The sequence below is a fragment of the Achroia grisella genome, unplaced genomic scaffold (assembly GCF_030625045.1).
Source record: "Achroia grisella isolate CSIRO2021 unplaced genomic scaffold, CSIRO_AGI_Agris_v1 utg308, whole genome shotgun sequence".
NCBI classification, from domain to species: Eukaryota; Metazoa; Arthropoda; class Insecta; order Lepidoptera; family Pyralidae; genus Achroia; species Achroia grisella.
This window is the reverse complement of record NW_026712791.1, coordinates 277070-498283: the sequence shown is the minus strand read 5'-3', so window position 1 is coordinate 498283 and position 221214 is coordinate 277070. Positions and strand designations below refer to the sequence as shown.

General features: G+C 32.8%; 20 protein-coding genes and 1 long non-coding RNA gene across 23 annotated transcripts; 6 read left to right on the top strand and 15 right to left on the bottom strand.

Moving 5' to 3' along the window:
* Positions 1–526: 526 nt before the first annotated feature.
* On the bottom strand, positions 527–8979 carry LOC131843509 (putative histone-lysine N-methyltransferase 1). The gene has a single exon (XM_059192177.1). The coding sequence runs from the start codon at positions 8977–8979 to the stop codon at positions 1723–1725; it is 7257 nt and encodes a 2418-aa protein (XP_059048160.1). The 3' UTR covers positions 527–1722.
* Positions 8980–9972: 993 nt separating this feature from the next.
* Positions 9973–14320, top strand: LOC131843465 (lipid scramblase CLPTM1L). Its single transcript, XM_059192116.1, has 8 exons — positions 9973–10302; positions 10384–10573; positions 11124–11260; positions 11502–11784; positions 12100–12288; positions 12713–12912; positions 13375–13626; positions 14142–14320. Exons 1-8 carry the CDS (start codon positions 10034–10036, stop codon positions 14233–14235), a joined length of 1614 nt encoding a protein of 537 aa, XP_059048099.1. The 5' UTR covers positions 9973–10033; the 3' UTR covers positions 14236–14320.
* Positions 14321–20579: 6259 nt separating this feature from the next.
* LOC131843446 (putative phosphoenolpyruvate synthase) lies at positions 20580–35588 on the top strand. The gene is made up of 23 exons (XM_059192090.1): positions 20580–20793; positions 21071–21328; positions 22586–22754; positions 23702–23812; positions 24188–24427; positions 24764–24891; positions 26218–26379; positions 26656–26834; positions 27575–27723; positions 28059–28189; positions 28653–28794; positions 28879–29026; positions 29809–30078; positions 30152–30283; positions 30545–30694; positions 31142–31306; positions 31457–31673; positions 32260–32501; positions 32731–32882; positions 33653–33880; positions 34634–34823; positions 34935–35052; positions 35344–35588. The coding sequence occupies exons 1-23, from the start codon at positions 20679–20681 to the stop codon at positions 35499–35501; spliced, it is 3954 nt and encodes a 1317-aa protein (XP_059048073.1). The 5' UTR covers positions 20580–20678; the 3' UTR covers positions 35502–35588.
* Positions 35589–37264: 1676 nt separating this feature from the next.
* On the top strand, positions 37265–53832 carry LOC131843454 (putative phosphoenolpyruvate synthase). Its single transcript, XM_059192099.1, has 23 exons — positions 37265–37379; positions 37672–37929; positions 38678–38846; positions 39425–39535; positions 39772–40011; positions 43787–43914; positions 44384–44545; positions 44777–44955; positions 45226–45374; positions 45697–45827; positions 45950–46091; positions 46176–46323; positions 46548–46817; positions 46934–47065; positions 47961–48110; positions 48590–48754; positions 49092–49308; positions 50665–50906; positions 50992–51143; positions 51540–51767; positions 52354–52543; positions 52652–52769; positions 53660–53832. The coding sequence occupies exons 1-23, from the start codon at positions 37265–37267 to the stop codon at positions 53812–53814; spliced, it is 3951 nt and encodes a 1316-aa protein (XP_059048082.1). The 3' UTR covers positions 53815–53832.
* Positions 53833–56282: 2450 nt separating this feature from the next.
* On the top strand, positions 56283–67215 carry LOC131843432 (putative phosphoenolpyruvate synthase). Its single transcript, XM_059192075.1, has 23 exons — positions 56283–56397; positions 57880–58137; positions 58674–58842; positions 58952–59062; positions 59170–59409; positions 59545–59672; positions 60022–60183; positions 60386–60564; positions 60677–60825; positions 61643–61773; positions 62041–62182; positions 62266–62413; positions 62704–62970; positions 63291–63422; positions 63563–63712; positions 63934–64098; positions 64342–64558; positions 65235–65476; positions 65592–65743; positions 65932–66159; positions 66249–66438; positions 66794–66911; positions 67064–67215. Exons 1-23 carry the CDS (start codon positions 56283–56285, stop codon positions 67213–67215), a joined length of 3945 nt encoding a protein of 1314 aa, XP_059048058.1.
* Positions 67216–67597: 382 nt separating this feature from the next.
* Positions 67598–69572, bottom strand: LOC131843502 (uncharacterized). Its single transcript, XM_059192169.1, has 5 exons — positions 69556–69572; positions 69379–69488; positions 68928–69057; positions 68400–68490; positions 67598–68105 (listed from the first exon to the last, which is right to left on the bottom strand). Exon 5 carries the CDS (start codon positions 68100–68102, stop codon positions 67872–67874), a length of 231 nt encoding a protein of 76 aa, XP_059048152.1. The 5' UTR covers positions 68103–68105; positions 68400–68490; positions 68928–69057; positions 69379–69488; positions 69556–69572; the 3' UTR covers positions 67598–67871.
* Positions 69573–71711: 2139 nt separating this feature from the next.
* LOC131843430 (uncharacterized) lies at positions 71712–79998 on the bottom strand. Its single transcript, XM_059192074.1, has 19 exons — positions 79956–79998; positions 79260–79380; positions 78787–78911; positions 78457–78507; positions 78275–78377; positions 77634–77905; positions 77065–77185; positions 76585–76724; positions 76322–76372; positions 76006–76117; positions 75674–75801; positions 75294–75344; positions 75055–75163; positions 74522–74655; positions 73972–74022; positions 73543–73654; positions 73169–73299; positions 73037–73087; positions 71712–72466 (listed from the first exon to the last, which is right to left on the bottom strand). The coding sequence occupies exons 1-19, from the start codon at positions 79996–79998 to the stop codon at positions 71712–71714; spliced, it is 2661 nt and encodes an 886-aa protein (XP_059048057.1).
* A 17-nt stretch (positions 79999–80015) lies between these two features.
* On the bottom strand, positions 80016–81165 carry LOC131843513 (uncharacterized). The gene is made up of 4 exons (XR_009357556.1): positions 81061–81165; positions 80656–80706; positions 80470–80572; positions 80016–80080 (listed from the first exon to the last, which is right to left on the bottom strand). It is a non-coding gene; the product is annotated as an uncharacterized LOC131843513 (long non-coding RNA).
* Positions 81166–81504: 339 nt separating this feature from the next.
* LOC131843429 (uncharacterized) lies at positions 81505–84285 on the bottom strand. Its single transcript, XM_059192073.1, has 7 exons — positions 84179–84285; positions 83344–83468; positions 83216–83266; positions 82515–82626; positions 82265–82389; positions 81892–81942; positions 81505–81632 (listed from the first exon to the last, which is right to left on the bottom strand). Exons 1-7 carry the CDS (start codon positions 84283–84285, stop codon positions 81505–81507), a joined length of 699 nt encoding a protein of 232 aa, XP_059048056.1.
* Positions 84286–85352: 1067 nt separating this feature from the next.
* On the bottom strand, positions 85353–91694 carry LOC131843497 (uncharacterized). The gene is made up of 11 exons (XM_059192164.1): positions 91527–91694; positions 90558–90569; positions 90065–90218; positions 89334–89508; positions 88543–88646; positions 88027–88170; positions 87548–87668; positions 87390–87465; positions 86831–87034; positions 85772–85839; positions 85353–85374 (listed from the first exon to the last, which is right to left on the bottom strand). Exons 1-9 carry the CDS (start codon positions 91603–91605, stop codon positions 86835–86837), a joined length of 1065 nt encoding a protein of 354 aa, XP_059048147.1. The 5' UTR covers positions 91606–91694; the 3' UTR covers positions 85353–85374; positions 85772–85839; positions 86831–86834.
* Positions 91695–93844: 2150 nt separating this feature from the next.
* LOC131843495 (uncharacterized) lies at positions 93845–96286 on the bottom strand. The gene is made up of 5 exons (XM_059192161.1): positions 96164–96286; positions 95833–95969; positions 95165–95429; positions 94700–94935; positions 93845–94215 (listed from the first exon to the last, which is right to left on the bottom strand). The coding sequence occupies exons 1-5, from the start codon at positions 96177–96179 to the stop codon at positions 93883–93885; spliced, it is 987 nt and encodes a 328-aa protein (XP_059048144.1). The 5' UTR covers positions 96180–96286; the 3' UTR covers positions 93845–93882.
* A 1439-nt stretch (positions 96287–97725) lies between these two features.
* Positions 97726–107382, bottom strand: LOC131843427 (C3 and PZP-like alpha-2-macroglobulin domain-containing protein 8). 2 transcript variants are annotated; one of them, XM_059192070.1, is made up of 7 exons: positions 107128–107382; positions 101933–102069; positions 101583–101847; positions 101291–101502; positions 100973–101195; positions 98677–98954; positions 97726–98255 (listed from the first exon to the last, which is right to left on the bottom strand). In XM_059192070.1, the coding sequence occupies exons 1-7, from the start codon at positions 107141–107143 to the stop codon at positions 98028–98030; spliced, it is 1359 nt and encodes a 452-aa protein (XP_059048053.1). In that variant the 5' UTR covers positions 107144–107382; the 3' UTR covers positions 97726–98027. The 2 variants fall into 2 exon arrangements, with proteins under 2 accessions (XP_059048053.1, XP_059048054.1); XM_059192071.1 differs by lacking the exons at positions 100973–101195; positions 101291–101502 and having other exon boundaries at positions 107128–107303.
* A 10891-nt stretch (positions 107383–118273) lies between these two features.
* LOC131843452 (RNA-binding protein 24-B-like) lies at positions 118274–153825 on the top strand. 2 transcript variants are annotated; one of them, XM_059192098.1, is made up of 5 exons: positions 118274–118672; positions 127228–127354; positions 148502–148574; positions 152752–152987; positions 153491–153825. In XM_059192098.1, the coding sequence occupies exons 1-5, from the start codon at positions 118451–118453 to the stop codon at positions 153619–153621; spliced, it is 789 nt and encodes a 262-aa protein (XP_059048081.1). In that variant the 5' UTR covers positions 118274–118450; the 3' UTR covers positions 153622–153825. The 2 variants fall into 2 exon arrangements, with proteins under 2 accessions (XP_059048081.1, XP_059048080.1); XM_059192097.1 differs by having other exon boundaries at positions 153488–153825.
* A 4624-nt stretch (positions 153826–158449) lies between these two features.
* Positions 158450–164193, top strand: LOC131843448 (mediator of RNA polymerase II transcription subunit 30). Its single transcript, XM_059192092.1, has 8 exons — positions 158450–158694; positions 159385–159503; positions 160164–160230; positions 161319–161436; positions 161992–162064; positions 162535–162669; positions 163511–163642; positions 163979–164193. Exons 1-8 carry the CDS (start codon positions 158574–158576, stop codon positions 164072–164074), a joined length of 861 nt encoding a protein of 286 aa, XP_059048075.1. The 5' UTR covers positions 158450–158573; the 3' UTR covers positions 164075–164193.
* Positions 164194–166336: 2143 nt separating this feature from the next.
* LOC131843421 (uncharacterized) lies at positions 166337–176545 on the bottom strand. The gene is made up of 2 exons (XM_059192057.1): positions 176337–176545; positions 166337–166830 (listed from the first exon to the last, which is right to left on the bottom strand). The coding sequence occupies exons 1-2, from the start codon at positions 176383–176385 to the stop codon at positions 166487–166489; spliced, it is 393 nt and encodes a 130-aa protein (XP_059048040.1). The 5' UTR covers positions 176386–176545; the 3' UTR covers positions 166337–166486.
* An 11727-nt stretch (positions 176546–188272) lies between these two features.
* LOC131843456 (uncharacterized) lies at positions 188273–191604 on the bottom strand. Its single transcript, XM_059192102.1, has 4 exons — positions 191028–191604; positions 190148–190373; positions 189379–189658; positions 188273–188633 (listed from the first exon to the last, which is right to left on the bottom strand). Exons 1-4 carry the CDS (start codon positions 191307–191309, stop codon positions 188618–188620), a joined length of 804 nt encoding a protein of 267 aa, XP_059048085.1. The 5' UTR covers positions 191310–191604; the 3' UTR covers positions 188273–188617.
* Positions 191605–193137: 1533 nt separating this feature from the next.
* On the bottom strand, positions 193138–194755 carry LOC131843397 (uncharacterized). Its single transcript, XM_059192028.1, has 5 exons — positions 194654–194755; positions 194475–194523; positions 194047–194118; positions 193873–193962; positions 193138–193199 (listed from the first exon to the last, which is right to left on the bottom strand). The coding sequence occupies exons 1-5, from the start codon at positions 194753–194755 to the stop codon at positions 193138–193140; spliced, it is 375 nt and encodes a 124-aa protein (XP_059048011.1).
* A 1083-nt stretch (positions 194756–195838) lies between these two features.
* LOC131843514 (uncharacterized) lies at positions 195839–196588 on the bottom strand. The gene is made up of 2 exons (XM_059192182.1): positions 196310–196588; positions 195839–195913 (listed from the first exon to the last, which is right to left on the bottom strand). Exons 1-2 carry the CDS (start codon positions 196586–196588, stop codon positions 195839–195841), a joined length of 354 nt encoding a protein of 117 aa, XP_059048165.1.
* Positions 196589–198174: 1586 nt separating this feature from the next.
* LOC131843508 (uncharacterized) lies at positions 198175–198678 on the bottom strand. The gene is made up of 2 exons (XM_059192176.1): positions 198433–198678; positions 198175–198252 (listed from the first exon to the last, which is right to left on the bottom strand). The coding sequence occupies exons 1-2, from the start codon at positions 198676–198678 to the stop codon at positions 198175–198177; spliced, it is 324 nt and encodes a 107-aa protein (XP_059048159.1).
* A 4362-nt stretch (positions 198679–203040) lies between these two features.
* LOC131843512 (uncharacterized) lies at positions 203041–204547 on the bottom strand. Its single transcript, XM_059192180.1, has 2 exons — positions 204146–204547; positions 203041–203105 (listed from the first exon to the last, which is right to left on the bottom strand). The coding sequence occupies exons 1-2, from the start codon at positions 204497–204499 to the stop codon at positions 203070–203072; spliced, it is 390 nt and encodes a 129-aa protein (XP_059048163.1). The 5' UTR covers positions 204500–204547; the 3' UTR covers positions 203041–203069.
* A 4111-nt stretch (positions 204548–208658) lies between these two features.
* Positions 208659–214254, bottom strand: LOC131843490 (uncharacterized). The gene is made up of 3 exons (XM_059192158.1): positions 213740–214254; positions 210882–211062; positions 208659–209699 (listed from the first exon to the last, which is right to left on the bottom strand). Exons 1-3 carry the CDS (start codon positions 214144–214146, stop codon positions 209532–209534), a joined length of 756 nt encoding a protein of 251 aa, XP_059048141.1. The 5' UTR covers positions 214147–214254; the 3' UTR covers positions 208659–209531.
* Positions 214255–221214: the final 6960 nt, after the last annotated feature.

Sequence of the window (221214 nt, the reverse complement as noted above, 5' to 3'; positions counted from 1 at the left end):
GCCCTTACACCTTTGTACATTTAAGATTTACTTAGTAACTAATAATCATACCTATTGTATGAAAATAATAAGTAACCTATATAATAAATAAACAGTCCAATAACGCTTAACACGCCTATAGTAACAAATTATGTATATGAAATAGTATTCAGTAACTAAACGATTATAGTTAACTACGAAGGCAACACTTGCAAAATATGCATGTATGATTTAAAAGCACATTATTTGGTATATTTATTTAACACCCTGTACATAGTATAAAAATAGTGTTTCATATTTCATTAAACCTCATTAGGCACGATCAGGCAAACAATTATAGAATGCGAAATTCTGGTATACGAGATCAATATATTTCATGAACGTCCAAAAAGTAAATATGGTCTTATATGCGATTTAATATCATTATCAATAAGCCCGATTAAAAGGCACTCTAATTTTTATACATATTTTAGAGTCGATGCGACAGGTATAGTGGAATAGTGGCAGGCAATAATATTGATATACTTAATATTATTATATATATATATATATATATAGGTCTAAATATTCGGTAGATATATGAAAATTCGATAACAATTACATCTTGTAAATATCCATGGATTTTCCAAGAACCTTTATATTTTGAGTATTGGCTTTGGTTATTTCACGCTATTATTTTATTACCCTACATAACTATACCATACTATTACAATACCACATACAAACCATTGACCAACAACAAGCATTCTTTAGGAATTTTCAATAAAATTAACAGTCACAGATTTAGGTATATTTAGTGTGCATTCTTTGTACTTCAACCTTTAGTGTAAAAGCACACCTATCTCGCAATTCGAACAGGTTATTTTAATGTGTGCTTATAATTTACATGAGCAATCAGTGATCATCACCGGTGGAATGACCATAACCATAATAACAATTATCTAGATATCATCTGTATTTATGCTAATACACAAAAAAAGTAAAAAAAAATACTATGGGATAAATATATGATTATTATGTCTGCATTAAAAGCGCCAATACAGCATATAAAATTTTGAAAGAATAACAAAACAAATAACTCTAGCTAGTGTTTAGGTACATATACACGAGACCTTATAAAATATTTTGAAATCCATCTTATTGTTTTTCAAATACTTAATACTTAGTAATAATAAATTTTAAACTCAACATATTAAATCTATATACACACTTCAACAGAATCACCTTAACATTTAAAATATCAATAAAATTATAATCGAAACACATGATAATACTTATTATGGCTATACACATGCAAAAATGTGCAAATTTTATGATAAGTAAACTTAAAAAACAAAAAGGATCTACCAAAAATGGAATGACAGTAAATATTATTATAAACTTTGATAATACATTAACAAACCTATAGAAATCAGATCCAATTGCACAAAAAAAAAGCTATTACATATTTTGTCTTTGTTTTTATATCACACTTAGTACAGAATTTGGCTTGGTTTTCTAATTATCTAAGGTATTTACATAGTGAACTAATATGGTTAACTACTTATATTTTATTAAAATATATAGTTGAATTCTTAGGAATGCATAAACAAGACCAGCAATCGGGGTGGGATATAAATATTCATTGCAAAAATCTATGTATATGTGTCACTACATGCATTCAGTGGTTTTCATCAGTTTGGTGACCTACAGAAAAGATTCATTCTACAGTTACAAAAAAGAATCTCTGTTAAACAACTACTTTCAATATGTTTGTTTTAATCTGATAGTGCACTTCAATTGACCGCTCGAAGAATCCTCCAATTTAGGTGGCGATATAACAAATTTCGCACTTTCTATAGATTTATACTTCTGAAATTTTTCAGCAAAAACATATGTATTTTTTCTGTGACTAAACACAGCTTTCGATTTTCTCTTAATTGCCATTTTGTCGATAAAATTGTTTTTTTCTAAAAATACCCATGGTTGCCACTTACGTCCCGTTAGGTCGGGGTTAAATGTGGAGCGCGTCTTTGGTGTACTAGCATAATGCGATCCATTTTCATTCTTTTTTATCACTACTTTGGGAACTGTTTTTTTAACTTTTTTACTCTTTTCTTTGAGCATTTTAAATTGAATTTCATCTATACTTTTTAAAACTTCTTCAAACTTTGGTTTATGTTTCTTTGGAATTTCTTTTTTTAAATTATTATTATGTTTATTTGTCTTTGGTTCTGTTTTCAAAATTTTTAATTGTCTTAGTTTCAATAAACTATGTTGTGGTAATGGTAGTTTTATTTTAAGATCTTGAAATGTTTCTTTTAAAGGGGGAATATATTTCTGGGCTGCTTTTGTAATTAAGGGCCGACTCGGAGGTACATTATAATTACCACTACTACAGTGAAGGGAGTCTTTAATGTGTTTTGGATTTATTTGTTTGTTATTAGTTTCAGATTCATCATCACTATATTGTGAACGTTTTGATACTTTTAAGGTAGTAATTTTTAACAGCATAGTTGAGCTCTTTTCTTCAGATGTAGTTGATGATACTTCTGGTGAACTAGAGGTGTTATATGTAGTGAAGTCCTCTTTTTTATTATAATTAAATACATTATCAATGCTGGATTCACAGGAATGTATAGTATCGTCTTGCATTTGTATATTCAATACATTTGACTGTATGATTCTCTCTGATTCGTCTTTAAAATCGTTATTGAATTCCACATTGTCAGTAATGACGCTAGCAGAACTGACGCTTTCTATATCACTTATGCTTTTAACATTAACGGACAAAGTGGTCAATAAATCGGGAGAGTTCAATTTATAGTCTTCTTGGTTTGATCCGGTGAGAATATTTTCCAAGGAATCATTATTAAAGCATTTTTCAAATTCTTCGATCATATGGCATTCTCTATTAATTAGTGTTTTATTGACGTCCATTTGAGGCGTTCGATATAAAGTTTCAACAAATTGAGCATCATCGTTGCACATCTTATCGCCATATATATATTTCACTTTGTCTCTATGTTGATTACCAATAAAAATTTCAGTATCTTCATCTTCTGAAGAATTAATTTGTCTTGGAGATGAAGTATTACTAACTGTTATATCTTCGACTACATCGTCACTTACTACTGTTTCCACGCAAGCTACATCCTCTACCCATGGTTCCTGTTCCTCAAAAGATTCATCGATATTTTCTACACACTCAGAAAGTCTATATTTATTATCTTCGGAATACACTTCTATTTTGGAGGGTGAACATGTGATTTCATAATCTTTATTAGTCATATCACCCGTGTCTTCTGATATTTCCGTAAGGCATAGTTTTTCTTCTTCATTTTCTTCTGTTATAATGCAATTATTATCAATCAGAATACAAATAGATACGTTCTCTTCATTATATATAGAAGATATAGAATTTCGTCTAATATTTTGAATACTGCAAAAATTATCGTCTAACAACGGTTGTTCAATTAAATTATGTAAATTGTTTTTTCTTCGTTTGCTTTGCCAATTCAATTTAAAGTCATCGTTACTATCGTCTTTAAACCTATCTAACGCAGAGTCTGAGAACGCTCTTTTAAGACATGTTTTTTCGGATGTACCTAAATTTTCGGATTCTACAGAATATTCTATAACGTTTACAAAATTTTTATCAACATTACCTCCATGTTCTTTATATAATTCCTTTGGTAGTACAGTAGTATTTTTTATAATATCTGTGCATGTACTATTCGTATGAACATAATCCTCAATATTAATAATGTTTTCTGTAGCAATTATACATGTTAATTTAGGACTTTCTATGGACTGTTCACATAATTCCGAATTTTGTTTTGAAACTGTGTTTGATAAAAGAGCAGTAGTTTCCAAATTTTTAAACTTATTACTACTGTCATTTACTTGCAGCACTGAAAACATTTCTTCGTTATTTGCAGAATTATTACCCTCCTCCTGATTATCAGTAACAATTTCTTTAATAATGGAAATGTCTTGAATGTTACTATTCGATACTATCTCAAAATTTTTATTCTCATACTCCATACTATTAGATGTAGTATTATTTGTGTCGAAATTGGTCTTAATAGTGAAACAGGTTTGAGAAGAAAGTGTATTATATACAATGTTTTCACACATCATTAATTTCTGAATCCATGGTGAAAATAGTTCTTTCCTAATACGATAAGGTATTTTTTTAATATCAGTAGTAGAAGATAGATCGAGTGATTTGGCCATGTCACTGTCTGTAATAGAATGACATAAAGAATTGTTTTCGACATTTCTATAATTTGTATTATCAGTTTTTTCATTGTGTATAAAAATATCTTCATTCGTTTCGATTAGTTTCGCTTCAGGTATTATATTTTTGTCATTAACTATAATTTTAACATTTGAATCTAATGAAAAGTTAGAGGTAGCAAAAGTCGTACTGTTTGAAGAACTAATTTCAGATACAAAACATTCTGATGAAATTTCGTTGGTAATTATATTAGGAATTTTTATTTGTGATTTTATACTATCTACATTCGTAGTATTAATTTTTGAACATGTATTATGATTATTTAACTTATTATGCACACTTGGACCATTGACTTCTGCTTCATCTTGATGGGGCGATAACAAAACGTCATATAAATTAGTTGGTTTCATTTCTAGTCTTTGATTTTGTAGCTCAGTCGTATCTACACATATTGTTTCTAATACTTTGTCTGTGGAGTCAGATTGATATTCATCGTTAGTATTTGTATTATTTAGTTCTATAACTGTGTCATTTCGTTTACAAAGTAGTTGTTTTGAAAGTACGTGCTGAATATTTTGATCTTGTGAATTATTTTTACTAGGGTCTGTTGATATTTCAACATTGTTTGAAATTAGTGAATACTTTTGATCGTTACAAATCAAATTCTTCAGGTCCACATCATGAATTTCTTTTTCATGCGTTGATGATATTATATTTGTAAAACTTGACGGGTTATCATTTGTCTGTAAAATTGGCACCATGTCTGTGTCATGTATATTTGTTTCATTTTTTGATTCAATTTCTTCTGTACATTTTATCATACAGAAATCTGCCGTTTTTGAAGTTATTGTATTAGAATCTATGTCTTCTGCGTTATCTTCAACAATAGAAATATGTGATTTGTTTATTGTTTTTTCGATTGCGACAATATCGCGGCAAGTTGAATTGTTAGTGTCTGTGTCTTTTGGGATGTCTTGAACAATAGAAGCATTGTGAGCAGTATTACTTGATTTTCCTTCTGTATTTGTTTTCAAGGAAATGTCAATAATTTCAGAAAGCATATTATTAGGGTCAACTTTCTCATTAACCATGAGAATACTGCTTTCTGAATTATCATCAGTGGTACGGTTTATCTGAATTCGATCAATATTAATTGATGTTTCACAAGCAATTTCAACGTCTAATTTGGAAATATCCACATTCAATTTTGAAATATTTTTTTTGGCATTGTCTGTTATTCCTTTTTGATCCTCAGTTGCTACTGTGTTTTGACGATATGCTGACATCAGTTCAGAAATATTTTGTTTATCTGATACCGACTTCACGTTCGAATCAGTACCTAAGACTGTTTCATTAATATTTAGTAAATCATCCACATTTAATTTCGTGTTTGATTTTGACTTATCTTCTAAATTTGTATAATTACTGGTTTGATTTGTACTAGTTCTTATATTTAAAGACTGTTTGTCATGCATATAGTCTTCTGTTACAACTTTTAATGCGCCAGATACATCCTCCGTTGAATTATGTTCACATACAAATTCATTTGGTAATGCAGGCAAATTTAAGTGATCATTTTCTGTTAAAGATGTGACTCTATTACTTCTATCTTTATTATCTTTATGACTGTCTTTGAGATAATTTTCTTGTTTAATGTCTACATTTTCAGATTGATCATTAGTGAAAGAATCTGTATCATATTGAGTACACAAATCAACAGGGTGTAATGAATTAACTGCTGGATTCATTAGCTTTTCAGTCATTAAATCTTTATCCGGTGGACTTGTGGATGTAGGGCATATATTTTTTGATTTACTTATACTGAAGTCAATCGCAATATCCTCCACTCCTAGACGTTCGTCAGAAATAGAATTAACTTTATTTAGTGGACTTCTACAGCTAGGCGATAAATTTACTGGGTAAATTTGAAGGTTTTCTGTTAATTTATTAACAGGACAGAGAGTGTCTTTATTATTGTCATTAATTTTAGAATTGTCAGGATTTTTAATAATCACACTATCCGTTCTTAATGTTTGTAAACATGGTTGCATATTATTCACATTAAGTTCAGAACCTTTCTTTATTTTTCTATATTTACTTAATTTGGAAAATTCTCGTTCTGATTCAATGCTAGGAGATTTGACAAATTGACAACTTATTTCCGATTCAGACTGAAAATTGTTTGTAGTATGTTTTAATATATTCTCAGAATTATTTGATATTGAAGTTAAGTCTTTGGTTGTAGTAATAACAGTTTCTACTTTATTTGCATTAATAAACTGTTGATTTACTTCAGTAAAATTTAATTCAATGTCATTGTCAAGTCTTGGTAATGACGCCAGACTAATACTAGAATTACTCTCTAAATCCTGCAAAGAGTAATTGTTTTTTCCTGATTCTACAATATCATTTGCAGCAAACTGTGTATTGGCCATTTTACAACTGGGAATTTTTAAATCTTCATTTGATGTTAAGTGACTAAGTGATTTTACTCCTTTGTGATTCAAATCAACATTTTTGTTAATGTCATCTACAGTGTGGATACGGTGTTGGGTCAAAATAAGTGGATTTGTTACTTTTTCTATGACTCTTTCTCCTAAAACAGTTTGAGCTGGTGTTGCTACTTCAACATTTAACATTTGTGGACTGCAAGGCTTTATCTCAAAATTGCATCCAACCTCTTTATGAATTACTGATTGACTAATTTTTGCTTCAACATCCAAGGGTGACACGGAACGTGTTGTTAATCCTGTTGTCTGATGTGATGCAGTCCCTTTTATAGGCATTGGGTAACGAATATCTCTCTGAGAGGGATGCTTCATGGTATAATTATTTTTCTTTGATGATTCAATTGCTTCCTCAAATTGATTAAGTAATTCAATACTATTATAACCTTTAATATTTTCAGGCAATTTTGAAACTTTTTGAATATGATCATATTTACTAAGATCTTCATTTGGAACATTTACTAATCCCAGTACATAAAGTTGATCTTGATTCTTTGCTAGATCCTTGTGAACAGTAATTTTGTTTGCGGCATTTGTATGTGATGGAACTGTAATTTCTTTACTACAGTTTTCATTATTTTCATCATCGCCTTCATTCCACATTTGCAAAAATTGTCGAACATCAATACCTTTTTTCTCTTTAGAACCTCCAGGAGCATTTAATTCTGGTTTAGACATCATAGTTGGTCTTGTTGTTGGTAAAAATCGTGGATCATATCGTCTATAAAAGTCACTTGACATCCTATTAATTCCTAAGTCCATGCTTCGTATGCTTGTTGTTGGAGATTGACTCACATAACCACAGTCTTCTTGAGAATTCAAATGTGTTTGCATTGTATCATTGCTAGTATTTGAATCAGATGGGGATATTGCTATAGTATGAGGTGAGATTTGAGACATATTTCTTGATAAAGACATTGATGAATCCATATTTCTATAATGTGTCATGTTATATTCATAATTTTTAAAAGTTGTGTTTTCTTTTCTATAATATGGATGTGGTAGTGCATGCATGTTTACTGTTGGATAATTAGGCATACATTGGTTTTTTGTATGATGTGGTTTTGATATTTCATTTACATAAAAGTTTTCAGGTGGTACAAATGGTTTTGATCTACTATTATCTACATAGTCCACATATACTTTACTATTATCATAAGATAATTTGTTTGCAGATATAGACTTAACAGAACTTTCTGGTGGTAATGGATATATTTTGTTTGGAACATAATTTCCTAACATTGGCCCATAAGTGGGATGTGTTACTTGGTTACGAATCGGAAAGTTATAGTTACCTTGTGGATTGGACCTTTGGTATCCATCTACAATAGGTTCAGATATTCTGCCATCAAAATATTTTAAAGGAATTTGTGGGTATGGATTATAAGGTGAGGGTAAAGATTTTTGCAAATCATATTTATTAGGTGGGAATGGTGGCATTGGATGGAATGGGTTTGAATAATTACCAATATATTCATACCTTGTTTGAGGATAACGTTCCTTGATTGCTGGATACGGTTGATAACGTTTATTACCATCACAGCCATACAGATCTGCATATACAAGCCCGGGATCTTCATGAGTTGTCCTATGTTGCCTATTTATCTGCACTGGTCTAGGACCAGCACAACTTGCATAATCAGGATACTGATACAGTTCTGGCCCACTATAAGGCTTCCCTGTCCTTACAATTGGTGGCCACCCATTGGGAGCAGTTTGTGCAAGCACTGGATTAACATTTGATGCACGTATTTCTGTGTTCCGAACACTGTTTTGGTCATTATTTAAGTTATTAATAGTATAAGGCACATCACAATATTTGGTTTCGGCAGGAATGTTTGATTTCATATTTTTCTGAATTAAACTGGGATCTTCATTTATTCTCCCAGTGTGATAGCTTGGTGGCACCATGATGCGTTGCATATTTTCCTGGAATGTTTGACGAGGTGATATATTTCTTAATGGAGTTTGGTAATTGGATGTTTTGTGAGGATAATCTGGTGGGTATTGGTATGGATTCTCTGCATACGACCATGATTCGTAGGCACCTTTTTTTAAATCATTTGAGATTAATGGCGGCAATACTCTGTCCGGCCCTATAACGGCGCAAGGCCGTGTCGGTACATCCATTTTACCCAACTGGTTTGAAGTGACATCTTGGTATGGCTTGTTTCTGTTGCATGATGGAACGCTGCTGTTTGCAGGGAACTTGATACCATCGTTGATTCGATCTCCAAGAGTAGACTCACTTCGCGAATCTTTAATATCCATGGTCGTTGCAAATTAAACAGACATCCTCCTTTAAAGCCACCATTTTTCACTAAAAACCTTTAATAGTTTCTCTTCAATACAGCGTTTAGACGTCACACAAAATGTTTTTCATCCTGCAACATAAACAAAATATTAGTAAATTCAACGAAATGACAAATGTCAAAAGACAATGCCACATAAACTTTTGTGCTTGAAGTCAAGGTTTTATTACAACTTTTGTAAAGAGTAATTATTTGCTTCAATACCTTAACTATTTCAGAAAAAACTTTCTAACATCAATATTATTTCCTTGGAGACACCGATTTAATATGTTCCCACAATTCCAAAACTATCGTCTATGGTATAGATTTATAATGACAGGGTCGTAGACAGTGGAGAAGAGCAATGTTGCCAAGCTAAAAAAGATAAATATTTGTAAAGGCCTATTACACACTGTACCATATTAATACATCAGCCACTGAGTAAATTATCACCATTAACATACAAACATACGCCTTATAACTTACAACAGTTATGTTCATTAAAATAATCATAGAAATCTGTTTCAAATAGCAAACTTGGATACATTTGGCGCACTTTGATTTATGGATTTATTATTGAGTTCGAAGAGATCGCATATATAAATGTCAGTTCATAGTTAGGAAGATAAGTTACGAAATTTCATTTTCTTCAATAATTACTAATGCAAGAAATTTTGGTAATAATATTGTTTTTGTCCTATTCCTATAAAAAATCATTCACCTCTTTATCTATAGAGAATGAGAACTTTGCATCCAAATGAAAGTTTAACTAAAGTTTCGTTTTTATTGATAAACTCAAAATTGTAATTGGATTAGTCAAAATGTAACAATAGAGTTTAATTGATTTTATTTTCCATTGTAATTTTGGTCTGTCTTCTCACTCCTATTATTGAACAGATTAATTTGTGTAAATAGCGTTTAGGTTTTGACAGTGATCGTTAGAATGACATTACTGACAGCGCACAGTTTCAGTATACAGTGCCGAATATTTATATTTGAAAATCAACAATAATATTTAATTAATTTTATTTAAGATGAAGTATATATCTGTTACTTTAATACTTTCTTTAGTTTTTGCTGTGTATATTATAAACACAATATGGACGCTTGCTGATATTTTTATACCACCAAAATGCATTCGTGGCGAAAGATGTTTTTCTTCATATTTGGTATCAAATCCCGTCTTGCACTTAGTTCTTTATACTTCTGTGAAACAAAATCCGTCTTTAGGTGGATCTTCAGCGGATGGTGTCACCAAAGTGCATACTTCTATGAAATTTGATTACCGAAATTCTGCAACTATGTAAGTTTGGTTATAAGTTTTTTGTATTGAGTATGTCTGTGCTTTCTATATGTTTGTATATGATCTTAATTTTCTTTCCAGTAACGTAATTTTGAAAGTACCTCGTAAAACTCGTAATAATGGAACTTTATTCATGCATGCAGTATTGTTGGATGATAGTCGTCTCTATAAGGATTTCGATGAAATTCGTCATACAGAATCAGTGCACACGCTTCCTCTTGTAACATATACCGAACCTCAGGCAGCTACTTTTAACCTGCTACAAAATAATGTAAGTACATACATTATGTGTCAAATATATTATTAATTTCATTTTCATTTTAGCTGTAGTTAAATAGATATAACTGTTTTTAACCAGAATGATGTGGGCATGAGTTACAACTGTAAAATATATTGAACACGACAAGCAATTCCTTTCTATGTTGAAGCCTAATTGCTACCATATCCTCTCAGCTGCATTAAGAAATCACTATCATAATATGTCAGCACAACATTATAGTGAGTTCTTAATGCAGCTAATAAGATATTCTAGCCATTAGGCTTCAACATAAAGAAAGAAAAATAATTAATAAAAGAAAAATAAATTAGGTCTGAAAGGGATAAATGGTTTACATTACCCTAGTGATCTCAATCCATTATGTTGTCAAATTTCATTAAGACCTGTTTAAGAGTATAGTCCTAAAATGGTTACTAGTAAACAGCCATACTTTGACATTTATAATATCAGTATTAGTGACTAAAACAGGCCTTTCTTGTGTTTTTCATTGCTTTAATTTTCTATTATTAAGTTGTTATAATATGTCTATATTTTATATTTTTAGAATGATGTAAAAAAACCTAAAGATGGTAATTATCATCCATTTGCACATATAGCAACAATAGTGCCACTCTCCATTTTAACAGACAATTTGAAACTTCCCGGCAATAAATTACCAGGAGAGTTGGTTCCTTTCATGAGGTAATATATTTTTTTACTCTTGCTATAGTAATATTATTTGTATTTTTAATGAAATATTTTATGTAACTAGAATGACAAACAACTTGTTGGGGCACCTGACACTGGTAACCTTTTCCTATACATATACATGACCACTACATACATCAAATTATTATGTTACAACTGTGATACCATAATGAATTTTTATCCAAACAATATATTGTACCCCTCATGAAAAAATAATTAATTAATATATTTCCAGAGTTAAAAATGGTAAATTTTTGCCAATAATTCAGCATAATGTTCTCAAAGCTCGGATGTCAACATTGCAGCTGTTAAATAGTAGTACATCAGAGGTTAATGTAACTGTAAATGTTGCACCAACAACATATGGCTCGTTTGGTTTGGCACTACATGTGCGACTAGCTTTGGAACAGCTGCGACAACTTGGGTTCAGTGAGAAAGATATAGATGATGTCAAAGGCATATTTGCAGATACAAACCTGTATCTTCTGTCGGCTACTGTCTTGATAGCCAGTTGTCATGTAAGTGTAAATTTAATCCTTTACTACTGCTAGAAATGCATTAATTACGTGAGCTGATTATGACGATTTTCCGACTCTACTCTCCTTGGTAAGATGTCGTGAAATAAGTCAATCATCCCTTCTCATTAAATTTCATGAGATATTTTTGCGATTAGTTACATGTAGTACTTCTCAATTGTTTAGCCACCACTAAATCATTGAGAGGCTACTGCAGATGTACTGTACTTAAGACGTCATTTTACGAAGTCTATTAAGAAAATAAAATAAACACAGTCTTTATAATTTCGGCGACTTTAGAAAAGTTTATTTTTTCAGTTATTGTTTGACTTCTTGGCTTTCAAGAATGACGTATCGTTCTGGCGAAGAAAGCGGTCGCTCGCGGGTTTGTCTGCTCGAACAGTGGTGTGGCGCGCGTTCTCTCAGTTCATCATCTTCTTTTATCTGCTAGATGAGCAGACTTCGTTACTAGTACTCGTACCGGCTGGTATTAGTGCTGTTATTGAGGTAATTTTTATTTACAACTCCACAAATACGAGATTTGGCCTTAAATTCCAGAACTTTTTCATCCTCATAAGTTTTGACCTACGAAAGCTAGTAAAAAATGCGATGATAAAGGTTAGGTAAGGCAAATTAAGCTTACGTACGAGATATTATCGGCTGTTTTTGCTGTTTTTTTTTTAAATAACTTATATATTAATTAATGATGATTTTATTTTATTCCAAGACATTCATGTTAGTACCACAATAAGAAATAAAAATATTTACCGCCAAACAAAATGGTCAAGGCTTCTCTTGTATAATAACACTACATACATTGAAAATATACAGAACATTCGCTTTATAAAAGGGCAAGCTAATCACTATTAATTACAGATAACATTATAGATATAGTATACTTATTTCACTATTTGAACAAACTTATTGCTAGGTGTGGAAGGTGACGAGGATATTCCACGTGCGAGTATCGTTTGCGGGATGGCGCGTGCGCGTGTGGCGAGACGTTGCGGACGCAGCTGAACGCAGCACAGCGCAGGCTGACGCGGAAGCCATGCGCTACCTGTCTATGCTTCTCTACCCACTCTGCATCGCCGGTGCAATATACTCACTAGTCTATGAGCCACATAAGAGGTCAATATAATTTTTATTTAATTGTTATTAATTTGAAATGTCAATATAATTTTTATTTAATACTTATTATGTACTTTGTATGACAAACAATCGTACGACCCACTGATGGCGGACTTAGTAATGCCTGATTGCTTTCTCTACCACTCAACCATCGCGCTGATCAGTCATGATTCGAAGACTTAGGGTAATAAACCAATGTACAGAAGAATTATTATACATAAAATATTAATATATTGTACATATATAATATATAAATAGAATGAGTTTTTCCATATAGACGAAAACAATGGGACAATTCATGTTTGTTATATGAGTGTAAATATAGGAATAGGTTATATCTGCCGCCAATGTGTCTTCCTTCTTCTTCCCAAGTAGTTTAGACAGGGTTTGAATGGAATGAAACAGCTGTGTTGATCCATGCATAACTATAATAATAGTAACTAAACTATTTCTCGATTGCAGTTGGTACTCATGGGCCCTACACAGCATCGTGAACGGCGTATACGCATTTGGATTTCTGTTTATGCTGCCTCAACTTTTTGTGAACTACCGTCTACGTTCAGTGGCTGCGTTGCCGTGGAGGGCGTTTATGTACAAGGCATTCAATACATTCATTGATGATGTGTTTGCTTTTATCATAACTATGCCCATCGCTCATAGAGTCGCATGCTTCAGAGATGACTTGGTCTTTCTCGTTTATTTGTACCAAAGATGGTAAGTGCAGTTACATTGTCAATGCTAAATTATGTAACAGACAACCTTTGTGGTCTTGCGGTTTAGCACATCGCCTAACTTCCGATATGTATATGCGGGTTCGATTCCTCACACGGTATAAATATATGTATTCATGTTTATATCAGTCTGTGTGTTTTATATATATATTGGGTATGCATTAACAAAATAATGTATTTATATCAGTTGTCTACCCCTGACACAAGCTCTACTTACCTTGGGACTAGATGACGGTGTGTGAATTGACCATATTATTATTATTATTATTTAACAATTATTATATCTAATTCCAGATATTGATGACTGATGTTTTCTAATTCCCACCCATAAATTTAAATTCAGGAGTGATTTTTATCTTATTTAATTTAAATACATTAAATTATTAATAATCACTCATTTCGTAATTAATTCAGTTTTGTTCCTACCGCCTGATTTATTCACAGTGGTTTCTTAATTCTGGACTTAATTAAATGCATTATTGTACGTCCATTTTTTAGGTTATATCCAGTAGACAAGTCGCGAACAGACACCGCGTCCAGTATGGACGAAAATCCAGAGGAATTGGAACCGCTGAAAGAGAAAGCAGAATAAAGTTAAACGGATTTTTTCTGTTTCTATTTTCATACTGTTAAACATTCATCCCCTTACTTATGGAGATAAAAACAGTATACGGTATGATACTTAATAAACACGATGCTTGCAGCATGATTATCTGCAGTTAATTTGCACCCCAAAAGTTTGTAGTTTGATTCCCAAATATATGAAAATAATAGAAAAATAAGCAAATTCTCTTGAGAAAGTACTCGGTATTCAAAATTTGATGCGGTACAACTTCCTATTGTAGTAAGTCCCTAAAACCCTCCGTTACACTGTTCGTCAAAATGCGCTATTTTTATACAGAGATTAAAATGCTAAAACATAATTTTAAAACAGTCCTTAATTCTGTTTTAGCATCTTAGTCGCTGTATAAAAATAATGCATTATAACAAATTAGTACACAAATGCTGTAGCATCGAGTCTGTGTAGATATCATGTAAATATTAGTGTGAAATCCATATAAAAAAGACAACAAATTAAATAAGGCAATCGCACAAATGTATTTTCTAATCGTCTACAAGTAAGGGGATGACTGATCAAATATATATTACAGTCGGTACTTTGTTGAAACGCATAGAGGCTGCGCGATATATTAACGCCAATGCTATTTTGATAAATGAATTAAATTATTTGTAAAAAGACACTATAAGACTATTATATAATAATATATACGAATCTTTGTTCAAGATGAATGTTTTTGTAATTATTATATATGTATATTGAGCGATTTTACAAATATTCATAGTTATTGAATTACATGAAATTAGCTGCCTTGGGCCGCCATCTGTTGCATTATCTACAACGAATTAGAACATAACTCAATATAGAATTATTGGAAAACTAATAAAATAGGTTGTGACTGAAATAATTACCAATCACGTTTAAATATATATATGTACTATATTTATATATGTGTCTATTTATATTACAACTTAGAAGCCTTTTAAATTTAGAAATTTATGTGAAATTGACGATTGACAAGAACAGAATTATAACTCAGAAAAATATTAATAAACTCTCACATCTTTTCAAGATGAAAAGTGTGATGCCGGAGTTATTTTATATGCGATTAATAATTTTGTAACATCACAGTAGATAAGTAGAAAAATACGCTAGTTTTAATATATATCTGGGACATAGCTTTCCTTATATAGTAGCCTCAGTAATGGTCAAATGAGTAATGGTAAGTATTTACTTACACGAATTAAATTTCGAGAACCGAAATTTAATTCGTGTATATACTTAGCACGATCACAATAATTTACACACACTATTTTACAATAGTAGATCACAATAATCATAATATTTTACAATAGTGTGATTATTGTGATCATGTTGTTATTGTATTATTATTTATAGTTACAATAATAAAAATGTACTGACTGAAATGTACTTGTTGTCTCTGTTAGCTATCGATGTCATACTGCTAGATTTATTTACGTTTTCCGTTACGTTTTATATTGGGACTCTTCCGGTTTAGTATTATGATATAAATCTATGTATTAATGAATGACGGACAGATGGCGGTTCTAAATTAAGATCTCCTATATACCATACGTGATATTACTGCTATATGTGCTAACTGGTAGTTCATAATGTTGTCATAGTTATTCACTAATATTCTAAAATTATATGAAAACGTAATACTTTAATTTGAAACGAATTATGCTTTTCATATTACCATACGAGATGCCAAAAAATTGTATGTTTTCTAGGTTAGGTAGTTTAAATTTACATTTTTTTCTGTATTCGTCAACTATGAACGGATTTTGTTGGTTGTTTTCTAACCGGAATTATTTAGTCTCCAAATCCGTCCGTCCTATACTAATTTTGTCAAGATTTTTGTTGACCCCTTTTTTTGTGTGGAATCCTTTAATTATACTAGGTAATATTTGCTCACTGGGCGTAGATAATTTATCTAAGACCACAAACTATATAGAGATATGCTTGAGACAAACCAGAACAATTAAGTGAAACTGAGAAAGTATCTTAAACATAAGAAATATGTTGTATGTTATTTTTATTCAAGGTGTCTTGCTTGTATTGTACTGGTGACATGTAGGAAATTATGATTAATATGTATATTAGATTGTACTGGAGAAATATGAAAATTTATTATAACCAACTATTATTTTTGTAGAGTATATGACATTGCCGGTTTTATATTTATGTGAAATAATAATTGTGTGTTATGTCAATAATGAATAGTTTTTTAATGTTATTTATTTTATTTTTAATTTTATGTTTGGGTGTTTAGGTTTCAATAATATAAAATACTTACAGTATAAAAATATATTTATATTCTGGAATCGAATTTATTTTGATAGCGCAAATAATTTGAATGAGATTAACATATATGAGTAATATATAAAATAATAATGTAAAATATTTTTTTATAAAATGAATGCAGTTTGTAGTCGGAAAATCGACAATTCTTCCTCACATTATTATTTTTCTGTCTATTATACTACTTGTTGTTTTAGGGTGGTTATTTGAAAATTATAATTGCATTTATTATTATGAATAAAACATTTTAAATAAATTTAAATATTTTATTTCAGCTCACTAAGTTATAATGTCTATTTAACTATAGAATAGAATAGAAAAATCCTTTATTCAAACGAACTTATTATTTTGAATCTACTACACATTCGGAATGTTCTCTTATTAAAAGAAGAACGAGCAATATTTATATATATATACTTTAGTTGTTTGATAAATTGAATTAAAATTGGTATGAGGCTCTATCTATATATGTAAAGTTGGTGTGTAGAAGACTACGAAATATTGAATATACTCAAATTGTCATAAATGTTTATTCTTGATTGGATAATAATAAAAAATATACTGATGTTTTCACGTTTTCCGTTATTTTATATTTGGAGTAGTTCTTATTGGGAATAGAATAGCACTGGTGCGTACTATGTAAACGTGAAGTACAATTCAGGCTGAGTTTTGAATGTACCCTGTACATAGAAAAAACGCCAAAGCCGAAATAAACCAAGTCAGCGGGATATGAAACATTCAGATTTTTTTTGTGTCTTTGTATGTCTGTACAGGATTATCTCCGATATCTCTTAAATGAAATTTTGCGTAGATAGTGGTAGGTACCTAACAACCCCAAGATTTCAGAAAATTGAAGAGTTCTCATGGGACAGTTCAAAATCTATAGTAACACATACAGCTTTGAGAATAACACGAAGTTTATTTATTTTGGTCCAGTATTCCCAGACATCATAAATACATACATACATACATCGATATTAATAAATGACTACAAATAACATAATATTACATACTAAGTAATACCAAATATATGTTTTGGTAATTGTTGAATGTCTGACTATCGTCATCGATCGTCAATTTTGACTGTTTAAACATTTTTCTCTAAGCACAATGAAATGTGCTGTATATATATATACATATATATATATATACAGCACATACGTTTATTAAGAAAATTATGTGCGAAAAACAGATTTTGTTGTATTTTTTGGCCATTTTAGACCAAAACAATTACGATTTCCCAGAACCTGAATAAATTCATCGATATATAATAATGACTCAGTAATTAACCCAGATTGTAAGAATTCTTTATCCAAGAGGTATAGGGGCTTGTATATAGAATAATCGTAATCGTAAATTTATCTGTCATTTCGTATGTTTCAGCGATTCATATATAAATATGATTGATTATAATGAAATTACAGGATAAGAGGCATGATGGCATGGCTTAATCCTCTAGAATGGCTTGAATTCTATTACGGGTGTCTGTTTCTATTCTATTCTATACGTATTATGAAATTTCGGATACGGATAGGTTTCGGATATAGGAATGATTGTTATACCGGATACGGATAGGGATGCGGATATGAAATTATTTCGGATCATCCGGATATATTTTCCTAAGGAATTTTAAAAGTAAAATACAAATAGCTAATAAATCTGTTTTATTTATATGTCAGCATTTGGTAGTAATTACAATCAGTCTCAATTAGGCTCCGCCGCTATCCGACATACGAAACTTATATTTCGGATTCTGTTACGGTTACCGGTTTATATCGGATATCCGACAGTTTCGGTTACGGTTACCGAGCTCCCTAACATCCCTGGTCCGAACCACCGTTATCATCAAGTTGGTCGTCGGCTTGTTTGTTATTCTAATTACATAAAAAATATATACAATAGAATAAGGTAAATGTACAGATATCACATAGTAGCAATTCACAGACGTAAGTAGAAAAATATGCATATTTAAACATAATGCGTGGACCAGAAGCACACATATAAAATAATGTAATAACATATCAGTTGAAAAAAATAAAAATTCTAAATGTCTCTTGGAAATAGTTGCAAGCCAGCGCAGCGGCTTGTCCAAGGAGTCAATATGAGTAATCGAAGTAATGTTACATATTTTCAGAGGCCAAATAAGGTCTTTTATACTATGTTCTCTTTTAGCGGTTTAGCTATTGGTATATGATCTAGTATTAGGAATTTAAAATAATTTATGGATTTTGAATGACTAGTTTTTATACATTATAATATTTGACGGTCTTGGTGGTCTAGCGGTTGGTTAAGAACACTGCGTTATTTCCGATGGTCGTGTGTTCGATTATTATTATTATACTGTTTTGTTGGTGAAAGTGGTGTATGACCACGGTTCACAACTTCTGGCGAGAATATATTTTCATATTTTAAGGTAAGTACATATTTCCATTTGTCTTGTTTTGCCTACTACCTACTTACTAGAACCGTTACATTTTCGACGGGAGGATCTTTTTGTATTTTCAAGGAATAAGGTTTTTAAAATTACTCCTATAGAATTGGGAATTACCTAAATTAGTACGAAACCACTATTAACAATATAATTAATTATACGAATTAACTACTTATCGGTTTTAGAGTAGGTATTTAAAAGAAATTATATATGTATAACATTACGTTAACGCAGGTGGCAACTACTAATCGCATATAATCTTACAGAAGGATTTGTACTTTTGTGCTTACACACTTTATTTACAATCTTTTTTTATGCTTGGTCATTTGTTGACAACCGACTGTTACGAAAACAACTTATGAATACGTTTATAAATCTATTTAGATACTTATTAGATAGAATAAAGCAATATAACTATTTTTATCTGCTTGTTTTTTTTAACTTAAGCACTTCTAAACCACGCAACAGAGTCATAAGTCTACTATCATTTCCAGAATGTCTTTGGAAGGATTTATATGCATATTAAGTTACGTATATGTATATAATTTTTTGATGTTATGTACTTAAATGACCTTCGTCACAAATATTGTAACGTGCGAAGGTGAGTCGTGTCATTAGTATCTACATACCTAATAAATAATTAGGAAATACCCGTCCGACTAGACAGTCATACTACTCTCGAATACAAATGTTTATATTATGAAGGATTAGAACTCACGACCATTGGTAGCTGAGACGGTGCGTTAACCCACTACACTACAAAGTCATCGAAGTAAATTTTTTAATACATGATAATGGAAAGATGCACCCGCCTAGCTATATAGGTATAGAATAAGAATGACTGAAGAAATTCAACCTAAATCAGGACACTCATCATGGCGTAATGAGCAATTAATCAAGGTGATTTCCGGAGTGATCGCGTGGGGGTCGACCTCATAGAGGCATTAGATCACTTACTAACAATGCCATTTCTGATCAATTTGAGTATAGGCACCTATCCTACACAAATATTTAAGTATACATACTTACATAGTTGCCGATATTTCAGTTGCTAAAAATATGCTAATAGATAATATTTGCTTATTACATTTTCAAGGTTCAAATTCTGTAAAATAAAAAACAAACTCAGAGAAAAACATTCAGTTTATGTTAGTTTTTTTTTTATTTTCTCACTAACCTAACTAAAATCATAGCTATACAGATTCTAATATATGTATGTATGTAATGTATGTGTGAATATGAATGGGACTAGAATTGACTAATAGCGGAAAGGGATCATTAGCTAAACCTCTGGCAATGTACCTATTGTATACAATTGAATTGAATTAATGTCAGGTCGATTTCACGTGGTTCTCTACATGGATTTGTTTTTTTCTAATTAATTCATTGTTCACCAGTATACCGAACAGTATAGCAATACGCAAGCAGGATTCGTCATCAGCTAAATTTCGAATCTTATATTGTTTTAACTAAACAATTATATGAAACGCCTTATCGTGGGTAGAGTATTTTGATATATAATGATGATAAAGTAATGTACTAATCGTTGATTACCAATGTGCCCGAGGTAATTACTTGGCTCTGATAAATCAAACAGTTTTGTCCGGTCGCCATTCTACGTTAGACGCGGGCTAATGCGCACTCTGTTGGGAATTTACGTTTGTGGACAAACATTTGTGTTATAAACTATCATAACTTCATTGCAGTGTTTTTACTAAGCATGGATGTTTACGATATACTCCTGCAAGCTGGGTTGACAACGTCGGTAGTGGTTGTGTATTTAATATTTTTTAGGAAACGGCAACCCGAAATTAAAGGAACGTACAACCAACCAGGTTTGTATTTTGTGTGTCATAAAAGATAATAACTTGATGATCTGTAGACATCATCTTTAATTAATTTGTCTATGTAGTTAATAAATATGACAGTAATATTTGTTTTTATTTATGTATGAAGACAGTTTAGGCAAAATAATATTATGGTAATATTAATTTGTGAGGCAAACAAGAGGGTTTTACGTAAAATTAAAATATATACAGAGATGTTAAAGCATGTATAATATTATATATATCTAATTTATATAAGATCTGTATAACAGTTTATTCATTTTAGGATGGAATTATCCTCTCAAATGGTGGTTATCGCGATGGTTTGCAATAGGCCGGTGGAAGGCGCAGTGTGTATCAGTACCTACAGATGAGCTGCCTCGTACTGATCTGAACGAGGGCTGGGACTCCGTGGACATACGTGCCACCAGTGCGGACGGGGCTACTGTACTTCTTGGTATACGAAAGTTGTGCGGGAGGCGGCCCACTGCAGAAGTCACAGTATACGTCAAGTTAGCAGATGGATCTAGTTATAGATTACCAAGTATGTGTATAAATATCTAATAATATGATAGTCTAGCTGTTTAGCACACCGCTTTACTTCCGATAATCTAAGTAGTATCTGCCCATAACACAAAATCAGCTTACTGTATATTTTGCCTAGATGGCGATGTGTGACTTGTTCAGGGACATTATCATTATAATAAAAAACGAACCTGCGTTACTTATTTGGATGTAATATTTGTATTTTGGTAGCGTTATATTTTTTAAGTTTATCTACGTATTATATACCTATATGATTTCTATGATGATTCCATACAAAGATGGACGAAGCTCGGTCACCCAGGTACTATCAGTTAATGAAATAGATATAACTAATTAATAAGTACGTATGTACTTATGATATCTGTACATTTTTTATGTAATTTACTTTTATCCAACTATCGCAGTATTCTTGTTATTATCTTATAAACATAAACACCTCTGACTAACCCTTCGACGATAAGTCGAGTGTATATTTTAGTTGCTATACAGACCTGATTATATTAATTTTAATCCGGCTCCGAAATGTAGACAGTTCACATTTTACATTTTTTATATACATCACGTATTTAATATCACATATTAGTCGATATCTTGGACTATTATGCACAATAATACCCATTTTTTTATAGAAAGCGTTTAATCATAATTAATTTTCATACCATAGAAGTCAGTTTTCTTAGGGGTCGGCCTACCTTTATTTAATTACTTTATAGTAGAATATAGCTACTCGCCCCGGCTTGGCCCGTGTGCATGTATTATGTATATATATAAACCTTCCTCTTGAATCACTCTATCAATTGAAAAAAAAACTGCTTTAAAATCCGTTGCGTAGTTTTAAAGATTTAAGGGATAGACAGCGACAGCGACTTTGTTTTATACTATGTAATGAATAGTAATTATGATAATTGATATTAAGACAGAAAAAATACTCGCCCTTTATATCTTCGGTATTAAATTATATAATTTAACTGATTTTTATACTACTATATATATATGTCGGCGAATAATCATCCGGCCCATCTGATGTTAAATGTTTGACGTAATCTACATGCATGAAGACACATGAAACATTAGCGGTGTCACGTGCGTATTATCGATTTTTAAGAAAACCCTAATATACCCTTTTTGAAAAATTCCCGCTGTAGTTTGTAGAGAAAATATCTGGACATTGTTCATTCAATTCACAATCTGGATGTTCCTATATTTAACAAATTGAGAGATATAATATCATTTTTTTTTATATAATATATTTCAGAACATCCAGACACTGCTACATGTGTTTTGGAGAACACTGAAGGTGCTTGGAGTGCGAGTGGACTGAAGATCCAGGTTCTAGAGTCAGAGACTCGATTAAGGATATTATATAATGGTCTACTGACTTCAGTAGATGACGGTGATATACAGCATGTTACCTTTAATTTTATGTATGTATTTAGTAGACTATACTGTAATAATAATAACGTATAAAGTTCTCTATGATTTTTTCGTTTAACTATAAGAGAGGTGTTCTAAGTTTAACGTATATCTCTGTGCGTGTTTGTAGCATAGACTACCTAAAGATTTTAATGGCAATTTTCTTAAAATGCTGACATGGTATGCAGTTTAGTTTCTAATATTTTTTTGTCTACAAGACAATATAGAAACCCGCCTGATTGCTACTTGGATATTATTAAAGAAAAAAAACATATTCGTATTGATGTACACACAATGCTCTAAATATGTTATTAATATCCTCATAAGACGGTCTCCGTAATGGGTACAAATGAGGTCATGGACACAGAATAAGAATATGTAACAATACTAGATATAGTACCATCTTGTATTCCAATTTTGTTTAAATATTTTAATTATTAGAGTTTGTTGTTTTGCCTTTGCTTCGTTCATATATTCGTAGTCTGTTAATTAATTAATTAATTCTGGCAATAAATAAAAAATAACTAATATTTTAGTTAAGCAACTAGATATTTTTTTATTATTTATTTTCACTACAACGCAAAGTTGAAGTGTTTATTGAAGTTTTTTATATTGAAATCATTCTACAATCGATATAGACGCATGCTTGAGGGGGCGACATTTAGTAATGAGGACTAGTAGTCCCATTGCTAGTAACATATATCTGAAAACCATAGTGAATTCGCTAGGTTGGCCTAACTGACTTCTTTCTATCATCCTCCTCTGGTGTCCCGTAGGGGGCGCCCTTATACATTTTTATCCATTAAAGAAAAACAGATGGAAGCTTGAGTTTTGTATTCTTTTCTAGGGGTTGTCTGTTAATAGGTCCATCATTGGTCCATATCCATATTCTGTAGAATGGTTCATATTTAAGGAATTAAAATACATGTGCTTTTCAAAAAAACACTGTTTCTTTTAGATGGAGATCTGCTACAAATCCATTGCGATACCCAGAGGATTGGAGTACAGATCTTGCAGCACAAGCTTTGGCCTTGGAGCAATGGCGAGACACCGACTGGCCTTATTTACTGTACGTATTTATTGTTATTATTTTTTGAAATTTCTTGTAGGTATATTTATAAAAATGGTGTTAAAAAGAGACTACTAAATGCCCACTTTAACGATTAGTAATAGAATTAAGCAGACAATGGGACTTAAACATAATTTATATGTTTTTAACAAATTTATATTAAACTAATAAGAAACAATAAGATGTGATTGGATTTTGATGCACAAATAAAATACACTATCTCAACAAAATTTGTAGGGAATAAAACAGAAATATTGTGCAACATAAATAAAAAACTAGCTAAATCGTAAACAAGCAATTCATTAGGACTTTAGTTTTTCTGATTTCGACTGGAGATGGTATTTCCTTACTGGTATTGTTGTAATAATGTTACAGAGGTAAATGGGAGGAGGGCGGGTGGATGCAATGTGGGGCTGTTCAAGGCCGATTCCAATCGTTTGATCAGCAAGGCGTCTTACAGAAGGATGAGTATTTACGTCTGCGAGGAATCAGAGAAAGGAGTTGGGCGCCTTACGGGTATAAGGGCAGGAGGCGCTCTGTTACCTTCACAGCGTCTTCCAAGGACGGTACCATGGTGCATCTTCGTGGACTGTCGTATAGAAATGTTTTGACGCAGTATGTATTAATTTATACATGATAGATTTATGTTTTATTGTCATTATTTAGGTACTTAAAAATTCTTGGTTTACTACATCACACCATAATAATCTTGGCATATTAGCAGCCTTATAAGTGGCTTGGTGCTCGATTTTATTTTGACTTTTTACTGACTTAATTAGATAGAGTTTGGTTCTACATTCATATGGTCTTATTTAAAAGCCTATTTATGAAGATGTCATTTTTATTCCTTCGGTTGTTACAAAACAATCGAAGGAACAAAATTTATATCACCATGTTATTTTTATTAATTTATCTTTCTAATCTGTGCTTACTTGCTTACTATAATTACAGGTGTATATCAGGACATGTCAGATTCCCCAACTATAGAGTCGAAAGCATAATTAACACAGATTTTGTTCTACAAGACTTCAGCGAAACTGTCAAAGGAATACCGAAGGTTCATACAATAAATGTGAGCAGTAAGTTAAAATGTTATTTATAAGTTGGTATATTCTTATAAACATAATGAGGGCTGCGGACATTTACTTTTCGTGTCAGGTACAAAAAATTGTCTCACAATCAGATAGATATATAGCTAGTTAATTGATTCTATTGATTGATATTTAGTATATAGGTACCTACCTACTAAAAACTTTCATTAAATTCCATTATTAAATTAGCTGGGGCGGGCTAAGCTGATTTATCCTGATGATTTCTAAGGGGAAACTCGTGGAGGTTAACCTGACATGGGGTCTATTGTCCAGATTACTAACAAGTACTGTTCCCCATATATTAAAGGTTTATCATATGTACCTAACATAATATTTTAAGCAGCAACTATATCTATAAATATAACATGTTTAATAATGTAGTATGGAGATTACCTACTATGTTAAATCTATATTGGAGTAGGTTTCTTATTGTAGTTTCAGACGCAATCTTATAAATTAAATAGTATAATGAACATAAACATAATAATTATCTCTCCTCAATAATTATCATTCCCTATCTCTAAGATATATATCCCTTATTGTTCTTAGATATATTTGCTTTAAGATATCAACACCTTAACGATAAAATACTGATGCTTAGTACAGTTCATATAGCTATGATGCGTTTAGCGTGCTACTGCGGCCGCGTTCCTAATCTGTGGCGCTTTTCGTTTGCGCGGGAAAATAATATATAATATATACTTTTTTTTCTAGAGATATTGGTTTTGTATTCTTCATTGTTAAATATTTTAATTATTATATCAACTTATCATATTATAGTATATATGTCTCAGTTATCATGATATGATCACTACAATAGTAGGATAACGTTGGTGGACTATTATTAAAGTTACTATGCGTTGATATAAAGTATGATATTAAAGTCTATTGCTTAAAGACTGTTAGATTAAAAATTGCAAATGCAATGAGTTATCATTGCATTTATGCTGATAAGTGGCTTATAGTTATCATTTATTTTCTGTGTATTTTCATATTGTCATTAAAAGTTTTAGAAGTCACACTTCCTGGCCCTTGTAATGAGTACATGCTTTTGAAGAAAACTTTCCTTAATTTCCTCCTGAATTAACCAACTACCAATCAATGAGGACGAGAATTAAGTCAGGTCAGTTAGCCTATGATGGAGAATTCTTTTGGAATTAACGATTAATTCAACCTGCTATATTAGTAATATAGTTACGTATGTAGTATTATTACATAAGTAACAATGTGACACTACAGTTCTTCCTCGTCATTTAGAAATAATAATAATAGTTTAGGTAGGTATTTATCTATAATTCTGTATATTTTTTACAGCTCGAAGCAGAAAAATTCGAATGGTGCTTCGGATCAATTCCGATGGTGGCAAACTTCTAAGCGGTATTCCATACCAGCAAGAATTGCAGTACCGTACAATGGTTGTTAGCCTCGATGAGTCAGCTGGCTCTGGAATATTAGAACTTGGCTACGAACCTACAGGTAATGGAGGCTATTACAAGGAAATCTTCATGACACCTGCGTAATGAAGTAGATGTTAATGAATGTCATACAAGGTGTGAATGGTGGTGAATCGTCATATAAGGATACTTTTATTATGAAATTCATAATATAGAAATCTATATCTAATAGAAATATATACACCAAGAAATCTATATAATATAGTAAAGATAAGAATTTTATAAAGGCTAAAATGGAGCATGATTAATTAAGTATGTATTAAGATATATGAAGAAATATTATTTTATATTATTACAGAAATATCAGATCCAACAGCGCGTCTGTCGCCACCTCGGACCCTCAAGTGGCTCAGTGCGAGTGAAGTTGATTCCGTGGGTTACTGCTTGCCATTCGAAGCCCGCGCGGCCGCTTGTACCGACTATGTAGGAGGCAAAGGTGCCTCTTTGGCTCTACTAGCTTCCGTACAGAATGTTGAGGTGGGTATATATACACCGCATTGCTGGAACAAATATTATATATTTGTAGACTACTAGTTATAGTTTCTGTTATAATATAATGTATATATATAATCTTTACATAGTATAAAACAAAGTCGCTGCCGCTATCTGTTTTCTTATATCTTTTAACTTACGTAACGGATTTAAATGCATTTTTCAGTAAGAGATAAGAGTGATTCGAGAGGTAAGTTTATAAGTATAATACAAGCTGAGAAATTCAAAGATTTGTAATGCATCCGTGCGAAGCCGGGATGGATCGCTAGTAATATCATAAATACGGAAGTGTGCCCTTCTGACTGTTACATTTTCACGACTAAAAGATTGAACGGATCGTAATGAAATTTTATGTGAAGATATATTATATCATAAGCATATTAATTATTGCTATTTAATAAAAATACTATATGTATCATGACTAGGACCCTCTATGTTGATGTAGCCTACTCATGTATAAACAAAATATCTCCTTTAGAAAGTATACACTCTATTCTGAGGAGATCATCCATCAGAAAACCATCGCTCCTAAGAATATCCTAGAAGGATTCTTGTCCCTCACGAGTCTAGGTTGAGAATTTTGAACAATGGCGAGCACAATAGATCAATGCAGGTCGCAGTGTCACAGGTCATAGCACCTAATATTAGCCTTAGATCTCCAATAAAAAAATATAGGCTATATGTTATCTATTAGATGTTGTTTTGATAATACATTTAATTTTCAGGACTACAAAGTACCACCAGGGTTTTGCTTAAGCATAAGAGCATTGGAGAAACATCTGGATGCTAATCCTAAAATAGTAGCAGCTATCCGGGAGATAGAGGCCGCTAATGAGGACTATGAAGAGACCAATTTCAAAGACAAATGCACAAAGTATGTTATTGATTGTAATGAATATAAAATACATATATACGAATATATTATAAAAATATAAATTATAACTAATATTATAAATGGTAAAGTCTTTGTAAACAAATGTTTGGTACAATTTCAAGCTAATGGCTTACCCAAACATAATTAAATTCCTATATGGAAATGGATCTAGGCAATTTTTTATCCCGGTTAATAACTACCATGCAGTAAGCAGAAGTTACTAGTTTATATATAATATGTATGATATCCAAAATTTATATTCATAATCCTAATATTGTAGATGGATGTTTAAATACCCATCGAGTAGAAATAGTAATTGAAATCTTATGTTTCAGGGCGGTAGAATTGTTTATCAACACTGAAATCGTTAGTGATGTAAGAGATGATATACTTGCCCACCTAAAAAACCTAAGAGATGCGACCACGAAACAGAATTTGGAGCAACGATTTGCAGTTCGATCTTCAGGTAGGTATTTTATTTATTGCACCAAATATCTTTGAAACACAAAAGGCAGTCTTATCACAAGGAAGGAATCTCTTCCAGACAACCTTAGTCTAGAGAAAAAATGATAAAATTGCATTACATTAATATCTAGCATAGTAAAATATACTATAAGTAAACTCCCACAATTTAAATACCTATTATTACCATATAGGCAATAATTAAAGTCAAAATATTAGAAATGAATGTTAGAAAATAACATACGTAGATACACATAAATATACAAAATAAGATAATGAAAGTACAAAATAAATGTGTCACTAGCAAACGAACGAGTCAAATAGCAAGATGGACAATAGAAGAATTATTTTTATTTATTTTATTAACGTGGAAATTTTTATATAAAAGTATTGTTAATAACAAAGATCAAAGAATATAAAAGTATTAAGCAGTAATAATTTATTTATAAATAATATTTATACAATAGCGGTGGGCGAAGACAGCGAGACGCTCTCGGCGGCCGGGCAGAACGAGACGATACTGGGCTGTACGAGCGACGAGCACGTACTGCGCGCCGTGCAGAAGTGCTGGGCCTCCATGTTTGCATTCACCAGCGCCTACTACCGCAGGTACTACTCGCACGGTATTACCGTCGTTGATAACGTCGATCGTTAGTGGTATTAATACTACTGCTGGTGTGGTGCGTGGTACAGACAGAACGGGCAGACGTGCGCGTGCGGCGGCGGCGTGGTGGTGCAGGCGCTGGTGGAGCCACGCGCAGCCGGCGTCATGTTCACGCGACACCCAGACCGGGGCGACGCATCACGGCTACTCATCACAGCCAACTACGGACTCGGTGAGGTAAGTCACTCTAATAACTTGTCTGTTCAGATTTTCAACAAAGAGGATAATATAAAGTTTATTTTGGTAGAGTATTACTATTTTGAGACTAACGAACGGTGTCTGTCAATGCCAATGCTGGTCAGCAACAAACTTCGATGTAACTGACTTATTTCTTAGTTTAATATTAATAAGCAGGCACAGTATTAAAATATGTTACAAATATGTATATTACTTACTTAATATTACTATATTACTTAATAAGTATTTCTTAATTTTTAGTACATATATATAATATGTATATAATAATTTTTATACAATGACAAACAGAATGGCCTTTGAACGCCATGAGAAGGAATGCAGAAAAAGGGAAGTCATAGAGTCCATTTACAATATTATAGAATACACAATGTACAGTTTATATGTCATTTAAAGGGTGGTTAACAAAATTAATTTCAACATATGGTGGTTCATTATGGTGTAACTACACCGAAAAAAAAATAGTTAAACGCGTATAGAGCAAATTGAACAGCTAATGAAAGTATATATCTCCTGCTGCTGATAATATTTAGGTATTTAATTTTTTAATTGCAGTTGTTGCTCCACTTTTATATACATATGAAATAGGCTCCAATTTGTGACCTCATTTTTAATAATGATGACCGGCGTTTATTAATTAATGAGCTCTTATATTCGTATTATGTGCTCCTTTTTTATACAAGCTGAAATAAAATGAAACGGTTGAATCTTTGATAACAAACGCAATGGTTCTGTAATCGAAAGTAATTTATTATTTGTTACAGACTGTAGTATCAGGTTCAGTAGAGCCGGATACAATTATAGTAAAACGAGGTGATAATAGTCATCTCTCGATCATGAAAGTCGAATTAGGTTCAAAGGCACAGCGAGTAATGAAAGCCAGTACCGGTGGAGTCACCACTGAGGATGTACCAGAAACAGAACGTGGCCTCCCGTGTTTATCTGAAGCAGACGCGTTGAAGTTAGCTCAGATTGGAGTGGCTCAAGAAAATCTATGGGGAGCTGGAAGAGACATCGAGTGGGCTATTACAAAGGTACTTTCAAGTTATGTGTGTGATACATGAACTATCAAATATCTATTTGTAATACTTACTATTTCATTGACAGGATGGTATATATCTATTACAAGCGCGCCCCATCACTTCCCTGGAGCGTTGGACGGAAGAGGAACTGCTGCACGAACTAGACACACCTATAATGTCCGACGACGAACTCACTACCTTTGCAAACACCGGTGAGGTGAGGTCCTATTTTTTTATCTCTAGACAATTCACACAGCACAATCTAGTCTCAAACTAAGCACAGCTTGTGTTATGGGTACTCATCAACTGTTATAAATAAATACATACATTTTTTTGTAAATACATACCTATATAGAAAACGATGCGATGAAACGAACCTTCCGATCAACGACTATCGGCGGTAAAGCGTTTAGCTAACCAGGGTTTCTTTTAGAATAGGGTCATAAAAGTGAAATTAAAATAAAACAATTGCATACAGGTATTACCAAAACCAGTGACGCCATTGACTGTTGATCTTGTCCTCTATCCTCTGATGATCACCATGAATGATATGGTCAGTTCTAATATGGAGCCGTGGGAAGATACCGTTATACTTACTCATAACAGAGTTGGAATAGCGCTTTACAGCGTAAGTATTATAGTAATATCTTGAGTTCATGTAATAATACAAATTATTGATCGCCCAGTTGTTGAAATTCGACGATAATATAATTAATTTAAATTACGGTTATGTTTCACATTCAGTAAGACTATAGACAAATAACTTTAAAGGCAAACAATGTTAATCTATTCTCAATTTGACATATGCGTGTGTGTGTATCAAATACATGATAGTGTGTGTAATGTTTTTTGTTATTGAAATATTGTGCGATGCACAGGGAACCATTAAAAAAATATTAGCATTCAGCACTCCTTCACTATATGAACAACAAGGGTGCGAAATTGTATACTCCTCAGTTCCCGCAATATTTGTAAAAATTGGGCAAAGATTTTACGTACATATACATATATTATGATTACTATTGTAGGTAACAAAGTTAGTTATTTTAAACATAGAAATAAACCAATGTTACAGACATCTTATCGCAAAGTCTCCAATGAAATTGACATGAACATTCGAATGCTCGAGATGGCCATCCATGGGAGAAAAGTTGCCGACCAAAACATTTTAAATGTAGCGAAACGTCGTCATCCGCCGCACTGGACTGACAAAATTGAATTAATGTCTACTCTTCTTTCGGTAATAGGTATTTCTTTAAATAGTAATGGGATGTTTATATTTTCTGAGCTCATATCTTATTTATCTCATTTTGTCGCATTTTAAATTAAACATTTTATGCAAAAACTACCATTGAATTAAGATATTCAATTTCAATCATATAAATTTTAGTGTTTACTTACTTCGAAGTGGAAAATGGACGAAAACATTAAGACATCGAAAGAAATGAATATAAAATATGACATTAATGAACCCTTGGAAATGTTCGAGATTCTGTTAAAGCAACTGGATAATATGAAACGCCTCTCAAGCAACCACAGTTACACTAGTGCCGCTAGTACATCTAGCCAATTTATAGCGATGTCTGTATTGTTAGAAGGTGCTATAGGTAATAAACGACGTATTTATATATTTTATATATTTCCGATGCCATTATTATTTTATTCTATTTTATTTTGTCATACATTATATGACAAAATAAAATAGAATAGTAATTTTAAAATAGGATTTATCATGCTGGGTATGATTAAAATTCTGAGGTACTTTTAAAGCAAATGCATCTTTCATTGTTGTGTGATTTGACTCTCATTTTATTCAGTAGTTTATTTTAGTATATGTAGGTTTTACATTTTCTCGTCTAACAATCAGACATGGGCCGATTTCAAACTAATAATCGGCCCATCTAAATGTAAGTGGTCTGTTGAATTTCATGACACTCAATGCGTTGCCGTTCCTGAAGACTAAGTTTCTATTATGTCGCTGTACATTATAATTTCTTTTTCTTCACTTTGATTCAAATCGGATATCAAATTGCAAAGCTGCTTCGCTGCAGAAACAAGTGAAACAGAGGTACTTATTATTAAATTATATAATATAATAATTATCAAATGACTGGATGTTAAGAAAATCGATTAAAATATGTTCGATAAAAAAAAATCACGTAGACTTAATATATTCTCACTTTTTATTGATAGATTTCACAACAGAACACTGTAACGAAATAAATACATTATTGAGCTCAGGGGATGTATTATCAGCTGAAGTGCCGCTAGGTCTTGCAAAATTAGCTCGTGAATTGGAAAGCTCGGGAAAACTGACGGAATTTAAAGGACAAGATCCGAAAAAAGCTATGGACTGGCTCATGGCTAACTTACCTCATATACATGCGAAAGTTTTAGAGTTCTTAGAAGAACATGGACACAGAGCTATTATGGAGGTAAATAATAGAATTAACATAAGTACTCAATCATACTTCTAGGTATTATTTTTAACATTTTACCAACGAGTAGACATTTAAGAAATAGTTTGATGAAAATTGTATAAGAAAAAGAAAATTTTAGAACATTAATATGTACCAAATTAGTAGTTGAGATTTGTTAATATTAAAACAAAAATAATAGAGGAATATTATAAAAATGTTGATCTTTTCATTGATTGTATTACAGTTTGATATGTCAACTAAACCATGGGCCTTGGTTCCGGAAGAGCTGATGAATATTCTTCAAAATATTAAAGTAACTGAAAAGGAAAATCCGAAGAGAGCATCCGATGACGAAATCATTGCTGCACTTACTACACCAAAGAAGTCATCTACAAGGTACCTTGTCCATTCAATAATAGAAAAGATATTTTTAATTGGGCTGTTTTTTTTTTTCGGACTACTCTAATGCTGTTGGCCGTAGCTGGCCTTTACAGCTTCACCGGACGTTATGGGGCGAGTGCAGATGGCACTCCAAACCCGCGGAAGGACTTATGGAGCGGCTGAAGGCCAACTCCTGCCCGACGGATACGACTTTAGTCTGAGGGCACCACTAGGGGTTCGAACCTCGGCTCAGGCCGTCGTAATTTCGAACCCCGTTTGAATTAGACGGGGGATCGATCGGAGGGGCGCCTGGGGGCGCCGGAGTGGAGCGCCCGGGCGCGCGCAGGTGCCCGGTTGAATGCGCGATATTGTGTGTTTGAGGTCGTCGTCTTCGCCGGCGAGGACGGTGTCGTGTGTATGTGTAAAAGTGTGGTCGGGGTGGAACGGGTGGGCCCGTGGGGAGGTTACCTGCCGTTATGGGGTCGTCGGGCTCAATGAGAACGTGCCTCGGGCGACGTCGTCGCGTATGTCGGATATTACTCCTCGGTGCTAATTGGACTGTATAAGAAAACAGAGTTTAAAAGGAGAGATAGAAAGACGGAGATAAAATGGTTAGAGAGTAGTCTCGGAAAACGAGTTTCTGACCTTGTAACATAGCCAAAAGATATTTAAAAAAGGAACTTGAATCCATTTTTAAATAGTTTTTTTTTATACACAGATTTTTTTTTTCAGCCAGTGTGGAATTTTACATTTTAAAGTGCATAACACTATCATATCACTTATAGGAAAGTATTATCGTGGGTGTTGCCACTGTGTCGTCGGACTGTACGTCACCGAGAGGGTACCAAGGCGCATTTAATTCTGGGCATCCACAAGTTACGTCTGGCGGCCATCGAGCTCGGCAAGCAGTTGGTTCGCCGATGGTACTTGCCGCATCATGACCTCATTTTCTTCTTCCGAGCAAAAGAGTTGACTGACTACATAACCAGTAGAGATCCAGCATTACTAAGAAAGTAAGTGTACTCATGACGAAATTAATAATTAGAGTGAAAGTGAACTCTAATGTAGAGTCGTATTTATTTTCTTCAAAATAATTATGTATTGGTTCGGTATTAAAGAGTAAATGGAAATTCTCGATGTCAAAAGAATAATGATGTAATCATTTAAAAGAAATTTACAGGTACCCATTACTGATATGCATGAATATAGAAAATATTCTCGGTGTGAATACTAGTAGGTATATGTCAGTTTATGTATTGGAATTTAAATTTTCTCTTACACCTGATTAGTTTTGGAACGTACGGCGTTATCATTAATGAGTCAACCAATATTTGTAGACGATTAATCACGTAGGATTTCAAATTTATTGGTTTTATCAAAAGTACAGATTAATGATAAACTTATTTTGCATCGGTGTAGTAGTACCGGTAGGTAGTAACTACCACAAATGTTCATAATTGACCGTGTTATGTTGATGGCCTCAGTGCTGTAGGGATTTAGTATATGTACTGCCGAAGCAAGTACAAGCGTATTACTTTAGTTTTGATGGTCGTGGGCTCTGTTCTTCTTACTATGCAAACGTTTATATTTATGAGTATGTTTATTTGTATTGTTTTGATTCTATGTACATTATGTATGTATTTTAAAAATGCACTTAAGTTTTTCTATCACTTATTTAGTATTCATAACACAAATTTTGTTTACCTTTGGACTAGATGGCGGTGTGTGAATTGTCCAGGGTTATTATTTTTATAAATAAATTACAGAGCGATTCAACGGCAACAATACTATCCAAAATGGTGTAAGCTTAAGTACTCTGAAATGAACACGGGATGGGTGCAGCCCCTGCCAGTGAAGGCTCCCACAGTAACGGCCGGTGATGTGAAGCTGGAAGCCACATCGGTCTGTGGGGGAGAGGTTATAGCTAGAGCTTGCGTCGTGAAGGATATTTCTGAGGTGAGATTTTGTTAAACACAAATGTCTTCATGCATAAGTTACATGTTAATTTAAACGTTGAAAGTTTATGACCTTATTGTAGCAAGTTATGAACAGTTCAGTCTATTGCAGGTCCACCAGTTGCAGCAAGGCGACGTGCTGATAACGCACGCCACCGACATCGGCTGGTCGCCGTACTTCCCGCTCCTCACGGGGATCGTCACGGAGCTAGGCGGGCTCATATCACACGGTTGGTACATTTTAAATTCTGCAGTGTTCGAAACTTCTCGTTTTTTAGATATAACTTTATTTTTGAGTGAAGAATTTATCCTTGAAGAAAAGGCCGCTCGCGTAATCCTGAGTGCGTAGCAGTGGCAAATCCTCGGAACGGTGAGGTCGCTCCGCGAAGCCTGTGGAGACACCAGAAACTTCTGCGCTTTTGGGAGGAGCTTGGCGGACTACTTTAGTAGTCTCGGCTCTACACCAATCTAAATTACATTATATCCTTGAGTGACGATATTACAATATATTTTTGTTACAGGCGCTGTCATAGCTCGGGAGTACGGTCTGCCTTGCATTGTTGGAGCCATGGATGCTACGGATATTTTCAAAACGGGAGATACTGTGAGACTCTCGGGCACCAAAGGACTGATCGAAAAAGTGCAAATTGCAGACAAATCTAAGGAACAACAAAGTTGATAAGGCATTGAAAGACTGAATGCTTATTATTTTATAAAAACTTATGCTAATATAAAATATGTTTACGTACTGTAACCATGTATATTTTGTATGATTTGTTAAGTATATTATTGTTGTTATAACGTATTTTAATTATTTATAATAAAGCATTTAAAAAATCAAATGATTATATTACTTAAAATATTTATATTATATTTTGCGTGTTATACATAATCATTGAGAAAATGAATATCTAGAATCCATATGTCAGAATGAGATGATATGTAGGAAACAAATATATCTACCCCAATCTCTTGGCAACAAACACTGGACACAGACAAAGAGAATAAAAATCATTGCAGTATTCTATGCCTGTGATTATGGTCTCACTCATGTAGTAACGAGTACCTAATTAATAAACAGAGGTAAGCTCCTGTTTTTATTTAAGATTAGGTACATATGCTTTATTTATTACGAGTATACATATAGTTAACGTAATGTCCATTATGCTGTTTATGTGTGGCGTTTAAGGCGACAGAGGTGGATGATCCACCTTGTTTTCTAATTACATAAAATATATCTTTTTCGAAGTTAGTTAGTGTTTCATAAAGTTAAACCTACATATTTTGTTTATCCTACATGTTATCTTTTGCACCTGAAGCACAGATAAGATAATATTATATAATTTGAATGGAAAAACTAAGTAGATGTATAATTTATTTACACATAAGTACTTTATAACGTAAGTGTCATTTAGAATCATTATAACTGACCTTTATTACATTGTGTTCTTACATAGATGGCTATCTATTGTACAAAATGATTAGTAATTGTTTAATCAGTCATATTAACAATTATGAAAATTAATTCTTAGATAAATGTAATCACAACTATAGACATCAACTCAGACTATACAATAAAACTGATAATTTTTGGATACCGGACGTGGGTATACCTACAATAAGCGGCATAAGTGGAAAAAACCTAAGATAATCGGGGATTTGTAAAGGTAAAATAATAATGATAATAAATATACGCATATTAAAATTATATTCCTATACCAACAAAAAATATATGTGTAGTAGGTACCAGTGACGAAGACGTAATGCAGTGAAAATACAATGTGCCAGTCTTACACAGGTAGACTTTATTCTTGTATTCGGAATCTCTGTCTCACCTATTTCAGCTAGCAAGTAGGTTCCTCTATGAGCTTTATACCTACTTTGCTTGAAGGCTGAGAATATGACAGTGAAATTTCAGGGGACACGACAACTTAGTTTTACCATGGGCGGCATATCACATATAATGTGCTTGCTATTTATATTTTTGTATATAGTTGCCATTCCAATACACAAAAAAGACTACATTTCGACTTCATTGTAAAAGGCTTTCAAAAAGAACTCCAAAGGGAGAAACGTACTTATGAACTTTTTAGACTTATTTGGAATAAAGTTATTCATGAATAGAATATCCAGATTATAGTTCTAAGTGATTATGATAAAACAACGAACAAACGCATTCGATGCCGAGTCGATGAACGTGTTATTATGTTAAAGTAATCCATATCTGTGATACATCAATATAATGCCATTATTATTGATTACCAAGCTATCCTAATTAATTACTTCGATTTTAAAACTAGAACGTTCACTTGTGTACGACTGTTGTTCGGGGTTCGACGTGGGCGGTTGTGAGCGACTTACGATTGTGTTGAATTTCATATTGATGTACAAACTAGTTCATTATTTTGAAATTAACTTTTACTATAGTTGTATTTATTTAACATGGTACTTTTGGATATTTTCTTTCAAGCTGGTTTGGCAACGTTCGTTTTGGTTGTGTACTTAATGCTTTTTAAAAAACGGAAAACAGAAAAGAAAGGGCCTTATAGCCAGCCAGGTTTGTTTATTATAAACTAACAATTAAAAAAAACTAACAAATTATACTTAACATTATTATACTACGACTTCCTTCCCTTTATTTAAATAACATAAAAATCCCTTTATATAAATAACTACTTAGCACAGAAGTATCAAATAGGTACCGATATAATAATATCTTAAATATGTAATACATATTACATATTTAATTTTTTTACAGAAATGACATGTCACATTATTTTAGCTCATCTCGTGGGCTACCGATCCCCTTACGATATCGATCCAATATAAAACTATTGACAATTTTTTAGGATGGAATTATCCTCTCAAATGTTGGTTATCGAGATGGTTTGCAATAGGCCGCTGGAAGGCGCAGTGTGTGTTAGTACCTACAGACGATTTACCTCGTACTGATCTGTACGAGGGCTGGGACTCCGTCGACGTACGCGCCACCTGCGCGGACGGGACTGCTGTACTTCTTGGTATACGAAAGTTGTGCGGAAGGCACCCCATTGCGGAAATCACAGTATACGTCAAGTTAGCAGATGGATCCAGTTATAGACTACCAAGTATGTTATTTATCAATTAATTTACTAAAGTTAGTAAAGTATATTGCGCTGACAGTATCTATAAGTTCTATAACACATTGTTTGTTCTTTTAATCCAAATATCCCGGTATTTTTGTTAACGTTTACGATTTATAAAAACACTTCTATACCTTCGAAGATAATAGTTGAGGCCTAATATATTATAAAGTGCTGAAAAATACACAATATTTCCACTTCGTCGCAAAAACTTAACGAAAAATGGACGGAAAATGACAATTATTCTATTAAAAAATACCTGGCCTATTTTATAGAGAAAATAAGTCCTTTGTTTTTCCTACGGTATATGGTACGGTGTATCGGTTGTGTTGTGTATCCAAGCATTTTGGGAATGCTGTTAGTTGAAAAAAATACAAAAGAATACTAATATTACGATCATCCGATCACGTATCGGTAAAAGAAAAACAATCGCTGTACTAGTGCATCTTTGTTACTAATGTGTAGTTGTCTTGGCAGGTACAACATTTGCCAAGACAACAAATACTTAATTGATACTATGCACTTGGACGACTTACAATCTTACGTCAAGACGTAACAAGACTTACGTCTACTTTCAATTCCTTATAATAATAGCCCTACTCATAAATACCAATGTTTCTTATTCTCAAGAATGAAATCCGCGACCAGATTTTGTATAAGTTCATACCACATATATGTGTACTTATACAGCTGTCGCAAAATAATTACACCAAGTGTCTACGTTTTGTCCCAGAACATCCAGATACTATAACATGCTACTGGGAGGATACTGAAGGTGCTTGGAGTGCAGGTGGGCTGAAGATCCAAGTCCTGGAGTCAAAGACTCGCCTGAGGATATTGTTTAATGGTCTGCTCACTTCAGTCGAAGATGGTGCTTTACAGCATGTTACTTTTAATTTTATGTATGTAATCTATTACTATAATATTAACAGACCAGTCGCCGCACCGACTGGAATAACTAGAAATTACTACTTATAGATATTCTATTATGTAAACTTAATAAAATATATACCTATATAACACCATGACCATTGCCACAATTGGAGACTAAACTATTGTGTAATTGGTTTTCTAGCTCCTCAGGTGAATGCAATAATGTACCTATTATACCCAAGTACTTTAAATTGACTACAGACTATCTCTTTCCTAAATATTTATAATCTACAGGTTCATTTGTAGAAGTCGTATAGAAGTAACGAAAACAAATAATTCTAGGGCGTAGTGTGCCCTAAAATTAATTAATAAGTTATTTCGGTAACTGACAACCCTATAATTTGAATGAATTAAGTGCCTATATTTATTGATGTGATTACATATATATTATGTAACCTTTGAAATGCCGTAAGAATTTTTTAAACAGGAGTAGCTGTATGGATAAGCAAGTTCAGAAAGTTACCAATCACATACATAAATACGAGAAATGTACTCGTTTTTATATAGTAAATAAACCTTTAATGTATTAAGTTTTTCTTTGTTTTAGATGGATATCTGCCTCAAATGCATTGCGATATCCTGAGGACTGGAGTGCAGAGCTCGCAGCACAAGCTTTGTCTTTGGAGCCATGGCGAGATAGCAACTGGCCTTATTTACTGTAAGTTTTTCAAAAATCACAACATTTATATTATTTTTGATAGTAGTGTAAAGAAACCTGAAGCACATTGTACACATTATATAAACGATGTCGGAAGCCCTTAAAGAATATTATCATTTATATAATTTTAAATAACCGTCAAAATCGTTCAAAACACTGAAGGACCGTCACATCTATTATCCTATGCATATTTGGGAATGTATATATATTTTTCATAATATTTAACGGATTTACAGAGGTAAATGGGAAGAGGGCGGATGGTTGCAATGTGGTGCTGTGCAAGGCCGTTTTCAATGTTTTGATCAACAAGGCGTTTTGGACAAGGATGAGTATTTACGTCTGCGAGGAGTGAGAGAAAGAAGTTGGGCGCCCCATGGGTATGAGGGTCGGAGACGCTCGGTTACTGTTACAGCATCTTCTAAGGATGGCACCGTGGTGCATCTTCGTGGACTTTCATATAGAAATATTTTGACGCAGTATGTATTCCTATTTTGTATATTCCGTAATATTATAATATAATTATGTTAATTTTTTTTTATAAGTTATTTTCTACTGATTAATTCTACTACTAGTTGTCATCTACTTTAACAATTATCTCTTTTATAAAAGAATACATTAAGTGCCTTTCAAGGGGTATAATTTGCGGTTGTTTTGAGTTTTCCATTTCTTGTCTTGATGTTATGAAAATTGTTTTCTTATTTTACCTTTTTTTTTTTATAACACAGGGGACAAACGAGCAAGCGGCTCACCTGATGGTAAGTGATTACCGCCGCCCATGAGCACCCGCAACACCAGGGGAATTGCAAGTACGTTGTCGGCCTTTTAAAAAGGAATAAGCTCTTTTCTTGAAGGTTTCAATATCGTATCGGTTCGGAAATACCATTGCTGGAAGGTGATTCCACAATGTGGTTGTGCGAGGCAAAAAGTTTCTAGAAAACCGTACTGTGGAAGACCGCCATTCATCCAGATGATCAGGATGGTATTTCAGTTTCTGGCGGGTGGTACGGTGGTGAAACTCAGCAGCTGGTATTAATCCGAACAATTCCTCAGAACACTCCCCGTGATATATGCGGTAGAAAATGCACAGAGATGCAATATCTCGTCGCAAAGCCAATGGGTCGAGTTTGTCATATAGACGTTGATTAACAATGATTCTGGCTGCTCGATTCTGAATGCGGTCAAATGGAAGTAGCTGGTATTGTGGTGCTCCGGCCCAGAGATGAGAACAGTATTCCATATGCGGCCGGATCTGCGCCTTGTATAATTGCAAGCGATGGGCCGCCGTGAAATACCGTCTCACTCTACTGAGCACACCAAGCTTCTTCGAGGCTATTTTAGCCTTGTCCTCCAAATGACCGCAAAACTGAACGTCACTGGATATATCAACGCCAAGGACCTCGAGATTTGGCTTCACATCAAGGAGAGTGTCTTGAAACTGAGGAGATACGATAAATGGATTCTTTTTAGCGGTAAACGCGCAAACTTGTGTCTTCTTGGGGTTGAATTGAACACAATTTTCCTGACCCCAGACCGAAACTTGATGGAGTGAAGTTTCGATTTCGGACACAAGTTTGTTCCGGTACTCTATAACTTTTGCCTGCAACATATTAGCATGGCCGCTGTACAAGGCATCTCCGGTACTGTCATCCGCATAGCAATGAATGTTGTTGATTTGTAACATGTCATTGATATGCAGAAGGAACAGAGTCGGAGATAGCACACAGCCTTGTGGAACACCAGCATTCACAGAGTGTGGGTCGGAGCAAGCACCATCGACAACGATCTTGATGCTCCGATCAGCGAGAAAGCTGGCGACCCATTTGCATAACTTCGCAGGCAACCCAAAGGATGGTAGCTTTGAAAGAAGAGCCTTGTGCCAAACCCGATCAAAGGCCTTCGCAATATCCAGATTAACAGATAGGGCCTCCCCCTTACTCTCAATAGCCTCTGCCCATCGATGTGTCAAATACGCTAGAAGATCACCAGCCGACCGACCCTGGCGAAAGCCATATTGACGATCAGAAATCAACTGGTTCACTTCTAGGTATCGTAGGAGTTGACGGTTGACTATCGACTCCATGATCTTTGAGAATAAGGAGGTGATGGCTATGGGCCTATAGTTAGCTGGATCTGAGCGTTCTCCCTTCTTAGGGATCGGATGAACCAAAGCCGTCTTCCAAAGTTTCGGGACTACACCTGTAGAGTAGCAGTACCGGAAAAGACGCGTTAGTACCGGAGCCAACTCAGGTGCACACGTCCTGAGCACAATAGCAGAAATACCGTCAGGCCCACTCGACTTTTGGATATCTAGGGAGAAAAGAGACTTACGTACCAGTTTTTGGGTAAATTTTACCTCTGGCATAGAAGTCTCACACCGCGAGATGACCGGCGGTGATTGCTCCCTATCGTCCAGTGTCGAGTTGCATGCAAAAAGAGACCCAAGGAGATCGGCCTTCTCTTTAGCATGTTGGGCCAACGAGTTATCCTCTCTGCGCAGTGGTGGAAAAGATGGCTGACAGAAATTTCCTTGAGCAGCCTTGGCAAGAGACCAAAAAGCCCGGGATCCAGATGGAAGACTGTTCAATCTCCTACCAATTCTGCTGATGTGCTCCGACTTTGCTGTGGCTATAACTCTTTTGAAGGACCTGGAAGCGGAGTTATACTTCCTTTTATGGGCACTAGTATCTGGATCACTCGACTTCACAGCTGCAATCCAGGCACGGAAGCATTCCTGCTTATGGCGAGACGCCGATCTACATGATCCGCCATACCAGGACTGAGATCTACCACCGACAGGTACCAGGGAATTTGGAATAAACATCTCCATTCCCTGAAGTACTACATCGGTGACAGATTCAGCTATTGCATCGGGATCGTCCAGTGCGAAGCAAACTCGCCCCCATGGGTAAGATGCAAAAAAACTTCGCATCTCATCCCAATCTGCCGACTTAAAATGCCAAACACGACGTCGACCAATAGATCGCGGCAAAGAAGGACGCGTGAGAGGCACTTCGCTCCGTATCAGACAATGATCAGAGGATCCCAGTGGGGCTTCCACAGAGATCTGATATTCGTCCGGATGAGAAGTCAGCTGAAGGTCCAACAGTGAAGGTATATGGTCAACAACATCAGGAATTCGCGTAAGCGAGGATACCAGTTGCGTCAAACCATATGCCAAAGCAAAGCCATGAACAGATCTCCCCGCATAATCGGTGGTACGTGAACCGAGCCATTCAGCGTGATGGGCGTTGAAGTCACCTAGAATCACGACCTCAGCGCAGGGAATCTGTTGGAGCAAAAAATCTGTAGCCATTTGGACGTGTTCAATGAGTCGGTCAGTTTCGGTGTTACCGCTATGGGACCTGTATAAGCATGCATAGATGCGGGGGTGGTCATCGCAATCTACACGCAACCATAAAATGGACAGGTCAACCTTCAAGTGTACCAAGACGGCGACAACAAATATCCTCTCTGACATAAGCGCACACACCGGCCCGTGGAATAAAATGGTGTTCCTATTTATATCCAGGGTAGGTCAGGTACGAAATTTCATCGGGACAGGATATTTTCGTCTCCGTAAGGAAGAGCAAAGCCGGCCTCGCCGTCTCTAGATGGTGGTGAACGGCGTTGAGATTGGAATGAATTCCCCTGATGTTGCAAAAACTGACTATGAGCAAGGGAAACGCCGATGGAGATTTGCTCGGTTTCCTTCTGGCCAAATTGAGCGGAGAATTGCCCACCCCAGAATACGCAGGGCAGCCTGAGTGTGATATCTCAGGGGTGGATTCTCCAGTAACATTGTTACTGGTACCACCCTGGGGTAAAAATCTCTTATAATCCGCTGCCATGGTATGTAAGAAAGGGGTGGGTAGGGGAAGGAAGTAGGAAAGGGATAGGGGGAGGGGGAGGGGCGTCCGGAACCTACAGCTCACCATGCGAAACGCGATATCGCTTAACGCCGGTTTTCTGCCGAGGTGTGGTATTTCCCGGTTCGAGCGGCCCAATCGTGCTGAACAACCACGTGTGGTCGTACAGTTTGCTCTACCACTTATATAATATCCTGGATATGGAAAGGAATTGCGACCCGAACCATCATGTATTCTTGCTCCATCACTACACAGAGAGCTAAATAACATTTTTTTAAAATTTTATATGTACTTAGTCAATCTGACTTGTATATCTAAGACTATTTTACCTATTAGGTTGTTATATGTTCATAATATTTATTTAACTATTAAAATTTGTTTGCAGATGCATCTCTGGACATGTCAGGTACCCTAACTATAAAGTTGAAAGTATAATTGATACAGATTTTGTTCTGGGAGATTTTTGTGAATCTATATCTGGGGTACCGAAGATTTACACGATAAATGTGAGCAGTAAGTTAAATGCATTTCATTAAAATGGCTAACATTATTATTCTAGTCGCATTGGTGATAAATATGTGGTATCAATATCACTTCTGTTCCAGTACAATTTTATTGGGGTTTTGACTTAATTGTCTTTCAATTTTTACGCACATAATATTCAGTTAATATACGGGAAAGTTTGTTAGTATGGATGGATGGATGGATGGATATTTGTTACTCTTTCCCACAATAACTACTGAATTGATTTTGCTGAAACTACATAGCTTATAAAGAATACCACACATAATTTAAAAAGATATTATGTAATTTTGGTGAAATATATTGATAAGTGTGCGCGGAACAGCTAGTGTTTATTTAATCTTTATTCTTATTCACTATATAAAAGTGGTATAAAATGCTAATTAAAATCTGTGGTTAACCTCTACCAGTCGATATTTATTATGTACTAGGCTTGTTCATTTTGGTTTGTCTGTTGTAGCTAAATATCGCAGTATTCGCTTGGTTCTACGTATTAATGACGATGGCGGTAATTTACTAAGTGGAATTCCATACCAACAAGAGTTGGAGTATCGTACCTTGGTGGTCAGCATTGATGATTCACCCGGCTCTGGTACACTAGAACTTGGCTATGAGCCTACAGGTAAGAAAAAAAAACAAAGTTATGGAGGTTATAGATGAGTATTAATGATTCTCTTTGATAATTATTGGCTTCTAATTGTAAAGTATTACAATAATACATTGCATTCTTTATGTTTACGAAATAACTGAACGCTTGTGTATCATAAAAAGAATCATAAGATGAACATTGAGACACATTACAACTTATACATATCTATATTAGTATTGGAATAAAAAAATTAATATATTACAGAAATATCAGATCCAACAGCGGGTCTGCCTCCACCGCGCACCCTCAAGTGGCTTAGTGTTAGTGAAGTTGGTTCCGTGGGCTACTGCTTGCCATTCGAAGCCCGCGCCGCGGCCTGTCCCGACTATGTCGGGGGTAAGGGCGCTTCTTTGGCTCTTCTTGTTTCCGTACAAGACAGTGAGGTGGATATCTTTTACCATTCATACGCATTCGTGAAGATCATATTGTCGAGACCTTTTGTTATAACAATAACAGTGCACCCGCCTGCATTAATGGTTTACATTGGCGGGGCACCAGTGGAAGGAGTCTAAGGTCAGGTCTGCTAGCCCATCGAGACGAATTTATCACTATGGTTTCAAGTCAACTTGACATGGTACATTTTCAATATTTATACTCTGCTTCGATCAATATAAATAATCGAATAATTATGGACCTCCTAAATAATATTTCAGGGTTACAAAGTGCCACCAGGATTTTGTTTGACAATACGAGCTTTGGAGAAACATCTCGGTGCTAATCCAAAAATATTGGCAGCTATCCGTGAAATAGAGGCTGCTAATGAAGACTATAATGAAATCAATTTCAAAGACAAGTGTACAAAGTACGTTTGGTATTTTCCCTACAATTACGTTGTAGCTGAAGTTTATCCATTAATTTATAATAGAAGATCTTCTTAAAAGATCGATTATCAGTAGGTATATACTAATACAACAACATACAACACAACATATACAACTAAGTAGATATTATATTATATTATATTCACCTAGTGCGGGGTCCAATGTATAATCAACAGTAGATATTCTTTTCATTTCATTAAACATATATAAGAAAGTCATGAACATATCAAAGTAAATAATAATTATAAATAATTTTTTTTCCTTGCCGATTTCAGAGATTAAGCTGGTTATCTTGTATTTCAGGGCTGTAGAATTATTTGTCAATACAGAAGTAACTGAAGATGTAAGAAAAGAGATACTAGTTCACCTAAAGGAATTAAGAAATGCGACTGTGAAACAGGATTTAGAACAACAATTTGCCGTCAGATCTTCAGGTAAGATTGAAAATAGTTGATGATGATTATAAGGTTGAGAAACAACAGGCTTTGATATAGTTTTTTTGGAAGTGTCTAAATATTATCAATTAACGATTTCGCAATCATCTAAAATGCAACAGCGGTGGGTGAAGATAGCGAGACGCTCTCGGCGGCCGGGCAGAACGAGACGATACTGGGCTGTACGAGCGACGAGCACGTACTGCGCGCCGTGCAGAAGTGCTGGGCCTCCATGTTTGCATTCACCAGCGCCTACTACCGCAGGTACTACTCGCACGGTATTACCGTCGTTGATAACGTCAATCGATAGTGGTATTAATACTACTGCTGGTGTGGTGCGTGGTACAGACAGAACGGGCAGCCGTGCGCGTGCGGCGGCGGCGTGGTGGTGCAGGCGCTGGTGGAGCCGCGCGCGGCCGGCGTCATGTTCACGCGACACCCAGACCGGGGCGACGCATCACGGCTACTCATCACAGCCAACTACGGACTTGGTGAGGTAAGTGCACAGCCACATATTCCTTGTAGAATTTTTCATCAACTCAAATATATATATATATTTTTTGACCTGCATAACTTTGTATCATACAAAATTATGCAGTTTTATAAAAATACCTCAACATAATTCTAGTTATGACAATTCGTTTCTCTATTTATGTTTTTTCAATGTTCTTCAATTGTCAACTAAAATTTACTAGTAGAAAAATATTGTATTTCTTGCAGACTGTTGTATCGGGTTCAGTAGATCCAGATACAATAATATTAAGACGAGGTGAAGATAGTAACCTTACCATAATGAAAGTCGATTTAGGTTCAAAGACTCAGCGAGTGATGAAAGCTAGTACTGGTGGAGTCACCACCGAGGATGTACCAGAAACAGAACGTAGCCTTCCGTGTTTATCTCAAACAGAAGCGTTGAAACTGGCTGAGATTGGAGTGGCTCAAGAAAATTTATGGGGAGCTGGAAGGGACATCGAGTGGGCTATTACAAAGGTACTTTAAAGTTATGTGCATGATATATTAATTATGAAATATTTATTTATAATATGATATAGGTAATAAATATCTTATTAATTATCAAATATCTATTTATAATATTCAATTTACAGGATGGCATATATCTATTACAAGCGCGTCCCATAACATCCTTGGAGCGTTGGACGGAGGAGGAACTGCTGCACGAAATGGACACACCTATCATGTCCGATGAAGATCTAACTACCTTCGCAAACACCGGTGAAGTGAGATACTATTTAACTTTCTAAATACGATTCTAAAATCTTACTAAATAAACGCGAAAGTTTGTGGGTCTTGATGGACCGATGGATAGATGGATATTTGGTACTCTTTCACGCAACAACTATTGAACGGATTTTGATGAAACCTTACAGTAATATAACTTATACATCAGAATAACGCATAAGCTATAAATTTCATGCAGGTGAAACCGCGGGCACAACTAGTAAAAAATAATAGTTGTAGTTCAATAGACATTTTATAAGCTTACAGTTGCTGCAACTATTTTGAAATCACACTATATTGTTGACATACGTGGGAAAAACATCTTGGCAAATCAGCTATAATAATATATATTATTATATTTTGCGAATTTTATATGCAGACTGTTGATGATGAATACGATATTGTTGGTAGAGACTATGTATATTATAGATGATAATAGACTGACAATATGTACATAAAAATATTGATCTTATATACTAAATGACAATAGGAAAATGTAAGGTGGGGTGACGCATTTTAGACACGGCAGTGCTTAGTAGACAATATTGAGTTTGTCTTACTAGCCATATTTAATTGCAATTATTATTTTGTAACTGTGTCCCATAGATATTTCCCCCTTGAGAGAAAAAAAATATTACACACACAAAAAATGAAGTTATAAAAATTAACTGTAAAAGATTAAGATATTATGCCCTTTAGTCACAATAAAAATTCATTCTACCCAAATAACGACGAAAATCTTTGACTGTCGTGGGTTTAGGGTACTCGTCGATTGCTTGCAATTCTTCTTGCGTCGGTTTCATCCCTTGGCTCGTTATATGATAACCATTTATAAAAAGGTGGAACACTAATGATGTAGGCAGCAAATTATAGAAGTTTGTCAAATTTCAACAGGTATTTCCGAAGCCAGTTACTCCATTGACAGCTGATTTCGTCGTCACTCCAATGGTGGCCGGATTGAATAAAATGGTCAGTTTTGACATGGAGCCTTGGGAAGACAGTCTTGTAATTACTCATAACAGAGTTGGAATATCACTGTACAATGTAAGTTTGTAGTACACTTTACAGTAAAAACGTAATGCTTATTTTGTACTACTACTAACAGAACCTTTTAAAATATAAATTTACATACCTGGATTTCAAGTTAAGGTTGCCTGAAAGACATGTCCTTTCGCGATATGGTTGCTGATTGTGGTGTTTTTTCTTCTATCCTCTAAATTATTTCTTCCGTTTAGTTTCTTGTAATTACGTCTTTTAATGTATCTAAATAATATTATTAACCATGGGTATTATTAAATTTTAATTTGTTAAAAATTACAACATTATCGTACCTTCATATTATACGTGCAGTTGAATAACTGAATTGTTTTTCAAAATTATACATCTACGTCTTTGGAATTAGTATCAATAAACAATGGAGTTGTTTTAAGAAACTTGTATTACATTAAATTATCTAATATTTACACACACGTTAAAAGAAAACGTTACGTTTCGTTACGTTAAATTTAGTCAATATTTCACAGTCAGTCTATCGCCGAGTACCTAAAGAACTGAATAGTGGCGTACGTATGAATGAGATATCTCTCCATGGAAGGAAGGTTGCTGACCAAAACCTATTTAACGTAGCGTTGCGTCGTCACCCGCCGCAGTGGACCCACTATATTGACCTACTGAAAACTATAATATTGGTAAATTTATGTCTGGAATATTTATTTTAGCATAGATAACTAGTTAGTATTTTCATATGCGACTGCATTTTCTTCTGGAGCATCACCATATCCTAATCACGTGAATAAATTTGAGAAAATAATTAAATAACAGTGGTAAAAGTATAAAATATTGTAATTACATAGTTTCAAATTAACTGATTAAGCACAATATGCAATATCAATCTCAGTATCAATATTATATACCTACTTTTTACTTCCTATTTAGTGGCTGCCTGTTAGTTATTCGCTTCATTTTCTTCTTTAATCTTTTCTTATAGAGTGCACTGACATTTACTTTATATTCCACTTATTTTAGTATCTAAGAAGTTCAAATCCGAAGATGAAAGATAGTATTACGACGGTCAAGAAAATGAATATAAGAATGGACAGTGAAGACCCGATGCAGATGTTGGAGACGTTGTTAAAGGAATTGGATGTAATGTATCGACTCTCCTTGAACCACGGTTTCACTACTGGGGCCAGCACAGCTAGTCAATACATTGCAATGATCATATTGTTAGAAGGCGCCACAGGTAAAAAACTGTAATATATTTTTTAATTTTAAGTTATTTTTATTAAAAAAAATATATGAGTTTGAACCCAGAAAAACTAAAAAGAAACACTGCTCTGTTTCAAATGAAATTGCATTTGCAGTGCTTAATTGCAATAATACAGTTAAATATTAAATTTAAAGTGAATACAGTGAGCATCAGTATGGGTTATTAAATTATTGAAACTAAACCAAACATTAAAGTAAGAATAGCATATAGTTTAATATTCTCAGTAATTTATATGAATAATTCGTGGTATGTACGAGTATCAACTTATCTTGCAAAGGTTAACTAGATTTATAGACATACTTGCGTCCCCAAGTATCGTTTAGAAAAAGTCATTAGGTCTTTTATGAGAATGATATAAAAATTTACAATAAGATACCAAAGGATATGATTGGAATTACCCTTAAATAAATTAAAAACATCTGTTAAATCATATTTACTGAGCAAAGCCTATTACTCTCTAAACGTTTAGTTGAATGACGAGCGTGCATGGCAATAGTTGTTCATGCACTGGATTTTCATTTAATGTTAAAAAATTCAGAATTCAAAATTCAAAATATCTTTATTTATGTAGGTCTATTACAGACTCTTATGATATGTCAAATCTACCGTCAGTTCGGAATGATATCGAGATGAGAAGAACTGACAAGAAACTCAGCTCGTATTTTTTTCAAATAACATGTTTATGATAAATACAGTTATTAAAATTCAAATTTGGGAGAATAGAGTGACCACCAGCTTATGCTATCGCAAAGAATAAAAAATTTAATCAGTGTTCACAACCTGAACAGACCAGTCCCCACAAGCAGCACCCGTTCACGAGTATGACGTATGAGCCAGCCATCATTGTACTCAGCCATATTTGAGGGAGCACATCGACCCGGCCCACCACGCCGCCACAAGTTTGAATTTTATAGCGAGCATGACTGTTTCAGGTTACTCCACTACGTCAATTATTAGTTAGACATAGACATCTATATAAATATACATTGTAAATAAACTGACTTTAAAAAAAAAAGTAATTCAATTGAGTTTGCCAGTTTTTCTCAATAGGATCTATATACCGAATTGAACGGTAGGGAAAAAATTAAAATTATAACGTAATATAATAATCATAACGTAAATAAAAATTTTACGTTCATAAGCAGCTAAAATGTCCTACATGAATAAATGATTTTTGAATTTGAATTATATTTATTACACTACATTGTTTTAGTGGGATAGACTGGTTATACTGATCCCGTATCTCTCTTGTGTTCCAAATATTCTTCATAAAAATATCTTGATAAGTATCCATAGACCTATCAAACAGCGCCATTTATTTTTTCACAGATTTCACAACGGATCTTTTCAACGAAATAAACACGTTACTTTACTCTGGGGAAGTGCTATCCGCTGAAGTGCCGTTAGTTCTAGCGAAACTGACACGTGAGTTGGAGGCTTCAGAAAAATATGACGAATTTAAGGCGCAGGAACCCAGGGACGCCTTAAACTGGCTGATGAGTAACTTGCCTAATACCTATACGAATGTGCAAGACTTTTTGAATGAGCATGGTCATAGAGCTATCATGGAGGTAAATTATATAAATATTAATTCTCGCAATTACGCAATCAAAACACACAGTTTAATAAATAATCGACTCAATGTCTTTATTACAGTATGATATGGCAACTAAACCATGGGCATTAGTTCCCGAAGAGCTCATGAAAATCCTTCAAAACATGAAAGTAAATGAAAAAGAAAACAAAGGAAATAAATCTGATGCTGAAATCATCGCTGCGCTCACAACCCCAAGAAAGCCACTTACTAGGTAACTTTTGATAAGTCACTTGTTAAGTACGACTGAAATAGTAAATAAGGTGAGAGTCAGTATCAGTGAACAAAGTCAGCTTTTTGTTGAGAATGCAGAAGGAAAGAACAGATTGTATTATGGTGCTAAAGTGTAACCCGGCCTTGGCACAGTTGCGAAATAACCTACAATACCACAGTCCTTGGAACGTCATAAATAACAACACATCTTAGTAGCAGGCATGAGGGTTACCACTGGCGTTATGTGATGTAGGGATGTTAGTGGTACAGTATGTTGAACCATCCAGGGTATCACTTAAAAATCTATTGGTCTTATTGCTTTTATGCCAGAGATTACATATTTTATCAACTTCATTGTTACAGAACATGTTATGTACCTAATATTTTTCTTACCTAGGAGACTGTTGTCGTGGCTGCTGCCTTTGTGTCGGTGGACAGTGCGTAATAGAGAAAGTACAAAAGCGAATCTAATTTTGGGCGTCCACAAGTTGCGTCTGGCTGCTATCGAACTCGGGAAGCAGTTGGTGCGCCGCTGGTACTTGCCGCACCATGATCTCGTGTTTTTCTTCCGAACGAAAGAGTTAACTGACTATATAACTAGTAGAGATCCAGCATTACTAAGAAAGTAAGGTATACTTACTTACAAATAAGGTTGTAGTACTTTTCTTCTCTGTATTAATATCAATCAATCAATGAAGTATCAATGTCATATTTTGCTTGAATGATTTTTATACACTACAATACTACAACAGCATTAGGGATTTTTTTTTATTAGTATTAAATATAAATCAAATTATTTAGTTCTCTGTAACGAACCATAATAATTATATAGAAATAGAATAGTAAAATATAATAATAATTTGTGACTGTAGAATTGCAAATTGTTTTTAAAAATCTATTAAAATTTTTGCGGTAATCTGAGGAAATGCCATGAGAAAGTTATTGTTACCTAATAAGATAATTTAATAGAAGTATAGAGATATGTATGTAGGTACTAATCTGTCTTAGTTAGTATACAATCAATCTGTCATCCAACAGTTTGCAAGTTGCTATTGAGTTCGAACAATTAACAATTTCATCTGGATGATAAGAAAAGTCGGAAAAAAGAATAAATAAACTTAACAATGAATTTGTATAGATCAGTACGATCGAATTGTAAATGCTCGTTAATAGTAATGAATAATAATTCTTACATAAATATATTATTACAGAGCAATTCAACGTCAACAATATTATTCGAAATGGAGTAAGCTCAAGTACGCTGAAATAAATACGGGATGGGTTCAGCCCCTGCCAGTGAAGGCTCCCGCAGTGACGGCCGGTGACGTGAAGCTGGAAGCCACATCGGTCTGTGGGGGAGAAGTTATAGCTAGAGCTTGCGTCGTGAAGGATATTTCAGAGGTGAGATTTGGATTGAGATGTCTTCATGCATTATTTACATGTTTATATAAACGTTGAACATGTATGCCTTTATTGTGGCAAATTATTAATGAGTTCGTTCTATTGCAGGTCCACCAATTGCAGCAAGGCGACGTGCTGATAACGCACGCCACCGACATCGGCTGGTCGCCGTACTTCCCGCTACTCACTGGGATCGTTACGGAATTAGGCGGGCTCATATCACACGGTTCGTTACTGATACATTTTTAAAATTTAGAATTGGGTTTTACTGAATTACGAGTAGCATAGACGTAGTAAACATACATAGAATTATAGTTACTCATTCTTAATTAATAAAATCTCTCTTTACAGCAATGTCATTACAAGGTAGAGAGTTTTAGATTTACTATTTTTACACAGATTAGTCTCTAGTTTTGAGATTATATATGAAATATTTGATAATTCTAATGTCACTATACAACTCGGTATTATATCTCCACATATCAAATTATTCGCACATAAATCCCTTTTCACGACTAATAAATGTTTATGTGGATCTTAATTACCTCAAAATTGAATTTGCGAGGGGTGAAATAGTGGATAAAAGTTTGTGCAGACTAAGTCGCAAGTAACAGTTACCAGCTGCATCTAAAGTTTTTGTTTTGTTTGGTTCTTACATAATTTCTCTTGTGCGACTGTGACAAAAATTCTAGCGATCGCCTGAAAAATTGTCTTAAGCTTTCGCTGGAATATTTTTTTGTGTCAAAGAATAAGTATGAAAATGGATTTCTTTTATTATTTTTGACGGCCTCGGTAGTCTTGCGGTTTGGAATACCGCCTTCAGGTCACGGTTTCGAGTGCTCGCATGACACAACCCTTTGTATTCATGAGTATGATTGTTTGTATCGGTCTGGGTGTTTTCTATGTATAATATGAATGTATTTACAAAAAATATATACCTATCTATATCTATGTATATTTATCAGTCATCTGGTACCCACACTAGCATAATTTGAGTCTAGATGGCGCTGTGTGAACTGTCCCGAGTTTATTTTTATATTTATTTTAGGTATTTGAATTATTAAAAAATGTCCACAATGTTTGGGCTGACCCCTAATGGATTTTTTAATTTTACAGGAGCGGTAATAGCCCGTGAGTATGGGGTGCCCTCTCTCGTTGGAGCTGTGGATGCTACGGACATTTTTAAAACTGGAGATATCGTGAGACTCTCCGGTACTAAAGGGATGATCGAAAAAGTACAAATATCTGAAAAATCCGAGCATCATAGTTGATTTGACATAAGATATAATACAAAAGACTGAAATACCTAGTTCTAAAACTGGTGGCAATAAAAGTATATTAAAGATTTTTTTAATATACTTTACGGTTATTCTACTTCAATATTAGAATCTGATAATCTTATTTGAATTTTGTGTTAATAAAAGTTGTTTTAATGTAAATAATGTTTAATTTTATGTTAAAATTTATGCGCTTTCACGTCTTTGACATATACGGATACATCTACAATTCTACTAATCTACAATTGTTCAATTGGTAAAATATTATTAAATAAAATTATTAATATAATAAATAAGAGTGGAAAACCGAGTGAAAATTGGACAATAGGTTGCTTAGTGACAAATGGACAGAGTACCTTACCTTTTGAATATTTGTTTTATTTTGGTATCTAATATTAGTCTTAGCAAAATATTTATTACAACATCGGTGGTTTTATTTTGTCTCGCCTTTGATCTCCCTCATTATACACCCAGTCCCATACAAATGCTAAGATAATATGATTTTTTATTTTGTTAATGTTGCTAATATTATTGTTAAATATTATTTTAGTGTTTTTTATAAACGAAAGGTAACGAAGGAACTAACTATACATAATCTGTTTGCCATACTGATTAAGACAAAACATTGATTGGTATCTGCGATACGTAAGCGTGTTTATCTCATGTATTGTAAATTACATAGAAATTATAATCTTTACTGTACATATGAAATCCTTGATTGATATGAGCCCGGATAACATATAAAATTAAAGATTATGATATCCTTAATCTATGCATTAATCGTTTTATCTGGATGTTCACGTGTTTTTTCTTTGATAGTTGTAATAATACATATATTTTGTTAAACATAAAATAGGAATGCTAACACAGAGTGTAATCCAAATATATCCTGTACGCAGCTATATAATATAATACCTATACATATCGCACACCTACTACAAACTGGCTTCACTCACCAAATTACAAAGATAACCCAAATTAATTTAGATGAATTAAAATAAAACTAAATATGAGCGATATATGGATGGTAGGGGTTTTTTTTAAAGATGATAATGGAATGGTGCACCCGCTTGCGCTAACGGTTTACGCTGGCGGGGCACCAGTGGAGGATGACAAGATGAACACGAGGTTATGTCGGTTAGGATGGTAGGGGTAGGATATTGATAGTGATGGTAAATAAAAAATGTCAGTTAGACTCTACTAGGTTCCTCTTTTTAACTGTATGTGTTTGCACCGGTACAAGATAATAGTGTGAATAATTAATAGGACAGCTTTCGTGGAGATCCTTTACTACCAACTTGTTACCTTTACCTTTGCCTTTGTCATTAAACAACAAACAACAGCTTTAACTAACTAGATAAAGAGTATGAGTCATGACAACTAGATTTATTAAAACACATGTTACAATTACATAAGTATACTTGCACTTACTTATTATTGATTCAAACTAGAATGTACCTAATTCAATTACGGAAATCTCATTATCATGATATTGATAAGCATGTAAACCTATGTAGATATGCAGTTTTATTTGTCCTGAAGAATTTAATGTACATAAGTCAGGATTAAAAAAATATATGCACGGTCACTACCCCCAATTGGTGATTTATACCTAGATAAAAATAGATTTGTTATTAATGATATTTACTAGTAGTGGACAGTTGGTCTGAATTTCAAATTGCAAAACAGCATACAAAACATTACTCCTATTGGCCAATATTGAAGTTTGCTGCAAACTATAATACTTTATTTTTAATGGCAGCTAGCACTCTAGAACCTGTTATAATTTAATGTAGGAGTAAAATATAAAAAGTATTACTTTCACGTATAAATTTTTGGTTTTTGGTTATACACGCACCTAGGCTTAAACATAATACCTATTTTTAGGATGATATAGGATTTGGAATTGTATAAGTTGGTATACGTTCTATGAGGCAAACTGAATGAAAGAATTATCTTAATGTAAGTCTCTTATTTCTATAACTCTTTAAGTGGAGCTTACTACATACATTACATTACTGAAAATGAGATCAAATACGCACAGAAAAACATTCTACCATTTGTTTTGCATTCATTAAATTGATTTTGTCCCTCAAAAATACATCTCTAAAATATTTTTTCCATGTACAGACAGTGACATGAATATTTTTATTATATGCATACTTATGCATATAATAAAAATCTACTTAGATTTTATACATATACCTACGGAACCTTCCTTCATGTCAGTTCGCCTCAAGCCCAAGCATGTATTATATTTTACGATCCTTTATCAGTTACATACATATTACAAAGCCAGTTATAATGTTAATCCAATTTTACTGATCATGATTTTAGTATTGTACATCTGTTATTCATATTCCGGGTGCTGTACAGTTCACCAGCAATTTACCGATATCCATATAATAAATAGTTGAAGTGTACAAAAATAATTTACATAAATTATAGTGTATTTATGAAGTATGGAACTATACGATATATTGCTGCAGGCTGGGTTGATGACGTCGGTGTTGGTTATGTATTTAATTTTTTTTTGCAAACGTCAGACGAAACATAAAGGACATTACTCACAACCAGGTTAGTACTAGTCTTTTTTTTTAATGCTTGAATATGAAATGTTGTACCCGCGTGCATGCTTGGTCTACGCTGACGGAACACTGGTCAAAGATGTTAAGATGACAATTAAAATCGTCTGTTAGCCCATAGAGACGAATTCAACACAAAGGAATTTATCAGGATAGTTTCCCCTTGTAGGTCCAGAGGACCGAGTGGAATTCGACTTCATATAGTAAATCGCTAACAATACGACGAATTATTTTCCATTTATAAAATATAGGCGCTAGAAATATGAAATTTGTTTAATTATTTCTTTAATTTTCGTAAGCAATATTTACATAGGGGAAGGTGAGGTAATACGATCCCTGGAGGTTAAATGATCCCCCGCTGTAAATCAGACACAATTAATGCCATCCATCCAAATTCGCATAAAATATGTTACCAACACCCCTGCCAGTTACCTATCCAAATATCATAGCGGTGAGACTGTTTGGCGCGATCTTATTATAAAATAATAAAAAATGCGACTTTTTACATGTCCGTGTTTATAGAAATGTAGTTTTATTTGCGGGTATTAATAGCAATTAACTAATGTTTAAGCATGTTCGATCACTGCACCCGGTACTTGAAGGTTAATATTTTGATCGATATCTTGGAATTTAATGTTTGGGGTGAAATGATGCCTTTCATGTGTTTAAAATAATCCCTGGAATCATTTTTCCTCAACAAATACTATTGTTGTTTTTACAGCTCATGCCGAGAATTTATATACGCAAAACGAGTGTATTAGGTGCTTTGTGTGTCTTCAATGGGGACATGGGGAAGCTTGTGCTGGAATAGATAGTGACGATGAAGGCGACTTTACTCGCGATATTTTCCTTTCAAGTAATCAATTTGATACTGTGAAAAAAGAATTAAGGCTTTCAGATCAGATTTCTTATCAGGAACTTAGAAATACATAGGTCTATTTCTAAATTCTTGATAGGAAATTATTATTTTTTTAATGAAGAGTTGATATTTGTATTGCATTTTGACATTGATAATGACTAAAAACATCTCTAATGAAACATGAAGACTGCAAAAGTTTTGTGTAACTTTCTTACATACTTAAATTGTTATGAACAATTCATATGATTAAAATAAAGCTGTTTAGTGATTTATTTTACAGCTATTTAGTAACTTATGTAAAATGATCCCTGGGTCATTTTATACATAGGTGTGTATAAAATGATCCTTTACTAAACTTTAACAAAAATCTCTAATACAAAAAAACTACATACATATCATGAAAAATAAGTATGCAGTTACAAACCCTTAAGGGGATCATTATACCTCACCTTCCACTAGATACGCTCTTTTGGTGTGACATAATATTCGCCTTTGACATCACTGTTCATTACACATAATTTTTTAATGATTTGAACTCACCACCTCTGTAATCTAAGTAGGGTTAATACACCACTAGATCGAGTATGAGTCAATTTTTATCTATTTATTTTTTAGGTTGGAATTACCCACTTAAACGTTGGCTATCACGGTTCTATGCAATAGGCCATTGGAAATCTCAAAGTGTGTCAGTACATATAAATGAGTTACCTCGTACTGATCTGTACGAGGGCTGGGACTCCGTGGACGTACGCGCCACCAGCGCGGACGGGGCTACTGTACTTCTCGGTATACGAAAGTTGTGCGGCAGGCAACCTATTGCAGAAGTCACATTATACGTCAAGTTATCAGATGGATCCAGTTATAGATTGCCAAGTAAGTGTCTTTTTAATAATAATTTACAAATTAAATTACGTTTAATTCCATACTTTGTTGATGTAAACCGTGATAAGAAAACAGCAGGATTTATATAATTTATGACTGCATTTGTTATGGAATTACATGATATATGGTTACAATATTGTCATTTGGAGAACGTTAACATAATTGAGTCTGTTTGATCTTTTTCCCTAAACATGATTGTACTCATGTTTACGACAAATGTCAAAATATCTACATACAGATTTAGGTATTTCTATTTTCACTCATACGTAATATCTATAATATACTATGTAGTTCCTCGGAAAAGTGTTTTCTTTCCATCTCTTAAAAGAATGAAAAGGCTAGATGCTTTTGATATTTACTTTATCAAATTGGCAGTTACGAGGGCCTATTATTACCTAATGATAATTTCATTTAATCTACCTCATTCCATATTACATAATTATTCATTTGTTCTATGAGATGTAATGCATTATTCGACGGTAATATGATTGTCTGAAAATTTTACAGATGTATGTATAATGTTCCAGGACATCCTGATACAATTACATGCTTATGGGACAATGTTGAGAACGCATGGAGTGCAGGTGGACTGAAAATCCAGGTCTTAGAACCGGAAATACGATTAAGAATTTTATTCAACGGACTCTTGACTTCAGTTGATGATGGCAGTACACAACATGTTGACTTTAAATTTATGTAAGGTTCTTTGCTATAAGGTTCCTTTCTTATAGTTGTTAAGCTTATTATTACAATTATAGTAGTGAGCACTATAAAATAACACACTATAAAAACTTGTTTGTTTTAGTTGGACGTCTGGCACAAAGGTGGTACGGCATCCTGAGGATTGGAGCCCAGAACTCGCGGCCCAAGCCTTGGCTATGGAGCAGTGGCGAGACAGCAAATGGCCTTTTTTACTGTACGTCTCCAAATTCTATATGCCCTTATTTAAAAACAAAATACCCATCCAAAATTGTCATGAATAATAACATTAATTGAGCTCATTTTTTATTGTCGTTTGTATAGAGGCACATGGGGGGAGGGTGGTTGGATGCAATGTGGTGTTGTTCAAGGTCGCTTCCAATCATTCGATCAGCAAGGTGTCATGCAGAAGGATGAATATCTACGTCTGCGAGGATTTAGAGAAAGAAGTTGGGCACCCAATGGTTATGAAGGTCGAAGGCGATCTGTTACCGTTACAGCGTCGTCTAAAGACGGTACCTTGGTGCATCTTCGTGGACTTTCATATAGAAACATCTTGACGCAGTATGTACTGAGTTAATTTCATAATAGATATTTTAAAAAAGTGTGAAATTACGTTAGACTAGATTAATAATTTATATGCTCGTTAATCATCTCTAATTCCATTACAAAATAATTCCTTCTACGTATGTTTTGTAGATGTATATCAGGACATGTTAGATATCCTAGCTACAAGGTGGAGAATATTATTGACACAGATTTCGTACTACAAAACTTCAGTGAAACTGTCGACGGTATTCCGAAGGTATACACAATAAATCTGAGAAGTAAGTTATATTTTATTTTAATCATTAACTTAGTATGTACTATTACATAATTAGAAATTTGTAATAATAATAATATATAAACAGATTTTATGTTATGGGTACTAGACAATTAATATAATATACATAGAAAACCCTTAGACTGATAGAAACAATCATATTCATGAATACAGATGTTTGTACAGTGCGGGGAATCGAACCCATTGGAAGTAAGGCAGAGACAATAAGGGCGTATCAAATAGATATATAGATTTTGTATTCTAACTCTACTTTGTGTAAAGTTCGCTAGATATATAAATTGATTCGATCTCCTCTTAAGCTTTTTAATTTTTTGTTTTTCTTTGATTTACAGCAAAAAGTCGAGAATTTAGTATGGTACTGCGCATTAATTCTGATGGCGGTAAACTGCTTAGTGGCATCCCTTACCAGCAAGAGTTGGAATATCGTACTTTGGCTGTCAGCATCGATGAGTCATCTGGCTCTGGCATCCTGGAACTTGGCTATGAGCCTGCAGGTATTTTTTTACATGGCAAAATTCATGACTACTAAATACCTAATGCCATTTGTAAGATCAATAAAGACAAATATTAGTGGTGTGATAGTTCATTTTAAGACCCGATGAGTGGCAAAAATAAAAAGGATAATTCAAAACGGCTTACTTTAAGTCTGACATATAATATGTCTACTTTTTTCTAAAATAAACTTAATGTCTACAGAAATATCAGACCCAACAGCGAGTTTGTCCCCACCGCGTACCCTAAAGTGGCTCAGTGAGAATGATGTGGGCTCGGTGGGCTACTGCTTGCCATTCGAAGCCCGCGCCGCGGCCTGTCCTGATTATGTAGGGGGTAAGGGCGCCTCTTTAGCTCTTCTTGCTTCCGTGCAAGATATTGAGGTGGGTTTTCTACCGCTGAATACCGCTGATAAGGAAGAATCCTTATCAGCGGTTTCTATTCTTAAGATTTAATTCTACTACTGTATTTAATTCTACTGCTGTTATATTACAGGGCTATAAAGTTCCGCCAGGATTTTGCCTGACTATACGAGCGTTGGAGAAACATCTGGATGCTAATCCCGAATTATTGGCAGCTATCCGTGAGATAGAGGCTGCTAATGAAAACTATGATGAAGCTAATTTCAAAGACAAATGCATAAAGTACGTTGGCTTTTAACAAATAGTGTAATTTAAATTATTATATTATTGGGCTTCCTAAAATATGGTCGAGCGCAGTGATGGCTAGCTCATCCGTTATACTCGTGAATGGGTGCTGCTTGTAGGGACTGGTCTGCTCTAATCACTATGACTGATTTCCTCTTATTAATTTTTTAACCAGTTGGTTATATATTCAATATTTTTTCTATTTGAGTATTTAATTGAATTAGTGCTAATTGGTGGTTTGTATTTACACACTTAAACTTAAAAATGTATGAAATTAGTAAAATTATTTAAAAGATCAACACGCAAGTTTCTTGCTCGTTCTTCTTGTGATAAGACAGCTTTCCAAATGAGCGGTAGATTAAAAAATATAATAACTATTCAAAAGTGCTTCAATGTAAGTTTATTTGATTAAATGATTTTCTAAACTATTATTGCAAGAGTTATAAGCTGACATACATTAGATGTCGGAATATCAGAAGCAACTGTTGCTTATAGGTATTCAAATACTTAACGGCATATACTATACTAGCCGTGCTAGCCGCATATATTGCGGCCACTTTTCCAGTACAGTTGTCCACACGGATTACAACTCTCAAACAATTTCATTACTAATAAATTGGCTATTCCATGTTTTTTTCAGACTTCACACAGCGCCGTCTAGCCCCAAGTAAAGTATAACTAATTTGTGGGGAATTAGATAATTGATGTAATTAAAATACACAAATATAAAATGTTGTCATTTTTTCATTAAAAGGAGTCATTGCTTGCTACGCATTGTCTTGTAATAGTTCTTAAATAAAATTATATGTTTCAGGACAACAGAATTATTCATTAACACAGAAATAACAGAGGACGTAAGAAATGAAATACTCGCCCATTTACAAGAGTTAAGAAAATCTACTACAAAACAAAATTTGGAACAACGGTTTGCGGTCAGATCTTCAGGTATTTTGTATTACTAACAAGATTGAGAATATGTAGACAAATGTCAGAATCTTTGTAAATCAAATACTATATGCACACTTTGTATGGACTGATGATTGGTTCTACAATGATTTCAATCATAGATAATGTGTAATAAATTATACTCATAAAATATTACAAAAAAACAGGTGTAAAATTCAACTGCAAAATTAATAATTGTAATCAATATCAGGTAAACCTAAAAGATATATACCAATATTTTCAATAGTCAATTTAATTTTTTGCAAGCGGTGGGCGAGGATAGCGAGACGCTCTCAGCGGCCGGGCAGAACGAAACGATACTGGGCTGCACGAGTGACGAGCACGTACTGCGCGCCGTGCAGAAGTGCTGGGCCTCTATGTTCGCGTTCACCAGCGCCTACTACCGCAGGTACTACTCGCATGGTACTACCGTCGTTGATAACGTCGACCGTTAGTGGTACGTACTAGCTGCTGATTTGGTGCGTGTTACAGACAGAACGGGCAGCCGTGCGCGTGCGGCGGTGGCGTGGTGGTGCAGGCGCTGGTGGAACCGCACGCGGCCGGCGTCATGTTCACGCGACACCCCGATCGGGGCGACGCCTCGCGGCTCCTCATCACTGCCAACTACGGTCTTGGTGAAGTATGTAGATATTTTTCCATTAATATTGCTTAAGGAAAATTATTTTAGGGACTTTTTTCGTAATAACAACTTAATGCAATTATTCATTTCATTCAATGCAATTAGATTTGATGTTGGATTAATAAGATATCTTTTAGAGGATATGTACATGGTTAGCAAAAATTAAGTGGGAATTTTTGAAACGTTTTTCAAATTATAAAATAACGCTACATAACGGTTGTTCGTAATTACGAGAAAAATCGCTTCCTTAGATAATATGATGTTTACGAAACTTTCCGATATTTTTTCAGACTGTAGTATCTGGTTCCGTAGAACCTGATACTATAATAGTGAAGCGCAGCGAGGGAAATCCTCTTAGTATCATAAAAATCGAATTGGGATCGAAAACTCAACGAGTAACGACAGCTAGCGATGGAGTCACCACTGAGGATGTACCAGAGGCAGAGCGAGCAATTCCTTGTTTATCTGAAATAGAAGCTCTAAAGTTGGCTCAGCTTGGCGTGGCTCAAGAGGAGCTATGGGGAGCAGGAAGGGATATCGAGTGGGCTATTACTAAGGTATGGATCGCTTCTACATGTAATATAATTAAAGCAAACTTTATTGTGAAACTCCTTGAAATCCCACTAAGCATTCGTTGATTTGGATTTGTGGTGGAATGAAACGATTATATAAAACTTAAAGTATGTAGGACTGTCAAACCATTGTTTAAGGTAAAATATAAGAAATTAAATTAGATGAATCATTTCTACCCATAGACACAGGGCCCTAGGACCCCTACCGAAGCTATAGTTTAACGGACCTACAGTACCTATCTCAGTTTGTATTGCTTGGAAGAAATGAAATAAATATTAATAAAAACGTGTTTAATTATCCACAGAACGGTATGTATCTATTACAAGCGCGTCCCATCACGTCCCTGGAGCGCTGGACGGAGGAGGAACTTCTGCACGAACTAGACACACCTATCTTGTCTGACGAGGATCTTACCACCTTCGCTAACACTGGTGAGGTGTGTAGAATATTATTATCAAACATTTATTGTAGCCATCAACGTAGTTGACTACCTGTTTAATCAGGAGGTAAATATTAAAATGTATATATATATATATATATACTCGTAATAATACTTTTGAGTTCTTACACCCACAGGTGTTACCAAAACCTTTGACTCCATTGACCGTCGACCTTGTGATGCGTCCTTTGATTTCGGGTATGACGGACATAATCAGTACTAATATGGAGCCATTTGAAGATGGTGTTGTATTCACTCACAACAGAACCGGATTAGCACTGTACAATGTAAGTATTTTTTTCAAATTATTACAACGAGAACTGTGTCAACAATCCACAGGATTTATACTTCTGATTTCCTTTTTATTACGTTACTATTTTTAAATTGGAACTTAGTAAGTCCCGAGCAGAAGAAGTAAGTCCATTTATTTCAAAGTGCAATTCACTAAACTACATATTAACCAAAATTAATAATTTTGTGGAAATAATCATTCATATTCATTCAACAGACAACATACCGCAATATGCCTAAAAAAATTAATATAAATATACGTATGAGTGAGATGGCCGTTCATGGAAGAAAGGTGGCCGACCAGAACATTGTCGATACAGCTCTACGTCGTAGGACCCCTGACTGGACTTACACCGTTCAAATTATTAAAACACTATTAAAGGTAAGATAATTGTAACTTTCTTTCTAATGTTCAACTGGAACAGAAATTGTTCTTAATGTGACTTACATTTTTAGTGTCTACCATAAGGGCTGACTTGCTAAACTTCTATTCATGGACACGATAAATATTTCGGTAGGTATGAGAGTCTTCTTTCGATCTTATGTTTTATTCTGAGAGCAATATGACGTACATATTTTAGTATACGCGACAACTTAAATATGTATTTTATTTTGTTGATTTTAGTGTCTATTTACTTCAAAGCGCAAAATGGAAGATAACATTAAACTTGCTAGTGCAATGAATATACAAATGGATAGTAATGACCCGCTGCAAATGTTCAAGATCCTACTAAACCAACAAGATATAATGAGTCGTCTTTCTTGGAATCATACTGTCACTAGTACTGCTAGTACTTCCAGTCAATTCATTGCCATGTCTGTATTATTAGAAGGCGCATCAGGTAAGTATTTATTTCAGCCCTTAGTAAAGGCTGAGATTATGGCGAATCAATCAATTTATATATTCAAATATCCTATATGTTCATAAAAATCTTGACTTATTTCCAAAAAACAGCAATATTCATAATATTAATACTAGATGTAAAGACAAACTTGCTGTCCCCAAGTATCGTTTAGAAAAAGTCAATAGGTCTTTTATGGGAATAGGTATAAAATTTTACAATAAGATACCAAAGGATATATTGGAATTACCCTTAAATAAATTCAAAACATCTGTTTCATCATATTTACTGAGCAAGGCCTATTACTCACTAAACGATTAGTTGAATGACGAGCGTGGATGGCAATAGTTTTCATGTTCGGGATTTTCATTTAATGTTAGACGTAGACACCTATATAAATACCTATGCATTGTAAATAAACTGGATTTAAAAAAAAAGTAATTTAATTGAGTTTCTTGCCAGTTCTTCTCAATGTAAAAACTTGACGTTCATAAGCGGCTAAAATATCCTACATGAATAAATGATTTTTTGAATTTGAATTTGAATTTGAATATTGTCTGCATTAAATACATAATTTGATTAAAGAAATATTTTTTTATTATTAAATTGTCTTTTATGACATGCAAACTTATAATATTATATTTTTTCTAACACAAAGTTATCTCTTTTTGTACAGATTTTACAGCAGAACACTGTACTGAAATAAGCAAATTGCTCAGTTCGGGGGATGTACTTTCCGCAGAAGTGCCTTTAGGTCTAGCTAAATTGGCGCGACAACTAGAACACTCAGGGAAACTTGACCAATTTAAAGCACTTGATCCAAAAGAAGCAATACGTTGGCTTATGACTAACTTGCCAAATGTACATTTGGAAGTACTAGAATTTTTGAAAGTGCATGGTCATAGAGCAATTATGGAGGTAAGTAAATAGTAGAACCATTACTTTAAAAACCCAATGTTTTATGAAATCGAACATGAATTGTCTCATCACTTATACATAACAATTTTAAGAAATAAATTTGAAATTATTACAGTTCGATATGGTGACGAAACCATGGGTTTTAGTTCCCGAAGAGCTCATGACGATACTTCAAAATATGAAAGTAACGGAAAAGGACAATCAAGAAAAGAAATCTGATGCTGAAGTTATCGCTTCACTGACTACTCCAAAAAAGGCAAGAACCAGGTAATTTGATTTGACTGTTATCTAAATAATGAAAATATTTGTTAGCAATTCAGCTAGTCGAAAAAAATTTATTGATCGTGTTAACATCTAATAGGTACATTTCATAAACTAACTCATAAAAATCTTTCTTAGGGCGTATGAACAAACAATGTAACTTATTTAGGTATAAATATTGATATAACTTGTAGGAAAGTATTGTCATGGGTGCTTCCACTATGTCGCCGGACAGTGCGTCACAGAGAAGCTACAAAGGCGAATCTAATTTTGGGCATCCACAAGTTGCGCCTGGCGGCCATTGAACTCGGCAAGCAGATGGTGCGCCTCTGGTACTTGCCGCACCATGATCTCGTGTTCTTCTTCCAAGCACAGGAGTTGGTTAACTATATAACTAATAGGGATCCAGCATTATTAAGGAAGTAAGTCAAAACTTTGAGAGCACATTTAGATTACATTTACTACTTACATACCTTTCGTAATAATAATTATATGTGATAATAAATTACAGGGCGATGCAACGACAACAATACTATCCTAAATGGTGTAAACTAAAATTTGCCGAAATCAATACGGGCTGGGTGCACCCTCTGCCGGCAAGGGAACCCTCAGTTACTGCTGGAGACGTCAAGTTGGAAGCTACATCGGTTTTCGGTGGAGAGGTGATAGCCAGAGCTTGCGTTGTTAAGGATCTTTCAGAGGTTAGAATAATATTTATTTTCTGTTTTCTTAATATAAAGCAAAGCATACTACCTTGTTTGCCTGACAGACAGTACCATCGTTTTTCACAAAATATCTATACGTTGTCATGTTGTTACCTCCTATACGTTGCCATGACTAAGGAGGAAAGTGTCATGCCTCCGTACCTGTAATCCCCCTACCATATGGCTGAAAAGCCATGCCATAGCCATAACATATAACTCCATTAAAACTGGAAATTTCTGGCAACAGAATTACTTAGATAGAGATAACTAAGCAGACTATTCTATTTCTTATATTATTCTCCTGCCTTTCTTCCTTCCTTAGAATTCAGGAACAATTCGTTTCTATTTGCAGGTCCACCAGTTGCAGCAAGGCGATGTGCTGATAACGCACGCCACAGACATCGGCTGGTCGCCGTACTTCCCGCTCCTCACGGGGATCGTCACGGAGTTAGGCGGGCTCATATCACATGGTCGGTACATTTTAAATTCTATTTACATACGTACTTTAATTTCTAAATTGTACACCAACAGTTGACATTGAATGTGTCATTGGGTAGTTTAGGGGGAAGGATTTGAGATTATAATATTGAGTTAATAATAATCATATTTTTTTCTTACATAGGCGCTGTCATAGCTCGGGAGTACGGCCTGCCTTGTATTGTGGGCGCTATGGATGCTACGGACATTTTCAAAACGGGAGATATTGTAAGACTCTCTGGTACAAAGGGTCTGATCGAAAAAGTACAAATGTCGGAGCAACCTGTCGAGAGTTGAGGACCTAAATGTTTCTACTATCAATCAATCAATTACATGTCTGTAGGTATATATAAAATGTATGAGAAATTCAATTCGAGTAATTAAAGAGATCTTTAATTCACGTCATAATGTAATTTTTATTCTGGTGAAATATATATATTTATTAAGTGGTTATGAGCTATATGGATGATTATTTTCAAAATTATGATATTGTTATATCATAATTTATCATTTTTCATTTTAATAAGGACATTGAAAGACTGTATTAAAATTATTTAGTTTTAATAGGCGATTAAATGCATAATTTGTTAATAGAATAAAAAAAATATCTTGTTTAAATTAAAAACACTGCATTTTTATTAAACATAAGTAATACAAAAAATGAATAGGTCACCAAAAATAATAAAATGTGTTAAATTAAATAATAAATATATTACTAACAAAACTGAATGTCTCAAATGAGATATGGGATGATACCGTAACATATTCCATAATTAGAATTTAGAACAATGATGTCTATAATATACGAGCTTTAAATAAAATTTTAAAACGTATAATATTACATCGAAGTTTGGACATACATCTACAAATACAAAGACCAAATATCGCGACACACATTGTAACCATTTGCATATATAAAGTAATATCCCGGCTAAGTCCAAAAGACGTGACCGTCACAAGGGGTCGTCGAGCGCGGTGAGCACGAGCAGCTCGTAGCAGCTGAAGGCGAAGGGTCGGCCGAAGATGACGACGTGGCAGCGGTAGTGGGGCGCGAGCACGGCGCCGAGCAGGTGCGAGTGGCGGTAGAGCACGCGGCCCACGTGCACGCCCGCCGCCACGCGCACTGCACGCGCACCTGCTTCTCCCGCCCGCCACGCCACCCACCGCACGTGCGCGTTGCACATCACCTCACGCATGTGGTAACGGTATATGTGAGTTATGATAGTTATAACACAAGAGGTGGAATTTCAGGCCGAGCCGAGGGCGAGGGTGTAATAGAGCCGAGTTTGTTAAATGTTAAAGTTAAAATGGTATGTATTTAACGCCGTTTTTGGTATGTATTTAAATCAAACCTTTCAGTTTTTGTCGCAAGTAACACCATAAATTAATTAATTAACAATCCATTTTAGGACACTGGAAAAATGTGCCACAGGCGAAGTTGCGCGGTTCAGGTAGTGGATTATAAATAAAATTATACTCACTTGATACTTAGTGTAATGGTGCACAGCTCCATCAGCGTACACTAAACAGCAATGTTTGGAGGGGTGCAGTGCGGCTGGCAACACGTTGCATCTGATCGTTAATCAAAACAACATTTGACATCAACACTGTCATAGAAATGGTCATGGGGTACATAGAAACGTAGCGATACTCATTATAAAACATGTTCTTAGATTAACAAAGCCATGGACATTTAAAATAGGTACAAATCAACTTTTTGCCATTTATACCTGCAAATAATACACGTTAGTTGACTAAGAAGCAGATTTACAGGATTTACAGGATGTCAATACTCGACATCTTAGTCCTCCGAAATATCAACGTATACAGGGTAGTTTATGAATAAAGGTACCACAGACCGTCAGGTGTGCCGTGATTATGATTACCATTCCAATTTAGCTAAAATGGTTTAGTGCACCGCTTAAACAAGTTCTGCTTAACTTGGGACTAGATGGTGTTATGTAAATTATCCAGGATTATTATTATCAATAAAATAAAAAAAAACTAACTTGTGCGTGGTGCGAGCCACCCATGTGATCTCTCCTTCGAAGACGCCGGCTGCCACAGCTCCACTAGGCACCGCGCCGCAAGCGCTCACAACCCACACCGGGCCCGGCTTTGACCAAGCTGGTAGCCAGTCTGTTATTGTAATGATTACTTTAGTCAGTGTCAATATTTTTTTTATTTTAAAAATATTCGTAAAGTAAACTCCTTGATAGGTTTTTATACTATTTTTGAATTTTATAATCATATTTTTTCTGTCATATTCTTTTTGTTACATTCTATTATATATCGCGGTTATATTAGTCGCATTTTATTTTATCTCTATTAAAACCCTCAGTGCCTCTCACTCGTCAGACACATTATCGCTTCAGTCTCCTAGATGGATATTTATAAAAAATAAATAAATAATAAAAATGTATTATAGTGTACGTAATATATATTTAGTAAAAAAGATACCTGTTATAATATTTTTGTATTTATGTTCCCAACACGCTTTTAAATGCACATTATATTTGTTCCAATCATCAGAATACTTTATCACTTTACTCTTGAAATAGTTCCAATAGCTAAAAATATATTATAATTTATACATATTTATATATAGAAAGACACATAGTAATATAGAAAACTTACTATTCGTTTAGAGAAATGTCTGATCCCGAAATTTGTAAAGAATCGGTTTCATTTAGCTATAACAACAAAGGTTAACATTACAATTAGGTATTTAAAAAATGTGACGTATGTACATATATAGTTGAAGGAATGAAGTTACCACAACAGTGAGCCAGTGCGTCCATTTATTGAACATGTCAATTATTTCCAACATCTCCTTCTGGCATTCTATGTAGATCTCAGTTTTAACTGTCGCTCGTGTTGGGGAAATGATCTGTATGGACATTTAAACGTAAGACAGCTATATGTGTATATCATATTATTAGCAGATGTCAATAAAGTGCGCCACATGAATTATTTTTTTACACTTTCCCCGTTCATGTCGTAGCTGGTCACATGTGTGATACTCCCTTTGACGTCACACATTTTAAAAAATGTGTATTTTAGTTGTTTATGCTTTTACTTAAAAGTTCAAGTTTCGTATTTTTCGAATTTTCGCTTCGGTGGTCGCAGATTTAATTTCTCGCAAAATACAAACATTTGTATTTATGAGTATGATTGTGTTAGTCTGTTAATATTTGTCAGAGTATTTATATCAATTGTCTTATAGCCATAACACGTAGCATCAGGTGTGCTAAATCGCTAGATCATTGAAGCCGAATAATTTTATATCTTCTTATTCGGTTATTCAAAATACTATCAATATTTTTTACAACTTCTATGCTATGGACTAAATTCGGCTTTATGTAATGGCTATACCTGTTTGTCCCTGTATCGCAAAGCAAGACGTACAGTAAGTTGTCGACTAAACGTATTATACTGGTGCCACTGCAGTGCTTCAGTGGCTACTCTTCTTTGGAAAGTAGTCCAATTTTCTTCAGCGTGCACTGTAAAGGAACATTATGTACCTATTTATATACCACCTAATTATATGACTAAGACCCTAATAAACGTAACTAACGTAATTAATTATATATAATATAAAAATATAATAAAAAGGAAACTATTGAAACGATGATTACATATACAAATAATTTCTGTCTTTTTAGCTAATCTACCACTTGTAATTTAGCAGCTTTTGAGCCGAGTGTGTAAGGTACCTTAAATACATATATGTTTCGGTGGAAGTGGCTAATGTAAAACCCAACAGAGGTAAGTAATAAAATTTACGTAGCTACAACCCGAACTAAGCATTTGTCGGTGGCTCAGTGATCTAACGGTTTAGCACACCGCACAACTTCCGATGATTGCGGGTTCGATATCTCGAACTGTACTAACATTTGTATACATGATTATAATTGTTTGTATCAGTCTAGTCGTTTTCTATGTGTCTATATATTATATGTGCATACTACCCATAACACAAGCTCTGTTTATTTTGTGACTAGTTGGCGCTGTGTAAAATGTCTAGGGTTATTTTGATTATTATAAAATATTTTTTACCTACCGGCAAGATTAGAGTCGTGTTGTTTGTAAGTTAATGCCCGGTCTATATTCTCTTGTAACCAGTCCCTCCACGCCTGTACATTCCACATTAGGCTGACCACCATCGCGTGCCAATCTGCCATTTGATCCGTGGATATTATAGGTGTTCCTATTTAATTAAATAATTGTAAGTAAATTCAGGGTTACATTTATCAAAATTCTATTCAATTACAATTAGTCATCTGAGCCACGCAACTTCGAGTGCGTCAGTTTGCCAGTTATAGCAACATTTTTTAATTGCATTTTTTAATCAACTATTATTGGTCAAAGCGTGTTGTAATATAAATGGGCTTTCCAATACTAAAAGGATGGACCAGTAATATTGAATATTACCTCCAATATACAAAACTCACAAATTTTGCCTTTTTATAATTTATTTATTTATTTATCTAGATTTTTTTATTACCTATAGAGTATATATGCCTACATATATGCAGTACTTATAAATGCGTTTTTAAAAAGTAAATATATATTTGTATAAAAGTTTATGATATTTAACGTTCAACAACTTTGATGGAACTCGAGCCTGTATAGTTGACATAGAACATAGAATAAAACTTTTTTACTGGACATATGTCACATACATTACATATGTCACATATCCAGATATATGAGACTATATTTTTTTAAAAAAAGGATGCCTACTTAAATTGGCATATTGTATTAATATTTATTTATACAAAAATTAAGCGTTAAACACACGAACTACGTATACCCTTTAAAAAATTAGTTTGCTTACTGGAATGGAACGCAGGTTTAGTCCGACTTGTTTTTCTTGGCGTTGGACTACATTCTTGTGTTGCAAAAGTTGAAGCTGGTTGAGCTTGTACATTCATGTTTGTATGTATTTTAGCAAACATAGTTGTAGGGGCATGCCAAAATGGAGCTTTAGAGTCTCCTGATGTTTCTGAAGTGTTCGTAGTTAGAGGTGTATAAGAAGAATCTGGCGAGGAATCATCCGTTACCGCTAGATTCCCAGCATCAGGGGAGCCTTGCAGTTGTTGTAAATTTCGTTCGAACATTGTTTGTAGCGGTATTATATCTCGGGATATTACTTTTTGTGATGAATTATGATTAGGCGTCTGAGCAAGTCTTGTAGGGTTACCATGACACGATAATGCTTCTTTGGTAGTTGTGTAAAGAAGATACGACGTAGTGGCTTTTTGTTCACATCCGCTTGTTGGTTTCCTTGCAGGACAAAATGTTTTATCTCCACGTGTGGAATTTTTGTTGAGTTTGGAAGGACATTGTGTGAGTGAGATTTCAAGTCCAGGAGCAAATGCTCGGGATGTTCCAGGATTTATATGTATATGTTGCGATGGTGCTATGTCGGCTAACGCTTGAGTGGAAAAATGCCTGGAACATGTGCAGCATGGCCGAGCGACGCGGCACCATAACTCGCATTGTACAAAAACATTCTTCATGCATTTGCACACTCGGATAATTTCTATAATGAGTGAAAAAATTCGCGATTATATCTGATACATTTATAACGATACTTGCTGAACTGGCTACATGTTATTAAACGAAAACTTTGCTATTGTTGTAAAAACAGTACATTTGAGTAAGTCAGTCTCACCTTTTAACCGCCGAGCAGCTTGCTATACTCTTATGTATATGCTGTTTCGGTTGTAGGGTAAGATTAGTGTTGCGATTACAGGGTAAGATGCACGATATCTTAGTCCTCCGGAATAGCAACGAGTGTGTCGTATAAGGGACCGTTATTATTTATTATTTGCAATTACATGTTTATTATATTACATATATATATATATATATATATATATATATATATATATATATATATTATTTACTGTGCCTCAGCAATTGCAATACAGAGGGCAATAAAATTATTAAATACTATTAATGTAACATAGGTAACAGTTATCCTTTACCATCAGGTTCACCGCCTTGTTTGCCATTCATATTACATAAAAAGTTGTTTTGTAGTTTATTCCAGGTAAACATTTTCATATCATGCATATGTAGGTATATAAGAATAAGAATATCTACTCACGTGGCTGCAAGAAATGAACAGCTAAATACATTGTAGCGTCTTCTATGACATCTGTAAATATCACATCATATTTATAGTAATTATATATAACTTTGACAATATAATACATTAAGTTCACTACATATTTCTTACCATCAATTACAGACTGATATTTTTCTGGTGTATTTCCATACATGACATTGTTTAACTTTATTTGTATTTTTCTCGATACTACTGGATCTGTGTTGGATACATCGAGTTGATCTGAATTCTTTCGTCGTAACCTAGACAAAATATAATAACCGTACATAGTAAGATGTTTTTAAATATGTAATTACCTACCTAAATCGTGTATGTAAACTACATCTCTCTAATTACAGCACTTGACTACAAAAAACATTTTCCAAATATTTACAACATAAATTTAATAAAGAAGATATGCTACTTCAGCAAAACTATGGGCAAATGCTAGTCAGAAGAAGAATATAAAGTTGCGTAAAATATAAAATAAATAGAAAATGGAATACATTTCAGCGCCTTCCGCATAAGATTTGCGCATGCTACCATGTCTCAAGAGAACAGTTTTCCCGGCTCTGTCCATCTGTTCGATTAATATCTTGAGTGCTTCAGTTTTCTCACCTGAATTAATAACTCAGAATAAAAATGTTAAATTACTTAGGCACTAAGGAATTTATAGTACAATATTCCTAAATATTCCCATAGGAATGAGAATATTGGGAACAAATTATATTGGAATTCTATAACGACATAATACATAATGCATAGAGACACATATATAGAATAATAATAGCATATTTATGTTGTTTTACCAAATAAATAACAACGGGGAGTTTTTTCGCTTTTTTTTCATTTATTCCTAATTTTCATTACAAATGAGCGACAGAATATAAAAATTACTATTAAGAACTGTTTATATAAAGATTATTTATATTTACCTTGAAGCATAACGTAGGATACTAACAAACGGGTGGATTCCGTTATTACTCCTGCAACATAATATTGTTTCATTACATGGCATTTTGGTTAGTGGCACTTAACAAATTAAAAAATATATCATATATATTTATTAAAATCGGGTATTACACGATTAACATATTACGTTTATTAGTATAGCAGTTTAAATAATGTTGTTACGAGTACAAAATACCGTAGATATTTAAATATTAATTAATAATGTAATCTTAGCGAGTAGGTATATGGCAGCAAATTCTCTTAATATTACTCCTGTAAAACCCATACTAATATTACAAATACAAAAGTATATCTGTCTGTTTGTTGTCATCGAACGACTAAACTGCCGAACGGAAAAGTAAATTTAAGATGAAAAAGTTTATATGACTACATGAGATGACAAGCTAATTTCTATCTAAAAAAAATAGTTACGGGTAAAGGAAAGGTTTCACGCCAGGATTCTTATAAGATAAGCTACTACTACTACTACTATACTACTATATATTTCAAAATACGGTGATTTTAAATTCTTACCGTTCAGTATTGATTGAGTATAACCAGTGTTAGTTACATTGGACATAATATGCTTTAGCTTTGTTACTGTTGACGATTGTAAATTATTATTCGGTCGATTGATTTTATCATCGAATGACGTCAGCTGCCGGAGACTGAAAATAATAAACTTCTCACTCCGGAAAATCCTGACAATAACAGGCATTTTATGTGTAGGTGAACAGATCAGACTACTTATATACACGTATAGTGAGAAAGTATTATAATTAAGATTTAGAGAATGCTTCTTTCAATAATAATAATGTTCAATTTACACAGCGCCATCTAGGCTCAAGCTAAGCTGAAGTTCTGTTATGAGTACTAACAAATTATAGTAATATTTAAATATATTATAATCCCAGACCAATATAAATACAATGTTTGCATAGTGCGAGAATTTGAACCTGTGATCATTGGAAGTAAGGAGACTAGACGACCGAGACAATCAATCATAAAGTCTGCGTATATATGTAATGTATTAAATAGCTAAAATTTAGAAAAGTTGAAATACTAACTAGACGGCGGTGTCTTTATAAGATTTCGGTATATCTCCTTCAATAAGAAGTGCATCACCCGCAGCTTCCATTTCTCCCAGTAGTGATACATAAGCTTCAATTTTTTCGTCTATAATGTTTTTAAATGTCTTAACATTTTATTTAGAAATATATATAAAACAACATTTATATATCTACATGAAGAATGTAAAAAGTTGACTATAGGTGTCTCAAAAAGTAATAAATATAGTGTGAATTACTTGGCTTTGTCACTAGTTCCGACAAATAATTTGCTGCATCTTTGATATGGTCTGTAAAACAAATATAATAATAAAATACAAGTTAGTATACCTAATTAATTATGTAGTTAAAGAATTGCACAGAAAACAGAAAACTATATTTTATTTTTATTACTATATATATTATTATAATTATACTATTAGTATTAGAACTATGTTTATACGATTAGGAATAAAGTTGGTTACGGAGAATAATAATTAATTTTACTTCACAATTGCAAATATGACACAACAAACTTAAAAAAATACAGTCGACTTCATAGTTTATTCTTTTTTTAACCAAATAACTATGATTGCATGTAAAACTAATGCAATAACTAAGAATATTTAATGTTTATAACCTTTCATTGTTGCTATTAATTTGCGTGCAATAGCGCGACATCGGATCATATAGTTCAATTTTTTATTAAGATAATACGCCACTTGATCACACGGCTCTTTGGCTTCCAATATCTTTGCCATCTTTAACCTTCGTGAAATAATCATTAAGTTAAAATTAATGAGAGTGAAGAAAATTGGTTCAAACTGGTTAGATATATACATATATTAAACCTTTGCAGTAACAAACAAAAAGAATAAAGAATTCTAAAAAACAGTATATTTACACTATGCTTTGTCAAAACGATTGTAGAAGTATGATAGCTGTAGAAGTAATTTTAAAAATAATGATTACCTTTGTGCAGCGTAGAAGTATGTTTCAGTAGCGCTGTTTACTTCAATAACAATTTCGTTGCATCGCTTTTGCATTTCTGATATTAGAGCTTCGCGTACAAGAGCTTTATAATCTGATAAAATGATCCAAGTCAGAAGTCATAAGAATTAAAAAAAATATGAAATAATCATGGAAAATTTGTATGCCACCTCAACATTATTTGTATTGATAACGAAATGCTATCCACCTATTACAATTGTAAAACACAACAGTGGATAATACATACAGAAGTCTTACATTAAGCAAGCGAAATAATTAAAAATAATGAAATACTTACTGCCAGAAACAAAGTACTCTGAAAGTTGTCTGGAAGACTCAATTATGACATCTGCAATAAATGTTTTCATAATAAGTTCTATATTATAGTTTGTTCTGTCCGTTACAGTGTTTAATACTCTAAGATAAATATATTATATAGATGTGCATAAATTTTTAATGAAATTCATTAATGCTTAATACTGACAGACTATCCATGTCTGTGTTATCAATGTATTAAACAATCCGGTATTACGCTACTACTATGACACATAAAAAAAATACCTTGCATTGCATCATACATTTGTGGTGGCGTATGCTTGCTGACTAATGTACTTAATTTCCTTTCAAACTTCCTGTGGAGTCGTGTTGTATCGCTTGACTCCTTCACTGTTTTGTCCACCTTCAGTGGTGGTTCTGATAACCTAAGTATAAAGATAGGTAATATGTTAAACATATCTGAATGTTTCCTTGTAAATTTGGCTGTTCTGAAAAAATGGGATCGATCAATCTTATTAATGAGATTTGGATCATATTACTGGATATGTTTTTTAGTATTGAAATGAATGACAATGATTTCTACTGAAAACTAATTTAGTTTTAATAGTGAGATTGAAGCAAAACCTATAGATAAAAAAATAGAAATCAGTTTAGAATTGGATGAGGATACTGTTGTATCCTCATCAATTTTCCATTATGCTGTGTTACAGCATAATGGACAATTTTCTACTTTTGAAGTCACCTAAAAAATGAAGTCTGATTTACCATTCCGAGGCCTGCGCATGTGACAATGATTGATGAGGTTGTTTGTAAAACACTTCACCCCCTTTAGCACAAAGTTGTTGGCGTAATATTTTCGTCGTCGCTTCATGCTCCGGATCAATTTCTATTAAAATATTCATAATCTTACTTAAATTATGAACGCGAGTTTGTGAGTTTGGATGGATAGATGAATGGATGGGTGTTTATAACTCTTTCACGCGGACATAGCCCGTATTTAAGATGTGATCTATCTGTCTATCTAATCTCATCCAATTTTATCCATCTATTTTCACAAACTTGCATTTTTTATAATATTAGTCAGAAATATAATAGGATGTAGTAAATGTTTCTAATTTCCCAATGTAGCGTACTGATCTATCTTCATAAGAGTAGACTACCTTACCATCACCACGACAATATGGTCAAGCAACTTGAGATCAAGAACTAACATTTGAAATTACCTTCTCTTGATAAAAAGAACGGTGACAAACTTGTATGTATTCATAGTAAAACATTTTAATTTAACTGCAACAATGCTATTTGTGTAACCAGGTTTAATATTCTTCGCTTACGATCAAGAGCAGGAAGTATCCGTTTGTTGGCTTCGACTGATTGCTTTTTTTCTTCTTCATCTCTTCTGCGGCGAACTTCTTCTTCGTCTCTTGTCCGTGCTTTGTCTTCATCTCTTCTCTGGGAAGCTCCGTTTTTATCTCTTTTACGATGAGTTTCGTCTTCGCCTAATGTGCTCTTGCCATTAATTTTAGACAAAAATGAGGGAAGAGATGCCTTACCGGCACCAGATATAGCTATTGATGAACAAGTTCCTGGTACAGCTTTAGTACTTCTGTTGAGTTAATAATAAAGATACTATTGTAAATTTCAATTGATTTGATGCAAACTGTAATATTTAATAATGTTCGTACAGATGACGGTTACCGCTGTATATCAGGCTACTAGCAATTACATAAAAAAGTGGTTATTGAATTTTATACTAACCCATATATGCTACATTACTAGTAATGGAAACATTAGTCCACATTACTATTTACTAACAATCTCCTCCTCCCGGAACGATTAGTTCAGGAGTGTCTGTTTTATTTGTACTACATGATAATTTTAGTATATAAATAATAAAGTTCATCAACAGGTTAGAATGTATAAATATTATTACAGTTGGATACTTGAGTATATATCTGAATATCACATATCACACCTCGGAGCACCATCACTATAACTTTGATGATAGTCTTGAAGTTGACCAAGTGGTGCTTCTCCTTCCTCTTTCATGGTTTTACCCAAATGATCTAAAGCTTCAGCTAGAACATTAGAAAGTTCATCATTTTCATACAAAATATGTTCATAATACTATAGTCCTCTCAAAAGTGCGAGACATACCATTTTCTGTTCCCACTTTTGCCAAAAGTTTTGCAGCGTCTACCATAGTCGCTAAAATAGCAATATAAATGTAGTTAATTAATAGGCATTGCCTGCATTACGCATTATATTCTATTATAATGAATTACGTAAAAGATGATATGGTAAGAAAGAGAGTGAACAACAAGATGACAGCAAACAGGGATGAATAAAAGTATCCATTATTTAGAGATATATTGATTTAGGCAAAAAAATAAACATCATGTATCACCTACGGGTTTTAAATTCTAAAAACGAAATATAATTTTATTGCAAATATAAAATTTAATAAACCATAAAATCAAATCTTACAATCTAAACCATGAATAACGGTTGGAGATAGTCTAGAGGGTAGTCCTCTCTGCATCTCTGAAGAAATTTCGTGTTGTAACTGTTCAGACTTGCGGTCAGATTCTAGGGGACCAGCATATTTCAATCTAAGAAAATAGTGATAATTTAGTGAAAATAAAAATAATATATATTAAAAAAAACATTACAATTATTTCATTCTAATCAAATTTTTAAGAATATTTTATTTAATAGAACTATAAACAAACGTTCAATTATGCGAGAAGACAGATACATTATACATAACGAGTAATGTCAATATTACTCGTTATGCATGCGGTGATTTGTTTAAAAATCTTGTCTCATCATAATTCCGATTACGATCAGACGAAATTATAAATTAATTAAAAAAATTAATTACTGGTAATTATCTCGTATCTGGATACGAGATAACAATCTTTTTAACTAAACTAATTTTAAAACTAAATTATTCTTACACATCTGCTGCATCCGCGCAAGTCTGACCATACGCTTTATACTTAAATAGAGGACGTGATCCTAGCGATTTCTTGACGGCCGACAACAAATTTAAATTATACCGTTCACCAGCAATGCCACCTAAGTGAAGTAAAAGCGTTATTAGTTGTTATAAAAAAGTGTTTATTACTAAATAGCGATCGATTTATTGACTTAGTATCTTCATATCTATAATTCTACAAAATCAGGAAGTATAAGGAACGGAAGAGTGAGTGTTATTAGAAATATTATATCAAAAATAAATATTTATTATATAATAGCGTCTTTACAGCTCCACTAAACTGTGTTCAATCATTATAAGTGACCACTATTGATATAATTAGGTCCTGCTTATTCTGTTATATTCTCCATCATTATAATAGTATACAATCTAGTAATCTGTTAGAATAATAAATAAGTATATTGTAAATAAATATAACCTTACTTCTCATTGCAATGGCTTGAGATAGATGTCTGCTCACATCTTGTACAAGTGCTGTAAAGAACAAAATAACTATATATATACAATGCCTTTTAGATAGCACATTTGTGTCGAACAAGTATATACGGCCCACAGTTGCCGTAGTCTTTAGATGCCTTAAATATCCTGGTGCATATTACATGTATATTGCTGACTGAATATACATAAAACTTCAGATAATTTACTTAATATTTACATTTCATAGACATTTTCAGTTCGCTAGGTGTCGAATTTTCCATATCTTTCGATAGTTTACCCTTCACCTCATCAGCAATGTCTTTTACAGGTAAAAACGGCACTATAGTAGGAGCCGTTTCAGTTCTGCAAATGAAAATTGTAAATTAAATGACAGCTAATACTCTAACTCCCGCACTATGAGCAGGTTTATTAAAACGATTTAATATGTTTTAATATTTGTCAGCATTCAATGCGAGATGCTCTGTACAGTAATAATTATAATTTAAGATGTATTTTTAAATGTAGAGAAGGCTAATAAGCAAGAAGATCAGCTGCTTTTGTCATCGCGGGAAAATGGTTGGAGTTAATTAGGAGGTGTAGATATATGTATAGTCTGACCACAGTTATTTAGAGAGGCCTTTGTACATTTCAGGATACTGAGTAAGGATTTTCAACAATAACCAAGTATTCAAATTTCCTAAGATCCAAATCTGTATAATGTAACAATCAAATAAATAAACTACTATTATTACTCGATTGCTGCAACACCGTAGGTCATCGCGTAGTCACTCCTTTTTGCCAGTTCTTTGCTCCCCTTGGCTTTCATCATCTTTAATAACAATTCTAGTGATTTGCCTGTAACAGATTACTAGTAATTTATAAACATAAGATTATAGATATTTTAACAAATTGAACAAATTGTCATTCAATTCACTGACCTCTGTCCCTTATAAATGATGACAAATATTTAGCACTTCTATCTATAACCTCTGAAAAGGAATTAAGGAAATGAACGTAACAAGAACTTCGATTTTTTCCGCCTATTGTATGTTTACACAAAATGTGTGCGGAAAATAACACTGATAATCTTACGGAGAAAATTCGAAGCGAGTATATTATAGTGCATGCAACGCCTTATTCAATATTATAATTGAGTAAATAAATGCTATGCGGTGTAAAGCAGAAATATTCATACATTTAACATTAAAAACTTGACATAAACTGGCAGGTATGATTTATAGATGGTTGAATAACTTTATGATGTTGCTGACGGTAAGTTCTAACGGTAGTTTGTAGGACAATAAAATTACTACTAACTCTTTAGATTAGTTAAAACAGTATACCGTTCATGTCATTCTTGAGGTTTTCAGGAGTAGCGGCATCAACGGCTTTATGTAATGCGGTCACAAATACAGGAGACGTATTGGGATCCGGTTTTTCGACTGTTAAACCAGGTGCAGATTTCAACCTAATAACCAGTATTTAACTTATTTTAATAATATAATTTGTAATCCGTTCATCTACACTGTAAAAGTCAAATTACATACATAGATATAATCCGACGGACAATAAGATGGAAAAAAGCAATTGTAGCCTATTTATCAACTCAAAACTCACGTCTTGTGTTATCCAAATATGTGTCGCCTAACTCCTTATACGTTACCATTCCAGCGAACTGAAGTTTTTGTTCATGCCTCCATATTTTATTATTCATTTGTTGTTTGTATTTAAGAGTAATCTCAAGAATTACTTCCGTAATTCCCTAAACCGCCGCGCGGATCGCCCTATTAACAGTATACTAACGAGTATGCTGCAGCGAATTTATTTTCTAGACCTTGAAATTCAGGCGTAAAATACTCTGCGCCATCTTTTTCCAATTCTTTTATTAGAATATCAAAAACAGGTCCTCTTTCAACTGAAAATAATTTAAGATTCTACTAAGCAGAAATAGGTATATTTTGCGTCATAATAAAGTTGATTTTCATGACAGCACACTAAATTGACAAGAAACTACATGAAAGTAAAGTATAGACAATAAATTGAGCATTGGGGAAGATATAATTTATTCAAAACGGGTTACATTAAAAAAACAAAATTATACATCACGATTTGCTTATTTCTACTAAAACAATACAGTAGTAACAAGAAGTCTTCTTCTACTCTTTCGTACTTACGTTCATCAATAGCACTCTGGGAGAGATATTTAGAACTTAAATCCAATGTCTCTGAAAAAGACAGAGTGTGCGAAGAGTAAGTATTAAATAGTGCACTTTGCATTTATAAAATGATATTCTTATCCTTACTAATATTATAAATGCGAAAGTAACTCTGTCTGTCTGTCTGTCTCACTTTCACGCCAAAACTACTGAACTGATTTAAATGAAATTTGGTACACATATAGTCTAGAATCTGAGAAAGGACATAGGCTACTTTTTAATCCGAAAAAAGGGTTGTAAAGGGTTGAAAGGTTATGTGGAAATATCGACAATTTACGTGGACGAAGTCGTGGGCACATCTAGTAGTTTATAATATATAAACACATGGCACCTGTCATGTCAGCTTTTAATTCATCTGGAGTTTGGCCTTGTATTAATTTTGAAAGAGACGAATGTATCTCCTGTGATAAGTTTGGCTCATCGTGGTCCGTTTCTAATCCTTTAGCTTTCTCGAGTCTATGTATATACGTATCACAATTATATATAGAGTCTATGTAATATATCATAATTATACTGTTTATCTCTAACAATTATTTAAAATTATTAAAAATGTATCAATGTCAATGTATTTGTCAACTAACGCAGTTGCAGCTTCGCCATACGTCTTTTTCATTTCATCCTTTTGATATAGTAGTTCATTAGATTTCGTGCGCATAGATTTTACTAATAATCTAAATGCAAGGCCTTTATCCTCTGCAAGTTATAATAGCAAATTAATTAAATCTACTAGACAGTCACTTACATCCTCAGGCTATAGAAAAAATCGAGAAAATATGAAAAAAGTTTCATTTTTATTTTAGAAAGAAATAATATTTTGTTTGATATTCCATTGACTAGTACACAAGTAATATGTTCACGAAAGAATTGTTATTAATGTGGAGTAATGTCTCCATTAATAGCAATGTAGTCCCAGTCGGTCAAATCATTTTGTTTAATTCCTGATGAGTGCCACGATGAGCTGACCTGATTCCAACCTCATTCTATCCTCTAGCACTAGTAACATAGCGCATTGGCGTAGGCAGGTGCACCACTGCAAACTGATCTAGTAAAAAAGCTATCGCCACGTGATAATATTATTGTAGGATTTCTGCCCATTGAATTGATTAAATCATATCAAAACCGCGCTAATATAATGTTTTATGAAATGCCATTCCACAACAGAGACGATATTTCTTTTATTATACTTTAATCCCACAATCTAGCCACACCTTGTTTGTAGGTTGTCACGATGTCACTATTGAGAACTAAACTAATATTATTCATATTGTGTATTATTACTTACTATTATATTCTGCAGACTGTGCCAAATAATTTGAACATATGTTTATGACATCTGTAAAGACAATAAACCTTCTGAGACATCATACTTTAGATAGGTATATACATAAATATTAGTTACAAATAGTATACCTTTCATATATGATGCAAGTTTGCTTGGTGTACTAGGACTTGCGGTTTTGGTTAGATTTTGATTTAGTTGATTGGCCAGTATCGTGTTAAATTCAGTAGCGTCTAAGTCGGTAGACTGTTTTAATCTGAAACAAAATTATAGTTATTATCGCTATGGTAATCATTGTGTAAATTTATATGTCAATATGTAATGGTGACTAAACCCATGATGGAAATACTAGGGTAGGGGTTACTTACCTATTGGATTGAGGCAAAAATGGGGCATCTCAAGTAATGCGTTCACTACAACATTGACAGTTGACAATGTTTGATTATGTCATTTGTAGCATAACAGATGTAACGGGAGTAAAATTAGTTACCTTGTGCTGAAGAATAGCTTTATGCGCACATAGGGCCGTCTATTATAAACAAACTTATAACAATAAATACTAATAATATCTCAGGACATTCATATTCATACAATGCGATATCTATGAGAGCTTGTATTATGGATACTAGGCACTTTTTTTTAATATATACATAATGTATATTTATATAAGTAACACCCAGACCGGTACAAACATCATTATAAGTTAATCGGTGACTAAAGTGCTACACCATCGAGGTCGTCTATTATTATTACTTATTTTAAATAACATATATTCAAAAGAGCAACACATAAGTTTTGTAGCTCATTCTTCATAGGATGAGTCTGCGTTCCAAATGACTGGTAGAATCAAAAAATATGAATATTCAAAAGTGCTTGTATTGCGTTTATTTGAATAAAGATTATTTCTATTGTTACATTAATTATTGTTTTCTAAAGTATTAAATTTAATTCATAGACAACACTAACTCGTCTGCTCCCTCCATATATGTTTGTGAGAACTTTCCATACGAAAATAATTGTCCATCTCCTTTTTTATACATCGAATCAGTCAAAATAATGAATGCTTCCAGCATTTTTCCTGCGCAAAACAATGTATTAATATATGACAACAATTTATTTTATGTTTATAATATCGTTCCTCTTGGAGTCAAGCATTTACGACTTGGAATTTATTATAGTTAAATGGTATACAGGTGGTATCGGACTGTGAACCGTCATATACACGTATGTATATTTCTAGACCACCTGGGGTTCGCAGGATGAGTAACGCTGCTTTAGACTTATTGAGCATACGAGTCATTAATTAGACGATTAATGACAGTACTAAGGATGGAGTATCCTCATATTATACACTTTCATAGTCAGTACTATATTAAGCGGCAGAGCTGGCATAATCCTATTGCCTTCCTAATCCAAATTTCAGAAGCCGTGAGCACAGAATGATTCTAACTTTTATAACATAATTTAAGTATAGTAACATCACTGACTATGCGAAACGTTAACTTACCAGTGAATTTCAAGTAAGCGGGTTGAGCTGAAATATGTAAATAAAAATCAGTACCTTAATTTGTGATAGTTTTTGAAATAAATGGCATGATTTTATTTATTATCCCAATACAATACTTACGACCTCTTAAAGGACCATCCTGAAAATAAGACAATGTAATTTTAAATTTTTTATGGTTTGTAAAAGTTTTTTTTCTTTAAATCATTCTTCATTCTCCAATGCAAATGAACACGATTATCAAGGCACCAAAGTAATAAGAAACACAATAACAGGTACTAAAAACTGGAAAATGAAGAGAGATTTAAATGAAATATATTAAACAAAGCAAAATTAATTACCTTATAAAGACGTGTTCACTTGTAAAAGAGGAAAGTACAAATAACAAAGACTCTTTTAAAAACAATATTACTATATTTTTTCAACTGTTCTTTAAATAAAATTCTAATAATGAATTATATGATAATCATAATTTAAGTAGATCTTCTTCTGCCATGTCAATCAGATTTAAATGTTTAGATTCTAACTTTTCAATTTATCAAGTCACCGCAGAAGAATTAGATTTAATTTTATAACTTTTTAGGACTGTTTCTAAAGTGAGATAACTGTTCTGTGTACTGTTTTTCACGACAATCAAGATCTTGCAATTTCCACCAACCTAAAGAAATCCCGTTAATAAATTGTACCCCCTATATTCATATGACTATATGTCACGATAATCATGTAGATTATTATTTCGTAATAATCTACGTGAATACAATAATTAAGTTTAACTTTGATTCCATAATTTAGTGGATAAAGTTATTAATTCTCTTAGAGTAAAAAACAAGATACTTAATTACAAGGCAAGAAGGCATATTTTATTAACAGTTGGCCGGTATGGCAATGTATGGGAATACCATGGACGTCATATGGTGATGAGATGTTCGTGGTGATATTCATGTACATAGATGATGGTTGCCCCTTACTTACCATAATTTTGATCGTAAGCTTCTTTATCATAGTAGTAGTAAATTAAAAAAAACTAGTTGAGTTTATTTGCTATATATACTTACACCGCCCATCATATTCAGAAAGTCGTCAGCAAATCCAGTATCACCTGCATCATTACCACCCATAACGTCTGCAAATAAAGAACAGTACATATGATTAGACAACTAATCTTCTATTTAATTCATAAAAGTGAGGCTACCTACAGTATCTATGTTTTGGGATGCATAATGGAATATTGTACCAGTTTCATTATCGCTTATTGGACATATCTGTAGTTCGTAAAAAATAATTAAAAAAATATATATTGAGAAAAATATTGTTCCCATCTAACGGCGATATAAAGAAGTTGCAAAGAAATACAATAAAAAGATTTAAGCTAACGGACACATATGTACAAAATTAAATATGTCACCAGATCCTTTACGTAGTGGGTATTTTTTTTTATGGATGACCCCCGCCTGCGCTAACTTTACGCTGGCGGGGATGAGCATGAAGACAAGTCAGTTGGCCCATCATGACAAATTCACTAGAATTTATCACGATGGTTTCCATTCACTATATGTTATAATGGGGTCATGAGTCCACATTACTAACAATCCCCTTCCCCCCTACGTAGTGGGTAGAGACCCACTAGGTAAAGGATCTGGTGTGAAAATGACACACTATATATTCCCAGTACATATTCACTAATGTTATAAGGGGAGAGCGGCTATTAGCCGGTTATTATAAGGGACTAAATATCGGAACCATTGTATCTATTGAAGAGTTCGTTTCACTGATTGAAAGGTACATTAATTCACAATGTAATAGGCACAGATTATATGAATATAAACAAAACTGACATACTTAGGCTTGCGGGTAATAACTTGAAGATAAGGGCTGAAGATCGTGCCCAGTAGTTTGTTTGGAAGTGGCCCAAGTCCTGCAGTGAACGACAGTGAGCTGATGATGATGATGATGATACAAAACTCACAAACTTATCAACACTCCAAGAAAGCGGAGCGTATCTCTAGTCTGCTGTAAACTGAATATATTTATTTACCTTTAAGTCATGGACGAGCACAGACTAATTTAGATTTATAGAGAAAATATTTAATGGATATTTTAATTTCGATACTCACATTATTATAGATTACTTTTGGAAGTCCTCGGAGTATGCTTTGGACTTTCACTGGGAGTGGCAGGCGCACTCGTAGTTGGAGTGGCAATAGGGGTTTCGGCAGGAGTCATTGAATTTTCAGTTCCAGAACCAGATGTGGCCTCTTTCGGCGTTGCCTCGGCTCCAAGTTCTGGCTTTAGAGCATCAGCATTGCTCTGTTCTACTTCTTCTCAATAAAAGGAAATTATTATTTAAGCGTACCTCATAGGCTCGAATGTTTCTTCTTCAGAGAAAAGTGGGGTGACCGTGAGTATGTAGATTGACTTTGATGACAATTGTTCACCGCAATGCAATACAACTTACCGATTCATAATTTCGATTATTTTAATTTTATTTTGTAACCCCATTTTTCTCATATTTTATCATTAAAATGAAAACGCTATACCTACTTGATACAATATGAACAATAGTCACAATTTCAAACTGAGCTCTTACCTTTTTAATATTTGCACGATATTTATAACAATACTACGATTGTCCTTCAGTTACAAAATTTCTCAAATGCAAAAACTTATTCTTACCATAATCTTCATCAAAGTCCATCATTAACATACGGTCATCGGATTCCGCTAATATTTCATCAATCCAAACAGAGATCTGAATTTAAATTTTAAAATTTCTTACATACGAATTATATATTCCATATAAATAACGATGTAATACAAATAATAAATGTTACCTTATCGGCCATTTCCATCATAAAACGTGATTTGGGATGCGTACAACGTCTGGAAGGTGTTTTCATATGTACGAGGTGACCGCAAATCTCATCCAGGATAATATTGGATAGCCGTAGCATTCTGTTAAAAAAGAACGTAGATAGGTATTTATTCTATATCTATCTATACATCTCGATTATCATCTCTCGACTGAGTGGATTCTATGCGCTTTTTAATGCTCGACATACATGGATAATTCGTTAATGTTTGATCAAAATTAATTGTAATAGCGGGACTCTAATGATCTAAGCTCGGATTCATTAGACAAATAACAAGAGTTATAATAGATACTTTGACTTGTCATAATGTGTCTTGCATGTGCACCTCTGTCGTACCAACAAACAGCCGGCATGGCCATGAAGCTGGTCACTTATATAGGCTATGGTAGCCTTTTTCCAAGTAGGCCGTTCTAGTTATCTACATAAAAATGTGCAATTACCTGTCAGCGAGAGCGTAGCGTCCAGGCCTTGACAATCTTTGTTGGATACCCTTGGCGAAAGCTACAGTTGCGTTACGTGCCCATATAAATCTCTTATCAGCACATACAGCTAACACGTCCTTCTTTATTTGGTTGACTCGCATTCTTAAATTATTTTAAATTACAAATAAGATATATAGTAAAAAGGGTGCAAATATATTATTATAATTTTCGGGCGCCTTGCGATTATTCCCATGTTCTATTCTAACTAGGCTAACGGTATCTAACCAAGAATAAATTTCAGGGAAAAGTTGACCTTCAGCTGCTACATAAACGTCATTTATCTAGCAGCGTTATAATAGTTTGAACATGTTTTCTTTTAAGTATTTTTCTTTTGGATTGGATTTAATCTTGTAGGAAGGTAGATTCATAGGTTTATAGTTTCTTATATATTAAAATTAACAATATATCAACTACTTGTTAGGCATATAAATAATTATGAAGTGTTCTACCGAAAATACTCAAAAAATAATTTACGTGGTAGCCTTCTTTTTGGTTTTGCGAAAATTAACGAAGTATTCGTATGCTTGATCAGGTTTGAAGGGTTCGTCAGCGTCCAACATAGCTCGTAGACGGGCAATCTGCATCGTAATATACAATATCCAAAAAGGAATCATATAAATTAATTGATCAACTTTGAACTCAGAATATCGAGACTTAAATTAGAGTAGTACATATCTACCTAATAATAATTTCGGATATGGAAGCGATTTCATGTCACATAATACTACACTCAGTATAGCATAAGTATCATACTTAGGTATAACAGTGACTTCAGAAGCAAAACTTTCGTACTAAATGTACTAATGAGAACAAATAGGTGTCATCAGGAAAAATATTACTGTTTTAGAGACAAGTAAGATGATCGCGGGCGGTTGAACGAGAAATCTTTGTTATTCAAGCACGCTGCCTGGACATCGAGACAGTACATGATTGTAATTCGAGTGTTTTAGTAATTGGAAGCAGTCGGCAAGTTATGATTATCAGAGGCAGACTGTAAATAATCGTCTACGTGAGTACGTCTGTCTCTCCTGTTTCATGCGCCATACAGCTTGTATAAGCTATGTATCGGTCATAGTGTGGGATTAGGCAGTGAAATTATAGGATAGAGGTATGACATGTGAATCCTCCGGAATGGCAACACAAGAGTGATGTGTCACATCATAATATGTCTATGAATGTTCTGTTTATGTGTACAGATTACCGCGTACCATCAGGTGGCCATCAGCAGGTTTCAATTACAAAAAAAAGGTATAAAGTAAACAAACCGTTTCAGGTGGTAGAATATCTGCATGTTCCCGCCAGAGATATATGATAGCCCTACGCCGAGGTTTGGATATCCGCTCTAGACGGTCGGTGAGAACGGCTCCATGCCTCCGCAAACAAAGTGCATGTGCTCGCGCCGCCCGCTTTGACAATTTCACATCAGTGGCTTTCGGGCCTCTGTGAATATGTGAGCTTGTAGGGAGTAGGTAATATCTGGATCTACTGAATCGATTTTGATTTCTTTTAGTGAATAGCCAATTATTCGAGGAAGGTATATAGATAATATTATGCTACGACAGATAGCAGCGGAATTGTTATGAAAATGTAGGAAATCAGGGGAAATTTGACGAATACTCGAATACAAATATTTGTATTGTGCAGGTAGTTATTGAAATCATCATCATCAAAAAACAACTGATTGGGGATATTCTATTATTTAACCGCCTCTTATAACTGACGTGTAGAATTCGAACAGACACTATACATTCCGTATGTTTCACTTGTCCCCATTAGTATCTACCTATATTACGGTTTTTTTAATGGATGATAATGGAATGGTGACCCATCGGCTTAATGGTTTACCAATGAAGGATGATAAAATGAGTATGGGGTCAGGTCAGATTGCCCATCGTGATTAAATAACCAGAAATTAACCACGATAGTTTCCAGGGGGAACCGTTCAAATTCAAATTCAATTATAAAAGGGCTCATTCCAAGTTGTCAAAAGTAAGACCTGGGTCTGGCTGGCTTCGGCGGTGGTCGAACAGATCTCCGTGGAATAGATTTATGCTGCACCCTCAGATCCCGTCCGGCGACGATTGTGTCGGCGACCGAAGGCGGCGCAGGCTCTGTCGCGTATGGTGGGTACGGCGGAAATGACAGCGGCGCTGGGGTAGTTGTATAAAGTATTTTTTTATGTAGCTAACTCGGTGATTTAGCGGTCTAACACGCCTTACTTATGATGGTCGTGGGTTCGATTCTTGCATTATATATAGACATTTGTATCCATGATATATGATTGTAATTGTCTGTGTGTTTGTTATGTATCTAATTACTACAGAAAAATTGAAAAAAAATATTTTTAGGATAATCGCTATAACTGTGAAGGCTAACAAATGTACCTACCTAAGTATTGAAAGTATTATTACATAAAGTATTAGTCGAGGTGCCTTATACATGTTTACAGAAATAATGTATTTAGGTATTTTTCTTATAGTTATAAGAACGTGCTCTGCTAGCTGAGTATTAGACGTGTGAAATATCCAGGGTTATGTAAACAAATACAGTCATACTCATGAATACAAATGTATGTAAACCGCTAGACGACGGAGGCCGTCATGGTTTATTACTACTCTCCTAATATTTGTTACTTACAATCTATACATGTAAGTATAAGATGAGTACATTACATAATGCTGTGATAATAAATACCTACGCATCTAGCTAGTAAAATAAAGCTAATAGGTACATTTATAGGGAAGTACCTACATTTCTAAGTAGACATGACATTTTAGCAGCACACTTTCTTTCACTCGTGATCAGAAGCGCGCGGATTTAGCGCAGGATATTCAGTGATATATCCCATTTTATTATATTTTGTACCTATTCACTCCTTCTCGCGTTGTAGCGTATATTCATGACATAACTATATTTCATAAAGTTATTCAGCAGATTTTATTTTTCAATTGTACGTTTTTTTGGCTCTTCCTTTGGCTCCGGCAATTGTATGTTTAAGATTTATAAATTAACAATAAGCCTATATTGTCTTTGCTCCATAGTCAGATATCCGCCATTTTGCAATGATAATAATTATTTCTAAAAGGCAAAAACATGCACGACTGGATAGGACGCTGCAAGGCGCGATCGTTCTGGTTTTTTTTTGTCTACATTACCAGTCTATACAAATACGATATTTCATTCGTGCACACTCTTTGCGAATAAATACACATTGTTTCCTGCAATTCGGCTTTCACGCAGGAAAAAATGTGCATCAGTTGATTCTCGCCTGACATAGCGTAGATATTTACGAGTATGATGATGATGATGATGATATATAAAGGCAGTTATTATCACAGTTTATGGTAGTGTTTCGTTTAGCCACAGATAACGTAATATTACAGTTTAGCTGAAAATATGGTATCTATGTACTTACACATGTATTTATGCTGGATTATTCTAATGCTCTACCAGATTACCTTCTACAGCTTCAGAAAGCGGCATCTCGCTCGGTGCAGACTCGGACACTGTGCCAGAAGGGGCCACTGAATCAGCCATCTTGTATGTTGTATATATATATTAACTTTTGAAACAGTCCCTTATTATGTTTAAATACATTCGCAGTTAAAGGAGAGTAGTTTTCATGTTTAAGATAATGACAGAATGTTTTATCGTCGGTATACGATCAGAAATATTAGCGGCCAGTCTTTTTTTATTAAGACTACACTTATCGCCGTCGAGTAATGTATCCTTTAACCTTAGATAGATAGTATTACCAGTATTCTTAATCAGATAGGTATTTTCGACTAACTTTTCCGATAGTATGTACATAGGTAGGTATTAACCCTTTTAATATTTTTATGCCATACATATTTTTTTACTAGCGAGAGCATCGTGTCGGCGCTCCTTAATACTAAATGGGTTCATAATAACATGGTCCCATGTGTCTATAATGTAAAATAAAAATAATTGCTTTCCTTATTCATAAAACCTCCGATAGATCTATTTTCATTATTTGAGTGTTTTGTCTGTTTTTTTCAAATTAATAAAATAGCTTTAGAGAATAACTATAAAATTAGTTCATTTCTTTTTCTTGCTGGTTTTGCTAAAAACAGTATACATCAAGCCTCCTAATCAAAAAATTGAGTCCTAGACGGCATTTTTATAGGAAGAGCTGCAGAGAGCATAAAAAGTCGAAATAGTTTTAAGTTAGTCCTTCCCTTTGAAGTTTGTATTAAGTATGATTATTCGAATTGTTGAGAAAACTGGGTTAAAGGAAAAGGGCAGGTTCTCAAATACATTTTAAGGAAAAAAAAATGTGATAATAAAAACAATAGAGAGAAATAAAATTAATAAAAGAAAAACATATTAAGGTACCCATAAATGGCAGTCATAAATTATCTGGATGTTGATCTCTTGTAATGAGTTGCTAAGGTTTATTGCTGTCGCACACCTAATTTATACATTACGTACTTTTAACTATTAATATGCAGTAATTGTACAATTACAATATATGTATGTATAGTCAATGTATAGTACTAAAACAGAAATAATCTTTATTCAAGGAAATTTAATATAAACACATTTAAATAGTATTTTTTTTAATCGACCACTCTTTCAGAATGTGTAAAATTACATGTTATATGTATAAATAATAACATTCTTTGTTTATAACATAATTAGAAAAAAAACTTTATTCGGCATGTTATTTATTACATGCCTACTTTTTGAATACTGTACTTAATACACAATTATCACAGAAATATATTTATCGTACCTAAATATAAAGTTTAGAAAAAAATATTTTTAAGCAAGAAATACATAGTACATACAATTAGGATCCTAATATACTTTATTACCTTATTTTTATACATATAAAAATACACAAAGATATTATAGATTTGAATATATGGCGCACGCTTTATCATAAACTGAATTTCCTTGAAAATTTGAAATTTACTTAATTTTCAGAAGTTGGTTTTCTTGGTTTATACAGTTTGTTTTATGTTTATGATGTCGCAAGCCATAACAAAATATAAATCCTTCCTTCCCCTATAATATGTAGATACAAAAATGTCATAAGAAATAATATCAGGTACATGCTTTAATTTTAAAATATTAGTGACTTTGTGAAGGGACAATCGTAACAGAAAACCTATTATGGATTTATACGAGTATTTTATTTAATCTATACTAATATTACTAAGGTTACCGGAGATTATCCCGAACATCAGTGACAATGATCAGAATTTAAAAATTATTTAACAGTTGGATAGCCTATACATCAAGGAAGGATATAGACTACATTAATTTCCGCTACGACCAATAGCAGCGGTTGTTGAAGCAAACGGGCAAAATGTGAAAAAGTCGTCCCTTTCGTCTTATAGTTATGTGGGTCTGCTACTTATATATAAAAATACAGTGAATGAATAAATTAAAAACCTCATTTCTGTGAAATTACCTTAAAATATTTATATATCGGAAGATTTTTGTTCACCATGGAGAAAATATATAACATATCCAAGCAAATCGGGTGATACTATTTAATTTTATTCAAAGAAAATTATATTTCTTTGAATAAAATAAAATAGTATAAAAATGAATCAATTTGATCACACATCAATGATGTTACTTGAAATTAAATTTTATTAGTGTAAAGGGGGCTAGGCTTTTAAACATTCGGATGCCAATTAAAGTGTATATTTGCCTAAAAGGGTCTTTTAATTATGACAAAAATTAATGAAAACGGCTGCTTTTAAAATATGTCGATATATAGTGTCATTTGCAGAGCTATTTTCCATTGTCATGGATTATTTAATTATTTACTGTAGATAATTACAATGGCACTAGTTCCTCCAAAAAATCATCGTATATAGACGGTGTGTCAATATCCATATGACACTTGTAAGTACGGTTAGCTGAACGTGCATTTACGTCGGGACCAACCAATATCTCATATCTTTTATGACCTACCTCACTACCATCGTACGCTATATAACATACAGAGTGAGATGGCTGCACCTTTCCAGGTATAAGGTGTTCATTTTGGTAAGCGCGACCTATGTAGAGTTTCTCTCTAGAGATCTCTGAATAGCCGCCTACAATTGCACCCACTGGGATATTAGATTCATGTGTTTGCACCCATGTGCAATTGTAGCCAACTAATACCTGTCAAGAAATAAAAAAATCAGTAAGTAATAAATAAATCACCTAACGTGTAGCAATATATTATTGGACTGCCTTGGTGGTCTAGTGGTTTAGCACATTTTACTTTGGTTGTGGGTTCGATTCCTTGGACATTTGTATTTTGTACAAACATTTATAGTAATCAGTATGATTGTTTGTTTTGGTCTTGATGTTTTCTATGTATATTAAAATATATATCTAAGTATTTATTTTATATCAGTTGTTGTGTTAAATCGCTAGACCTAGGCTGTCTTCTATATATTAAATTATCAAAAATGTATTTAAATGGGACGAAATTTACTAAATACATAATAAATTTCTTATTCTTTCAATGAATAAAAATAAATTTTTATGTTTACAAATTATTACATTTGGTTTTGATTTGTTGATGTTTAATTGAATGATACAATTATTACATAAATGGAAATTATTTTAATCATACCTACCTAGGTAATAAAATATTTACCTCGAAATCATGTTTTTCCTGAGCTACACCACCCCATGAAATATAACCAACTCCTTCAGAAGATACAAATTTGCCAGGAGTCAATGACCCATTATGTTCAGATCTTATAATATATAGGGCGTCATTTTCATAACCTCCAATAACTGCACCATCTGGTAACTGATTATCAGCTCGTACCCACTGAACTTCACCACCAGTAATAGGCAACATGTCTGGTTTTGTTATCACAGGTGGCACTGTAACCATTGGGAAATCCAATGAAAATATAATTTATATTCATGTAGCTATATAATATAATATAATACTTATAATAAGTCATATCTGCAGTAGTATGGAATGTAATTTGAACTAGGAATAAGTGACAATAAATTCTATTCTCTTCTCAATAGAGATTGAACATAATTACAAAAGTATATTAAGAAGCAATAGATTAAAAATGCAATGTTTAATAAAAAATAAACTTACATTCAAACCTCCAGTGAACAACATAATCACGATCAGAACCGTTTACTGCAAATGTGACATATCTCAGGGTCTTTAAGTTGGTATCTTGAAATGTGACAATAGGTTCACTTTCACCTTCTCTACCAAATTTTATAGACAAACCATGCCATGATACCCAGAAACTTTTGTATTCATTTGCATTTAAGATATTAGGAGTTTGGACAATTAGGCCGGGAGGGCCATTGTCTTTTTTGATCCAGGTTCGTCGATTTTGTCCAATTATAACCTGGAAATAAAAATATTTGAAGAACTATTGTGTACTTACTGTACTTACTACTGTGTACTTATAGGTATGTGAGAAAAACATTGAAATTTAAATACATTACAATATATAAAAATCTTTGTGAATATGGTAGAGAATGCTATTAGCATTAAGCCCGCCTATTGTATAAAAATTTCAATATAGTTTAAATAAATAAATAAAAATGCCAAAATATAGTATTTTACATCTTTCATATCTATTTTATATCTGTCGATCACTCAAAAATATTAGCTTGCATTAATTTAGAACTAGATGTTGCTGTGATATGTGTAAAAGGATTTTATACTAGTTGTTAAGAATATATTATTTAAGCTATACAATAAATAGGAGGAAATAGAAAGATTGCATCATTAATATTGATTTTTACCCAATATTCACAGTCATCTTCAAGTTTCTTAGACAGTCCAATGGCAGCACTTCCAAAATTTGCCTTTATATCAACTTTGAAACCACCAAAAGGAACATTGTAGAATAAACTCTGCTCCTCTGGATACGTCGTTATCTCTGAAAATAAGTAATGTAAAATTAAATACCAAAATGTCTCAATGTTAAACTAATAACATTGAGTAACAGATTAGTCACAAATCTAAATATAATCAAAATGTAATATCTTATATTATATTGACATTATATATCTATACATTTTATATACATTCTTTATATAAATAAATTGCTTAAAGTTAAACTTTATTTCATACCTATTTGATCACCCATTATTTGTTAAATATCTAAGTATATGCAAGGAATATCTATTGATTTTAAAACGTTATAATTAATATAATAATCTCAATACACATTAAGTAAGATTCAATTATAAACAGTTATATTGTATTAAAATATTAAAACAATTTTTTAACATAGTTATTGTATTTTGTAAACTTTATTTTTTGCTCATGATTCATATATGAACTGTGAAATGTGTCATTTATTGGATGACATTTAAAATGATTAGTTGACATCTTGAAAGTATTAATATCATGACTAAACGAAGTGATTATTTGCTTTTTTAAGTAATTGGAATTTGTTAGTTCTGTTTCAGTAATAGTGATCACTATTACCGCTGGTAATTAGTACGTTGCACATATATATACCGCAATAGTATCTCTTATATCATCTGATAGTAAAAGCAGTTAGTAATGGACCATGTCAGGTTGACCTCCACGCGGTAGCCCCAGAAAACCATCATAATAAATTCCTGGTGAATTTGTCATGTTAGGCTAACTGACCTGACCTTATGTTCAATTTATCATCTTCCACTGGTCCCCGCTAGTGGAAACCAGCGCAGCGGGTGTATAATTCCATTATCAAACTTAAAATATATATTTTATTACGCCACAGTGATGGTAATCAAGCATTTGGTCTATCTGATGGTAAACGGATACCGTCCTTAGCTTATGGACATATGCAACACCAGAGGTGTCACGTGTGCGTTGTGGATCCTTAAGAAAGCTTAATATATCCTTCTGGACAAACCCTACGCTGTATTCTCATATTAATTTATTCATCAATCTGAGTGTGAGCAGGAGAAAACTCCTATAAAACTGCGCTGTTCGCAACTGCTTAGATTTTAAGGTATGAGGATAAATACGCTATCGATCGCCACTGATAGGGAATTTTCTCTCGTTGGCGAACGATGCGATGGTGAAAACAAATTAATATACCTAAATGTGATTTATATTTGCCATTCTATCCATAATCTTGACAGCGGATTGCTATCTACACACCAGATCTCTTACGGAAGCAGAGAAAAAAGTGGATACCATTAGCTTCTATCTTTAAATGTAGCTACAATTCTCGCTAACATTATTTTTGTAAGACGTTTCAGGCATAAACATATTAATCATTATGTCTTATTGAATGAAAGTATGATGAAAGCTACAACCTTAGCCTACAAACATGAATAGCAGCACCGGACATAATTAAATATCTCTTATTTAATTTAGTGAAACCACGGGAATCAGACTATGATTCCCGTGGTTTCACTAAATATTACGTTTCCATAGCTTGTTTGTAGTGTCATTGCCACAAAGACCACACCGTTAGTGGTAATAGTAATGTGCGCTCGTAGCATCTTGAATAGGACTCGAGTCACGGTGTAATGGAGTACGGACAGAGCTAGCGAGCGCTAGCGATCGATCGCCAACATGTAAAATTACCGGGGTGTATGAGTGCGGGCGCGGTGCCTGAATTGTTTATCACAGCATCCTTAAGAGTAGGATACATATTAGGATATCATCTATTAATTAAATTGTAGCCATAATACTATTAAAATAATTTAATAAACGTACTTTAAATTAACAATTCTTTATAAATACACGAAACAATAAAAATAATTGCATGGTGCGTAATAATCGCATGGCACCTACTAATTATCGTAGGCACAGCGTGACGTCCTTATAGGTAAATATTTATTTTGTTGGTTAACCCTAATGTGTAGCAATATTTTATTATCCACATTGCAATTTATACGAACGACTCTACACAATAAGCAGTCTCCGTCCATAATGATTAACAATAGATTGGAGACCTAATATCAAAATTATAATGTCATGTTTTATATGCTTAGGCCATAAGAATTTCATAATCAGGGAAGCCGAGTTCTTGTCCTCCGAAAGAGATGTAACAGACTCCATGGGACTGCTGCACTTTTCCGGTTGTGACGCTGCCTTCGTGACGTACACGGCCGACGAATAGAGTTTCGCCATCTTCGCTTTGTCCACCTGGGAATGCACCAGGTGGTATGTTGGAGCCATTTGTGGGCACCCAGTTGTTGGGACCACCGATTAAAACCTGTAAATTTTGATATAATACCACATAAATGTCAGTGTACATTTTAATAACTTTATTTCTCTTATTTGTATATCATCACTTTAGAGATCGACATTGATGGTTTTCTAAATTTTTTACTTAATTTTATAAGTAGATATAGATTATTGCTAATATTATTCAATCACATAAACATCTTTTTAATAGGATAATATATGTGCGCATGTAAATATCATTGTTAGGGTTTTGTGTTCAAAATAGTCATTTCTAAGAGTATGTCTGGCTAATTAAATTATAATAAACGCTTTCCTACCAAGCAACTACTCGTTAGATACTTGTGCCGTTTGTGTGATTTTTAACATACAACTGTGGTTCTGGAATTGGCAAAATAATTTTATAAAAGTATTAAGTACTTATTAAATGACATATAAATTAAAAACCGAACCTCATAAGTAGGCTTGCCGAGTTCTTGTCCTCCCCATGGGACATACGCGCATCCGTGTGATGCTACTAGTTTTCCTGGCAAAATAGCGCCTTCGTGTTGGGCTCTAGCGACGTAGAGGGGTTCTCCATTTGCGTCCTGGCCCCCTAGGACAGCTTCAGGTGGTACTTGACCTCCCGATGCTTCGGCCCACGCACCAGCACCTCCGATTGGTCCCGGGCCGCCTGGATATCCAGGGGGAGTGCTGTAGAGAGCTGCAGCTTGTGGTGCCGAAGGTTGAACTGAAATATTTTATAACAATTAATTATTTCTAGAAGGAAATATGGCTTTCATTGAAATTATATATTTATGTTAATGATACATTTCAAGTTAATTTTATGTGCATAAGTCGTACTCGTATATACTAAAAACAGATGTGATGTGCTGCATATTAAATTTATGAATTATAAGCGGCAAAATTAAAAAAACTGTATCAATTTCATATTCGTGCAAAATTATATTATGATGACTCTACACAAAAACGAACATGCCATATTTTCGGTATATAGATTAATACGTAATAAAAAAAGTGTGTAATGTGTGTGAAATAATAGTTTAGAATTTGCACCAGTAATAAATTTTAAAACTATATAAAATACATAAAAACGAAATTATCCAGTAACATGCGTACTTATGCGACAAATTCCTTTCCAAGTCAGTTGAAAATAGTTATGTATAAAATGCATTAACAAATAGAAATATAAGTAAGCATGTTAAAAAAACATAATAGATTAGAAAAGTATTACAAAATGTACCCAACATACCACAAAATACCAATTCGTCATCCTGATGCAGAGATCGAGATTAAAATCAACGCAAACATTCAAAACTTCGCAAAACCTTTAAAACATTGTATATTTGGTTAGGTTCTAAGTGCAGGTATGTAATTTAACTATACAATGGATAATTAGGCATAAATTATTAGACTACCTATAATTTGATTTAGATAGCATTGCTAATTTGAAACTAAAACGGAATGCGTAATTATTATAGTTACATAAATTAGCAATTAACACCAAAGCGTCTCGATAAAAGATAATGATGGGAATAGGGAATGCAATCCCGACTGGAAATTGCAAATTCGGGATCCCGCGGGATTAGAAATATCAATCCCGCGGGATCCCGGAATTTTCGGGATCCCGTCTAAATTAAAAAAAAATGTTGAATTCAGATGACTGCAAAAGCTAATAACTGCTTGTTTGTGATAGTGAGGTTAACTAAAATAACATATTACTCGAAAGAAAATAAAAACCTTTATTCTTTAATCTTACCAACTAAATAATAATCAGGTTGTAAGGAAATTAACGTAGGTAAATTAGGTAATCAAAACAATAAGCTTATTTCAAGGGAATTAGTAAAAAGAGTGATTTTGATAATGACTCCTTAAAAAACAAAGGGTATTAATAGTTTCATCTGCTAAACGGCATCTAATGTCCGTTGCAATGTACCCCGCTGCTGAGAATGCCCTCTCCGACTCAACGCTGGTTGGCAACAGCGTGGCGAAGCAATTATATGCAAACTGCAAAAATCGCCCCCTTGTTCCTCCACACTCAAACAAATCCATTTCTTTTTTAATGGTAGATTCTAATTTGTCTAAGCTCGTGGACGTGGATATACAGTGCAAAAGGACTTTTAGAAGCTCGCAGAGTTTCTTCTAATTCCTCTTGAAACGATTTATTAGTTTGTGCAGCACGTAAATTCAAATCTTCTGCAATCATTGAAAGAGGCAAGTCATCTTCGATTAGTACTGCCGTATTAATATCTGCTTCGTTTGGTTCTTTACGATATAATCGTGTGATTATATTTTTTATTTCTTTTCTTATAAGATACTTGCTTGGTAATTGAAAAATCCCGTTGCCTCTCCTTTGCTCCAAGTCCTCTTGATAATTATTCGGATTTTTCAAATATATCAGCACTGCAGTTGCTTTTGTGCGACGCTCGGAGATACGATTATTCATCGAAGAGACTAACTTTTCTGAGAGAGGAGTTTTTAGGTCTTCTAGCTTTCGAACCATGAAACGCAACGTATGTTCTGCACTTACTAAATCTGTATCTCGACGCCACAATACCTCAACAGCCAATTTCACTGGCTCAAATGTATTTTCCAAATCGATAAGGACCACTGCCGCCCAATCCCGTCAATCTCGAACGGGATCTCGTCATATGATGCGTCGGGATTGATCCCGAAAAATTACACGAGATCTCGCGAGATCGGGATCCCGCGGGATCGGGATTGCATTCCCTAGATGGGAAACTCAACGATTTTGTGCGCCGGGGCCAAAATGAGCTATACGCCACTGTCCGCGGGCGCCGTACCCAGTACGGATGCCGAAGTGTGTTATGGGGAATGGAGCAGTGTCCACCCACTCCATAAGTAGTGCACCACTGGAACCGTCGCGTACAATGAGACGACCGCATTTCCATTCAATTAGGAATTTCCTAAATTCATTGGGATTCATAATTCCGGGTGTCGGGAGCGTTACCTATGAACATTATTCTTTATAAGAATTCTTATGATACTTAGACAATGATAACGACATTTATAACGGACACTGATTCACTCGTGCACCCTACCTACCTTGTCAGGCCTCTGTCTGTTGTATCTAATAACAGACTGGCTGTTTTCCCAGCCACCGAGGATTATTTCATATATAGGGTCAACTTCTGCGGCAGCGCTGGTCAAACAAATATGGCAGTTGTGTGGACCACGATATTCAAGTTCCAATAATCCAGTAGCAACAGGTCCAAATTTGTACTCAAGTTTGTCTGGAGTATCGAACTCGGCTCCCTCTGCACCATAAGGATAATTTTGGATAATATAATAAATTTCTGCGTTGGGTACATTTTGCGACGAGTGTTTAAAGACTCACCTTCGATTTTCCATGTACCAGACGCACCCCAGCCGGTGCAAACACCTACAAATCCAACAGGGAAAGGTTCAGGATCTGTCCAAGATAGAAATGGAACCACTTCTCCTTCTCGGCCTGCTGAGATAACGCCACCATCCCAGCGAACCCAAAAGCCACGGAATTCTCCCCCATTCAAAATTCCGGGTGTGTCAACTTCGACTTTATCGGGTTTGGTTCTGTTCCTTCTTATTACACTCTTTGAGTTCCCCCATCCTCCAATGAAAACCTAAGATATCGTATATTATTAAAATAAATATATTAAAAAATATAGTAGGTACACACTTTATTTTTCTTCTTTGGAAACTACATACCTCATAAATAGGTTCGGCCTCCTGGGGGCCAACAGTAAGAGCAATATGGGCATCATTTGGTGCTCGTACTTTGAATGTTACAGATCCATTTGATACAGGGAAGAACTGATATTGAAGGTTGTCCTCCGTGGCTACATCTGAAATATTTTAAGTAAATCGTTAAGTAAACTTATATATTCTCTAATTTACACAAAAAATTGAGAGGAGAGCTTCTGCGTAGATATGTAGGTACTCATAGAATTTGTACTGTATTAGAAGAAATTTTAAATTCTTTTTTCATATTTGCATTCTGCGGTAATAATTTCTTCCACTATAATGGGATTGTTATCATCATTAACTTGTCATGTTTACTTAGGTCGATCATTACGATATGATATTAAGATTTCGTATGAAATTCCGTACTAATATATAGGTACTCTAGATTGTTACAATAAAACCGTACATCTCTAAATTTAACTTGTATTTGAATTTATTTCCGGATATGAGTAGTATTATTTGAATAAACATCATAAGAAGTTTGATATTTAAATAAAAAAATATATTTACGGTATATTTTAATAACAAAGGAAATCTAATAACATGTTTATCTAAGTACCAACTTAATACTGCTCATATCCGGAAAATAATCTATTTCATAAAGTAACAAATATATTATAGTAAATATTATAAATATTTATAACCCTGAATATACGTATTATGTCTTATTTTAATGTATTCATATTTAATTATTTATTAGTGTTTATATTATCGAAGATTCAAAACGTGTTAATATATTTGTACTATTTAATATAGTCAGTATAAGTACTAACAGCAACTTATGTTGTATTGTAAAAATGTAATGTAACTAGGTCGAGTCATCGTATATACGTCATGTATATTACAGTAAATATTTATCTTTATAAACATTTCTATAATTAAATATGCTGCTATAATAACAATTTTTTAAATTGTCAATGGCTCTAAAACCTGTGGGCTAATTATCTAACTTTGTTCGCAACGATTTTCGTATGTAACGTAGTGAAAATGACGTCATCTGTCAATAATGCGATTATATTGACTGGACTATTTTGATCTGTATCATTGTATCACACTAGCAAATCACATAAATAAAACCATGGAATGGAATCTGAAATATTTTTTATAAATGTGAAAACCAATCTGTCTGTAGATTTATACTAACGGTTAGCAGATGTATATACTTTTATTTAATAAATGTATAATAATAATAAAATAATATATAAAATAAAATAATACCCGACTGCGCTAATGGTATAATGGGCATAAGTGGAGGATGATGCGATGAGGACGAAATCAGAGAAGCTTATCATGGCGAATTTACCATAGAGATCTTTCCAATTCATCTCAACAGAGGTATTCAGCAAAGTATTAAAAAATGTGATTTATTACGTAAGTAGCTAAATATATACTATGAATAAAATAAATGCTTTTGACTTTGACTTTGGGCGTACAAGTAATTATTGAAAGGCAGCTGTGTCGCTTCATGAATAATTCAAAGTATGAGTCTGAGTTTTATATTCTGCGGCCGTTAGACTGAACTTTCGACGATACTTATTTAGCAGTTCGGTCGTCGCCTTCCATATGGAGATAGTCTCTTCACAGCAAGTCTAAATATAGGCTACTAACGTTGGTATGCGGTATGTAGGCAGCTCCGCACCCACAACACTATTCTATCGCGCAATTTTGTAAGTTACCTAATCCATTGCTGCATACATAAGAGCGATTTCAACTCCTAGTAGATACACTAAGACGACGAGTAATATAAAATCGTTTCGGTAGTTAACTAGGCGTCGCGAATGGTCAGGTCGAATGATGTCATTCTATTAAATCAATGCTGCTGGCGACCTCCAACCGCCACTATACTAAGGGAGTACGTAGTTACGTAGTCTGGGGACTGAATAAACTTTAGTGTTTTTGATAACATCGTTCGTATATATACAGGTACCAAATAACTACAAAAGGCCACAAACCAAAGTCTGCCTAAATAAAGTAGTTAAAATTATGTAGTATATATAAATCATATTTTTGGAAGTTATTAAATATTTCTTTTAATTAACCAAGGCTGTCTATAAAGTAACGTCCAGGGTTAGATATTAGGAAAGGAATCGTTTTTGCGAACATTAATAATTAGCATCAACATATAAATTCCCCAATTGTACAGATGATGAAGTATTTCGTCCATTCTGCTATTAATTTGAATTTATTTTATAATTAGCTCGTCTTTTTTAATATTTCATAGGTAACTTTTTGCGCCATGTTTGCATTATATGCTCTGGAGTTCACAAGGAATTAAAGCAGGTAAATTTCTACTTTTGGCATGTAGGTATGTATTAAATACTGTTGAAAACAATCGGCATCCAATAATAACGGTTTGTTGAGAAAACTCTTTGATGTATTGTTTTAGTACAATCTGAGAAACTACTTAAATATAATTCATTTTCTTCCCACTTCTCTGCTGAAAATAGCTGACGTATGTTGTCTGCTTTGATTCACCAGTGAATGACGAATTGCAAATTTCTCTTTTATTTATTCGTATATTCAAATATCTATCACAGCGTAAGTACATGTTCCAGTTTGAATTGTATTGAGTATGAATGTAATTTTGAAAAAAAAATTTAATGAAAAGTATCTCTATTAGCATTTCCATTTTAATATTCTTCTTAAATTCTTTTTCAACCGTAACGGTTAAAAAGGATAATAAAGGACCTTTTGCATTATGGATACAGATAATATGTTGTGTTTTCTTTATATACCACTTACTTTGTAAGTATTCTTCGCAAATATTCAGTGATTTTCATCAATAATTTTTCCTCTGTAACGATTAGTCTGTCTGTAGCTCCTTGACTCGGAAATTGAACATAGAATCATAGTAATTTCTCAAAGTATAAAGGAATCCTGTTTAATGTTCTTTAAGGATAAAAATTTGGCAACCGGTAACGGCTAAACAGGTAAAGATCCAGTTTCTAATAAAAGCAAAACATTTCGCTTTAATAACTTGTTCTGGCAATTTTAGTAATATGTTCGTATTTAGTATCTCAGTTTCATGATATGAAATATATACAATTTTATAATTATTTCTTCTATTTATTAATTAGTTATTCTTATTTAAGTCAACAATAATTTTATATATGGCAATTCTGTCTTTTTTTCGTCAGCCATTTGGACCATAAGTGTTGTCATGTGTGCTTACAAAATAAAGTCTGTAAATAAATTGAAAACATATTTTTTTGCAGTCACACAGTTTGCTTTGTGACCAATATTTTGGTATGAAGTTTGAGAGAGGGCAGTGAAGTTTTTTATCGGTGGGTAGTTTTATATAAAAAGAAGTATGTGAAATCGTTAAGGTATTTCTACCAATAAGTGGTTTGTTTCCTTGGTGGTATGGAAGATGATGCAAAAGTATAATTAGTGAATAGATTTTGTGACACAAGCCATTATTCTCACAGGGATATGCACCGTATGCACGTATCTTGCCTGGTATAAATTATATTATAGGAAGGTATGTATTATTTTTACTTTAATAATGGACTAGTGACATTTGAGAACAAGCTCTCAAATTATGATAATCCTATTATAAACCCAAAGTTTGTGAGTATGGATGGATGTGTTACTCTTTCACACAAAAACTACTAATAAAGTAATAGGAAGAAAACTTATTTTAGTTTTATTGCATACAAAACATGTTTTTTTTTAAATAAATGGAACGGCGAACTAGCTGGTATGTGGTAACCGTAGAATATGTGCAAAAAAAAACACTACGGAAAAAAGTCTTAATGAGCACCCATTGTATGTTGTCAGTCCAAAAAAGTAATATATTAAACTAATATACCCTATAATGCTACTGACACATCTCGAGTTCGTCCTTCAACCGAAATACTGCTTATAAATACGAACTTATACATAAAATCGTCAATTAGTCTGTTATCTTACTTGGCACTTTTAGTATTACAAAATATATTTTTACAATATTGGAAGTGCCAAAGTATTTATTCTATTTTAGCGATTACCACACGTATGTGATAACGAGAGCTTAAGACTAATTAGACACAATTTATCATTTGACCTTATCCAAGACCTGTCCACTTTAGTTGTTTTTTGTTTAACAATATTTTATTTACCTCAAAATTGTAAATTGTTAATTAATAAATTGTCCGAATTATTAATTTAATATTAAAGTTGATTATGAAGTGTTACATACGCTTCATATGAAAATATTAAATATATGAGAATATTGTATAGTTACCTAGACATAATACTTATACTCTATTTGTCAGACATTTAGTTTCGATAACCACATTCAATACAATTAATCAGGTAGGTATATAGTTATGTACCACGGTGATAGACATGCATAAAACTAGTTAGTATTGCCAGCAATAGTCCGACTCTATTATTACCTACAAATTTTTCATTAAGAAGTCCTCACATTAGGTTGAGATACCGGCTAATGCGTCATTAGCTAAATAAAGTGAAATATAATCCAAGACACGTCCGTAGAGATATACTCGTACTTAACAGAGTAAAATTGAAATGTTCTCTGTAATCGGTATTCTTTTCGATAAAATTAATGACCTACCTACACATAAATTCTGATTGGTACGTCCTTGTCGGGGTCAAAATCGATAGTTACAATATAAAGTTGTGTCAAGCTATACCTACTTAAGATCACGACTGCACTGATCAGATGATGTCACTCGTAGCCTCATTCAGAGATGTCCCACATTGTTTATTAAGACACGAATGTAATGGAGTTATTTTCATGCGAATTCATGAAATAGTTTAGGTAGTTGGGATGCGATATTCTTAATGCATACATAAGAATTCGCAAAATGTCAATGTAATGTATTGATTCTAACGAATTTTCTATGACGCGTTACCGCGCCTGCTTCTGGCCTTGTGCCAGTAAAAACACCGGTCATTGCATGGTATTATAGCGCCTGCCGGCTTGTCAAAATATTTAAAAGACCTAAGAATATACATAATAATTAATTAAGTAAATAGGTATTTAAAAAAGCAAACGCAAATAGAAAAGTATCATCCAATATAAAACTATTTATAAGTTAATCTATAATGTTATATTTATCGTACTTATTTATTTAGTTGTAGACATTTTTTTATAACAAGTTAGGTTTATCAACATTTTAATTAATATATTATACTTAAAATATGTTACTCACCCAAGAAGTTAGCCATGTTTTGAAATATTTTTCACAGTTAGATACACCACTTAGACGCGTGAGTACAGCCACAGAGCTGTTACAAAACTGGGAGTGGGAACTCGAACTTCGGCTTCGTGGTACGCTGCATCTCATGGCCTCGCGGATCGCGCCGACTCGTCCGAGGCGACACGTAACGTGATGATGTCATGTTACGCTTTAAAAATATTATTGTTTAGAACATTGCAAGTACAGTTTTCACTTTGTTACATACAATTGTCTACTACGTTAAGTAGGAGGAAGTGGATTGTCAATAATGAGACTATTGGCTCCATTCATACGAAATAGAATGTATAATGTAACTCGGTCTCCTATGAAAATCATCGTAATAATTTCTGGAGAATTCGCTATGATGGAATACGTACCCTAATTCTATCCAGTCGGTGTACTCTAGAAATGAAATTCGAACCAATAACATTAATTTCAGCTGTTTTGTACTATTTTATACTATAATATGTAGGTAATTCCATATTGCGTGTTCCATTTATTCGGTATAGTCTCGATTACGTTTCAGAACACTCCAGAACTAAATAGAATTGGATGGAAATCGATATTCAAATTACAGAGTAGGTCTTTATCTAAGTAGGTAATTGGTGTGCTGCAAAAGTTTGTTACATCCAGATGGGATTGGTAGGGACACCATATAGTAACGGTGTTAATTACTATGATATGATTTGCACCTGCTTGCGATTATAATTTGGTCTAGTATAAGATACACATACGCAGTAAATTCACCTAACTAATACAGGTAGTTAAGTATTGTGGAGGATTGAAGATTACAAATTAGTAGCTAAATCTGATTTATAATTTTCCATGGCCATGGTCAAGGTCGGAATAACTTAGATTCACTCCTTGATTGGTATGAATAAACTAAAGCAACCGTTGTCGGACATAAGAATATATTGCCAGCTCATTAATTTTGTAACATTTTGACGGTCTCGGTGGTATTGCGGTTTAGCACACCGCCTTACTTCCAATGGACGCGGGTTCGATTCCTCGCACGGCAGAAACATTTGTCTTCATGAGTATGATTGTTTGTATCGCTCTGCTCTTCTATGTATGTATTTACACAGATATCCAGTAGTAACACTAGCTATGGCTAGCTTAACTTAGGTCTATATGGTGCTGTGTAAATTGTCTAGGGTTATTTATAATATATTTATTATTTATTAAATTCAAGAATCTCAAAATTGATCGTCCCTGAAAATGTTAACAACATTTATTCATACAAGTAACCTGTCACATGGTTAGACATATTTTTCTAGTAATAAATATAGCCTCAGGGAATGTAGAGTTATAATATTGAAATTGTTTTTGAATCAGTAGTCATTTAGAAGTTTATCAATACAGACACTAATATACACATATATACAAAACTACATATCATTCTTGATCCACTTTATATTTGTGAATGTATACGTATATTTTTTAAGCTTTAGGAAAAGTTATTTAGACTCCTTGTCCTCGCTATTTAATACGGGTGACGAGACATTCCTGAAAGAATTTGTTAATATTGTCAGTAGTAATAATATAAATAGCTACAGTAGAAGAAAAGAAGGCTCGGACGATGACTGCAAAGGTAACGCAAAGAATTGGTCTTACGCCGAATGTACAAGTACATGTATAATTTATTACCATAATAGTCAAATTTTTGAATTTTAGTGCAATTACAAGGCTAGATTATCAACACGAAAATTATTATAACCATCATTCCTTACACTGCGGGGATCTAAATTAGACTTCTAATGCAATGTACTTTTGTTTATCTTACAAATTGATATCAAATAGATTTTTTTAAGATATATTTCTACGACACAGAATTATCTACCTATCAAGATGTTAGTGAAACAAAGTCGTTGACGTCGACCTACGTCAGTTTGTTTGTATTTTTCTATCTACCTTTAGTAATCTGTAATCACATGTGTATACTGTTTGTGGATCACTACCACTATTTTTAATAATAATAATATGTATAACCTATTATAGTAGTAGAATCCAATGTATAAGTCTGTCCGTAAACAAAATATATTTTTGATATTTACTTATTTATCATGAATCCATTAGGGTTGTAATTAGTATAAACGCAACCGACAGATAATTCTTGGAGTTTATCAAAATAGATCATTAATGTGTCTAATCTAAAACCCTAAAACACATAGTTTAAACTAGTGTTTCTCTAACCAGGGCTAATCAAAAATAAATGCTTTCTTAGTTTGGTATAACTAAGTTTGTGAATGTATAATTTATTTCATCATTTACATCAATTCTATAAATTTTGTTACTAGTTGGAAAGGAGAACATCTTGAGTGGTAAAATGCAGTAGGTATAGTCATAGGTATTAGTTATAACATGCGTTACTCAGGCGTTGCCATTTTAATTTAGGGACGAAAATTTCTTCGCTTGTGATTTACACATTGTTATCCCCTTCTTAACACTATATTATTTTAATTCCATTATGAAGTTAAACTTACTTATTATACCTACTTATATTATAGAAACCCTAAATATAGATGTCGCTTTGTAAACTGGGTAGGTATTTTATGAAAATATCAAATTACCTTTAAACCTTACAGTATTATTTATGTAATATCATGTATTTACTTACAGTTCAAAGTGATATAAAAATTTGATAGTATATTGTAATTATTTATCTACTATTGAGTTCAAGTGAGCAGGGGTGAAAAGGCAGTCAGGCGGACAGCGCAAGCAGTTTGATAATTTTGTAAATATAGGTATTTAAGTCAAGTGTGTAATATTAACTGATTAGAGCAGACCAGTCCACACAAGCAGCACCTGTTCACGAGTATGACGGATGAGCCAGCCATCACTGGGCGCGACCATATTTTAGGGAGCCCAATGACCCGGCCTACCACGCCGCCACAAGTCTGGACATTTTAGTGAGCATGACTACTCAAAACACGTCATAGCTACTCACAATTGCCATCTGATGGTTATAGTATTCACATTTCACATAAGAATGCATGCGGCAATCAATACAAAAACCGCTACGCTTTCATATTTCTAAAATAATTGAATAAAGAAAGCAATGAGATAAACAAATTATAACGTTGTATGCTAATAAACTTATTATTTACTTGATATGTTGTCGTCTATGAATTCATCTATCCTGTAATAGGCTTTCTTAGACAAAAATTGTTTAATATAAGATTTGAATTGCTTCTCTGTCAGATTTAGTGCAGATTCAGGCAGCTTATTATAAAATCTTACGCAATTACCATAGAATGAATTACTGACTTTGTGCAGACGGCATTTAGGTAAAATTAGCTTATTTTTATTGCTAAGTTTCTATTTGTACAGTCTTTAAGTTTTTTAAAACTCTCTAAATTCTTCCGTGTATATATGATATTCTCATAAATGTATTGTGAAGTAACGGTGAGGATATTTGAATCTTTAAAACACTGACGTAATGACTCTCTTGAACCCATACCATAATAGAACGTATGGCTCTCTTTTGTAAAATAAATATAGTATTTATATCGGCTGCTTTACCCCACAGCAGTATGCCATATGACATAATGCTATGGAAATAACTAAAGTATACAAGTTTAGCCGTCGCCACGTGTGTTAATTGCCTAATTCTTCTAATTGCATATGCACCAGAACTGAGTCTATTGGCCAATTTTGAAATATGGAGCCCCCATTGTAATGTCGAGTCCACTGTTATACCTAAAAAAACTGTATCATTAACAAAATTTACTATTTCATCATTAAGCACTAACTGTGTATTTATTGGTCTTTCATTAGGAAGTGTAAATTTTATACACTTTGTTTTGCTGGAATTTAATAACAGATAATTACATGTAAATCAATTTAATATAGCAGACATAACACAATTTACATCGTCTAATTGATTAGTTTGACGTCCAATTTTAAACACTAACGAAGTATCATCCGCAAACAGTACTATATCTGCAATTTTCTCTACCATAAAGGGAAGGTCATTTATGTAAATTAAAAAGAGAAAGGGGCCTAACATTGACCCTTGTGGAACGCCCATCCCAATATTAGTTCCCTCAGATTTTATACCGTCAATATCTACAGTTTGGACCCTATCCTCTAAATAAGTTCTCATTAATTTTAGATCATTATCTTTTATACCATAATGTTCGACCTTGTACAAAAGTGTTTTATGATCCACGCAATCAAAAGCCTTTGATAGGTCACAAAAAACTCCGAGTGCATCCTGTGACTTCTCCCATGATTCGAAAATATGTGTTATTAGCGCTACACCTGCGTCAGTGGTAGACTTGCCGGCGGTGAAACCATATTGTTGACTGTGAAGCAGTCGGTTATCCTTGAAGTATTGTAACATTTGATTTAACACTATCTTTTCAAACACCTTACTTAGAACTGGCAAAATAGATATAGGTCTATAGTTCCCTGGCTCAAATTTATCTCCTGATTTAAATAGTGGGATTAATTTGCTAAATTTCATTAATTGTGGAAAAGTGCCATTATCAATATTTTTATTAAAAATAGTAGCTAGATATGGAGCAACAATATCTATGAAAGAACTAACTACTTTTACAAACATGCCCCAAAGGTCTTCTGTATTTTTTAAATTTAGCTGTTTGAATATTTTTCTGATATGAACGGGGCTAACATGTGAAAATTTAAATCTTAAAGCACAACAACCGATATTAGCCTCTAGTAATATTTTTGCTCGAGATGGAGATGAGTCCAGAGAAGATGTAATGTTAATCGGAATATTAGCAACAAAATCTTCAAAAATATTAACTACATCTTTTCATAGTAATATAATTAGTCAGCAATGTAGGGTACATACTAATGATTAAGTCGGCCTCGATCTCCCGTTACGATAACATGACCTATGAATCACTTTAAGCTTAGTTCTGTGTCTGTGACGCTGAGTTATGGTCCTGAAGCAGTGGTGTATAATACTGATAAAATAATTTTAATTGAATTTTTTCAGAAAGCAGTCGTAAAAAAGTTTTAAATTTCAAACCCATTATTAGCGTTTATTATAATTTATAGTAATATCTGCCGCTTTTTTTGTGGTGACATTCTTTTGGCCTATTGTTATTAGTGCGATAGGTATACGATAATCGAAAGAAGAGATATAGGTTATTCTTTACGTATGTATAAAACGAAACCGCTTTACTTAGATTTTTTAAACTCCCAACGGATTTTATGTACTTTTTAGCAAGTAGAAAGAGTTATTCAAGAGGAAGGTTTATAAGTATAATACAGCTATTACTAATAGTATGTATATTAGCTCGTTACTAAAAAAGTATTTACAATAGTAAGGATACAGATATAGTATTGCAAAATTACTTATTGTATGAATATGTAAACACTTATATATACCTATGTATAATCGTAGTCAGCTCTACCGTATGTGGTCATACGATAGTGCTCACTACATAGGTACACATATAAACATTATTTTGTAGATAGGCACTGAAATGGTTAAAAAGTTGTTTTTTTGTGAATATTCATCTTTATTCAATCAACTGAAACAGCACTATTTTGTGCAGTTTTTATTATATGTATTGTGGAATTTAAATAAATTTTTGGTTGTCTGGCGTATCAGTATCATACCAAATCGGCTATTGTGTTACACCCAACTGAAATTAAGAGGACAATTCTTTCATAACAACTGAATATATTAGAATAGAGAACAATTTTCGTAAAGTAAAATTTTCGTATAGAACTTTCCAGCATGAAAATTTTTCAATGTTATCTCCAAGACTATATTACAACCGTAAGGTAGCTGACATTTTGGCGGTAAAAGTAGTGTGAGGTCATAATATTAAACATCATTTTATTTTAAGACTGTGAGCTAAACTATGACGTCATGACATTGTATAAAAAAGCGGTCCAAACAACACAATCACACCCATCATCAGTCGCGACGCCACGTCATGATCGTGACCCACCTAGTTAGGTCCCTAACTACGTAATATCAGAGAATAGTAAATTAGTCATACTTACTCAAAAATAATGAATTAGGTACCTTTAATGATAATAATGAAATGGGGGGAGGGATTGTTAGTAATGAGGTTTAATAACCCCATTGCTACCATTAGCGCAGGCTATTCCATCATCGTTCATAAAAATACATATATATATGATATTGTATTTGCTACATACTTCTTTTTGATTTTATTCGCGCACGCCATCTCACCATTTCATATTTATATAAAAAGTTGAACAAAATCATAGAATAGCAAACGAAAATATTGCTTTTTATTTATAAAGTTATTCGACAGATGGCGCTTATCCACTTTATACATTTTATAGTTATATGTGAATTCTGTGCAGAAATTATTTTCTATGTAATTACACAAAAACTCGATAGATGGCGGTTATAAGTATAAAATATATTTTTGCGTTTAATAACATCATAAAAAAATCAAAGCATGGTGGTTCCAGAGAGAACTGCGTGGAGCCCAATTTGACATGGTATATTGCTAGCAATGGGGTTATTATACACATTACTAACAATTCCCCTTCCCCTTAACATATTAAAAAAACTGAAAAGAGTTCTATTTATTTATCTCCTAGCCATTTTTTTCACGTGACCGGTAATAAGTGATTGCACGGCATAAAAAGAAATGAAAATTATTGATGATTAAGCTGTTCTGTCGGGAATTCTTAAAAAAACCAAACGAAATCACTAATAATTTGAATATTCTAATATAGTATGACGATTTCTGAAAATCAACTGTCCTTTTACTGTATATTTCACAGTTTATCATTTAAACAAAGAAATATGCACATTGAATGTCTATATTTCATTGTTTATAATTCAAATCTATATTTGAATCGTAATTCCGCGTGTGCTATACGATGGCTGGCAGTAAATGATAAAAAGAGGAATGAAACCAGGTTGCCCATCGTGGCGGATTATTTACGCAAAACTCCGTGGGGGTCGACCTGACAGTCGTATTGTGCCCAATATTAACAATTCCCTTCCAGTGACTATGTGTATGCGTTTGATTATGATAAAAAACAAAGTATATTTCTAGCGGGTAACTTTTTTTATTGCTTTATACTATGTAGAATGTCCAAATAATTATTTATAAATATATATATGATATAATTGTCTCTAATCTTGTAAAATGAATAAATGAAATAAAACTATTCCAAATTTCATACATATAGCATTAGTAGTCTATGAAATGTATGACAAATTCAAGGATGGACCCATGAATGGACGCCAAAAGTTCCACCCTGTAGGTACATACAAAAGCGTGACGACATAAACAATAAGGTCTATAGCTGCCAGTGACAGTTTATTGTACAGATTTATTTACTTCTTAATTTATACGAGATGTCATGAAGCGAAAAAAATCGATGTAGAACATAAAACACCATTCCCAAATACCATCTGCTCACCTAGGGCGGCGCGGCGGCGGCAGCTGGCGTCGCACGCGCATTCGACAATGCCAGCGATCAATGAACCCACGACCCCCGCCCTGGCTGTCCTGCACCCTTCGGCTATGCGTAGGGTTGTCTATCGATCTGTTGAGTACAATAGGGTAACTAGGCTTAGTGCTAGTTTTTAGTCGACTTCCCTCTAAAGAGGTCATTACACTATATTGAAAATGAAGATACTATTTAATTGAGGGTCCAGATTTACAATATATAAATCAGATAAATAACATTTTGTTTTTATAGGTTGGAAATTATTTATATGTATAATTTTATTATAAGGTCATTATGTATTTAATTATACATAATACTTATCTTTATGATTATTTATGCATATTACAGCTTATAGAAATTTATACATATATATTTTTTTAACATATCTCATTTATAATAGTGATCTCTGCACCACTCATGGTTGACTGGTAGATAACCCCGCAAGGTGTTAAGTCCGCCATATCTACATTATTTTTGTGCATTGTGCAAGTTAGGTAATAAAAAAAAATCTTATTTGCATAAATACAATTATTATACATTTAAATTCTATTAAAGTTTACCATGTAGTTGTGAATTGAGTAATAACTATGAAATTAATCTATAGAAAACAGTATATTACACAATAACTCATTTTCACTAGGTACAAAACGTCAGTTTCCATATTATAGTAACTTTTAAAGTTTCATTCAAATTGATACAGAATAGTAGAATAGTCAAGAGAAAAATTAAAACTGTTTCGAGCATCGATGAGACACGAAGATAGCTCTTATTACTATTAGTTATTTACACTTTCGCCAACCCTACCGACCAGGTAGTATCTACTATATCCGGATAATATTTGTCGGTACTTTTGCTTTCAGGCAACTTATAATAGACGTTGATGAACAGCTGACTACCGACTACTTTTGGGAAATGTTTTATCCTGTTATTAAAAAAAAAATATTGTATAAATTTTTTTTTTGTAATCTTCTCTGTATTGCAATAAAGCTAATTGTACGCCTGATAGTAATTGGTAATCGAAGCCTATATAGCAGCATCACAGACATGACTGACAGTCATCAAACGCCGCCTCATGGTGTCACCATTCCGAAAGACATAAGATGTCATGCCTGAGTAACATGTCATTTCACTGCCGTATCTCATACTACAACAAGTAATATTATGTTATCTGTGCTACAACTGAATCAGCTTATAAAGCAAGTTGTTTAGTGGCTGAAACAGTACAGTCAATAACCCTTTTAATTACAAAAGAAGCACAAATTTATCTACAAATAGCTAGGTTAGGCTAACCAGGGACCGATTTCTAAAATATAAGTATACTAAATTACTCCTTACGAGATTAGCTATCTGCGGCTGAAACTACCGACAAAGTCTGTCCAACCGTTGCAGAGCAAGAACAAATAGATAGATTTTTTTTAATGAATTGTTCTATGAAGTACAAAATATGTATTTATATGTACATTGTAGGTCTACACAATAAACAACCTCTTTTTTAAACTCAGGTGTAAAAAAGAGGGGTGTTTTGAGATTGACGTATATTTTAATTTGTAGCGGCTTTAGTAGTAAGTAGCTTTAAAACAAAAAAGCGAATATAAAACGAATAAGCCAATAATGATGCACATTATAGGCTTATTCGTTTAGGAACTACAATGCCTCAAACAGTCCCGTTTGAGGCATTGTAGCTGTTTTAAAGCTGACATGATCAGTGCGGTTATAGTAGAGTATTTTTAAAGTCGGTGGTTATTTAAAATTAATAATTTAGGTATATATTTTTAGGGTTTTTGTTAGTAAACATGTGAAATCGTAATGTCGAAACTAATTATCACAAATAAAAAAGACCGACTGAGAGCGATTTAGGTATTTAATTGATTTTATCAGCGCATACGAACACAGCGCAATCTCAGAAGAGGGTACATGTATATAAAATATATCAAATTGTTTGTCATGATTCATTGAACGCATAGCCAATAAATTTGGAACACAGATTATTTAATAGGCTCATAGAATATTAACGCACTGTAGAAAATTCTTTCGGGCGTATAGTGAAGTATCTATATTTACAGGATTTTTACGGGATAATGGAATGGTGCATCCACATGCGTTAACAGTATACGCTGGCGGGGCACCAGTGGAGGATGATAAGATTAGTATGATCGTGGCAAATTCACCAGAAATTTAACATGATGATTTCCAGGAAGAACCGCGTGGAAACAAGAAATGGTACATTACGTGAATATAGTAATACAAAAATACCACTAAATAAATAAAATGAAGTGACATTTTTCATCATACAAAGAAGGAAAGGAAGTGATTGGTTCTACATGTTTTACTCAAGAACAATGTGTTTCCCACAGACGCAGAACGGTGCGCGGGCGCACTCCGACTTCCTGCCGATTGCAGTATAAAATTCGAGCCAGACTTGTTTCATTTATAATCACGTCTCCAGATCCTAATAATCTAATAAAAGTAAGAAAGTGCATTCTGTAAACTGAGCACTGGTTTTGTAAAATCGTTAACCGACTTCAAATTAGTTTAGTTTAATTCGTTTTAATGCTTTTTTTACTTATGTAGGTATATATATTGGGATAGTGTTGCCATGGCTTCGTGTGTGTGTATTTATATTTGTCATAGGTTCTGTGATATTTGTAAAAAGCATCTACTGATAATAATGAAATGACAATAATGAATAGAATATTTATATGTAGGTAGTAATCTATTTATTTTATGAATTATATTATATTATACTAATAATATTGTAAATAGAGTAGGTATAAAATATCGACATAAATAATTATTTTGACCCTTTATATCCAGAAATTCAAATTCCAATTTTATTTATATGTATAGATTAGTATCTATACACATAAATAAAATTGGAAAGTCTGTTTATAATATTGAAATAACCGTTTTTAACAACATACATATGAATATAAATACGGTACCTACACAAAATAACATTTTCTACAGTTTTTGTCTGTCTGTCTATTGGTCTGTTTGTTCCGGCTAATCCGATTTTGACGTGACTTTTTTTATCAGGTAGTTCATGTAATAAGGAGTGACTTAGGCTACTTTTATTTTAATATATCTCCTATTTTAGAAAAATAAAGTTTAATTCCACGCGGACGATGTCGCGGTTGCAGCTAGTATATAATATTATTCACCACAGAGTATTTTTCTCAGCCTCTTATTCTGCAACAATTTCATCTTTATCCCTCCAGCTTTTTTTACTTGAAACCTACACTCATTATTCGGCTTGTGACTGTTTTCTAATTTCATAATTAGGCATGTATAGAAACAAATATTATAATTAAGAATATATTTATTAAAAATCATTATAATTTATTTGTTCAACTTAAAATTAACTTAAATCTTGATTTAAGTTCAATAAGAAAATTTAATTGAATTACATAATTTGAATATCCCTTTACCAAATCCCTAATTACAAAAACGGAACCTATTACCTATGTATATGGTTTACAGAATACTATACTTAGGCTGTAATTAAGAAAGGACCAACACACTGTGATAACGAGGCATATCATTACGTGTGAGTGGAGGGTACCAGGCAGTGGGGTACGGCACGCATGTGGCCGGCCAGCAGGGCCCGACGCATCTGGTGACGAGGGGGGCGCGGCGGGGGCTAAAATTAGTAGCCGACCGCCACGTGCGCTACGAAGTACGAACTACGAAACGAAAACGAACCAAGCCGCCTCAGTCCGCGTTCAACCACCACGACGATTACTCGCTCCCGTACTCTAGTGTTTTATATCATAACCTACACTCGTTCGGACTATAAAGACCGCAGCAGCGGCGGCAGTGATAGTGTTCGCAGTGTGGTACGGTGACCGGCGCAACGGAGGCAGTACAAGGCATGTTGATGGCGGGCGCCCTGCCGGCCGAGCCCGAGGGGCTGCTGGCTCTCGGCGCGCTGCCTGGTCAAAAAGACACGACCTGGACGAAATTATTCGTCGGCGGACTCCCGTACCACACCACAGACAAAAGCTTGAGGGAACATTTTGCGGTCTACGGGGAAATAGAGGAAGCGGTCGTCATAACAGACAGACAAACAAGCAAGAGCAGGGGATATGGCTTTGTAAGACACTTTTTATTTATTTCTATCGTTTTACATATTTTTAAATAGATTATTCTCATGTTACTATTTTTACAACAAACTAAAACAGTAAGTCAAGTTATATTTGACACGTAAACCTTGCCTGTGCGCATTCGACTTTTTAGCTCTAAAACGTCAAGCATATCGCACATTACCTCGTTATCGGACGGTATTGCTACCTACAACTACAATACAACACAGCACTTAAATACAGGAGACTAGCCATGTGAGTTGTATCACAAAATTACCTTAAACACGGAAGTTGTTACGCCACGCTGGTGTATAATTAATTTTGTGATAAATAAAGGATGTCATGTTTGGATAATGATGCTAAATGATAACTTTGCTGAATTAAGTTTAGTATCTGAAGACAACAGACAGACTAACTTGATTTATTGAAGAAGCATCGGGTACATACAATACGGGACATATTCTCTTTTCCAACAAGGAACATACTGACATTCTATAATGCATGGTTCAAACTATAAAAATAATACTTAATTAAGATATATAAAATATTATGATTTATTTTCACACTTTTTCGGCGCAGAAAATAAAAAGAATGAACAGATGTGTGAAACGATCAGTCTTTCGGATAGTTCCACTATCGTCTCTTTAATGTAATAAAATTCTGAGGCTTTTTGTATCGTGCAACTGGCGCTCGTGAGAAATGAATCACAACCCCATTTTTCAATTCATACTAGGGTTGCTAGAGCCTGAGGGAGGGAACTTGTCCCTTTGCACCCTCTGTGTGACATCCAAATAACTGTAATAATCGGTACACACAGTTCGCAACATTGTAGTTACAATCCTTTGCTACCAATTGTGCATCGAACAATTTTGGGTGTTTAGGACAAAGTTGGAAGATGATTTTAGCGACAATTTATTGAATATATTACTTATTATGCCGATGTTTGTAGAGAACACAATGTCTTACTAATATTGTAAACGCGAAAGTTTGAGAGCATGGCTGGATGAGTGGATGGATACTAGTTACTTTTTCATGCAAAAACTACTGAACGACTTTTGATGAAATTTTACAATGATATGGCATATATATCAGAATGACAAATAGGCTATAATTTAAAAGGATATTATGTAAATTATACAAAATATATATAATGATAAATGTAAGTGTGATACAAACGAAGTTACGCGGGTCCGATAGTAGAACATATTTTTTATATATTCATCAAGTACAAAAATGAAATAAAGTTAATTAATTATTGTATCCAAGTAGTTCAAGATTGAAATTTATCTGTCGAGAAGGGTTTTGTCCTATAAAGCCGCTGAGCAGAGACACGTCAAGCCGGCCGTGTTGAAGTACCTACATGTCGAATACAAAAGCTTGTCATTTGATACAGTACGGGCCGTGGAACATTCACGACTAACATTTTATTGCATACTCATGCCTATCAAATACACAAGAACCTAATGTTTTGAAATCCAATTTAAAACAAATTTCAACGTTATGAAATCAATCCAAAATGAATCATAGATCTAAGAATCATATGTTTTACAGGAATTTTTTAAAGATGTGCAGGTTTAATGGCATCATGCCATAACGGTATGAATACGTCAGTCTGTGAATAAGATCAAATTGCATTTTACCTAGAAATCACTAAAGAAGTCATATCTATTGTGTGGCTAATGTATGTAAAGTGGTTGCCTAAATAATTATAAAACCATTGTCGATCAGCTTCGATAAGGTGATGCAAAAAAATTAAGACGAACATTTTCTTCGTCATAATTTTTACATTTCATGCATGGGAGTTGCTTTTCATAGCAAGAATTTCGGAAGGTTATGATTAATTTAATTAATCACCTGCAACTTAAGTGCCAACGCAATTATCCGAAGATTAGTATGTAGGTATGCTAAATTGGTATCTCTCGGTGAAACTGCATATGTGAATTTATTAATGTTGACGACGAAACTTGAAATATAGTCATTATGATTCTCTTTCATGTGATCAATTAGAATATTAACTTGAGTTCGTTCTATGCTCAACATATTTCAACTAATTTTATTAGGAATAATATAATTAGTAGGTATCTAAATGATTTCCCGAGAATGGCAATAACCCAGGAGAGAGGAGCATCATTTTAAGAGGAACAATAAAATCAATGTATATATACTTAGATATATGAAATACTGACTAGATAACCTCTTAAGTTTTTCGTCATTCAAATCTGTAGTTTAATTACATACTAAGTAGTTAATATTACATAATTACTCTATATTTCCTACTCAATGAAAACACTAACTTATCAAATAATTCAATTTAGTCATGATTAGCTACGTTTCAAAATAACAATATTAAAATAATTGCGTATTGAGATTCAATGTAAATCTGTTTACAATAGGTGTGAGAATACATCTGGCATTTAATTCACACTATATTTGCTATGGATTACTTTAAAGATAACAATAATCATTAAAAAATTTGTAGGTCTGTAGGTAAGTATCGTTCACCAGTATACGATAAAACTGCAATTTAAGTGTTGATAAGCAATACGGCTTATCTGTGCGGAACATAATTTAATAATAAACTGAGTGATAGAATGCAAATAAATAAATTGTGTTGGCGAAAGAGTCAGTTAGTTGAATTTATTTACAAATATTTTGACTATCTACTGGCAATAACAAGAACCGATAGCATTTTTATATATCTACTATGTGAAAATTTTATCATAACTTGATCTATTTAATCGATACAATAACTTATGAAATTTCACTCAATTTTTACTGCCTACTTCTGCAGATTTTTTACTTCTGAATATAAACGTTATAGACTGAAACGTAGTTTAATTAACTTATAACACAGTATCGTTACTATATTATTATTACTATTTCTATGAATACCAGTATTAATTTTGCGTCTAAATATTAATCTAACTTAATCTATCTATTTGACATTTTTCTATCGTTATTGTTAAATAGTTTTTGGATATTATTGGAATTGATTATTTAATTAAGTAATTGAAATAATACCTTCTAGATTCTAGATTAAAGGAATTTAAATTTATGCTGCAGATTATGATGGCGAAAAGCGCAAATAATTTTATTTACTACGAATTGTCGCAGAACTGAAAATTGGCAGCATGCAGAAATCATTTTAAAGTAAAAATAATGATTTGGAGTTAAAGTTTTGATATGATTAGTTTCTAAAAATAGAATTCTATATTTGCGCTTATACATAGTTTCAACAATGGGGCCAAGCTCACACAAGGTGATGAAAATATCGAAATTCAAAACCTCGATTATTGGATTAAATAGATAGTTAGATAAAGAATTTATTGAACGCTACACTGATACACTGTTTTCAAATGTAATTGTATAGATTGCTAGAATAGATAGAGTACAATAAAATATATGTAATAACTGTAACTACGCCTAGTGGTCGAAATTCGACCAGAATAAATCCTTACTAATATTATAAATGCAAATGTACCTGTCTGTCTGTCTTGCTGTCACGTCAAAACTACTATACTTTTTTTATTTAAATAAAATTTAGTACACCGATAGTCTACCATAGACCCTGAGAAGGGACATACTACTTTTTAATATGAAGAGAGGGTTGTAAGGGGAGATGAAGGATTGTATGGAAGTATCGTCATGTTTATAGCTAGAAGCTAGATACTTATTATTTAGGCTGTTGATTAAATATAAATAAATATAACATTCAAAGTTTGTAAATAATGTTTAATATAAATATTAGCATACTGCACACTTTCTCGTTACTATAAGTGTGCGAAATTTTGTCTGTTACACGGTATAGACAAAAAACTTATAAACCATTGTACCCTTAGGAATACAACATATAAAATTTCAAATAAATATCACCACAATACATTAGGAAAACCAAGTCGGCTAAGCCGTTTCTTTGTTAGCTTACACAAACGCACTGACAAACCGCCAAATACACAAACTCATTATATGAAATATCCCTAAATCAAGCATTTGCTACAATTGGTTAAATAGACATTTTCACAATTGCAAACTACAGTCGCAAAAACGTAGATCAAGCTAATATTAAAGTAAATTGTTAGATGATTGCCTAATTTGAAGTTAAATATGGACTAACATGAAATATTCGACCAACAACATTTCCGTCATAATCGTAAAACATACAAATATGTTCGGAAATACAAACATTGCTATTAATAACTAGGTACGGTAGGGTATGTTTAGACTTATGCATAATTGGTATTTGTAATTCTAATTAAGGCCTTTGTAGTGTCCTAAGTTAAGAGAATTCATGCTTAGTTAAGTAAGTTCTAAAATTTCAAAGATCGATAAAATTCTTATGATATTAAATAATGACAGTTGTAGACAGATATTAAATTTTTTTTCGGACTACTCTAATGCTGCTGCAGGCCTTTACAGCTTCACCGGTCGATAAAGAAACATTTAATATATTTAGATAATCTTATATATAAAATTCTCGTGTCACAATGTTACTTACCATACTCCTCCGAAAAGGCCTGACCGATTTTTATGAAATTTTATATTAAGATTAGCTCTGAGAATCGGCTACTATCTATTTTTCATATCCCTAAATGATAAGGGTTGTCCACTCCTAACATTTTATTTTTAATTTTTGGACAACCTTTTTTTTTTATTATGTGGCATTTTCGCCCATCTACCACCAACCCCTATTTTTAATAGCGATATTAGTACTTAAATTTATATGGCTAAACAACGTTTGCACGGTCAGCTAATAAGTATATTTATTATATATAAATTATAGTCCGCGTTTTATTACTAGAAAGAAGTTAACTTTAGGAACAGAATAAGGGAATGGCTTCCGAATATCTCGAATATGGATAACAATCAATTATATATCAAGTAACTGGTATACAATTCAAAATTGAATGTATGTACAACTAGCAGAGCTCATGATTCCATATTCGTGATATTCGGAATAATAATAATACCTATATATATTGGGTCGTAAACGGATTGGAATAAAACAAACACTAAATTTTTAGTGAAGCTTACCACAACACCTAAATGAAATTCGCACTCAAATCTATTAGGTCATTTTTGAGATCAACACGCATCTCTAGCGATAAACAGAACAAAATCCAAAAATCACCGTTATGGATTACATTATATTAAAGAAGTTCCTCAATAATATTTTTCTCATATCTTGTATCATATACCTACGTGATATTGATTTAGTTATATTTACATATATTATATACATATAATAGGTACATATGAGTTACATATAATACCTATGTATGTACGTTATTTTAAATTGAAAGTTCCTTGATACATATAGTTCAAGTTACTTGACAGTTCTACTAAATGAACTTGACTACTGATATAATTAACAAGTGGGTGTATTAATTGTACCATTGGAATGAATCAACATCAACTATTTAATGAGGCGTGGCGAGAGTAATCTGTGGGCGTCTCAGATTTGGGCACGCCTTCCACTATGGGTCTATCACATAGCGGGTGTTGCAGTAGTTACCAAAATATATTATTATTTTGGTAACTACTGTATCATAAAAAAAATCAACATTTAAAAAAGTAATGATGGTATGCGACAAATCGTTAGAAAACTTAGTAGCTATTAGACTTGTGTTAGCAAAATGTACCAACAAAAATCGTACTAATAAATTTTGTAGGACGAAACAAATTTTGTTACGTATATTAATTCGAATTAAATTTGTTATGAACATAATGAATATAATTATATAGGTCCTAATTGTAACGAAGAATAACATTAGACCGGATTGATTAGTTTTAGGTAAATTGTTATTAAAATATCTTTGTCTAAATCGAAGAAAATTTTTGTATACGTATTATGTATGAATATATAGTTAAAGATTTATTTAACTTAACCGAAGTTCACGGGTTAACTGAACTCAAATCCAAATATGTCAGTTTATGTTTATCAAAATATGAGAATGGAACAGCAACATCTTTACATAGTATAAAACAAAGTAGCCGCCGCTATCTGTTCGCTTATAGCTCTTCAATTACTCAACAGATTTTAATGAAGTTTTTAGCAACAGATTGAGCGATTCAAGAACAAGATTTATATATATAATACATGCGTGTTACAGTATAGAACGAGCCTAGAAATTCAAAGATTTGTAATGCGTCAGAAGCCGGGACGTATCGCTAGTATAGAATAATTAACATTTTAGTACCATTTAATGAAACTACAGTACATACCTACATGCGTCGAGGGTATCGTAACATCCTGTCTTTATCTGAACCATTTGCATAATTTTCCGAAAGTACTTAGCATTAATTACAAACAGTGGTAACAATGAATTATCATTCGCTGTAAAGCCTATTTGCAGTGCGAATTCTTCGACAAAATTTTTTACCGACTGCAATGAAAGGGATGATATTTCAGACGGATTAGTAGGAAGAATAAGAAAAAGACAGTAAGAAGAAAAAAAATTGTGTGGGAGTAATATGCGCTGTGGAAAAATAACACTAAAAAGTCGAGTGAATATAAATTGCAGGCTATATCAATGCTTTGTATTTTAGAAATTAAATTTAATTGTATTTAATACTATTCTACAATAACATTGTGAAGAGTTTTTTTAAATTAGAAACGACATTAAAAAAAGACATATTTGTAATTATATTAATATAACATACTGCACATTTTTTTTATAATTCGTATAAAGTTATCATGGTATGTATGATAACTTTATACGAATTATAAAAAAAATAGGAAGCAAAACATCTTAAATATTTAATAAGCTGGCCTATAAAGGTAAAGAATGAAAATAGAGAACTGTAGCTTAATAAAGAAACAATTCCTTTATTTCTTAACCAAGTAGCAGTCAGGTAAATAAGTCTTATAATCTGTTATCGGCCGTGCCTAACTTCGATTTGTATGCTTTATGTTAGCGTTTTATTCGAACTGCGATATAAAGTTGATTGCTATGCCCGGGAATAATTTTACAAAAGTGTTACAGCTACTTTAATTAAAAACATATCGCCATACTGTATGATGAATGTGCAAAGATTGCTTTATTAAATTTTATTATATATATATATATATATACCTACCTTCATGACTGTTATTATGGATTGGGTAGTCTGAGGTATTGTCGACTGTCATCGTTGTGTATACAATATTTGAAATGCCCTTATTTCGCATGTGGCAGGAGGTGAATATACCGCTATCTTTGGAATCAATTTGGTTTGTTTTCAATATTTTCATCACCATTGAGTCAGTCAGAAATATGAATCTCACATAGAAAGCTGCATGACTATTTCTTAAAGTTTAGTCAGTGTTTAGGTTTACGACTCTCGTGTGTTACTGAGATGTTGTCGTTAATGTCGAACTTAAGACTATTTTATTTCTTTTTGTACGTATAGTAGATATTAAAATATTCATAATCTTAAAAGTAACATTATTAGTTTAAATCCAATCTTTTCATTTCTATTTATATCGTAATGTGACCTTTTCGTACTTAAAAATATATCAGTATATTGTATTTGCCTTTGATTGATTATATTTTCAAGTGCCAGATTTATAAACAAACAAATAACTTAGGTATGTTTATTTATAGAAATTACAAATGGAAATAGATGGACTGTATCAGTATTCCTCATCAGTATCTATAACAAACTTGTAACGAATGAATAAAACATTGTGTTAAAAAAACATTGTATGAAACCTACACCGGTGTCTACCTGAAACCCTCTTAAAATTCGAATAAAAATTAATTCACTCTATCTGGAGGTCATCACACATTTTGCTTTAGTTTTGTTTACTCAATAGCCACGTTCGCATGTTTTGTCCATTTTAAAATGACACTGAATGTATAATCTAGTCTTGGCGTTCATGTGAAGGCTTGTTGAGTTCCTGAGGGTCAGCGGGGCTGGTTGCGACATTAGTAGATTCGAGGTGACGACCCGAGTGTCGCGCATGCATTACAATAGGTAATGCTGGTGTGACGTCATTCCTGTATTATTTTGAATTTAAATCGATTCAACACGTATTTTCACACTGAAATAATTTAAAACTGTATATATATCGCTGTAATTTTTATTAGTGAGATTATTTAAGAGATTTTTCTCTTTACATTATCAAAGAATTTCATGATTTCAGTTTTCAAATAATTAAACATTTTATTTAAATTATTTGCGATACCTTTTTTTCTTTATCTATACCTTGCGACAAGCTCACCGAGCTCTTAGCTGATTTGTTGTAAGAATCTGTTCACGGGAGAGAATTGTACCTGTAGTGAGGAAACTGTCTCATTTTATATTACTCATCAGTGAATAAAATCCCATGCATGATGTCTTTTAAACCTTCTGTACTACATTGGCGATATATCTTTATGATAATACATGTAAATGTTATTTACACCTTAATAATGTGTAGAAAAGAATCTCAGCTTAAAAAAAATATATACTAAATTTGTACAAAATTCAAGTTTGGTGTGAAATGTAAAAACACGAGCCATTGTCGAATGTTTCCATCATGATGATTGATATTAAAACAATTAATTTATAACTAAAACTAATCTTAATATTTTTTTTATTGCAGGTGATAATGGGTGATCGAGCGGCGGCAGAAAGAGCATGCAAGGATCCAAATCCTATTATAGATGGCAGGAAAGCAAATGTCAACCTCGCAATACTTGGAGCGAAACCCAGAGGAAATTTAGCGCCCGGTAAGTTATATTTCTTAGTTCATATTTTACAATTTTATTATATATGTAAAATACATATATATTTTCAAACTGGGCAAAACGTAGACAGGAAACTATAGTATATTATATCTTCTGTACATGGTATTAATATAAAGATTTTAATATACAAACCGAAATAATGCAGGTGTATATATAAATAATAAAGAATTTAGGTATCGTGACAATTTCTACAACGTATGATGTTGAATAATAAAAAATATCAACAAGTCTCTATACTTTCTGTTACATTTTATAATGTCAGATAATTTATAGTAGGTATGTAGATAATGTGTATTAAAGTTAAAAAATTCTTATGAACTGAACACGTCACTGTTTACATAACGAAGGGATAACGGTGCGTACTGTCGACGACGACGGGAGCAAAGCTTATCTCTCAGCTGTTTGAAAAGGAGTATTTTTTCTCACCTCTGCTGTTAAGGTTCCCTACAAATAACGAGAACCCTTACTTTTTAAATTTAGAAATTTAAAAAACTGTTTATACATTAAGTATAAACAGTTTTTTAAATATTAAAAATAATTTCATACCTTGGATACAGATAGATAGATAAATCATTAATTTCCAGCTTCAAAACACTTACAACACAAAAAAAAATACAGTAAAAATGAACAAAAGTAATTTTTGTTTATCAAAGTACATTTTTTATACTATTTTCTTGAGTTTAAACAATTTAGAAAACCATGCACGCATTTTCTTATTAATGTTTAGGTGTTAAAAAACTATTATATTTATACTGAACCATTTACGTAGTGAACATACTGGCATTTGTCACAGTTTTTCAGTTCTCATTGACGTGACGCTCCGCGTTGAACAAAAAATTGTGAGCTTCGCGTGTGATGGTATCAGTGTGCTGGGGGGTCAGTACAATACGCCTCACATGTGAACGATGACAAATAATGCTGTTTAAATACAGACAGACCCGCGAACAATAACTATTGCTATTAGTTAGAGATAGAACACTTTACTTAATATAAATGGAGACTGGTATTTAGATTTAATGTAAAGAAATAAATAAATAATAATAAACTATTAAAATAAATAGAAATACAGCCCGCTTAAAATAAAGTGATTACGTACTGTGAAAAATTGTAGAAAACAGATTTTAATGTAAAAACGTTAAAGTATTTTTTTTGGGTTAGGCGTGAAAAAAGTTTGTGACAATGGTTTGGTGAGAACACTTATTTTAATATTTTTACATTAGAAAATGTTGTTTGAAGTAATGTTTATTTGAGGAATGCAGGAAATGTTAGATCATCGCATAGGTATTTTAATTTCATGTGGGTCTCTATATAAATGAAATATAAATATCTAAAGTTTATTTTTTCAATCTAGAAAACATGCCAACACATCTGCTATGGTATAAATAATTATATATATACTGTAAAGATTGTAATAAAATTAGATATAAGTATTGATAACTGATGCAATAAATATTATTATAGATATCGAATGATAGGTAGTAGCGGCTAAAGTGATAAGATTTCATTTAATAACTATCTCGAAAGTGTTTCCGCAATATTAACTTATCCTGGGCTCACATTATCAACTTCAGTTTTACTACCCGTGTCGAAAATACTGTTCGAAAGGCGCATTTAACAAAAAAAACTATAACGCTCCTAAAATATTCGTTCATTCCTATCCCTGACGGCTTTAAGTGGCGAACTCAATAAGGGTGGGTACAATAAGTCTTCGATCGTCAGTGCTGCAGGTTTCAAAACCTAGAAATAGCCCAAATTTCTTAATATAAAAAAAAATAACAGGGCGGACCATAGTAAGAGTCCAATGTTCTCCCGGACACGGGCCGTCCGACTTTTATCAGAAATGTACGGGGACACTTATGTATTATACTAGCCTTTGGCCGCGGCTTCGCTCGCGTTTATTTATCCCCTTAGGGGTGGAATTTATCAAAATCCTTTCTTAGTGGATGCCTACGACATAGTAGCTTTATGCATCCAGAATCTGAGCCCGATCGGTTTAAAAGTGACAAAGTTTCTTATCCCCTATTTTATATCTTTGGGGGTAGAATTAATCAAAATCCTTTCTTAGCAGATGCCTACGTCAGAACATCTACCTGCATGTCAAATTTCAGCCCGATCCGTCTAGTGGTTTGGGCTGTGCGTTGATAGGTCACTACGTCAATCACCTTTGAGTTATATATATTTAGAGATATTAATATTCCTGAAATTGAAATGAAGTTATTTTTAAGTAAAGTTATTAACTTATTTAGGTATACAATAAAAAATAAATGGATAGATATGATTCGAAGATATAATGAATACTGTTATGTATCTTATTGATTTGAACATCAATAAGATACATGATCGCTGGTACATATTGTTTACAAAATATATTTGCCATTATATTGTACAATTTATCTATGAGCAATTCCGGTATATTGATGACTTTGTTGGTCTAGCCGTATTAAAGCAAAATTATTTAAATAAATATATCTGTCAGTTGTCTTATGCTATGTAGGTTTATTTATTTTGGGTTTAGACGTTTTATTTTATTTTTAGTTATAAAAATATTAGATTTTATTTACAACTAATTATGTAATTCATATAACAATTATAATTACCTATTCTATAAGTGGCGTCGTTAAAGTATTTGACTTCAGTGGAACTACTAAATGTGTATAATCAAAGCCAAAATCGCATACAACATTTTTAGTAGGTAATTTACGGGTCATTTATTTATAGTCTTCATTGCAAATACACTAAGTTATTAAAATAATAAATATAGGTGCAATAATTACTAGAAAAGGTGGTCTTATCGTTAAGCAACTTCTTCCAGACTACCTTTAAGTGGATAGAGAAAATAAGGATAAGAAACGATATGCAAGTTACCTTTTAATACTATTTGAACCCTACTTTGCAAACTAAATAGTTTACAGTTAATAAAATAAAACAAGTGTTCATGCTGTGATTAGTTTCGGAAACGGGCGGTGCGTACCTACCGGAAGTACCTAAACGCTCGGAAACGGAAGTGTTCGGTGGCCGGGGCTCTGTCCACTAATTGATTGTGTGGAATACACGCACCGGCAACCCTTACACGGTGACTTATTGTATCTTTTTATATTTTAAACTTATATTTTTTTTACAATAAGGAAATAATACTCTTTTTATTTAAATAAACATTTCTTATAAAAAACTAGAAATGTACAATTTAACATAATGGGACCAAAACTGTTGGTGGTTTAAAATATTATAAATTGCCCCCTGCCATGATGGTGTTATTATGTTATATTAAAACCCAATGATATAATTGGTAATAATGATTATATTATATAATACGCAGGTACCTACAAATTAATTAAACCTTGGTTAAGTAATTTCAGAGATTATAAGAACAAATTGTATTATTATTATTATAAATATATAAACATATATATATATATATATATATATTTATGATAATACTGTATATAATATTTTATCTTTAATAGTGTTAAACAAACTATTAACTACGGCTTCCCGCGGATCCGTTGTCACCAGGTCTTGTGGGAATGTCAGAATATCTTATTTTTCTTGCGTAATTTAAGACTTTTATTAAAAATTCCAAGTTTTTAGCTTCTATATTTTGTATCTGTATTCATAGATTAGTTAGGTCAAGTTTCTTGTCGCCTGCAATAAATAAAGAATACCATGTCTTACTAACTCACTACAGCCTTTAGTCCAAGTGGCAGGATATCCTAACAAGCGAATGGCATAATACATCAGTGCAAAGTAAATACACCTTACACTGAGTTGTTTTATTAATGGATGATAATCGATGGAGCATGTTAGTGCATCTTGACGAACGAAATTCGATGGTTTCCTATGAACTGAGTGGAGGTTTTCCTGGTAGGATACATGCTAGCAATGAGGCCACTAGTTACTACTATGACTAGGGGGAAAGCGGATTGTTAGTAATATGGACTGATGATCTTATTGCTAGCAGTGTATCATGTCAGGTTGACCTATACGCAGTTCCCTCAGGAAACCATCGTGATAAATTCTTGGTGAAATTGTCTTGATGGGCATAAGGTCAGGTCAGGTAGACCTGACCTTATGCTCATCTTTCATCCTCAAGCCCCATAAGCTAATATGGGTAAAGATTAATATTGCCTAACAGTTGCATCTCAATACATTTTTATGATGAATTATATTTAGCATAAATACAGTTTAGACACATGGTGCAGTATTTTGTTTTTCATTCACTTATAGTTACTTATTTGAATATGAAACTTTATAAACATTACTAAATGCCAGAAGTTCATTCACTTATTTCGCTTAATTATATGAGATTGGATTTGTTCGCGTCAAATATAATCTGGTTGGCAAGTGCTCAAACGTAAACTTATACAAAATTGCTTTGGCCATCAGAACATCCCATGGCCAGTCTCTTTGTATGTGTGTGTACAATGACGTGGCATTAGAGAACTTCCGCACTTTTGTACTACAATTGTAGTATACATACTTGGCTGATAACAGCATCTGATAGCTGATATTAAGAAAACTATAACGACTGCATCATCATGAGTTTCGCAAACAATAATAACAGTTTTATATATTAGTCCTTCTATCATTTGATTCTAATGCATGGCTACCACTCAATGTTTATCGTATTCGATTGCATATCATTTGACAATAATTCGACCCAAATCGATTTTTGTTATAGGTAAGTAATTCTGTGGAAATCAAAACGTCAAACCTATAAAAAGCCTAGTAATTGAACTATTATGTTCTTACCTTTCGAGCTATCTCGTTAATTTATAAGACAATGACAAAATTATGAAGTACGTGTTTACTACCCTGAATTATGCCCAAGAGGTTTCAGTTTTTATGATCTAAACGGAGAATTTTAAATTTTTAAACATGGGTTTTACAAATATGTAGCTTATTTCCTCGTCATGTATTTTTATCTTGAATTTTATAATATGTAATTTATTCATGCGAGGGAAGTAAAACAATAGAGTAGGTATTGTATAAAAGAAATGCATATTCGGTTCTTTTTACAGCTCCTCATTTATCAATCCTATATGCCTCCTGATTTCTGCAGGTTATTTGAGGAATCTCTTCACTTTCTACACATACAGTCATACATAGTTGTATTGTACTATATTGAAATAATTGAAATAATGGCTAAACTCTAAATAAAGTATAGATTTTTGTTGCTATCAGTAAATATAATATACAGCAAGTCAAGGTGTTACGATAGATAACCGTTAAGCATTGTAGTATCAATTCCAACCATTTGTATGTGGATCAAATCGCAATTTTTTGACATTGAATTGTCTGTCTGTATGAGCATGTATACATTAGGTATCTTGTATTGCTACAGCGTCCGATGATGGAATCGATTGAAAGCAGGTGTTAAATTTTTACGCGTTTTCGTTACTCTCTGTTAAATTTATTCTTCCTGTACTTTTGTAAGGGGTAATACCTATTCGTTCTGTGTATTTATTTATGATACAGTCAACTATTACAATGCGCGAAAGAAACATATTTTTGTTACTAAAATTTCCACAAATGTCCTGTACATTGTGTGGAAATTTTAAATAATACAGCAATAATGAACACTAAAATACAGTAGTAATAAAGCCTGTAAATATAATGTCTCTGGGAAATTCACACAGTTCCAAGCAGAGGTTGTCTTGTGCCACTTGAAAATTGAGAGATATACCTATTTAGATACACTAGTTAAATACATACATAATAAACATAGAAAACACCCAAACCAATTGAAACAAACATACTCATAAATTCAAATATTTGTACTGTGCGGGGAATCGAACTCGCAATCGCCAGAAGTAAAGCAGTGTACTGAATCGCTAGAATATTATTTTATTACTTTTTCCAAGTATTTAAGAAAAAAAGATGTTGTTTTTGTTATGTATGTTATGTTGAGAGACTATTGTTTTATATACATATTGCAAATAAGTGTATTGTGAATATTATAACAAAACTATTTTATTTTCTTATTATTGTTTTAATGTAACGCCACAAGCGTTGCATTAAACCATTTCAATAAATTTTTATTGTGTTAATGGACAATATAAATAAAATTCGTAATACAGCAAACTTTATCTGCGCAGTATTCCAAATTTGATACGTTATGTAAGGTAAGTTTATGATCCTGACGACGACGTAGGTAGTATCCAAAAAGAATTAATAATACTAGATCTTATTCTCAAAATTGTAATACTCTACACACGAACAGCTGTTTTCAATTTCAACAAAACAACTGCTATGCGAACTTGGTTTCACAGTTTCGCAATACATTCATGTATCGGGTATAGTGCGCACACTGCACACATGAGAACAGTTCCGAGGGGTCGCGGGGAAGGCACACAATAGGTGCGCGCGCGCATGACGATACACCTGGCCGTGTGCTGTACCGGCCTCGCCATATGTCGCCGTCATGGTACCATCCGTGCCAAGCCGCTATGCCAACCCCATCGTGACCGTTTTGATGGAAAATATCGACCGTTTCCTTATCATAATCGTGATTTTGAACAAATATATGAAATATATATGTCCCACAACTATTTCACTCGTAATATAAATATATGTTATTTTGGTCATAATGGAATGGTGTACCTGGCTTCGCTAACGGTTTACGTTGGTGGGGCACCAGTTGAGGATGATATGATGAGATTAAAGTCTGGTTAGTTAGCCTGTTACAAAATCACCACGAACTTAACACGTTGGTTACTAAGGTGGACGTGTAGGTCAACCTAACAAGTACATTGCTAGCAATATTAATTCTCATTACTAACAATACCATTCTCCCTACATAATATAGTGTAGGTAATAATAGCGTGAATTTACTGGAATATACTCGTATAAAAATGTATATAATATATACATTTTTATACGAGTATATTTAAATGTCATTAATCGTTTCTCTTGGCTCTCGAACTACACAGATTTATTTGGAATATTTAATTTGTCCTAAATTGAGCTCTTAATAGTTTTAAATAAGTAAAGGAAGTTGTAGGTCTTTGTTCTTATGGACTAAAGTTAAATATTTACCAGCGCTCTACGCGGTTTGATAATAAAATATTTAATTTGCATAAAAGTTCATAATAATAATATGCTTTATTTGTACAATACCATATAAATTAAAACTAACTAACCGGCAGAAACTTTAGTAACGAGGATATTGATAACCTAAACTAGACATTTACAATTATAGGAATATTACAGGAACAGGTACCCTCTTGTAACGTGTACTGTGAATTAAATTTGTTAACAATAGTTAAACAACAATTAATTCTATCGATCTGTCTGTATTTTATATTAGCTCATTTTACCATCTTCCATAGATGTCCAACCAACGTATACCGTTAGCGCAGTCGGGTGTACCATATCATTATCATCCTTGAAAGAACTACTCAGTTATTATAATTTTGTCGAAATCTGTTCAGATAACGTAACACAGATAAACAGATTAACAACAAAAACAATTATTTTAAAATATTTGGTTTTCTAGCACCTGATTGATAGCCTCCTAGGTAATCATGTCGGCTCTTACGATATTCTACATATTCTTAAACCCATATGGAAGTATTGACGTCATTAGAATAGAATAGAATAGAAATCATTTATTCAAATAAACTTACATTGAAGCACTTTTGAATAGTCATAACATTTTTTTTTAATCTACCGCTCATTCGGAATGCTGTCTCATCACAAGAAGAACAAGCAAGAAACTTGTGTGTTGCTCTTTTAAATAATTTATTCTTACTTACAATTTAAGTTTAAGTGTGTGAATACAAACCACCGATTAGCACTAATTCAATTAAATACTCAAAAAGAAAAAAATATTGAACACATAACCAACTGGTTAAACAATTAATAAGAGGAAATCAGTCATAGTGATTAGAGCAGACCAGTCCCTACAAGCAGCACCCGTTCACGAGTATGACGGATGAGCCAGCCATCACTGCGCTCGACCATATTTTAGGGAGCCCAATGACCCGGCCCACCACGCCGCCACAAGTCTGGACATTTTAGTGAGCATGACTACTCAAAACACCAGACCACGTCATAGCTACTCACAATTGCCATCTGATGTTTATAGTATTCACATTTCACATAAGAATGCATGCGGCAATTAATACAAAACCCGCTACGCTTTCATATTTCTAAAATAATTGAATCAAGAAAGCAATGAGATAAACAAATTATAACGTTGTATGCTAATAAACTAATTATTTACTTGATATATTGTCTTCTATAAATTCGTCTATCCTGTAATAGGCTTTCTTACATAAAAATTGTTTAATATAAGATTTGAATTGCCTCTCTGTCAGATTTAGTGCAGATTCTGGCAGTTTATTATAAAATCTTACGCAATTACCATAGAATGAATTACTGACTTTGTGCAGGCGGCATTTAGGTAAAATTAGCTTATTTTTATTGCGTAAGTTTCTATTTGTACAGTCTTTAAGTTTTCTAAAACTGTCTAAATTCTTCCGCGTATACATGATATTCTCATAAATGTATTGTGAAGTAACGGTGAGGATATTTGAGTCTTTAAAACACTGACGTAATGACTCTCTTGAACCCATACCATAAATAGAACGTATGGCTCTCTTTTGTAAAATAAATATAGTATTTATATCGGCTGCTTTACCCCACAGTAGTATACCATATGACATAATGCTATGGAAATAACTAAAGTATACAAGTTTAGCCGTCGCCACGTCTGTTAATTGCCTAATTCTTCTAATTGCATATGCAGCTGAACTGAGTCTATTGGCCAATTTTGAAATATGGGGCCCCCATTGTAATTTCGAGTCCACTGTTATACCTAAAAAAACTGTATCATTAACAAAGTTTACTATTTCGTCATTAAGCAATAACTGTGTATTTATTGGTCTTACATTAGGAAGTGTAAATTTTATACACTTTGTTTTGCTGGAATTTAATAATAGGTTATTACATGTAAACCAATTTAATATAGCAGACATAGCACAATTTACATCGTCTAATTGATTAGTTTGACGTCCAATTTTAAACACTAACGAAGTATCATCCGCAAACAGCACTATATCTGCAATTTTCTCTACCATAAAGGGAAGGTCATTTATGTAAATTAAAAAGAGAAAGGGGCCTAAGATTGACCCTTGTGGAACGCCCATCCCAATATTAGCTCCCTTAGATTTTATACCGTCAATATCTACAGTTTGGACCCTATCCTCTAAATAAGTTCTCATTAATTTTAGATCATTATCTTTTATACCATAATGTTCGAGCTTGTACAAAAGTGTTTTATGATCCACGCAATCAAATGCCTTTGATAGGTCACAAAAAACTCCGAGTGCATCCTGTGACTTCTCCCATGATTGGAAAATATGTGTTATTAGCGCTACACCTGCGTCAGTGGTAGACTTGCCGGCGGTGAAACCATATTGTTGACTGTGAAGCAGTCGGTTATCCCTGAAGTGTTGTAACATTTGATTTAACATTATCTTTTCAAACACCTTACTTAGAACTGGCAAAATAGATATAGGTCTATAGTTCCCTGGCTCAAATTTATCTCCTGATTTAAATAGTGGGATTAATTTGCTAAATTTCATTAATTGTGGAAAAGTCCCATTATCAATACATTTATTAAAAATAGTAGCTAGATATGGAGCAACAATATCTATGAAAGAACTAACTACTTTTACAGACATGCCCCAAAGGTCTTCTGTATTTTTTAAATTTAGATGTTTGAATATTTTTTTTTTTTTACGATACACTACGACACTACGATACATTACGATAGTACACAGCTATGTTGAGAAAAGAATAAGCTGGCAAATAAAACTGTCGATTATCTGAATTAGCTGAAACAGCATCTCGCGCAATGAATGCATTATTGTTGATTCACTGTTCGATAAATACGCTGTTTAGTCTACAGTGTATCTTGTGAGATTAAGGTTTATAGCTGCGGTGCGTTTGTTTACTGGACCTTTCATAAATGTATGGACCAGAATACTTTTGACTTCCAGCGATGTAAACGCGCGTGTGGTAGGGTTACCATCGGATTAGTTTCTTTTTTCCAGTATTTTGGCCGAAATTTAGAGAGCGTTTAAACAGACAGATCTATAATCAACAGGCTGTTGACGTGATCGATCCGAATCAAATCGAAATAGCATCGAGATGACCTAATATTCTATGTTTTCTTGCCTTTCATTGCGTTGATGATTTCTTTAGTATACGTTTAGTTATGTTTCCATTTTTAATTACTATAAAATATTTTGATGGGATTTCAATTTGAATACATTTAAAATTTACACTGCATTTTCAAAATAACTAATAATAATACAAACAATGATACTCTACATGCGAGGAATAGAATCCACCATCATCAGAAGTAAAGCGGTGTGCTAAACTGCTAGACCACCGAGGCCGATTGATAGAGCAAAAAAATGAGCCCGTATTGAAAAGTATATTAATTATAATTTATGTATCTAAATCTAAATTAATTACGACACTAAATAATTTATGGCGAAGTGACCTAAGTTGGAATGGGGCACTGGTACATATTAAAGAGGTTCTTACCTTTATGTTGTCATTCTCATTTAAAATTTTAAAGTCGATAACCCTAACACCGGGTAATGTGTTTTGTATTGTAGGTTGGGTAAAGGGCAATCGACGGAAGCGGGGTCAATATTGTTTCCAGGATATATTATTTTCGGTGACTTTATTACTGTTTTGTTAATACTATTCATACATATTATCTTTGATAATTTACTGAAATGTGTACTTTCATTTAAATGAATTATAAACCTATTTTAGATACAAGAATCTTCTTGAGATAGGAAGAATCTATTTCTGAAGTTATTTGGTAAAATAAGGCATATACAAAATAATATTTTCATAGATGTAATGTCACTCAAGTCATTATTAATTTCTTTCATACAATGCATTTAAACAAAATGAGCACCTATTTTACTACAAAGATATATTCATAGATATGAATCACAGATGATATATATGATACATATCACAGATACAGGTAAGGTTCTTTAATATCGAAATCATTGTTTTAGGATATATTTTTGTTTAGAAAGCAATATAAAATGTATATGCGCAGGTAGTAAAAAAAATGTGTTATTACAGTGACAGTGGAATCGTTATTTGAATATGACCGTACTACAAGAATTCTATAACGGTCTAAAATCACTCGCCACTTTAGTATTTTAAATTCTATTTATAAAATATTGTATTATGAATCTAGACTGAGGTAGTTAAATAAAGATATTATTTCTAAAGCGTGACAATAGCGTCCTTTTGGAATAATTGTAAATAACAGGATCTGGGTTTTTGTTCAACATTGATTCCAACTGACAGATGTGCTTGAGATCCGTTCGAGATATTTTAGTACCTAGTTTATTAAGTCCAGTCATTCGAGTTGAATAATAATTTAAAGTAATCCAGATTCTACTATTGTGAAGTTTCCGTTGACGTGGCCGGTTCTACAAGGGCCTTCGTTTTTCAATGCAACGAACGTTGTTACCGTTATTTGGGGATGGGATTTATTCAGTTGCAAGCGCTTGCGCACCCGGCTTCTGCGCAAATGGTTTATACCTGCGACGCTTTGCCCCTCCTATACAAGAGACCGATACAACAATACTGTTTTTTAAATGTTTACAATTGCAAATGAGCTGCATAAACAGGCCGTTGTTGTGAAGTATTCTACACGATTCACCGATAAGTGTATTTAAGACCTTTCTGAAATACGGATTTCAGACTAAAATGCAATATTATTAGCAGATAAGGTCTTAGCGCATCCAGTAGCGGTGGTCAGGTTTCCATACTGAATAGTTGTGGTCTCACACTTGGTAATGGTAGCGGAAATAAACGAAATAATATGAATCTGTAAAGTAACTAGGTAGTATAATTAACTGTCAGAGTCACAGTCTGTCAGATTCAGCTACTATTTTTGATGAAATCTTTGCCCAAGACGACTATATTATATTACATAGCCCGTGTAACCGATGGAATTGCGAGTAGTTGAAACCGAGAGAGTCCTGACAATTTTTAGTAGAAAGAACATGTCTCAAACAAGATACATAACACGAATATGAGCTCTATACCTTAATATAGCGCAATCCTAGTTCTTTTAAAAACAGTGATCAAAAATATATTTTATAGTATTCATTTCACATTACCTCTAAATAACTTCTCTTTTCATAATGTAGGTTAAGCAAATTTACATAGATGTTGTACTGCTCATTATGTCTTCAGACAAGACAGATACGATACATAAATTTTTACTTGTCATTCTGACAACGATATTCTTTACTCTATTATAATTTTGTACATTTTTTTATTGTCTTGTAAGACATTTTAAAATTTTTAATGTCGTAAAGAGAAACAAACTCGAAAAAGTATATTTTTAAATTATTCGTACTGAATTGATCACTTAACAGGACATTATGTTTACCTTCTTAAAAATTTAAAAGTTATTTTTCATTGCTTCTGTAGGAAATTAGTTCAGTCCTTGAGGAGTATTGTTCAGTTTCGTGAATTATATCACTGGATTGGAATAATAGATCAAATTAATGGCTCTACGTTGTTTATCTATATTTAATATCTACGACCAGCCCCTAATTCTTTCACAGATTCCGTCAATTCAACACAAAATTAATTATTATTATTATTATGACTATGATTTATGAATTCGAATTCCGTGTGCATAAAATAATTAATTACATATATATAAGTATATACGTTACGAGCATATACGACCTACTTGTTGATTGCAGATTTAATATATTGTTTAGTGTTAAATACAGATTGACATAATTGTAAAAAAAATATTAAAGTATTGTTGTAATATTTTTTTACAGTTATGTCAATCTGTATTTAACACTAAACAATATATTAAATCTGCAATCAATAAGTAGATCGTATATGCTCGTAACATATATACTTTCTTATATAACATATATTCTGCAAACGAATCTACTATTTATACCATATATATCAACGCAAAAGAACCAACCACAACAATATATATATTCTTTTTAGATCATGTAAAATGTTTGAATTCTGTAGTTGTGATATTTTTATGGAAATCCATTCGCCGTCATTGATGGAGGGGTAACGGCGTATCTGTCTTCGGCGCACGCGCATCGGGCGCGCGCCAACATAAATAAGCATTCATCTGTATAAGCAGTCTGTGGTCCTATCACACAGGACTACATATACAGAGTGTAAGATTGAGCACTAGTTCACTCCGGATATAATAATTTGGATATATCCGGTATACCACAGTATTAAATGCGAGTAAAAACATGAATACATTTTAGCGAAGTACGTAGACTTTCTGAAAAGTCGTCTATATCATACCTCACTCTCACCTATTGCAGCTGCCAAAAAGTTTGCTTCGTAAGATGTGTTTCGGTTACAGAATTAGTTTAAGCAATGAATTTTAGTCCTCAGATATGGTAGCCCATTACAGGCGTTATCTGATAATCTGGTGTCCGTAGTGCTGTTCATGTATGTATATAGGTGACAGTTATTATCAAGGGCCACCAGCTTTGCTATTTCAATTACATATAAAATTAACTATACGAGAACAGTAGTTAAAGGGTAAATTTATATTTTCCATAATAAACACGTGACTGAAAAGCTTTCGCTCTGTGATCCTACAAGGTCAATAGAAAAATTACGATTGAATTTTCTATGTTTTTCTAAAGAACTAGTACGACATTGACGCATAAGTTTTCCAGTAAATGAAGTAGTTGAAATTTAACGCTGTTATTGTTACTGGAACCTTATACTTTGTTCTAATTGATGTAGATATCAGAAAATGATAGAATTTAATTTCATTGTACTTTCCTTAATTATAATTATTTTATACACAATAATTGTAACAGAAATGTGTATCAACATATTATATAGCGCCATCGTGTCTTGAATTAAAGAGAGATTAACGTAAGGTTAATATTTGACAATATATATATATTTAATTACATTGTTAGATAAACGAATAAAACTGGAGAATTCAAACAAATGTTTGTTTTGTGACGATTAAACTCTGTTACCTACTGTATGAAGACAGGCCTACTGTGTTCCCGAAATTTCTACACGGGAATCGGACATTTCAAATTACTAGTAGGTACTTATCTATAAAATGAGTGAAGAAATACATTTTATTCACTCACGTACTTATAGCCGCCATTTCGGTAACCGTAGACATAGTGTATTCAAGTGTTCTATTCAAGGTTTCATTAACTCAATACGCTTTGATGTTACATGTAACTTGACATTTATTTAGTGACTTCATTTATTACAGTTATATTAAAGTAGATATAATGGGCATTATATGAAGTGTAACAAGAAGCGAGATAAATGTAAAACTGGAACGAAACAACAATATGTGTTCGTAATCGTAACTCGTTCAAAGGTATTCATTAGCAATCCCGCGCGGAAAGTTCTCTATATCATTTTCTTTGTCTTCTTTTCATTATTTCTTCATATACGTATAATAAAACCGTGACAACACGAAAACTGTCTATTTCACTTCACGTAAAAACTGCTGAAGGAATAAGAATTAAACAAAGAACATCTTAAATATAGGTCAACATATAGACTGAAGAAAGCCGAGAAAGATATTTCCCAATGTGATGATATAATTCATTTTGAGAATATTTTTAATAAAATGTTTAATTAGTATCGTCGTATACATGTTTAATTTATTATATTTCGATTGAAATCCATTAATAGATTGCGTCTACAAGTGTACACTGGCATTAAGTCAGACACAACTACTTTTAAAATAATAATTGTCTCTACACTTGGACTATTCTGTATAGATAGGATCAATGCATCATCAAAGTTAAGTAATGTGGAATGAAAAATGATACCTATTATAGCAAACCGTAATTCGCATGCACAAGGTTCACTATTAGGTACAAATCTTCGTGCGTCATGATTCATGAAAAATGCTCTTAACAACACCGCTGTGAAAATGAATAAGAGCCGATATACAACGATCCATTTCTGTGGATAATCTATTCTGTCTACAAGGTCTATCCTATTTAATTTTACTAAATCTGCGACTACCGTAAAAATTATTCCTGGATTCGATTCTCATAGAGTCAATTTAACAAAATAACTTTTTGTTGCTACGTCTAATAACAATAAAAAGAAGCTACAATTATTTAAAGCAATGTTAAACCGTATTATGACATATTTTGCACTACATCTGTGACAACAACAAAAACACTTATATTTGGGTTAATTTAGCCGAATTGATTTCCTACACACTACCGAATATCGAAACCCGGGGCTTCATTATGTATACATAAAACAATAAAACTATTTATAATCAGATAACGATGTCATTGAATGGCACCTATTTAGTTTGATTAAAATTAAAATTTGCTGGTATGCTGAATAGCGTACGTTTCGTTTTTACTGGTAATTGTTAACGCCAAGAAAATTTGTAGCCCAGTTACTGAATGCGTGGCAGTATACCAATGGGCGATTTCAGCGCGGGCGTCGATTATGAAAACATTGTTAAAGTTTTATTATATGGGCGTTGATGAAGGCCGACCTACCACTTGTCCAAACACACGACGACACGTTGAATTATTGAGTAGTACCGCCACCAAACTAATCGATTCACACCTTTCTACGAACTATCCGAAACATTGTCAGTGGCCTTTAACTTAATAACTTTAATCTATGTTCATAGGGAGCTATACGTAGATGTCGTTGAGGTCTTTTAATTGTTTACGTTTGATTTTATAATTAAACACATGTCAATTAGGTAACTTCAACTGATGGAGGGTTGCGTTGCAACGACGCTTTTTCTTGTGTATATTATACATCATATTTTCGATATTGTGCTTCTTTTAATTCCAGAATATATTATATACAGATTTTACTTGGTTTCATGGTTTTACATGGTTTCCTTAATTTTGATAACTATGGATTTTATCACTAAAAATATGAGTTCTATTTAGGTATTTTATAGGCAGTTTGTCCAGAACAACGGGTAACAGAGATTAGGGAACAACAAAAATACGGAACTTTTCTATCCTCTGTCATCACATCACATTTGGATCGCAAACATTTTTATAAAAAAAATTAAGAATAGATTTTTTTGGAAACATATTACACCTACACAAGTATAAGTTAGACAGACAGTATAAGGTAGACAAGTATAAGTTGTCTTATATAAACATCGGCCTAATAGACTATTATTAGCTCGTTCATATATGTTTGCTTGACGGAAATCCATTGTTATTATATGCAGTTACTTAAAAATTATGGAACAATGTTCATACAATATCGCTAGTATCACGCAAAACTTACATAAAGATATTTAATATAGATACTGTATTACAATTAACGTAATATTTATTATAATATTATATTTTTAAAAAGTATGACAATACTAAACTGTTTTTTATACTGTGAATATGAATCAATGATTATATTGTAGGTAAATTACATTATCAATGATTTTATGAAATACCTAAGAGGAAATTGCAGTGCTAACAATTTGAAAAATGACAATAATAATTGAGAAGTGCAATATTGTGCGTTTTATATAATAGAATTATATAAAAAAAAATAAAAGTTACCATTTGTATTATTAACTAAAATGTTTTGTATATATTTTGCTTTAATTATATAACGCTAAATATGCTTATTATCGATTTATTTCACGAAGTACTTTATCATTAATTATAATTTTGGCATTAATTGTATCATTCTTCGTATGATGCATCTAATTATTATTACTGTGAAATTTCAATATACGTATATATTTTTATTTCAACCACCCATTGTAATTAGAAAATATTTTTGGGGCTCGAAGATAATGAAAGGGCAAGTACCTCAATGTTTAACATTGCAGTTGGATCGCGTGCGCTGTTTAGCGCCCTTCTCTGATGCATTACTTATGCATGTCCCCCCTTCGCTACTTCACCCCCTAATGCCCAGCAACCCCGACGGTTTTTATTTCGGGTTTGGGATTTAGGCCTTGAATGCACTGATGACTCCGCACGTGCCTGATCGATAGCAAACTATACCATATTTAATTCTATGGGAAGTGGGGAAGGGAAAAAAATAGTGAAGCGTGACGCTAATATAAGTTACGTTGTATATTGAGCTTTGTGGTTAGGGTTTTAATAAATAAAGTATGTATACCTTTCATAATTTTGTGCCGATGCTATCCTTTCGTAATATATAATATGTTTATTGAAAACAGATATAGTCAAATAAAATTTGGGGAAAAAATAGTTTTTGACTATGATTTATCAATATAATATGGTAATATTTTGTTTATATTAAGTTTCAAAATTATCTATCATTTAAAGTTTTAGTTTAGTGTTATATTTCTTATAAAATATACATTATTTACGAGTGAAATGCTTTTCTTTGAAGTGGTCTGCAAGGAAGGACTGAATATTCTCTGTTCTGTGGCATTAAGTTTATTTGCGAAAAGTTTTTGTTATTTCTCAAAAACTCGATATAGGTATCTTGTTTTTCTTGTTATGTTATAGTGGATACATAATATTATAAATCGACTATGTTTTTTTGCAGATTTTCTTTTCATGGGATATACGAATCATACTAAATTTGTATATGTATAGTATACACTCATTTCTTAATTTTAATATCATTCGGAAACCTAAATAAAGAATAATTGTTGGGCAAAAATATAAAATTTAAATTATGTAGATCCATAATGTAGAGATCTTTCGATATTTCAATTCAATTCGTCCGACATTTGGCCTGCCGATGAAATGTATGTTGATCGATACAACTGTGCGGTGTTTATAATTGTATGAAGTGAAGCCATACCTGTTATAGGTTTGCAGAACAGCCTCGCGACCGTTTGCTACTTACTGCAAGGGGATATTATATTAGCGATAAATATAGAGGAATTATAATTATATTTATTACTGTTAACTAACTAATTTTAACGACTACGGACCCCTTAATAGATTTGACTGTAACATTTTTTCTTTTTACAAAAAACAACTAAAATAATGCAAATGAAATAATTGTATGTAAAGTCTAGACTATGAAGTAGCTTAATAAGATATTACAACATTATGAACGTAAATCTGAAAAGAGTAAAAATAGTAAAGTCGCAGACTTTACTCGTTATTAGTAAATTATCTGCATAGATAGGTCGCTACACTAACGTCAACGTTGTTGAACAGGATCCAAGAAAATAACAGTGTCTTCCGTATAGTACGGATGTGTGGCATCTGTCCCAAAAAAAAAAAAACAGTTGGGCGACTGAGTAGGTATGTCGTGTCACCAATTACTATGAAATGATACAACAATAAGTACATCAAATTTTAATCAGGGAGGCGTCATATAGAACCGGTGTCGCGACAGGAACACTCGAGTCTAGTAGTTCCGCTCCCTTTGTCACACCATATTTGTAACACGATCCCTAGCCGCGACTTCCGCACGAAGCCCTGCGAACCACTGATAATCCTCTACCATCGTAATTTACTTTCTCAAGATACCCTTATACCGCTTAGGGAGGAATGTGATCATCTCTAGTCGAGTCTAGTGTACTTTAACATTTTTACAAGGATTCGATAGTCTGTCTAGTAAGCTTTCTTCTTGTCTTAATTATTATTTATGTACAACAGCTGGCGAGCAGAGGTTGGGCGAGCGAGGCTGAGTCCGTTCGCCGAACGACGTGGTTATTTATAAAACAGAGTTGCGTCTCGTTTTGTCTTCGGCGCGCTCTTTATTTTGTCTAAATATACGCAGTTTTGGGAACGTCGTCGCGGCTGCCTCTGCCGCGACATCAGTTCTGGCAATACGCCAGAATCTCATCTTTCTTCACCAGCTTATGTTAACCTATGGAAATTTTGACTTGAAATAGGGTAAATTGTTTCTTTTTCAACAGATCTCAAACATAAAACATGTTGGTATGTCGAGTAAGATTACTTTGCAAATTCAATTACAGATAACATAATATTATGCGTTGACTTTAAAATTCGGCCGATAATTTACACGTGTTTCCTGTATAAGTGTCCAAGGAACTGACGAGGCGAGAGCCGGTAATTAATCGTTTGGTAAACGGAGGTTGGCCGGCGATAAATTGTACTGGTGTGTAGAATTGATGGGTGCTAGCATTAGAACGACACCGGTCAGATCAAAGAGAAGGCCACCGGACACGACAAGCTCTGTCACGGTCGTGAGACTAGTTCTCAGTTTGGCCATACGAAACTGGGCCACGACTGAACTGAATCTATTCCTGGGCTAATAAACTTACATGACAGATTGAAGTTACAATGTATTTACAATGCAAAACTGGTGTACCAATTATTGAATAGTTTTCTTTCCTGAATATATGTCATTGGCACTTGCGCAAATTTTGAACTCATAAACGAAGCTAAATAGGTTTCGCGTCATTTGATTGAAGTTGGCTGATTTTGAGCATATTTTATTATTGTTACCTTAATTATATGTTGTAGAAGTAATGGTATTTGAATAAGTACATGTACCTACTCTGTGCGGCTCAGTCCACGCCTGCATCTAAAATCGTATTTCCGTAGAATCCTTACAAGCGACGTTAAGCACTTACTGTGCTTACTGGGCTTTGCAGTTCGATGACCCGGAATCCACAAGTCGTCCTAAAACAACCCGCAAAAGTATTCAAAACAAAGCTGCATGTGAGTTACACCTACACTTTGTCAAATTGTTCATTGAGAGAGGGATGTAAGTGATTGCTGAGAGAACGTGACGCTCGACTCTCAGAAGGCAAATACAAAAATACTGCGTCATAGCAGTTTGTTCCACATTACTTAGTTATTGAATATTCGAATGTGAAACTATTGTGTAGTAGCCGACAATCGATTACAACTGAAATCTATCTGGGTCACATACAACTAACAAAAGAACATCGCATTCAGGCCGTGCGACAATGGTCATGGAAGGAAAGAGGAAAATGTTTTAATGAATCAAGATAAGCTTTATGGTGGACAGTGGTTCGACCTCGGCCGTCAAATGGTATCCAATCGATCGAACTGCGGTAGCACATCACGCTCGATTCCATATGTCTGACACGCGATGAACCGGGGTGGGATGGTGTCTTTTTGAGCAGTTTCCATTCGATGAACGACAGGGTAGTGCAGTCAGACAAAAAAGCTAGTTAAGTTATTACATCGATTTTCAACAATATTAGAAAATAACATAAACTAACAAAAAATATTTTATGGTATGCAACATAAATATTTAGATTCAACAGTGTATCTTTCCGTGTATTTATGCGTAATTTTAATCTCATAACAAGAGAGGGGCGAAATATACCTACGCAATAATTTTGGCACTAGGTAATTATGCGATGGATGTGATATTGGCAATCGGAAGGTCAATACAATATTACCGTAACACTCAGACCGCGACATCATCCGGGACTCTCCGGATGTAATCCACTGTAATCACCGGTGAAATTTCACCATGTACAATAGCTTCGTTGATTTAAACCGGCAGAGGTCACGCTCTTTTGGCTGTTAACCGTTAATCAGCGATTTATAATACCTACATCATTATTATGATTGCACACTTCCTAAATGTGATATGTTATTTAGGATTCGGAATATAAATTTCAATAGTGACAAAATCAAATAAAAAATTTTCATGACTAGGAAATGTCATTACAGCTAAGCGTACATCAATATCATTCAAGTATAATTACTCGAAGCATTCTAGTTTTGTCAGGGTGCCAACTGCTGAACTGAAACCCATTTATAGCGAATGTTTGTCGTCTTCTTGTCAAAAGGTATGCCCCTGGATGCCGGTGCCCGGGCGGTGTCCGCACCGAGCTACAGAAATAGAAGCCGCCTCGCGCGACTTAACAATGCAATAAAAAGAAATTAACTCTTTGACGTTGCCTGCTCTAAGTTGACTCGTGTGTCATTTGGATGTGGTCCAATCTCTTCGTAATATATTTTAGTTTAAAGTTCTCCGCAGCCACTTCCGTTAAGTGAGAACAAAAATAACGACTCTGAACATACGAATGACGAAAGAATTATAGGTGGTTAGGGACATTTTTTTACTTGGAATTGCTGTCCATGTCGTGTTGTCACCTCATTTTGTGTAATTCATATTTATAGATAGTTCATTTTGTTGCAGGTTTCGGGCTGGCGGCGGCGGCTGCAGCCGGCGTCCGTGCCGGCTACCCGACTGTGTTACAATCGCCTTATGGGTGAGTACAGGCCTTTTTGCTGTCTACATCGCATTTATTGTATCAATGTTCAATGGTTCAACACTCCGATATTTGCCAGCACTAGCGACGCCGCATGTCGCTCTGAATACATCTCACGAGACAAAAATCAGATAGGTACCTCAATATTTGATTTGAAATATGTATAAATCTTATATTTTAGCGAATATACGTTCAAAGTATTGTTAACTACCTAGATTAGAAGAATGAAGTACAAAAATTATATATTATAATATTAATTAAAAATTTCAAAAGTAATTATGTCGTAACAATACACTCATTATGAACAATTAGTTCATTCTCATTAAATATGCACCTCTTACGAGGAAAACCCTTTCTGGTTCTATACCTAATCTGATCAATCTGCTTCAATCGGCATAAACCCATAAATATTTCCACTATTGTGAGGCTTACAATGCTACCTGTGTAATCAGGATTTAAAAGCGGTCACCATAATATAGTAACAATATTGTTTATTGCCAGTCATTTATATTTCAAATTCCGTGCTCTGAGTTGTAGACTCAAAACGTCCCAGTAATTATCTGTATTACTTAATTACATTACAATATACCCAGTATATAAGTCAGATTATAGCTAGGATCTTCTTATATTACGGGCAATATGCGTCACGCCTATGAGTAAGGGTCTATGGTACAGCAATACGGTACGTCCAGTATGCTGAGCTGACTTTTGTCTCGGTAGATGATGGAAGCGGCGTCTCCGGACGACTAGCGTGGCTAGCGGCGCGGCGGCCTGCGGACTACACCTAGAATAAATTATCAAACATTTTCACATAGGTATCTATGGCAAGCGTGAGCGTGAGAGTGGATTTTTTCGTTTTGGGTGTGAATTAGTCGATTGGGTTTTTTAATGTTTACGTTTTATAAAGCTACAAAAGCATGGGCGGCTCCGGCGACGTCGGCGCGCTGGCGCCGCCCAACGCAACCACTACGCATCGTTCTCGACACTCAATGTTTTCTTTTATGTTTTATGCCGTGTTCGTGTAAGATTTTGTTGATTTGAATTGAGTTTTGTTGGTGGTGGATTTCGTATAATACACTTACTGAGTATTGTTATATACGTGGACTGTGTAGGTCGGCGGCCGCCGCGCCGTTGGGCGGCGCGGTCGAAGTTGCGCTGTGTGTGCGTAGGTGTGTGCGCTACCTCGACCGCTCCTACCGCCGCCGTGCTATCTTTTCTACCATTCCTACCCAATCCGGCTCATCCATGCCGAAAGAGTTTTGCCGCCCGACCTGCAGCCTGCGTGTACCTGTTAATTACACCGTGGCCGATGGTGGCCGATCGATGCGCACTAAGCCAACAGGCTCGCTGGCCGCACCACCATATATCCATATATAATTCATTCAAACTCATGATCGAAATGGAAAAATAATCAAGTGAAAGCCTCATTCGATTAATCGCTCTGTGTTTTATTTCCAATCAAATAAACACATGGTACCTACTTACAAACAATGTCATTAGTCAATCTACAATAACAGGGTTCTATTTTAGAATTAATCTACTTACTAGCAACTAGCAATGTATGTACTCATTTACTTAATTGGAATTTTCTAGACTCATATTTATCTTCGGTAATGTTTTACTATTTATTGTGTTAATATATAATATGATATTTATTGTTATTCGTTAGTAGTTATTTTCTTTACTTCTTATACTATCCCTAATAACCTTTAGTGTTGTATTTTGATATATTATAATTACTAATATTATTATATAATGAGCAATATTATATGATAATATTGTATTTAATAATTAATATTTCATCAATCTCAAACATTTAAGTATAACAAAATATTTATTCAGTATTGTTATTGTTAAATTTATTGTGTTTTATAACTATGTAGATATCTCAGCTCAGCTTGTGTGATGAATTGATGATTTGCCAGTTTCATAATGCTGTTTGTATCTATTTTAGTTTATGTTTTTTATTATATATTTCAATAATCACGACTACCTATATTCATTGAGCATTACATTACGTAGTTAAATAATATGTCCAAAATATTTCAGTTCACGAATTAGAAAATTAGTAGAATAAAGAAATAGTTTTTTACAGCGTGTCAAAATATTTAGTAATATTTAATATATACATCTATGCATATTTGTTATGAGTATTTATAAATTAGTGTAGTAGGTATTTGCGAATAGGACCAGTAGATTTCAGGTAGGCGTGATGGACGGGCGGAGCAATGTGTCGGGCGGGCGTGTTTTACGCATGCGCCCAGCACCCAACATCCTGTACCGTGACACAACTGAATTCCGCTCCTGAGTACCAATGGGATCATCCCTATCATCCCTATAGAATCAGAAAAAGATAGTTGATGGTTCGGTTTTCTATAAAGCGGTTGAAGGAGCTCTTACAAATTGCTGATGCGAAACGGCGTCCGTAGAAGAGATCTTCATGCCACTTGACCGCCTTTGTACGTTCAGCAAAATTAAGAGTAGTCGCGCTACTTGCATAGAAACAAAATTTGATGACAATATCACATTAATAGAATAAACTCGTTATGTCACAATAAAAAGTACTGTAACGAAACGAAAAATATGTTATTATATTATAGGTTTATATAATATTATAACTGAAAATGAAGTTCGACTGTAATTCTGAGCAGATATATGTGGCCAACCGTGGGACGATAATGAGTTGTTCCAACGATATTATGAGCCTAAAGGTATTTCTTAATTGGCGTATTGTTAATTTATGAGTAGCTCTATCATAATTCCTGTGGTCGAATGATATAGTATATTAACGTAAGTGATCATTTGAAACAGATTACATCATCCTATTTTAATTTGTTTTGAGTTTTATTATAATTATAATGTAATGACATACCCGGCCAAAAATGCTATCCTATAATGTCCCCGGGATTTCGATTATTATTTAGTAATAAAATATCATATTGCCTCCAGAATATCAGGTCACGATACTGTATCTAAGCTATATTTATATTAATGTACCATTTCAATTTGATATGCTCTCAATGGTTCATTAATACAAATATAGCTTTCAAATGAGAATTCTTAACAACGGTCTTACATAATCTATGCCTTCAACTGCAGGCCCAGAAGTTCTCGGAATATTGCATATTATTTATTTAATCACATTACAGTATCACATTTCGCCCAGAATACTGAATAGAGAATATACAAAACAACATACAGAATAACTGGTCATAAAGACGTGGAATTGTCCGCGTGACCAATACAAATACATTGACTGGCATAAAAGTCGCCTGTCTTTGTGCATCCCAAAATATAATACATTAGCCGTTAGCGGTAAAAAGTAAACACACTTTATAATTTATCATATTATTAATACGGGTAGTTCATATAATCATTTATCTCTTAATTGGCGCACGTTTAGGTACTTTGTTGCAATATCGTTATTCCTGCCGGCCCAAACTGTCACCGGGATTTCGTAACTGACATGTATCTAAATCTTAATTTTCCTGTTTCCCGACGATCTAATGATAAATACGGAATGTCGGATATTTCGGTCCAGCCAGTGAACGGTGCCGCACTCCAAAATATTTTTAATACTGTCTTTTTTTACTTCCGAGCATTGACGCACAGCGGCGCGGTTCCACAACTAGAATAATTTCAGACAAACCATATTCGCATATACTTACAATTTTTTAACAAAATATCGATGTCTACTAACATAACAAAGCTAGACTTGCTCGTGCCTGTCAAGCTGCAGATGGGGCTAAGTTTATTGTGACAGTTTTGAACATTAATAATGTGCCTATGACCTTTCACGGACTTTGTCCAGTATTTGTTCTGGACCGTATATCCTGATGAAAGGCCATCGTTGGTGTTGAAACATCAGGCATTCAAGAAATGTTTCTTTAATGCGTAAAGGTGGAGTTAGACTAAAATTATAAAGAGAATAGAGATATAGAAGATAGCCTATAGATGGGTTATTAGGTAGATTAAATGAACAATGCAGTTATATGCAAAGTTGTTTCGCGAATAGAGTCTAACGATATAATGTTCTTGAATGCTTGTAATACCATGTTTATACTAAACGGATCGAATAAGTAGGGGAGGAATGAAGATCTCTTGTTTGGTCTAACTCCACCTTTATGTCTGCATTTCCTAGTTCCTCGTTATGAACTTGTTCTCGTCAAATTGGCAGGTTGTCACCTGGTTACGTGTATGGAGCGCCGGGGTATGTCGGTGCTGTTGGCGGGGTGGGATCGGGTGTTGGCACAAGTGCTGGGGGGCTGGTGCAGCTGCCCCAATTGCAACACGCTGCAGCGGTAGCAGCTGCTAATCACCTTTACGAGTACCAAGCAGCGGCGGCGCAAGGTGCAGCTGCCTATCAGCAGCAGTACGCGGCGGCAGGATTTGATCCATACGCCACTGCGGCAGGTACGTGTTTATATTATATAAATATCTATTCATTCAATATTAATATAAATTAAATCGTTTTTAATCTTAATTGTAGTCCATTAGATTGGAGTACACTAGGTTGTATTGAAAGCTGAAAGGGTTTCTAGGGTTTTTAATGAAAATTCATGTATATCTTGTATTATATGTTTGAAATAAATGGTGAAAATATTTCGTAGAGCAAGTTCAATAAGTACAGTCGTGTTCAGAAGTGCAGTTAAAAAACAGGGTTATCAAAGGAAAAAAAAACGAAACAACAAAAGGAAAGCTTATTGGATTAATTAATTAAGTAATAACAAAATTACTCTTTTAGATGTTAAAGAAATTGCAGTAACACCTACCTAATGGAAATAGTTACATAATTTAAATATTAATATACTATATATATGATTAACAGTTCGTAATGGTTGCCGGAATGTTATAATATTTTCTTATTTGTAACTTGACCACTAATTAAATTATGTGCGTGTTCTTGTTTCCAGCAGCAGCGGCGGCAGCTGCCAGTGGGGCTGGGTACATGTCTCCTTACTATGCTTTGCCAGGAGGTGGTGTCCAGGCTCCCCTCCTCCCCCCGCTGCCGTATCCCCCGCCCCTTCAAGAAGCGCGGATGCAGTAAATATGGAATTGAAGTAACGAGTCCTCAATGCTGCTGTAGCAATAGGTATAGCACTTACAACATGGCGATTCCCTGTTGCGAAGACTTGACTCCACTGAGCTTTCTTGTCAAAAAAATGCTGGTCATTGTTAAAGCAGCTTTGAATAAGTAAATGTAACGTACTTAGGTGAGAAAATATTATGAGATGACGACATATAAAGTGCTCCTTGTGAAAGTAGCCAGATGTCGTCTCATTGTCTGAAGGGTGACGTTCAGGAAAGCCAAATATTTAGACTAACATAGATGATGTCTAGAACTAGTTGATTCTTTAACAACCAAAAATATTATAAAATGACCAAAGCTATAAGCTTTTACGTTAGAATTAAGGAGCCTTGTGGGTACTTAATTTACTTATCATTTGAAAAATATCTACTAGTAATATCCCGTATGTCTACTTAGGTATAAGTATAATTAAAATAGAGGCACTAAGTATATAGCTATGTTACAAAGTTCTTGCCTTATCCATCCTACTTCCCGACATCACACATATTTTCCTACTTTTTATACATAATAGGCTAGTTAGGTATATTTTTCATTGTTCTTAAATGCAATTTTCCTTCATAATAACTATTCGAATTGAATATTCAAAGAATATAATATATATTATACATATGTAGCAAATAGCTGTTCAATGACAATAAAGAGATATGTTACAACAAAGCTATATAGCATTCTGCTTATTGTTAAGGTAACTCTTGAAACTTACTATGTATTTTATTCTCTATTTTATTAATATTAAATATGAGTAGGTACATAGGTATACTAAACCTTCCTTTAGATAAAGTGGAAAATGCAAATATGTAAAATTTTGCTTCCATTGTTTTAGGTTTCCAATTTCTTTACCATTTCCAAATATGTCTATGAAATGACGAATGTAGTATGTTACCTTAATGTTACATGTAATTTATATCTACTATCAAAATTAAAATAGATTGTTTATATTCAACTACAAACGTTATATCATCTGTATTTCTACTACGCCTGGTATATACAAAATATACGATATAATTATTTCTAATACATTTTGAATGTATAGTAGGTATATGACTTTAATTGTAATAACAGTTTGTTAAACATTTTTATAGTTCACTAAAATCTTTATGATACACTAATTTAACTTTAAATTTTATTCAATTCAAATTTGCATTATTGTAATTACCAAATTTGTCTATCTTAGTATTTTAGTTATGGCACTTAATTCGATCTTATCCTAGATTCGTGTTCAAATTTTGGTAGTACCCGCCAATCTTTGGCAGTGATTGTTAGGGGTACTTTAAAGTGCTGTGACTTCGTTTTGAAGTTTCGAGTATTTCACTATAAATATAAAAGATCACATAACTATGTACGTATACAGGATATATGGAACATCTTGCGCTGTGTAAGTCTAGATTTTCTAGGTCTATAACATGTCCATGTTGCTCAACAGGCCCTGAAAAGGGCTTGGTTTAACTTAAGATTGAAGGAGATCAATAAAGGGCTAACTATTAATTAAATTGTAATTATAAGTATGTAATATCTTATTCTCCGTATTACGAAAACATTATTTTGTTTAAGCCCTTGTAATATTAATCTATTTTGTTCTCCAAAGCGGTATGGGGTACTTATTAGTTAGAATAATTGAATTACTAGTCCATGTAATTTTAATGTAATGATTTTAGGCGTTCGTCGGCCATCTTAATTCTTTATAGAAATCTCAACAAATGAAAAATCACGTGGTCTATTAATAGGAAGCTGATATCTACCTACTAGAAGTTGCCTATATACATTATGATATTACATGATGTACATGTTTTAAGTCAGAGTGCAGACGAGGGACAAATCCTTGTGGTAAACTTCAAAAAAGAACTGAAGCAATATATGATAGGGACTCATCCCATTTGTTTTGATATGGTATGAAACACACCGGTAAATTTCGAAGATGTAGTGTATTATATACATATAATAAAATTAATTGTATGAAAATATCAATTACGGTTATTAGTAAAAGTCAAGACTCAATAAAGACATTCGATGGATAGTCTAATAATTAATTTATTGTAAAAACTATCAAATGGGGATGTAAAGTGACATTTTGATGTTTGGCATCACTTTAGAATTGGCACCATGCTAGTATGTGCAGATTTAAAATTACCAGCCCTCTGTTAGTAATGAAGTACACGCCAAAAGTCCATAATTACTCAAATATACAATGGAAACTGTCCCTTCCCACGTATGCACGGACTCTTAACGGATTTATATATGAATTCTCTATGTTAAGCAATAATAAAGTGGAAATATAATCTTATACATGACTTATGTTAAGTATCTACCCATATAAAGTGGATACGCCAGGATTGGCCGAGAACCTACCTAGTACAAGTTAGGAACATTTAGAGTATCACTGTAAATTAGTTTGTAAGCCTTATTCTAATTATAAAAATATGCTGTTATTTGTAATTTATTTTGTTGATATTTGTAAATCTACATGTTGATAACTATTTATTATGTGGAAGAGTATGTAATAAAAATTGTTAAATATTTACCTATGGGCCGAATCTAATCTCTTTTGTTGCGTCTCGGTTCATTCGAGTTGAAATCTTGATTCGGTCCAATATATTGAATTATACACACTAATAAATATACATAAATATAAGTAGATTAAATTAGAAGCTTAGACCAAATGAAACATAGAATCATATTTGCCATAACTGCGGCCATCTTGCCTTAAAATACCTACGTATTGATGTACTTAGAATTTATATAACATTATATTTTATTACACATATCATCAAAGATACACAGGTACATAACATAGGTACTCCAGAGCGACTGCTACAGAGGGTAGCAACGTTCTGATCAGTCCATTACAAGTGCATTTCATTTGACAGTAATTTTAAGCACAATTTAATTACCTATCTATATTACATATATAAATGAATGTGAATTCATAATAAATACCTAATAATTGTTACAATTAATTTAAAATTATACTACGATGTACTTAATTTAGGATATTCTAAAATGGAAAATAAATTTTTAAGGTACTTAAATCAAGAGTTTCTTTTTATTCCCTATATTAATGGATTGAGAAGAAAAAGGATTAAAAGTTTTAATAAAATATTTCTATAATATTCTTTGTTTATTCATAAACAATCTTAAATCGCTACTGAAAAATCTGGTACTGAATTTTGCATGTATAATCTAAAATCTAGATAGATATTTGTACTACATCTAGATTCCAGATTTTTATTACATATAAAGACTAGCTACCTACCACAAGAAGTAAAAACAATTATCATTACATTAATTACTACAATTTAATCACAAACAAATTAGAGTACTTAATAAATTAGCAATAGTGTAGATAGATCATCCATCTATGTACATGGCAATAGTTGTTGGATGGTAAAGAATATTAATACAAAGAGTATAAAGTACATAAGCGGCTAAAACGAATAAATGATTTTTTATCTGATTTGATTTATTGTTTTTTAGTGGGTAACAATTTCAACTTCCTTATCAGTCTCACTAGACCCGTTTGCATTGTTTATCTACCTAGACATAAAAGAAGTCTCGTTCTGGCATAGAATAGGTAGGTACAAACTTTAACACATATGGATCGTCTTTATAGGCAGATAGTCCTACATACAGCAGTGGATGATGGATAGATTGCTATGACGATGACAGCAAAAAGTCTGTAACATAAGACCTTCAACTGCATCTACATAAGTAGCAGCATAGATGATGTCTATTTTTTATTTCTATATTTAAAAAGCCCGAAGGAATTGGGTCGAAAGAATGATGTCGTCAAGAATCTGGCTTGCTTCCAAAGTATACTATAATAATGTAGTGTATCTATAGGTTCATAACAAATCTGTGGGTAGGTACTTAGTGCTATCTTTCCACTCTAAGTATTCCGACCAATCGAAGACTACAAATCAAATCGAGCTACAACTGTTTCTTCTAAATTTTCTCAGCTATATAAGTAATACGAGTACATTGGCCAGCTATATAGCTGAGACAATACTAACTCCATCTGCATTTTTTATACGTGTATATATAGTAGTTTAAAAACAAAATATATAGTAGATGATATGAAAGATAGATGAAACGGTGAGAACTTGGTAAGGAAGGACTATATATATAGAAATGGAATATTTATTGTAATTAAATTAAAAAAGTAATTTTCGTTTTTATATCTAATGAAGGAAAATACCAATATCCCTAATGTTTCTTAGTACAAATTTTAGTCCTCAGTAATGTATTTGCGAAAGAAACTTTGTCAGTCTGTCTCGCTTTCACTCCAAAACTACTGAACCGATTTAAATGAAATTTGGTACACCTAACCTAGATCTTGAGAAAGGACGTAGGTACTTTTTAAGACGAAAAAAGCTTGGTATGTGTTAAAAAGCAGAGATAAAAGGTTGTATGTAAGTATTGTCATTTTAAAAGCTCGAAGCTTTAAACTTATTTTTAGGCTGTTGATTAAATATAAATAAATATGATATTGAAGGATTGTAAAAATGTTACTATTAAGAGAGTAAATATATTAGGGGATGAAAGTTGTATGTTTTGTGTGTTGTAAGTTGTATATATTGTGTACAAAGTCGCAGGATGCTAGTATTTATATATACGCTTTAATAAATTATTTAGATTACTGGCAACACTGATTTAATGTCAAACTTGTCTTGATGGAGATGGTAACTGTTTTTAGAAATCAGAAGTCAAAGTCAGTAGCGTCATTCTTGCTTGACAGTTTGACTGACTTTGTCTTTTGACATAACATAGATGTCAATTTGTGAAACCGAATTACTAAAGGTTTTGTTTTGTATATTTAACAATTATTTGTTTTTTTATTTAAAAATAAATTAAGGCTGTGTGTTTTATAGATTTCTTAGAAATCAGATTGGTATTTTAATCAGATAAAATAAAAAATGGCTGGTCAAGGACACCAGTTTCCCGGTAATTTTCAGGGCAATGCCGGTGGCATGAGAACCGGATTCGGTGCAGGACCTATGGGCGGCCAAATGCAAGGAATGCCTAATCAACTAGCAGGTGTTAACAACTATTTATTTACTACTTATTGTTACAATAAGTATCATGTATCAGGGGCAGACTACAAAGTGTCTATAGGCGGCTTCATTTTGGGTTAGAAAGTCAGATATTGTAATGAAATTACAATATATAACACGGTACTAAGCAATAGTAACACATTAGGGATGTCTACTATTGGCTAGAAAGTATATTGTCACTTGGAAATTTTTACTATTTACCACCAAATGAGCTAAAATTTAAAATAGTGGATGATAAGTTTGTTTAAGTAACTACTGCTATTTTAGGATACCTAACATAAAATATACCTGTGGTTAGGTACTTTAAGTCTACTTATTTCTACCTTTAAGCATATTCTTATAAATACTAGAGACCCATGCTGGCTTTGCAGGGGGGTGTTATAAATCTTAGAATTTCTCGGCTTCTCCATATTATATTATGTATGTATTATACATATAAACCTTCATTTGAATCACTCCATGTAATGCTTAATACTGCATTAAAATGTGTTGCCTAGTTTAAAAGATCTAAGCATACAGATAGTGGTGGCAACTTTTTTTTAAACTATGTATGGGATATGTATCATGACATTATTATTTATGAGTTCTCATTGCTGTGTGGAAAGTGTCATGGTCTAGAGTCTATTTATTCATTTCATTATTATCCCTATCAGTTGTAATATTGTGCTTCCAGGTGTTATGGGAGGGCCAATGTCAAATCCTGGAGGAATGGTGGGCATGGGCAATCAAATGGTACCACCATATGGAGCAGCCATGCAGAACCAGATGGGAACAATGGGAATGGGACCACAGGTTGTTAAAAATGAAGTACTATAAAGCAACAAAAGATTGGAAAAGAATGATGATCAATGGATCAGTTTAAAATTTTGAGACTGATTGCTGTCAATTAGAAAAATTTCAGTTTATTTCATTTTTAGGTTTATTTATAAATGGCACATTATCCCATGTTCTGTCATTATTGTTGTGTTTTATAAAACATTTTAAATATCATAAAAAATAAGAAATTTCTATAATATTTTTTCATCTTGACATTAAGAATCTATCAAAGGTTACTTTATAATTGCAATACTCTTATTTGTGACTATTTTTTCCTGCGAGTTTGTACATATAACTAACATGTATTATTGATTACATATTGATTACAATTTTAATCTAATTTCTTCCCTGCCACAAAGTTTATTTAAGGCTTAATATATAAAATAATAATAACAATATCCAGGAGGATAATCCACTGTGCCATCTAGTTCCAATCTAAGCTGAGTTTGTATTTAGTTACAACAAGACAACTGATGTAAATACTTATTTTATTTTTACAATCATACTCATGAGTAGGCAAATATCTGTAGTATGCAATGATTTGATATAAAGCTTTGTGCTAAACTGCTAGACCATAGAGGCTACATGTGCAATGATATATGATAAATACATTGTTATTATTTTGTAATATTTTAGGGCATGGGAGTTGGTGTGGGAGGACCACCTGGTGGAGGACTTGGTCCTCAAACTGTACAGCAGCAAGGTATATATTTTTGTTTACTGATTTATGGAAAGTTTGGTACAAGATGTACACATACATTTTATATAATAGTTAAAGCAACATACACCACATATAACACATTATTATAAGAGGACTATAGGAAAAAATATCCAACATACAACAAAATTTTTTTGCATGTTATAATAATTGTAACAATATACCAGCATACTTTCAGTATTGTTTCAATAATACTGCTTTCTAAAAGAATCATTGTGTGTGTTTACCTTAAATAAGACATACAAGTTTGACTATCCGTTGATCAGTTTAGCTGTGTTAATTACAGTATGTAACGGTCTATAATTTTTTGGTATTAATCATAATTTTATACTTAAACCTACTTATTTATATAAAATTCTACTAAACTTATTTTTAACTTATTTTAGCTATCAATTATTTATATTATCTCATAATTATATATTTATATTGAACTATTTTGTTCTTTTTCATCAAGCTATTAATGCAATTTGACTTATTTATGTTATTGGAATGGTAACCATTGATTGTGCTGTTCAGGTATATGATCTGAACAACACTACGGACATCACGTTATCACATTATCGCGACACCACTCAGCAGTTGCCCTTCTGGAAGATTAAGATGTCATTGCTAAGATGTAATACATAATAGTTAATTTGGGTTGAATTATAGGTGGAATTTCTATAAATAATATCTCAGAAAAATTTACATAGCGCCGTCTAGTCCCAAGGAAAGCATAAATTGTGTTATGGGTACTAAACAACTTAGAAATATATATATACTTTTTTTTTAAATAAATAGAAACACTCAGGCAATCATACTCATAATTATGTTTGTGAGGAGAAATAAATAAATCATATTATAAATCATATTATTATATATACTTTTTTTTTAAATAAATAGAAACACTCAGGCAATCATACTCATAAATAGTAAATACAGATGTTTGTACTGTGCGAACAATCGAACCCGCGACCACTTGACGTAAAGCGATAAGCTAAACCGCTAGACCAAAAAAAAATACAGGAAAATATTTTTTTCTATTACAAAAAATATTAGGTTTTATCATTAACAGATGTTTTTTATTATTATAGTAGTTTCAGCTGGTATGCAGGGAAGTGGGGCTGTAGCTGCGACGGCTCCGTCACCTGCACCACCGGCGGCGGCGCCTCCTCCCCAGCACAAGGAGTTTAATACTGCATCACTATGCAAGTAAGTAGTAATATATAATTTGACATGGCGGACACAATGACTGATGCTATTTTTTCTTTGCTATGGTCTGGACAACACGTACTTTAATAGTGTTCAAGGAAGAAAGCATAAAAAATATTATTAATTTTAAATTGTCTCGTTTAAGACAAGTGAATGCAATATCTGCCAGCTTAAAAAGAGTATATGGAAGGTATATGAGGAAATAAAACTATTATTAGGGAGTACCGAAGCGAGTAATAAGAGTTTTTATCATATCAGACAAACTTCAACGATCTTTATATTTTAGCATATAATGATCGTTAGAATTTGTTTGTTAGTTTGTGTGTTTGGACTCGGTTTTCACAAATATACTGCTCTAAAGCTTGATTTAATATTTCGTAAGTTTCCTTTTGTTTCATTTTGTTGGGCTATTTGCTTTTTGTGATTTCAACTATAACAATTAATTCATCTACAAGAGGTATGAATATATGTGCTGTTAAATTTTAACGTATTTTAAATATGTTTAGGCCTAATATTTTTTATGATATATTTTGTAAAAAAATATTTGTTTTACAGATTTGGCCAGGAAACTGTACAAGATATTGTAAGCAGAACTCAAGATGTATTCCAGACTTTGAAAGCTATTCAGGTAAGCTATTGATCGCTAACATATGAGAGATTTTGTTCGTTTGTCCAGAATATTCTTCCTGATGTATTTGTCATTATGCCATAACAACTGATTGTAAATATATTCTTTGATATAAAGGGACTTATTCGAAGTTAGTAGTTTTGGCTGTTTATGCATAGTCAGTTGGGAAAAAAAGTTATAGGTATTGATGAATAAATCTAAATATATATAACTCAAAGGTGACTGACATAGTGATCTATCAACGCACAGCCCAAACCACTGGACGGATCGGTTTGAAATTTAGCATGCAGGTAGATGTTATGACGTAGGCATCCGCTAAGAAAGGATTTTGATTAATTCTACCCCTAAAGGGACAAATTAACGCGAGCGAAGTCGCGAGCAAAAGCTAGTAAATTATAAATTTGATACGAGATATCGATTTTCTCTTATACGATTAGTAATAGAATGTATGACTATTCTTGTATTTCTAGCCACCAAATGGTACGCAACATGGTGAAAATGCCAGCAATGATAAGAAGGCTAAGATGCAGGAGCAACTTCGCACCATCCGTCTTCTGTTTAAACGGCTTAGACTGATCTACGAGAAGTGCAATGAAACGTGCCAGGTACTGTTTATTAAAAAAAGATTAAAACTATAGACAATAAAGCTAAAATATAATCTGTATGATTGAAGAATAATGATCTCAAAGTATATATTACTTGCTATGGAGCCATGTAATTTGTCGTTCCTTTTACAGTTATAATATTTGTACATTGGTTTATAATATACTATATTTACATTCCCATTAGCATTACTCACTATATTTATCTTTATTACATGTAATAAAATAGTGGTAAAATCGTGACGGGGTGTGTTCGTCTGTTCCTCAGTTTTGTGAGTTAATGTTTTATGTACAAATATCTAGAGGAATTGGAAAATTTTTACAGAATATATTGTTAAATATGGGTCTAAATATAGGCTACAAAAATCTTAAAGTACTCACAAAGCGATAATTTAATATTGTTCATAATTAATATCAAATTCTCCATCAATAACTTTTAATTAAAGAAATAGAAATAATGTTTAATAAAATAAACTCATAAGTACTTTTGAATAGTCATATTTTTTATTCTACCAGTTTCCGAATGGAACGCAGGCTCGTCACAAGAAGCACGAGCGACCTATTATTTTATGAGAAAAATAATTTACTCATAAAATAATGATGATGGCGTTGTATAAAGTCTTAACTTATTTTTGTCGTTTGATTATCATCAGTAGATTCAATCTACAAATGCATATGTATAAAGGCGTGGCCACCATTAGTATATAATATTAAATATGTTTTTTTATATTAATATGTATTAGCTTTGGTAATATACAATTGTTACTACCCAAGTCCATGACATTGAAATGGTTATATGTCAGTAATTATAATGGGATATAGTAAATGTATTTTCAATTTATAGGGTATGGAATATACACATATGGAAAGTCTAATTCCACTAAAGGATGAGGCAGAAAACAAAACGTTGGACGAGAGGCGCAACACTGAATCATACAGACTTGCTTTGGAAGAGAACAGAGAGCTCACAGAACAGGTTTGTGTCAATGTTTATTCGCGTATTTTATACACGAGAACCCATAAGAAGCACCAGTTTTATAATAAAATAAAGTCATCAATATTTATTCACCAAAAAGTAATAAACAAAAATAAGTACAGTCGAATTGAGGATCTCCTTTTTATAAAGTCGATTGAAAATAGATATTGTTGTGTTTTTTGATAGTTATCAACTATATTATCAACTATATATATTATAAGTAATATTTATTTATGGTATTTTTTAATTTTATAAGAATACTTTTCTACTAAATGCATGTGCAATTTTCTTCAAAATTATAATACGATTAGATGTTTACATGCCCTTTTTTCACAGGTGGTGTTGAAAAATAAGCAATTAAAAGAAGTGATAACCAATCTAAGGACAATTATATGGGAAATCAATGTTATGTTGTCTATGAGAAAGTCGTGAATTGTTGAGCTTAGTTATGGTATTTGAAAACGATTGTTTTAAATAGTAGCAACTATAATAGTATTATTAAACAATTAATTAATTGATAAAAGGATAGTTTCCACAGCGCCATCTAGTGTCAAGGTAAGAAGACCTTTGTGTCATGGGTACTAGACAACGGGTAGAATTACTTGATTTTTTTTATAAATGTACAGAGAAAACATCCAGAGCGATATAAACAATCATATTCATAAATACAAATGGCATGTGAGGAATAGAACCCGCGACCGTCGGAAATAAGACGGTACGATACCGCTAGATCAATAACATAGACCGTCATATAGTCTATTTCTAAGAAGAAAGAAGTACAATAATAACTCATGTAAAGCGACTTACATTAAGAATACAAGAGATTCTTAATGTAAGTCGCTTTACATGTTGTCATTTACATTTTGTCGTTTAAAATTTGATGTTGGTAAGAAACATTTTTCGAGACAAATTTTCGCGCAGAGACTGCGGTTGACTAGTTCATATATAGTACTTAATGGATTTTGTTATAATACATATACTATTTTGTTTCGTTCCTACTGCGTGAGACTACATATATTTAGTGCGAAAACCTGACCAAAATAAGACCTAATTCGATAAAATATAGTTCATATATGTTTGGGCTCAGTCCACAATTGTAAAATGTGTTTAACACATTAACGTGACATTGTATGTACTTTTAACCATTTTTTGACAAATAATAATTGGCAATTAGAAGAATTTTAAATGTAAATATTTTTTGTAATCATGCATAATTCAGTGATTTTAGATTATATAGAGTTGTGGAGCGAAGAAATACACCTGATATAGTAAATATTTTTGGTGTGTGATCATAATAATTTTCATATTGTAAATTTCCTTGTGAGCAGTAAAATCAATATTATTATTATTATAATAAATTACCAATTAAGTACTACTTCAGCACGGATCCTATATCCTATAAGAAGAAGAGATTACATACTTCTGTGCCCAAGAGGTTTTGTACTAGAGAGAGTGAGCTGTGTTCACCTTTTCGACTTTTATCCTGGAGAATTAAAATGTCAATAATGCCTTATTTCATTAGCATATAGATTTTGTTCTGTAAAAATGTATATAGTTATTTTATTATATTTATTTGTGATGTTTCTGTTACGAATGTGTAAAATCAAAAGTTCAATATGTAATAAAAATATATGCATTAGTTCTATCTAATATCATTTATGTGTGGTTATGATAATCTCGAAATTATTAATTTCAATAAAATTGTGCGAACACTTTTTGTACCACAAAATAGTGACAATTTAGATAATGTCAAGGACTATGTAAATTTAGTGAATGGCGAGTAATTGCAAACGAGTACAAATTTTTATACATACAACTGTACATAATTGTAGATATTAATGTAATAAAGAATATTGAAAAAATGATTTTATTTCTTTTACATTTTTTTACTCCTAAAATGGTTTAGACCGTGCGAAATAATTCGAAGGTCATTACGAAGAGAATCAATTAATGTCAATTCAGAAATAAATGCAATATTGTGCACTGATAATTAAGTTTGATGGTCATCGAGTAGACGCAAATCGGGTGGACACAATATTACAAATAATCCTGTTTATGGCATATGAAAGCCAAACATTGTTATGTGATGTAATTCTGTAATATATTTAATAATACTTTGTAATAATCTCTTATCTCTGGCAATATCTACTATTTATATGCTCAGGGCCGTCTATTTGTCACACAATTATTTTATTGTTATACTACGATGCTGGCAAACGAGCATACGGTGGTGGTAAACGAAGTTAAAGCGTCTCGTGCGCGTTGCCGACTCTTGAAAAACCTTAATAATTTGTTGAAAAACCTAATGTGAGATACCTGGGGTATCTCCCAGTATCTCGCGAACATCTCGGCGGCTAGTTTATTCCACAATCCAAGTGCAGGAGGAAGTTCCACTGAAACCAGCTTCTTCCAGCATATGGGCATGAATTTAATTTTTTTATTCCACCCCCTTATCATAGCTCATATATAAAAATATTAAGTTTAATAATTTGAATTATGTGTTTCAATACTTAGATACATTCTCCCTCCAATAGTGTGAGGTAAGTTATGGATGGACCTTTTAAGGTTATTGTGGACATCGTCTGTACGCAGTACTTAAAAATGAGTTGTACTTTTAATAATATTATTTCTTTTCAATTATGTGTTCTATCCACAGACTGAATTAAGATAATGACGGAACCAAATAAGAAAAACTTAAGAAAAAAAATAATTTAATGCTACAAAAATAGTTTACATTATAAAATAAATAATCGAAGCGGATGGCAAGCTTATTTAGGGCACTAGAGTGAGTATTTATTAACTAACACTTAATATAAGCACGGGAATTATCAACTATCGCGTTTTTTATCTACGTTCAATTGGTTTCGAAATGTCAAAAGTGGCTTTTTTCTTTTTCTCCAAGATTTTTTTCTCATACGGGCGTTTGTCTATGATATCGTCCACTTCTGAGTTCTTTGGGATTTTTGATAGCTGTGAAATTTCTGGAATCTCTGGTTGTGGTTGATCAGCCTGTTCAGGTATATCTGGCGAGGCTTCCAGATCTTTTCCTGCGCTCCGGCCGGCTGGGAGTGCGTGGAAAGCCTCTGCTAACTCAGGGTTTATCTCTTCGAGCGGGGTGTCACCAGTTCTGATGTAGACGGGGACGTAGCCTGGCATTGGCGGTAGGATCTGCCATTTTGGACGTGCTTCTGAAATAAGATTAGGTTATAACATTAATGAAGAGTTTTTTGAATAATCATTTTACAAAAAATAATCGCACACCTTTAAGACGACTTTATGACGCCAACCAACTTTATGACGACGCATCGCAAATATTGAAGTTAGTAATCTCAATTTTTCTCAGCAATTACAAACCATTCGAGGTTGATATTTACATATTTCATTTTTCATATTTTTTGACATTACATTGAATGTTCTCTGTTACATGATTGATTAAGAAAAAAATCTTAAAGAATGTTCTTATAAAACATAGATTTACATACATACGTTACATTACGACACGGATGCGTGTTCCAATGTAACATGGTACGGACGTATATGTTTTTTTGTGTTGCTTATTATTTAAAGAGGATTCCAAAGGTTGATTTAAACTAATTCACGGGTGTTTATAATATTATCATGTTAAATATCCCGTTTATATAATATATACCATTTTCAAAGATTTCTTTCGGTAAAGATGTAGGTAGATATACCCTTTGTCGCCTGGATCAAAGAATTACGAAATATCTATCTAAAACTTTAAATACATATTATGTGGAACGAACGGTGTATAAAGTATCAGGTATCTATAGTACAGATTAACTAAACAGATAGCATATGTAGGTATCAATACATAGTTGCAGGATGCACCCAGCGCATACATCGTAAATTCGCTAATACGAATATAATGGAATAGGTCCGCAGTGAACCGCTTTTCTTGTTTAGGTCGTTAAACCTATTAGGATAGACTAGGTACTTGTAAAATGTACTTGCTATAACAGTCTCCCTCTTGTACAATTTTGTTCCCTAGCTAGTCCAGCAACGATCAGTAAATTGTAGGAACAGATCATATAAATCTTAGCAGATGGTTTTCTTATATAGACATAGTCTTCCTTAAAGGACATGTAATACGTATGAATAAAGAGAATGCTATAAAGAAATTAATACATAAGAATGTTGATGGTTGTAATGGCAAAAGTAGGTCTAAAAATAGATGACTGCAAACAGGGATGAATAAAAGAGAAAAACATATTTCGCCGAACCCAAATAGATAAAGAAGAAGCCGATGATTAGTTTTCCTTACTTTGTAATTTTCTTCTCTTACAACCAGGGGCTTCATCTAACAGGATTGCAAAATTTTCTTATTCCAAAAGATAGAAATTAAATGGTTTGTGAGTTTAATCATTAAACAGTTTCAAAAGAAAGTTATACATAGGTATATAATTCTAAAATTATGTATTTGAAGCTGTTTAAAATAATGCTAGATGTCTGGTTTAGTAAATGTAGGTAAACATTTAATTCCAAGCACGCATCAAAACTTAAATATATTTTATTGCATGGTAGGTACTGCATAGTTTTAAGATATAAGTAGACAAAGATACTTGCTTAGTTAGTAATACAAATAACGGTATTGAGTTATTACGAATTTTTCAATTTATTCAAGGAATAAATATGATCTTTCATGGATTAAATTCTTCGTACGTTTATTTATAATATATAGAGTTTGTTGTTTATTGCGATATTATCATAATAAATCTCATGATGGACAACCGGAAGTTTAACTCTCATGGAACAGTTACAAATGATCGTGTACTTAACTTACATTTTAGATAGGTATGTAGTCATACGGTAAAACGTGATTACAAAGCCGTGATGACGGCAAACAATGCATTTAATAATATGAGAACACAAATTACTCATATATTTCGTATTTTAATTAATACCTAGGATTAAATAATTTATATACACTCATTATTATATAGAGTTTATTATTAAGGATGGTAAGTATTTTGTTTCAAGTTATTTCCCTGTTGGATCAGCTAGTATCTGACATAGGTAAAATATATATGCGCCATTAATTACAGTCGCAGGTTCCAATCTCGCGTAATGCAAATATTGGCATTTTTTAGTATCTAATGGACCACATTGAGTGCCAGATTACCTAGTTTACATAATTAGGTAAGCTATTTAGGTAAAATCTTTTTATAGCAATTGATACCAGGAATACATGTAACATAATCTACATTATGGACATTTTAACCGATTAGTGAGGTAGTGTTGATTGTACTTAAATAACACGAAGGTGACGATAAAATGTACATTTTATGGGTATTAATTTCTTCTAAATATGCATCGATTTATAGTGTTGCTCTAGATAACAGCTTAACAGTAAAATCCCCTTAATTGATTTCTTAAGTATACCAATTTCCATTAGCATATTATTTTGCTCACAAGTAAATGAAGACATTTATATAAATTATATAAAAACCTTAATTATGCGAAAAATTCGCATAGTTCGTATTGTTTTATTCAGATTTTGTAATTTTATATTTGTAACCTCTGGGTTAGGTCGGTTTAATTTTATAATCATATTATTTTTGAGCTATTTTCAGGTATTTACCCTTGTATATATATATATATATTATAGTACTACGCTACATGTGTAGCACGACAACACTATAAATATATTGTACTCCTATCTACCTAAGTACAAACTGTACAGCTAACCATACTTACATCGATATAAGCATTAAAGAATAAACATCTACCTACACATTGAAAAGAAGAGATGTGAATGCACCCATCCAACTTTCGCCTAACGGTGTAGTCCATCATACTAGCCTTGACTTTTTGCTTGTCAAATTGTTAACTGTACCTACATCCATTTCTCAAATCCACTGACGAGTTTAAACCCAATGTTAATTCGGATATGGTTAATTTTCTTTTATAAGTTATTTGCACTGCTCTAATATTTGGTAGGTACTTATAGGTAGTTGCCCCAGATTAATTGAAAATATAGATGAATAAACTCATTGCTTAAAGACACCGTTATCGCGTTTATATTATTTCCGTACTAAAGTACTTATGTAATTAAAATACAGGTAAATAAAAAAAAAATGTATATATATTTTAAGTATTTTGCATTATGTACCGCACTAAAAATATTTACTGTGTGCTTATTGGCAGCACTGGTTAATAAACGTAAAATATTAAATATTTATAGTTTATTATTACTTTATGTTTACACACATTTAAAATTGCAAAGGTTATTACAATTTATATCTTGTTTATAAAGAGATGTTTACATATTTTAATAAACGAGTGAGAGTGTACATATCTGTTCGATACATTCGATGCTTTGTTTATCAATCTATATTTCTGACCGACTTTTCTGTGATGAACTGTGGTGAACACCAAATTAAACAAATAAAAAACCAATTTGAGTAGTCCATTAAATACAAATATACCCAGCGATATGCGCATATCAACAGTTGTATTCACCACAAATGACGTCAATAGGTTATCCTTTCGAATCTTCGACTATTTTCTAGATAGGACGGTATGAGGCATAAGGACTAATAACTGTGAAGGTTATATTTTGATTATTAATTCTATTACTTTTTGTTTTCTTGCACTAACTATACTAGGCAATTGGTAAGTAATGTCATAAACAATAAAAAAAACCATACCTACTGATATATATAGAATTCTATTATTGCCCAATTAATTGAGAGCCTAGTAAATTCAAGTAATCATGTTTAGTAAGTACATAAAATTATGACTGTAGCATTATCAGCCTGTTTACAAATGATTCGATCAAACTTTAGCAACACGCAGTTTCACATGATCTGAATTTTGGTCTCGGTCACGGAACATTACCACAATATTATTATAGCTATTAATTATTTTCTATATTCTTAATCTTAACTAATATTAGGTATATGTGCGAAAGTAAGTTTGTAACAGTTAGAAAATTGCAGCCAAATCTTCGTATATGTCGTTTCGTAGTTCATAACTTTTAGACCACTCTTTTAGACCAGATTTAAGTATCTTGTGTCTCACTAGATAGAGTACTAACTCGTAAAAGGAATTGTCATGTACAGATGTTATACGAATGATCATACACGTATGTATCATAAAGTATATATTTATTGTTCACTACCAATAATAATTTTTATTAGAGAGCGGTTTTATGAACAACGGATTCATTCGTACCCATACACAAAATAACAGTAATTCTACGACATATTTGGCGGCACAGCTCATTCTTATTGGCTGTTATCCTGCCCTGCGTTTGGTTATGTAGAGACGCCTCTTGAGAATCTGTCTTAAGTTTCAGTTTGATAGTAAATAATCTAGTCATTGGTTCCCATTTGTTAGTTTTACATCTTTAGAATTCTGGATACGATTGGATTTCCTAAATTATATAACTTAAGTGCACAGAGTGTGCAACTGAGTTCACTATATATCCATATATAATTATAATAACAATAATACGAATGAAATAATATTATTTATTACAATAATATATAATAATAATCCTTAACAATATATAAATAATAAAGTATTTATTACAAACAAAACAAACTGAATTGATAGTAGTGAATTTGCAACTTAAAGATGTGGACATATAGGTCAAGATGAAAAGTCGTAGCAGGTTATCTGTATAAGTCTAAACGACTAAAGTAATATTTCCAGTATATACTTAGGTATAGCAAGTACGATATATGGCTAGGCCATTATCGTAAATAATTTAACAGTCTAGCTCAATTTAATTATAGTTATTTAAACTATTACTTACGCGAGAAAGTTCCTAAGTAATATTCTAAGTAGTAATGAGATGCACGGCTATGATATATAGGAGTAGTAAAATTTAAAATATGACTCCTTGTTCTGTGAATAAAATATAATTTATGATCAGCAGTTATAATATCTTTTATATTTCATCTATTTTTGCTACCAGCCATTTCAGCATTCACTCCTTTCGCTATTTTATTTATTTCTAATAGGTACACAGTTCATCTCAAATGAATAACTTCTTTATTTCTACTGGGGTAGATTTCACGCTCACTTCACTTGTTCTAGATGTTTACATTTATACTTATTTTTACACATTACATGACTATCTGTAATATTCTCTAATATATGACTATACCAAGACAAAAGATCACTTACTAAATTCTGTCTCTCTGAACTAGCGGCAGTACCTTTGCGTTGCCGCATATAATCTTCTTTACTAAATTTGATCCATCCCTATCACTCCATAAATCAATTTCATTATGGTTAAAACAAAAAGAAAATGTGGGATTTTCGATTGTCGAATGTAGATTCGGTAACTTGACGTGTAGGTATATATTGTGTACTAAGAACTGATATGGAACCGATGTTTGCTCAATAGTACCTAAACTGTTAATCAAGTCCTAATCATTGCACGGCGGACCTATCCTTCGGTACTATCGTATTCAATGGTCAAAGTTGTCGCCCGCCCGAACCCGTTATCTTTCAATACCGTTGTTTAGAGAAATCCCTTCTTAGTCCACACCAACGTGCAGAATACAAACAATGGATTAGCCTTTGCGTTATCCCTTATTCAGTTTTATTAAGTAGACGCAAATTAAAAATACACAAATATAATAATGAGATAATAATTCAAATTACAATAATTAAATTTATAAATCTGTACTAATCTATACTTGAAGGTTAATCTATACTTGAAGGTTCGGTAGATTTTGTTTGAATGCTCTTGTAATAACATTCCGTTTTCTAAATCTTTTGTGCATTTATTGCCCAATAATTATAATAAACATATGGACCAATTTCCGTATGAAAGCTTAATTTGACGAAAGTTAAATAAATGAAAGATGAAATAAATGCATGAGTAAATTCCGATTCCAAAAGAAAATAATAATTATATTTGCGAAGAAATAGTATCTGTTGTATTTCTTACTTTGACTGGGTAAGTTTATAGGTTTATTTGAAAAGCTGTCGATGTACAAAATCGATGGAGCAAGTTGATGGCGAGTGTTCGTAGTTGCCAGTAGTTGGTCAGGTGTAATGGGAGAGCATTGTCCTGTCCACTCGCGTATAACATAACTTGAACCAGAACGGGTTGATCGTGTTTGTTTTTGCATTATTATAAAATTCTTTTACTTTCAGCTGCGAAGTTTACACTATATCGCAGTACTTACGATCCATTGCGGTTTTTCTTCGAATAACATTTTTAGCAATGACTTTTGAATGGAAATGGTTAACGTAATAATGGATTAATGAATATAATATATTGTTATTGGTGGGAACGATTAAGTTTTTTGTATCAGAACTGCAAAACTCATTATAAAAGTTCGCAAGGTGTAATCGGTCTTGTAGACATCTTTCTCGGAATCATGATATCATGCTTTCTGCAGGTATATAGTTGTGATTCAATAAAATCTTTGAGATGGTCTTTGAAAAAACATGGTTATGGATGACTAATTTAAAATTGATTAATGGACACACCAATCACGACTGTATGCAAAAAATTAAGGACTGACTTAAAGTTCCCGATGTCTTTGGTTTCTGTTCCGTTCAAAATATTTTTTATAGATTGAATATACGTAATATTACGCTGGCTTCAAAAACAATGGGCATATATAATAGTTATAAGGTCAAAGCAATATTTATTACTTACAAACATATACTTGATTTAATACTAAGTAACTACAAATAATAAGATTATACTTTTAATGTAACGTTTTGCATTTCTTAATACGGAACCACAAACTGTTTTTTTGTGAAGATTGATGCTTTTGGTGATCTAAACCATTGATTTATTACTATTACAATGGTTTTATTTTATCGATTTGTTTTTTGTTGGTATCATTACTAAACATTATTAGCAACATAAGTTACCTATATATACCTACTTACAAAGTGGTACGTGTATAACAGACATGAGGGCACGATCCCGGAAAGCACTGGATGAATAATCATCTCCGTGATTGAATTAAATATATGTATGTAAGTATAAATATATCTATGCATAAATAATAAGCTATGTTATGTTTTATTATGGACAATTCCAATAAGTCCTTTTGTTAAAACAATTGCTTATAAGACAAATAATATAATTAAATTAAAAATATTACTACAATTACCCTTCATTTTTAATTAAATATTCAGATGTAATCATACAACAAAAGACTATTATGACCAACTCCAGGATGCAAAACTACTAAATAATAAGGCATTAAAATGTTATAAACATTTTATTTATATTATCTATATTTTTAAATAGGTTCATTTGTTAGAGGAAAATGTTGGTAATTAAATGTTTAGTAGATATGTTTTATTTATACTGTGAGTTGCGAAAGTTTTGTTATACCTTCTTGTATGTAGAATGTAGATCTTGCATGTTTAAAGAGAAAGCGACTTGTAAGACATACCTAACTATATAAAATTTGGTATCCAAAATTGTTTAATGTATGCTATGCTTATGCATAAAATTAGCTAATATACATTATTATTGATTATAGGCTAAATTTTATTATGTATATGGTGGTATAATATACATACCTTCATAGCTAAATAAAAGAAAAGAAAAATATAGCTACGAGTAAGTAAGTAGTATGTTATATATTATATTTAAATCACTATGGAGCTTTTTGATAGATTGATTTTGTTTGATTGATGGTTTAATTCCGTATGCTCCCAAGTCACAAATCAACTTTCATTTGTGACCTGGGAACATAGGAATGAGGAATTAAACACGGTGCGTAGGTAGTTTTTTTTTTATTTATAATGTAATATCTGTCGCTTTCTTTTTCTTCTTTATCTGTTTCTTTCTAGAGACAACCTTTTAGTCTATATTATTTATTCCTCTGTACCTATATTGTATTCCTGGTTCTTTACTTTTTTGCGTAGGTCGTTAATCGTTAATAAGAAATAATTACTTTAAAGTTTTGTTTTTTTTTTAAATTCACAGATTAGGCAGATTTATGAAAATGTACAGAGCTAAATTGAATGAAAATAACTAAATTGCGCTGTTACTGGTATGGTTGTATGGGTTTTTTTGTCCCAGTAAATCGTACTGCAAATGGAAATTGCAATCTTATCTAAACTGGTATGCCATTGGATGGTTTAGTTTCCATTTAGGTACATATAATACAACATATTTGACCTACTATAGGTAGTCAACCGAGCCTACTAGAGATTACAGATATTTTTACCACAGTAATCTCTTTTTAGCATGAAGTTAGTGGAATTGGCGAGCATTTCTAGATTTATAAGGTCATTTAGGCTTCATACATCTAGAAATTCACGCTACTATAAACTTTGAATTATAGTTATATATGTATTTGATTTTATTTTCAACTAGCGACCCGTCCCGGCCTCGCACGGTTATTTCAATTAATTTACAGTAAACTTTAACGAATTACTTAAACCTTAAAATTTCCTCAAAAATCACTCTTTTGAGGTATCCAAAACGAGCATACCGACGGATGCGGTTGACGACTATTTCTATGTAGATGCTTTTTATTTCTTGTTTGTTTTGTCTATCTGCATACAAAAACTAATAAATATTGTCAATTGTGTGAATACGTAGAGTCTACATTGCTTACAGGTATACAGGTTCCTTTCACGTTTAATTTAGTTAGAGAGGTCAGTTTGTGAATTGTTTGACATAGTGGTGAGATTTTGTTATACTCAATATTCAGACCGTTAACTGCATAGCAGAATAAAGGTACAATATTTATAAAAATTTGCTTTTCTTTTACAGTCTAGTACAATTATGTTTATACCTCAGAATATAGCTATAGTAAATGGAATTGAATATGATTAGACTATAATTTATTACTAACATAATGTTATTAATATAAAAAAAAATATTTTCCGTCTCCGAAAACTATTTTAAATAGGTATTATTTCCGAATATAAATGTGACATCTTTATTAATATATTGAAAAAATAAAATAAAAACAATATTTTTTTTGCATAGTTTATTTATTAAGTAAATAATTATTCATAATATACTAAAAATGTTGAACAATGTGCATCGCATCAGCTTTTATGATCTTTGGTGTCTTATAATATAGAAGTTTTACAAGACATTAATAAGATTAATAACGGACTTCAAAGTTTCATTACAGCGAATACTTAAACCTTTTTGTCGTTTAAATCTCTTTATATTTAATTGGAACTTTTAATCACGACTTTGTATTGTGTATCACACTTTGATATAGCGGTCTACATTGTTTCTAGAGCGATGCAGTTAATTAAGATTACGACTTAGATAAAAGATTCTGTCTCTATTCAATAAAGTTTAGGTATAAAATTATTCCGTGTTGAGATTTTGTAAACAGTTGACGAAATAAATGTTAATTAATTACTTAAATAATTGACTGTGTTACTAAATGTTTTTTTATTGGTATAACACTAATATATTAATAAATTACAAAACAAAAAATAATAACATTAAATACTCACAAACATTTTAATTACTGAAAATTAAATAAGTTATTCAGCTAATTTATTGAAATAGGTATTTTATAAATTATTTTATACGTAAAACTATCAACAAGGAATTGTGTGGCTAATATTAAAATGTCTATAGAATTAAGTAAATATTTTTATATTCATAACGGTTTGTAGAAACATTTCATAATTTATAAAAACCTTTCAACTTATACATCATTAATATTTTTAGAATTAGGCAATAATTTTATTATTAACAACTCACCTATAACCACACAGAATGCAACACACAAAACCACCAGTGACTTGTACATTTTGATTTCGTTACTTTTAATTAATTAATTAAATTGTCGATTAATTAAAAAAATCGCGATTGATAGAGACGAGAGCACAGGCGCGGAGTATGAGTGCAAGTAAGCGAGTGATGCGCGGGCGCAACGAACCGGATTAAAAACGTTAGTAGTTAGGACCTGCGCTCGCTGCCCTAGTACGCAGATCCCAGTGGATCAATATATAGTTTCTTTCTTTTTTTTATGTAATTGCAATGGCAAACAAGCTGATAGTAAATGTCAACCGTCGCCTATGCGCATTTACTTACGTTTATACATAGATACATGAACAGCATCACCGGCGTTACGTTATTTAGTGACGCTTGTAGATTCATGCTCTGTCATTTCAGTGGATTAAGTCATGTCACCTCTTATACTGTAATTTCACTGCCTAATCCTCTACAACCGAAATATAGCTTACAATGGCAGCAATTTGGCGGCTGATATAGGTGAGCTTGGTTTACTCATGAAAACGAGCTTTTGGAAAGTCTACATTTTCCTCTTCTAGTAACCAAGTCCACACGAGAACAGATTTTTTTGTTTAAAAAAAATTGTATAGATCTTACAGTTATTAGGTATAATTATAGTTAATAACAGTCTTTCAAAAGAGGTAGGTTCTTAATTCGATTTGTTATGGATTAATTGATTTTTTTTCTTATGGAAAATATCCATATTCATTTTGACAAGACTAGTTTTTTAATTCTAATTTCTATCTAACAATTTCCATATTATATATTGGGGTTACTTTGAATTTGTGCTATATAATTAAATTAAGTGAAAATAATTTAGTAATAGTTGGAACAAAAATTTACATTATCATACTGCCATATTAGGTATAATTACTTATATACGTTATTGAATTACGTCTTTTCAATTTCACCTAAAAAGCAATGCATTCATCATCATCATCATCATCATCGCAGCCCGTAAGACGTCCACTGCTGGACATAGGCCTCCCCCAAAGATCTCCACGACGATCGGTCCTGCGCTGCTCGCATCCAATGCCTTCCAGCGATCTTGACCAGATCGTCGGTCCACCTTGCTGGAGGCCTTCCCACGCTGCGTCTTCCGATCCGTGGTCGCCACTCGAGGACTTTACTGCCCCAACGGCCATCTGTCCTACGAGCTATGTGCCCTGCCCATTGCCACTTCAGAGTCGCAATTCTTCGGGCTATGTTGGTCACTTTGGTTCTTCTGCGGATCTCCTCATTTCTGATTCGATCACGCAGAGTAACTCCGAGCATAGCCCTCTCCATTGCCCTCTGAGTGACTCTGAGCTTGTTGATGGGGCCCATAGTTAGCGACCACGTCTCTGTTCCGTCAAAGTCAAAAAGTAAGTCAAAGCAATGCATTAAAAAACAATAAAAGATATCACAAATATTATTAGGTACCATTCATGGTTATAAAACTTTTGTCAAACTTCTAATTATTACGTCAATTTTCTTTGAATGCCATCGATCGATATAGCCATAAAATACATACTATCGTATAGTCTCACTTCTAGGTAAGCTATCTACTTACATATATATATAGCATACGTACGTTAAATTTCTTTACTATACTTTAACTTTATTTATTTGTTTTTATTTCCAGTACCTTAGTAAATTACTTGGATTGAAAACGATTTTATTTATAAAAGTACGTAAGTACGTAAGTAGTAAGTAGCTTACAATTACATAGAAAAACATAATTCTCAAATATATAAACCAAAATCATTCTTAACACCACATTTGGAAAATTCTTAATTTAACGGAGAAAGTAAAGGGAATTAACATGTGTTTTGTCTTAAACAGATATTTCTAAAAGTAAGATATTGGTTACATGTAAAACCATTTATTTCCTTTACATATTCAATAGCCAGTAGATATAGACGTGAAAGTTGTATACAGTTGTAATAACTTAAGTTCCTCGGAGTAATTTATTGTCTTTCCGACGCGCAACGTGTTATACCATATACGTGAAATTTAAACACTAGAAAGCTTTCATGTTAAGCTGCAGTTACTGCTAGTGGAACCTTTATTTTATTTTAATTGTTGTAAGATGCAGTTATTATGGAATGTGCACAGAACGAGACCAAATGAGAAGAATTAATGTTTCTATTAACATTATTTTTTATAATATAACGGCCTCGGTGGTCTCCCTGTTTAGCGCACCGCCTTACTTTACGATTGTCGCGGGTTCGTTTCCTCGTACAGTTCGAAACATTTGTGTTCCTGAGTATGTTTGTTTGTATTGGTTTGAGTGTTTCTAATGTATATTATGTGTATATATAGACAATATGTATTTAAGTATTGATATCAGTTATCTAGTACTCATAACACAAGTTTTTTTGGGACTAGATTGCGCTGTGTAAATTTTTCAGGGTTATATTTATTATTTTATAATATATAATTAAATTAATTTTCTTTACTTCTCTAGTAATGAAAATTAAATAAGCAATAGGTAATTTCTAGAAGTATATATCAAAGAATACTAATTAAAACTAGTACAGTTTTAAACCGATAAGGTTCTATGGATGTTACCTATTATTATTTCACCTGACCTCTTATATTAATTACTTAAATTTATTAACTTATCTTATTGGTTCACGAGTATTACTCCTTCTTAAAAGCCTTGGTTTACGGATAACGCAAACGGAACTACCTAGCTTCTTTGTAATTCTGAAACTAGTTAGTAAAAGCTGCCTGGTTGTGCGATTTGTGAAATATTGAGCTTTGGTGAATTATAGGTATAATTATAGATAGTCTCGGTGATCTAGTAGTTTAGCATACTGCTTTACTTCCGACGGACGCGGGTTCGATTACTCGCACGGTACAAACATTTAACACTCATGAATACGAATATCGGTATTGGTGTATTTAAAAAAAAGTATCTATGTATGTATTTATATCACTTGTCCTGTACCCATAACACAAGGTCAGATTAACTAGGGACTAGATGGCGCTGTGTGAATTGTCTAAAGATATTATTATTATTATTATTATATGTACCTATAAGGAAAATGACTATTATCTAGATATTTTGTTAAGATTTATCAGCGTAGCTGAGAGAGCAGAGGGGTATAAAATTAGATATTAGTTTTCTTGATAAAAGTGTGATAGGATAGTTGTTTATTTTTAAATATTCTATTGCTTATTTGTGACGCACAAATTAGCAGTTACTATGTATTTCATCGATGTTTCTTTCTAGCATCAGCTGACAGTAAATGAAGAATAGAAGAGAGATTAGGAGAATAGAAGAGAGACTAGAAGATAATGAAATGGTGCTCCCACCTGCGCTAACGGTTTACGCTGGCGGGGCATCCGTGGAGGATGATAAGATGAGCATGATGTCAGGTCAGTTAGCCCATCGTGACAAATTCACCAGGAATTTATCACGATGGTTTCCAGGGGGAACCGCGTGGAGGTCGATCTGACATGGTACTTTGCTAGTAATGGGGTCATGAGTCCGCATTACTAACAATCCTCTTCCCTCCAAGATAACATATTATGAAGTCCAATAGATGATAGAGTCTTTAGAATCTTTAGAATAACGCGAGACAAGACGGACAAAATAAATAGAGGCAAGAGAAGTATAAATTTAAACTGGACGAATAAAAGTGTAAGTTGTTATTACTTTCTGATGTGATTCTTATAATGTTTATGTTGATTAAGATAATTAATACAATATAGGTACTTTTTTAATTCTTTTTGGTACAAAATCTCGTGTACAAAAGGAGAGCTTAATGCCATGTGGCATTTCCTAAGACCTTTAGGTAGAAATTGAAAGCGTGGTAAAGCAGTAACAGCGAAAAACTGTAAAAATAAAAATTATAAATAGATATAAATCTTATCACAATTATAATCTCAGATGGGTTGGATAAAGACACTATCAATGGCCAATATTATGCTGAATGAAAAAAATTGCAAATCATATTTTACAGGGTATATTTGAATTGAATGCGGCAGGGATTGAACTGAACGAACAGTCACACGAACGAATTGAACGTGCAGTCGATTTCTTTCGAATTAGTTTAGTAATTATTCATAGATATATTTACCTAATTTGATTGAAATAGTTATAACAAGGTTATGGAATATTAAATATGCATAATATATAATGATTGGCGAGGGTTGCATCAGTGAACAAGGCCAGACAAGGTCGGGTGTTGGTGCATCGACCCCTCGAGGGCGTTGACCTACAGCTCTGTCCACTACAGCATTCCTGTCTAAGATGGTCTATTATGTAATTCGGCTTTGCTGATTTGCACTGATTACGACTGAAGTGAGTCCGCTTACTAGATTATAATTGGGTCGAATTATAGAAAGACGAAGAAAATGATTTTTTGCTTTAAAAATATACAGAACATTAAATGTATCTAAATTATCCAGACATTTCATTTAGTTACGATTATTATGATTGTAAGATATTATTTAAATATTAATACAAAAAGGAATTTTGTTTACATAAATGTAATGTAAAATCAAAATACATTAAGATTGTCACACGCAAGAAATTGATAATCACCAATGCCTAATATAATAAATAGCCTTTTCAGAGGTAACATTTTTTTATTACACTTAGAATGTTTGTACTTCTTTTTTAATTTATATTTTTAATTTTGTGTATCTTTACAATATACATACATAGATAAAACTAAGTTGCAACCGCTGTCTGTACGCTTAGATCTTTTAAACTACGCAAGAGATTTTAATACATTTCCAGCTATAGATAAAGAAGAAGGTTTATTTGTATAATAGTTACATGCATAATTTCCATACACAAAAGAAGAGAACTACAAAATGGCCGAAAAATTCAAAGATTTGTAATATACCTGGGCAAAGTAGGCGCGAGACGCAAGTAATAATAATAATAATAAAATTATATAATTTTTATTGTATAGTATAGCAGGAGATTATAGAGACCCATCTTTTTTAATTTTATATGTTCTAGTGCCGTACAAATTATTATAATTATATATGTACATTTTTGTATGTAATATACAAAAATGTATATTATTATTATTATTGTAAAAATGTACATTATTTTATATTACTATGCATAGATACATTATCATCATCATCATCGCAGCCCGGAAGACGTCCACTGCTGGACATAGGCCTCCCCCAAAGATCTCCACGACGATCGGTATATCGATACATTATAATAAGACAAAATTCAAATGCATTAAATTTTACATTCCCAAATGGCTCTGTTTTGCTGTATATTGTGTTAATCTTTTGTGGAGAAAAAAAATTATTATTATAATAAAACATTTTAAATAAATCGTCTACCACAGAACCATAATGACAAGAAATAACTAAATTATTCAAAGTGTTAAACAAATAAAACTTTATTATATATTTATTTTTAAACAATTTCTTAAATAAGTAAAATACTTTGATAACGTTATACAACTGCATTATTGTAGAAAACCTCTCTATTGGCTTCTTTATTTGTTTTGTTTTTTAGGCGGTATGGTTCGTTTGCGCGAGCTTTTGACTTCTTGAGATGTTAGCTAAGGCACTTATCAACCATCTTGCGTATTATTAAAATTTAAAAGGTGTTTTTTCATTGGTACTACGTATTTAAACAGTTCGAGTATGTTTACTTTAAATGTCAACCGTATGCTGTTCAACGCGGTTACGTATCACTATAATTAATTCAAAAGGGAGTAGGTATAATAAAAAATAAACCTATTTTACTTAAGGAATAAACCTACTTTATCTGTGTCGTAATATGATAGCGAAACTAGGAGTTTTTTGACGCTGTTTATCTATATAGCAGTATCTGATAATTGTTATTGTAAAAATCGCGTAAAAAATATGTACGTCTTTTTGAACTTTCAGACAAAGTTCAGTTCGACATCAGAGAAATTTCAGTTCTCTGATGTCGAACTGAACATTTTCATTTACAGAAATAGAATAATTAACTATTACGTATAGTAAGTAGTAAATAGCTGTTATTATGTACATACATATATATATAATAGTCGCATTTTAGATAAATTAACAAAGAGCGTAATATGTAAGGTCAATGTTATCAATAATTGTTGATACTGTAACAGGAAAAATGACAATCCGACTAAGATGAATATTAGCGTGAAAAGTCTCTTCTGTACACATAGGTTATGTTTTTGACCTCTTGTGAAGGAAGACGGGGCCAACCCAGGGTGTACGAGAATCCACGTACAGAAATGAAATTCTATGCCGAATAATTTCCATTTTTGTTTGGACCTTCATCTCTATTGGGGTGTTATAAAGCTTTAACTTTGGATTAGTTACTTAGAGGCACGCCGGGGTCATGGTAGAATCGAGTATAGGATACAAATTGGCCATTGAAATTAAAGTATTTTAAAAGTGCAAACAATGCTTAATACCGTGCTACATACATATAGCTTTACACTGCAAAATACGGTTTAAATACTGAATAATATTTTTTGTGATTTAAAACGCAAACAGGCTGTCTTCAGCTGGATGACTGATTTCTGCCGCCTATAAGGATCTGCAATATTGAAGAAGTTGTTGTGCTTCTGTAATGTAAAATAAGGTTTGCCGTTACATATTATTTCAACTACTTTTATAGACAAAGGATACTCTATGTCCATCCTTGTAATAGAATATATCCCTGTTATCTAAACACATCAAATTAACAAAATAGAATGATCAACTTATATATTATAAATTTTGTCTGAAAATAAAGTAATTTCATTTAATATTTATAAACAATATATCTACCTAATACAGGGTCACTTTGTAGTTAGTACGTAAGATAACTCCTTTATCTGCGTGTAGTGATATACATATATGTATATAAACGCAGACGCATTGTTATTATTGAAATATATAATTAACAATAATAATTGTCATCACTTATATATATTTACAATATTAAATTATGTCGCAATAAAAGGCAATAGTATTTATTTATTACAATGAATTCAACAATTTCTCGATTTGCGATAACTTCTTTATCGATATATTTATTTTTATTATCGATCTAAGTCGCAATAATATCTAAGTAGATATTAACACTGTTTGTAGGGGGAAGGGGATTGTTAGTAATGTGGACTAATAACAAAAAACTAACGTGATTCCTGGTGAATTTGCCACAATGACATGACTTTGTGTTCATTTTATCCCGCTTCCTCCTTCCTCCACTGGTGACCCGTCAGCTTAAACCTTTAGATCTGGCGGGTGCGCCATTCCGTTAATATTAATAAAAAAAAATAAATATATTTTTAAATGTTTATTTTAATTTGCCAAATCATCAAAATAAAAATTTGTATCGTAGTTTTCATTAAATTTAGAAAATCCTCTTCGTTGTTCCAATAAAGTATATATTAAAGGTTTATTTTATTGTATTTCTTTTATGTAATAGTAATAGAACAGCTCTCTCAAACAGCGCGGTTTCAGGGGAGCTTCCTCCCGCGTACACTTAGGTTGTGGAATGAACTTCCTGCCGAGGTTTTCTCACGAGACTACAACATGGGTTTCTTCAATAAGGGTATATTAAGGTTTCTTAAGGGTCGGCAACGCGCACGTGACACCCCTGGTGTTTTAGGCGTCCATAGGCTACGGTAACCATTTACCAACAGATGGGCCGTATGCCTGCCACCAAGTAGTATAAAAAAATATCTCATCGTTCACCTGATAGTACGTAATAATTGTCATCAAACTGATATAAAGAAGCAGATAACTTTATACAGTCTCCTACGGCACAATTTACAATAGGATTGGTTTAATGATTCACACAGGTATAAGTATCTGTAAAATCACATATGATTGACATAAGTACGTATACTGTTTACAAAAATTCTATTAATGTTTCCGTTAAATGAAATTTTTCATATAAATCTTAATGTCTTCGAGATAACGATTTAAATACATTGTTTGTATCACGTGGCTTGCCCAATTGCCCCTCTTACATGTTGAGATAAATAAATACGGCTTTTCTACTGCAAAGCCGACGAGTATTGAAATATTTGCTCCATTAATTTAATATAACCGGTAGATATAAGAAGAATTTATTTATTCTGTATGGTCCGAACGAAGATTAAGATGGGAGTCAGAGATGAACTGGATGGATTATTAATGATAATAAAAAGGTACGAACATTCAACCATTTTAATTGTAAGTGATATCTGTGTATAAGTGATGATACTTACGCAGTCCAAAGATGAACCGGATGCAGTTATTGAGTAAGCAATACAACTTATTCAACTGTTCCTATTCAATTTATCAATTTGTGAAAATGACTGAACTCATTTTCCAGTTAATTGTTATGAACGTATAATTTTGTACCCATATCGATAAAGTTATCGCATACAAGAATGTTAGTTTAATATTGCTTGAATAATTTTTTTTATGGAAATTAGAAAAAAAATGGACAATCTTTTATTGGAACACTACAGGAACATTGATGCTTTGCAATTATAACTCAACACGTTTTTTTTGCGTTTTTTTATCATCTTCGGCGCGAGGTTTAGGTCACGATCGCCAATTAAGATAATTGTGGTCTATCCAAACACGTAGTAGGTGTCAGAAACCATTACCGCGCTTGTATTGTGCTCTTCTAGTAATAAGAGCCTTCAAATATTACGCCACGACACGATTGTACAAAAGAAAAAATAATATAAAGGATCTTGAATATTTCTATTAACGTACATGAGTAGCTAATATATTTACTTTACGTAATATTGTAGAACTTATTTTTATCCGTTAGGAAAAAAGAAGCGCTTATCGATTTATTTTTTATTTATTTCTCTGTAAGTAATTACAGTTAGCGATATTTTCGCCGAAGCCGTAATCTATGTTTGTTTTGACGTGTATATATGTGTTTTTAATGGATGATAATAGAATGTTGCACCGGCCTGTACTAACGGTATATGCTTGGGAGGCAGTGGAGGATCATAGAATGACCATGAATTATGGTCAATTAGCTCATCGTGGCGAATCACACGATAATTTCCTGACTGGTCTACCTGACTTGGTATATTGCTAGAACCAGAGCTCCTAATGCCTATTAAAATATTACTCTCCCCCATATCTATTATCGTGTTGTATTATTAAAAGGTTTTTTTAAAGATGCAACAGATATTTATGGAGACGAAATAATATCAGAATGAAACGAAACAAAGGAGAATAAGATTCGGGAATTTCAAATATACGTAGATATCGTATCGTGGAAATCTGGAATATTGCACTCTAATTTACTCATCATAGCCATATATCTTCATCCTAGCATAAACTAACAGCGCTAGTTTAATAAGAAATGGCCATGTAACTGGTAGATACTTGGTATTGGAAGATAATGGTCAGGTCAGTTATCCCATCGTGGAAAATTTACCAGGAATTTATCACGATGGTTTTCGAAACCGGTTGGAGGTCAACCTGATATGGTATATTACTTGCAATGCGATAATTAGTCCACATTACGTACAATCCTCTTCCCTTTACTTGGTATTAATTGCAGGGCAGAAGCATGACGTCTTAATATGGCAATACCTGATGACAATATATATAGACGGTTGCCTTTTATCATCGAGCTTAGCTTAGACTTACTTGATTGCAATTCATATCACAGGAAAAATATTCTTGAATAAGTGTTTAGGAGAGACGTAGTAGTTATAAGTACTTATAGCATGTGCGCAAGTCCGTAGTTTATCACACTGACTGTTATTGTAGGTCATTAAAATCTCTAATTGTATACGTAGTAAGCCGTCTAGACAAGAATTATGATAACCTTTTTTCACATTACCTCTGTACCCCGCACTGTTGCATGTGTGAATTCGTATAATAAGAATCTTATTTGTTAATTTAACTACCATATAACAATGTATGTATGTATTCCAAATTTTATTCATATTCAAATAATCATTTACTCATGAAGGCCATTTTAGTCGTTTCGCACCCTAGTAGTTTTGCATGAAAAAGTAACAAACGTTTATCTATTTTAATAAACATTCAGATCTATAGATCTTATAATATTAATAGTACATGTAAGTATGAGTAGTCCTCAGTAATTTATCTAAGAAAAATCAACTTGATATTAACTTTCAAATTTGACTTTCTGTCCTTAAATTGAATAAATGCACTTTATCTAAGTATGTCTATTAGATTTCAATATATTAGGTCAAGTATGTAATTATTATATTTTACATAGCTCTACTGAGTTCTGCATATTCTATTGCTGCTGAGATCTATAGTAATCCTGTATAATATTATATAGCAATAAATTGCATACCGGTTAATATTTATATGTAGTTATAAGCTAGGCGCTTCTATTTCACTGTTTGCCTTTATTAGTTTAACGGTTTAGCACATGTGGATATTGATTTATTCTGCTGGTCACAGGTTCGCCAGGTTCACATTACTCGCCCAGTCCAATCCGTTTCATGAGTGTTATTGTTTTTATTGGTTTGAATGTTTTTTTAATGTCATTTCTATGTTCTTGTCAGTTTTTCGCAGTTCGAAAGCACTCTAAACTGACGGTACTTTTGACGTATCATAAGAATCTGTAATAGACCTACATTAATAAACATATTGTAATTTTGATTTGATTTGACTATTTCTTTGTTATTTGGTATTCGTGGTTTAGGGGTAATCTATATTCAATATGGACTTTCCAGAAAGGCATAATTTTCCCTAAAATTATGCCTTTCTGGAAAGTCCATATCACATCAGTTTTTTATAGCACAGGGAACAAACGTGCTTGCAGCTCACATGATGGTAAGTGATTACCGCCGCCCATGAGGAGCCGCAACACAAGTGCGTTGCCGGCCTTTTAAGAAGAAGCTCTTTTCTTGAAGGTTTCAATATCGTATCGGTTCGGAAATATCATTGCTGGAAAGTGATACCACAATGTGCTTGTGCGTGGTAAAAAGTTAATAGAAAACCGCATTATTGAGGATCGCCATTCATCAAATGATCAGAATGGTTGATAAAATAGTTTCTGGCGTCTAGAATCATCTAGCAAGAATTAATTCGCATTACCATGTGAATTAATTCTTTAATACTATTGATAAAATACTTTGCGGTTTTCCATACACCTTATAATAGATAATTTATTACACTGTTGTTTACATTTTTACCGAGAACCTGATGTAATATATGTAGGTACTCTCTGTTGGTCTCATCATAAGAAAACATAACGATCAGGTGTAATTACAGATGAGATCATAGTTAAATGATATCAATATTAGTTAGGTATGGGTTATATTGTAAATTATCTTATGAGTTGGTGGATTTATTTACTTGCATATTAAGAATCCAACTATAATGTTTGATAGAAATTTTATATAAAAATCTCGTTAAATCTTTAGACATAAAATTGGTGAACATATTTCAAATTGGTATTTGTATGTATATCCGAATGGTTAAGGATATGCTCTCCATGGAGACTTGTCGGGATATGACAGGTTGAACTCGGTAACTGCGATTTTTTTTAACATAAAATACACGTACCTACTCTACACTATCTACTAAATTGTATTTTCTTGCTTTATTCGTCTTGTAAGGCATATATTAACATATGAAGCATATATGTATATTGCAATTTAGTACGTACTAATAACTATGTAGTAGGTGTATGTCGATGGATATTTATGACAAATAAATAAACAAATTATTTGTAATAGATAGATATATGTATATTTTTTAATTTATCATTGACCATGAGAGTCGGTCTGTTATAGATATACTAAATAATACATACTATTTTAATGTAATTTAAAATGTATACCTGCTTATAAAATTCAATACACAATAGTATTTTATTTAGGTATTCGCCTTATTCACCATTGCACTAATTAATAACTTGAAATATTTTTGTTTATTAATTTACATAAAAATGTATAAAGATTATTTGTAGAGGTGTTAACACAACAATAAAATACAACGTATCAAGTTTTATATTTCTTTCTCTCTTCTACAATTTAATAACATATTACAATTGCATATCAATTACAATTAGCAAAAATAATAGGAAACTTTTAGTTAAAAAAGAAATTCGCAACATCAAAAATTAATATAAAGATAATCTAACAGAACTTGAGCAATATAAGAGTAGACACAACTTGATAATAAGTCGCTATAAACACATTTGCTTTAATTAATGTTAAAGCCATTTTGGTATTTAGTACATATCCGCATTGTCTATATGTGCACGATTAAATCACAGATGACATAATTTACACAGCTGGATAAAGTAATCACATTATCTTGATCCAAATCGGAAGTTAACGTTTTCCATATCTGTAACAAATAAGTTATAAAATAAAGAATTTATGAAAAATATAAGGTAAGAAGGGGAGTATAAATATATATAATAAAAAAAGTAGAATATAATTAGCTATATTTAAAAATGTCATCTAACATGTTAATGGATTTGTTATGACGCTTAATAAAACAATAAATATGTAATAATAGAAATCGACAAATAACGTAAAAAGGAAAAGAAGCATTGAGGCCGAATGGATCCATTTTAGGTCAAAATAATATCTAGGTCATCCTGTCTTACTAAGAAATTGAAATAATTTAATACATATACATAAATATTTAAAAGCTATATTTAATAGACATAAGGTATATTTTCTGTCTATATGAAGCTTATCATAACCAATACATATTCAGCGAATATCCAGGTAACTATAGTATTAACTAATTTATTTCAAAATTGTTGATTAGATCACTGATTGTAAATATCAACTTCACGTAGGTTAAAATTTGTGTCTATGATTTAAATTTTATTTATATTGGAGTTAACTTTCTCATACTAACACGTGAGTAACGGTTGTTTAAACATTACCAATTTTTTTATTATCGCCTTACGGACCTTTTAGACATGACAGAACTTATATGAAGGCTAAACAATCCCGAATAATTTGAAAAATGCAAGGCAATGATGAAGAATTATGTAATTTAATCTTACACATACCTAAGGATATAAAGTTCTTGTTTTGTTTATATGACTGAAGTTTATAGTATAAAAAAACCTCACCCGTAGGACCCTGAATTCGCTGTAGCAGTAGCAGTCGCAGTGGCAGTAGCTGTGGCACTGCTACCGCCATATCCGCCACCACCGCAACCTCCTCCACAGCCGCCACCGCCATGATACGCTGGTTGTTGGTAGTAATTGCCACCTCCGCCATATCCGCCACCGCCGCCATAGCCGCCGCCGCCGCCATAACCACCACCACCGCCATAGCCGCCGCCACCTCCGTAGCCTCCGCCAAATCCGCCACCGCCCCCATAGCCGCCACCGTGACCGCCTCCATGACCTAAAATACATAAAAAATAAAAGTTATACAATATCATCATCAAAAATTAATATGTTTTCTATATACTCATCAATTTCTTATTCGTTTTGGTCACAGAATTTTATTTGAAGAGATTTAATAAATGATTTTAATCTACTCCCTCGGAACAGTAAATTTCCAGATATTTAATAACAGTAATTATTTTTTTGAATTAATTATCATAGATAATGATACAGTATCTATTTAATCTAGAAGATAACCATGGTTTGGCGTGTTTCAGGTAAGTTTGTTTCTCTATCCCTTCAATGAGAACAATAATGCAAGCTTTATTGTTTATCGTAGAATTATGGTAACACCGAATCTCAATCACCTAGAGAATTCTTCTTCTTCATATTATTAAAAAAATATTGTTATTATTAATACTACTAGTACTACAGTATTTAGCGACTAAATAGAACCGTTCTGATTTATGATTAAGTACAAATAATAGACCATCACTATAATTATTACCTAATTCTTTAACAATAACGATTGTCTTCTGGGGACCTCCCCCATATCCTCCGTGACCGCCGTATCCACCGCCGCCATACCCGCCGCCATAACCGCCGCCATAACCACCGCCATAACCACCGCCGAATCCAATTCCGCCTCCAATGCCCAATAGTTTCTTTTTTAGTAAATGGCGTTTTTGTCTATTTACGCGGCCATATTGCGGAGGTTCTTGATCTTCCAGTTTCTGAAAAGAGAACCATAACGTTCAATAGAAATACGACTAATTTCTGAGTATAATAAATAATAGACTTCAAAATTGACTAAATGATCTTGCATCATTGCTTTTATAATATATTTGACTACCAAAATCAGATCTTGTCATTGCTTTTTTTAAATCGTGACGAACTTCCCATGTTTACAATGCTAATGCTTTTAGTGGAGTAATAAAATTTAAATAATAAATTAGTCAACTCGAATATGTTTACCTATTACATAAAGAAGTTCGAATATCACATGAATTAAAATAGAATACACCGATCATAAAGACAAAAAGTTCCATAAAGTAACTTATTGCGATATTAAAGAAGAGCTAATAAAACCAAAATAAAACATTTCTTTATTTCCTTTAAAATAGTTCGTCCCATTTGTTTTCATAAAAAATAATATTTCTCTCAATGTGAGAGGTAAAATAGAAATGAATAATAGTTAAATATTCTATTAGTTTACCTAAACTTGTCTACAAAAGTATAATTTTTAGGAACATCAACACGATCATTAATCATAACTATATTTAGATACGTGTTTACATTTAACACTGACCAAAAACTTCAAGTATTTGCAACCCACATTTTGTAAAATCAAGTATTATTAGACAATATTTTCACTAAATGATTCTTACCTGTACGTAAATGGGCCGAGGGCTTCCCTCTAATGATTTCGCCGCCGGCTCCGGACGTATATTCTCCTGGTGTTCCTGGGCCAGTAGAACTAAAATAGGAAATTGCCTCGACCGATCATGAGTCGCATGACTTCTGGAATCTTTTGGGGGTGCGAGCACTGGAGCGACGAGGACGACCCTATCTCCGCCATCGAGGGTGTTGTCACCGACAGTCGGTGTCGCCCACGTGACCCCCCCGGTCAATAACACCAACACGCTCACCACCACACCACTGGGTCCCATTGTGAACACTGCCACAGGACTCACGAACCAAACCTATATATACAAGTTTTTTCCTGCAGCCACACAACGTCATGAACTGACTATTCGTCGCTAGTCGCAGGACGCTTCTGAGAACACACGTTTCCCACGATGACGTTATCGTTGATACAAACGAATAAATCTCATATCAACAATTAAGGTTTTACGCATCCTTTGGTATAGTTGCTTGATTGTTAAAAAACAAATATTAAGTTGTAAATGAAGTTCGTCGAGCGAAACGTGAAGCTACACGCCTCGCAATTTGCGAAATACGTGCACGTACCTATGTAAGTGTCTGGTTATTCCCTTAAACCGGATACTGGTCTTAATATCTTTGGGCTTGCAATACAACTTCTGTTTTTTTGTGAGAGATTATGAAGATAGGTTTTATTTGCAAGCACATACCTACCTTATTGTGGCGTACTTTGTTTTGTTTCTTTTACATACGCTGGCCTGTTTTACAGGTATTACGAGTATTCCGTAGCGGTTTTTTCTTAAGCTGTAAGTATTGTTTAAACAAACACATTGTCAAGTAGTAAAAATATTTATAAATAAAATATAATTAGAATAAAATTTAAAAAATTTTAGTTAGAAATTATTTTTAAATGTAATTTCTTATCAATTAAAACAATACCATGATGAGAAATTAATAAAAAAGTGAAAAGACGTATAATTTAGCACACCGTCTTAGTTCCGATGGTCCAAGATCCTAATTTTGTATTTATGTGTATTGGTCTGGGTGTTTTATATATTAAGTCTCCAAAATGTATTTAATTATATAAATTCTTTAGTATTCATAGTAAGCCCTGCTTAATTTGGAACTAGATGGTGCTGTGTGTGTCCTGGGTCATTAAAAATATATATTTTCTTAGTTATCGAGTAATTTTCACGTTCAATACTATACATTGTAGCTGCTATTATCCTATTAGCTTGGCGTTGCTTATAATTAGGTGCTGCAGAGCCATGATAAAGATGCACAGACTTGTTATTAAAGACAAACAGATGATAATCAAATTAAATACACGGAAAGAAAATTTTTAATAGTAAAACTAACTACTACAATAGTGTTACTACATAATACTCTTTCAATGCTATTACTAAATACATTTAAATTTAAATTAAATTTTCTTTTATGTTATTACTTTTTAAAATGTAATTAAAATAAAATAAAAAGTAGTCGTTTTCAAATTTTAATGTTTATATTATATATGTATTTATACTCGGAAATGTCTATTGCGATTGAGTCTGACAATTAGGGAACCTATAAATAACGTACACCAAAGTAAAACAAAGGACTACTGAATCAAACTCTACCTTCTTTTCAGTTTTCGAGTAAAATCAGAGAAATTAGTGAATCTGGAATATTTTACTGAGGTACATTTTATAAATAGATATCAGAGTGAAGATTTCTGTCTCACTCATTTCTACCGTTGCTTGCTTTGTTTCAGCATGATAGGTGGCAATGGAATTGTAGGGCACCATGGCAATCCACTTGTCCTAAGAATTATGTTTATATTTATATATACATTGTACTAAATATTATTTAGCGTCTAATAATAAAACCACAAAATGTAATAGAGGTACTTATTCATTTAATTTTTCATTAAATAATATATACTTAAGTATTATAATCTTCATATTACCTCACAAAATTTTAATAAATAATGAAATAGCCCTAATCTGTTATTTATATCGTCAAATTATATCTATACATAGGCTTCGTCAAGCTTATTCCAATATACTGTACACATTAAATATATATATACTTAATTGCGACAGATTTATTTTCTTTATTGATGTTCGAATGCTTTCAGATTCTGACGTTGGTTGTAGGTATTCCGTAGTAGGGACCGCGTGATATACCGCTGTCTTCTGAAAAAATGTTATTTAAATCAAATAGAGTTTGGCTAATATATATACTCAGATCTCGCTTTTCATAGATCATGTGTGCCTGGACGAGGATTTGAGATATAGTTGACAGATTTAAAATGATTTTTATTGAACGAAAATGCAATATTTCGATAATCTCTGTTAATCTGAATTTTAACTTTTTTTATTATGTTTTACTGACATGGCAATACACATATTTATAGGCTGCCAGTTACAATTTTGTTTTTATACAGAATTGTATAGATCATTAGGTTTTTTAAAGATGGAAACACATAATTTACCACATTTGCTGACGAGTAGTTTACTATATGAACCTAAGTGCGTTTGAAGGCATTACACCTTGAGAGAACTGAGGAGAGTCTTTTTTACTGAGTATGACTGAGAAATGGAGCCAAAGTTGTCTTGCGAATGGTATGCAACAAACAGTAAATATTAGATTATTTTATATGTATTATATTAGTATTCTTCATTAAATATGATTATTAAAATGATGAGGGGTATTGCAGGTGTCAGTGAAGCTGTTCATTTACACGGGAGTTGTGACATTCCATCGGGTGGGTTGTCTTTTTCCACTTTCATAAAAAACACTACATCAATAAGCGTAAATTTTTGGTTATATAGATTTTTTAATCTAGTTTTCAATGAATTTTATTACCTGGAAGTATAACAACAGTTGGTCCTCGGTTTACTGTATTCGAGTACGGAACATTTGAATAAGGTAGTCCTCTATATGCACTTGGTACACCTGGAAGTAAATTCAATTTCATTGATTATACATTTTGAAATTCGAAACATACTGTATTAATTATTTTTCATTATATAATACAACCTCCATTTGGTGTCACAATAATCGTCGGGTCGCGGCTTTGTACACTTGCGGATCTGCTCATTATAGAATTACCTGAAAATATGCAGTTTTATAATTTCACTCTTATTGGTTTGAAAATAATGATGATATTTTAATTTAATTTCAATATTAATTAATGAATAAATTTGAAAAGTACTCGCAGTGCCCATGAAAGCACGGGCACTGCTAGTAATTTTCAAATTTATAGCTTATGTGTTATTCTGCTGTATAAGTTTCCTGTAAAGTTTCATCAAAATCCCTTCAGTAGTTTTGCGTGAAGGATGTTTGTTACACTTAAACATCCATCCATCCGTTCATACCCACAAAGTCTCACGTTTGTCCAGCTATATTAGTAAATCTGAATGAAAAAATATTTTGATGAGAGAATATTCGTATAATATAATACAAACCTAGAAGTTCCCTTTTTGATCGATGTGCAAAAGCATTTCCATTTGTAATCTGAAAATAGTATTGGCTTATGTGAGGCACTCGCAATTTATAAAGTAAATCTTTGTTTCTATGATAGAAGGGGTAAGAGGAATATAAATTGGTACTATTTATATTTTATAAAAAAAGTAATTATACTCACGTGTATATTACTGTCCTGTGCTTTCTTTTCAAGAAAACATTCCACATCACCAGTTAAATTAACTATAATGTACAATATTGACACAACCAACGGTATATTCATTTTCAAAACGATTGTTGTAACTAAATGGTGTAGTGGAACCAATTCTGTACCTTTTATATGAATGCAGAGATTATCAGTTGAACAATCTTCTACATTTTTCTAATTGCTTTAAAATACCTACTTACATAATGTTTTCAAGTGTCATAGCGTGTGTGTATAAAATTACTTGTCTATTAATATGTTTAAGAAAGGAAATTTTTATATAACTGGAATAACAACCTGAGAGCCCAGTTGAATAAACACATTTTTATTCTTCTTTTTTGATGATTTGTGGCAATAAACAGCAAGCAACTAAATTCAGTTCATTACGTAAGGCACATTTGCTCCCCTATGCGTTTCTTTTTTTTCTGACTTTAATGCTGTTGGCCACCGCTGGCTTTCACAGCTTCACTGTACAATAGATGGCACTTCAAACCCGCGGAAGGGCCTATTGAGCAGCTAAAGGCCAACTCCCGCCTTTACGACATTAGTCCGAGGGCACCGCTAGGTGTTCAAACCTCGGTTCAGGCAATTTCGATCCCCGTTTGTATTGGTCAGGGGAAAATCATGTGTTGTATCTCCGGAGGAATTAGATGTTATATCCCTATATCTTGTAATTTTGCTGCCAGATTTCACTCTTCAACCGAAATTCAGTTCCTAAAGCAAACTACTTGGCGGCGGGTATAGACAAGACAGAGCAACCCGCGTAGACGATTTAGTACTAAGTCTGTCATGGTTCATTAAAAGAATATCCATCTATCCATTCTTACTTACAAATTTTCATGTTTATAAAATTAATAAGATTTTAATTATTAAAAGTTTAATTGAATACAAATGACATTGTTCTGTATACTATTGTATTTATATTACTTTAGTTTCGTGTGGTCCGGTATCATAAATAAAAAAATACATTATATCTAATTTATTTATACTTGTATATTTTAAAAAAGATTAGGTACATTGTGGTGAAACTAATGTGATATTACGTTTTACTACATTTCATCTATTGTCACTATTTCAAAAACCGTCCTGGCAATCTATAACTGCATTATAATTATTCCATTATGTTGTATTACTTATATCGATATTCTTTAATAGTATTAATTAATAAGTAAGATTTATTAGCATTTTCGAGAATCTTCTACGCCGATTTTGTTGAATCTTTTGATCTTCCAGTTTCTGAAAATGATAAAGAAGTAGATATAAGATTCTTATGCCTCTGTAAACATTTACGACTTCATGACTGCACTCTTAGATGCAGTCGTCGAAATTGTCAACTGTTGATGCCGTGGGGAACTCAACACTTGACATATTGCTGAGTAGGTTTGAATATAACGAGGGAGGGGATATCTTACCACCGTCTATCAGATTAATTTGGTCTGCTATATGTAACTGTGAGACAATAAAAAAATTAAATGATGTATTTTGTTCTTGGGCAAATTATATTTTCGCGTCATTCGCGATCTTTAGTATATATGAGTAAAATTATTTTTAACGTCTAGGTCATAACGCTCAATAACGTACAGTACTAAGTGATTTAAGTCTTTATCTCTATCATTAAAGTTTTATACTTACTTGTACATAAATAGGCTGAGGATCACCTTTAGGTTCCTCTTCTTTAGTTATATTATCACCAGTAGCCAGCAGCATTAGTATAGGGAAATCTTTTGCAGTTTCTGTATCCGCGCCTCTCGCTCTGGAATCTTTGGGTGCTGCCAATACTGGTGACACTAAAACAACTCGATCTTCAGTACCATTCACTATCAATCCACTCACTGTATTATGTACTGATAAAATGAAGAACATCACAGCTAATTTCATTGTTCCAGAAGCAAGTCTCATCGTGTCTAACATTGAATGTTCAATGAAATAACCAATGAGCTTTATTTATACACGGCTCATTCAATAACATCACGATTTTAAAAAATGATTGACATCATTATAGCTCCTTTTGTTTTTAGGGACTTCGCATATTTAATTAACGCAGGTACAAGAAAGTACGTTTGAAATTAATGTTATATTTTTTGTCGGTTGTCTTGTTAAAAATGATTTGGGCGTAGTCGATTTGCCTATAAAATAAATAGATTTTCCAATGTATCTTATTTATCATCATAAATCACCAGTACAATCGAAACGCTGACAAGACATGAGCAAAAAAATTCGCTATTGTATACAGTTTACTAGTGTCTATAAACGCCGCTCTATGAAATAACACCAATAATTTGAGAACGAGTTAGTTCTTAAATAATAAAACCATCTCCATAACTCTCATCGTCTGAAATTGTATACATGAACAATTAAAATATTGTATATGAAGAAGTTTTTCTTCCATACGTTATTAATATGAGTTAGGTTAGGTTAGGACTAGAATTTTCTTTAAGTACATACACTTAAAGAAAATTCTAGTTCGAATTCTATTCGAATGACTGTCAAATATAACACTGTCTTCTTAACAGAAGGCTCCAAAATTGATCTCTAGTATGTATCTAGAAATAGCAGTTATTCCTGACTCTGAAAAACAGAACATCACACTCGATAGAAGGCATCGGGAAATAATATCTAGCAGATACACAGGTTAAGATGGTAAGAAGGAATAATTGAATTTTTTTTGGAATAAAGCCTTTCAATAAATATGTGTTTACATTGTCAAGATTTTGCATTTACTCTAAATGTTATCAAAATTACCAAATGCGAACGAAGTTCCTCCTTACGGAGATTCAATGTAGATAAAACAGACTACTGTTAGATAATAATAAGTCAGTAACAAATACAGTGTAATATCAATTTGGGATATTCCGGAATCAAGTGACATTAAATTAAGGCATAATAAACGCTAAGGTCTTCCCCACAGAAATGAATCTTGGATAAATTATGTAAATTAGTTGGCATGGTATTTACGGATTCGCTTGTGATATCATGTAAATTATGATTATATGTATATATTGTATCTTCTGGTATGTTAATGAATATTTTATGTTGGGGCAGGGAAACTTCTGCTAATCGGTTTAATTACACAGGGGCCATAATGGTCCGGTGACATTTTGTAATGCTGGTACTAAAAAATCACATTTGCGATCAATTAGAAACAATCCGAAACTCATCGGGAGTTTGTGTTTTTTTTATTTGAAAGCTGGCAGTTACAAGTTAAGTTGTACGAAATTGTAACTGTGAAAAGCTCAGTTGAAAATAATTAGTAACAGTATTATATTACTAAGTAATCTATACAATCCAATCGTACAAGTTATTCAAGTCCATTCAATAGACTTAAAATATTGTGAATTTTCCAATCTATTATATATTGTATTTCTAAGCTATCTTCAGGATTCTTTATAAATTAGGCATTTAATATGTTAAAAACATGTTTAATAATTACTGTTTATTTCAATCAATATCAAGTATATTTCAATAAAAAAGAAGATATTATTATTTCAAGGTCTCCTTTATGAATCATGATTATTGTGCTCGTCTGCCGTTGGAACTGGTTTTTTGTCGCTATCCACCGGTTTCTTCGCATTTACCTGGGTTGAAATAATATTGTTAAATTTATAATTAAGTCTACGTAACTTTTATATTTTTACAATACCTACTTATTAATTAAAAGATAAAAAAGAGTTTATTTATAATAAGAAATTTTTACTGGGCTAAAAGTAAAAATATGCTATTTAATTTTTTTAATCACTGTAATATGAACCACTTACATCTAATGTTAATAGATGTGGAGTATCTTCTGATGCAAGAACTTCATCATCAGGCGGTATATAGTATATTCCATCAGGCAGAGAATCTTTACTATATCCCTCCAATTTGCTCAACTTCAAAGCACCTTCCTTTGGAGGAATACCACGTATCAAATCGAAAAGATCGCCACCCTGGGCTACATAATATGCTGTTTCTTTAGCGAAAACATATTGCGCAAGTATTAAAAGAAAAATTATATGCTTCATAGTTATCGACGTTTCTAAATATCTAAGTACGTCTCTCAAATGTTTTTGTAATAAGTTCGAAACATCCTTATATAGCCTCTTAGATTGCTTTACTTGCTTGCGTGGTTGCTTTGCTTCAATATCATTTACTCCCTACATTATAATAAGATTTCGTGTATGGGAGATGATCAATACTACTAGACTTTTTAGTCAATAATTATTACTTCTTATCTAGAATATACTTGACCAGAATAACGACGTCAAAATTTTTTCCATCTGAAATAATTCAAGGTTGTTAGCACATTTATGTAAAGTTATTTTTTGTAAATATTTTTCTGTGCGAAATAAAGATTTTTAATATTACTAACTACATTCCAAATTTCGTAACGATTAGGATATGAAAGTTTAACAAACATACAGACTCATTTCGGCATATATAAAATATTAGGTACATAGTACAAATAATGAGGAGGCTGTCAATTCATCTCAGTGCTGTATTATGAGAAAACTCATAATAAGTATACGAGTACAACACAGCTTAAGGTAATATGAGTTAGTAATTGCTTTATAAAAATTTATATATTTATTATGAAATAAACGAAACATTAAACAATGACAAAGCATGTGTTTGATAAACAACAATTTGAAGATTTAGAATAACATATTATGAAAAAGCAAACAAGCTTTGTCTCATGTTTGAATCGGAAATACACACACAAGGTCACAATATTATAATCCTTGCTTAAGTTATCAATCTAGCATATTTGAAAATTATTAAAAATTTAATCTCTAGTAGATTACGATTATTTTAATTAAACCAGGATAATTATTGTAAAAAATTAAGTGTCTGTTTAACAATACAATAACATGTATAAACAATTAATCTGTTAAACTCTTATGTTTTAATTGATAATTATTATAAATTGGTTATGGTAGTAAAAGGATTATAATCGTGTTAAAACTGTATAGCTTATCTAAAATCTATATAAATACATAATGATTATTTATATTTTATTGAAATCGTGACTATTTGATAATTTATTCAGAATTAACTGAGCCCGAGACATAATTTTTTGTCCGTAAACCGATTCGAATAAAATATACAGAAGGTTTTATATAAAGTTTACAGTAGTAAAAATGACATCCAAATCTGTTAAGCCTCTTCACAGATCATACTCGTATTATGTACATTAAGCATCTTTTATGTACAACAAGATTAATTTTAATTTTAATTGCATTTATATATATTATTTGTAATATGTTGTATAAACACATGGTTAGTTCGGCCATTTCGACAAAAATAGTATAAGATCCATCCTAAATTATTATTTAAATATTTACAGTTATTCAAGTGCCTGATAATATTACATCGTATTATTATTTCTTACGTATACAGTAGCTTAGCTATATTGATATTTAATAGCTTACGTAAACAGTATTTCCCGAAGAATAACAGGATCTATTTATTATTCTGGCGGCAAACGATTCAAACACCTCGCCATAAAACACGGAAATCGCCCACTAAAAGCCAACAACATAATATATGAATGCTATTTATTGTACTTCTTATAACTTTGTATGTAATATATGAAAAGTTGATATAGTAGGAAGAGGATGACTGCGTGAAACCTTATATGCCTAAAAGGAAGGTAAGGCTGATTGGGATTAGTGGATGAAGATGACATACTGCGCTGGCCCCAAACAATGATATGAAAGCAAAGCAATACTAATAGTACAGTAGATAGTTTAAAATAAGTTTTCTGGTTTATCGACTGATTTGCGTAAAAATTGAATTGAATGACATTATGATTTTAAAATAATGCAATATTAATTTATTTAAATTCATTATGTCATATAAGTCTTACTGTTTTTACTGTTTACAATTAGAATTGAATTTGTAAGTATCATAGTTGCTATGAACACGTATTCGGAAGTGTATCACAGCCTTATAAAAGTTATAAATATTGTCATTGAGCTAAGTTATTTTAAGTATAGAAACATAAATGTCAAACATATGTATATTTAATAATTATGATACAATCTAAAGTCAGGTATATAAACAGAAAATGACTGACGAACTGATAAAAGAACAGTCAGTACTTATTAATTTAGATATTAAATTTTCCTCCGGTTTCATTTGTAAAGCATATGAGCAGAGATTTTATTAATTTCCTCAAATTAAACAGAATTTTTACGGAAAAAGAAATATTAAGAAAAAAAGAATATGCAGAATGAGGATACATTTTGCTCATTTCTTGGATATAATAGAAATGATTAATTATGAATGTTTTAAATCGGTGCATTAGTCTTAGTTTATATTAACAAATTAACAAGCGAATATGCGAATTGTAAAAATCGTCTGCATACACTTCAGTGTCATCTATTTGTCAGTGTCGGTAAGAAACTTGTTTTGTGAACTGTGGTCTGATTAAATATAAGTCAGTTTACAATGTAAGAGGTAAGCCATCTTTGTTCTCCGGAATAACAACGCATGAACGGTGTCATTATAGTTTGTATTGCTGTTCATGGGTTTGAGGTGGGTTGTCAGATATATTATATACATAAAGAAATGACATGTTAACTTTAATATCATAAAATAATCTTAGTGACGAGTGACATATATTAAGATTATTTCTTTCTTTATAAATTATGAACCAAAAATCATTTTAGGCCCTACGTACTGATAAGTAGGTAATCATTTTGTGTTCATATAGTGTATAAAACTGAGGGATTAAACAGCACTACCGATTTATATTGTTAAAGTAAACTAAACACGTCAGTGGTTCTGACTAAGTACCATATGTAATTAGTTGTGGTAACTCATAGTATCTGCACTGTAATAAGGCATACTGATAGGAAATCTTTCCATGAAGATATTACGCATAATTACATTAATCTACAGAGGCGTATTCAATTAAAGTTGCACTTATAAATACTATAGTGTAATGTAGTTTATGATCTAAAATTTGTGTATCAAACTGTATTTTTGTAATCATTTGAAGAAAGCTGCGTTTCTTGTCAGTTCTTTTAGCTCGAAGCACTCCGAACTGACATTAGATATAACATATCATAAGAGTCTGGAATAGATCTACATTAATAACATTAATAAGTATATTTCGATTTAATTTGATTAAATACTATTTTAGTTAACACTGATGGTACATTGTAACCGTGATACGTGAACAACACCCCGGACGTGACGTCATCATTACGATCGTACACCATTCCTAAAGTTTAAAATATTATGCCTCGGTGCTCTGTAATTTTTCTCTCATACCAATACAGTTCACAAAAGTAAAGTTTCAGCAAGTGCCGAGTTAACCTAACTCGGCACTTGTTGTAATAGGTGATGTAAACGACTTTATACAAAGTATACCTTAGTAAGAAATCATTATTATGAATTCAGGTTTATAAGAAAAATGAGGTAATTTATCTGTTGAGGTAGTTTGTGATAATTAATTACTACTTTAACAAAGTATTTCCCCACGTTGAGGTGGTTTTTCTGTACCTTGAATACAAACTATAGGTATGACGTAATATTTGTGAAGATCTTATAGTGTTTATTATCACCTAATGGACTTACTGTTATATAATAATTATAATTTTGTTATTATGCTTGTTTATTTATAAACTAGGTAATTATCAGTTCCAAAATAGATTTGGCTGATTCTATGTAGTACTGGAAACATGTTTCTATGCGCAAGATGTCAGAAGAGGTTTTTTTAAAACAAATTCGACACTGAACAAATTTTTTGTAGACAAAATGTCTAATATTGGGGATTATAATAGGGTATTTATTTTAACGTCTGAGTTTAGAAATGAACTTAAATCGTATCCTGAATCATATGTACCTACGTACATTTTATATTATAATTAAATATTGATTTAAAATTGAAATATCATGGAAATTTGTTATTTATACCATACATTTTTAGCAGTAGTTTTCCTCTAAAACTGTTTAACACATCCTAATATTATAATACAGGTTTTGTTATACCTAATAACTTACTTATTGCTAAAGTTATACACTTTGATTATCCTTTATTATATTTTATATCAGATATACACCATGACATATACAATCTTCTAATTCGCTATCTACTTCATTTATTTTTATAATTTTTGTATTCAGGTAAATATGAAGAATATACATATCAAACCCAGAATTTGATTTAATACAATTTGAAAAACAATATCTTCCATTATTAACAATCAAATAAAATGCAATCGTAATAATTCCGGGAATAATAAAAAATTGTGTGCTAGTGCCACCTCATTTATTTCAATAAATAAATAATTATTAGATCTTAAAGTAATTTTCCATTACTATCAGTAGATCACCAGTTGTCATGAATTCAAACACATACATTGTAAACTACACAAAGCAAATACACATATAAAACATAATGTTGCTAAATTCCTTTCCCTTGTGTTTCACTCGTATCCTCCTGAAACAAAAAATAAGATACTATAATATTTACTCATTACAACGAATGTGAGAAAATATCTTAGAGTAATATAGAAATGTGATGTTATGTATAATGATTTAGTGATACATGCCCAAACTATATTAATTCTATATTAATCTCCATTGCTTCGTATTGTTTGTCTCATTATATGAAAATGGTGTAGTATTTTTGTTTAACATGCTGAAATATTGAAATAACAGTTGCGTGGATAACAATTGTGGTAAAATCCTTACATAAGCTCCTTACATAGTGTTGTTAGAGTGATTTATTTAAATTGTGTTTATATTATTATATGCTTGTAGGACGTCGTATCTTAGCTTGATCCTATTTTATGACTGCAACAAACGCGGACAGAATAATGTCATACAGACCATTTGGAACAGGAACACAACTATGCGTGTTTTACACAAATATTTTGTCTTTATATTAAATAATAACACTCTATTTAGTGTTTTTAGTATATTAAGAATAGCAGGTAAACTAAAAAAATTTTGTACATAAATATTATATTCACATATATTTTTTTTTTAATAACAATGTACAAAATATACATTGGAGTGCTTTATTACCGTTGGTCGTAAGTTCGATTCTTTGCACGATGCAAATAATTGTAATCATTAGTATGACTGTTTGTGTTAGTCTGGGTGTTATGTAGCTATTTACAAAAATATATTTAAGTATTTTTATCAGTTGTCTAGTACACCTAACACACGTAGCAGAGCTTCTACGTAGCTTGGAATTAGCATTGTGAGAAATGTCCGCGGTTATTATTGTTCTTATTCATTAGGGCAACAGAAGTCAGAACTGTTGTTTTGGCTTTCTTATATGTCATGATACGTATACAATATGCAGATAGGTATTAGAATATCTGTCAAAAATATACTGCAAGGAAATGATACTTTCAAGATCACATTGTTAGAAATCTAAATTAAAATAGGCGTATGATCTATTTCACTGCATAAAACTAACAATTTTTATTCTGTTACAATATAGAATTTTTAATTAATCAAATCTCTTACCTTTGGTGGCTGAAGATCTCTTGAAGGCTTTGTCACTGTTCCCAATCTATTCCCAGTTGAGACTGGAACTGATATGGAATTTTCTGATGCTGATATCCTCGATTTGTCAGGTGATACAGACTCCAACAATTTAAATGAAAATTTCGAAGTTACTGATTCAGTTGATCCCAAATTAGTTTTTAAAACTGGCAACACTGTTGTAGATGTTGCTTTCCAAGTTGTATAAGAAGATGGCGATTTAGCTGCCTCTGGCGTTTTTATAGGATCTGGATTGTCCAACGGGAATATTTTCCATGTAGAGACAAAGCACAACGATGTCAATAAAATTAAAGTAAAACTAATATATTTTGCCATGTTATTCTAATGAAATATTATAATGATACTGTAATTCGTGGACACGAAAGATCCGAGTCACTGATTAAACTGGAATGTCAAGTTCCGTCTTTATACATGTTAATCAATTTGACATTGTGAACATTATGAATTTAACATAAATCTGTAACTAGTTCACCCTGGAAAAAATCTACTATATGTATGTTATTAAAATTTTGCTATTAGCTGAATAGGTGTTCAGGGACACGAAAAAGTTATTGAATGATGTGAATTTCGAATGTATTCGTAACAATTAATAATTGTAATCACTGGTAAATACTTTGTCAATATTAGATATAAAAGAATACTTATTTCTAATCAGTTATTTGTAACATAATCTAATGTATCTACATAATAATATAACTAAAAATAAATGACCTATAACTCGAACTAAGCTATGACAAAAATGTCGACAATGCTGATGATATATGATGTGACGTTCAGTCACAAAATGTCATCGTTTAATTATTTTCTATTTTTATATTTTTTGTATTATTATTTAATTTTAATTAAGTATCTAATATTGTTGTTAAAATTTAGTACATTTACTTTTAAATCATGTTTGAGACTTCTTAAATCAATGAGTGAAGTAGGTTATAGACGTGTTTTTGACGACGAGAATTTTAATTAAATATAATATTAGTACTACCGTATCTATCGACATTTTTCTGCGGTTGGGTAGTTTTGTTGACATGACTTGTAACAAAATAAAATAAATCAACTAAACCCAAAATTATACCTATAGAATAATCGTCCAAGCAGGCATAGTGGTTAACTTAGACCTGCTTGTTGCAAATTAAGAGTCATTTGTAATCTGAAGGCTTGACACATAACATATCCTGAATAATATTATTGATGATCAGTTTACATGACAACCAGTACTGAGAATTTTTTATATTAGCATTATTCTGTTTTATGGTCAGGACAATAGCATACCGTATTACGTAATTTACCTACGTAATATGGGAAAGACAGTTATTGTGATGGATGAGTTGCAGTGGTAATGAAAAACAGTAGACAGTTACTTAATAAAGTATTTCTTTTAATCGTGTTGCATCACTGGTACAACTTCAAATTATTATGTCTTCAAATTAATTATGTGACAATGTTTAATAAGTTTTTGAAGTAATAAAGTGAACCTAAAACATAAAGTAGTCCAAAAATAAATTCCTTTTTTTTCTTGACTTCAATATAGAAACAAATTTATGAAATTTGAACTATCAATATTCGGGCAAAATATGTCCTAAATTGAATACATATAATTAAAAAAAAATGTAATCAACATGAGAAATTCCTTTTTCAAATCATTTAAAAATAAAGAAACATAAAACGCCGGAGCCAAAAGAAGACAAAAAAAAAAGAAATATAAATTGAATGATCAGTTATACTTAGTTTTTAATTTTCTTAATTCGTTATTTAAAAATAATAACAAATAGTGGTCAGGATGTGGGCTGAGTTCCTCTACGTGGAATTATTTTTGTGGTTGCCGTTTCTTTAAGTACAATGAACAACGTAACGACATACGGGGCAATAATCTCTATTGAAATTAAACAGTATACATAGTTATCTTTGTTACTTACAGTTTTCCTGTTTGAGAAGTCACTACAATGTGTCTATTTTATGAAATCCAGCTATTTCTTTCTTTAGATTGCAGTAAGTTATGTTTATATATAGATTGCGTTTTGAAAATGCTTCATAAAGGTAAATAATGAAAATTGAACTTGTAATATATATATAGATTGTCGAAGATCCGAGCATATAATAATTTTTATGTAAATTAATATTGTGTATTAAGAGGAAAGATAATAATAAAACTCTTTACTAATATCTAAAAATAATGACATAAAAAACACTTTGTATAAAATATGTTTTACAAGGGACGGCTTTATCGCTTAATTTGGGTTCTTATTTGACTATTACCTAATTTACCTAGGTGGACTATGTAAAGAGCCGTTTAGGTATCTTGCTTTGTAAGCTGTGCTAGAGTTGAAGGATAAGTTAAGATTGTGAAATTGTAGGATAATAGGGATTCAATCTTAGTTTTACAGAATGGTAACACACGAGTGGTATTACGGATGTAACACTTGCGGGAGTGCGGCATTTTGCCCAGTCGATACAAACCGGTTGAATACAGTACAATAAGAACATGACTTTATTAACGTTGGATTCGGAAATTTTTCTTTTCCTTGTAGGTGATAGTTATTATATAATGGAAAATAACAATATGCTGTGAAGCGAAATGTCGAAATTTTTAAGTTAAGCTCGAATAAGTATTGAATAAATCTTAGTGCTAAGCCTCGTCCTATAACTATTATAATATACCAAGCTAAGCGGAGCTTGTGTTATTAGTATAAGACAACTGATATAAATACTGATATGTATTTACAAAAAGAAATGTATATAAAATTTTTTGTTATATATAGTACATATTATATATAGAAAACATTCACACCGATACAAATAATAATACTCTTGAATACAAATGTTTGCATCGTGCGAGGAATCTATCCCTCGATCATCAGATGTGAAACGTTGTGCTAAACCGGTAGACCATCGAGGCCGTCAATAACATGCAGGTTAATCAAAGGTACTTCCAATATACGGAATGAGAAATCTGTACCGTAATCTGATAGACGACCTCGGTGGTCTAGCGGTCTAGCATACCGCTTTACGACCGATGGTCGCGGGTTCGATTCCTCGCACGGCACAAACATTTGTATTCATGAGTATGATTGTTTGTATCGGTCTGGGTATTTTCTATGTATAATATGTATGTATTTACGAAAAAAAAACTATCTATGTATTTGTATCAGTTGTCTAGGACCCATAACACAAGCTTTAGCTAGCTTAACTTGGGTCTAGATGGCGCTGTGTGAATTGTCCAAAAAAAATTGATTCAAAATTTGATGAGGTCACTGTTTATATCTGTATATATTACAATAGACAGCCTATGTTTGTATATTCGCGACAATTTTTTGAGATTGACTGGGTAATTTTTGAGGAAGGTTTTTGATGACTTTTTTATTCATTAAGGATTTGTGTAAGTTAATTGAAATACATGCCAAATACAAAGCCAGATGAGGTTGCTAGTATAATATTATATGTAGATTTAGTAAAAAATCGCAAATAGGATTCATGACTACAATGATTGACCAACTACTAAGCTTAATAGGTATGAACGAGCGGCATTTCCTCATAACGCCTAACAATTTTATAGACAATAATCAAATGATCTGCAATTATTTGCTTAGATAGTTTTTCTGGAAGGAGATCTTAAATTACGTATTTAATTTCTTTTTTATATATTTTATATGTAGATATATGTCTATAACTATATATATTGTATAATCAATTTAATTTACATTCTCCCTATGAATACCGCATATTATGGCCAAAACAGGACTTTCAATTGTGACTTTAAAATCAGTAGAATTTAAAGAGACAAACTTCTTGGCATTCCATGGTTTCACCGTGTCAGAGCCGATTCAGTATGTGGTAGAGAGAAAACTCGGAGAAGTTCCCGCACTTGAGCCCCGGTTGTATGTTTATGGTGTCCCTTGCCGATGTACGTCAACACTTACCATCACCGCTCGTGTGTCTCAATCTGCTCAGTCAAATTTGATAGGAGCCTGCTAGTGCAGCTTTAGATATACGTTCTGGTATAGAATTTACTGCAGGTCAAGATCTTTTAGAAGATTGTAGGGAGTTTTCGCTGGTATATAATTTTAAATATTATTTCTTTTATATTTTACAATACAGACAACTGTAGGTTTTTTTACCTACAATACAGATAACTATGGTAGAAGCTGTAAGCTGTTTCTATGGGAATTATGGAAATAATATGGGTTCTGCACTAAGATTGCGATTAAAAGTCAATATAAAGTTATATTAGGATTTGGTATTCTGTAGATTTATTTTACATTAATAAATAACATCCTTAATCTAAAGTACCTTATTAATTATTTAATAAATAATAAAATTCTAATCCAGATGTTTTGGATTGAAAACTTCTGGTGTTGTCTTTATATATGTATATTTGCTATCTACTTATGTATATGTGAAACCATAAACATACTCAAGATGTTTACTATATACAATATTTTGTACGATACATAATAAATCGATATATATATATATTGATTTTTATATTATTGAGGTCGGTTCAGACAGATATCATAATTAGATTAAACTAAAAAAACTATATAATATAATACAGATTTTTGTAATCTTATGTCTAAAACCTATAGGCAATTCACCAATGGCTCACTTGAGAGGCTAAGTCCACTTTATCCACATATCCCGAGGCAATTTTATATTTTTAGTTGTAAATAATAATTAAATTCAGTTACATATAAATAGCATAATGAATAAATTAAGAAATACGAATAGATTCCTAATAGTTTGAAAATACACATGTATGAAAGTACTGTAAAAAACTAACATTAAATAATAATATTATGAGACTAGTCAACAAACTCTTTCTATTGCGATCAATTAATTCGTCCTTTTTGAAGTTTAGCGGAATATGTTTTTATTAATCACTTCACTACCTAAATTTTTTTATATTTAAGAGTAAGTTGACCATATAATTACGTTACCTCAACGTACTTATATGTTCATTAGTAAATCACAGTGATACAATGCTACTATATAGAGTCATTTTAGAAAAATAAAAAAGTAAACAATAATACAAGTAGTTCTGTAAAACCTCCGCGAAGACATGTTATAATAGATGAAAAATCCCGCTTGAAACTTCAACAGCGAAGAAAATGTATTGTAAAAGTAAATCTATGCACGGCAAATTAAATTCATATTTTTTTTATACATGGTACCAATGAATGACTTCACTAGTTCTGTTATAAATTTCTTTGTCATGTTTGGGCATATAATTATTTATATTACATTATGATACTGCGAATAAATACATTTATCAGAAATGTATATTATAAACAGTTTTCATTTTCTACGTTGAGTATTTCTGCTGAGTCAACATAAACAACACATTCATTGCTTTCTAATTGGCCACGAAAACCGATATAAAATCGTTTCCATTCCTCGTTGTGGGTCCCACTTTTCTGAAAGAGGCTGCACCAACGCCACCGGCCTTTCTGAATATTTCCGGAATTGGGAAATTGGGGACCCCTCGATGTCTGATGTCAAGTACAGCGTCGTTGAAATTCGTCTGAAAACAAATAACCAACAATAAAAAAAAATATTATTTACCAGAGATAGACTGTAAAAAAACGACTACTTGGGAACTTTGGCTGCCAAGCTGCTTGCTTTGTAAAATGCGTTTCGGTTGTAATTTGTAGATTAGGTACAAAAATTACAGTCCCGCAGTAAGCCTGTGTCATGGGTACTTGACAACTGATATAAATACTTAGATATTTTTTTTGTAAATACATATACATAATATAAATAGAATACACTCAGACCGACAATCATATATATACTCATGAATACAAATGTTTGCACCGTGCGAGGAATCGAATCAGTGACCATCGGAAGTAAAGCGGTGCTCTACTAGAACGCTACTCGGTGGTGTGCCACACCACCGAGTAGCGTTCTTCGAGTAGTGGTGTCCGTAGTGTTGTTCGAGTGCGAGTACTTAGAGTGACGGTTACCATTTACCATCAGATGGGCCGTCAGCTTGTTTGCAAACACACAATTTTTTTTTAAAAGATTTGCTGGAAATTTATTATATATTTCTTTTTAATCAGAACATATTCAACGCAATGTCATCGTTCAAATGAGATACGAACCAAGTATGCCATAAATGATACTCATAAGTATAACCTAATGCAAAATTCAACTTCCCTGTCTGATTATCATTATGTTTTAGAGAATAATAAGGAATATTACGAATATATAACGTTTAAATTATAAATATTGTCCTCGTCTTACAAGACTAAATAACAATATTAACACACATTTCTATATTGGTACGGAATATGTTTTATATACTTATAACATCTTGTCATTCATCATCATCATTATAACATCAAATTTTGACGGCAATGGGGACGTTAGTCATACAAATTCCTAAAGTTCATCCACTAAGGAAAGTATTTTTTTTAAGATTAGAATATTTTACAATATTTATTAAATCATGATAATATAGTATCAATCCAGGATAATAATTGAATTCTATCTAACTTTATCCCGTTCATTTGGTTTCACTTCACATTACGTTAAGAATTTGAACCTCTAACTTCTTACTTACAGATTTTACTTACCTGTCTGTCAGTAATAGATTTACTTTAATAAATGTAGTTTGACATATTTTCGTTTCAATTGATTTAATTGCGAATATACTGCTATATACTTAAAGGTATTTTGTTTTTATAAAAAATATTGTACTCACATCATCCGGCTGTCCAAATCCACCAAGCGAGTTAAACCCGAATGCCGATGATGCACTTTGACTACCAGATCCTGAGTTGAAACCTCCAGCTACAGATGAGGCTGACGATGCAGCCCCTGATACCGAGCCGCCTGGACCTTGGAACGATGCCGCTTGACTACTAGCCTGACTCCCACTGAAGCTGAAGAAAATAGTGAGATAAAGATATCTTAAATAGTGAATTGGAGTCAATAGCTTTAAAACATTTTTTTTGCAACTAACAATAAAAACTAAGATTGCTTTATGTACATTAAATTAGTTATATTAAATTGCAACTCGTGGTTAAAAATATTTCAATATTAGATTTTTTTATTAATAAATATATGTATAATAGTAAAATATATCAATACCATCTTTAGTCTGGAAACATAATCTAAAGGGGCTGAAATAAGTGATGAAAGTTAGTGTAAAGAAGTCGCATAACATTTAGAATAGAAGAAATATAAACATAAACTGACAAATGTGTCCATAACAAAAAGCTAGTTATTTCGAAGCGTTATTAAATATTAGTTTATTCGCTATATTTAGTTATCGGAAAACCCACTTAATAATCGTTTACATTTTTTTATTAATATAATTTTAAAGCTCTTCCTTATGTCTGTAGGTACTATGCAATTATTTGTGAATTTACGAAAGAGCGGACCAATGTACGCGTATAATTACAATATTCCATAAACAGGCTTATTTATACTTTATTAAAACTTGTAAATGCGTCACAAGATTTAATTAATTTATAAATAACAGCTACGACATATTTTTCTATAGTACATTGTTTTAACAACAATGCTTATTAAATACAAGTCGATAGCCGTGTGTAGCTATACCAGTGTATGTTCAGCACAACAGTAGGTCATAACTTTTACAATCGGTCATAACTTTTACAATCGTACAGGCAAACAAACAAACCTTCTAAAATCTCTGTTTTGAGTTCAGTTGCGATGATATAATAAACTAAATACCGGGTGTCATTTGGTATAGATAGAGATATAATAATAATCATCTCAGGGCAATTCACATAGCGCCATCTAGACCCAAGCTTGTGTTATTGGTACTAGATACCTAATTCAAATACATAGATAATGTACATAGAAACCACCGAGACCAGACCAGACCGATACAAACAATCATATTTATGAATACAAGTGCTTGTGCCGTGCAAGGAATCGAACCTGCGACCATTGGAAGTATGGCAGTGTGCTAAACCGATAGACCACCGAGGTCGTCGATAGAGATAACATTTGAAGTAACCACATTTTTTTAGAGACAGATTTATATGACGTTTCAGAAATTGTGGCTCATACATCACACTTTTAGTCTATTTTCACATAATTATGTTACTCGCAAATTGAGGGCAATAAGAGTAGTAATATAAAAAGTTAATATTAAAACATCGTGATACCGCGTGCAAGTAACTAAAATGTAAGGTAACGTGAGTGGTTTTAAAAAGTACTTACTTAAGATACCGGAAGATTTAATACGATAATGACGATCGTTATGTGACAAAGTTTTTGTTATTTTTTTTTGTAGTTATGTGCAAACTCGTATTTTGTTATTACGATACCTACAGAAGCGTCATGGTATGGTAGTTCTCTACGCCGACTTTGACCTAAAGTCACGAGTTCAAATTCGAACTATATTTATTTTTTTTTTTACCAAAAAAGCTATCAATTGTAATTTACGGTGTAGATGATCATCCAGGTACTATAATTTTCAGAATGTCCGTGTGTAGATTACATGTTTGGTATTGTTAGTACATTGCTAGCAATGGGTCCCTAGTATCCATTAATAACACTCTCCTCCACTCCTCTGGATATCAAATTACCCTGAACTTAACACCTTATATAATACATCACATAATATCCTATCAAACCCGCGAAAGTTGATCGTATCGTGTGTTTTTGCAGTATTTTTCATTGCAGCTCTACTCCTGTTGGTAGAAACCTAACATATATCATGTTATATAGCTAATAGCTTTCCTATATGAATATGCTATCAAACTAACATAATTTTCAAAATCGGATCGTTTTATGATTGTACTTAAATAATAATTATATTATAGATTAAAACCACTTTAATCACGAATTAGTTCCGTTCTGATTTCCATATAATTTCGTAAATATTGTATATAGTTAATATGATTTTTATATATTTATTTTATGACAACAAATAACAATTAGAATCATGAATATTTATTAATATACATTACTATTTGTATATAATGTACTCATGTCAAATATTAATCATTATTATATCTATAAACTGAATTAGGTATATATACCATTTCTCTCACATAAATAAAATATGAAATATATATGTTTAAATAATAATAATAACCTTGTATAATTGACACAATACCATCTAGTCCCCATATTGTTAAGTACCCCTAAGCAAGTGATAGAAATACTAAAATACACTTTTTTTGTAAATACAAAGAAATCACCCAGACCGATATCCATGGAGCAATCGAACCCAGGACTATTGGACGTAAGGTTTTATCTTGGTCCTATTAACCTCAATTTCTATTCGTTCTAACACTATGTTACCTTAATTCTATTATTGTTTTTTTGCAAACCTTCTTTTGTTTTCTTGGCGCCCTAAAAGTATAGTGTTAAAATACACGTAATGTTTGGTAGGATTGAGAACATTACCTACTTTTTACCTCGACCAATCAATATACAGTCACACGAATAGTTGTATGAACATCTTGATATTAATAAATAATACATTATTTTTATTGCTTCGTCAATACATCTAAATTACTAATAAATAAGCATGACACATCTCTCTACTATTATAACAAGTCATTCGTGCAAACGTACCTTCCAAATCCGAATGATGACGACTGACTCGCTGATTGAGACGCACCGAATCCTTCATTGAAGCCGAACGAGAACGAATGGGAAGCCGAATGACTTGCAATAGGTCCACCGGCACTACTGCTTATGCTTGCAGAAAGTCCCCCATTTTGTGAAGGACCTACATTGAAGCCGCCGCCAAATCCAAATTTCGGCTGGACGCCACTGGACGCCGATCGTGTCCTTTCATTTGGTAATAATGTACTCGGATCCCTTTCTAAATGCTCCAAAATAGGAAGTACTGGTGGTGTAATAGGCTCCAATTTCTTTTGTCGTCTCGTATCATCCGGAAACACAAATCCAGCAGCCGGAGCAGGCAGCACATTTCTGATAACGACCGTGAACAGCACAAGTGAACAGAGGATCTTCATGATTGGGATTATCAATGATACTGTGTCCTGTTGTCGATGTATCTTGTATTAATAGGGTCGTACGAGGTCAGGCGCGATGTTGGCATGCGGCTCGTGCCACAGCCTTCAGAAAACCCACTGCGCTCCGTTTGAGATTACGTCCTGCAAAGTAGGTGCCCCCTCCAGTCATAAAGCCTTCCTTATTGATATTATGATATTATTGTTGTCTCACCGTATAGCGGGATGATTTATTCCAATGTAGGAGGTTCCAATTGGGAAATCCAATCGATTTCCATACTAGGTCGGAAACCGGTAATGATGACGTTTTGATCAGTAAAAGGTTAACGTAATCTAGTTTAATCCGTTGACATAACACGTTATATTACTTCGATGTATGTCTCACATGGTCATGTGTAAGCACACTAAAAGTATGTTACTTTTTGTAATAGTTTTGTGACAAAATACTATGCAGGTACTAATACTACTACGACTTTACATAATAATAGTGTATGTACCGCTCTACTGACGAAATTCTAAATTTGTTATGTAATTCTATATATTACAAATAAAATTTATGGCAATGTTGTACATAAGTTCATTTTGTATTACAAAATGATCCGACGTACCTATCAGTAAAACAATCGGAATGACAAATAAATAAAAAATATGTAATTGCAATACCAAAAGACAGACGGCCCATTTGATGATAGCTGTATTCGACGCCTACACAATATTATCAGTTCTACGGATATCACGTTTTCATGTAACACACGTGATACCACTCATGTATTGCTATTCCAGAGAACTAAGATGCTATGCCTTTTATTTTGTAATTTCACTGCTTAATCTGCACCCAATTACAAAGCAGCACAGAAATAAGACTGAAGTACCTACGTAAACGACTTTAAACAGACTCACTCTATAAAACCAATATGAATAAAATGAAAGAAACTAGAACTACAAAGAATGGATGAAACGTTTAATTTTGTCAGATTTTTTGGTAGTCTAGTCGGTACAAAGTCCTAATGTACATATGGCATTCATTCTATAGGTATCTATTTAAATTTTGCAACATACTCCACTTACAACAGAGTGTTAATTTGTATAGCGGATATATTTTCTATTTTGCAAACTAGAATCGTGATTTCACATGTATAAGTTGCTTAATAATAAATTTAACAGAGGCAGACTTTGTACAAAGTTGTCTGCTTAAGTCCTGTTTCTTAGGATTTTGACCTCAGATCTTAGACTTATTTTGGTGCTCAGTTTCCCGAGCTGCATTCCGGTTTGGAGACACATTACAAAGTACGGCATTTCGACTTATGAATACCACAGGGGTTCATAATGTATTTTTAAATTTTTATTACAATTATACATATATACAAGTGAACTGTACGTGTAACTTTTTTTAAATTCTATACGTGTCTGTACCTTTGCACATTTTAACTGAACCTATTCAATACTTCTTCGAGTTCTATTATACTTTATTGAATATTATAGGCGTTAAGTCCCCCATGTGCACAATTATTTATGTATTTGTGTATTAAAGTTTTAATAAATGAATAAAATAAATATTATACCCTTAAAGCAAAACAGCTATTACACTCGACGATTTATATAAAATTACGTAGAAAGAAAATCTCATCGTGGTTCGTGTAAACAAGCTTTTATTATACACTTAGGTCAATGTATCCAAATACACAAGTAACAAGTGAATGACACGCATTCATATATGTGTATTCTCTCAGGTTTTTATGTGTTAATAGACGCACGTAAATAATTAGAGATAATAATGTGTTAAAAACCATTGTGTTGCTTAAAATATGTTAATTAGATTTTTATTCTTTTAGGTTCTCTCATTTAAAACTTAATCGGAATGATAAAATTATGATCGCATTCGTTAAAACCAAGTTTAGTGATAAATATTTTTTGCGGAAAACTGCGGAATAATTTTATGCCCAATGAATAGTAATTTTTAAACAAGTTTCTCAATTATATTTTTTATTTTCAAATTACGTATTTTATAATAAAAATTTGAATATTACGTCGATAAATGTCAATGATGAGACTAGTTTATTGTTAAATGATATGATTATCCGGATATATTAATAGAATTTTACTATTATAAAGCTTCCAGTTAGACTTCATTGCACATAATTTTATTTCCCTCATCGTAGAAACTTGTGAGTTAGTATTTTTATTATTTAAATTCCCAATCTTTCAATTACACGAACCAAATTTTGACTATCTTTGTAATGTATATGCTAAGCAGTAGCATGGTACTTGCAAACAAATAAACCTACATCTTAAAATTAGCAGGATTTATTTTGCTTGGAGAGATGCAGTAACAGGAATCATTTATATTAATACTATAAATCTGAAAGTGCTTCTATCTGTATGTGTGTTTGCGTGTAATGTTAAAATCGACAAACGACAGAACAGATCTTAAAGAAATATTGCATGTAGATAGACTGTATCATTAGGACGGACTTCGTCTGCATTTTTATCTAAAAACATTACGCGAAGTCGCGGGTAACAGAAAGACTGTTATATTTCCTCATCAGCACAGGTTACCTAGTTTAACCAACACATGTAGAATTCTTACTCATTACGTTAAGGTTACTAGTTATATAACTAATAACATACAATGTGTAGGATATGTTTTACTTCACAACAGCAGCGACAAAATTGCCACAGACTGAGATCATTGCAATCGCTTAACAGATTTTAACTGGCATTCTATACATAGAGACTTAGATAAATCGTAAATGCAATAATAGTTTATGTGCACTTTATAGCCAATCCATCACTGCATATGCTTGAGATTTATTCAAAATCATAACTCAGCCCATATGGAAATAATATTTATTTTTTTAGAACTGTTCTAATATTTTTGACCGCTGCTGATCTTTATATACTCATTGGACAATAATCGTAGCGCTGTAAACCCGCGTAAGTATTTATAGAGCAGCTGAACTCCTAACCGACAGGTATTGCTGTTGTCTCAGGGTTCGAATTTCGGCTCTGATCATTGTAATTTCGATCGCCTTTGTATTGACAGGAACTTATAAGTATGTATTGTAAATCTTGAACTAACAAAATATATGCTATTGCTTGCAATGCCAATCATGCTTTTAAGTTAGGCTTTGCTTAGAGTAACATATCTTTGTTAAGAGTTGCGATTGAGGTAGGTGCAAACGATCACGAGTCTTTCTAATAATAATCCTTACCGGTACGATAACGTGTTATTTATTAGCATAGTAGTAGTTTTAAAATACATAAGAAAGCTATTTTATGTGGGTAGAATATCTTAAACATTTTTTAGGTTATATACCTAAAAGATGTTTAAGATATTCAAATTTGGTATATGTTTTACTATCTATAAATAGTATAAAAAATTCATTGTATTGGTCTTTAAGTTTTTCCTTTTCCTTCTAAATCACGCAACGGATTTTTTGGTTTGATCACATGGAACATTTCTTTATGGAGATTATTTATATATAATACAAGAATATACATCCTCTTTCACATTCACTGTACACTTGAGCTATATTATATATTTATCTTGATCTTTAATGGACTCTAAATTGGGAGTTTATCGTCTGGAAACTGCATTGTAGTAGGTACAACAGGAAATATTTTATACACCATATCCACTACTAATGAATTAAGTTAACTACTGATTACGAATCTGTATTAATAATCATAAGATTGTTGCTAAGTAATAAGTTACATATAATACCTGGATATAAGATAATGAAGTTATATAATGAAGTTATATATATACATACTACCTGTGCCCGCGATTTCGTCCGCTTGTTATAGTGACACGAACGAAAGAAAAACTATACAATAATCTAACACAAATGCAAAAGAAAATAAATATTCTGCCTAGCTTCAAAAATAACGAATTACCATACAAACTTTCATCCCTTATTTTATTTTACCCACTATATAATTTTCCAAACTTTGAATAAGTTTCAAGATTCTAGCTTTAAAAATGACGATACTTCTATACAAACCTTTTATCTCCCCTTTCAACCCCTTTTTCCGCAATAAAAAGTCGCCTATGTCCTTTCTCAAGGTTTCGACTATACGTTTACTAAATTTAATTTTAATCCGTTCAGTAGTGTTGCCGTGAAAGCGAGTGAAGTTTCGCATTTATAATATTAGTATGTAATATTATGTTATCTATGATATTAGTAAGGATTATATATTTTGAGTTACGATTATATAATGAAGATTATACTAACAGCAAAGTCAGTGAACTTGAAAAATAATGCAAATGTGCATGTTATAAATTCGGGGTCACACGTTTGTGTCACGGGCTCGCTGCCCACTGACCGTACGTGTTGACGGTCACGGGTAGTCATTGTCACACCTGATATCGTGGTAGGTAGCACGTATCTGATATTAAACTACTCGCAATACAGCAAAAAAATTAAACACGATTTTCAAAATTTGCATATTTTGAGTTGATTTCGTTATTTAGATGTTTTTTTTTTATTTTTAATCTGTTTTTTTAAAGTGTATATTATGTCTAACCATATGTATGTTTACTCCAAGTTTTGAGTCTTGATTTATTTTTAATTAGGAAGGTGATCATAGTAATGTGTATTAATATACCCATTAGCATTATTATTATTACTAGCAATGTACCATATAAGGTTGAGTTTCACATGGTTCCTCCTGAAAACCATTGTCAATTTACCATGATAGGTTAATTGAACTGACGGAGCACCAGTGGAGTATGATAGGATGAACATGACATCCTATCATACTCCACTGGTGCTCCGCTAGCGTAAACTGTTAGCGCAGACGTGCACCATTCCAAAAACCAATACATACATTTATGACAGTTTTGTAACCTTGTATAGTAGTGGTATAACATTAAGATTTATTCCGGAGGAAGTTAACAATGTCTCTGACTAACATATATGTATACTTATGACTATAGTTATGAAGCTATGTATGTATATAAATATATGTCATAATATTATTTATACTTGTAAAAGGTGTATGCAACATGGACTAAATTATCATATTACAGCAACCACATTACATAACATTCATCTTATTGAAATGAGATTCATGAAGGTCATTCGATGAGGATCACAAAGGAAATGTAAAATTCTAACAATCGTTATATATCCTTCTATTATTTTTATAAGTTCCCAATAATAGTTTCACGTATTTATATTTTATATATAGACACCGATAAGTTAAAAAAAAATGTTGACTATTCTTATTAAAAGTGCTTACATTCAGTTTATTTGAATAAATGATTTTCTATTCTAAATTACATTTTTGTTAGCTACATACGTACATATTAATACGTGAAGCAAAAAATTAATTATAGAATTAACAGACAGCAATCGGCAAATAGTATTAATAAGCCGAACACGTTTAACTGCATTACAATGGATACTATAGTTTCCTTCAACTGCTACCAGTCACACAGAAAATTACAATTGGTGACGAAATCTCATAATGTGGCTTGCATGACAATGTTATTGACCTCTGTAATAATATATAATACTTATATATTAAAAAAGGCTAGCTATGTCGTAGATTCTATCAGAGTCATGCTAAGGCAGCGTCATATTATGGTATATATGTTTGTAAAGGTAGCTAGTGGCTCTTAGTATGTATTCTATATTCAGTCTCCACGCGGTCCCTACTGAAAAGCATTGTTCATTCATGGTGAATTCGACATCATGGGGTTCTATCTTCATCCTCAGCCCTCATCTTGTACAGGAGCCTCGCCAGCGTGTAACGTATGGAGATGGAAGTACAGCAAGGAGGTAGCTAACAAAGTAGACTTTACGCTATCACACTGTTTCAGCCGCCGATTAGCTTGCAATCAACCAATACAAACAATCATTCACATGAATACAAATGTTTGTACAGTGCGAAAAATCGACCGCGACCGCGACCATCTAAAATAAGGCGGTAATTGTTATTACTTATGTGAGCGATGGTTTCCACATATAGATATATGGACCGTCACCTAGTTTGATATTTAATTACTTAAAATACATCCCAATACATTACAGCTCGATTCACGTAGGATGTATAAAAATCTTAAATTAGTAATGGTCTAGGATACGACAGCAGGAACATCTGTTATGTCACAATTACAATATTTATATGTTAGACTAGCTGTTCTTGCGACTTCGTCCGCGTGGAATTTCACTTTATTTTTCTAAAATAAAAGTGTTATTAAAAATAAAAATAGCTTAAGTTACTCCTTATTACATCGGCTATCTGCCAAAAGAAGTCCTGTTAAAATCCGTACAGCCATTTCAGAGATTTGCCGGTACAAACAGACAGACAGACAGACAAAAACTGTGAAAAATGTTATTTTGGTGTACCGTATTTATATTCATATGCATGTAGTAAAAAACGATTATTTCAATATTACAAACAGACCCTCCAATTTCATTTATTTGTATAGATAATGTGCAGAAATTGCACTAAGATTGGCTGCCTAATCCTAAGGTAAGGTAAGGTAAATCACTGAACAGTGAAGATGACTAATAATAGGTCTATTATTTGTCATTTTATATGTACATATATTTACATAATATAAAATGAAATTGCTTCCGCTGTCTATTCGCGAGATCTTTTAGATCTTTTAAACTACGCAACGGATTTTAGTATAGATTTAGCAATAGATAGAGTGATTCAATAGGAAGGATTATATGAACAATACATTTCACCCGGGTGGATAGCTAGTATTATATATACTTTATGCCGTATTTCATATCAAATTAAAGGCAGGTTTTCACAGATAACATAATATTACATACTCTACTATCTGATATCTATCCGTGCCCATTTGGCTTATTATGCATGTAAGTGAATAATTATGTAAGTATGTATTATTTTACGATTTGTTGTTTTTCTATTACCTGCTATAAACTCGTTTTGTAGGTTTATCCGCTATAAACAAAGAAAACCAGATATTCCACTCATTTAGTCAATAATTTTCCTTTTCAAATCATTCTACGATTATTTCAATTTTGTTTCCACAAAAACCCAACTTCAGTCATGACAATATTAGGCTTATACCAGGACGAGAGTAAA

What these genes read in the sequence shown, in the direction of transcription:
- LOC131843509 (XM_059192177.1), bottom strand. Translation starts at nt 8,979, where the DNA reads ATGGATATTAAAGATTCGCGAAGTGAGTCTACTCTTGGAGATCGAATC.
- LOC131843465 (XM_059192116.1), top strand. Translation starts at nt 10,034, where the DNA reads ATGAAGTATATATCTGTTACTTTAATACTTTCTTTAGTTTTTGCTGTG. An exon ending in TACCGAAATTCTGCAACTAT is followed by an intron (nt 10,303 to 10,383) that starts GTAAGTTTGGTT and finishes TTTTCTTTCCAG; the next exon opens with TAACGTAATTTTGAAAGTAC. An exon ending in TCTTGATAGCCAGTTGTCAT is followed by an intron (nt 11,785 to 12,099) that starts GTAAGTGTAAAT and finishes TTATTTTTTCAG; the next exon opens with TTATTGTTTGACTTCTTGGC.
- LOC131843446 (XM_059192090.1), top strand. Translation starts at nt 20,679, where the DNA reads ATGGATGTTTACGATATACTCCTGCAAGCTGGGTTGACAACGTCGGTA. An exon ending in TTCAAAGACAAATGCACAAA is followed by an intron (nt 27,724 to 28,058) that starts GTATGTTATTGA and finishes CTTATGTTTCAG; the next exon opens with GGCGGTAGAATTGTTTATCA. An exon ending in ATTTGCAGTTCGATCTTCAG is followed by an intron (nt 28,190 to 28,652) that starts GTAGGTATTTTA and finishes TTTATACAATAG; the next exon opens with CGGTGGGCGAAGACAGCGAG.
- LOC131843454 (XM_059192099.1), top strand. Translation starts at nt 37,265, where the DNA reads ATGGTACTTTTGGATATTTTCTTTCAAGCTGGTTTGGCAACGTTCGTT. An exon ending in ACTTGGCTATGAGCCTACAG is followed by an intron (nt 44,546 to 44,776) that starts GTAAGAAAAAAA and finishes AATATATTACAG; the next exon opens with AAATATCAGATCCAACAGCG. An exon ending in ATTGTTAGAAGGCGCCACAG is followed by an intron (nt 49,309 to 50,664) that starts GTAAAAAACTGT and finishes ATTTTTTCACAG; the next exon opens with ATTTCACAACGGATCTTTTC.
- LOC131843432 (XM_059192075.1), top strand. Translation starts at nt 56,283, where the DNA reads ATGGAACTATACGATATATTGCTGCAGGCTGGGTTGATGACGTCGGTG. An exon ending in TTCAAAGACAAATGCATAAA is followed by an intron (nt 60,826 to 61,642) that starts GTACGTTGGCTT and finishes TATATGTTTCAG; the next exon opens with GACAACAGAATTATTCATTA. An exon ending in CCAACTACGGTCTTGGTGAA is followed by an intron (nt 62,414 to 62,703) that starts GTATGTAGATAT and finishes ATATTTTTTCAG; the next exon opens with ACTGTAGTATCTGGTTCCGT.
- LOC131843502 (XM_059192169.1), bottom strand. Translation starts at nt 68,102, where the DNA reads ATGTGCAACGCGCACGTGCGGTGGGTGGCGTGGCGGGCGGGAGAAGCA.
- LOC131843430 (XM_059192074.1), bottom strand. Translation starts at nt 79,998, where the DNA reads ATGGAAAATTCGACACCTAGCGAACTGAAAATGTCTATGAAAT. An exon ending in GGAACTAGTGACAAAGCCAA is followed by an intron (nt 75,164 to 75,293) that starts GTAATTCACACT and finishes AAAACATTATAG; the next exon opens with ACGAAAAAATTGAAGCTTAT. An exon ending in TACTCAATCAATACTGAACG is followed by an intron (nt 74,023 to 74,521) that starts GTAAGAATTTAA and finishes ATTATGTTGCAG; the next exon opens with GAGTAATAACGGAATCCACC.
- LOC131843429 (XM_059192073.1), bottom strand. Translation starts at nt 84,285, where the DNA reads ATGCTGGAAGCATTCATTATTTTGACTGATTCGATGTATAAAAAAGGA. An exon ending in TATATGGAGGGAGCAGACGA is followed by an intron (nt 83,469 to 84,178) that starts GTTAGTGTTGTC and finishes ATTTTGTTTCAG; the next exon opens with ATTAAAACAGTCTACCGACT. An exon ending in ACAGTCTGCAGAATATAATA is followed by an intron (nt 82,627 to 83,215) that starts GTAAGTAATAAT and finishes TATAACTTGCAG; the next exon opens with AGGATAAAGGCCTTGCATTT.
- LOC131843497 (XM_059192164.1), bottom strand. Translation starts at nt 91,605, where the DNA reads ATGGCTGATTCAGTGGCCCCTTCTGGCACAGTGTCCGAGTCTGCACCG. An exon ending in ACCAAAAAGAAGGCTACCAC is followed by an intron (nt 88,171 to 88,542) that starts GTAAATTATTTT and finishes AAATAATTTAAG; the next exon opens with AATGCGAGTCAACCAAATAA. An exon ending in TGATGGAAATGGCCGATAAG is followed by an intron (nt 87,466 to 87,547) that starts GTAACATTTATT and finishes ATTTAAATTCAG; the next exon opens with ATCTCTGTTTGGATTGATGA.
- LOC131843495 (XM_059192161.1), bottom strand. An exon ending in AAGATGACTGTGAATATTGG is followed by an intron (nt 95,430 to 95,832) that starts GTAAAAATCAAT and finishes TTTTATTTCCAG; the next exon opens with GTTATAATTGGACAAAATCG. An exon ending in AGGAAAAACATGATTTCGAG is followed by an intron (nt 94,216 to 94,699) that starts GTAAATATTTTA and finishes ATTTCTTGACAG; the next exon opens with GTATTAGTTGGCTACAATTG.
- LOC131843427 (XM_059192070.1), bottom strand. An exon ending in ACAGACAGAGGCCTGACAAG is followed by an intron (nt 101,196 to 101,290) that starts GTAGGTAGGGTG and finishes TAATGTTCATAG; the next exon opens with GTAACGCTCCCGACACCCGG. An exon ending in TCGGCAAGCCTACTTATGAG is followed by an intron (nt 98,256 to 98,676) that starts GTTCGGTTTTTA and finishes CAAAATTTACAG; the next exon opens with GTTTTAATCGGTGGTCCCAA.
- LOC131843452 (XM_059192097.1), top strand. Translation starts at nt 118,451, where the DNA reads ATGTTGATGGCGGGCGCCCTGCCGGCCGAGCCCGAGGGGCTGCTGGCT. An exon ending in AGAGCAGGGGATATGGCTTT is followed by an intron (nt 118,673 to 127,227) that starts GTAAGACACTTT and finishes TTTTTATTGCAG; the next exon opens with GTGATAATGGGTGATCGAGC. An exon ending in GTGTTACAATCGCCTTATGG is followed by an intron (nt 148,575 to 152,751) that starts GTGAGTACAGGC and finishes TCAAATTGGCAG; the next exon opens with GTTGTCACCTGGTTACGTGT.
- LOC131843448 (XM_059192092.1), top strand. Translation starts at nt 158,574, where the DNA reads ATGGCTGGTCAAGGACACCAGTTTCCCGGTAATTTTCAGGGCAATGCC. An exon ending in TCAAACTGTACAGCAGCAAG is followed by an intron (nt 160,231 to 161,318) that starts GTATATATTTTT and finishes TTATTATTATAG; the next exon opens with TAGTTTCAGCTGGTATGCAG. An exon ending in ACAGAGAGCTCACAGAACAG is followed by an intron (nt 163,643 to 163,978) that starts GTTTGTGTCAAT and finishes CTTTTTTCACAG; the next exon opens with GTGGTGTTGAAAAATAAGCA.
- LOC131843421 (XM_059192057.1), bottom strand. Translation starts at nt 176,385, where the DNA reads ATGTACAAGTCACTGGTGGTTTTGTGTGTTGCATTCTGTGTGGTTATA. An exon ending in TGCATTCTGTGTGGTTATAG is followed by an intron (nt 166,831 to 176,336) that starts GTGAGTTGTTAA and finishes ATCTTATTTCAG; the next exon opens with AAGCACGTCCAAAATGGCAG.
- LOC131843456 (XM_059192102.1), bottom strand. Translation starts at nt 191,309, where the DNA reads ATGGGACCCAGTGGTGTGGTGGTGAGCGTGTTGGTGTTATTGACCGGG. An exon ending in CTCGGCCCATTTACGTACAG is followed by an intron (nt 190,374 to 191,027) that starts GTAAGAATCATT and finishes TTCTCTTTTCAG; the next exon opens with AAACTGGAAGATCAAGAACC. An exon ending in CGTTATTGTTAAAGAATTAG is followed by an intron (nt 189,659 to 190,147) that starts GTAATAATTATA and finishes TATGTATTTTAG; the next exon opens with GTCATGGAGGCGGTCACGGT.
- LOC131843397 (XM_059192028.1), bottom strand. Translation starts at nt 194,755, where the DNA reads ATGAATATACCGTTGGTTGTGTCAATATTGTACATTATAGTTAATTTA. An exon ending in ATCAAAAAGGGAACTTCTAG is followed by an intron (nt 194,119 to 194,474) that starts GTTTGTATTATA and finishes GCATATTTTCAG; the next exon opens with GTAATTCTATAATGAGCAGA. An exon ending in AACTGTTGTTATACTTCCAG is followed by an intron (nt 193,200 to 193,872) that starts GTAATAAAATTC and finishes ACATTTTTTCAG; the next exon opens with AAGACAGCGGTATATCACGC.
- LOC131843514 (XM_059192182.1), bottom strand. Translation starts at nt 196,588, where the DNA reads ATGTTAGACACGATGAGACTTGCTTCTGGAACAATGAAATTAGCTGTG. An exon ending in CTCAGCCTATTTATGTACAA is followed by an intron (nt 195,914 to 196,309) that starts GTAAGTATAAAA and finishes TATCATTTTCAG; the next exon opens with AAACTGGAAGATCAAAAGAT.
- LOC131843508 (XM_059192176.1), bottom strand. Translation starts at nt 198,678, where the DNA reads ATGAAGCATATAATTTTTCTTTTAATACTTGCGCAATATGTTTTCGCT. An exon ending in CACATCTATTAACATTAGAT is followed by an intron (nt 198,253 to 198,432) that starts GTAAGTGGTTCA and finishes ATTTCAACCCAG; the next exon opens with GTAAATGCGAAGAAACCGGT.
- LOC131843512 (XM_059192180.1), bottom strand. Translation starts at nt 204,499, where the DNA reads ATGGCAAAATATATTAGTTTTACTTTAATTTTATTGACATCGTTGTGC. An exon ending in GAGATCTTCAGCCACCAAAG is followed by an intron (nt 203,106 to 204,145) that starts GTAAGAGATTTG and finishes TTTTTGTTTCAG; the next exon opens with GAGGATACGAGTGAAACACA.
- LOC131843490 (XM_059192158.1), bottom strand. Translation starts at nt 214,146, where the DNA reads ATGAAGATCCTCTGTTCACTTGTGCTGTTCACGGTCGTTATCAGAAAT. An exon ending in TCATCATTCGGATTTGGAAG is followed by an intron (nt 211,063 to 213,739) that starts GTACGTTTGCAC and finishes TATTTTCTTCAG; the next exon opens with CTTCAGTGGGAGTCAGGCTA. An exon ending in GATTTGGACAGCCGGATGAT is followed by an intron (nt 209,700 to 210,881) that starts GTGAGTACAATA and finishes ATTTGTTTTCAG; the next exon opens with ACGAATTTCAACGACGCTGT.